At 51.0% G+C, this 281,621-nt stretch overlaps 4 protein-coding genes and 2 long non-coding RNA genes across 21 annotated transcripts; 3 read left to right on the forward strand and 3 right to left on the reverse strand.

Moving 5' to 3' along the window:
* The first annotated feature begins 35,300 nt into the window (after positions 1–35,300).
* Positions 35,301–157,264, forward strand: PPP2R5C (protein phosphatase 2 regulatory subunit B'gamma). Of its 8 annotated transcripts, XR_009355903.1 has the most exons (18): positions 35,302–35,468; positions 36,355–36,420; positions 49,194–49,356; positions 108,695–108,894; positions 125,418–125,528; positions 126,519–126,611; positions 126,699–126,829; positions 131,930–131,989; positions 133,659–133,767; positions 135,269–135,322; positions 140,307–140,477; positions 141,514–141,641; positions 142,986–143,087; positions 144,520–144,592; positions 148,489–148,605; positions 152,183–152,255; positions 153,165–153,282; positions 154,364–154,503. XR_009355903.1 is itself a non-coding variant. In XM_059183133.1 (17 exons), the coding sequence occupies exons 1-16, from the start codon at positions 35,442–35,444 to the stop codon at positions 152,228–152,230; spliced, it is 1,653 nt and encodes a 550-aa protein (XP_059039116.1). In that variant the 5' UTR covers positions 35,302–35,441; the 3' UTR covers positions 152,231–152,255; positions 154,364–154,502. The 8 variants fall into 8 exon arrangements, 7 of the variants coding, with proteins under 7 accessions (XP_059039115.1, XP_059039116.1, XP_059039117.1 ...); XM_059183133.1 differs by lacking the exon at positions 153,165–153,282 and having other exon boundaries at positions 154,364–154,502; XM_059183132.1 differs by lacking the exons at positions 152,183–152,255; positions 153,165–153,282 and having other exon boundaries at positions 35,301–35,468; positions 154,364–157,264.
* A 7,243-nt stretch (positions 157,265–164,507) lies between these two features.
* Positions 164,508–166,723, reverse strand: LOC131836999 (uncharacterized). The gene is made up of 2 exons (XR_009355904.1): positions 166,084–166,723; positions 164,508–164,723 (listed from the first exon to the last, which is right to left on the reverse strand). It is a non-coding gene; the product is annotated as an uncharacterized LOC131836999 (long non-coding RNA).
* A 15,204-nt stretch (positions 166,724–181,927) lies between these two features.
* DYNC1H1 (dynein cytoplasmic 1 heavy chain 1) lies at positions 181,928–250,639 on the forward strand. The gene is made up of 78 exons (XM_059183140.1): positions 181,928–182,329; positions 191,471–191,558; positions 193,679–193,852; positions 194,064–194,319; positions 194,655–194,841; positions 196,162–196,433; positions 196,525–196,752; positions 198,153–199,229; positions 199,914–200,093; positions 201,499–201,648; positions 203,812–203,958; positions 206,665–206,805; positions 207,160–207,336; positions 207,467–207,577; positions 207,661–207,780; positions 208,310–208,549; positions 210,742–210,897; positions 211,032–211,145; positions 211,570–211,680; positions 211,758–211,967; positions 212,140–212,286; positions 212,472–212,638; positions 212,738–212,911; positions 214,338–214,503; positions 214,586–214,774; positions 214,866–215,060; positions 215,802–216,084; positions 216,305–216,405; positions 217,320–217,479; positions 218,465–218,708; positions 218,871–219,054; positions 219,518–219,730; positions 220,422–220,660; positions 220,845–221,001; positions 223,180–223,407; positions 223,921–224,151; positions 224,420–224,560; positions 224,809–225,042; positions 225,134–225,340; positions 225,417–225,538; positions 225,994–226,159; positions 227,161–227,324; positions 230,364–230,493; positions 232,461–232,594; positions 233,074–233,188; positions 233,290–233,451; positions 233,535–233,749; positions 233,831–234,035; positions 235,044–235,217; positions 235,325–235,444; positions 235,638–235,758; positions 237,022–237,217; positions 237,652–237,769; positions 237,871–238,086; positions 238,722–238,934; positions 239,033–239,160; positions 240,824–240,977; positions 241,403–241,549; positions 241,645–241,795; positions 241,951–242,204; positions 242,287–242,421; positions 242,510–242,604; positions 242,745–242,919; positions 243,085–243,160; positions 243,772–243,932; positions 244,169–244,280; positions 244,383–244,443; positions 244,527–244,650; positions 244,780–244,893; positions 245,706–245,876; positions 246,045–246,262; positions 246,357–246,460; positions 248,127–248,338; positions 248,694–248,847; positions 249,329–249,471; positions 249,632–249,800; positions 250,021–250,148; positions 250,282–250,639. The coding sequence occupies exons 1-78, from the start codon at positions 182,074–182,076 to the stop codon at positions 250,408–250,410; spliced, it is 13,941 nt and encodes a 4,646-aa protein (XP_059039123.1). The 5' UTR covers positions 181,928–182,073; the 3' UTR covers positions 250,411–250,639.
* A 986-nt stretch (positions 250,640–251,625) lies between these two features.
* Positions 251,626–263,042, reverse strand: LOC131837001 (uncharacterized). 9 transcript variants are annotated; one of them, XR_009355906.1, is made up of 9 exons: positions 262,836–263,041; positions 261,749–261,816; positions 260,782–261,013; positions 259,411–259,510; positions 257,359–257,447; positions 256,385–256,531; positions 255,661–255,711; positions 252,105–252,641; positions 251,626–251,725 (listed from the first exon to the last, which is right to left on the reverse strand). XR_009355906.1 is itself a non-coding variant. In XM_059183142.1 (7 exons), the coding sequence occupies exons 4-6, from the start codon at positions 256,493–256,495 to the stop codon at positions 252,111–252,113; spliced, it is 693 nt and encodes a 230-aa protein (XP_059039125.1). In that variant the 5' UTR covers positions 256,496–256,531; positions 259,411–259,510; positions 261,749–261,816; positions 262,836–263,037; the 3' UTR covers positions 251,626–251,725; positions 252,105–252,110. The 9 variants fall into 9 exon arrangements, 4 of the variants coding, with proteins under 4 accessions (XP_059039125.1, XP_059039126.1, XP_059039127.1 ...); XR_009355908.1 differs by lacking the exon at positions 257,359–257,447 and having other exon boundaries at positions 262,836–263,042; XR_009355905.1 differs by lacking the exon at positions 260,782–261,013 and having other exon boundaries at positions 251,626–251,728; positions 262,836–263,039.
* On the forward strand, positions 262,586–263,635 carry LOC131837002 (uncharacterized). Its single transcript, XR_009355910.1, has 2 exons — positions 262,586–262,710; positions 263,144–263,635. It is a non-coding gene; the product is annotated as an uncharacterized LOC131837002 (long non-coding RNA).
* A 12,072-nt stretch (positions 263,636–275,707) lies between these two features.
* HSP90AA1 (heat shock protein 90 alpha family class A member 1) lies at positions 275,708–281,553 on the reverse strand. The gene is made up of 11 exons (XM_059183146.1): positions 281,392–281,553; positions 280,780–280,941; positions 280,325–280,691; positions 279,880–280,013; positions 279,261–279,581; positions 278,905–279,070; positions 278,349–278,539; positions 278,097–278,244; positions 277,649–277,917; positions 276,941–277,274; positions 275,708–276,490 (listed from the first exon to the last, which is right to left on the reverse strand). The coding sequence occupies exons 2-11, from the start codon at positions 280,939–280,941 to the stop codon at positions 276,381–276,383; spliced, it is 2,202 nt and encodes a 733-aa protein (XP_059039129.1). The 5' UTR covers positions 281,392–281,553; the 3' UTR covers positions 275,708–276,380.
* Positions 281,554–281,621: the final 68 nt, after the last annotated feature.

The raw sequence follows: 281,621 nt of genomic DNA on the forward strand, positions 1-281,621 counted from the left end.
AAGAAAAAACTCTGGATTTTTCATTCCATTTCCCTCCTCTTTTCAGGAAGGGTTTTTGAAAGTGTCAATTCTCACCCTCTCCGATTCCTCTCTTCCCATTTTCTCTGGAACCCATTTCAGTCATGCTTCTGCCTCTTACCAGTGCAATGAAACTCTTCATTGCTTCTCTGTGTCACGTGGGACAAAAGCTAAAGCCCTTACAATGGCCCACAAGCCCTATATGACACCTACATGATCTGGTCTCCCATTATTATCATCCCTCAGCAGCCACCATTCTATATGGAGGACCTAAGCCAAATATTCCACAGCCAATTTCTGAGAGACAACCTGGAAAACATGTGTGGACCCAAGAACCCCTTCTTTCTGGCTACCAAGAGGACTCAGAAATCCTACAGCCCACCCCATACATCCCCACTATCTCCAGCAGAGGAACGGAGGTTGGTGGGGGGGGGCTGTAAAAAATCTGACTGACCATGCGTTTCGATCTAAGAACAAGGAGTTTCTCAAAGGACTGTTTGGATTATTGTATTAGCCTAAGGTCACTACACTGGACTCTCTTTTGCTCCCCTCCTTATTACTCAGCAGATGATACCTCTCAAGAAAGATCAGATGAAGTAGGAAAATAGAAAATCTGTTTTCTTTGCACATCTGATGTATTGTGAGTGATTTTGTGACCCTGCAAATGCACACATATGCACAGAAAAAAAAGGTGACAAAATTAGACCCAAATGGATAAGTGGATTTTATGTTCTTCTTTATATTTTTGTTATTTTCTGATTTTTTTTACAGTGAGTATGAGCTGATTTTAACATTAGAAGAGTATTTTCAATTTTAAAAGAAGGTAGAAACTTTCACTCACAAATGAGATGAGACTAGATTTACTCTCGTCCTGAAACAACCGAAATAAACTGGACCAAATATGTGAAATCAAAGTTCTCAACTCATTGGGTATCAAACAACAAAACGTAATAATCTTTGAGAATGTGGGAATAAACTACATGAACCCCCCAATTACCTAATCTTACTTTCATGAGAGGACTTCCAAGCCACAGCAAGGAAGGGGGGACCCAGCAGAATTTGGCAGACTTCTCGAGGTGAGAAGACAGAGCAGAGAGTCTAGGGAGAAGAAGATAGCCAGAACTCTTAGCCCGGAAGATCCAAGAAGAGAGAGCTGCACAGAGGCAGAACCCAGAGATCGGCAGAGTCCCCCTCAAGCATTCAGCAGCGAACTGATAAGCCCATGCCCCTGAGAAAACGATCCAAAGTGTGGGTAGAGGGAACTAACAGAAAGGACTAAGGGTGACAATGCCTGGTATTCACATAGGGCTGGGAATAGTGTCTTGAAAAACTCATAACTCATAAGGCATTGGGTAAAATATTCAAGAAGGCCTTGCCTCGATAGTGGGAAATAATTAGTCCTAGAATAGAAGCTATTATGTGTCCACCTAACATATTATAAAGCAAGCCCAGAGAGGATCAAACTGTGTCTAAGAAACTTAACTGTGCTCCAAAACAAACTTCAAGAACATTTATAACTACAAAATATCTAGCCCCCAACAAATTAAAAGGATAATATCAAGCATCCAATCAAAAATTTCCAGATATGCAAAAAAGCCAGAAAACAGAAGAAGGAGAATATTTGGGGCACCTGGGTGGCTCAGTCACTAAAGCACCCAACTCCTGATTTCAGAGCAGGTTCTGATCTCAGGGTTGTCAGGTCGAGCCTCTTTCTGTCTCTGCATGGAGCCTGCGGAGATTCTCTCTCTCCCTTTCCCTCTGCACACACTCACCCCTCTCCTTCTCTTAAAAAAAAAAAAAAAAGAAAAAGGAGACTACTCAGTCCATCAAAATCAACTCAGAACTGAGATAGACAAGAGAATTAGTACACAAAGATATTAAAACTGTATTCCATATGTTCTAATGTTACAAAGAGACACCGACGGTGGCTCAGTGGGTTGAGCCGCTGCCTTCGGCTCGGGTCATGATCTCAGGGTCCTGGGATCGAGTCCCGCATCGGGCTCTCGATTAATAGCTCGGCGGGGAGTCTGCTTCTCCCTCTCTCTGCCTGCCTCTCTCTCTGCCTGCCTCTCTGCCTGCTTGTCATCTCTTTCTGTCAAATAAATAGAATCTTTAAAAAAAAATTAAAAAGACTCAAATCAATTAGTTAGAGATAAAAACTAAAATGTCTGAGGGGCTCCTGGGTGGCTCAGTGGGTTAAAGCCTCTGCCTTCGGCTCAGGTCATGATCCCAGGGTCCTGAGATCGAGCCCCGCATCGGGCTCTCTGCTCAGAGGGAGCCTGCTTCCCCCCTCTCTCCGCCTACCTCTCTGCCTACTTGTGATCTCTGTCTGTCAAATAAATAAATAAAAATCTTAAAAAAAAAAAAAACTAAAATGTATGAAATGAAAAGAACACTGGAAGAAATTAATGGCAAATTGACATTAAAGAAAAAAGATTAGTTAACTCAAAGATAGCAACAGAAACTGCCCAAAATAAAACACAAAGAAAAAAATATATTAATGAAAAAACATCAGTAATCTGTGGGGCAATTTTGAGTGGCTTAACATACATATAATTAGAATCCCCAAATGAGAGGAGAGAAGGTTTCAGAAAAATTTAAAGAAATAATGGCCCAAATCTGCCAATTTGATGGTAACTATAAACCCAAAGATCTAGGTCCAAAGTCCAAAGAACAAGATAAAAACTCCATCAAGGTATATTGTAAGCTAATAGCACAAAACCTTTAATAAAGAAAAAATCTTAAAAAAGCAACCGGAGGAAAACAAACACGTCATGCACAGAGGCACAAAGATAAAATGGTAGCAGACTTATCACTAGAACAAATGTATGCAAGAAGGCAATAGGGCAACATCTTTAAATCACTGAAAGAAAAAACCTGCCAACCTAGAGGTCTATGCCCAGGAAAATAATTTTTTAATGAAAGTAAAATATAATTGCAGACATACACAAGCTTAAGGAATTTACTAACAGATCCACACTATGAAACATGTTAAAGACTGTTGTTTATATAGAAGGAAAATGATTTCAGGTAGAAGCATGATCTACTCAAAGGAATGAAGAGCACTGGAAAGGTTAACTAGATGAATTAATAGCTAAGATTTGTGTCTTACTATTTACAATTCTTTAAAATAATTTATTATCTAAACAAAACAAAAAATGATGTGTTGTGGGATTTATAACATATCTATGAATACATGTATGACAACAACATAAAGTCCACAAGGACAGCTATGACAGTATATTATTACAAGGTTCTTATTCTATATGTGAATATACATGACATAACATCACATGGAGGTAAAGTGTGATAAGTTAAATATGTATACTGTAAACCCTAAAGCAACCACTAAAATAATAAAGGTTTACAGCTAAAAATCCAACAAAGGAGGTGTGCCTGGGGGCTCAGTCTGTGAAGAGTCTGACCTCATAGGCAGAGGTCATGATCTTGTACTCAGCAGCGAGTCTGCTTGTTCCTCTGCCCCTCCCCCACTCATACTCTCTCTCAGATAAATGACATCTTGAAAAATAAATAAATAAATAAAAATTCACTGAAGAAGTTAAAATGAAAACATAAAAGTTACTTAGTTAATACAATAGAAGGCAGAAAAAGAGGAGGAAAAAACCCCAAAGAACAGGTAGACAAATAGAAAAACATAGCAAGAGCTCTGGGTATTATACACAACTGATAGTGTTGAAAACTACATCTGAAACTCATGATGTACTATGTGTTGGCTAATTGAATTTAAATTTTAAAAAAAAAAGAAAAACACAGCAATATTATAGACTTAAACCGAACCATACCAATAATCACACTATATGTAAGTGGTCTAAACACCCAAATTTAAAGGCAGAGATGGTCAGATTGGATTAAAAAGCAACACCCAGAGGTGCCTGGGTGGCTCAGTGGGCTAAAGCCTCTGTCTTCACTTGGGTCATGATCCTGGGGTCTCAGGATCAAGCCCTGCATCAGGTCTCTGCTCGGCGAGGAGCCTGCTTCCCCCCTCTCTCTCTGCCTGCCTCTCTGCCTACTTGTGATCTCTGCCAGTCAAATAAATTTTAAAAATCTTAAAAAAAAAAATAACACCCAACTACTTGTTGCCTACAAGAAATGCAGTTTAAATACAGAGAAATTCAGAGACTAAAGGTAACAGGAAGGAAAAGCACATTTCCATGCCAACACTGGTCCAAAAAAAAGGCTCAAGTGACTATATTAATATCAAACTAAATTTGAGAGAGAAAAAATATTTCCAATGATGAATTAAATCATTTTGTAATGATAAAGGTGCTAATTCATTAAAAGGACGTAAGAATCCTAAGCACTGTTGACCTTAATAATGAGTAAGGGCTAGGCAGGGAGAGATAGGTAGGGGCTTTGTGATCCAGCTCATGGAAATCCCCAAAATGTGGAGGTGTGGAAGAACCAGAGATAAGAGGACAAATCAGACCACCCTACCTTAGGCATTTGAGGTGGAGGACCACCCTGTCCTAGGCATGTGGGGTGGGTTGTGTTGGGGGGGGGTGTCTTTATGGTAATAGCCTGTGACCAACAAAGAATAACCAGATCCCAAGAAGGCAGTAAGCTGTGGCAGGTGTTATCAATAGAGATGTTGAAAGGATTTAAGTTCCCTGCTTAGCTTTCTATAAAAGACCAACTAAAGTGCCTCATTGGCAACCCTCTCAGGACCCCTTTCACTCTTGAGAGCTTTTTCTGTATCTTCACTTAATACATTTTTATTACTTTACTCAGTCTCCATTGTCCTCAAGATTCATTCTTTGACTCCATTAGACGGGAACCTAGCTCTCCCACTTCAATAACAGAGCCTGAAAATACAAGAAGCAAAAACTGTTAGAATGGCAAGGAGAAACAGACAAATCCATAATTAGAGTTGGAGATTTCAAAGACTTTTTTTCAATAATTGATAGACTAAGTGGACAGAACATCAACAAGAATACATCAGACTTGAGCAACATTATCAACCAACTTGACCTGACTGGCACTTACTGCACAGTTCACTCAACAGCCAGAAAAGCACACATTCTTTGCAAGTACACATGGAACATTCATCAAGATAAATCATATGTGGGCGCCTGGGTGGCTCAGTGGGTTAAGCCGCTGCCTTCGGCTCAGGTCATGATCTCAGGGTCCTGGGATCAAGTCCCGCATCGGGCTCTCTGCTCAGCAGGGAGCCTGCTTCTCTCTCTCTCTCTGCCTGCCTCTCCATCTACTTGTGATTTCTCTCTGTCAAATAAATAAATAAAATCTTTAAAAATTTAAAAAAAAAAAAGATAAATCATATGCTTGGCCAGAAAACAAGTTATCAATAAGTTTTAAAGGATTCATGTAATTCAGAGCCTGCTCTCTGGCTACAGTGGAATTAAATCACAAGTCAATAACAGAAAGACAATCTGGAAAATGTCCTGTTATTTGGAGATTGGAAACTAAGTATCCTTCTAAACAACCGTGGATCAAATAAGATGTCAAAGAGGAAAGTACAAAGTTTTCTGAACTGAAGGAAAATGAAGACATTATGTTTAGGAATGGGGGGGTTGCCCTTCATCACACGCTGAATTGTGTTCCTCCAAAATTCATTGGTTAAAGCCTTGACCCCCAAAGTGACAGTATTTGGAGATGGGGCCTTTCGGGAGGGGATCAAGGTTAAACAAGGTCATAAGTATAGAGACCTAACCTGACAGGGTGGTGTCCTTCTGAGAAGAGGGAGAAATGCCACAGGTCTCTCTCTCCACACATGTGGAGGAACAGTCATGGGAGGACCCAGCAGGTCACTGGTCACCTGCAAGCCAGGAAGAGAGCTCTCCTCAGAAATCAGCCCTAGAGGAGTCAAGATGGCGGAGAAGCAGCAGGCTGAGACTACTTCAGGGAGCAGGAGATTAGCTAGATAGCTTATCTAATGATTGCAAACACCTGCAAATCCATCGGCAGATTGAAGAGAAGAACAGCAATTCTAGAAACAGAAAAACAACCACTATCTGAAAGGTAGGACTGGCCGAGAAGTGAATCCAAAGCGATGGGAAGATAGACCCCGGGGGGAGGGGCCAGCTCCCGGCAAGCGGCGGAGCAACGGCGCACAAAATCAGGACTTTTCAAAGTCTGTTCCGCTGAGGGACATTGCTCCAGAGGCTAAACTGGGGTGAAGCTCACGCGGGGTCACAGAAGGATAGGGGGTGTCTGAGTGTCGCAGAGCTTGCGGCTATTGGAACGGGAAAGCCGGCTACAGAGACAGAGCCAACAGTAAGCTCCCAGCTCAGGGTTACCTTGAACCGTTCGCAGGCTCGGTGAGCTCGGAGCATGGCCGGAGGTCAGGCAGACGGGAGTAACTGGGCGCTGTTCTCTGAGGGCGCACTGAGGAGTGCAGGCCCTGGGCTCTCCACTCCTCCAGGCCAGAGACCAGGAGGCCGCCATTTGTATCGCGTCCTCCGGAACTCTACGGAAAGCGCGCAGGGAACAAAAGCTCCTGAAAGCAAACCTGAGCGGACTACTCAGCCTGGCCCCTGGTAAGGGCGGTGCAATTCCGCCTGGGGCAAAGACACTTGAGAATCACTACAACAGGCCCCTCTCCCAGAAGATCGACAAGAAATCCAGCCAAGACCAAGTTCACCTACCAAGGAGTGCGGTTTCAATACCAAGGAGAGCAGCAGAATTCCAGAGGAGGAGAAAGCAAAGCATGGAACTCATGGCTTTCTCCCCATGATTCTTTAGTCTTGCAGTTAATTTAATTTTTTTTCTTTTTTAATTTTTTTTCTCTTCTGCTAAAATTTTTTTTAACTTTTACCCTTTTCTTTTTTAACGATTTTTAATTAGTTTATCTAATATATATTTTTTCTTTTTTATACTTTTTCTTTATTTGTTTTCTTTTTTTAATTGTTTCTTTTCTTTTCTTTTCTTTTCTTCCTGAACCTCTTTTTATCCCCTTTCTCCCCCCTCCTGCTCCTTCATATACTCTTATCTGGACAAAATGACAAGGCGGAAGAACTCACCACAAAAAAAAAGAACAAGAGGCAGTACCGAAGGCTAGGGACCTAATCAATACAGACATTGGTAATATGTCAGATCTAGAGTTCAGAATGACAATTCTCAAGGTTCTAGCCGGGCTTGAAAAAGGCATGGAAGATATTAGAGAAACCCTCTTGGGAGATATAAAAGCCCTTTCTGGAGAAATAAAAGAACTAAAATCCAACCAAATTGAAATCAAAAAAGCTATTAATGAGGTGCAATCAAAAATGGAGGCTCTCACTGCTAGGAAAAATGAGGCAGAAGAAAGAATTAGCAATATAGAAGACCAAATGACAGAGAATAAAGAAGCTGAGCAAAAGAGGGACAAACAGCTACTGGACCATGAGGGGAGAATTCGAGAGAAAAGTGACACAGTAAGATGAAACAACATTAGAATAATTGAGATTCCAGAAGAAGAAGAAAGAGAGAGGGGAGCAGAAGGTATACTGGAGAGAATTATTGGAGATAATTTCCCCAATATGGCAAAGGGAACAAGCATCAAAATTCAGGAGGTGCAGAGAATGCCCCTCAGAATCAATAAGAATAGGTCCACACCCCATCACCTAATAGTAAAATTTACAAGTCTTAGTGACAAAGAGAAAATCCTGAAAGCAGCCTGGGGAAAAGAAGTCTGTAACATACAATGGTAAAAATATTAGATTGGCAGCAGACTTATCCACAGAGACCTGGCAGGCCAGAAAGAGCTGGCATGATATATTCAGAGCACTAAACGAGAAAAACATGCAGCCAAGAATACTATAGCCAGCTAGGCTATCATTGAAAATAGGAGGAGAGATTAAAAGCTTCCAGGACAAACAAAAACTGAAAGAATTTGTAAGCACCAAACCAGCTCTACAGGAAATATTGAAAGGGGTCCTCTAAGCAAAGAGAGAGCCTACAAGTGGTAGATCAGAAAGGAACAGAGACAATATACAGTAACAGTCACCTTACAGGCAATACAATGGCACTAAATTCATATCTCTCAATAGTTACCCTGAATGTTAATGGGCTAAATGCCCCAATCAAAAGACACGGGGTATCAGAATGGATAAAAAAAAAAAAAAAAACCATCTATATGTTGCCTACAAGAAACTCATTTTAAGCCCGAAGACACCTCCAGATTTAAAGTGAGGGGGTGGAAAAGAATTTACCATGCTAATGGACATCAGAAGAAAGCTGGGATGGCAATCCTTATATAAGATCAATTAGATTTTAAGCCAAAGACTATAATAAGAGATGAGGAAGGACACTATATCATACTCAAAGGGTCTGTCCAACAAGAAGATCTAAGAATTTTAAATATCTATGCCCCCAACGTGGGAGCAGCCAACTATATAAACCAATTAATAACAAAATCAAAGAAACACATCAACAATAATACAATAATAGTAGGGGACTTTAACACTCCCCTCACTGAAATGGACAGATCATCCAAGCAAAAGATAAACAAGGAAATAAAGGCCTTATATGACACACTGGACCAGATGGACATCACAGATATATTCAGAACATTTCATCCCAAAGCAACAGAATACACATTCTTCTCTAGTGCACATGGAACATTCTCCAGAATAGATCACATCCTCGGTCATAAATCAGGTCTCAACCGGTATCAAAAGATTGGGATCATTCCCTGCATATTTTCAGACCACAATGCTCTGAAGCTAGAACTTAACCACCAAGAAGAAATTTGGAAAGAACCCAAGTACGTGGAGACTAAACAGCATCCTTCTAAAGAATGAATGGGTCAACCAGGAAATTAAAGAAGAATTGAAAAAAAAATCATGGAAACAAATGATAATGAAAACACAATGGTTCAAAATCTGTGGGACACAACAAAGGCAGTCCTGAGAGGAAAATATATAGCAGTACAAGTCTTTCTCAAGAAACAAGAAAGGTTTCAGGTACACAACCTAACCCTACACCTAAAGGAGCTGGAGAAAGAAGAAAGAAACCCTAAACCCAGCAGGAGAAGAAAAATCATAAAGATTAGAGCAGAAATCAACGAAATAGAAACCAAAAAAACAATAGAAAAAATCAACGAAACTAGGAGCTGGTTCTTTGAAAGAATTAATAAGATTGATAAACCCCTGGCCAGACTTATCAAAAAGAAAAGAGAAAGGACCCAAATAAATAAAATCATGAATGAAAGAGGAGAGATCACAACTAACACCAAAGAAATACAAACAATTATAAGAACATAGTATGAGCAACTCTACGCCAACAAATTTGACAATCTGGAAGAAATGGATGCATTCTTAGAAACATATAAACTACCACAACTGAACCAGGAAGAAATAGAAAACCTGAACAGACCCATAACCAGTAAGGGAATTGAAACAGTCATCAAAAATCTCCAAACAAACAAAAGCCCAGGGCCAGACAGCTTCCCGGGGAAATTCTACCAAACATTTAAAGAAGAACTAATTCCCATTCTCCTGAAACTGTTCCAAAAAATAGAAATGGAAGGAAAACTTCCAAACTCATTTTATGAGGCCAGCATCACCTTGATCCCAAAACCAGACAAGGATCCCATCAAAAAAGAGAGCTATAGACCAATATCCTTGATGAACACAGATGCAAAAATTCTCACCAAAATACTGGCCAATAGGATTCAACAGTACATTAAAAGGATTATTCACCACGACCAAGTGGGATTTATTCCAGGGCTGCAAGGTTGGTTCAACATCCGCAAATCAATCAATGTGATACAACAGATCAATAAAAGAAAGAACAAGAACCATATGATACTCTCAATAGATGCTGAAAAGCATTTGACAAAGTACAGCATCCCTTCCTGATCAAAACTCTTCAAAGTGTAGGGATAGAGGGCACATACCTCAATATTATCAAAGCTGTCTATGAAAAACCCACCGCAAATATCATTCTCAATGGAGAAAAACTGAAAGCTTTTCCGCTAAGGTCAGGAACCACAGCAGGGATGTCCATTATCACCACTGCTATTCAACATAGTACTAGAGGTCCTAGCCTCAGCAATCAGACAACAAAAGGAAATTGAAGGCATCCAAATCGGCAAAGAAGAAGTCAAACTATCACTCTTCGCAGATGATATGATACTATATGTGGAAAACCCAAGAGACTCCACTCCAAAACTGCTAAAACTTGTACAGGAATTTAGTAAAGTGTCAGGATATAAAATCAATGCACAGAAATCAGTTGCATTTCTCTATACCAACAACAAGACAGAAGAAAGAGAACTTAAGGAGTCAATCCCATTTACAACTGCACCCAAAACCATAAGATACCTAGGAATAAACCTAACCAAAGAGGCAAAGAATCTATACTCAGAAAACTATAAAATACTCATGAAAGAAATTGAGGAAGACACAAAGAAATGGAAAAATGTTCCATGCTCCTGGATTGGAAGAATAAACGTTGTGAAAATGTCTATGCTACCTAAAGCAATCTACACATTTAATGCAATTCCTATCAAAGTACCATCCATCTTTTTCAAAGAAATGGAACAAATAATCCTAAAATTTATATGGAACCAGAAAAGACCTCAAATAGACAAAGGAATATTGAAAAAGAAAGCCAAAGTTGGTGGCATCACAATTCCGGATTTAAAGCTCTATTACAAAGCTGTCATCATCAAGACAGCATGGTACTGGCACAAAAACAGACACATAGATCAATGGAACAGAATAGAGAGTCAGAAATAGACCCTCAACTCTATGGTCAACTAATCTTCGACAAAGCAGGAAAGAATGTCCAATGGAAAAAAGACAGCCTCTTCAATAAATGGTGTTGGGAAAATTGGACAGCCACATGCAGAAAAATGAAATTGGACCATTTCCTTACACCACACATGAAAATAGACTTAAAATGGATGAAGGACCTCAATGTGAGAAAAGAATCCATCAAAATCCTTGAGGAGAACACAGGCAGCAACCTCTTTGACCTCAGCCGCAGCAACATCTTCCTAGGAACATCGCCAAAGGCAAGGGAAGCAAGGGCAAAAATGAACTATTGGGATTTTATCAAGATCAAAAGCTTTTGCACAGCAAAGGAAGCAGTTAACAAAACCAAAAGACAATTGACAGAATGGGAGAAGATATTTGCAAACAACATATCAGATAAAGGACTAGTGTCCAAAATCTATAAAGAACTTAGCAAACTCAACACCCAAAGAACAAATAATCCAATCAAGAAGTGGGCAGAAGACATGAACAGACATTTCTGCAAAGAAGACATCCAGATGAAAAAATTCTCAACATCATTCAGCATCAGGGAAATACAAATCAAAACCACAATGAGATACCACCTCACACCAGTCAGAATGGCTAAAATTAACAAGTCAGGAAACGACAGTGATACAAACATAGTGATCCAAAGGGGCACGTGCACCTGAATGTTTATAGCAGCAATGTCCACAATAGCCAAACTATGGAAAGAACCTAGATGTTCATCAACAGATGAATGGATCAAGAAGATGTGGTATATATATACAATGGAATACTATGCAGCCATCAAAAGAAATGAAATCTTGCCATTTGCGACAACGTGGATGGAACTAGAGCGTATCATGCTTAGCGAATTAAGTCAAGTGGAGAAAGACAACTATCATATGATCTCCCTGATATGAGGAAGTGGTGATGCAACATGGGGGGTTAAGGGGGTAGGAGAAGAATAAATGAAATAAGACGGGATTGGGAGGGAGACAAACCATAATTGACTCTTAATCTCACAAAACAAACTGAGGGTTGCTGGGGGGAGGGGGCTGGGAGAAGGGGAGTGGGATTATGGACATTGGGGAGGGTATGTGCTTTGGTGAGTGCTGTGAAGTGTGTGTAAACCTGGCGATTCACAGACCTGTACCCCGGGGGATAAAAATATATTATATGTTTATAAAAAAATTTAAAATTTTAAAAAAAAAGAAAAGGAATCAGCCCTAAATCACCTTGATCTCAGTTGTCTAGCCTCCAGAACTGTGAGAAAATTAATTCTGTTTTTAAGCCACCCGGTCTGTGGTATCTTGTTATGACAGTGAGCTGACAAATATACCATTAAAACTACCTGCGGGAAACTTATAACATTAAACGCCTGTACTAGAAAAAAATAGAACAATCTCAAATTGATGACCTAAGCATCCACTTTAAGAAACCAAAGAAAGAAGAGCAAATTAAACCCAGAAGAAAGGAAATAATCACGATTTAAGTGGAAATCATCAAAATAGAAAGAGAAAAAACAATAGATTAAAATCATTAAAACCAAAAGCTGATTCTTTGAGAAGATTGAGAAAATGAATAAACCTCTCATGGACTGATCCGGAGGGGGGAAAAAAGACACGAATTACCAAACTCTAGAACAAGACTCTGCAATATTACAAAGATGGTAAGGCAATATTAGGAACAACTTTATGCCTGCAAATTAGACCATTCAGATGAAAAGCACAAACACCTCCAGTGACACGAACCCTACAAGTTCTCTAAAAAAGAAATCAAGAGCCTGAAGAGCCTCCTCTATCCTCTGTTTATCTACCTACTCTGCATTCACCGTCTTTAAGGAAATAGCATTGACAGTGAAAGATCTTCCCTCAGAGAAAAACCAGTGAGTTCTACAAAGGAGGAGATAATATTCATTCTACAAAAATTCCTCCAGAAAACTGAAAAAGAGTGTTTCCCAACGTGTATGAAACCAGTATGATGTTGGAACTAAAACCGAAGGGATTAAAACCCCCCAAAAAAGAAAGAAAGAAAAGTAGAGAGACCAATATTCCTCCTGCACATGGACACAAACACGCAACCACAGTTGTAGCAGATAGAGTCCAACCAGTCCAACCACCTGCGGACGGCACGTCATGGCCAGGTGGGGCTCGTCCCAGGACACGGGTTACGTTATTGATCATGAGGCCATGGAAATGAGTCTCAAAATCCTGACTCTGCGGGAGAGGGAGCAGACATAAAATGAGTACACATTTCATGGATGTAGAATTGTAGGAAATACTGCGGAAGGTAGAGAACAGAGAGCAGATCAATGGTTGCCTGGGGTGGGGGTACCAGGAGGACAGGGGAAGACCCCCTGGGTAGCCACATGGGGTTGTTATCTTGATAACGGTGAAGGCTTTCTAGGCACGTGTGATGTCAAAATGCAGTGAATCCGGGGCACCTGGCAGGCTCGGTCAGCAGAGCCTGGGACGTTCGATCTCAGGGTCATGAGTTCGAGCCCCAATCTGGGTGTAGAGATTACTTAAAAAAAAAAAAAAAAAGGCCTCAGTAAATTGTGCACTTTAAATACGTGTAGTTTCGTGTGTTTCAGTGGATTCAAACTCCATAAAGCTATTTATAACCATAAAAGGAAGAATCGCACGTGGGAACGCTTTCTCCTCTCCAAAACCTGCCTCCCTGGCTATTTGCTCTGGAATATTGAATCACTGGGAAGGCTGATGCTCTCTGCCCCCCACCCCAGGATGCTGCCTCCACAAGTTCTCAAGGGGCTGGGATGGGGTAGGGGGCGCTCGGGGCCCAGCTACAATTTGGCTTAAAAAACCACAGTTAGATAATAATAATAATAAATTTTTTCAAAAGAGAGGTGCCTGGGTGGTCGGTTGAGCATCGACCTTCGGCTCAGGTCATGACCTTGGGGTTCTGGGATCGAGTCCCATGTTGGGCTCCCTGCTGGGATTCTGCTTCTCACTCTTCTCTTCCCCCTGCCGTGCTCTCTCTCTTTCTCTCTCGCTCAAAATAAATGAATTTTTTAAAAAGATAAAAATAAATAAAAAGCCAGAGTTACTTATTTCCAAGAGGCCCTAAGTCTAGGGCTGCCCATGGTTAGGGCCAAGCTCTTTTCTCCTTACACTTCATACATTTTCCTTCTAGAACTGCTGGCGGTTTTGCACCTCCTCCCAGAGACACTGATTTTGGTGTGTCTCCAAAAGAACCCACGCCTGGTTTTCAATGTTCTTAGCAATGACTGGGACCAGGGCTCGTCAAACTCGGGTGCCCATCGGCATCGGCGGGGGTCGGGGGGACAGGTGAGGAATAAAAGCTCTCAAGTGGACTCAGGAATTTGTGTTTGAACAAGCGCCCCCTCCGCGGCCCCCAGCCAAGAGATTCTGTTTGCAAACCCCTCGCTGGGGACCCGGTCGACCAAAAGAGCGATCACAGCCTTGTCCCTGAGTACAGTGTGGAAACAGGTTATGGTTCACTGGATTTTCCCCTGCGTGAGGGCCCAGAGGAGGAGCAAGAGGAGACCAGTGTCCAATAATAAAATGAAGAATTGCTTCAATGGAAGCATTTGAGGTATGAGTCACAGGCCAGGGGCGCAGATGGCATGGGAGGGAGACAGGCTTCTAGGAGCGGAGCCTCAGTGCCCTGCAGGGACCCGACAGCCTTGGCCTGGCCAGACGGAGCCCGCTCTTACCTTTCAGATGGAGGAGAAGGCTACCTGTCACGAGCAGAACCTCATTCTCCCTGCCTTCCTCCTTTAAATGCTCTTGGAGGTGGCAGGAGGGAGCTACGTGGACCATCCGCGTTGCCCACCTGCAAAAGCAGAGGAGGGTCAGCCTGGGAGAGACAAGAAGGCAGGAAGATGGAGCCGTCCCCGAGTGGCCGCAGACCACCTGTGGGTTCTCACCACAGGGCAGGTGCCCCCGAGATGCTGCGGGGCCCACAGCAGCCCAGCACCCCCTGCAGTGCCCTCCCACACAACTGCCTCCTCGTAAAGTGATGCTTCCACCGTTTGGACCCAACACTGTTGCCCATCGTACAGGAAGACCTTTGCGTCACAGGAAGACCTTGGACTTTGCCTCTGACGGTCTCAGGCTCAGAATGCAGGTTGTCATTCACAGGCTCAAAGGTGCCTTTGCCCAGGAGCTAAACAAGCCAACCGTGGAGCCTCTGCCCTACGCCAACCTGCCCAAGACCCTCACTTCGCCATATGCATTCTCTCCCTTCCAGGACCCTCCCAAACTAAAAAGTTTTAGCACCCACAAATCTGGGTCCACCCCTCAGGGGTGCCCAGGTCCACAGCATGGGGCTAATAGTGACCATCCTGGAGGGTTGTCCCAGGGAGTCCTCGGGTGCTGGTGCCACTGCCATCACTGGAGCGCCCTGCGCTGCCCTTGACCACGACAAGGACTCGGGCTGTTTGGATTTCTCTCTAGAACTTGGGGCTCCAGGGAGAAAATCATGTCATGGGGCTACCTTTGCCGGTGTGTCTCGGCAGCTCCAGGAGGCAAGGCATTTCAATATTGAGATGCTGTGGTCTTCTGACTGGGGCTGGGCTCAGTTTGCAAAGGGAGAAGAATAGAAACCAGCAGATTTGCTGTTTCACAGATGGTGCCTCTCAGGTAAACATACCTCGTTATATCTGTCCAGCTAACGAACGCTGCATCCACCTTGTCTCTGGGGCCCCAGCTCCACCATGTGCTGCGTCCCCGTGGCACCCCACGCCTGCCCATCACAGAGTCCCGTGATAATGGCCTGGGGTGGGAGCCATCACGCATCTAACGTGCAGCATCATGTGTGACAAGAACCTGGACAGAAGCAGCTGCACTCACGTGGCCAGCCTGCATTCTGTTAGCCGCATTTCCATTGACTCCCGTTACCTATGGCTGCCCTGACCAATCACCTCGAAACTTCGCCACTGAAGACAACAATAAGACCTTGCAATAAGTATTGTGTTATCAGCTCCCCGGAGGGCAGGGGTGTGTGACTGGGCTCAGCTAGGCGGTTCTTGCTCCCCTGCAGTCTCTCAGGGCAGTTGAGGTCTGGGGCTGGGAGTAAAGCCTCCAGAAGCCTCCCTCACTCACGCAGCTGGTCCCTTTGGTACTGCCTGTCAGCTGGCGTATGGGGGAGGGGGGGTGATCCTAGTGGGGAAGGCATGGCCTCCTGGCACAGGCAGGAACTTATAGAACCCCATCCAGGGGAAAACCACCTCTGGTTTCATTAAGGCTGGAGTGGAGCACAGGGAAAGGTGGGGGTAAGAGATGAGGCTGAAAAAGCCAGTAGAAGCCAGGTGACCAAGGCCTCGGAAGCCCAGCCCAGGATTTGACTTCATCCTAAAGGTACCTGGTTTTAATCAGGAAGTGACACAATCAGATTTGGGTTTTGGGAGAACCTGGGAGGCTCAGTAGGTGAAGCGTCTGCTTTGGCTCAGGTCATGATCTTGGGGTTCTGGGATCGAGTCTCGCATCGGGCTCCCTGCTCAACGGGGAGCCTGCTTCTCCCTCTGCCTCTCCCCCTGCTCATGCTCTCTCTAGTTCTCTCTTGCACCCGTGCACGCACTCTTTCTCTCAAATAAACAAATAAGATAAGATCTTAGAAGAAGAAAAAAGATTGGGGCTTTTGCTGGGTGGTTCCGACTGCCCCTTAAACAGCTCTCCCTTGACCCCCTGTCCTAGGCTTGTGCACCCCACAGTGCGATGGCCTTTAGGAGGACCCTGGAAAGAGATGTAGGGTTTGAGGACAAGAAATTGCAGCATCCGGATACCCAAAGTGTGGTCTAAAAGGGCACGGGGCTCCCAGTGGGATTGTGCCCCTGGCCCTCCCAGCCAGGCTGCTCAAAAGCACAGGGCCCTGAGTGGGGGTCCCCAAATGCCCCCCAGGTTTCAGGGTGGTAGTGTATCCAGGGGAACCCTTACAAAGTGGGACAATCTAACCCGGTAACCCAGTAACAATCTAACCCGGTAACAATTTTCAACGAAGCTTTATGTTAATCCTCAGTATAATCCATTCATGAAATTGACATGACATCCACATAGCCTGTAGGTCCTCATTGGTCCCCGACTTTTGCAGAGGCCCCTGAAACCCTTGGTCCCTAACATTGCGATGGCCTGGCTGGGACACAGGCTGGGAGGCTGATGCGGTGATCCCGGGGAGGCTGGCAGCAGGAGCTGAGCCAGCCACACTAGGGTTTCGCCAAATGGTGCTTGGAACACCGTCTGCCTCCACATGCTGGTGGCTTTCCTAATCGGTCACAAGCACTTTGCAGAGAGGATGAAATCTGTCATCTTCTGTTTGCAGTGCCTGCCTGCTGGTGGGCAGAGATGGGGAGATGGGGCTCCTGGGGAGGAGATCTCTCCTGTTCTGGATTCTTGGCCAGATGACACTGGGCATGCCCAGTTCTCTCTTAGCTTTCAATGCCCTTCCTAGAAGGAAGGCCCCTGATTCCTTCCTCCGCAGGGCTCATCACACAGAGAAAGAAGTCCTTCTGCCTCTTCTTTACCTGCTCCAGAACGCCTCTCTCCACCCAATTTGTGACTTTGAACTCTTGCCCTGCTTGAGGTTCAGGGTGTGACCTATCTTCTCATAAACCATACTCCTCCCTTCCACCTTTGGACTCCTCGACATTCCCTCCCCACCTTTCCCCTGCTTACGTGACGTGCCTGGGTCTTCCTCCCCAGCCAGAATTTAGAACCTGCCTGCCGAGGAGTTCACACCTGAAAGAAACCATTCCTGCCATCTCTACTGCAGCGTGAGCTCACCTGCAAGCAACATTGGGGACGTCCTCTGGACCCCACTGCTGGGGCCTCCACTCCACAGGGCTCGTGCTCCCTCAGGCCACAGCGTTCTCTCTGCTCTGCATTTCCACAGCACAGACTGTCCCTCAGCCTCATCTGCAGGGAGATGCCTCATGGGCAGTGGGAAAGCGTGGGGTCCCTGATGGGGACTGAGCCTAGTCATGGGACCCAGACAAGCTGTTAACTCTCTCTGACCCCATGGCCACCAAGTCACCTCACCTGTTGTTACAGATCAAAGTGTGTCCCCCAGCCAAACAAAAAAAAAAAAAAAAGACATGCCAGAGTCTTGACACCCAGGACCTCAGAACATGACCTCATGTGGGGAGAAGGTCTTTACGGAGATGATCAAGTTAAAATGAGGGCATTTGAGTGGGTCCTATTCCAATAGGACTGGTGTGCTCCCACGAAGGAGAGGCTAGGATATAGACACCCACAAACAGTGGGAAGACCCAGGGAGAAGATGGTCACCTACAAACCAGCTGGGGAGGCCTGGGACAGATCCTTCCCTCAAGGGCCTTAGAAGAAGGCAAGCCTGCCAACACCTTGATTTCAGACCCCTCGGCTCCAGAACTGTGAGCCAACACATTCCTGTCATTTAAGGGCCCCATTTTACAGGACTGTGCAATGGCAGCTCCAGGACAATAATGCACCTGTTGATGCCCCAGAAGGAGATAACTGTGCGGAGGGGCTGTGCAGGGTGAGTGCCGTCAACCCATTCGTGCCAGGAGCAACCATGGAGCACCCGCTGTATGCAGGCCCGAGTCGGGGGGCCTGGGTCTGAAGGACCAAATTCATGATGTCGTCTGTTTGCTCCCCTGACCTGAGTCCCACTCCCAGTACCCCATGAAGTCAGAGCCCATCTCAGTCCTCACGGCTCCTGGTTCATCATTAAGCACAGAGTGGGTACGGAATAAATTTGAGCCAATAAAATTGTATGGATTTGTCATCGCTGCAGGTTATCCAAAGGACAAGTCTGCCCGTGGGTGTGCTGAGTGTTTTATAGTCCTCAGCAACATCCAGAAAAACTAAGCATAGTTTATGTCCAATATAGCCTCATTTATTCTGTGCCATGACAGGCCAGGCTTGTTTTGTGGGGCGTAGGATATTGGGCCCCAAGTGACAGCATCTCGTTTGCTCTCATGGCCTCACCTCACCTTGCAGGGGTGCAGAGCATGGCTTTGGAGAGTGTTTCGAAGCGAGGTCACATTTTCTTGGTGTAGCCGCCTGTAGATAAAAGGCAATTCATGGGATGCTTTGTGCAAAATCTTAATAATTCGAATACCCCAGAAGTCCCTTTAAAATGGCCTTTTTGAGAGCTCTGCTTTATTCTTCAGTAAGAGGAGAAAGAAAGGGGGGGAGGGAGGAAGAAAGAAAGAGAGGGAGGGGGGAGGAGGGAGGAGGGCAGGAGAGAGGGGGGAGAGCCAAACCTGGGGTAAAAGCAGCCCCTGCAGCATGTGGACATGGACTGACTCTGGGCAGAGGGCTTTGGGCATGACAAGAACGAGAAAGCACACAGATTAGAATGCCATCTTTTCCCTGCAAACAGTGAATAATTCTAGATGCCAAGTGTCTCGGGGAAGATTTGCTGGGCATATGGCCCCTTTCCCTTCGTGCCACTTTTCTTTGCTCCCCCAGGGTGCAAGGAAGCCAGCGTGAGTCAGCAGTTGGCCGCAGCGCGCCGACACGTGAAAAATAAGTGAGGACGTGTCTTCAAGTTCCAGCACCATGAGCCACCGTGTTTAATCCACAGAGCATTTACCAAGGGGCTACAATATGCCAGGTCCCGTGGGTATAGAGGGAGGGTCCTTCATGCGAGGAGGAGCTCGTGGCAGCCCAGTTCCAAGATCTTGTATTGAGTGACTTCTGCATACCAAGCAAGGTGCTCGTGCCGGAGGGCAGTGGATATGTGGAGTGGGGAAGATGACTGTGAATGTGCTGTGATTCCTGCCCTAGTCGAGGTATAGATCCACGAGGGAGAGAGATTTGTGAAGAGTCACATCTTACCTTTTCATTCTCAAAGCGCTGTGAGGGAGGCACAAGCATCACACCCATTTTACAGATGTGGCAACTGTGGCACGGAGGTCCGGCTCGTGGTCGGGGGTGGAAAGTAAGAGAGGTGGCGTGTGGACCTCGCTTAGCTCTGTGCCCCAGGCTGAAAGGGCGCCCGCAGCATACGAGAGGCGAAACAACTCAAGCAGGAGATGGGGGGGGATCAGGCAAGCCGCCCACAGGAAGGCAGGAGAGGGCTGAAACCGCAGGGGAGGGAGTGGCTCCCAGGGGAGGGGTGGCAGGGATGCAGTGAGCTTCTGGGTCGAGTTATGGAGGATGTTCAACAAGTTTGGAGGCCAGGGGAGCACAGGGCAGGTGGAGGCAGGAGCAGACCATGTGGGGTAGGGATGGGGGCAGGCAGGGGTAGCCAGGAGGGCCGTGGACGGAGCACAGGCAGGGGCAGAGTGCACCGGGCCCTGCTGGCATGCCGCACGGTTAGATTTGTCTTGCTGGTGCTGTCGGAGACTCTGAAGAGGGACGTGACTAGATCCAGCCCAGGTTGGAGGCAGGTCACTGACAACAGTGGGCGGAATTGATTAGGTGAGAAACTGATGGACGTCCACAGGCCATCACAAAGATGCCTGATACTCCGACTCTTTCTCATGCAGGACGCTGACCAAGGAGATGGGCCGGACCCCAGGGGCCAGAACAAGGGCAGACGTTCCATTCAAGGCGGCCAGGGGTGGAGGGGTCTGAAGGGAAAGTCGGAGGCAAGGTCCCAGTGGCCAACAACTAGTCTAGACACCCACGCCCGCCAGTCCGAAGGTGCAAACAGGAGATCCTGGCAGAGCCAGAAGATCGCAGAGCTGGAGGACGACCCTGGACAGGGGGCGCCCCCTGGCACTGGAGGGTCTTTGCCGCGGCAACATGGTGGTGCGTGGGGTGAGCCACATGCACAGTCTCAGGGATGAGCCCTCTTTGGAGCGCAACAGAGCAAGAGAGAATAAGGACATGGACGAGGAAGGGGGTGAAGAACGTGGTTCTGGCTAGGATGGGGGGCAGGAGATTAAGCAGAAAAGGCTGTTTCCTGGGTCAGAGGGTCCACAGAGAGAGCCACAGCAGCAGGTCCCGGGTGCCACGACTCGCTCACAGAAGCACGTCTAGTGAAGTCCAGCTGCGGGGTTACAGCTTTCGAGGGATCGTGTTTGTGCCCGTGGAAAAAAAAATACACATATACGCACCGGGAAAAACCCGGAAACGTATGTTCAAAACATGGACAGCGGTCTGTAGAAGATGGGGTTAAACGTTCATCCCATTTCAAACTTTTCATTCTCTCGTTCACCTGTGCTTGCCAACGTCCAAAATCTGGGCAATTAGTATTTTTCTTCTGGCGTGAGTTAGATAGATTTCAAAGAAAGAAGAGGCAGGAGCTGTAACCAGGCCTTCCCCCATCATGTCAAAGGCAATTCAAGCCGCAGTCAGTAAAATGCTTACAGTGTTACCGTGCTGGTCCGTGTCGTCTCAGTAGCAGAAGGAGCCCCAAAATACTGAGGACGTGAAATTATCTAGTCAGTACCAGCAGCAATTTGTGATGGAAAAAATAGCCCGAGTCAACTTTCTGTCCAGCCTGATCACCGTCAGTGCTGCCAACCAGCATCCCAGCTTCCCGCACCCACCCTCGCACACATCAGCCCTCGTCCTTCAGCCAGAGCGACCCTTTCATGGTCTAAGTCAGACCGCATTGCTGATGTCAGTTTATGCCTCAGGGCCTTTGCACTGGCTGGTCCCTAGGCGGCAGTGATCTTTCCTGATAGCTGACATAGCTGATTCCCTTATTTGATCTTGGTTCAAATTCTGCCTTCTCAGAGAAGCCTCCCCCGATCACTGTAGGTAAAATAACCACCATCCCCTGGAGAACACTCTGTGCAGTCTAACCTCTCACTGTCACAGAACTTTCTGTGATGCTGGTATGTTCCGTGTCTAACACTGTCCAATGCAGTAGCCCCTAAACAATGGCTCCTGACTACTAGAAGTATGGCTAGCATGACTTTTACATTTTATTTCACTTTGATTAATTTAAGCTTAACTGTCCTCATGGAGAGTGACAGCCGGCGCTAACCCATTACCCGCCTCGTTTTGCTTTTGCTTTTTGGGTAGCATGTCAGCCTCTGAAATGATCTCACTTGTGTGTTTGCTTACAAAGTCATTGTCTGTCTTCCCCCATGAGAATGTAGGTTCTGTAAGGGAAAGGGCTTCTCTTCTTCCCCGCTATGACCCAACCCCAGGAACACACAGTAGCGAGCCAATGATGAGCAAAGAATAAGAGAAAAGGCAGACTTTGTAAGTTATTGCCTTTATTTTGTACTCCATCTTGTACCATAAAACTATTGCCAAACGTGCCGTAGAGCAAAAACACCCGAAAACTCAGTGACTTGAATACCCTTTCATCTCACAGATCTGTGGGTTACGGAATGGTCAGCAGATCCCCGGCTGGGCTCAGCAGAGATCTCTCGCACATCTGTGGCTTCCCAGGGGTGGAGACGTACAGTGAATTAGCGGGGACAGTGCTGCTCCAAGAAGCATCCCCCTCCAAGGCCCGGCGGCTGGTCTGGGCACATTCTTCCCAGGACTGTGGCAGACACACGAGGAGCAAAGGGCAGCATGCAAGGCCTGATGAAGCTTGGGCCTGGGACTGAAACCCCTTCACTTCTCCCGCATCCTACCGGCCAGCACAAATCCATGCTGGACTCAAAAAGAAGCCCGCTCTGCCCGCAGTGACAGTGCCCTGAAAAAGCGCTGGTGAAGTGTGTGGATCCCAGGAGGAGGAAGACCTGGGGCCGTTAACATTATCTGCCCGTGTTACTGTCGCAGCAGCCGGGGCTGGCGTTACGTGAGACCAGCCACGGAGGGGCTGAAACAGCAACACGTGTTTTCACAGATCTGGAAGCCGGGAAGCCCACGATCAAGGTCCCAGCAGATCTGGTGTGCAGTGGGAGTCCACTCTGGCTTGCCCTGTCCTTGCGGGCAGAGAGGGGAAGAGAGCATGACAGAGGCAGCAGAGGAAGCCAGCTTTCTGTTTCTTGTCTTCATGGCCCCACGAACCCCTCAGAGGCCCCACCTCCAGATACGGTTAGGTTGGGGATTAGAGTTTCGGCATAGGAATTCGGGAGGCAACACCCACATTCAGTCCAGACAACTGCCGTGAGGCATTTTGATCACAAGGACAGACACTCAGACTCACCCAAGGAATCAGGGGACACCATGAAGACACACAGGGGATGGACTCACAGAGACAGCCTGCCTGGTGCCGAGGCTGGGGCAGGCTCGGCCTCTGAGAAACAGGAGCTGACAGCCTGGGGCATCTCGAAGCCAGCTCCGGGGCCTTGGCAGCCATGACAGTTTCCAACATGTCTGGGGGTTCCAGTCCCTGTTCCACCTGGCTTCCTGGCCCCCTCGTCCCCTTATTTTCCCTCAGGACCCTGCCCACAAATCTCCAGTTGTTTGTGTTTTAAGTAAGCTCCACTCCAAGCGTAGAGCCCAACCCGGGGCTTGAACTCATAGTCCTGAGATCAAGACCTGAGCCGAGATGGAGTGGGACACTTAACCGACTGAGCTACCCAGGCGCCCCCCAGTTTTTATTTAAGATGAAGAGAGCTAACCTGGGGAAAGATGGCCTACACGGTCATCTTCCTGTCTCAGCGTGAGTGGTTCACACACTCTTCTCAGCAGTCAGGTTTGCATTAGGGCTCTGTAGGCAGGAAAGGAAGGCATGAAGGGACATTCGGGCCACCCAAAGAGAACTTGCTCTTGCTTCAGAATTTTGACTCAGGCCAGCATCTGGAGTCATCATTAAAAGCTGAGGCGTCATTAAAAGCTGTCTCCAGAAGCATGGCCTTGAGAAAGACACAACAACCTCAGACAAATCAAAGGAAACATCAGACAACAAAATAGGAACGCTCAATTTTAAAATGGGTGGAAGAGCTGTACTTTTTTTTTTTTTAAAGATTTTTATTTATTTATTTATTTCATAGAGAGAGAGAGAGAGAGCTTGAGATGGGAGTTCAGAAGGAGAAGCAGACTCCCCATGGAGCAGGGAGCCCAATGCGGGACTTGATCCCAGGACTCCGGGATCATGACCTGAGCAGAAGACAGTCGCTTAACCAAATGAGCCACCCAGGAGCCCAGAACTGTACTCTTTGAAGATGTCAATACCTGAGTGGGTTCAGGGGCACCTGGGTGGCTCAGTGAGTTGAGTGTCTGACTCTCAATCTCAGCTCAGGTCTTTATCTCTGGGTAGTGAGTTCAAGCCCTGTGTTGGGCTCCATGCTGGGCATGGATCCTACTTTTAAAATCTTAATTAATTTTTCTTTTATTAAATGAAATGTATTTTTATTTTGTTTTATTGTTTTATTTATAGATGATAATGTCTGAGCATTAATTTATAATGTATTTTTATTTTCTTTTATTAAATGAAATGTATTTTATCATGTTTATTTTTAATATATAATTTATTTTATTAAAATAAAAAATAAATTAAAATGTCAATATCAATAAAGACAAAGAAAGGCTGTAGGAAAATTCCAGACTGAAGGAAGCTAAAGAGACGCGGCCATTCAGCGCCACACCTGACCCTGGCTTGGATCCTCTGCTGGAAGGAAGCAGCGTGGTGGAACATCTACCTCCGTCCACCGGCAGAACTAGAGTATCGACACACATTCATGCACTGCCCTTATGGAAGAGAATGTCCTTGTTCTTAGGAAATACAAAGGCAAGTATTTGGGGAGAAAGGGTCATTATACCAGTGGTTTATTCTCAAATGGAACGGGAAAAAAAAAGTTCGTAGACAGACAGACCGAGCACATGGGGTAAAACGTTAACAATATGGTATATCTGAGTAAAGGGTATATGAGCCTTCTCTACACCGATTTTGTTTTTGTAGCTTTTTGTAAACTGGAAGGAATTTCCTGATACACATTTAAGAGGAAAAAGCTGAGGAGATGGTGGCAGAACAGATGCGTAAGATGTAAGCAGCTACTAGTGTTTGCACCGTGTTTTCATTTCAGGGCAAGTCAAGGAGAGCGTGCATGCGCACGCGCACACACACGCAGTTGGCTAAACGGCAGCCGATCCTATCCACATGGTCCCGGTGTTCGTCCAGCACCTGCCAACCACATACATGCCAGGCATAGTCACGTATCACCGGAGCCCGACAACAGTCTAGAGGGGTGGCTGTGAGTATTTCCGTTCGCCTGAGAGCAGGAGGCCGCCTTTGGTATAAACCCCTGTCCTAGAATGGTTCAGATGTGTCCCCACAGACAGCCCCACGGGCAAAGAAAAGTCACAATCAGAAACTCCTCTTTCCTAAAATCTTCGTGAGACCCCACGAGCTCCAAGGACAGAGGCAGCCCTGCTCGGAAAGTGGCAGGCAGATCGACATCGAGAGAGGGTCCTCCCCATGTCGGGGAGGGTGTGGGGCTTTGGGACCCCGTGGGCATCCCACGCCTGGGTGTGGGACTGTGGGGCTGTGACTCGAAGTGGTCCCGTAGGCCATGGCAGCCTGGAAATGCCCTCCCCGTGTGCCTGCAAGGAAGCCTCCCAGCATTCAGAAGGCCCCGAGTGGGGAGAGAGAAAGGACACGGACAGGCCGGTACCAGGTGGTACAGAGGACAGAGGACAGGAACGACAGCGTCCCTACCACCGTCCCGCTGCTACTGTGCACCAGGCACAGGGCGAGGGCATGACTCGGGGAGCCCAGTGCATAATGGGCATGCGGGGCCCTTGTCCAAAAATATAAATGATTTCCAGATGATAATGTCTGAGCATTAAACAAAGCATGCGGCTTCCTGCACATGGCCCAGGGTGAAGCCAGCTCTGCCCAGACCCTGTGCTGGGAACTTTATGTAAGTTTTTTCTCATGTCTTACAAAGATCTTCAAGGGGGAATTTTGTAAAATTTTTTTTATTTAATTCCAGTCACTTAACATACAGTGTTGTATTAGTTTCGAGTGTACAATATAGGGATTCCGCACTTCCACACACAACCCAGGGCTCATCTGGACAAATGCGTGCCTTAATCCCCATCACCTGTTTCCGCCATCCCCACCCCAACCCCTCAAGGAGGCATTTGTAATCTCCACTGAGTTGATGAGGAAGCTGAGCCCCACAGTGCTTAAGTGGACGAGACATGGCTAGTAGGGCTCCGTAAAGAATGAATGAAAGAATGAATGAATGAATGATGAGGCAGATGGCTCTGACTTCAAGGCGGTTTTGGTGCATCGCAGGTTCACTGAAGAACACCGTTGAGGACTCTAGGAGCTCCTCTGGCCCAGTTAGTGGAATCCTGGGTCTGACTGCTTTTTCCTGACCTCGCTGTATATGCAGATTATCACCGCTCTAAGAAACCCCAGAAACTCAGCCCTGCAAACTTGCACGAGATGTGCAAACAGCAGGTGGCAGGACTCGGGATCCTCAGTACCAATTCTCTGTCATACCCACAAATTCACAGCTGCCAGGGCCTGTAGACCTCCCTACCTAGAGGTCTACATATTTCTCAATGTATTTCTCAATACAATACATTGAGAAACCATGAGAAAGACCCCTGTGTCGTTAGCCCCAGTTCCATCCACTCTGAGTCAGAACTCATGGTTTTATGAGCCTGCTGCCCGTTCTACATCATACTATGCACCTGAAATGGTGGCAATTCTTCTTTATCCTTGGAGTAAATCTGCTATCGGGAAAAGCCAAAAGTCACTGTGTGCCAGGTTAAGTTGAGAATACTGTTGAGGCTTAATTGTTTTTTCCTGCTTAAGAAGAAAACATATATGGCAATAAAGTAATGACTTCAGAGTTTACTCTTCCAAAAACATGTTCTAACAATCTTCTGAAGAAAGTGCAGGGTTATAAGAGATACATTATCTTTGAAAGCGAAGGACTAGTCCTCTGCAGGGGAAATTTGTTTAGATGCAAAGGTAAAACATTCATTCTAGAACAGCAGCCTCATTGAGTCAATAATCAAAAAATGTCTCAACAAAGAAAAGCCCAGGACCAGAGGTCTCCACTGGTGAATCCTATCAGAGGTTTGAAGAAGAAGTAACACCACCTCAAACTCTTCCAAAAAAAATTGAAGAGGAAAGAACACTTCCAAACTCATCCTATGAAACTGGCATGATACCAAAGCTGACAAATTTGCTACAATAAAGAAAATTATAGACCAATATCCCTGATGAATATCAATGCAAAAACTTTCACCAAAATACGAGCAAAAAGATTTCAGCAGCACATTAAAGAGACTATACACCACGACCAATGGAAATTTATTTCTGGAATGCAAAGATGTTTCAACATATGAAAATCAATCAATGGACTATACCACTTAACAGAATATAGAGGGGGAAAAGCACATGATCATCTCAACTGATACAGAAAAATCATTTGACAAAATTTAATACTCCTTGATAAAAACACTCAGAAGGAAACTACTTCAGTATAATAATGGTTGTATGTAAAAAGCCAATATTTCACTTCATACTCGATGGTGAACAGCTGAAAATATTCCCTCTAAGATCAGGAAGAAGACAAGAATGACGGCTTTTGCCACTTCTATTCAACACAGCACTTGTTCCAACCAGAACAACTTGGCAAGAAAAAGAGAACCAGGGCATCCAAATTGGAAAGTAAAAAGTAAAATTATCTCTGCAGACATGATCTGCTATGCAGAAAATGCCAACAATTCCATTTTTTAAAACTGTTAAAATGAATCAATGAATTCAGCAAAGTTGCAGGATATAAAAATCAACATATAAAAATCAGTTGTGTCTGGGGCGCCTGGGTGGCTCAGTGGGTTAAGCTGCAGCCTTCGGCTCAGGTCATGATCTCGGGGTCCTGGGATCGAGTCCCGCGTCGGGCTCTCTGCTCAGCAGGGAGCCTGCTTCCCTCTCTCTCTCTCTCTCTGCCTGCCTCTCCATCTACTTGTGATTTCTCTCTGTCAAATAAATAAATAACATCTTAAAAAAAATCAGTTGTGTTTACACAGACTAAAATCAAACAATCCAAAAAGGAAATTAAGGAAAGAATTCTATTTACGATAGCATCAAGAAGAACAAAATACTTCAGAATAAACTTAACCAAGGAGGTAAAAGATTTGTACATTAGGAACTGCAAAACATTGCTGAAAGAAATTAAAGACAACAAAAATAAAATGAAAGACATCTGGCATTCGTGGACTGGGAGACTTCATGTTCTTAGGCTATCAAATCTACCCAAAGCAATATACAGATTTAATACAATCCCTAGTGGAATCCCAGTGGAATTTTTTGAAGAAAAGAAAAATCCATCTTAAAATTCATGTGGAAGCTCAAGAGATCCTAAATAGCCAGGGACCTTGAAAAAGAAGAACAAAGTAGGAAACCTCACACTTCCTGGTTTCAAGACATTAGGCAAAGCTGCTGTAATCAAAACAGTAGGCTGACATAAAAACAGGCAAAGAGGACAGTGGAATAGAAGAAAAAGCCCTAAAATAAACCCTCATATAGATAGTCAAAATGGTCTTCAACAAGGGTGCCAAGACCATTCATGGGGAAAGGACAGTCTCTTCAAGAAATGGTTTTGGGAAAACTGGATACCCACATGAAAAAGAATGAAATTGGAACCCTATCTTACACCACATATGAGAACTAACTCAAAATGGATCAAAGATCTAAACATTAGAGTTAAAGCTATAAAACTCTCAGAAAAAAAAAAGAAGAAGAAGAAGAAAAGTTTCCTGACATTGAAATTGTCAATGATTCCTTGGACATAGCACCAAAAACACAGGCAACAAAAGAAAAAAATGAATGACAGCAAAATATATAACTTCTGTGCCTCAAAGAACACAATCAATAGAGTAGAAAGGCAACCTACAGAATGGGAGAAAATATTTGTGAATCATATTGGGGCTCATATCCATATCCGGAATATATAAGGAACACCTACAATTCAACAAAAATGGACCAAAAAATATCAAATGACACAATTTAAAAATGGACAAAGGACTTGACTAGATATTTCTCCTGGGAGGGTATAAAAATAGCCAAGAAGCATATAAAAAGATGCTCCATATCACTAATAATTAGTGAAATGCAAATTGAAACCACAATGAGATAACTCCTCCCACCACTTAGGTTGACCACTGACAAGAAAGAAAAAAAAAGTGTTGATGAGGATTTGGAGAAATCGGAAGCCTTGTGCACTGTTGGTGGGAATGTAAACTGATGCAGTCACTATGGTGAACAGTATGATGGTTACTCAAAAATTAAAAATAGAATCACCGTCTGATCCAGCAACTCTGCTTTTCACTCCATACCAACAAACTGAAAGCAGGATCTTGAAGACGTATTTGCACACCCATCCTCACTGCAACATTATTCACAATAGCCAAGAAATAGAAGCAACCCAAGTGTCCCTCAAAGGATGAGGGATAAGTAAAAATGTGGTGTATCCACACCACGGAACGTTATTCAGCCTTAAAAAGGAAGAAATGTTGTCACATGCTACAACGTAGATGAACCTTGAGGACGTTATGCTGAGGGAAATAAGCCAGACTCAGAAGGACAAATACTGTGTGAGTCCACTTATATGGGGGTTACTTAGAGTTGTCACATCCACAGAGATGGAAAGTACAAGGGTGGGTTCCAGGGCTGGGTGAAGCCAGGAATGAGGGGTTGTTTCAGTTCTGCCAGATGAAAAAAAAATTGGATGTGAATATGTGAATATATGTAACAGCATTGAACTGTACATCTTAGTGATTAACACAGTAAATTTTAAATTATGTGCACTTTACCACAATTCAGAATTGTTTTTGGAAAGGTCGTCTTACCACCGTTCAGCTCTAACACTGATGGCGGTTCACGCCGCTGTCCCAGGATGGGGTCATTACCTGGAAGGGAATTCTGCTCACTACAGCAGACCATAGTGGCTCTCATCTTTCTAAGAACAGCTGAGCTTTTCTCTTTCTCCAGGTTTTTTGTGAAGGGCAGAAAAACGATGGTGTGTGTGTGTGTGCGCACGCATGTGTGTGTGTGTTGCATTCAGCAAACTGTAGAGTTCCGACCAGATGGACAATTTCTTCTTAAATGAAGCCTGTAGACACAGCTCTGGCTTTCAAACCCATTATCTTCTGTGGCGCTCGCTAACCACAAAGGGGAAAGGGTGGATTGTATCATATCCGTTTTACGTGGGTTTAGACCAGGGTTTCTCCACCTTGGCACTGTTGACATTTGGGGCGGGAGGATTCTTTGTTGTGAGGGCTGCCCTGTGCACTCTAACATGTCTAACATTATCCCTGGCTTCTAACCACAGGATGCTCGTAGCACCCCCCACCCAGTTATGACAACCAAAAATATGTATAGACATTGCCGGGTGTCCTCTGGGGAACAAAGTCGCCCCTGTTTAAGAACCATCAGTTTAGGGCACCTGGGTGGCTCAGCAGGTTAAAGCCTCTGCCTTAAAGCTTCGGTCATGATCTCAGGGTCCTGGGATCAAGCCCCATGTCGGACTCTCTGCTCCGTGGGGAGCCTTCTTCCTCCTCTCTCTCCGCCTGCCTCTCTGCCTGCTTGTGATCTCTGTCTGTCAAATAAATAAATAAAATCTTTAAAAAAAAAAAAAAAAGGAACCATCAGTTTAGAGGGTTTGAGTGAGATGTGGAAATGGGCATCGCTCCCAGAATGCTTTGCTGTCTCCACTTGCTTGAGTCCTCCCTGCCTCTATGCAGAGATCTCTCATTAATTTATTTCCACTTAGACCTTCTTGACTGAGCCATCTGTTTCCTGCCCATTTGAGCCAATAACCCAAAACTTAGGACAAGAACTCAAACTGGACACTGGAGCATGTTGCGATACTTACAAACAACATCCTTCCAGCAGGCTTCCTCCTGCCTGTTGGCCTCTGCACGTGCCCTCCTCTCTCTAGAACCCCCTGATTCTGCATCTCTAACGTTTTAAGGATATTCTCTCCCCACCTTGGGTTATTTCCATCCTGTCTTGCTTCCACTGGACTTGGGGTTTGGGGAGGGAAAAAGAAAGCGACTGGATTTCACCCCATTTACACGAAAATGAAATTTTATTTTGGATTGTTTCCCTTTTAATTCTTAGATATGAAAATGTACTGAAATAGTATTTAGAGAATTTTTTAGGGATTCCATAGATTTTTTTAATTTTAAAGATTTTATTTATTTATTGGTCAAAGAGAGAGAACACAAGCAGGGGGGAGTTCGCAGGCAGAAGCAGCAGCAGGTTCCCCACTGAGCAAGGAGCCTGATGGGAGGCTTGATCTCAGGACCCTGAAATCACAATCTGAGCCAAAGGCAGACGCTTAACCGACTGAGGCATCCAGGCACCCTGCATAGACTGTTTTAGAACAACCTGTGAAACTTTAAGTTTTCAAAACTTTCCAGATTGCTCACCTTTTAGTTTCTTAGGGGAGGGACTCCAGGTGTGGTGCCCCAGAAATGGGGTGACATTGAGTCCCAGCTCATGGGCTTGACTGGTTCATGGCATTTGCCAAAGCTCTTCAAGAGCCAAGCAAGAGGTTTTTCTTCATCTAGCAGAGTTCTCTGGGTGCCCCTGGGCCTTGAAGTGGTGATTTCGGTGGTGTCCTGGGGTCTTTGGAACTCAATAGCACCACTCATGTAATCAGTGTCCACTTGGTGGGAGATAAACTTGTTGAGGGCCTGTCATGTACCAGGCACTGTGGTCAGCACCCTACACGGTGATTTCATTTCAATTCAAGCTGGCTTAAATTTACTCTCAGGACACCTCCAAGCCAGATCTGCAGGCAAACGTGTAGCCCAAAAATAAATAGATTCAGCTTCAATAAGAAATGAGCTGTTTAATGACATTTCGGTGGAAATGAGGCAAGGAAAAGAGGTAGAGGGTAGGTGAGTTGAACTTCTACAGTGGGGAAGGCGTCAGCAATGGCCTGGAAGATGTTACATCCAGTCCTGGCTATGGGCAGCCCCCCATCAGCACGAGTAAGGAGCAGGGGCTGGGGGCCTGCTGGGGCTGGTGACATGGAACCAGCCAGCACGCCAGCACATCCCAAGCTCTGTGGGGAGTCAATAGCCAAAAAGAGGCAGCAGGAGGACAGAGAACAACAGCCTGAGAGGTTGGGCCAAATCACAGAAGCCACAGAAGCTGCCAACATTCTGGGGAAGGCAGAATGCCGAAGATGGGAAACAGCTGACAATCCAAGTATGCGAGATGACCTTAACGCCTGGATAGCCCAGCGGGGCCAGAAGAACGTGAAGAAGCCTAAGCTCCAGTGAATGGTGTCCAGCAAGCCAAGAGAAAGGGATTTCTAGGCAGACGGGGCCAGGTTGGGATGGGCCTCAAAGAAGAATAGGAGGGCAGGCCACTGTGACATAGGTATCCCTGAAGAAAAGCCGGTGGAAAGAGCTTCTAAGGGCAGATGCAGGAAGGGGCAGCTCAGTTGATTCTAGACCAAGAGACTTCCTCTCTCTGCCCTTCTATTATGCACCTCTTCTGTTCCCCAGAGTGACGCAGCAAGTCTCTGCGGGTCTGTGGCTGGTGGCTGCAGTGCGGGCAGAAGCCTAGATCCTCTGGGGACCTCTCTGCTCCTCCAGAGAGAGCTCACAGGCATAATTTAAGCAATTCACCATACAGAGAAGCCAGACATGGAAAAAGCATTTCACTGGGGTGCCTGGGTGGCTCAGATAGTTAAGCGTCTGCCTTCAGCTCAGGCCATGATCCCTGGGATGGAGCCCCACATTGGGCTCCCTGCTTGGTGAGAAGCCTGCTTCTCCCTCTCCCACTCCTTGTGCTTGTGTTCCCTCTCCCACTCTCTATCTCTCTCTGTCAAATAAATATACAAAATCTTTAAAAAAAAAAAAAAAATACAAAGGGGGCGCCTGGGTGGCTCAGTGGGTTAAGCCGCTGCCTTCGGCTCAGGTCATGATCTCAGGGTCCTGGGATCGAGTCCCACATCGGGCTCTCTGCTCAGCAGGGAGCCTGCTTCCCTCTCTCTCTCTCTCTCTGCCTGCCTCTCCATCTACTTGTGATTTCTCTCGTCAAATAAATAAATAAAATCTTAAAAAAAAATACAAAGGAAGGAAGGAAAGAAGAGCATTTCACCATCTCAGAAAAGTGTCCCAGAAAGGTGGGGGTCTGAAGGAAAAAAGGTCTCTCTGTGATACGGGCAGTGCCTTTATGAACATAGAAGATGGGGTATCTCAGAAGAGGTAACCCCAGGGACACGCATGCACGCGCGCACACACACACCCATACATGCACACACACAAGTGTGAACACATAAAAAATCTCTGTATCTCACTGATAGCTTATTCTGAATCCCTTTTTTTGAAAGAAGGAGCTCCATCCATCAGCCAGGACACTGCACCATACCTCGGGCCCTCTGTGAATCTCCCGTAACTCACTCCTGGCTAATATTGGCTATGGGATGGCCCTCTCTAACGTGGGCAAATGAAAGCCAGCTCAATAGCCAGGGCAGAACACAAATGTTAGGCAATGGTGCTGACCCCAGTGCCACTGGTTAACATGACTTCAAGATCACTAGGCAGCTTTCCTGGGTATCTCACCCCTATCCTTTCCATCAAACTCAAACGGACCTGAAAAACACCTAACCTGACCTACATTGACACTCTATCCTGAAGGTCAGATCTGTATTTCCATTTGCCAATCAACCTGTTGCAGACACAGCTGAAACTCAAGGTGCCCCAAAACTGAAATTGTGTTCCCTGGAAAATTTGCTCTCTGCTGTGTCCCTTTTCCTCACTGTGTTCCTGAGCTACCCACATTGACCTTAGCCTTTATTGTGGCTCTCTCCTACCTGAGCAAGTCTAGCTCCCGGGTGTGTGTGACCTTTCCCCTGTCGCTGCCACAGAGACAACTCCCCAGCACACACCTGGATCCTAACTCCGTCCTGGTTGCTCTCCTGACTTCCTACCCTTAACCCACCCCCAACACTCGTGCCACAGACGTCTCCCACATGCGTACGTATGTCATCCCCGCTTGATATTCTTCGGTGACCCCAAATCACATGCAGAAAGAAGTCCAATTCCTTGGCAAGGCCAGTCAGAGTCTGAATTGGGAGCCTCTGACCCTTCGCTCTCATCTCCAGCCACAACAAGACCTCCCGTGCAAGGCTCCTGTGCGCCGCTGAACCAGACCCTCTCACCCCCGCCCCGTAGACTTGCTGAGTGTCACATCCCTCTGATCGCTGGCTTTCTTGTTTCCACCCCAAGGATGTGGAATGCTGACAGACCAGGGCAGTGCCGTGTCCACCGTGGAAGCCCCTTCCTGCGCCTGGCACACAGAGGACATCAGACGAACGTCGTGGAGTGCACGGTGTGCGCCGGGGCTGTGTGCGAGTCCACAGCGGCACAGACTTGTCTGGGAAAAGTCCCTCCGTCCCTTCAGAGCTTCACGGTCATACACTCCGTTCCCCAACGACTCCTGAGAGCGCGTATTTTATTTCACAAATGAAACGTCACTAACGGGGGGGGCCACTGCCCTACACCCCCCATGTTTCTTAACTACGTGTTTCGGATAAACCATTAACCCCCTGAAAACCGAGTCCTCCGCACCGACAGCGGCCGGCCCACGGACACACCGTCGGCGCGTCACACGCGTCACTCCGCAGAGCGGAGCCGAGCGGCCGAAAACGCGCTCACAGCGACTTCCACGAGTGAAGCCGGGCGCCCGAGACGACGCGGTCACCTCGCAGCGCCCGCTTCGGATCCGGCCCCGCCGGCGCCCAACGCGGTCACACGCGAGGCCCGTGCGCCCCGCCAGGCCCGTCCGCCCCGCCGCAGCAGCCCCCACGCCCGTGGTGAGCGGCCTCTGCCGTCCGACAGGCTGCGGAGGGAGCGGCCCAAAGTCGCCCTCTTCTTGAGAACGCGTCTCCCCCGCGCTCCGAGCCAGCAGACGGGATCACGTGGCCCCCTGGTCACAAGGCAGAGGTTTCCTCACGTGGTCCACGATCGAGCCAAATTGAAGAAAGTAATAAAATCCCATTGGCGCCGCTGGAGTCCGACCCGCGGGGCGGGGCCTCCGCCAGGGGCGGGGCCTCCGGCGGGGCGGGGACTCGGGGCGGGGACTCGGGGCGGGGCAGAGCAGACCCGCGCTCCCGGGGTGGGGCCCACTAGGGCCCGGGGAAACCGCCGCTCGCGCGGCCCCGGGCCTCCTCAGCCGGTCCGGTGCGCCGGCGCGCGGCCGCCTTTCACCCTGGCGAGCGCGGCGGCGGCGAGGAGGCGACGCCGGGAGGCTGCGGGTCGCGCTGGGCCACGTCCCGCCTGCTGCCGCCGTTGCTGCCATCCGTTTCAGACCGGCCTTTTCCACGCCTGACTTGTCCCCTGCTCTCTGCGTCCCGCACCTGCGCCGCGTGTGCCGGCCAGCAGCCGCCACTGCAGCCCCACGCCCCCTTCCGAGGCTGGGCGCGTCTCTCCCGGCCAACCCTCGCTGCCGCCGGCGCACCGGCGCCGCCGAGGAGGCCCCGCTCAGGAGGCCCCGGGAGCCGGAGCGCTGCTTGGGGGCGGGGGTTGGGGGAAGAGGGAGAACCGGAACCGCGCGCGGGGGCGGGGCCGCGGCGGAGAGCGTTAGGGCACGTGAGGGCGCCTCAGCCAATGGCAGGGCACCTGGAGGCCAGCGGGGCGGAGCCGGCTCGGGGGCGGGGCGGGGGCGGCGGGGCGGGCCGGGGGCCTGGGGGAGGGGCGGGGAGGGGCGGGCCGGGGGAGGGGCGGAGAGACGCCGCCGCCGCCGCCGCCGCCGCGGCTGCCGCAGCCTGTGGGAGCCTGGAAAAGGGGAAGTGCGAGCGAGCGAGCGACTCGGTCCCCGGGCGGCGGCGGCGGCGGCGGCCGGGGGTCGCGACGGCCGGGGCGGGTCCCCGCTGCTGCTGCGGGGGGCAGGCGGTGGCTGTCCGCACCAGCCATGCCGAATAAAAACAAGAAGGAGAAAGTGAGTCCGGGTCCGGGTCGCCCGACGGGCCGGGTCGCCCGACGGGCCGGGGCGGCGAAGGGAAGGGGCCGCGAGGAGGGCGGGCGGGGAACTGCTCGGGAGCGGGGAGCGGCGGGCGCCGGGATCCCGGGGGCGCAGGAGCGCCGGGCGGGGGCGGGGTCGGGGGCGCCGGGGCCCAGGCCGGGCTGGGGTCCGGACGGCCCGGGCCGGCGTGCGGGGGCGCGGCCGCGGTGGGGGCGGCGTGGGCGCCAGCCCGGGGCGGTGCGCGCGGTGGGCGTGAGGGGGCAGGTGCGGTGGCGGAGGTGGTCGACCCGGCCTCGCACACGCAGGGCAGGGGCTGGCGGGGTGGGGGGCTGCAGCCGCCTGGAGGGACCCTTCACGCTGGCGAAGGATTGTCTGCTCTCCTGGGGAAGCTCTGGGGCTCGGAAATACTATTCTTATCCCAGGGGGCGGCGGCGTGGGCTGTGAGTGTGCTGCGTTACATTGGGGGGGGTACGTCTTTGCTCCAGGTGGAGCTCCGTAGCGTCTCCGAGCCGCCGCAGAAATGCCGGCGCGCGGGGCTTACGGTGGGAGGCCGGACAGCGCTGCGAGGTGCACCCGTCAGAATGCCCCGCGCGCCGCGCATGTGGGGTCATCTGCTTCTCGGAGTTCTCAACGCCAAACACAGATCCAGAAAACCAGGAGGGTCTGGATTTGGGGGCGGGGGTGTCGCGGCTCCGTGTTGGGTCTCTATATAACGGGAGGCGGAATTTCTTGACGGTATTGCTGAAGATTATCCGAAGTTCCGGGTAAACTGTACATCCGTTTTAAAACTGCATTTTGGTGTATCTGATGTTTAGCCGTCTAAAAATTGAGAAGCCTAATTGATTTGCTTGATGTTTCCCAGGAATCACCAAAAGCAGGGAAAAGTGGAAAAAGTTCAAAAGAAGGACAAGACATAATAGACTCAGAGGTAACTGCTCTCAAATATTCCCTTTCCGTTTTTTCGTGAACTCCTTTTAACCAGGGGCAGCACAGCGTGGTGAAAGCCAGGCTCTTCTAGAATGTTTCCCTGCACGAGATTGTCTGCGAGTCTCCTTTATAAACTGAAATTTCAGTTCTTTCGGTTTTCGTTATTTTAGTCTGGGGAAAGACGGATGGGTTTATGGAAGTTGTGTCTGTGCAACTGGTATTTTTAAGTTTATGACCCCCCCCCCCCAGATGCAGCCGCCCTCCTGCAGAGGCTGGTTTCCCCACCCTCAGTCATTGGTGCTTTTAGCTTTCAGATCCTCCTCCCCTTCCTTGCTTTGCAAGTCCGCTGCCAGGTCAGGTCCGTCCCTCCCAGTGGCTCCTCCTCCCCTCACCTTTGATTCTCTGGTGCGGTCTTTGTGCTCTGCTGATGTCTGATGCCCAGAGCCTCTTTCCGTAGTGGCATGGGTTGGTACCTCTCAGCTGAGTTAGTTTGGGTACTTGGATACGATCCTCTGTCATCTGTCACTTGTTCTCTCTCTGCGTTGGCCAGTCCTCACTTCTTTTGCTTCTTCGCTGTGGACTCACCGAAGAGCAGCAGGAATGCTTGGTGAAGACCGTGTCTCCCTGGTGGGGTTGATGGCGTTCCTGGGCACACAGGTGCTAGCACTTGGCCTGTTCTTCATTGGGAGCAGTTGTTGAACTAGAGCCCCTCAGGCGAAGGATCCAGGAGCTGTCTGGACCCAGGCTGAGCTAGGAAGCCTTTTCGGATCACTGGTAGCCAAGAAGCGGCTTGCTCGTGGTTTCATGTTCTCCAGAGCTCGATCACCCAGGTCCCTGGGCTTATCACAGATGACATTAATTTCAGATGTCAGATCCCTTTCCTGTAAGCCAAATTAGAATGAGTTCCATGTCATCTGGGGAAACACAGTTACCTGGTGATTATAGGCATAGCCTTTTTTCTTTTTTTTTTTTTTTAAAGCCCTGGGGAGTGGTATCTTTTCCTTATCATTTGGTGCATTCTCAGCCTCCCTTCTCTTTAGCAGGTGGTTGGTTCCAGCAAATCTGTCACCCTCCCTGAAGCAAAAAGAGATAGATCCAAAGGTTCCTTAAATATCAGTAGTTGGGAATTACTGGTGCCAGTTCTTCTCTGCCCTGTCTTTATAACGGATAATCACGTTTTACAGTGACATTCTTGTTTTTGACTTGCTTCCTTCCGAGTCAGTTTTTTTACTAAATCGATTTAAGTGAAATTTAGTCCCTTTGCAAGGGTAGTATGCGTTTTCTTTCCTTTTGCTTACGGGTGTTTCATTAAAGCTGCTGAGGCTTCCAGTACTGCCCCGAACCTTCCTCGGTCACACACCTGTCTCTTCTCACCGTTAGTGGGGCAAAGAACATCAGTGGTCTGGTTCATTTATTCCCATTTTAGCAGAACGAACCTGAATTGAAGGATTGATAACATTAAGTTTGAACCTGGAAAGTCCATCCGTTCACTTAAAGATCACAAACCCGCTAGTACGTACAGTGCGTGTCTTTAAGGTGGTTTGGGTTCCTAGACTGTCAGCTGCTTAAGACTCTTTAGGTGTGGCCCCCTCCAGTGCCTGAGTGTGATGCCCCACTTGTCTTTTTGTATTTTTTCTAGAGCTACTGTCTAAGAGCTGGAGCTACAGAGCTTGAAATTACCACCGAAAAATACTGACATGGTGGGCCCTTCACTGCTTCCTCATAAGGATACCAGAGGCAACAAGGCCCATTAAGCAGGACAGTGGGCACAGGACTGTGTACGTTGTTTTGCAGGAGTACTAATTGAGGCACTTCAGTTCATTTGAACTTTGGGTTGAGCCTGAATTTGTTCAATGTCGGTTCCCTTCTCAGTCTTCATCCCGCTTCTTCAGCTCTGGTTCCACCCACTTGCAGATACGGTTGACCCGCTCAGGGGCTCGAGACCCTCATTGCGCACTTTTTCCCTCTCCTGTCAACGTTCCTCTGAACTTGAATGTTTTTGACCTGAACCGTTCAAATAGGACTGCTTTTCTCGTGCTGCTTTTCAGACCTGTTCAGTGTCCCATCACCTTCACAGCTGGCTCTCGCTCGGGTCAGCCTGTGAACTCACCTGGGGTGGGGGCGTTTCCCCCATTTGGGACTGTCCCAGCCTGAGGGGCGTGCAGAACAGGAGTCCGCCCAGGGCAGAGTAGCCAGGCTTGGGAAATCATCTCAACAGAGAACACATGAAAAAGAACTTGGCCCGTGGTTGGTTGACTTAACACACCACTTCAAGACTGGAAAAGGTCCTTACGCCTCAAATCCTGGCTGGCTGTAACCCAGCCTCACGGAAAACAGAGGCACCAAGTGGCTTATGCTGCAGAACACTTTTCTGTTAGAACAAAGGAACATTTCATTGTACAGGGGTGTTTAGGAAGACAGAGTTCTGTGGTAAAGGATAGAGTGGTGTAGGGGAACATATTTTAACCTGGGGAGTAAAAATGCTGACTCCTGAGTGCCCTAAGTGATGTCACCTAGCTTCCATGGCCCTGTTTCCTCGCCTCCAAAAACAGTGGAGAGTTTCAGATTTGGCCATTTTTAATTTGATGGGATAGATTAGACATGACCCCTCTTGAAAAAGTTTTCCCTGCGAGATGTAAGGCAGAATACATCTTCCAGGTAACAAAATAGCAGTAAAGGTCATAACTGCTCCTGGGCACATTTTTCTAGAAATTTCTTCTCAAATGATGTGTACTGGTACACTTTTGTTTGTTTTATTCTCTTTCAAATAGGATGTTTTAATTTATACACTCAAAACTAAAGTTTCTGCCCAGTACTTACAGGTGTATTTCGTGGCACACTTAAGGAGTGAGGCCACAGGTGGGCTCCTGGGTGCTCAGGAGACTGACAGAGGGAACTCCGCTCTGAACATCTGTCCTTGGTGTCACGTTCAAAGCTGTGCAAACATATCTAGGCCCCCTTGAAGAATATTTAGAATCTTCATTGATCACTCAGAGATTTCTAAAGTCTGTTCTGGAAGATGAGACCATGCCGTGGTGTTTTTTATAGTAGCTGTTTTAATTTGTATACTGCATCCAAAGTTATGTTTTTAAAAGTGTTAATGCTCTCTGTAAAGTGATTTGTTTCAAGCACATTAAAGGTTGTTTTGAGCGCTGTTCTCTGGTCACGTATGTTACCTGTCCTGCTTCAGTGTAGTTTGGTCTGGAAGTCTCTACGGCAACTCTGACGTAATACCTCTTCCTGGAAAGAAAGCTGAATGGTCCTCTCCAGCTCGTTAGCTCATTTTGACATCTTCTGCCCTTAGCCATAACGTTTTCCTCTCTATAATCCGTCCCTTTACATCCCAGGAAACCCCCCTCAGTGTTGCAGAGACGGGGAGCCGGGCTTGCTGAGGTCCCACAGGTATGGCTGGCAAGTCCTGTTTGAGAAAGTAAACCGGAAATTTCAAAAACTTTAAATTCATCTTATAATAACCCCCATTACCTGGTAACAGAAACAACATTTTGGTGGAAAGTATTTCTTAAGAAGATCTGACTTTCTAGGCACTCGGCTTTGTAGCAGGAATTTTAACCTGAGTGTTGGAGGAAGTGGAGTGGAAGTGGTCTGTTGGCAGGTGTGTTTCCTAGGGAGAAGGCTGTGACCATCACCTTCTAAGGGGAGAGTCCCCGACTCCCCTCCCCCATAACACCAAAGCCACTGTCTACAGACTGAATTCTGAGCTCATGCTGTCACTAGGGGCTGCCTCTGCCACACTGCCCATCATTCTCTCCCCACTTTTTTTCCCCACACGACCCTAAATGGGACCCCAGTGACACAGAGAGAGGACCCAGAGGACCAGCAGTTTTTATATATATATTTTTTAATTCCTAAGTGTCTGTTACACAGAAGTGGAATTCCTTGCTTTTGATGATCATGTCTTTGCCCACTTTCCCAGCCACTCTGCATCGTCTTTGCTTAGAACCCTGGTGATCCAGAAGGATGGGGGCTCTGCAGAGGGGCTAGTCAGCTGTGGGTGGGAGGGCATGAGTTAGGAGCAGTTCTGTGAGCTTCTGTCCCTCCCCAGGGCTCACTGCTCCTGCATGTGACCATGTGCTTGGCAGCCCCCCAGTGCCTCCTCCCAGGTGAGACCCACTGCCCTGAGCAGGCGCCCCACCTTCCGTGTCATTGATAGGTAGACCAGATGCCTCCCCGCAGTGCTGCCCTGTGTGCTGGAGGATGCTTGCCAGCACCCGGCCCTTCCCACTAGACAGCAGTGGCTGCACACTTCTCGGGTTCTGACAGCCAGCAGTGTCTCCAGACATTGCCAGATGTCTCCTACAGGGCAAAACGGCCTCCGATGAGACCCCTGCTTTAGAAAGACTCTTCCACGAAGTAGTACATCCGCTTGCAAATCATGCCTGATACATACTTCTCCCCTAGCAGGGTTCAGACCAAAGGAGCCTCAGCATCCCTTCATGCTCTTAAAAATCGGGGTCCCAAAGAGCTTTTATTTAGGTTGGCTTTAGCTGATAACTTTCCCTGCTAGAAATTAAAACAAATTTTTTAAACATTCCTTAATTCATCTCATAGTAACACATGCAATGCATGTTAACGTGAGTAGGATGTTTTTACGAGAAATAACTGTTCACAGAAATGCACTGAGAAAAATGACATTGCACCATGTTTTTGCAGATTAATGTCTGGCTTAGTAGAAGCTCGCTGGCTCTTTGAGTCTGCTCCTGCATTCAGTCTGTTTTGATACCCTGAGCCTTGTAGCCTGTGAAAAATTGACCTGATGATGGTTATAAAGGTGAATCATGGCTTTGTGTTATTGTAAAAGCACGGACCCCAGAAAGTGCCTGCAGGAACCCCCCTCTTGGGGTCCCCAGACCTCACTTTGCAACGTGAGCTCCCCCGTGCTCTTCGCCGCCCATCTTAGTCCCTTCATCTCCTTAGCTCAAAGTCAGGGTCACTTAATCTGAAATTTTTTTTCTCACCGTTTTGGCCCCTATTTTTTCCGACTTTTAAATTTGAAAGCAGTTATTGGCTCAATTGGTTATTTACCATTTATACTGCCTTGGACAGCTTTTATTTACCTTGATTCACCTCCCTAACTAGGTTAAGTACTCGGGGACAGCAATTTAACTTGATTCTTCTTGGTGCTTGCCATGTATGTGAGGACCTGGAGGCCAGAAGTGTTTGTTGGTGGATTTTAAAAGTGCTCAGGAGGAAGGGGAGCTTCAAATCAGTTAGCTTGCTGGGGGTTCTGATATGGTAAACTACAAGGCGGGGGGGGGGGATCTTGTTTCTTTATCTTTTGATCCTCTAAGGACATTCTGATGCAGAGTTGTTTTGTTTTTGTTTTTGTTTTTGTTTTCCAAATAAATAGCAGTGGACTAAAACGGAAGATTATGGTACTTGGGTGTTTTTCTAATGTCCTATGAAAGGTTGTTTTTTTAAAAAATTTTATTTATTTGAGAGCGAGCGAGCACATGAGAGGGGAGGAGTCCGAGGGAGAAGCAGACTCTCTGCTGAGCAGGGAGCCTGATGCAGGACTCAGTCCTGGGACTCCAGGATCATGACCTAAGCCGAAGGTAGTTGCTTAACCAACTGAGCCACCCAAGCACCCATCCTGTGAAAGTTTTAGAAGAGGGTTTTGGTTTTGGTTTTGCTTTGCACTGGAGGTCAGTGGTAAGATAGACAGTGTCATAAGATCTTATTTTAATGAAAGCAGTTCAAAACAGGATTTCCCTTTAAATATAAGGCTTCCCATGTGATCTTCAGTGCTTTATATTTTTCGTTTTGAGTTTTTCAAAAACTTTTTGGGAGTTTTTCTCAGTAGAACATACATACACAGTTGGCCCTTGGGCAACATGGGGATTGGGGGTGCCAGTCCCTCCCAACACACACACACAGAGCGAGGAATCTGTTGTATAATTATTGACTCCCCCAGAACTTAACTACTAGTAGCCCTGTGTTGACAGGCAGCCTTACTGATAGTAAAAACAGCTGCTCAACACATACTTGGTATGGTACAGTTACTGTATACTGTGTTTTTACGATAAGGTAAGGCAGAGAAAAGAAAATGCTAAGAAAACCAGAACACAAAATACATTTAAGTGTAGTATTTATTGAAAAAGAATTGGGCCCACGCAGTTCAAACCCGTGTTGTTTAAGGGTGATGTATATTTTTTTTAATATTTTATGAATTTTATATACATATTAGAAAGTTTTGTTTTGATCATCTTGTTCTGTACAAGCACTGGCGAAGATAAAAAGAATGTGGTCCTCACGTCTTAAGAAATTAAGTGGTGACCATTTCTGTTATTCACAGTGTCCCACCTGTTGTTCATGGGCGTTCGGGAGTAACTTGACCCCCCCCCCACATCCATCACACCAGGCACTGCTGAAGACAAGGGTCAAGAAGGAGCACATTCCTCGTGAAGACCCCAACCAGAGGAAATAGTGCTTTAAAGCACCTGAGCAAACACAGGGTCACCATGAAATTGGAATCCCAGAAAGACCTAGGGTGTGTGTCACAGACGGGAGCAGTCAGCACTCCGTCCCTTTTTAGGAAAAGCTCCGTTACATGATCCATAATTCTAGAAAGAGTTCAGTGAATTTCATGAAATAATTTATCTAGTGTTGTCGTTCACAGAAGAAGCCCAGAGTTCCCCCCCTGCTGTTAGAGCAATTGCGCTGTGAGTGCAAGCCTTCAGCCCTCCTGTGTCAGGGTGGGGAGCTTTCCACCTGCTTCTGCCGCGTGAGTCAGTCTGCCACCGGCATGAATCACGGTGATATTTCCCCAAGTCACAGGGAAGATTCATGTGAAAGATTTCAGCTATAAAAAAGCTCCAGCTTTGCCTTAAAACATCGGGTGCCTGCCAGGGTCAGGGCTCGGTGGCGTCTGGTTTGGCACGACGTTATAGGTCATGATCTCACACCTTCCCGTCCGTATGTGGTGCTCAGCCAAGACTTGGTGGGGCCCTGCTTCTGGTCTGGTTTGGGAAGGACCACTGCAGGGAAGCCTGCTGCCCAGATCCAAATCCGAGCCGTGCTGTCATCTGCGTTTTCTCCACCTGGGGGAGTGAGAGGACAAGGCCAGAACGAAATGGGGGTGTGCAGGGGCCAGGGGAGGTAGGCGGGGAATTTGTTTGAGGACACCGGATTTCCTTCATCTTAAATATTTTATTAAGCCGAGATTTAGCTTGGCTCTGAAGGGGTAGTAGGTCTGAGCTCGTGCTGTTCTTGCCCTGTGGGAATGCCGGAATGCCGGCAGGATGCTAGCCAGGAGCCACCTGGGGCCTTTGAAATGTGTGGAAATCAAATTAAATTTAAGAATTCAGCTCCTCAGTTACACAAGCCACATTTCGAGGGCTCGGGAGCCGCGTGTGGCTGGTGGCTCCCCACCCCCCACCCCGCCCCGGACAGCAGCTGAAGACCACCTCCCACTTCACAGACAGCTCTGAGGGGCAGAGAGGCCTATGACCTGGGCAGTAGCTTCCAGAATAAACCCCGTTCAGGTGTGTGTCCCTTCCTTTAACTCCATCATCTATCGCTCTTAATACAAAGTACCGAATTTAGAAGGAAGTGGGTGCAATTAGGGGAAAAGGGGACAGTGGAGGAGAAGGGAAGTGGGGGCGGGAAGGGGGAGCCCTGCTCGCCTCAGGCCAGGACTGGCCTCTGTTGTGAGGAGCAGCCGCCGGTGTGCGGACGAGGCCACGGGGTCTCCCGAGGGAGTTGGCCCGGGGAGACCCAGGGACACAACGCCCCTCCTGTCTTCCTTTTCAGACGTTTTCTCTGTATCTGTTCTGGTGGTCGAAACACACGTGGTTAAAAAATAAAACAGTACAAAAATCCCTGCTCTCACTGCCCCTGACCCACACTCTTGGGAGCGAAGCTGTCCTCCCCCTGCTCTGCCGCCCAGCTCCGTGGCCCAGGGCTTACAGGAAGAAGTCTGGCGTGGCCCTGGAGGGCGGTGCCCTGTCGTCACAGGAGTGACCCTTCTCTCTCCCCAAGTCATTTTCTTCCCTGCAGGCCATGCTTTCCCCGTCGTGGGCCTTCCCCAGGCGACTCATTCACAGTCACCCCCAGGCACGTTCTGAGACCGTCTAAAGCAGTGAGGACCCTCGTGGGTGCTGGGGGCAGGGAGGGGGGGGCAGCGCAGGACACACAACAGGACCCGTTGGCTTTCAGACAGTGCCGGGGTGCTGGTGGGTACAAGGGGCGCCGGTGGCGTGTGAAGTGTGGCTTCTCACCCTGCAGAGCCGTGGCCCTGGGGCTGTCCACACCGGGAGCGCCCTCTGGTCACTGCAATGTCGAAGCTGCTCACACGTTTCCAGCCTGCTTCAGGTGGCCCAGGTCGGTCTCACCGAGGAGAGGATGTTGAAGTTGCCACCCGAATGGGAAGTGGGAAGCTATGGTGCCGAGATCTGGGGGAGGAGGGCATTCCAGCCAGAGGAAGCAGCCAGTGCAGAGACCCGAAGGCGGGAGTGAGCTTGGGTGTGTGCTGGGAGGAAGGCCAGTCCGGCTGCAGACAGACGAGGGTGGCTTGAGCAGAAGGGATAAAGTCAGAGAGGTGGGGGTGCAGGCAGGGAAGGTGCAGTAGGATCTTGTCAGCGGCCCTTGGCAGGATTTGGGGATTTCATTCTTAAGGTGGTGGGAAACCAGTGAGCTGGTTTGAGCAGGGAAAGGGGGTGATCTGACCACATACTACAAAAGATCCCCGCAGTGCTGTGCAGGAAGTAGAGGGGCGAGAATCGGAACCAGGGGGCTCTGGCAGCAGGCCCGTCAGCTGCCCAGCCCCTGCATACCCAGAGCTCGTGCAGCCTCCCGCCCGGAAGGGCCACAGTGCAGAGAGCTTTGCTCGGAGGGGCTGCCCCAGCATAGCAGCCTTAGTGTTTCCTAGACAGCCTGGTTTCTCGGGAGACCACCTTTTTCGCCCTCATCAGCACTTGGCCTGACTCTCCCAGGCCTCGAGCTTGTCCCAGCACCACCTGCTGAAGAGTGTTCCCTGCGGAGTAGTCTTGGCTTGTAACTCTGGGGCTGTCTTTATTCCAGTATCGTGTTCTTCAGATGAACTTTCTTTCAAAAGCTCTCTCAAGGCATGCGCGTCGGCTCCTCAGGCTCTGGGTCTCGTGGTCTCTGGCCCGTGGCGGTGCTCGTTCATCATACGACTGCAGCAGGGGAGAATTTTGGACGATGTCGGGAGGGTAGAGCTGCTTGGATGGCAGACCCAAGGGAGGTGGTGTCCGAAGTCCAGGGACTGAGCGAGGTCCCCGGTCTGGCCCCACGGCTCCCTGCACAATCCCGGGAGATGGCCCCGCACTCCGGGGAAGGGCCCTGCCCGGCGTGACAGCTGCTCTGGGCACCCGTGCTGGTTCGGGCTCAGGACAGCGGCTGGCTATGTGTGGGCTGGGGGGGTCGCAGAGACTGTCGGGGAACATGGGCAGTTCTGTGTGGGCAATGCCCCCTCGGGGCGCCAACCCCTTCATGTCCCGTTGGCTGCTGGTACTTAGCCCTGAGGAGAAAGAGGTGTTCAGAGTGTCTCCGTTTTCTCCAGGCCCCTGCCTTGCTCTGCTGCTCCAGGACCCCTTCAGGCCTCTTCATCTCCTTGGGCCTCGCCTCCCTTCCAAGCACTTCTTGTGGGTGACCGCGTATGTCTGCACACCCCAGGGAGGGCGTCAGATGGACCGCCATTCTGTCCTGTCCCGTCTGTCCTCTATTCTGTTGTCACTGCACACCGGGGCCCAGATTGGTCTTGGTGCAGCTGTCCCTCAGCCACGCCTCCCCTCGGCAGCCTCCCCGTAGGCACGCGGCACGATCAGGCCCCTCGCCTTTCCCGAGGTCCCTGCTATGGCACTGCTGTTTGCCCTGACACTGCTCTTCCCACCACCTTCCCGAAGCTGTTATGGACACCCCAGGCCTCCCCAGATTGGCCTCTGCTGCTGCCTCGCTGCCCTCAGCAGCCTCCACCGGCCGCAGGATGACGGGTCCAAGTCCGCAGACTTGGGCTTTCAGGGCCATCGGATGGGTCGACCTCCTTCCTGAACACTCCTCCCTCAGCCTCGTCCTTCTCCTCGGCGCCCTCCTCCTCCACCTCTGCCACGCTGCTCCCCGCGGGGCGTCTCCTTCATCAGGGACTTCAGTGACTGTGTAGACGGGAAACTTCCAAGCTCACGTCCGGCTTACACGAGGTGTCTGAGAGCCAGCCACACAGCGCACCGCCAGGCCCTGCGCGGGCGGAGAAGGCAGCTGAGGGCGGCCCGCAGCGGCCAGGACAGCACTGCGGCCCTGGTCCGCAGGAAGAAGAGAGCGTCGCGGAGGAGTGAGGAAGGGGGCGTCGCCGTGTCTTCCGCTCGGACCCAGAGTGGTCATGACCCGGCTTCTCAGCCCCTTTCTCCTTCCCACCGCAGTGACTGGGGCCGCCAGCTGCCCCCGCTGGTTCCCGTGACCCCGCCAGCGCTCCGCGTCACCCATGCGCCTGCCGTCCGCTGGTGCAGTGTGTGGTCAGACTGGCAGCCGAGACCGCCCCTCCCCTGCCATCCGCAGTCCACACTGCAGCCTGAGGCGCCTTTTGAACAGGAGGATGGATTCGCACCCTCACCCTGCTCAGGGCCCCCTGCGCGGCTTCCAGGTCCCGGCCAGGTCAAGGTCAGACTCTGACCCGGCTGGTGGGCTCTGCCAGCACCTGTGGCCCCCAGGCTGCCCTGGAGCCTGCCTGTCTGGAGCAAGGACAAGACAGCCACCTCGTAGCCAAGCCCATCCGGGCAGGCAGCGGCCCACAGAGCAGAGTGCACCACCCGGAGACCTCAGGAAGCCACCCTCGGGGTGGGCAGGGGAGAAGCGGGGCCAAGGCACAGGCCCGGCCGGAGCAGGGGCTGGTGACCCGAGCATGGGGCTCTATAGACCACTGTTAAGCCTGCGGGCTGAGAGCCCTGAGAAGTGGCTACAGTGGGTTAGCCTGGGTCATGGGACCAGGTCTTCTTTCTAGAAGCTCATTCCGCCTACCCCAAGGACAGTGTTCTCGGGGAGGAAAGGGGCCAGGGGCTCCAAGTCAGCAGGTCTTGGGGATGACTTTCTGCTGTCAGACGTTCGAAGGCTCATCTCAGTGTGTGTCCTACACGGGCTGTGGATACACGTGGAGTTAACTCTGTTTCATGAGTTAGCCAGTCGCCCGGAGCTGGTGTTCCAGGCTTTGCTGCAGGAGCTAGGGGTCCGCTCCTGTCTGGGAGGGAGTCGCACGTGCCCCATTGTCCTCGGGGTCAGGTGCATGGGGTTTGGCGTCTAGGAAGTGGAAGGGAGATGTCAACTTTAGTAGACGTGTGCATGTAACATTTAAAACAGGGACTTGGCCTAGGAGGCGCTGTCTGTGACTGGGGAGTGAAAACTAGGGGTTCTAGGGAATTCTGGGAGGAGGAGAGGTATGGGCGGCATTTTTAAGGAAGAAGACCCTGCTTTCACAATCTGGTGGAAAGAGAGACAGGTGTCAAGGGCCACATCCAGGAAAGCCCTTTCAAGACAGAGGCTGCCGACTGTGGGAGGGGAGGGAGCCTGGGCCCTCGCTCCTGATTCAGAGTCCTGTCTGCATCTGGCATCTTGGAAAATGCTTCCTAAGTCGTCCTAAGCACCTTATTTAAAAATAAAGCTTTTCTGACTTCTTAGTAAAAATTCAACTCCCGGAGGAGAGCGCATAGCCGGGGGCTTAGGCTGGTGTGTCTACTCTCCTAACTCAGTGTGACTAGAAGGGTCTTGGCAGGTTTGTGTTTCTAGGATGAGCTTGGTAGGCGTTTCAGAAGTGCACATGTGCATGTACAGACTCCGTTCTTTTGAGGCTGGAAGTGTGGGAGGAGTGAGCAGTTTGCACAGAGAATCTTGACGGTCAGCGCTCAGTTGACTCTCACAGGGGCCAGGCCCATCTGAGCTCCTTGGGTGCCCTCACCCCATGGGCCTGTGCGGGTGTCTGCTGCACGTGCCCCCTGCCCCCCCACCACCTCTGCTTGGGTGTTTGCAGGCTCTTCTCCCCGACTGAGGCAGACATGTGTCCTCAGACACGTGTCTCGGTGAGATCCCCAGGCTGCTGTGCAAAGGACCACAAACTGATGATCTCACAGTCCCAGGGGTCAGACATCTGAAATGGGGCCGAAATCGGGATGGCAGCATGGCTAGTTCTTCCTCGAAGCCCTGGAGGAGAATCCATTTCTGGTCCTCTTCCAGCTTCCAGAGGCCTCTTGCGCATCTTGGCTCGTGACCCCTTCCTCTGCCTTCCAAACCAGTGCCCTGGCTTCTAGCAGTCTCTGTGAGGCTCTCACCTCTGCCTTGTCATCTGCTTGTGTTGCCTTGCCTTGTCTTGTCTTGTCTTGTCTTGTCTTGTCGAGACCTGTGTGATGACGCGGGGCCCATGCTGACAGTCCGGAATCCCTACCTCATCACCGTTCCAGAGTCCCTTTGGCCAAGTAAGGAAGCATATTCTCAGGTTCCAGGGATTCGGACATGAACGTCTTTGAAGGGTCACAGTCATCAGCCTCTATATATGTCAACCTATATGGGAAATGTTTAGAGTAAAAAGTTTGAAGGAAGACGTGAGAAATGAGGTGTGTCTGTAAATTACTGGAAATCCAGCATTACTAGCAGTGGGAGGTCACTCAGACTCCAGCCACTCTAAGGACTGGTGTTTACGGCGGAGTGGAAGGGACCGTTCCTGAGCAAGACTCGTATATATATTCCAGATTCTAACTGTGCTGTAAGACAACAGTTTGAGATATGCATGTGTTTCTGTTTTTATTTCGGAAACAGATTTCCAGCAGGAAAAACAGCCTTGTGGCCACCCCATCAACAGTGTCTAGTAAAATTAAAGTACCAGTGCCTCAGCCCATAGTGAAGAAAGACAAGCGGCAAAATTCCTCCCGGTTTAACGCCAGCAATAACAGAGAACTTCAGAAACTACCATCTTTAAAAGGTAATCTCTATTATTTGTCTTTTAAAAGTCCAAGCGTGCCCATATAGGGACACGGAGTCATTTCTGGGTAGCTCGCCAGCTTCTCCCGCCTCGGCTGTGTTTAGTTTCTGTTCGGGTCACTTTATTAAGGTTTGTGTTGTCCTGTTCTGTTTTTTCAATTAAAATGCCACTACCTGACTGACCCACCTGATATCCCAGATTCCAGAGCCGTCGGAGATAAAAATGTAATCGCAACTGTGTTCTACGTGTATTACACTGGAAAAGGCAGAGGGGAGGCTTTAAATCTGTCCGTGTGAACTGTCACCAGGCTGCCTGGTGTCCCCTTCAAGTAATTCTCCCCGTGGCACTTGTCACCTGTGAACTCCAGCGAGTCAGAAAGGAGCCACTGCCAGGGGACAGGTTTTGAAACTGTAGCAGTGCCTCTCTGCTTTCCTGGGGTTGGAGAAGTGAGAACTGTAACCATAGTCTTTTGGGGACTTATTCTTTATGACTCATTTGGGGCTTACCTTGCCCCGGCGTTTTCTATTTGAGACCAGTCAGGAAAGGGTGCTCTTTGCTTGGACTTTCCCCCAAAATGGTACTGTTGCCTCTTTCATCCAAGGGCGTTCAGTCCCTGTAAGTACTTCCCCAGGAGATGTGGAGGTTGAAGTACGTAAGACCAAGGAACATAGCGTAAGGACCCCAAAGTCAAACACGAACCTCTGAAAACCTTTATGTTGACTAAGATATTAAGACTAGCCTTATAAATAAAGCCCCAGACATTTTGCATACCTCCGGTTACTAACAATGGGTCTTTTGCAAGATGTATGAACCCAGAGCAGGAGGTGCATCTATGCAGGTGTATTCCAGTGCCTTCCAGGGCCAGGTAGCGGGTTCAGTGCAGACGAGCCAGGCAGGGGGAGGAATGAAGGGAAGGACCGAGGAAAACATGCAGGGGGAGGGACCAGCTGATGGATTCGCAGATGCACTTCGTGCCGCTCACCTGCTGGGGATCCCGCTCTCCCTGCAGCTTACAGAGCATGAATCGGGCTTATGTTTGATTGAGTGTTGTCGATAAGACTTGGGGCGGGGTGAGTAGACGGAGCACAGGAGATTTTCAAGACAGTGGACGCATTCTGTATGCTACCAGGTTAGGGGATACGTGGAATTTTGCATTCGTCAAAACCTGCAGAGTACACACAAACACAACCTCTCGGAAACTGAGGTGTGTAGTTTATAATGATGCGTCGGTATTGGCTGATAAGTTGTAACAAATGCAAAAAGTTGATGACGAGCAACAGGCGGCCGGTGATCGGGAAACTCGGCACTGCACGTCGAGCGTTTCTGTGAGCCGTAAAGTTGAAGTCAGTCATTTCAAAACCACCACCATCACCGCAGAACAGGCTAGTACTGCCGTCTTCTGAGACCCTCCACTGAGTCTTCCCTGCGACACTGTCCCCTGACACTCCTGCGGCGCACGGTCACGGTCTGTCTCTGATGGGGACTCCCCCCTGCTTACCGGTTCATGCATCATTCCCACCTGCATCTCCGGCTCTCCGCCCGGGACCACTTTCCCTCTGATGACGACGACGTCACGTAGAATCTCCTTCAGTGAGGGTCTAGCGGTGGCACGTTCTTCGTATATTTCTCTGGGAAGTATCTCTATTCTGCCCTCATCGCTGAGAGGTGTTCACCGAGGCCTGAATCGTTACTTCCCTCAGAGCAGCGGAGCTGACCGGTTCATCGCCTTCACCTTCCCTCCGCATCGAGAACCCAGTCAGTGTTTGAAGGGACTGTGACTCTGACCGCTGTTTTGATTCTCGTCTGTAACGTTGCTCTTTCGTTGCTCCCCTGCTGGGTGTCCAGACGAGGCTTTGTTTATTGTCCGTCTCTTTCAGGACGCGTCGTGCACCCAGAGATCATTCTATTTCCTCCGGCCTGGAAGGCTCCCGGCCCTTATAGCTTCTGCATTCGTCTCCTTTTTCCTTTGGCTTTAAACAAATATGTATTGGGCTTTTTCATTTACTGTCTTTTTATTCCTCCCCTGTGTTTCTCCAGCTTTTTGACTTCCCACGCTATATTTTCGATGAGAGGGTCTTCTTACATTATGGCTGATGAAGGACCGGTTTTCTTTCTTCTAATTTTCAACCCTTCATGGGAGGAATACCTTCATAATATACAGTGAAAATAAATAACCATACCAATGAAATATAAAATTCAGCATTTCGTGTTATTATAGCCAATAGACATAAAATTACCTTGCTGAGTTGCTCACACAATCTCTGAACACCACGCTTAACTTCTGTCACCTTGCTGGGACTCTGCAGGTCTGTGTTGTATGGGCCAGACTCCGCTTGTTGAGCTTTTCATCTCAGACATCCTTTTTCATTTACAGAAGTTACGTTTTTCACCTGTAGTATGACTTTTTCCTATTTTTCTGTTCTTCCGTCTCTGTGGGTGGCGTAAACACCACAGCTTCGCCGTCTACGTCAAATGATGTTATCATCCTTGCCAGACTTTGTTCATTCAGTCTTCCTTCCTTGAGTACCTGTTTTCTACCGTATGCTGGTCGTTGAAGTCAACTATTTAAAATAAGTCCAAACCTAAAACGAAAATATCTTCAGGCACCTGGCTGGCTCGTTGGTTAAGCAACTGCCTTGGGCTCAGATCGTAATCCCGGAGTCCCGGAATCGGGTCCCACATCGGGCTCCCCGCTCAGTGGGGAGTCTGCTTCTCCCTCGGACCCTCTCCTCTCTCATGCTCTCTCTCTCACTCTCTCTGTCTCTCAAATAAATAAATAAAATCTTAAAAAAGAAAGAAAGAAAGAATCTTCTTCTGCAGGGATTTATTTTTGCTGTTTCTGCCAGATGCCATTGGCAGTCTGGGCGTGTTATAAATCTTAGCACGAGTTTCTTACAACTTGTTAAATTAGTCAAGCCAGTTGTCCCATAAAATGTCCTGCTTAGTGGTGCCTGCGTGGCTCAGTGGGTTAAAGCCTCTACCTTCAGCTCAGGTCATGATCCCTGGGTCCTGGGATCGAGCCCCACATTGGGCTCTCTGCTCGGTGGGGAGCCTCCTTCCCCCTCTGCCTGCCTCTCTGCCTACTTGTGACCTCTGTCAAATGAATGAATAAAATCTTTTTTTTTTTTTTTTAATGTCCTGCTTATTCCAGGAAACAGAAACCTTTTCTGGGTGGAGTACATCAGACACAGTGCTGTAGAACCCAGGAGACATTAGTGCAGGATATTCATCCAGTGGACGGACTATTAGGGTGATGGTGGTGGATTGATCTCTCCGTAAGACCTGACCCTTCCCTCTGCAGCTGGGCTGGCTAAAAGCACGGTAGTGATCTGCAAGGTAGGCTGTGGCCTCCTGCTGGCCTGTCCCCACCAGCACCATGCCAGTACCGTGTACCCATGGCGGAGCCCTCACTTGACTCAGCAGCCTTGCTAGAGAGTCATCAGTTAAGCTGGCGCTCTTCTGACAGCAGAGCTGTTTCTCAGCAGCTAGAGACACTTGGCTTGACATACAGCTTCTCCTGAACGTCAGGATAGGCTTGACACTCTGCCTTTTACTTACACTTTCCTCAGATGGTGGAAACTAAAGGTTTTTCTGATTTTCTCTTCTTTTTTGAATAGCAGTATGGACTTGGGTATTTTTATTTGATTTCAGCATGCTTCAGCTTGCTAAAATCATTATTTTTACGATGTAGGGATACAAAATTTTAACCACTGGGTATTCTTTGGGTTGATATGTGTGTATTTTTTGACAGGGACACATTTAATTTTGATTCCTTGATTTCTGACACAGTAAGATGTTCCCTAGTCTCATTTGGTAGCTTCTTTGCCCCAGACTTAGAATCGGCCACTTTCAGAGAGCCCCAATTCCTTTCAGTGAGGACTGACTTTAGGGACCAAAATCTGGGGAGGGGAGTAGGGGTGCTTGTTGCTATCGGACCGATGATGCTTTTAGGTGCTGTCGACGGAGGGAGGTGGGATATGAGTCTATATACGTAGGAATGCTACGTTCATATTGACTTTTCAGTTCAGCCTTAACATTATGGTGTTTTCATGTGTTTCTTGAGTCTTCAGTTTTTTCTCTTTTACACTGAAAATCTTGGTTTTGAAGATCATTGACAGAATTATTGCTATATCCTATTAAAATAATTCACAGCAATAATACTGATACCGTCACAAACAGTAGGAACTTTGAAGTGACTCCTTTCATTGCAGAAAAAGTGTTTTTATCAGGATCTGTCACATGTGTTAAATGTCCGGGGACGGGGAGGGGACGGGGTTGGCGTCTTTAGAATTGTTTGCGTCCTCTGGCCTAAGAATGGGCTGTGCCAAGTCCACTTTCATTTCCTTCGGGATGTTCTTAAAGTATCCATCATGTGGGTTTTGCACAATTCTTACTAAGTTTTCTGCCCTGATACTCTTACTGTGGTTGTTCTTGTGTCTTCTGAGTAGGGGATCATTTATACGAAGGCAGCTGATTTCGGTGTCTCGCTTTCGCATCCTGCTTTCCCACTGACTTATCTTGCTGTTGACGGTAGTTTTCAGTTGGTTCTTCTGGATGTCCCAGGTGTCTAATGAGATCTGCACGTAATGATAACCTCACGCCCTCGTTCTGAGAATCCTGCCAGTGTCTTCCCCCTGAACTGAGTGAAAATTTCAGTAAGTTGTCATAGGCAGTGGTAGAGGCAGGTGTGTGTGTTGTTCCTGACTTGAGTGGAAACAGAAGCAGGGTTTTTCAAACAACCGTGTCACTCCGTTCTGTGATGGCCCTCGGCTTTCAGCCATGATAGATGGTGCTGTAATGTAAATATTTTGCCTTTGTTCATGTCTTTGAATGGTTCCTTAAGCTGGACTCAGAGGAGGGAAGTACTGGTCCAAAGCCTGTGTGTTTTCAAAACCCCTTTGTAGAGACTGGCCAGGTGCTGTCCCAGGAGGTGGCACCGTACACGCTCCCCCTGACTGGATGAGATGCCTGGCCCATCGCACCTTTGCCACACTGGGGTTATTTAAAATCTGAGTCATCTGTTAAGGCAAAGTAGCATTTTCTATTTTCATCCAGTTAGCAGGGAGGCTGAGTGTAGTCTTTGGGCCCTTCTCACTCAGCGAACTCCCTAAATGAGTCCCTGTGCGCACCGTGTTTGGTCGATGCCAAACAAAGGGAGATGTCCTGGGTGATGTGCGGCCTGCAGCTTGTCTGCGGTTCTTGTGGGAAAGAAGAGCCCGGGAGAAGTCAGGTCATGAAGAAGCAATGAAGACGAGCAGCAGTGAACCGGAGGCCTTGGGACAGCAAGCTGGAGTTGCTAAGCACTTGGGATTTTGTGAAAGAAGTTGCTATGTTATTGTTGGGAGAATTTACATGGCCCTGGTTTTGTGATAATAACCTTTTTCAGAGCAATTCGTTTTCTGATACCGTTGAAAGTTTGGCCATACACACGGGTCATTTTTCCTGCCTGAAGACAAAATGTACATGAGTTTAGAGGAGCTTCACCTCTTGGCTTTTAGTTGCAGAATGGTAACGGTGCAGTGTGAGAAGTTTCCAGAGCGCCTGTCCTTATTCCGGCGGGCTGAGAGACTGCTCTCAGCAGTCCTGTCTTCTGCCTTGTGCGTGGGTCTCTGTGTCTGCTCCTGGCTGCCCAGGGCAACAGAGGAGATGGCCCCGGGCATGGTGAGGCAGGTGCCGGGGTACAGCAAGTACTTCCTGAACACCTGGGTTGTCCGGAGCAGGGGGAGGTGGCCAGGACAATGACAGTGACCAGAGGTGGCCCCAGACCCAGATCCACCACGCTCTTCCAACTCAGGCTCCGCTTGGCTCTGTTCTCAGCAGCTGGGCAACAGAGCTGCCTCCAGAGCCCCCAGTGTGCATGACCGAGAGCCGGTGCTGTGTCAGCCAGCCCAGCCCTTCTGTGACACTATCCTGTCTGCTCTCCTGCAGTCACAGAGGTGGCTTTTACTGCAAGGGACAGTCTGTCTCTGGCCTCTGCCAGCCGCCTCGGGGCAGAACTTGGGAGTTGGCCTCCAACCAGCTGTGGTCTCACATCTGATATTGGGCTCAGGCCCTCTGCACACCCCCTTGATTTCTCACTGCACCCCACGCCCCGCTCGTCACCGCACACACGCGCTGTGTCTTGGATGGTCCCAGCCTCTGTCCAGCCCCTCGTGGCCCTAGACACCTGGCTTTCCTCTCCGCTCTGCTTCATCTTTTTTCCTAATTGTGGTAAAATACACATCAAGCAGTATTTTTCATTCTAACCACGCATCAGTGTCCGTTTCAGTGTCAGTGAGTACATTCTCGGTGCTGTTCGCCCGTCACCAGCATCTGGTCATTGTCCGCAGCTGAACCCTGCCCCTGCCGTGCCCGCCTCCCCTTGCCCTCCCCCTCCCCCGCAACTGCCTTCTCCTTTCTGTCTCTGTGATTTCGACTCCTCCAGGAGGCGGGATCATCCAGAATGTGTCCTGCTGGCTCTGGCTTCTCTCTCTCTTAGCTTTGTGTCCTCAAGGATCACCTGTGTTATAGCCGGTGACAGGATGTCTTCCTTTTTAAGGCTTAGCACTACTCCAGGGTGTGGCTGGACCACCGTATATGCCCATTCGTCCGTCCACGGACACGCAGGTGCAGAGCGCTCCGCACGCCTTACTCTTGCGGGACGCGTCCCCAAGGGCAAAGCTGTCTGCGTGTCTGTCTGGGTGCCCGGTCCAGCATCTTCCAAGGACGCTGGAGACACACTTTATGGGAGGACTGGAAAGCCCTTCGGCCCCTTTGCCTGCTTCTTCCACACTCCCTTCAGCCTCCAGAGAACCGCCCTGGCATCCACTCGTGTGCGGAACCAGCCCGGGCTCACCACTCCCTCCATCTCGGGGAGAAGGAGGCTTGTTACCAGCAGCTGGCGTGCGAGCCGTCGGGTAGGTCGTGTGGACTAGGTACACCTTGTGCGATGCCTTCCCAGAACCAGGAGGGGCTGGGAGCCCTTGCCCTGCTTTCCAGTCCAGCTGTGGGGAGAACGACAGCAAGCCCTTGGGGTAAGTCCTGCCCAGTCTCCTCCACTTACCCCGCTGGCCTTCCCTGGGCGCCAGCCCGGCCACGCTTTCCACTCGCAGGACTCACACAGATCCATGGGGCAACCGGCGCTGTCCCTTTTGTCCTTGCTTTTTGGCAAGCAGACATTCCCTGGCAACCTGAATGCTAGATATCTTTGATCTGCCTCAGGAAAAAGTCTATTTTAAACTCTAAGTGAAGCCAAACGTTTTAGGTGAGCTCTCTCACCCTACCAAAAGGACGTCATCCAGGCTCCTACGGTTTCCAGTTCAGAAAAATAAATTCAAAAATCGTGCCAGCCCGTACAACGGCCATGCTTTGCTGTGACAACACCACAGTGCGCAGGGCTCACACGCGACTTTCTTTTAAAGAAAGGAACTACAAAACTTTTCCCTAAGATATGAGCACATTTAATTTGCCAACGAAGTTGCCTGGGAGAAGAAAAATAAAACCTTAGGCTAAACTGAAACATGAAAGCTGTACAGTTTTATTCTGAAATGCTAAATCAGAAATCAAATCAGTGAGCTGTATTTACAGCCAGTTTCCTTTTAAATAAAGACCAAGTCAAAGTGATTGAGGGACCAGGGAATAAAGAGTAATTCCTTTTTCTTTATTTTTGAGATTTTATTTTTTTATTTGTTTGACACAGAGAGAGAGATCACAAGTAGGCAGAGAGGCAGGCAGAGAGGGGGGGAGCAGAGAGTCTGATGCGGGACTCCATCCCAGGCCCCTGAGATCATGACCTGAGCTGAAGGCAGAGGCTTAACCCACTGAGCCATCCAGGCACCCTGAGTAATTCCTTTTTAAGCCTATACTTTGGTACAGCACAAAGATGCCTGCATTTACATTTTTTTTTCTTCTGACGTTTATTTAGCCACTGTGTGGTCCACCATCAGTTTTTGATGTTATGTTCAGTGATCCGTTAGTTACGTGGATGCCCAGTACTCATCAGCACGTGCGTCTTTGATGGGGGCACACATGGAGCCATAGGGTAGGTCATGTGGACTAGGTACACCTTGTGGAGGTGTGTCCTATGTGTCCGCCCTCTGTTCTGGAAGGCAAACCTCCGTGAGCCCACAAGATGCCGTTCCTCCCTCGGCATTGGCTCAGGCCCTTGGTGGGGCAGCTGCCGCGGCGGGAAGGGCAGGGGGCAGGGCTGCCCCAGGAGGGCTGGAGCCCAGTTAGGTTACACAGAACATTGCACGCCCTCCCAAGCCAGGAGCTGGAAGATGACATACACCCCACTTCTCCAGTGTCTAGAACCATCCCAGGTCACTCCAGGTGGCAGGAACTCACAGCCCGGCGACAGGGCCTGGCTACGGTGGGAGGCTCTTCTGGGAGCACCACAGAGGGCTTGTGCCATCGGTGAAGACACTGCTCCGGGAACCAATGGGACCTGGTGGCTTCAGTGAGGGTCCAGATTCACAGCGAAGCGGGCAGATACGGTGGTAAAAACGAACTAGTCCATGACTGATTCTTTGAGACAGGGAGTCCACATCCTCTACTGTCTTGGTTCAGTTTGTCTTGCCCAATTTAGGCCCATTTTTGTTTGCATGTTTTTACCTACATAACCTTGGGGACGCATCCCAATGGCACACCTTGGGCGTCAAACTTCCCATCGCAGCCCATTCTCAGTTCTTCGCCTGCGCCCAGCAGGCCACGTTCACTGAGGCTTCCTCCCTGCTCACTTCATCTGTGTGTCTTTTTAAAAACTGTTACTTGTCATTTTTGTCCAAGTATTATAGGCTTATTTTAGCAATACTGAAAAATATACAGAAGTTTCAGGAAGAAAAAGCACCCATTGCCATAACACTCCACAGCTGATAATTTGGGAAGTGTTTCTTTTTATGATCATACTATTTCTGAAAACTTACACGCTGCCCCTTCCAGTGATTTTCATTTTAAATACTTATAAAGATTTTTGATGGATGTGTAATATTTCATTGTGTGGGATAATCCCTTTGACATTGAAGTTATTTCTAGTATTTTACAATCATCAATAAAAATATGCTGCACTAGGAAAGAAAATACAAGGAATTAACCAAGGAGGTAGAAGACTTGTACTCTGAAATTAGGAACACTGCTTCAAGACACTGAAGACCACGCCTATCACTGGACAGACACCTGTGTTCGTGGACTGGAAGACAAAACTGCCAGGATGTCAGTACTGCCTAAAGAGATCCACACATTCAGCGTGACCCTTATCAAAATCCTAGCAGTGTTTTTTCCCAGAGATGGAAAAATCCATCCTAAAATTCACATGGAATCTCCAGGGACCCCAGATGACCAAAGCAATTTTGGAAAAGAACACCACACTTGGAGGTCTTATATTTCCTGATATTAAAACTTCCTGCAAAGCCACAGTAATCAAAACTGTGTGAGACCAACATAAAGACAGACATATACACCAGTACAGAGTAAACCAGAGAGCCGGGAAATAAACCCATCACATGGTTTTCAGCAAGGATGCCACCCACTCAGTGGGGGAAGGATGGTCTTTTGAACAAAAGGGCCAGGTGGAACCAGATGTCCACATGCAGAAGAATGAAGTTGGACCCCTGCCTCACGCCATACACAGAGAGTAGTTCAGGGCGCCTGGGTGGCTCAGCTGGGTGAGCATCTGACTCTTGGTTTCGGCTCTCGGGGTCATGGGATCGAGCCCCGCATCGGGGTCTGTGCTCAGCCCAGACTGCTTGACATTCTCTCTCCCTCTCCCTCTGCCCCTCCCCCCACGTGCAATCTCTCAAATACATAAAATCTTCTTCTAAAAAAAGTTATTCAGTGTAGATCAACGACTTAAATATAAAATCTGAGATTACAAGCCATCAGAGGAAAAGCTTCATGGCACTGAATTTGCTACTGATTTCTTCAAAATGACAGTGCCAAAACCACAGGCAACAAAAACAGTTAATTTGGTTGACATGAAAACTTAAAATTCCTGTCCCCAAAAAACACAATCAACAAGGTAAAAAGGCAATCCAGAGAATGGGGGAAATAGGAGTCATTTATCTGAGAAGGAATTAATATCCAGAATCTGTAAAGAACTCCTACAACTCAATGACAAGAAAACCAGATTCAGAAATGAGCAAAGGACTCAAAGAGACACTTCTCCAAAGAAGACATACACACGGCCAGTAAGCACAGGAAAACATGATCAACATCACTAACTGTTAGGAAAATGCTAAACAAAATCACAGTGAGATACTACTTCATATCCATTAGTGTGGCTACTATCAAAGGGAAAAAAAAAAAAAAAACAGAAAACAACCAGTGTTGGTAAGGATGTGGAGAAATTGGAGCCCTGTGCACTGTTGGTGGGAGTGAAAATGCTGCTGCTGCTGTGGGGAAAAGCACAGCAGCTCCTCCAAGAGTTAAACATAGAAATGCCATATGTCCCAGCGATTCCGCTTCTGGGGTACACCCCAAGGAGTTGGAAGGAGGGGCCGAAAATAGACGCGGGCACACCCCTGTTATTCACAGTAGCCCGGAGGCAGAGGCGGCCTGAAGGGCCATCTGTGGATGAATGGGACAGCACGTGGTCTGTTCAGCCTTATGAGGGAAGGAGGTGCTGACCCCTGCTAGGACAGGGACAGACCTCGAGGACGTTTCACTGAGGGAAGTAAGCCAGTCCCAGGACAAACACCAACTGATTCCCCTTGGATGGGTCCCTGGAGTGGTCAGATCTACAGAGATAGAAGTAGAACGGGGGTCAGGGGGAGGGGAGGAGGTGACCGAGGCTGGGGGGCCAGAGGGGGGGATGGGGCGTTAGTGTTTTATGGGGATGGAATGTTGTTTTACAGGATGAAGAGAGTTCTGTGGGTGGACAGTGGTAGCAGCTGCACGACATTATAAATGGACTTAATACCACTGAGCTATATGCTGAAAAGTGGTTAAGAGGGTGAATTTTATATAGTGTATATTTTAGCACAATTTTTAAAATATTAAAATGTGACGCACATTCTACTACTACTTTTCTAGAATAGAAACATTTCTAGAATAGATTCCCAGGAGTAAAATTACTTAAAGAATCTTGATCCACTTTGCCAGATAATTTTAATTCCGAAAGGATCCAGACAACGTACAGATTTGTTGGCAGGGTCACAGCACGCCTTTACAGCGGGGGTGACTGTCATTTGTTGAAATTATTGCTGATTTGAGAGGCAGAGAAATACTTTTTTATATATAAAAAGAAAGAGTTATAGCTCTTTCGTGAACTGAATCAACATTGAGGCCCTGTTTTTTGTTTGTTTGTTTGTTTTAATAGGTTTTATTTATTTGACATAAGAGAGAGAGAGAGAGAGGCAGGCTCCTGCCGAGCAGGGAGCCCGATATGGGGCTCTATCCCAGGACCCTGGGATCATGACCTGAGCTGAAGCTAGATGCTTGACTGAGCCACCCAGGCACTCCTAGGCCCTGTTTTTTATAAGCAACATCTGTCTTTCCTCTGGTCTTGAGGGAAGGAACATCCAGAAATTTGTACATTTCTTCAGTGTGAGCAGCACGCATGAAGGGTTTGTCTGTTGTCTGTAAATGTCCTATTCTCTTGATACTCACTTCCCTTCTCAAAGCTGTAGGGATTTGGGGGGTTGGGGGGGCTTGGGTTTGGTTTTTTATTCAACACATCTCAGATTTTATATTGGTGCAAAGACTTAAATTGGCTTATCCCTATATCTCCAACCAGTTATCTAACTAATCTTCCCCTTTCCACTGATTGGAGAGTCATCCTTTGTCATAATAATGCACTTGGGTACACACAGTTTCCTGCTGGGGCGTGGGGCCTGTGGCTTCGTCTTACGGATCTGACCTGCTTCGTAGCCTCTCATTACACCGGCCTGAACTCACAAGCTTCCCAGTGGGTAGGACTAGCCTTACTCACAAGTAATCTCATTCTCTTGCTTTTTATTTCCAGGGGAACTTTAGAACTGTTTTGTTAAGAAAAAAGCAAAAGAGACCCAACCAAATTTTGACTGCAATTGCTCTAAACCTGGAAATCAGTTTGGGGGAAAATGAACAGCAATATATTCATAGTATTTACCCTTCCAGACCAGGAGCCTGTCTTCTGTGTATCTCTGTTCCAGTGTTTTTTCCTCTCTCCATATTACTCCGTATTACTTCATAGTACTCCGTAGTGCTCATATGTTTCTTTGCTTATTTATGTTCAGGGTGTATTTATCTCTTTCTTCTTCTTTTTTTTTTAATATTTTATTTATTTATTTGACAGAGGGAGAGAGTGTCAGAAGGAGAGAGAGGGTGCCCCTCAGGGTGTATTTCATCATGATACCTAGATCACAGTTCTTAAGTTATTTTTTTTTTAAAGATTTTATTTCTTTTCTTGACAGATCACAAGTAGGCAGAGAGGCAGGCAGAGAGTGAGGGGGGAGCAGGCTCCCTGCTGAGCAGAGACCCGGATGCGGGGCTCGATCCCAGGACCCTGAGATCATGACCTGAGTTGAAGGCAGAGGCTTAGCCCATTGAGCCACCCAGGCGCCCCTAGTCCTTAAGTTCTTTCAAGAACTACTTTCTATGCACAAGGCTTCAAAAGAGAATGGGGGGGAATCACTAATAAAGTTGAGATCCTTTGATCTGAGATCATTAGGAAAAATACATCAAGAAACCTCTTCACTTGTTCATTGACTTCGAATCTGTATGTTTTACGTAAAGATCCTAGGAGTCTTTCCCCCTCATCTCTTCATTTTAGCTCATCAGCACTGTCTTGGGACAGGCACAGCCCCCTTCTCATCGCCTGTGAAATACCAGATCATTTGAGGACAGGTCTCTGTGTTTAAAGTACAGATCTGCAGGAAGCACCTGCCCCGGACCCCTTCCTCAGCCCCCTGTGCACCCCTCCTTCCAGTCACACACACGTCTAAGTTCACTGGGCATCGCTTCCCGGTGAGAAGGTGGTGGCGGTCCCCGGAGCGCTGTCCTTCCCGCTGTCGGACAGACCCAGTGGGTCAGCAGCCAGAACTTAAAGTCACATGACCTGCCTGAGAGCACGGGCAGTTCATGTTCCACTTGCAGAGGTGTGAGGCCAAGTATGTACAGGTGGCGAAGGACTGGTCCCTACTGCTTATTAGAAATAACTGTGTGACCAGCTCTGGAACCCAGCGGCACCCTTCCGCCCTGGGACACAGGGAGGCCCCCGGTGGGATTTGGTTCGCTCTTACAAATTTGTTTTTGTGGTCAGTATTGAGCACACTGGCTCTGGGGCCTTACTGAACACCCTGGGCCGTTGTAGTGGTTCACACCCTCCTGGAAATGTGGGGCGTGCCAGCCTGCAGGCGTCACCGCCAACCCCCTTGCGTCTCGGGTGTTTCTTACTATAGGGAAGGAGGTCTGGGAAGCAGGGGACTTTGGCAGTGGCGTTCAGGTCGGGGAGCCATAGGAAAATGCCTGAGCAGAGATGTGGTTTGGACACAGTGTCTGTGTGTGTCAAGAAGTGAGGAATCCGTTTCCCACTGTGCCTGCCAGAGACTTTCTCTGAAGTTCGCTTTAACTAGCAGGGAGACTTCTTTTCAATGGGGGTCATCTCTTTGATCCCCTCCTCATCCTCCAGAAATGCTGTCTCCTTGGCACAGCTTTTTACATTAACTCCTTCTGGAGAAAAGAAAGATCTAAATAAAGCTTTTAAATTTAGCCCCATAGGCTAATTTTAGCCACCCACAACTGGGTGGTTCAGTCATTAAACGTCAGCCTTCAGCTCAGGTGATGATCCTGGGGTCCTGGGATCGAGCCCCACATTGGGCTCCCTGCTCAGCGGGAAGCCTGCTTCTCCCTCTCCCGCTCCCCCTGCTTGTGCTCCCTCTCTCACTATGTCTCTCTCTGTCAAATAAATAAATAAAATCTTAATAAAGTTATCCCCATTAAAAAAAGAAGGGAAAGAGCCTGTTTCAGAGACTTTAAACTTAAAGAAAATTTCTATCAACTTCAAAGTATCTAATGTGTTGCCATCTTTAAGATAAAAAGCAAACACTGCATTTCATTTTATAGCTCGCTTTTAACTGCCTTTAATCTGTAGTGCTTTCTAGCTCCTCGATTTAAGGAAGCTTTCATTTCCCGTGTAATTTTTTAACTGAATTTTTCCAATAAAAACACCAGATCCCTGGGGGAGGGCAGCGTTTGAGGATCAGCTCATAACTGGGCAATAGGGGAGGCTGAGCCTGAGTCCCCAGCAGCGACTTGGGCTTGCCTAAACACCACGAACCTGGGTTGCCCGCGTGCTAACTCCGGGTCAGATGTTGGAGCACCTGGAACCTGGAGCCGCCAGCAGCCAGGCGGGAACGGGGCGCCCCTGAGTTTGGGGGGGCCGGGCGCCGGCGGTGGAGTCCCTGCAGCTGGTACACGCTTGTCCGCGGCCGCTCCCCATCCGGGGTAGGGCCGGCTGGGGGGAGGGGATGTCCCCGGCCTCAGCCCTGCACCACTGGAGAGGGGCTCTCGGGCTGGAAGTTAGCAGGGAGCGAAGCCTGCGGGAGCCGGCAGCCGGCAGCCGGCCGCCCGCCGCCGGCCGCGCGCACTGACAGCCGAGCTAGGCGCTCTCTCTCCATTTGCAGTTTTTTTAGTGTCATTTTAAGTTGCAGCTTCTGGCCAATCAGCGAGCCCCATGCCTGCTGACATCACGGGGCAGCCAGTTCCCTCCAGCTGCAGAGCTTCAGTTTGTCTTTTTTTTTAAACTAAAATGGAGGCTGGTTTCTTGCCTTAAGGAGTCCATTGCCTTTCCCGCTGGAGTCTAGATGTGGACATGTAATAAGGCGGGCAGCAGGATGGTGGTGGACGCGGCCAACTCCAACGGGCCTTTCCAGCCCGTGGCCCTTCTCCACATTCGAGGTGAGTTCCTGTGGGTTTCGCCGAATCGGAACCTTCTGTGGTTAGTTAATAAATGGCTATTGTGCTTCAGATAAGAGGAGCAGGAAGTCCTGGCCGGCAGGGCCGTGCGGCTGCGTTGCGCACTGAGCCCGCGGAGGTGGGCTGTGTCACCGCGGGCTGGCATTTTACGAACGACTGGCCGAATCGGAGTCTGGACAGAGGCCTTGCACGCATAGTTCAAAGCTGGTTTTTCTGCTTTCGGCTCGCTCTCCCATCCCCCTTTCAGAGCCGTGCTGATGTCAAAGGATGTGAAGTCACTGCCCGGGGAAGGTATTGGGTGGAGGTGGGAAGGAGAGGCGGGCAGGCGGGCAGCGCCCGGCCAAGTTGTCGGTCCGCGGAGTTTCTGTTACATCTGGGTCGCTTAGCGCGGGGAACGTCTCACCGGGGTCACAGCTCCGTAAGGAAGATGGATCGCCTTCAGGAAATAGGCAGAAATGATCGGAAGAGAACTTCCTTTAAAGGGGGTTGTTTTCATGCTGCCTGGGGAGCCTCAAAGAGGAACATGCCCGAGCTTTGAGATTCGGAAATCTATTGTGGGTCGTAATGTCTGCGATGTGAGCGGGTTCTGGAAGACTAGGACGTATTTGGCATTTAAATAGGTTCTGTATGGACACCGGACTCTGAAATTTAAAATGGCAACAAGTTTTCAATGCGTACGTAGGTCTCGCTTGCTTCTTGTAGTTCATACAAAATTTGGGTTCAGAATTGAGCTGAAGAACACAATGACCGTGGTCTTTAATAATAATTGTATTAAAATATAAGTGTCTGGGTATACTTAATTGGCATTTTAAAACACATGTTAAGGTGACATACATTTTTTTGTTCATCATTGGGAGAGACAGAAAATGGACGTTAAGCTTTATCAGATCACTTTAAAATGTATAATGTCACAGCTACGCCCTGACAACCCAGTTGTCACTGTCAGAGTCTCCTCTGCGGACGGGGTTAAAGAAGGGTGGGGGCGCCGTTTCCAGGTGACTAATAGTCCGTGTGACTAAAATGCCCGACAAGATTTTTCAGGTCCTAGGGTGTATCCCGGGAAGATAAACCGCTCGAATACTCAATCTGTTAGAATAAAATGGGTGTTGCTTTTCTCTCCAAACCCTCTTAATAAAGCTGGTGAAAATTAATACTCACCGTGACCAACTTGTAGGTTGGGCTACACATTCGCTGTTTTACTGTGTGTGCCGGGGGAAGAGCCAGTGTTGACCGCAGACAGCATTTAAGATATTTTAATGTCAGGAACCAAATGGGTAAAAGCAAAATGTAATTGTGCTTGGGTTTAAATTAGTTCTTAAATACCAACCAGTTAGCCATAAGATCATTTTATTACATATGAAATAAATTTTTATAATTTTAAGATACCTTATAAATAGGTATTTATTCTGGTTCATGAGGTTTTTTTTATGATTTTAGTAGACACTTAAGGCACTGGTCATCTTTTGAACTGAGTATCTTCTGAAATGGAATCATTTGGTTTTAGAGACAATTATTTATAGCACACTTGTTTTTTTATTCCAAGACTTTATTGTACACAGGTTGGGTTTTTTGCCTTTGGTTGAGTCAGTGTGACTGCGAACTGTGGAGGGAATAAGTAGTGGAGTGTATTAACCCGAAAGAGATTTAAGTTTTGTTTTAAGATTTTTATTTATTTGAGAGAGAAAATGAGAGAGAGAGAACATGAGAGGGAGAAGGGGCAGAAGGAGAAGCAGACCTCCTGCTAAGCAGGGAGCCCCATGCAGGACTCGATCCTGGAACTCCAGGATCATGACCTGAGCTGAAAGCTGTCGCTCAACCAACTGAGCCGCCCAGGGGCCCCAGAGACTTACGTTTTTAAGAGCAAGTAACCTGTAGGGACTGAAAACTTTTAATTGAAACGGGAATAATTTCTAATTTCAAAACTTGAAGAACTCTCTGTTTACTCATAAGCAGTTTTTAAAGGAACATGTCAGTGTGCAGTTTGGCAAGATTCGTTTTACTTCTATCAGTTTTTACATTCTTGACGCGTTGAACATGCAGGCGGCTGCTCTCCTGTATACATCCAGTGCCGAGGGTCAGTAATCAGGACTGAGGGGTGCAGCGCCACCCCAGAGCCAGTGGTTTTGTGGAGAGACCCACGCAGGCGCCCCCCCCCATGCCCGAGGGACGCGGGGCTGACGTGAAGAGGCTGGGGAGAGGGAGCCAGGAGGGGGCGACGCTGAGTGCTGCCTCCCTCTCCAGGGTGCCAGGGTTCCATTCAGGGAGGAGAAGGGTCTTCCACACGGAAGGGAAAATGACCTTCCAAGGTCACACAGCCTGCACGTGGTCAGCCAAAATCCAAACCTAGCCAGTTGTTTTGTTTGCCGTGTTTAAAAAAACAAAAAAGCAAAACACACACACACACAAAACTTACGTTAAAATAGGAATTTTGGCAGTTTGTAGAACCTTTTGCCACTATGCATGGCCCCTCGTGTGTATGACATTTGTGTGCCCAGGGTGCCACTTCTTTATTTTACGTGTATCTGCCAGTTCCCCTTCCACGCAGTGCCAGGCAGGTCCCTAACTCACAATGGGAAGCAAGCCCTGTGGCCCCCTGCGGGGTGGGTGGCCCAGGTAAACAAATCAATCCAATCACTAAACTGTTCGGTTGTCCCAGTGGGCGGGGTGGTTCTCTTCTATTAAATAATCTGGAGTTTGCCATCCATATGGTGAATTAGCATATCCTAAAAAAGTTGACGCTTGCGAGGAACACACTGTTGAAATCTACATAAACTTTTCTGTCTGTAGTAGGAGAGAGCGTCACCTGTACTTGGGGGCTGTAAATTTAGCTCCATGACTTATATCCTGATCTTCCAGCGCCGTCCAAGAGAACTGCCAGTGTTGGTGGCAGCGTTCTCTGAGCTGGCCGTGGCGGTAGCCCTGGCCACATCTAACCACAGAGCTCTTAAAATGTGGCCAGTGCAACTCAGAAACTGGATTTTGGACTTTATTTCATGAGAGTTATTTACAGTTTCAATAGACAGTTGTGTCTGTGGCCACTGTGGTGACAGCGTGGGTCTAGGCGGGGGTCAACACTTGTTCAGAGAAGGGCTGGCGTACCTCGGAGAGGACGCAGGTTCTGTTCCAGGCCCCCCGCAGGAAAGCTCATGTCACCATAAATCAAGTCTAGTGAAGGTTTTGGTTTCCCAATGTCTCTAGAAGTCACATCACACCCTGCTCTAGCCCATTTAGTGTCAGACAAAAACAGTGCACACTTACCTTCATTTAAAAATACTTCATTGCTGAAAAGTGCTAACCGTTGCCTGAGCCCTCAGAAAGCCGTTGTCACTGACGTCACCATCACAAACGTAATAATGACGAGCAAGTTTGTTACGCCGTGAGGATGACCCAGCTGGGACCCAGAGACACAAAGGGAGCAAAATGCTGTTGGAAAAACGGCGCCCACAGACCTGCCTGATGCAGGGTCGCCACAGACCTTCAGTTTGTGAAAAACACAGTATCTGTGAGGCAAGTGAAACGCGCGGTGCCTGTAAATCAGTCTTTTTGGCTGTGAAAGCAGGCATGGGCAGTAAGTAAATGAACAGGCCTGCCTGTGTCCCAGTAAAGCATTATTTACAAAAACAAGCGGCCCACCAGACCTGGCCCATGGGACCCAGCCTGCCGACCATTCTAGACTGTTCTAGACCATTCTCTGAGTTTTTGAACGGCCTGTTCATGTAGTAAAATGTGTTCCTTCCAGAGCCAGGTTTAAAGCAGGAATAGCCAATCCAAAAAGATGTTCACGGCCGGAGAGGAGTGAGCTCTTGACCCTTTTCCAGCGGCATGATTCCGGCCCCCAGAGATGTTAAGTGCTTGGATCTTGTCCTACTTGTTCGGAAACTCGCTCCGCTGAGGAGTCTGTCTCTGAAGGACTGAGACATAGCCGTGGCCCCACGGGGAACTCAGGAGTAAATGATCCCTTTTATGGGAACCCATTTTTCTTGGGATGTTGAGTCCAACTCCGGAAGTTGGTTTCCTCACACCTGTGCGAGGCCGGTGGCCCACCGGACGTCGCGCCCTCCTGCCTGATGTGATCACAGTGAGGACCGTGCCCAGCGGTATCCACGTTCCCCCAGCGTTTCAGGGGTGACCAGACCCGGGAGCCTCTCTCTGCCTAGCGCCTCGGATCAGCTCTAGAGTTCTGCTCCACTGGCATCTGGCATGGTGCACCTGTGGCAACTCTCGCTGTGGCAACTTTCCAGAAATCCGCCTCTGAAGCTTACCAAGAGCGATGCTGGACATGACGTCATTTCTTTCGTCTTCCCAAGGGTGTGTGGAAGGTAACGAAGTAACGGAGCTCCCTTGGGGTGGGGCGTGTTCTCGTCAAGTCCTCAGGCTTTTGTTCATCAGTCTCCCTTGAACTTGGGGGTAATGTCTTCCAAGGGCTTTCCCATCAGGTCTCCAGCCTTGCAGCAAAAACTAAACTCCCAGAACTTTGTCACAAAAATATGAAGAATGGGAGAAAAATAAAGACCCGAGCTTGACAACCAAGAAGAGGGCATGTGTTTTTAAACCTTGGATGAGGACGGACTCCTCGCAGGCCAGGCGGTTGGGGCGCGTTGTCCTTCTCACCTGGCTTCTGGTTCCATACATCGCGAACCGTTGCAAAGCGGCACTCTTCTAAGCAGAAGGCACTCTGCCGAGCAGAAGGAGCTTTCGAGAACACAGACTGGTTCCTGCCAGCATCCAGACACGTGCCAACATCCCCCTTCCCCAGGGTCGCCAGGGCCCCTGCCCCTTGTACCGCTACTCGTCCCCCAACGGCTGCCTGTGGCCGTTCGGGAGGAGAGTCAGCGCTCGTGGGGCATGTGAGGTTAGGGCCGTGTCCTCACTGAATCCGTCCAGCATCGTGAAGCATTATCCCTGCTCTGTTCTAGAACAGGGGAGCCCCTGGCCCAGGGCCACAGAGAACGAAGGAGTTGGAGTCCAAGGTCGCGCGCTCCCCTCTCCCCCACGTCAGGATGATGGGTGTTTGTAAAGCCTCTGCATCCCATGCACCTTCTCTTTCCCCGAGTGTGATGTGTTCGAGGCTGGAGTTCAGAACTCCTCTCACGTCCCCCTGAGAGCTTGCTGCCCTGCACCCGTCCGTTCTCGGCGCGACCCTCCCCTTCCCCGCGCCCCGTTTCACCCCCCCCCATCTGCCAGGTGTTGATTATGGCCTCCTTTTCTGGCCACCTCCACGAATTGCAAGCGTCCCGGGGAAGGTCACAGTCGTGACCTCTAGCACCGTCCCTAGAGTGTAAGTGCAACTCAGTCAGTCAGTGTGGGTGGATTGAACAGAAGAAGCTGTTTCTCTGAAGGGGCCGTTCAGCTACTGTTGATATGGTGTATTTTCTAGCTAATTACTGGATCCGTCAAACAGTTGTTGGCAGGCTCACAAGAGGCTGTCCAGCGGAACTGGTTAGAAAGGTGGGCCTAGGGAACCACTCTGCTGGGCCTGGCTTCAGACGAACCTGCCTCCGGAGCAGACAGAAGCAGTACCACCAAGCCAGAGGAGACATGGAGAGCTCCAGAACCAGGTGATCAGTCTCTCCCATTAACACACTGAGAGGAAGTCATTTCTTCCCAGCTTGGAAGGACACTGGAGTCTGTAAGGACAGAGAACTAAAGCACGGTGACATCTGGTTTTGCTTTTGCCCTTGGATTGTTCATAAACTAAAAGCCCTTCTATTAAATAAATAAATAAATAAATAGACATAACAAATACAGTAAGTGAATCTGTATCAGGTCTTTGTTCTAAAAAAATAAAACAAAAACCTATGCAAGACATCTTGGGGGCAGTTGGAGAAAGTTGAGTGCAGAAGGACATGGGGTGCTGGGGAATCACCTGTCCGTTTTCTGGGTCCGGGGAAGGTGTGAGGACATTGTCGGTACAGTCCTCCTTCTTAGGGACCAAAGATAGGTGACTTAGTGCCGTGTGACGAGCTCTGCCACTTTTTCGAGATAATACAGAGAAAAATTGCCGTAAAGCAAATACGCTAAAATAAGAAGCACTGTGGGATGTAAGGAAGTGGGCGTCCGAGGGTCCCTTCGACTTCTGCACCGGGGTCCGCTGTTCCAGACTGTTGGAAGTGCCCTGAGCGCGATCTGCTTCAGAACAAATGTACAAAGGAAATTCGGTTATTCAGAAATTGTTTCCTGAAGCAGTGGTCTTCGTGTTCGAGTTTTGGCTTTTTCTCTTTTCGCCTTTATCACGCTGTTGACACATGGGCAGCTGTTGGTGAAATAGTCGGGTGAGGGTTCGGCCGTCCCGGTGGGCCAGCGCTGAGGGCGGCAGCGGGCACAACCGGGACCGCACGTTGCCACACGGACAGCAGCACCATCTCCCCAAACGGTGTTTTGGGGGTGTACACCTTCTTTGATGTTTATTGGCATTTTTATTGGTCTTTTAAAGCAGAACAGCCTTTCGGGCACACTTGCAGATAAAACCAGGGTTCCTTCTGAACGGGAGAGGTGGGGTGCTCCGAGCTCCCCAGCCCGCACCCCTGCACCAGCCAGCGGAGCCATCCTGGGCAAGTTGGCTCAGTCTGTGCCTAGAAATGGGAATCAGGTGCCCTGCCTCTCCGGATTTCATGAGGGTAATAGGAGCAAACGCTTAAGAAGTGCTTAAAATGGGGCCTGAAGCTTTGCGAGCTCCCCACAACCTGTCACCCCTTTGCTACGTGGACTTCAGAGCCCAGCATCTAACCACAGTTTTTTTTTCCCTTCCGCCGTGTTACCTCTGTTGGTTCATCTTGAAGCCTGTTCTCCCTCCCTCCCCCGCTCAGCACGCCTTTTCTCCTCCCACAGTTGGCTTTGCCGGTTCAGCACCGTGAAGAAAGGAGCGGCGTCAGGAATTCTGGAGTGTGGACTGTGTCCCACTTAGCCCTGGTGTAGAAGTAAGACCGTGGCAGGCACCACCCCAGTGGCCTCGCTGGCCCCTGTGCTCAGTCCTGCAGCTCTCGTGGGTCAGGTCTGCTTGGTGAAACCGGAGACAGGGCGTTTGCTTCCATTCCTCCCCTCCCCCTGTTGTTCATGCTTTTGAAGAAGGTCTTTCAAGAACATTCAGGAAAAATGCTATTTTCAGAGTCAGAGGTACATGATCTGTGATGAGGCCCAAACAGGGGGACTTCCCTAGTGTTCCCCTGTAGTTGTGTTTATTTTTTTTCCTAAAGATTTTATTTATTTGAGAGAGAGAGAGTGTGCGCATGCTTGCAAAGCAGGGGAAGCAGGAGAGGGAGAAGGAGAAGCACACTCCCCACCGAGCAGAGAGCCCAGTACAGGACCCTGGGATCATGACCTGAGCTGAAGGGAGAGGCTTAACCCACTGAGCCACCCGGGCGCCCCTGCCCCCTTTCATTGTATTTAAATGCAGGTGTGGCTTCTGATGCTCTGGAAATTTGACTTCCGAAAGTTTACTGTCTGGTTGTCAAATCCCAAATATGTTGAATTCCTCTTTTGTGTTGAGATTTTTTTTTTTTTATTTAAGATTTATTTATTTGAGGGAGAGAGAAGCCCCAAGGAGACCATGCTGAGCAGAGAGCCCGACACCAGGCTCTCTCGATCCCAGGACCCTGCAACCAGGACCAGAGCTGAGCCCTCTGGCATGCTGGAGCCAAGGGGCTCATCTCCAAAACTGAACAGTTGTGTGAGTTACAAGCTGAACTAGCCCCTTTTTTCGGGATTGACGTTCTTACTTGCAAGAACAAAAAGGCAGACACACTGTCTTGAAAAGTAATGAACTGAGTCAGGCAATTCAAAGGAAACAACAGGGACACTGTTTGTTGCCCACAATAAAATTTAAGCTTGCGGGCAAAAATTTGAATTTTGGAAAGCTTGTACCTGCCAGCGTGAGCTCAGTGGCTGCTCCTGCAGCAGTCCTGGTAATACCAACAAGTAGAGCTTCTTGCTGTGTCCCTGTGGAAGGTCTGCATGACCCCACCTGGGTTCCCGGTGTGCGGGAAGTGATGCCACCAACAATTACAGGCGGAAGAGACATGCAAAGCGGAGGACATAGCACGGGGTCTGGTGTAAGATGCCCATCAGCATAGCTTCAGCTCCTGTCCTGCTGCCGATTTTCAAGAAACTACCACTTGTTGAATGTAGGCATAGAATCAAAGAGAAGTATCCACAGGTTTTGAAAAAACTCATCAAGATGCCTCCCTTCAAATAAACATGTCTGTGTGGGGATGAGCTTTTTTTTTTTCTTCATGAACTTCAACCAAAACAGCATATCAAATGTCGAAATGCGGGGCGCCTGGGTGGCTCAGAGGGCTAAGCCTCTGCCTTCGGCTCAGGTCATGATCTCAGGGTCTTGAGATCGAGCCCCACATCGGGCTTTCTGCTCAGCGGGGAGTCTGCTTCCTCCTCTCTCTCTGCCTGCCTCTCTGCCTACTTGTGATCTCTGTCTGTCAAATAAATAAAATCTTTAAAAAAAAAAAAAAAAACAAATGTCAAAATGCAACCCTGCCTGTCCTCTGTTAAGTTGGGTATGAAAGAGATATGCAGGAATGTAAAACTGGGCAGTCTTTTTTTTTTTTTTTTTTTTTTTTTTTTTAAGATTTTAATTACTTATTTGGCAGAGAGAGAATCATGAGAGAGGGAACACAAGCAGGGGAAGCGGGAGAGGGAGAAGCAGGCTTCCTGTGGAGCAGGGAGCCTGATGCGGGGCTCGATCCCAGGACACTGGAATCATGACCTGAGCCGAAGGCAGACGCTTAACGACTGAGCCACCCAGGCGCCCCGCATTTCGACATTTGATATGCTGTTTTGGTTGAAGTTCATGAAGAAAAAAAAAAAGCTCATCCCCACAAATCTTTTTGTTGATTTGGGGGAGGGATTGTTTTCATAATAGTTAGGTTTACACAAAATGAGCCTGTTCGTACTGCTTTACACGAGTTAGTGACTATTTTAAATGGTCCGAGGGTCCCTGGGTGGCTCAGTCAGTTAAGCATCCAGCTCTTGATTTCAGCTTAGATCATGGTCTCAGGATTGTGAGATCAAGCCCCGCCTCGGACACCGTGGTGAACGCGGAGCCTGCTTGGGATTCATATCGCCCTCTCCCTCTACCCCGCCCCCTCCTGTCTCTTTCTCCCTCTTTTTCTTAAAAAATATATACTTATATATGTTTACATATTTTTACGTTTTATAAGCATTCTCTATTCTGGTCAGAGTCAGCAGCTGTAACCCACATAATCCAAGCTCTCTAGGCCCTGTGGACTTCCAGAATGTACGTGGGTCCTGACACCAAAAAACTTAGAAGCCACTGGCCGAGGAAATCTCTACCGCGGGCTGAATGTGACCCTGGCCCTATTTTTATCAAGCTTCTGTACTTTTTTCTTCACCCCCTCCCCCTGCCCCAAGAAAAAGAGAAGTCCAAATTAAAGTCCGCCTGCTGGTAACATGAGTGTGTCTCTTAGGCCACGGTACTGTCTGTGCCCCGTGCCTGCACCACGGGTGGTAAAGTCAGCCCCGGACACGGAGCCTCCCTGCCCACCTTGGTCCACTTTCTTGTATCTTTTTTTAAAAATCTAAAGAAAAACAAAAACAAAAAAATCCATGTGTGAATATAGCCACTTTAAACATTTGTTTTATTTGCAAATCTAAAATTCTCCCTGGCCTGAGCCCCCCGAGTCTGCCTCCTGGCCTCTCTGCTGGCTTCACCGCGTACCATTCCAGACATGCGCGCACACTCACGTGCACAATGTGTGTTGGTATTCATGGCAAGTGTGAGGCATTTTTTATTTACTTAAGAGAAAGATTGACATGAGAGCAGTTTTAGAAACATACACTTTTTGCAGGTTTTTAGTATCCGATCGCTCTCTGCGGTGCTCTGATGTCCCGAGCTAACATCGTTACGTCATACCAGATACACGTATGTGCCGTAGACTCCTAAGTGTGGTCTCCCGCACCTCCCTGCTGCCAGGAGCACCTGCCGCATGCCTGGGACTGTCCCAGGGGCTCTCAGAAGCCCTTGACACCCACAGGCCGGCAGGAGAGAAACTCTGTGCTTGTTTTACGAGCGTCGGAACCCATCTCCCGAGCGCACCTGACTGAGTGCGAGGCCGAACGAAACCTCTCACGGTCTGCCTAGAACCTAGGCCACTCCTGCCGCGCCAGGCTGCCAGAAACGTGGCTTTCTGTTTCTTCACGCTTGAGACCTGGCCCCAGGGAAACATTTTACTTTAGAAAGCGTTGCCGACCCTCCTGTGCTCGCTCTTGAGATATTTCCGTAGAAGGTGGAAACATGGAGGTTTTGTAATTTTACCGGGCCACCCATTCCTACCAGAACCCAGAGCTCTCAGGTCGGTGGTCAGGGTATGAGTCACTTGCTGGGGTCCTCCACCCCTCCGTACCTTCCTGAGTCTACAGATTCCTTAGTTTAAAGATGCATTAGGGGGCACCTGGCCGGCTCTCAGGGGAGCATGCGACTCTTGATCTCAGGACCCTGAGTCCGAGCCCCATGCTGGGTATAGAGATGACTTAACAGCAGATATGCGTTTGATTAAATTACTTATTTTCAAGGGAATTGAAAGGAAGGTGCTTGGATTCCTGTTCGTCTAGGATCCCTGAGGATAAAAGCATGTCACTTTGTTCTTAGGAGAAATGCTTTGCCTTAGAAAACTCACGCGGCTGTCCAGTGAGGAAGGGTTCTTTGGAACTCTAATAAATCCAGGCACTTTTCCTCTTTGCAGTGAAGTCAGTCACAAGTGACATTACGCTGAAAAGGGCCTAATCTTAAAGGTTGACTGGAGTTTGTATTTTAGGCCAAGTTGCATTTAGGATGCTCGGAAACCCTTACCTCCTTGTCCCAGACCCCTGCCCCCTCCCCTAAAGCACTCCTTTCTCCTGTACGTCTTATATTTTCCAGATGAGGCCTTCACAGACTGACCTCCTCAGGCCTCACTTCCTTTCTGGTGGACTTTTCTAATTCAAACAACACAATGTCAGTAGCTTGAATCGTGCACTCTTTACTTCTGAATGTTGTGTGTCGGTTACATGTAAACATATATCAGAATCCTCATCTTAAACATTTTTTGGCATTTAATCTTGATCGGAGTTGTAATTCTCTGTATCCAATTAACTGATGGTCAGTTGTCCTGCCTGCATAGTTCAGAGAACTGCTTTCGGTGGGTCACGTGTGTTGGAGTGCATATGTGCACACACACGTGTTTACTTGGCGCAAATATCAACCTGTAAAAAACCAGCGCAGCCAGTAATCTCGATCTTTATTTAGTACAGGGCTTGATCATTTGCCTGCGTGAGGTATTCCTCTGCTTGAAAAGAAGGAGAGCCTCCTTTTGAGTGAAGTAGAAGCAAGCCCCAGAGCAACCCCCCAGATCATTTTTCCCACCAGGCTTCACATCTGAATGTTAGAAACAGTAACGACAAAGGGAAGTTTAAGAAGCATGTTCAGGCATTCTTTGGCAGAAGACAGGGATTCTGCCAGCGGAAAGCCTTCACTGTGGCACCCAGGGAAGGCAGGACCTGCTTCCCGGGTCCCTATTTATGCCAGGAGTGTGCCCCGCCGAGGTGCGGCGGCCCCAGAGCTGGTGCAGGTCAGAGCACACCCTCTCTGCGGGCTTCCTGGGTATCGTCAGGGGCCCTGAGCATTACGGTTCATTTCTTCCAGGGGCTTCCAGAAAGTGGAGCCGGGAGAGCAAATGGCAGGGCAGATGAGTTTACCAGGAGCCGTTCCGGACCGCGGGCAGCCGCGGGGTGGGTGGACAGGCAGACTGTCACTGTGTGTCATTAGCACCCAGGAAGCTGTAATCTTCAAAGCTCCTCGCATGTGTTCATTAACCATCCTCTTTCCTACGAGGCCGCCGAGGGGTGTTATTAGTCCCCCCTTCAGAGCTGCGGAAACCTGCTTAGAAAGGCTCCCCCTTTCTTGCCTGAGGTCCCACGGGGAGCTGGTGACAGACCGGAGGAGCTCTCAGGTCCTCTGACTCACCGACCTGGGCTCTCGCCCCCCCTCCAGATGCGCCCCAGGGCTCCCCTCGCAGGTTCCTCTGCCACTGACAGCCGTCTACACGGTACTGTCTGCTCTCGGGTTTGGATCGCGGTGGAGCACGCAGGCTCGGTTGATGTTTCTGGCATCATCTAGAGAAGAGACGCGGATTCTGGGTCCTGAAGGCAAGGCCGTACCTCGGGAGACTGCGGGTGTGCGTGAAACTGAACTCCAGGGGGCTCCGGGGGTGCTCACGTCCCCTTGCCCACTCGCCCCTCAGCCTGGCTCGCAGTTCCTGGGACCGGGATGCACTTGGCTTAAGGACCTTAGACGTCCTCAGAGACACGTGTGATGTTGCAAGTTCAGCAGAGCTGACAGGAGGACCTTTAGTGCTGAACGTGAACTCACTGCTGATGAAGATGCCTCATGAGTAATCCTTTCAGTTTAGTGTGGAATTAGGTACCTCCTTCTACGGGTAGTAATACAGCATGGAGGTCTGGACCGGGAGAGGCATCTTTTAGCCAAAAAGTAGCTGAAAACTTAGCATAGGCATTCGTCCAAGGGGAAACAGTAGTGAAGACACTATTTCTCGATGATGTATACAATTGAGGGGATGTTTACATTGTAGTAGAAAAACAGTTTGTGAACTCGAGTTCCTCATTGTCATCAAGCTCTGCAAATGTTTCCTTCCTCATTCTTGGCTTTCAAGTACTCCGTGTGCACCCTTGTTGACTTAAGTCTCGGTGGCGTTCAGCCCTGTGTCCTTTGTTGTGCCGAATGAGGTTCAAGTTGAGACTAAAAATGTTTCATTAATGGAGTTCATTTCAAAAGGGAGGAAACCTTGATGGACTCTACCTAACACCGAAAGAAAAACAAAATGTCATTTTTTGACCTTCTGCCTCATGGCCACCTACAGCTTTGTTTTGTTCCTTTGGCAAATGTGTAGCCGTGTCTAACCCTGGGGGACGGCAGTATGCTGGGTGCCGGAGGTGCGTGTCCAGGCGCCCAGGAGGGCTTGCGGGCCCTGTGGGCAGGACAGGGCCTCCCTAGAGAAGCGACACTAGGTAAGCCTCTTGGTGGCCCCGTGGATGCTGCTGGGGACCCCGGGGTGGGGATTACTTCACGCAGCAGAGAGCGTGTTGGGATGGGGTGTGGTGCCAGGTGACAGAAACCTAAGGAAGGGCCTTCTCTCTTCTGTCTCTTTCTGGACTGGTTGGTGGAAGGCCTCAGGGTGACGGAGGGGAAAGGCAGGGCGGTGCGGCCCGCCGCTCTCGCGGGCCCGAGACAGAGGCTGCTCGGCTATGTCCCTGTGGTTCCACAGCGGAGCTCCAGGGGTAGACAAACTAAGAGTGACACTTTGGTGAGAAGATGAGGGTTTTCAGCAGGAACGTGTGTGTGTGTGTGTGTGTATTTGAACCGTGCGAAGGTATAACCCATTCAGAAAGTTAAGAGAAGGCATAGCCTTCAAAGTGGGAGCTGGACACTAATTACTGATCGCCACAGTCAGAAACTGGGGCTCCTGCTTTCCTGTGCCTTTGAAGTTACTGCCGGGCTCTCAGTGTGTTCACCGGAGAGCCGAGATCATGGATTTGTGTGGAGACTTGACCAGAATCGAGTTCTGCTGGGTCTCCTCCCGCGTGCACACTGTCCGCCCTGGCCTGGCCTGTCTGAGCAGACCCCCTGGACCGTGAGGACGGCAGAGCACAAGGGGGCGGGTGGATGGGGCAGGTCAGCCACCCCTCGACTTCCCTGCCAGGGCCTCACTCACATCCTGTCGGGCTGGCTGGACCGACCGCTCGTTATCACATCTCGTTAGGTGAGTGAACCGGTTTCGCTGTGTTTCAGACCATGTCAGCGTGCGGCCATCCCTGTTCCTTTCTTACGTGTGAAATGGCAAAGCTGTCAAAACCAGATGTGCTGAAACCAGACGGGCAGTGTCCTCTTCAGCACACAGGGCTTTCAGAAGTTTCTGGGGTGGGTGGGGAAATTTGAGAGGGAAGCTGGGGAAGATAGGGCCCAATGGCTTTGGTTTTCCTGGTGGCCACAGAGGGGAGAGGGGAGGCCTTTGCCAAAACTCCAGGGGGAAGCAGTAAGGAGGGAAGCGTGAAGAATGAAGGGGAGTGGACCAAACCCTGGGGATACGGGGAGGGGCCTGAAGGGTGTGGGAGATGGGGACAGTCAGGCGAGTAGGGACAGTCGTGACTTTGCCACCGTAGAGTCTGAGTATCTGGACAGCAGTCCCGCATCACAGATGCGCTTTGCAAGTTTTTTCTCCCAGTCTGTAGGGCGTCTTTTCACTTTCCTGATGATCTCATTTCCAGCTCAGGAGTTTCTAATTTGGGTAAAGTCCGGGTTATCTGATTTGTCTTCTGCTGCTTGTGGTTTTTGTGCTAAGATCTAAGAAACCACTGCCTAATCCCAAGATTTGCTCCTGTGTTTTCTTATAAGGGTTTTGTGATCTTAGTCGGTCTTTGATCCATTTCGAGTTAATTTTTGTGTGTGGTGGTAGGTGAGCGGACGTCCAATTTTCCCAGCGCCCTTTGCTGAAAAGACTGTCCTTTCCTCCACTGAGTGGACTTGGCGCGCTTGTTAGAGACCAGTGGGCCATAGCGTGCGGGTTTATTTCGGGACTCTGTTCCGTTCCGTTGGTCTACAGGCCTGTAGCCTTGACTGCTGTAGCTTTGTCAGACCTTGTAAAATCAGGAAGTGGGAATCCTCCAGCTTTGTTGTTCTTTTTCAGAATTGTCTTGTAGTCAGGGTCCCCTCTGTTTCCATGTGAATTTTAGAACCAGTCTGTTCGCCTCCCTGGCCTCTCTGTAGCCCTAGAGCTAGCCTAGATCAAGGTCTTGCTGTCCAGACCCTCCCCGGCAGCTTGTCCAACTCTGAGCAGGGAGAGCCCACGCTTGTCGGAGCTGGGGTGTCGTCCTGACTCGTAGCTCGGTCCACCAAGAAACCCACCACAAGGTGCTAACATTCCTCAGGTCTCAGGTTTTGTCCTAAAAAAAAACTTGCATTTTATATTTTATTTCATAATTATTAATGGTTAATGTAAAAGCGTTGAGCGTGATTTCACCACGTTGTCAGACCGCTGCTCCGGGAAGTACGAGTGTATCCTGTGGTTTCATGTGTCCCCAGAATGCCTGCCCCCGTGTCAAAGGCCAGGTTGGGAGTTCTGCGTGTCAGAGCTCTGTGTTTATTTGTCAAGGTTGTTGCTTCGGCTGCGTGCGGCATAACCGCCCCAGACCACAGGTTGGCATCCGTCCACACCGGGTGAAGTGGCGTTCCTGACTTACAGCGTGTTGGCGTCTCTTTCACTCTTGAGCTTAAATTTGGATCTTGTCATCCCTAACCATCAAAAAGATGTCATTCTCGGGGCGCCTGGGTGGCTCAGTGGGTTAAGCCTCTGCCTTCGGCTCAGGTCATGATCTCGGGGTCCTGGGATCGAGCCTCACATTGTGCTCTCTGCTCAGCAGGGAGCCACTTTCTCCTCTTTCTCTGCCTGCCTCTCTGCCTACTTGTGATCTCTGTCTGTCAAATACATAAATAAAATCTTTAAAAACAAACAAACAAAAAAAAGTCATTCTCATGGGAGGGACTCCTCTTCATTCCCTGGGCTTTGTGGGGAGCCCCCTTTGGCCGGGGGCACATGTACTTAATAAACTGCGTTCAGCTAGACCAAGGGTGGTGGTCCAGGATCGGTCCTTTCTAAAGGCCTGTGCTGCTCTGTGCCAAGGGCAGACATCAGAGTGATGTAATGTGGTCTTTTTATAAAGCTAAATTTATTCGATTTACAGGACTCTCCTTCATCCTAAGATTGTCCTTTGGGCTATTAAAATATCTTTTCTGGTGTGGACCTTTTTTTAAATGTTCCTATTTGTCGGTTAGGGTGGTAAGCCAACATCCGTGGTCAAGATTCTTCACGAAATATTACTGGTTTGTGAAATCCTAACTCCAGAACGTCGTTTTAAGCCATAAATCTCAGGGTTTTGCCTTGTTTACATTTGGAATTACCACATAATATTAGGCAGTTCATGTAACTTAAATGCTCATTGTTTTATTTCTTTTATACAAAATGTCCAGACTGGGCAAATCTACAGAGACAGAGAGCAGGTTAGAGGTTGCCCGGGACTGGGAGGGCTGTGAGGCGTGACTACAGGGAAGGGGTGAAACCGTGTGGAAATGGGGTGCTGCACTCTGTGAGCGCACCGAATGCCTCCGAGTGCAGTCCCACACGTTAAAATGGCTCCCTGGACATCATGTGATTGCGCCTCCAATTTTTATTTTATTTTTTTGAGATTTTATTTATTTGACAGAGAGATACAGTGAGAGAGGGAAGTTCAGGTTTTAAAATCACCTTCAGGAGAAATCTAAATCAGGTGTCTGGTGTTGCTCTGTCTAGTGGCCGAGTTCTCCAGGTGCACTGGGATGCTGGCCGCCACCCTGAAGGCAGTCCGCTGACTTCTGTCCTATAAACCCTGGAAGAGGGAGCCTGAGATCTGGCCTCCCCTCCCCCGCCCAACTGCGAAAAAGAAAGGACCAGAAAAGGAAAAGTCCTACATTATTTTTAAGTGAGCAAGAATTCTTAGGAATTTTGAGTGCAGTTTTTTAATTTTTTTAAGACTTTCTCTTCTTCCACTTCCAGAAGGAAACCCACAGCTGGGAGATGCTGGGCCCGGGCCCTGCCTGCCTTTAGGGGTCCGGGGCAACCCACTCACTCGCTGCTGTCCAGGTTTCTTAGTTTCCTAAAGGAAAGCTTGTTGCCTTAACCTGTGTTAAAATACGGGCAGGTGGTGCCTTACTTGTAACCAGATCTCTTTTAATATTAATATTAATATTTTAATATTCCATGATGTTGGAGCTTTTCAAGGAAGATGATTTTTCCACTGAACTTTCACCTTGTCTGTGTATGTTTGCACTTTGTAGGCGTTTCGATGGGTTTCTGCGCATCACCACTGGTGGCCGCGGGCCAGGCAGGGCCCTTGGGTCCTACCAGGGGAGGAAGGGACCGCACCCCCGTGTGCTGGTTCCTCACCCCCCCACCCCTGCACCCATTGAGATGCCTTCAAAATGCATTTCTCCACGGGGTCCTTGTTCGTGGTGTTGACACGGTGCTCCTAGAAGCCCACTGCTGGCATCATGCCCATGGTGACCGAAAGGAAAGTTCTCGGCGGCTGTTGGGGTTTAACCCCCAGCCAGCCCAGCAACTCCGGCACTCCTCCTGAGACGCTGGAGCTGAAACAGGGATCCACATGTGCTGCTGTCGGGACCTCAGAAGCCGTGCATGCCCTGTGTGCCAGGAAGGCACCTGACTTTGGCATGTCTTCGATGCCGAAAGTCATGTTTCTGGCTTTCTGACTCAGAAAACCTCAGTGTCATCCTTGCGCGTGCCCAGCCGTTCTTCCCGCCACAGGGGCGGGGCTTTCCAAACCCACCCGCTGACACTTTGGGACCCCATCCTCTATAAGTTCCAAGGAACACCCTGTTATCACTGGCAGTACCTGTGGGACTGGGGAGCCACACGCTGCTCTCTCGACGTGAGACCACAGGTGACCCTAATGAGGGACGCTCTCTTCAGAACTGTACACAGAGCCTCAACAGTGGCTTTGAAAGCTCTGACCTGATTCGGTCCTGCTTGGTGGCCAGCGATAGCCGAGGGCTGGCCCAGATCAGCATGAACCCAGAGCAGCCGAAAATCTGCCCGTGCTGGGGCTCCCGTGGGGACATGTCCGAGAGGGACACAGGCAGCAGGCTTTGTCTGTGCGGTGAGCGTGCATCCTGGCCAACACCTAGCTCAGGTATGTAGCTAAAATAGGACATCGTCGTGTTCTTCTAGAAACGCGGTTTGGACTAAGTCGGGTCAGGGTGTCAGCAACTGGTCAGATGCTTGTGTTTGCAGGTGTAGGTGGAGAATTCAGGTCCATAGAGCAGGGCACACAGATGCAGAAGCCTGCCCTCGGGGAGTGTGCGCTGAAGGCAGGTGGGACCAGAACATAAATCTCTGGGATGCAAAGTTACATGGAAGCGGTAGTCAAGCCACAGGCGCCGTGGGGCAAGGGGGCAGGCGAGTCATGTGGGAGGGCTTGGGGGTGGGGTCCTGCAGAGCAGACTGCACAGGGCTGAGGGGCCAGCAGGGGTGGCAGTCATGGGGGGCTGTGGGGTGCACGGCCATCTTACTCTGGTGTGTTCCTCCCACACGCGCTTCTGAGCACTTCCATGCCCACACCTGCTGCATACCGGAAGGGCGTAAAGGCCAGTGATCTGTATGCAAACAACAGTGCCATGCACACACACAGGGACTGTGCCCTGCTCAGCTCTGCACAGGAGGGGTATGGTGTTCATTCGTTTCCCCACTAATGAGATAGGGTCCTTTTGTTGGTATCTATGATCTCTTAACGTGTAAGATGTGCTTGCATATTTTTAGGGTGTTATTTTTACTTGGCTACTTCCAAAAAAGAATGTGATGTGGCCTAAAGTATTAGAAATACGCAGCAGCCTATTAAAGGAAACAAAGGGACTAGAAGGCACTGCGGAGGGCCGGGTCCTCTTCTGAGTGGCGTTGTGGAGCATGGTTTCTGAAAAATTTTCTGTGACTATATGGGCTTAGCCTCTTTTTTTTTTTTTTTTTTTTTAATTTGACAGAGACACAGAGATCACAAGTAGGCAGAGGGAGAGGAAGGGAAGCAGGCTCCCTGCTGAGCAGGGAGCCCGATGCAGGGCTTGATCCCAGGACCCTGAGATCATGACCTTAGCTGAAGGCAGAGGCTCTAACCCACTGTACCACCCAGGCACCCCTGGGCTTAGCCTCTTTTTAAGTTCCTTCTGATTCGTGCTGCAGAACCATCGCAGGAGCACCAAGGAAGGTGCTTCCCTGCTTGTCCATTTGTGAGACAGGATGAGCCTCCTGGACTGTGGCACATGAGCTGTTTGTACTGGCTAAAGTAGAGTTTAATTTGTCCAAAGGCAGTCTTATTTTCACAGCAGTATTATGACAGAAATTTGAAGGTAAACCTCAAAAGAAGTAATGACTCGGGGGGCACCCAGGGGGCTCAGTCAGTTGAGCGTCCAACTCTTGATTTTGGCTCAGGCCATGATCGCCGTGTTGTGGAATTGAGCCCCACACTGGGCTCCGCACTCAGTGGGGAGTCTGCTTTAGGATTCTCTCCCCCTCCCCCCTTCCCCATACTCCCCCACCCCTGTGGATGCAGTCACGCACGCGCAGGAACATGCTTGCTTTCTCTCTCTCTTTAAATAAATCTTTAAAAATATATATATTTTTTAACTATGTGGGAGCTGGGGTGGATGGAGAGGCCTTCACAGGGGGTGCTAAGTTGTTTCCAGTCCTAGAACCAGAGACTGACAGGGGGTCCGCAGAGGCCAGGGGGCATCGGACTGTCTGGTCTGTGCCACAAGGACAGGTGGAATGACCCTCTTGCCCCCGACTCCGGACAGAAGGTGGGGGCCTCAAAGCCTGCACTTAGTCGGACAGTAAGAGTCAACTTGGAAGTCCATAAATAGGGCGAAACGAGTGAGTTCTCATTCTGTTCTTTCCTTTATGCTGTGGGGCAGCCCCGACCCCCCCAAGTCGGTAGGTCGTTCCTGCTGGCGGCCCAGGGGATGATTCCAAGTGATGCAGCATTGGGCATCATTTTGATAATTACGTGTTGACAGGCATCAGGATATGTAATTGGCACGTCAGATCCATGATTTCCTGGGTTCTTACTGCTCAGGACAGAGCTTAGTCAAAATTATGTCTGTTGGAAGAAAAACACAGGGTTATAGCCCGACTTTGTGCAGATACAGCAACATCAAGAAGATGTCTGTGAGTGCCCAGAGCCGGGGAGACCCTGCGTGGGCCCCCTCCGAGTTGGTTCCAATGGGACGGTTCCACAGAGCCCACCAGTCTCTTCTGTCTGGTTCCAAGCACAGTGACCATGGAGGAGCTGGACTGTGAGGGTCGAAGGGTGGCCTCCATCCCAACTCGGGCCTCCCTCTGGTCTTCCCCAGCCTCCCAGCCTCCACTCTCATGGCCCCCGGTGCCCTCAGTTGCGGGTAATTGCTCTGCATGTCTCAACTTTGGCTCAGTGGTACAGCTCCAGCAAGTTACATAACCTGCTGAGTAACTGTGTCTTCAGTTGCAAAATGGGAATAATAAATCTCCCTCACGAAGCCTCGTGGGCACGCAGTGACGGGAGGGCTGAGAGTCCTTGGCACGGAGTCTGGAGCAAAGTGACATCAGGCAGTTCCTGAGGATGGTGACTAGACCTGCCCGCTCCTCCCCACGTTTGCAAATCCAGATTCTAGCCAGTGGAAACTGAGTGATGGCGGCTTCAGTATTTAGGAGAAAAGCCCTAACTTGGTCCTGGGGTGAGGAGATGGATGGGGGCCAGCAGGCGCCACTAACACTGGCCAGAGTTGGGGTGTTCCTCAGCGTGAGCCAAGAGGTGGGCTCCCGCTCTAGAACAGCTCTCAGCGCTCTGGCGGCACACAGTCCCAGCCAGCTTGTCTGACAGGAGCCGGTGTTGGGAGAAGATGGGGTCACAACCGGTCAGCTGGGGGATTTCTAGACCGCGTAGGGATGACAGAGTCACCTAAAAGGATTAATTTAATTAGTGGTTTGATCATTCTTCAGGAACCGCCTTGGGGTAGCTCGCTGTTCTGAACTTTGCGTCGGTTCCCGGCTCCGGTTACTGGCCCCAGAGAGCCCGTCTCGCTCTCCCTTGGCTTTCCCCTGGAGGGCGCCCTGCGAGGAAGGGAGAGGACCTGAGTCTGAGGTCCGTCTCTCTCAAGGAAGTGTCAAGTCCGTTAACCGTTCCAAGATGGAATTTTCTCATGGGATTGTTCTAGGATTCAGGCAGCGTAAGGTTTGTAAGTATGCTGTCTAAAACATCAAAGTACTAGAAATACGGTTTTGTTTCAACTTTCACTCTAATACGGCTGGAAGTCCTTGGTTTTGACTTCCCGTCTTCGTTGCGTCCCAAGTTTAAAGACGGCCCCTTCCTCTGATTGTGCAGCTGTGGTCCAGTCAGGGTGGCTCCAGTGCTCGGGAAGGGTCCCAGTGAGAGTCTGAGCAGGGGGCTGCGTGGGGCACCTGGGCTGGGCCTGGCATGTCACTCCGGCCGCCGAGGATGTAGTGAGGGTAGACGCTGGGACAGTGAGGCCGAGGCCTGTTCCAGGAGAAAGTGGTCTTTTGAGACAAAAAGTCTTCCCCACCAGAGGAGGTAAGGAAAGATAACGCCAGTAAGCAGCCTCCGGGTTAGGCCTCTAAGTGTGGCCACTGACACCCCAGAGGCCACCCCTCCCTGAGTCTGGGGAGGTGTTTCCCTGTCCAGCTCAGGTGGCTCTTCCAGGAGAGAACACTTCCCAGATGCGAGAGCCCATGGGCAGTCCTGGCATGCGGGTCTCGTCAGAGTGTGAGGTTTCCTGATACGTGCTTAGCACTCGAGGACTGTCAGGGTACTTGGGGCGTTTGTGCAAGGAATGTGTGACTTAAGATACGACTGTGTTTCTGTCGGGATTCTAGATGGGTTTAGAAAAGTGACTGTGTATCACACGCTGGGAAAACCAGAAATTAGCCTGTAATCGACTAAAAATACCCTTTCCTCTCCCAAGACGGCTGCCAAAAAGCTCAGAGAAAAGGTTCTGAAGTCTTGGACATTCCCTTTCTTCACTTGAACTCGCCTGTGAGCACATGACAGAGAAAGCTTCAGAGAATGGGTAGGTCTGGCAGGATCTTCTGTTTTGCTTTCCCCTTCTCGCCAGATTCCTGGACAAACATTTTACTTTTAGGCGTGTATTCAAAGCACGTGTACAGTAAAGAAAAAACACAGCCCCTGTCTTTTGACTCCAGCCTGGCTGGTGGCCTCGGAAACCGTACCTTATGGTGCAGAGAGCACAGCCCCCGGGCCCAGGCCTTCCAAGGAAGACTCTCCGGAGGGTGCAGCAGACACCCCTGTTCTGTGGCCAGGGAGGCTGGGGGAGAGCCCAAGGTCTGGGCGCAGGCCGAGAGCTAGTAGGTGAATTACACCAAGAACTGAACGTCTGAACTCCACAGTGACTTCCGGCTTTGGGCACATTTTACAGTCCGCTGAGTATTCAAGAGAAGGAAAAATTGTTGACTCGGATTTTGGTAGGTTGCATGTTACCAAGTCAGACTTGGAGGAGAAGCAAAATCCCAGACTCTGAGTTGGTGCAAAGGGCTCCTTTGTATGCCCAGCTTTCTCATCTGTGCTACAGGCAAATGGGGAGCTTGGCCCACATCCTAGTTCTGTATCTACTCGGCCCTGGTGATTTTAATTCACAGATTTTTCCCCCCCTCTAAGTCCTTGGGCTATTCTTGGGAATATTCTGAAGCCTCCTGGGTCACAGGCACAATCCGTACCCGGAGCAGGGACCGTGAGACCACGCTGCTCCAGGTACGGAGGAAGCAACGTGCGGGTCCCCACCCTGGGAAGCATGTGTGGGACCACCCAGTGCCATGGGGTTGGCCGGAGCTGTCCCTTACCAGGGTGCTGCTCGTTTCCCAGACATGCACCTGCCGTGGCTCAGACACCAGCCCCATCCCTCCAACCGCCATGCAGATCGTCTCGTGTGGTGTTTGTGGGGGGAGGGGGGCAGTGGCCTCTTGGTGTGGTGCCACAGGCCAATGCCACGGAAGGGTTCCCAGCACATAGTACTGGTGGCAAGTTGTCAGTGTTCCTTGAAACCACTAAAAGTGAAAATAGTATCGAAAGTAAGATAATATAGAGTTGGGGAATTAGATTTTCAGAAGTGTTGGAAGGAATTCTTCAATCCCAGAGCAAAAATAAGAAGCTGAGACTTCCAGCAAAAAGCAACTAAAATGCTCTGTGCCTTTTGAGGCCACCAAGCTGGAGAGGGTGTCAGCCGAATGGGGTTGGGGTGAGGGATGGAGAGCTGAGCGTGGGGAGTCCCTAGCCGCAGAGAATGGCTCCGGGCCCATCCATGGCGGTGGGCGGGGCTTCCCTGCCCCCCCCCCCCCCCCCCGTCTTCACCTCTGATCACACACCCTCCTCGTAGCTAGTGTTTGTGACAGAGTTCAGTTGCTGTTGCAAATGGGTCATTTTGTCGTTTTGGAAATTTACATCTCGAGTACCTGAAGACAGTTATTTTTTTCCCAAAATGCTATTTAAACTGAACAAACTTATTGAACTATATCTCAGTGCTAAACATCTGGCCAAAACCTGGCATATATTTTTCTAGGTTGGCAATATTTAAAGATTATTTCCATAATTTTTACTGGCATAATTTTAAAAGTTACTTTTATCTTTATGTATTGCATTACATGCATTAGTACATATGCATATATTATTACGTTGTTATATATTATGTATACATATTATATATATACATATATATATATGTTACTGTATATAACAAATTAAACAAATGCAGTTCTTCTAACTTGGCTTTAAATCCTGAAATGAGATGGACAGAATACAACAGGGCGTTAGAAAGGAGCTGAGGGACACGTGAGGCGGATGCAGAAGGAAAGGACCTGGGAGCAGGTCGTTAATAGCGGGAAAAGCTCAGTTCAAGGCGAAAAAGCATCACTGAGACAGAATTGCTTCACCGCGCCACGCTGGAGCTCGGGGCCCACAGATGGCAGAACCACCGTTGGACGTATGTGTCCTAGATGACGTCACTTCAGGAGCTGGAGGGACTGTAGGGCAAGGGCTAGTGGGAGACACCCCGGACCCCGCAGCCCGTCAAGGGTCCGGTGGCTACGTGCCGTAGCGGGGCGAGTTGTAGGTGGACACAAAGTGCTGAGTTGAACATATCGTAGCTCCCAGAGAAAACCTCTGCAGTTTCCCTAAAGTTGAAATAAGTAGAAACCATAGACTGTCATCATAATGCAATAAAAACAGGAATAAATGCAGAGGAAACCCGTCGTCCCTGGGAGGGCCTCGAGGCAGAGGGGGCGTCGTCCCTGGCGGGGGCCCAGCTGGCACTGTCGCTCGGGTCTTGGCGCGCCCGGTTCCTCCTTAGCATTCACGTCTCAGCCCGCAGTTCCCTCAGGGAACTCCCCTCTCCGGCCCCATCGAACCCACCCCGGGGCTTCATGTTTCCTAAGATTGTCTCGTACGCTTTCACAGTTGGGGATTTCCTTGCTGTCTGCCCGGGCGAGGAGCAGGAGCACGGCTCGCACACAGACTGTGAGCAGGGTCGTCCGATGAACCGTGCCCGGCGACCACAGTGACCGTGCCGCAAGGACTGTTCGCGGCACCTTTCTCCGTTCGCTCCCTTAGCCATGATGCTCACCCTGAGGAAGGGACTGGTGTGGGCCCCGGCATGCCGTTGGGCGAGCGACTGTGTGCAGAACTGACCGAAGGGGAGCCGGGATGAAGTGTGGGTCTGAGCGCTCGTGCGCGGCAGCACCCACCACCGGTGGGTGCCGAGTCCCGGTGCAGATGTGCTCGTTCCCCAGCATGAGGGGAGACGTGGAAGCCCTGGTGAGCAGAGAAGGGAACCCAGATGAATGAAAGAAGACCTGTCTTCCCTAGACACCAGAGCAGAAGTGAATGATCTGAGACCCTGCCCCGGCAGCAGGTTTGGGGGGGCGGCGACAGCCGCTTTCAGGGAGAGGAGGGTGTAGGAGGGCTGGGGCGCACCTGGTGAGAAAGAGACCAGAGCCAGAGTCCGCAGGGGTCCCAGCTCCAGGGGAGGTCACGGGCCTGTCGTGCACTTGAAGGTGGCCTCCGCTGTGACGCTGCTTCCATGCTGGTGGCGCGTTCATTGAAACTTTTTTTTTTTTTAAGATTTTATTTATTTATTTGACAGACAGAGATTACAAGTAGGCAGAGAAGCAGGCAGAGGGAGAGGAGGAAGCAGGCTCCCTGCAGAGCAGAGAGCCCGATGCGGGACTCGATCCCAAGACCCTGAGATCATGACCTGAGCCAAAGGCAGCAGCTTAACCCACTGAGCCACCCAGGCACCCTCATTGAAACTTTTTGAAATAATCCCTGACGTGTAGTAAGTTGAAGAATGGGGTAAAGAATTTCCTCCGGGGGTGCCTGGGTGGCTCAGTGGGTTAAGCCGCTGCCTTCGGCTCAGGTCATGATCTCAGGGTCCTGGGATCGAGTCCCACATCGGGCTCTCTGCTCGGCAGGGGGCCTGCTTCCCTTCCTCTCTCTCTGTGATCTCTTCCCTGCCTCTCTCCTACTGTGATCTCTCTCTGTCAAATGGATAAATAAAATCTTAAAAAAAAAAAAAAAAAAGAATTTCCTCCATCAGGGCTCCTGGGGACTCAGTCCCTTGACTTCAGCTCAGGTCTTGATCTCAGGGTCATGAGTTCAAGCCCCACATTGGGCTCCATGCTGGGCATGCCACAAGCACACATGTTTGATACTGGGGCTCCTTTCTGCCCCTCCTCCCAGATGCTGGTCCTGCCTTCACGGTGGGGGAACAGACCCCAGGTGCCGGGCCATCCCTTCGGGCCTCTGTCATCTTTTCTTCTTAGTCTTACAACTTCTATTTGCCCTGCTCGTGGTCGCCTTTTAAACGGATTCTTTGTGTAAATATTTTTCTCTCAAGTTTTTCTTGTCACTGCTGTGGGAGGTCAGCTTGTTACCTGCTCTGCCGTTCCCAGAAGCAAAGTCCCTGATGGGACAGGAGCCGGCGTTGGACTATCCAGAGGAGACACCTAGTCGTGGACAGAGTGGTCTGTGGAGGACAGCAGCGTATCTTTCCATGGCCCTCCTGGCTCAGGCCCTTCGCACCCTGGCTTCATGGTGCCCGTGGCCATCCTTACTGAGGCCCCAAGGGCTTTGCCAGTATGCGCCAGCTTGCCCCCCACGGTCCCATGGCCTCTCCACGGTCCTGCCATCCCTCTCCTCCTGGGCATCCGGCCAGCTCCCCTCCTCCAGCTCAGCCAGTCCTGTTGCCTGGAGGGTGTAAGTCCGTCATAGAATCTACCATCTTTTTAGTGAGATCTGAGAAGGGAACAAAACTAGATCAGGGCGTTCTGTCTTCCATCTGTGATCATAAATCAGAGCGTTATGTGTAATACTTTTTTTAAAAGAAACGCATGAGGGGCGCCTGGGTGGCTCAGTGGGTCAAGTGTCTGCCTTCAGCTCAGGTCATGATCCCGGGGTCCTGGGTCGAGCCCTGCGTCGGGCTCCCTGCTCAGCGGAGGGCCTGCTTCTCCCTCTGCCTGCCGCTCCCCCTGCTTCGTGCTGTCTCTGTCTCTCTCTGTCAAATAAATAAAATCTTAAAAAAATTTTTTTTTAAAAAACCCATGAGAGAACTGGCTCTGTTTATGAAATTGTGGCACATGTGAGTGAAATTTCCAAACAAGTAAAAAATGATCCTGGTCCATTTGTTGATCTCCAGGACGTTCTTGACACAGGGTTGAGCACAGTGAAAAACCAGGAGCGTATGAAGCACAGGTCTCAGTAGCGTGTGCGCACAGTGCAACCCGTCCTCGCACAAGGGGAGACCCCTGGGGGGACACGCATCAGAACGCCAACAGTGCTGAGCCCTGAATCTTCCCTTCTTGCGCTTGGAAGGTTGATTTGTTTGTTCGATTTTATGGTGAGCATCGTTTTTCTGAAAAGAAAATCCCGTATCCTTTTTTTGAAAACCAGATCCGTTAAAAATATGTATTACATCAGATGTCAGCAGCTGAATACTAAGTTTAAATTTAATTTGAAGACCAGTGGTCAACTTTTTGCAGAGAAAACGATGTCACGGATGGGGCCGAGCCCTTGGCTTTTTATATGTTTCTTCTCATGGTACTTATTATCTTCAGGGAAAAAAAAATCAGACCATTCTGTATAGACCCTGTTTGTGTCAAGAGACCCCATCCTATTTGACCTTTCCCATCTCTAGGAACTGCTGCTGGCCCTCTAGTCTTCGAGAGTCTCAGAGAGCCAGAAAGAACCTTGTTGTTCAGATGCGGACTCCGGGCCCAGCAATACCAAGCAGGTGTCCCAGCTGTCTCACAGCCGTGCCTCCCGACACCCTCGTCTTGCTGCCTCCCGCTTGTGTATCTTCTTTCCCATGTGAGCTTCCGGCGCCCACTGCCCGAAACACTGGTTCCACCAATAATCCTGTAGGAGTCTGTCCGACTCCAGGCACAGTTTCCCATCCACACCGAACGGTGCCACAGGTGGGTGGTACTGGGCCATCCCTGCGCTCACCCAAGAACTTGGCTGCTCTGCGACCTGGCAGGCGCAGGGGTCGTGTTGGGTTTGGGGTCCACTTAGCCTCTTGGAGACAACACTGAGGTAGCCGCTCCGGAGCTGCTCTGTTCTCAGAACCAGCACCGCAGAGCACGGCCGCTGGGCTCGGATTTCGCCAGGACGCCCGCATAACTGAACTACGCACGGCCAGAGTCCGCCTTTTGTTCGGCACAGATGCAGCTCCCAGCGCGGTGTGGTCGTGGCCTACTCGGAGGTGCCCGGGGAGGATGTGGAGCGCTGCTTCCATTGCGGACGCTCTCTAAGGAGAAGAGCGTAAACACAGTTACGTGACCGCTGCTCACCGCATCCGAACAGCAAAAACGAAACCCAGGAACACTGATGGAGGCGCCTTCTGGTTCTGGCCTGGCTCCAAGCGCGTGACGTGGGTTCGTCCTCAGCCGTCCCCTGCATCGTCAGGTACAGTCGAGGAAACCAAGGCCCAGAGGGATGGCGTGTTCGGCCCTTGAGTCCCGGAGGTAGGAGTGGGTGGAGCTGGGCCTCCAGCCCGGCGTCCCCGCTCGCTTTCTGCCAAGTGGAGGACTCAGAGTGAGAAGTGAGGGGCAGCTGTGGCCGGTGACGGCCTCAGAGTGCCACGAGCATGTGTTGTCCCGATCTCACGGCAACCGCAAAGAACAAGTCCTCCGGAGCACTTTGTCCGGAAACGTCAACTTTGAGGGACTCGGTGAGGAGGTCTGCCCAGATGGCTCCCGCTCGGATCACCAAGTTTGCCCGCAGCCCCAGCTCGCCCGGGGTCACACCCATCTGGGTCCGCACATACTCTGGGTGTCCAGACAGGCGTTTCCAAGGGTGGCCACACCCACGTGGTGGTCCCTTTGTAGTAGAATCTTGGAGCTGCAAACAGGTTGAGAGTCAAGGTCCCTGGGAGACGGGAGGGAAGGGCCTGCCAATCAGGGCCCCACGCATCTGGGGGCCTGGGGCATCTCCCCAGAATCCTGCAGTTCCCGCCACCCAGGCTCGAGCAGAGGAGCCCGCCCCGCCTGTTCCATCCCATCACGTCCCGCGCAGACTGCCTCAGAGACCACGAGGTTGGAGCTCCCCTGCTGGACTTCTTTTGTGTGGTTCTTCTCGGCACAGAAGGCTCCCTCCCCTGGGCCCAGGAATAACCAGGCAGATTTTACCCAGTGCGTTTTGCCCCATGGATGGAAGCCTGAACACATGACCCAAAGCCCCAGCTCAGCTTCCCACGCAGCGTGGGATCAAGTAGGTGGAAAAGGACCCGCTAAATATCTTCAGCACGTGCCGAACACTGGAGTGTCTCCTGTCTGAACTAGTAACAAATCATCAGATATTTAGGTGGCCTGTTCTTCTCCAAGGGAGAAACGAGCCTTTTGGTTGACGCTTTGGCTGATGTGCTCATTGTGCGCTCATAATGTATTCGATTGTGTGTGGGATTTAGGGGGCGCGATGTAATCGGCCCTTTGGTGAAGCAGCAGGGCACTGCGTGCAGTCCCCGGCCAGCATCTGAGCACACACGTGCTCCCCCAAAAGAGAGAGTGGGGGACGCCTGGCCGACTCAGCCTGGAGAGCATGCGACTCTTAATCTCGGGGCCATGAGCTCAAGCCCCACACCGGGTGTAGAGTTGACTAAGAAGAGAAGCAGATAAAAAACAAAGGAGAATAGTGAGGGCGTGAAGCCCTCCAGGGGGGTTGTCTTGCCTCATGGTTGTCCTTTGTGGCTGGGGAGCCCCTGCCGGAGTGTCTTCTGGACAAGTGGGGCAGCCACGGGCCTGGCTTGTGGCCTCAGGCTGTGTGTGCTTCGTCCAAGGACTGGAGTAGACTTGCCGGCCCAGCCGTGGCACCCCTGGTGCCAGGGAAGAGGGGAGAGCTGTGTTGTGGAGCTGTGTGTCACTGCTAATTACTCCTGCCACCTCGTCATCAGGGGCGCCCCCGTCCCAGGAGGCGCGGGCGTGGGAGGACGCGTGGCGCTGCGCGTGAGCCACATCGCCCTCCAGGGTCACGGATCTGGGGCCCGTCATGCCCGGCAGACGTAGGGGCAGGGGGCTGCCTTCCCGCTCCAGCAGCTGTCCGTTCTTCAGTCCTGTTGTCTCCAGTCTCTGCATGAAAATCCTCCTCTTTAGAATGTGGTTATCACTCAAGATGGTAATGCAACAGGTGTAAGCGATGTAGGTTCCCATTCGGCCTCAGACTCTGGCCCGCACACCGGATGCCCTGTCCTGCCCGGCCCCGGCTCTCCCTGCCCAGAAGTGTGCAGATCCCAGGTTAGGAGCGGCTGGGATTTGGTCCCATCAGCGTCATCAGCTTCTGTGGCCTGTTGGTGGTGTGCCCGTTCCAGGGGGGGCGGTGGTGGGGAAGGGGGAGGCTGGGCCTCTCTGTGCCTCTGCGTTCCTCCCCGAGCAGCCTTCTGACTCCAGTGAGGAGGCCAAGTTCTGGGCTGGGGCCAGTCAGAAGGGCCCCAGGGAAGGCCTGTCTCGTCCCCAAGAGGGTGTCGGCCACTGCCCCGCCATCAGGGTGCCACTGGCCCTTGGGGACAGGAGGAGTGTCACCTACCTTTGCTGGCGGGTGGCCCTGACACGGTTGGCCTCTTGACAGGCTTTGGTTGATGGCCTAGGAAGATAAAGACTGGAACCCAGAACAGGAAGTTATGAATGCTAATTAGTATGTACTCCTGGAGGGGTGGGGCGGTGGACGCTGCTGAGAGAGGTCAGCAGCTCCCGGGAGGGGCCCTGGAGGGGGCCAGCACCTCTTTTTATCTGTGTCACCTCCCTGGAGGGCGGGCGTGCACGCACATGCACACACATGGTCCCCAACTTCAAGGTTTCCTAGGGCTCAACCTCTGCGGATCCCAGCTCACAGGCCCCCCAGACTTAGTGAGTGTGTCCTCCATGGACCGTTCCCGCTGCAGCTCTGGGCCGGACATCATGTGCAGAGAGGCCAGGATTCGTGGTAAGAGTGCTCATGTCCAGAAGGAACCGCTCTCCTCTGGGTGCGTCTTCAGTATATCCTTCTCCTAGCTCTCCCCGGTTCTGCCAGTAAGCATATTAGAAGTTCTGGAATCTTCCTCTGCAGTCTCTTCTATGTCAGATGTCATAAAAGCAGTGATTTTTCCTGAAAGGCTGCCTTCCTTGTGCTTTCAATAAATGAGCTGCTGTGTTGCTGGAGGTGTTGGTGACCAGACACATCATATTATTCAACATTTCATCAGAAATGCTGGTCTCAGTGGAAGATGGAGTGATACAGCCAGAGGTGTTGAACGTTCAGTAATTTGTACTAATGGTAGCTGTCTAACTTCATTCCCCACAAGCCACTTTAGAACTGATTTTTTTTTTCCAAATCAGGAGTAATTTATTTGAAAAACAAGTCCAGTTTTCACAAACTTGGCCTAATTGTTTACATAAGCTCAGCTAGAACTGAATTCTTAAGCAGGAAATTTGGCCTTGTGTCCATCAGTCTGTTTTGGATTCATATCTTTATCCCTAGAAGTTTGACCTGTCTTCATCCTTCCCAATTAAAATGAACCAAAACACAAGGCCTCCGACTTGCCGGTATCTCTTGAATTCCTCATAGGTATGGAGGTGGGGACACCCTCCTAACGACACAGGTATGCCGACATGGGGTTTTAATAGCTTCAGGAATCTGAGGCTGAGAATAATGCCATGACTTCTCCATGTTCTCACTGCAGTGAAGTCTAGACAAGAAGTCAGTTTGCTTCTCTCATGTGGCTTCCTTCGCTGGAAGATTCTCTTGCTTTAATGAGCAGCTTTCCTGAGGAAACCAGGCTCGCATGGCCTGTGTCTTATCTGAGCCTGACCTGCGGCTTTGGGCCTTCCTCACCCACTCGCTGGAGGAGGCTGCCGGTTCTCGGTTCTCAGGGAGGCTCAGAACACGAAGGGACTACACCCAGGCTCCAGCGGCTGCTTTTTCAAATGAAAAGGTCTCCCTCATTAAGCTGTGCTGTAATTTCATGAGAGGGAGTGACGGGCTGGGGGCCAGTGGGCAGACCCTTTTCTCTCTGGACAAATGTAGAAAAACCAAAAGGAGAGAGAGGATCTCCGGTGTCAGAGAAGGAGCACGTCGGGTTTGTGGGGAGATGCTGGGCTGCGGGGTTTCCCCAAGACCTGCCATCCTGAGCAGACGTCCACCCCCAGACGTGGCCCTCGGGTCAGCAGATCTGTTCCTCTGGGAAGGAGGAATATAAACTTGGTGAGTGCGGGTAAGAAAGCCGAAAAAGCTGCAGAACTGGGATTTGAAAGGGAACATTCATGATGGATTTTGAGCCACAGATTGTCCCTAATAAAACACACTGAAAGCAAAAGTGTAACGGCAGAAGCTGCTGGCCGGCCTTCCGTTACCAGATCGCTGTCCAAATTAGTTTGGCGGACAGTGCTTTCCTTCTGTCTGAGCCCCGGATTTCCCCCTGGAGGGACTGGGAAAGGACAGCCTCAGTCCGCTCACACCAGGAAAGAATGCTCAGTGCCTCTCGGGGGTTCTCCTCTGACCCCCACTGAGCACGGCACAGGTGCAGGCAGAGAGAACTCGGCACCTCCAGCACACCCGCGCTCTCAGCGTGGAGACGTGGTTCTTCACAGGCCTGTCTGCTCCCCACGTTCGGTGGTGTGGACGAAACCCGGCAGGTGCACCTGGGCTGTGTGGAGTGTGTGACACCCACCGAGAAGCCTGGCCACACGGGCAGCAGTCTGACACCGCTGATTGACGTAGGCCCAGCGTGTCTGAAGGATTACCAAGAAGGAGAGGAAGAACCATCAAGTGAGAGTGTGATTCAGGGACACTGAGGTGGAGAATGTGTCCGTTAGAATGGACAGACACTGGGACACCCGGGTGACTCGGTCATTAAGCGTCTGCCTTTGGCTCAGGTCATGATCCCAGGGTCCTGGGATCGAGCCCCGCATCGGGCTCCCTGCTCGGTGGGAGCCTGCTTCCTCCTCTCTCCCTCTGCTGCTCCCCCTGCTTGTGCACGCGTGCATGCTCCGCACCCCCCCCCGTCAAATAAATAAATAAAATACTATTTTTTTTAAAAAAAAAGAATGGATAGACCAGTGAGAAAAACATTTTGACACTGGGAAAGATTTACTGTAATTTTGAATATAATCAAGTTAGGTGCAGATGGAGAGGATTGACTCAGTTTGGGGGCCATGCGGGTGCCCAGGGTCGGGGTTTGAAGTCGGTCTCTGTGGAAGTCGATGTCTCACCCAGCTGTGTTGAGTTATCATGCTTTCAAGTTGTGAAAGTTTGGGCTTCCTGAAGTAAGAGCTCCAACCGCTTCCAGAAGGGGCCCTGCCAGGCCAGCACACTGAGGAGGGGTTGGCCTCCCGAGAGACGGATGGGCTCTAGATTGTACTCGGTCCTCGTCTCGTGACTCAGTCTTCCTGCTTCTGGCACCTTCACTGCAGTTCCTCTGTCACCTCTGGAGTGAGCTTTCTCATCCCCAGATCAGGCTGCGTCTCTCCTCTGTGACAGCCCTCTGTGACTGACGCCGGTCTGCTCCCAGTACCGTCAGGGTCTCCTGTCAGAGTGCCTCAGAGCTGAGTGCCCAAATGCCCGCGCAGGCAGTGCCTCTGAAGGCCTGGTTGTTTCCTGGAGAGTTTATGCAGACGTTGCCTTCTGTTCCGATACATAAATCGACTTGAATTACGGTACCTCTTGTTAGATTACCCGAGTGTGTTTCCCTGCTTTGTTCGTCCCACAAGTATTTGAGGTCGCATATGTGCTGGTCCCGTTTTAGATACTGAGGGGAACAAGGTGACAAGACAGAGTTCCTCCTCTATGCAAATTTAGGATTAAGAATCCAGTGTGATTAAGGATTAAGGATCCGGGGTATTAATTCGGGGTTTATATAGTATAAGCAATGTTCTGCTCATTTAAGGTTCTGTCTTTGGGAGGAAGATTGATTTTCCTGTCGAATTTGTGCTGTAACTTCAGGTCGCTGTGGTGTGAGAAGAGAGCCCTGGAAACTCACTCTTCTCCACCGAGTGTGGTCCCGGGCCCTCCACAGCGGAACTCACTGAGCTCCTGCTCTGCTCCTGAGACCGAGCTCAGGTACCCCCCAAGACAAACTTTCCCGAAGACCCATCCTGCCATCCAATCCCCTGGGTCCCCTCGCACCTCCCGCGGCGCTCATGGCGCTTCTCACATGGTTTCGTCATTTTCCTTTCAGGTCAGTGTCGTGTTTTAATTCACTTTGGAGTCGTCAGAGCTTAGTACGGTGCCTGGCGGGTATGCGTGGGATGAATTTTTAAAATGAAGTCCTTACGGTGCAGGCAACATCGTGAAGGTTGGGGCCTACCCTAAGACCTTAGTTTCCACATCCGTATGGTTTCATATCAGATGTTTTAGATCTGATAACAAGTCATACTACCGTTTTTCTGTTACGCATTTGGGATTGTAATTGCTGATCTTTAAGAGAGAAGGAAAGGTAGGAAACTTTATGTAAATGGAAAAAAAAATAGACGTCACTTAGAACCTCATTTTGATTAGGAAATTTTTTCAATTTAAAAAAAGATACCCAGAGCTTAAGGTCTCCAACATAAGCTCTATGTGCAATAGAGAATGTGTTGGGATTTTGTGTGTGTCTGTGTGTGTATTCTGGTCCCAAGTAGGTCAAGGTTAATTTCAAGGTTGTCAGTGTTGGTTCATTGGTTCATTGCCATTGTCGGAGGCCCCATGCAGGGCGGCCCTGCAGGACTCCCACTCTGGGGACAGTGGTTGCCTTTGGGAGGGGAGATAGAGGCAGAGGATGGGTACGGAAGAAGGAGAGTCCTCTCTTTGTGTCCTTACGTGCCTTTGAGGGTTGTTCTGTTTTTATGGTTTTGCCACATGCACTTATTCTGTAGCCTTTTTAGTTTGAAATACAGCTCATATACAGAGCACATAAAACAAAGCTTAATGAATAATTATAAGCAAATACTCACATAACCACCACCTAGACCAGGCACCCCGGAGCCCCCTGTGGGTCCAGAATGGGTTGAGGGACACCTATGTCTATACCCTCTTTGTAAACATGAAATCATACTGAATAAATCCTTTTTATCTCAGCTTCTTCACTCAACAGTGTTTTGTAAGATTCGTTCATATCGTATAGGGCTCACTCATCTGCATAGCTTCAGAATGTTCTAGAACATCCAGTGCTCGTGCACGTTCAGGTTGTTTCCAGTTTGGACTCTTAGTGCTGGTGTGAGCATTCTCTTACCTACATTGTGCTGCATGTGCGTGAGACTCATAGGTTATGCCCAGGAATGCAGTTCCTGGCTCACAGGACAGGAGTCTTTTTTTTTTTTTTTTTTTTTTTTTTGACAGACAGAGATCACAAGTAGGCAGAGAGGCAGGCAGAGAGAGAGAGAGGGAAGCAGGCTTCCTGCGGAGCAGGGAGCCCGATGCGGGGCTCGATCCCAGGACCCTGAGATCATGACCCGAGCCGAAGGCAGCAGCCCAAACCACTGAGCCACCCAGGCGCCCCAAGAAGAGTCTTTTGGCTTTATATATTCAGATAGTTCGTACTCTGTGGCCTGCCTTTGCATTCTTGGTGGCGTACTGATGAGGAAAAATAGTTTGACTTATATATTCAGTTTATCAATCTTTTAATTATTATTATTTTTATATGTTAAGAACTTCTTCTTAGAACCAAATAAGTAAAATCAGAAATGAAGGAGAAGTAACAACCAGCACCACAGAAATATAAAAGAGACTACTATGAAAAATTTTATGCCAACAAATTAGCCAGCCTAGCAGAAATGAATAAATTCCTAAAAACATGCAGTCTTCCAAAGCTGAATATAGAAGAAATAGAAAATCTGATCAGACCAGTTACTAGTAATAAAAGTGAATCACTAATCAAAAAAAACTGCCTCAAAAAAAAAACCTACCAAAATATAAAAGTCCAGAACCAGATTGTTTCACAAGGAAGTACTTCCAAACATTTAAAGAGTTAATGCCTCAAATTATTCCAAAACACAGGAGGAGGAGGAAAGCTTCCAAATATATTCTACCAGGCCAGCAGTACCCTGATACCAAAACCAGATAAGGACACCACAAAATAAGAAAACTACAGGCCAATATCCCTGATGAACATAGATTTAGAAATCTTTGGCAAAATATTAGCAAACCACATACAACAACACATTAAAATGATCATTACTGAAAGATGGACGAACACATACAGAAGAATGAAAGTGAACCATTTCCTTATACCACACACAAAAATAGTCTCAAAATGGATAAAAGACCTCAGTGTGAGACAGGAATCCATCAAAATCCTTGAGGAGAACACAGGCGGCAACCTCTTTGACCTCAGCCGCAGCAACTTCTTCCTAGAAACATTGCCAAAGGCAAGGGAAGCAAGGGCAAAAATGAACTATTGGGACTTCGTCAAGATCAAAACCTTCTGCACAGCAAAGGAAACAGTTGACAAAACCAAAAGACAACCGACAAAATGGGAGAAGATATTCGCAAAGGACATATCAGATAAAGGGCTAGTATCCAAAATCTGTAAAGAACTTATCAAACTCAACATCCAAAGAACAAATAATCCAATCAAAAAATGGGCAGAAGAGGGACGCCTGGGTGGCTCAGTTGGTTGAGCGGCTGCCTTCGGCTCAGGTCATGATCCCGGCATCCTGGGATCGAGTCCCACATCGGGCTCCTTGCTTGGCGGGGAGCCTGCTTCTCCCTCTGCCTCTGCCTGCCTCTCTGTCTGCCTGTGCTTGCTCGCTCTCTCTCCATCACTGACAAATAAATAAATAAATAATCTTAAAAAAAAATTTAAAAAAAAAAAAAAAATGGGCAGAAGAAACAAACAGACATTTCTGCAAAGAAGACATCCAAATGGCCAGCAGTCTCATGAAAAAGTGCTGAACATCACTCACCATCAGGGAAATATACATCAAAACCACAATGAGATACCACCTCACACCAGTCAGAATGGCTGAAATTCACCAGTCAGAAAATGACATGTTGGCGAGGATGTGGAGAAAGGGGAACCTCCTACACTGTTGGTGGGAATGCAGGCTGGTGCTGCCATTCTGGAGAACAGTGTGGAGATTCCTCAAAAAGTTGAAAATAGAGCCGTATGTAAAAAAAAACCCACAGGTAGTATTATACTCGATGGTAAAAAACTAGTAGCTTTTCCTCTAAAAGACATGGATGACCACTCTTGCCACTTTTATTCAACATGATACTGGAAGTTCTAGCCGTAACAGACAGACACCTCTAGAAGAAATGAAATGTCATTTGCAGAAGACATAATACTATATGTGGTAAAGACCTCACCAAAAAAACTATTAGAAGTAATCAGTGAATTTGCACAGTGAATCAGTTGCACAAAACTAATACCCAGAAATTGGTTGCATTTCTATAGAAGAAGGAGAAATTAAGAAAAATTCTATTCAAAAATGCATCAAAAAGAATAAAAATACCTAGGAATAAACCAAGGACATGAAAGATCTGTGTTCTGAAAACTGTAAAACACTGATGAAGGGAATTGAAGATGACCAAATAAATAGAAAGGTATACCATATTCATGGATTAGAAGTATTAATATTGTTAAAATGTCTATACTACCCAAAGCAGTCTACAGATTCAGTGCACTATCAAAATAGCAATGCATTTTTCACAGAACTAAAACAAACATTGCAAAAATTTGTAGGGCACGACAAAAAACCCTGAATACCTAAAGCAGTCTTGAGAAAGAAGAACAAAGCTGGAGGCATCACAGTTCTAGATTTCAAGTTATGGTACAAAGGTATAGTAATCAAAACAGTGTGGCTAACATAGACCCGGAGAACGGTGGAACAGAATGGAGCACCCAGAAACAAACCCATGCTTACGTGATCCGTCTATGATGAGGCAAGGAATATACCATGGGGGAAAGATAGTCTGTCTGATATGTGGTGCTGGGAAAGCTGTTCAACTAGGTGCAAGAACACAAAGATAAAACTCAAATGGATTAAAGACCTAAATGTAGGATCTGAAACCTTAAAACTGCTAGAAGAGAACAGCCAGTAGTTCTGTTATTGGCTGTAGCAACTTTTTTCTAGATATGTCTCCTAAAGCAAGGGAAACAAAAGCAAAAATTTTGACTTCATCAAAATTAAAAAGTTTTGGGCGCCTGGGTGGCTCAGTGGGTTAAGCCACTGCCTTCGGCTCAGGTCATGATCTCAGGGTCCTGGGATCGAGTCCCACATCGGGCTCTCTGCTCAGCAGGAAGCCTGCTTCCTCCTCTCTCTCTCTGCCTGCCTCTCTGCCTACTTGTGATCTCTCTCTGTCAAATAAATAAATAAAATCTTTAAAAAAAAAAAATTTAAAAGTTTTGCACAGCAAAGGACAGTCAGCAACCCACTAAATGGAAGAAGTTACTTGCAAATTATATATCTTGTAAGGGGTTAATATATGAAATATATAAAGAGTTTATACAACCCAACATCAAAAAAGCCACAAATAATCGGATTACAAAATAGGCAGAGGGCCTGAATGGACATTTTTTCAAAGACATACAGATGGCCAGAAGACACATGGAAAGACGCTCAACATCACTCATCATCAGGGAAATGCAAATGAAAACCACAATAAGATACCACCTTACACCTGTCAGAACAGCTAGAATCAAAAAGACAAGAAATAACAAGTGGTGGCAGATGCGGAGAAAAAGGAACCCTCGTGCACTGTCGGTGCAAATGTAAATTGGTGTAGTCACTGTGAAAAACAGTATGGAACTTCTTCAAAAAAAAGAAAGAAAGAAAAAGACGAACACTGTTAAGATTCGGTATCCCACTGGTGAGTATTTACACCAAAAAATGAAAACAGTAATTCAAAAAGATAGAAATGCGTTTCTGTGTTCATTGCAGCATCAATTCCAGTAGCCAGGATTATGCGTCGATAGATGAGCGGATGCAGGAGATGTGGCGCGCACACGTGCAATGGAACGTTACTCGGTGGGAAAAGGATGTGATCGTGCGATTTGCAGCAGCACGGATGGAGCTAGAGGGTGTAATGCTAAGTAAGATGAGTCAGTCCGAGAAAGACAGATACTGTGGAATCTCAAGAACAAAACCAGAAGCAGACTGAGACCTGTAAATAGAGCAAACTGATGGTTTCCAGAGGGGAGAGGGCGGGAAGATGGACAAAGTGGGGGGGGGGGGCGCCTGGTCACCTCCAACTCTTGGTTTCAGCTCAGATCATGATCTCAGGGTTGTGAGACCAAGCCCCGCGTCAGGCTCCACACTCAGAACGGAGTCTGCTTGGGATTCTCTCCCCATCTCCTTCTGCCCCTCCCCCTGCTCACATACACGCTCGTGCTCTCTCTCTCTCTCGCTCTCTCTGAAATAAAATAAAATCTTTTAAAAATGGGTGAAGGGGAATGGGAGATACAGGCTCCCAGTTATGGCATGAACGTGCCATGGGAAACAAAGATAGGGCGTAGGGAATATAATCAGTAGTATCAAGTAGTGTCGCGTGGTGACAGATGGTGACCACACTTAGGATCACAGCATAGAGTATCGAGTTGTTGAACCACTGTTGTACACCTGAAACTAATGCCACATTGTGTCGGCTATACTCAAAAAAACAAAAAACAAAAATAAAACCCTCCACTTTCTTGACATCAGATACTCTTCTGTATTATTTTCTTAACGCATTAGAGTTTTATCTTTCAAACTTAAGTCATAACCCAGCAGGAGCTTCTGTTTTATTTTTACGTATGATGGGATCCAGTTCCTCCCTCCCTCCCTCCCTTCCCTCTGTCCCTGGGTACCTGGTTGTCCCAGTGTCTTATATTGGAAAAGCTGACTTTTCTTTGCTGTTCTGGAATACAGTTTTATTGTAAATCAAGGCTCCATATATGCGCATGCCTGTTTCTTGACCTCTGTTCGCTGTGGCTTGGCTGTTTTTGTTAATAAAGGTTTAAGTAAGTCTACTTATTTCTGGAACAGCGGGTTGCCCCTGCCCCATTCTTCTCCAAGAGGGTCTTTCCTGTGCATTCGAGATCCATGCACCTCCGTTCTGTAAAAGTCCTGATGGGGTAGGGTTGAGACAGCACTGAATCTACCGGCCAGGTTCTTCATCAGGTTGATGTTACCCACAGAGTCCGCGCGCACCTGGCACTCGTCCAGCCCCGTGGGATCTGGTAGGAGCTTCCCTCTGAGCTTGGAGAAGCAAAAGGAGCTGGTCCCGCCACATCCTGGCACTTTGCTCAGGCAAGAGAAAGAGCACCGTCAGTCCTTACAAGGGAGAGGATGGTATTCACAGAAAAGATACACACACAATCATGTCAGGATTCATAAGAGGTAAGCAGGGGTAGCTACATACAGAAGTAGTCCCCAAAATCATCGTGTGTGTGTCGCAGCAGCAGTTAAATTTTTTTAAAGATACTGTTCACAGTGACATCAGAATGTAACTACCTAAGAATAAATCTAAAAAATATATGGCACATTTTAAGAGAAAACTATAAAACTATAAAAACACTCTGATGAGGCTGGCTGGGAATGCGGTTAGCCATTTAGGGCTCCCTGGGGAAAGCCTGCAGTGGTCTCCAGACTGAGGACCCAGAGCAGCCTCAGTGTCTGGTGTGTGGCTTGTAGACTGCGTGTGGATTACAAGAAGAAGGTGGAGGCACCTGGGAGCTCTGCCCCCTCTGTGGCTGCTCTGGTGGGGCAGGTGGAGGCACGCTGCCTCTGTCACAGGGGGGCCAGGAGTGCGTGTGAAACTAAAATGGGGCGCGTTCACCCTGCGCTGATGGCGACCTTCACGGAGCGGCTCTGTCTGTCACAGATGACTGGCTTCCTTTCACTGCGTACATTTTTAAAAGAAAGACACGGTCGTCTCCCTGCGCGGTTTGTGCTGTTTCTCATGGGCTGGTGTCCTTTGCTGCTCTCCCGGTTCGGCATGGCTGTGACCCTACATCTTGCTGCTGGGTATCCTTCAAGATTTACTGTGAAATAACTGAGAATTGTCCCAAGTGCACAATAACCAGAGTCATGAGAATGGGGGTCAGGGGGGTACCTGAAAGGTTTATATAGACCCAAGGTGTTTGTGATACTATGTGTGCAAAATGTAACAGTTCTTAACTTAAGAAGTAATAATAAAGAATGTCCTCTGCCAGAACTGTGATCTTCTCTTTAATTTCCCTCTTGCTCTTAGCAGTTTCAGTGTAGGGCTGGGCTTGTCCTGGGCAGGTGGACTTCTTAATTCCCCCCCCCCCCCGCCGCAGTTGAAGAGTCCCTCACTGGGGTTCCTGGCAGCACCCACAGGCTGCTACTGAGTTTTATCTCCTGGTGCAGCTTAGCTGTTAGTCCCTGTTGGGATCAAGGCTTCTTCCACGCGTTCTGAAACACATCTGTCCGTGTTAGTAGTCTGTCTGCAATTTAAAAGGAAAGTAAGCCACTGTCCCTCATGGGCAGAATTCAGAGCCCATTTTTTTTATTCTGCTTCATGAAAGTAATTGTAAGGTTTGGGTCAAATGCAGGGCGGTGGCTTACTAAGAGTGCGGGGGTCTTGCGTTTGGAATACAGAAATGTAATGTACCAGCACCTCGGGGTCTGGTTGGTTTTGTAATGTTCTGCTCATGTTACATGGATAATCAGGGGAGGAGAGTCAAGTTCGGCCCAGCTCATGCGACGCATACCTTGTTCTTTCGAGATTAGCAGTGCTAATTTAAAAGGTTTTTAAAACTCTTAAACCGTGAAGTTATGAAAATAAACAAATGAGTTTTCAAAAAGATACAGTTCATGAGATTATAGTCACAGACTTTTTTGGTAAACTGTAAATGAAAATAGTACCATGACACCTTAGCTGTTTTGTACCCTGGAAGAATTGACACAATTTCCAAAAAGTTGAAATTTTGTTGCCTTTATTTACTTAACAGAGATTGAGCAGGCACTGGGGGAGGCATAGAGGGGGAAGCAGACTCCCCACTCAGCGGGAAGCCCAGCGCAGGGCTGGATCCCAGGATCCCAGGATCAAAACCTGAGCCAAAGGCAGAGGCTTAACGACTGAGCCACCCAGGCCCCCTCTGCTCTTCTTTCTTAATTGGAGCAGACTTGTTTTAGTGTTTTTGGTGACAACTCTGTCTTTATTCTGAATGTCCGTTCTCACACTGCATTAAAGTGAACCATGCTTTTGGGAGCTTCGATGTATGTGGGATGTAGCAGCACCCCAAGTGACCCCAGCATGCCCTTACTCTAGAGTAGAGTAGAGTGTCCTACGTGTGCCCCGCCACTTAATGGCATGGTGGCCTCGGGCACGCAGTCTGAGCTCCCGGCATCTCTCTCGGTCGTCATCAGGTGTCTCTTGGCGGCAAACACAGGCTTCTTTGCTTCCTGGAGTCCAGAACACGAGAATGCAGGTAGGGTCCAAACATACAAGCCATGATGACAGACTGAGCACATTAAGTGATCCTGGCAAACAGGAGGGTGAATGAAGGGTAGCGTGGAGAGAGGATGGAAGTCAAGCGAGGAAGTAGTTCAGAAAAGGAAACCTTGGGGCGCCTGGGGGGCTCAGTGGGCTAAGCCTCTGCCTTCGGCTCAGGTCATGATCCCAGGGTCCTGGGATCGAGCCCCGCATCGGGCTCTCTGCTCAGCGGGGATCCTGCTTCCTCCTCTCTCTCTGCCTGTCTTTCTGCCTACTTGTGATCTCTGTCAAATAAATTTTAAAAGTACTATAAAAAAAAAAAAAAAAGAAAGAAAGAAAGAAAGAAAGAAAGAAAAGGAAACCTTTTCATTGGAAAAGGTTGGACCCAAACAGATGGTCACTGTTTAAAATGATTGCATGGTCACTGAGCACTCAGAATGTTGATAAATCACGTTCGAACCTGCGCTTTCCTAAGTGTCCCTTGGGCAGTGTCTCCTGATTCCCTCGCCCTGCTCTGTGCCGCTTCTGTGGGAACCACAGTTTCCCACCAAATATGTCCATTCAGGTGGCAATGTCTGCATGCCTGCTGTTTGCATTGGGGGGTGCGGAGAACTAGAAAACATAATCACCTGGCCCCCGCCCTCAAGGAACAGGTGTGGGGAAGCAAAAAAAATACTACGCAGGATCGCTGACTGTGTTTCAAGCCACAGCAGGTCCTGAGCGGCTGGCTCAGAACACGGCGCCTCATCCAGCCAGGACAGAAGGACAGGCCTTGGAGAGGGACTCTGAGCAGGGAGGGACCCTCTCTGTGAAGAGGGTGACGACATGAGCGACTGAAAGCAGGAAAGCCCAAGGGCACAGGGGTGCTCACTGGGGTGCAGGTGGATGGGGGGACAGCAGGTCTCTGGGCTCAGGACCCCTTCATACTCCTAAAAATTATGTAGGAGCTTTCGTGTATGTGGGCTTACCTTCCAATATTGAACCTATTCCAAATTAAAGCAGAAAAATAAAGTGTATTTTTATTATATTTATCACTTTGGCAGCACATATACTAAAATAAAGAATAATAAGCCAAGGGGCGCCTGGGTGGCTCAGTCGGTTAAGTGTTTGCCTTTGGCTCATGTCATGATCCCAGGGTCCAGGGATCCAGTCCCACATGGAGCTCCTTGCTCAGCGGGGAGCCTGCTTCTGTCTCAACCTGCTGCTCCCCCTGCTTGTGAGCTTTCTCTCTCTCTGACAAATAAATAAAATCTTAAAAAAGAGAGAGAGAGAGAGAAAGAAAGATTCACTTCTTATCGTTTAAAAAAAAAAAGGCAATGACATGTTCACAGAAATAATGTTTTTTATGAAGAGAGCCATATTTTACGAAACAAAGACAAACTTAGAGAGCGGCGTTGTTTCATGTTGGTGCAGATCTCTCTCGTGTCTGGGTTCTCCCGCCTGCTGCTGCATTCGCTCTGGTGCCGCATGTTTGGGTTCACGTGTACGAAGACGCATGTTTGGGGAAAGGAGAGTATCTTAACAGCCTTTTCAGATGGTTAGGGACATTTTCTCAATGTGACACCAGAACTTAAACGGCAGCTTCTTGAAGGAACACGCAGTGTGGATTGTGAAACCTTGGAACCCGCTGTCCGTACATTTTATTCCATTAAAATCCAGTGGACTGACTTTCACTCAAGTGGTTCACTTGCCCTTGAACGATACTGTAACACGATTTATTGATCACTTTGAAAATACTGGTTCAGAGGCGCCTGGGTGGCTCGGTGGGTTAATAAGCCTCTGCCTTCAGCTCAGGTCATGATCTCAGGGTCCTGGGATCGAGCCCCGTGTCGGGCTCTCTGCTCAGCAGGGAGCCTGCTTCCCCTCTCTGTCTCTGTCTGCCTACTTGTGACTTCTCTTCTCTCTCTCTCTCTCTCTCTCTCTCTGTCAAATAAATAAATAAATAAAATCTTTAAGAAAAAAAAAAAAAATAAAGAAAGAAAATACTGGTTCACTGGGTTTGCAAATCTTCGGCGACATTTTGCCAGTGTTGGACCCGTTTTAGTGTATGTATCACTAAATCCTGTGGGCTCGCGTCACCGCCCCGCTCCTCGCCGCCAGGGCAGCTGTCAGACTGGCAGGTGGTTTTCCACACTTCCCAGAGCACTGGAAGATCGTGCAGGGCTCCTTCCCTGTTCAGCCCCAAGATTTCCCTCTAGACTTGTTTCTTATCTCTGTTGTGTCGTGGTAAGGATTACGTGGGGGAAAAATAAATGTGTAAATGTGGATAAAGCTTCTAGTATGGCCCTGGCCCAGACAAGCACTCACCGAGTCAAGTGAGTGTTGTTGCTTACTATCTGTGCTGTTTTTCTACTGCTATCCTCATGAATATCACCAGGCATCCTACGTGCTATGTGTTGAACCGTGGCCCAGAATGAGGAACGAAACATGTTTCGTGGCACGCTGGGGTGTTGACTCCATGTGTTTGCAGACCGATGCCGCTAGCTCTGTGTTTGCCATCGAGCCAAGGGACACCCACGTGCCCTTCCCCTGTCACTCAGCTCACCTTGCCTGTTCCTGCAGGTGTCACTGGTGGGAAGGTCTGCCCCCCCACCCCACCCCAGACAGGGGCTTTGGCTTGGCCCTCGCTCCTTGCCCAGCACAACACTAGTCTGTGATAACTGGCGCTCAGAGGATACTTGTGGAGTGCACGAATGCATTGAGAGGGCTTATCTTGAACCGTCCTCTCAATGTGGTTTAGAGAGTAAATAGTATAAAAATTATATACTAAGACGCATATGAGCTGAGCAGTGACGAGCTGCTTTTGTTTTTCTGTTTGGAGAATGTTTGACCTCTCTCCGTCCCTACCCTGTCTCTCATCTTGAATCTATTAATTCAAAATAAAAGTAGTAGAAGGCTTAAAAGGGTTTCACAGTAATTTGGGGTTAAGCATCTTTGCGATCAATATCCTTTGCTTTCTGCTTTTCAGATGTTCCTCCTGCCGATCAAGAGAAGCTTTTTATCCAGAAGTTACGTCAGTGTTGTGTCCTCTTCGACTTCGTTTCCGATCCACTCAGCGACCTGAAGTGGAAGGAAGTAAAACGAGCTGCTTTAAGTGAAATGGTAGAATATATCACCCATAACCGGAATGTGATCACAGAGCCCATTTACCCAGAAGTAGTCCATATGGTAAGTGATTGTCCCAGCCCTGACTCACCACCAGGGCCCTGGTATCCTTCGCGTCAGCTGAGCTGGTGGGGCCTAATACAACTCCCCCCTCAAAACAGTCCTCGTGTGTTCGTACTGGAAGAATGACAATCTTTGGAATGTGTCTGGTGTCCGAGTGGTGACAGTGAGAGAAACCGGTACCTTCAGGGTCCAGTCCGAGTGCCCTGTGTGTGTTAACTCCTTTAACTCCCTGAACACCCAGGGTTAGGTACCTTGGAATTCCCAGTTATTTTCACACCCTCTTTAATGTAATGGTGCCGATTATAGTTTAAAAGTAAACATTCATTGCCTGTACATGTGCAGGAAAATTGGAATGATGGGGCAGAGTTAAAATAGTGATGGGACCAAGCTTGTGTTGGGACAGGCCGCCCTGACTGCCTAGTGGCCTCCACTGTCAATGCCAGTATCGGGACAGGCCGCCCTAACTAGCCAGCGGCCTCCAATCAATGCCAGTGTCAGGACAGGCCGCCCTGATTGGCTGACGGCCTCTGTCATTCTGTGCTTGGTTCATGGTCGGTTTCATTCAGCTCCAAAGCTCAGTCCTCTGCCGGCTCCTACTCGGCAGCCTGTCTCTAGACCCGCTGCAGGATCCCATTTGGAGCTCATACTGTTGGACCCTGAATTCATTTTCTGTGGAGTGTTTTGGGAATTGTTGGTGTTTTTTCCACCTTTGAAATGAGAACTCCCTGGTTATAAGGGGAGTCCTTGCTACTTAATATAAAATTTTATATCCTGATTTTCATTGAACTCCTTAAGTTGCAGATTTTTTCCCCCTCAGCTATATGTTTCAGAATTGACTAGTCTCATGACCCGAAATACGTTTATTTCTCACTTTCATATGTTGCTTTGGGTAAAGAATTTGAAAGTAATGTACCTTTTTGTAGTTTTCACAGTCTGTTGTGTCAGAAGTTCAGATCAACTTGATTATTTTAATTTGTTGTTAACTCAGAGTTGAGAATTTACCGATGTGTGGCCAGGCCGAGGCTGCGAGGGCCACGTGGGTCCCCTCCCCAGACCACGTGATGAGTGTCCTGCGCTTTTCCCGTTCAGACTAAGAAAAATGGGAAACTCTCTTTTTTCACTGCTTAATTTCAGCTCTTATTTACTTTGGAAGGCCTCCCAAATGCCAGAATCTCAAAGAACAATCTAATACTTCTAACTCCTTCATAATTTTATCATTCACAATACATTTTATAACCCTCCTGGAATTTTGTTTTCTTTTATGGTGCAGAGGAGGGATGTAACTTTATTTTCTTGTAAAGTGATTGAAAAATCACTGCTCCTTGAGTCATATATTCCCTCCCCCCCCCCCCGCCTTTTTTTTAAAGATTTTATTTACTTATTTGAGAGAGAGCATGAGGTGCGGGGGCAGAGGGAGGGAGAGGAAAGGGAGCCTGACTGGGGCTCGATCCCAGGACCCTGGGATCATGACTTGAGCCAAAGGCAGACGCTTAACAACTGAGCCACCCAGGCACCCCTCCCCTCTTATTTTCAATGCTTCTTTATTATATATTAAATTTATTTTATCTTTAAATTAAACCCATTTATGAATATGTTTTAATTTATAAGCACATCAGTTTGTTATGTATTATATCACTTGATTGGAAGGTATTTCCATTGTTAAGGAGGGAAGAGTCTGCAGAGCATGAGGCCATGGTTGGCCTGGTTTGGGTCAGAGGCCAGCCCTGCACCGGGGCCCGCCCTGCTGCTCGGATCACTGCCCTCGAGTTGACACAGCAGGCGCACGTTACCTAAACTCCTCAGGATGCTAAAAGCCCTGGAACTTTTTTTTAGGTTAGATAATCGTTAACTTTCTCCCTGTTACAGTTGTGTCCTAACTGGGTTCTCTTCCTGCTGTCTTCACTTTGTCCCCTCCCCCAAAATTCACGTTGGTCTTTGGATTGTTGCACAGGATCCCCTAAAACACTTAGAGACCCTCATTGAGTGAGCGTCCGCTGTGGGCCAAGAACTTTGTTAGGGGAGGAAATAAGAGTAGTGGATGGTACTTCTGCCCTCCTAGAGCTTTCCTTTTCACAGGGACAGGCAAAAAGAAGAAAGAGTATAGTGGGGATGATGGCAGTGGTTTCTGGCCCTGGGAGAGGGAGATTGTAGGTGCAGAACTCGAGCGGCCTTCACCCCAAGCAGTGCCTGGACCCGGTGCAGCAGGTTGAAGAGATGGGGACCCCTTTGCGGTTCCCTCCAGATGCCCCCACTTTGCTAACCCCTGAGGCAGCACTTAGCCAGCTCCCATGAGCATTGCATGGTTGGTGTGCGTGTTATCAGGGCATTTTTAAAGACACGCATTTCCACTTACTTGGGAGAATCCGAAGTTCTATAGATGTTATACTCCTTCTGCTACTTCTTTTAAATATGTTGCCTGTCAGACTGGACTGTCCTATGGTTTTTTTCTTTTTAACAAATGCCCATGGGGTGCCTGGGTGGCTCAGTCATTAAGTGTCTGCCTTCAGCTCAGGTCATGATCCCAGGGTCCTGGGATTGAGCCCCGCATCAGGCTCCCTCCTTGGCAGGAAGCCTGCTTCTCCGTCTCCCACTCCCCCTGCTCTCTGTGTCTCTCTCTGTCAGATAAATGAATAAAATCTTTTAAAATGTCCTGAGAGAGAACTCAGGTACCATGCAATTCACCCATTTCAAATACACGGTCCGGAAAGCGATGGTGGAGAGGCGGGGCGCACAGGTGGGATCCAAGGAGTGAAGCTGGAATGTGTGCAGGACGGGGACGTGGGTGCACCCCGATATATGTAGTGGCGGGGGCACTGAGCAGTTGGAAGTAATGGATGAATTAGATGTAAGAGATGAAAACCGTAATCGATGTACATAGCAAAGTGGGTCTGGGGCCATTGAAAAGAAAGCAGTAGTAACGGAAAGATGGTGTCTTTTTGGTATTTTACAGCTGCTCTGTGAGTTCGGAGGAGCAGTACTTCCTGTGAACTTTGCACTTGTCTCTGTCTGCGCCGTCACCCCAGCCCAGTTACCAGCAACGCTGCTCTTCCTCGCTCTGGCTCACTTTCACTCTCTGTCCCACAGAGGTTTTCACTCTTAGCTGAGGGCAGGGAAGTTCAACCATAGAACATTTCTTTCTGTAGAATTCAGATCTTAACCGTTGTCTGGGTCCCGCTCACCTCACGATGTTTCGCAGAACACGGTTTGTGGTGGCTTTGGCAGCAGCGTAGTGGTGGATGCTCAGACAGGACAGTGGCTGCGTTCCGGGATCCAAGACTCTGGAGGGCCCACATCTGAGCACTGCAATATGGCAAACACTGGAAGAATGATGGTCAGAATGTGAGGTCCGCTTGTAAGTCAGCGGCCAAGTTGACCCAAGTTAAACGAAAAGAGCAGATCCCATTTTTAATCGGAAGAGTGTGCAGAATCAGCTGTTGGGGTACCAGCAAAAATACACATGCATTGATTTGCTTGTTTGTTTCTCTGATATTTTTAGTGATGTTAAAGATCTTGTAGAGTCGGTCGCCAGGGGTGGCGCAGTTGGTTAAGCAACTGTCATGATCCGAGAGTCGGGGAATCAAGTCCCGCATGGGGCTCCCAGCTCCGTGGGGAGTCTGCTTCTCCCTCTGACCTTCTCCCCTCTCATCTTCTCTCTCTCAAATAAATAAATAAAATCTTTTAAAAATAATAATAGGGGCACCTGGGTGGCTCAGTGGGTTAAAGCCTCTGCCTTCGGCTCAGGTCATGATCCCAGCATCCTGGGATCAAACCCCACATCGGGCTGTCTGCTCAGCAGGGAGCCTGCTTCCTCCTCTCTCTCTCTCTGCCTGCCTCTTTGCCTACTTTTGATCTCTGTCAAATAAATAAATAAAATCTTAAAAATAATAATAATAGGGGCGCCTGGGTGGCTCTGTGGGTTAAGCCTCTGCCTTCGGCTCAGGTCATGATCCCGGGGTTCTGGGATCGAGCCCCCCATCGGGCTTTCTGGTCAGTGAGGAGCCTGCTTCCCCCTCTCTCTGCCTGCTTCTCTGCCTGCTTGTGATCTCTGTCTGTCAAATAAATAAATAAAATCTTAAAAAATAATAATAATATACAAGCCCATGATTTTTAGTATATTTACAGAATGTGCAGCCATCATCACATCTCATTTTTTTTTAAGATTTTAAAGATTTTATTTATTTACTTAAAAGAGAGAGAGATCACAAGCAGGCCTGATGTGGGGCTCGATATCAGGACCCTGGGATAATGACCTGAGCCGAAAGCAGAGGCCTTAACCCACTGAGCCACCCAGGCGCCCCCACATCTCATTTTTTTAGAACACGTTCACCCCCTAAAAAGCCCCATACCCAAGAATAGTCACTGCCGTTGCTCCCTAACCTGTCACCCCCAGCCTCTGGCAACCACTCACCTACTGCCCATCTCTATAGATGTGTCTCACCGGACGTACCGTATAACTAGAATTCTGAGGTATGTGGTCTTCCTGCACTTAGCGTAAGGCTTCCAAGGTTCATCCAGATCGTAGCCTGTGTCACTGCTTCTCTCTGTTGCTCTGCAGTATTTCCGTGCATGGACATGTACCACGTTTCGATGGACCCATTCATCTGTGGGTGGGCATCTGGGTCATTTCCACTCCATGGCAGTTGTAACGCCGCTGTGAGCATTGGTGTCCAAGCTGCCTTGGGCACGTCTCTTGAGTATTCACCCGGAGTGGGGCTGCCAGGCCCTGTTTTCACTGTGTGTGTTTATTTATTTGATGGGAGAGAGGGAGCACTAGCAGGGGGAGTGGGAGAAGGAGAAGCAGGCTTCCCACCAAGCAGGGAGCCCGATTCGGGGCTTGATCCCAGGACCCTGAGATCATGACCTGAACCAAAGGCAGACGTTTAACCCAGTCACCCAGGCGCCCCCCCCCCCCAATTTATTTTCAAATTTAAAAAAAAAAAAAAAAACTTCTGATAGACAAGGATGAAAAGGAGCAGTAGCCACGGGGGAGCTCCAGGCATGGGGACTTGTAGGCCTGAATCACATAAACTCCATTATCTCTTCATTTCAGTCATTTTTTAAATATAATCAGCCATCTGTTTGGTTTTTTCAATTCAATTCTCTAGTTAATCTGTTTTTCAGGCATTGGCATTTTTCTCAGAGTCAACACGCTGGTAGCAAAACCACTGTTTCCACAGACACTGTGTTGACGTGACGTCACTCGAAGCCAGACCGGTTATTCAGAGGAATGTTAGCGAGCATCTTCTCGAAAATAAAAAGAGAAGGTCACTTAAAGGGAAATAGCTGACAGTGTTTGTTGTCCATGACAGAGTTTGAGTTTTGGGGTGAAAATTTGAATTTTGGAAATTTGAATTTTGGAACTTGTGTCCATCAGCTTCCCAGGGCCAGGCTCTCCTGCTGAGGTCAGTGGTGGTAGGAACCCAACAGGCGAAATGAGGCCCCACCAGGAGTCTGCATAATCCAGGGAACCAGTGTTTTCCAAATGCACAATAAATAATGTTCCATAATCATTTGTGGGCCCGAGAGCCATTCAGAATGCAAGACACCCCATTGGATCTTGACACAGAGACCCCTCCTTGATAAGAAAGACCACCGTTGGTCAAGTTTGGATGTAGTACCATAGAAGCCCATGTTATCCAAACGGGCTGTTGATTACTCCTCCCTTTTCCAACTACAAACTCTAAAAGACATTTTTTCTTCTCTTTTCTGTCATTCTTTTTTTTTTTAAATTATGTTGTGTTAGTCACCATACAGTACATTGTTTTCCTCCTGTATTTGAACCAAACCAGCACTCAGAATGTAGAAGCAGACATGGGAATCGGCTCTTTTCTATTAAGCCAGATAGTAAAGAGATTAGCAAAAATGGAAAAAATGCCACTCTTCTCCCTAAATTTTTATTTGTTTTAGGAAGTGCAGTTGACCTCTGAACCACACAGGTTTGAACCAAGAAGGTCCAGCCTGATGCGGGGCTTGATCCCAGGACCCTGGAATCATGACCAGAGCCAAAGGCAGACGCTTAACTGACTGAGCCACCCAGGCGCCCCAGATTTTATATGTATGTGTATATACACGTACACACAATACTGTACCATGAATGTATTTTCTCAAGATTTTCTTAGCATTTTCTTTTCTCCAGATTACCTTATTTCAAGAGTATAGTATATTCTACATATAGCACACAAAATATGTGTTAATCAATATTTATGTTATCAGTAAGGCTTCCAGTCAACAATTGGCTTAATTAGTAATTAAGTTTTGGGGGGAGCCAGAAGACCGGTGCAGGGGGTCAACCCCTCTAACCCATGAGTTGTTCAGGAGAGTCACCTGTATCCTATGTGATAGGAGATCTTGCGAAATAACTGACACGGGTCGCCTGGGTGGCTCAGTCTCCCTCTCCCACGCCTCTCACTGTCTCTCGCTGTCAAATAAATAAATAAAATCTTTAAAAAAAAAAAAAGAAAATGAAATTACTAATTGTTTTGAAAATCATTTTCTATTTATATATAATATATATTTATATCTATAAATATATATTTATATTGAGACAGTGGGCTTGTTATTTTTTAATAGATTCATGGGGGTGGGTTTCCCAGTTAATTTCTAAGACAGTCAACATCAACAGAAATGACTCGTAAGCAAAAGCTCTTTGGGGTCCTCAGTAATTTTTAGGAGTTTTTTTTTTTTTTTTTTTTTTTTTTTTAATTTGACAGGCAGAGATTACAAGTAGGCTGAGATGCAGGCAGAGAGAGAGGAGGAAGCAGGCTCCCCACTGAGCAGGGAGCCGGATGTGGGGCTCGATCCCAGGACCCTGGGATCATGACCTGAGATGAAGGCAGAGGCTTTAACCCACTGAGCCACCCAGGTGCCCCAATTTTTAGGAGTTTCAAAGGGTCCCAAGACCCGAGTTTGAGAACCACTTCTCCAGAAGAGCCCCGCTCAGAGGCTGCGGCATGGGCACCCCCTGGGTGCCTGTCAGAAATGCTGCTTGCCAGCCCTGTGCCCACGTGTTCCCCAGGTCGTTCTTCAGCACGGCAGACGTTTCAGAATCGCTTCCGAGCAGCCTTCCTGCACTGCCCACTGAAGCCACTGGCAGCTCTGACCTCCCTAGGCTGCAGATCCCCAGGAGGGATAGACTGGTTTTGCTTTCCCGTTTCTTCTTCTAAGTTTGGCCAGTGCTTTCCGTGAGCTCAGTAGATGCCCATTCAGTGTGGAGCTTCCTGCAGAGACAAAAACATTAAAACGAGGCGTAGTAGTGATGCCCGCTGAGGATCAGAGAAGGAATTGGTTAGATCAGAGGCAGGAGGAGCTGGGAGGCTCCAGGCACTTTGCATCAGATGGACGGCTCTGGAACTGCCCGCATCCGGGGTTCGGGGGACAGCTGAGAATGAGACACAGTATCATCCCTGACCCTGTCACCCACCCTCACCCAGGAGACAACGTATATTCCAGAGGAATACAGTGTGAGCTGTTAACAGCAGCCGCTTTGGGATGCTGTGGCTTATGCAGATTTTTCCATTTTACCATATTTCTTGTGATTTTTACTTTTCATAAGGATCATGTACCACATTATCATCAAAAACCAGTAAATAGGTTTTCTTCAAACGGCCCCCCCACGGAGCCTTGTACATACAGTGAACAGTCGTGCTGGTCTGCCAGGACGCATGCTGGGATTCCAGGGAAGACAGATCCGCCCCACTGTTTTTACCTGTACTGCTTGTAAGTGACCGGATAGTGCCTTACAGGTTTGTTCTTTTATGCTTAGGGTTCAAGTCAGCGTTTTCTGTTAAGGGCAGAGCAGTGATTCTGGGGTCCTTGGGAGAGGTGTCCGGCCCACGGCCCAGAGTGATTGTCTTGGGCTCACTTCAGAGTTGACGTCGGACGCTCTCCTTTGTCTATTTTTACATCTGATATTTACAGTGTGTTCTGGGAAGCACTGCTTGCTGTAAGGGTGAAGATATTTTGGAAATGGGAGAGGAAAACATGTTGTGAATAAAGGAGATAGTGTATTAACCAGTGAGGCTTTAAGTGGTGTACAGATTTCTCTCCACTGAGGATTTAAATCATGCATTCCCCTTGTGTGTTTTCGTTGTTTTCGTTTAGCCAAAGTCACAGACATGTGGGTTAGAGACGCACATCAGCAGAGAGCTAGAAAGAGATGAAAACATATGGTGCTTTTTGAAACCCAGAGAATGAGTTTTCTACTTTATATATCAGTAAGTCATTTCTTGGAGATTTGTTCCAATTATTTTGGGAGAACTTCCCTTTGTTTTGTTGGATGTTTTTAAATTATAGAAGAAAGGCATGTTTGTTTTCAGTAAGTGAGATAAATACAAAAGCATAGGAAGTGAAAGTTAATTCTTCTCCTTCCTCCCCGGCTCCCCAGTCCTGCCTGTACCCATCCCCCCTTGTAGCCAACTGATGTATTATTTGTATTATTTCTTCAAAAGGCTTCTAAGAACTTTGAGGGGGTGGCAATGATTATGTTCATTATCCTGCTTGTGCGATGGTTTCACAGACGTATGCCCATCATACATGTATCAGACCCTACACTTAGCACCCACACTCAAAACACAGTCACGGTAGGTCAGTTACACCTCAGCAAAACCTGCGCGTTTTTAAAGCTCCCAAGTGGAAGGGTCTGTCTTTCATCTAGGGGCACAGTGGAGAAATCACTGAGACACAAAGGGCATTATGAACTGAACTTACAGCCAAGAATTACCCTTCCATAGGATGTTTTAAAGTTAATTCTTAATTTGTGAGACTAGACGCCGGGGTGGCTCAGTCAGTCGGCCATCTGCCTTCGGCTCAGGTCATGATCCCAGAGTCCCGGGATTGAGTCCCACATCGGGCTCCTTGTTCAACCAGGAGCCTGCTTCTCCCTCTGGCTGCTGCTTCCCCCTCTTGCACTCCCTCTCTCTGACAAATAAGTAAATAAATAAAATCTTTTAAAAAAATAAAATTAAATTCTTAGTTTACATACAGCAGAGTTCTCTGAGATTTGGTAAATATGTATAATCATACAATCATCACCATAATCAAAAATAGAGAACAGTTCCGTCCCTCTCCAAAAAAGCTACTTTTGCTCCCCCCTTGTAGTCAAGGCTTCTCCTCCCCGTCGTCCCCGGCCACCACGGATCTGTCCCAGTCTATCACGTTGCCTTCTCCAGAGGGTCATGTAGATGGGCTCACGTGACATGCAGCCTTTGGGGTCCGGCTTCCTTCATTGTGCATGGTGGGTTTGAGATCCACCAGCAGCCTATCCCTTGTAACCATCCAGTAGTGCCTCACAAGGTTGATGTACCCCAGTTTGCCCATCCCCTGCTGAAGGTAGGCTCCCATCTGGGGCAGTAAAACTGCTGTAAATCTTCGTGTACAAGTTTGGAACAAGGTTTTGGAACAAAGTTTGGAACAAAGGTTTTCATTTGCCTGGGGAAGGCAGAACTCGTGGGTCACGTCTTTTATGTTTAACTCTCCGAACTGCTTTCCGAAGCAGCTGTGTGCTGTCTGCACCCCCCAGCAGGCTGTGACGCACCGTTGTCAGCATTTAGGGTCTTCAGCTCCTTTATCTCAGCTTGGCATTTTTTCTTTTAAGGATTTTGTTTTGGGGGTGCCCGGGTGGCATAGTCAGTTGAGCATCCAACTCTTGGTTTCGGCTCAGGTCGTGAGATCAAGCCCAGCTTTGGACTCTGTGCTCCGAATGGAGTCTGCTTCAGACTCTCTTTCCCTCTCCCTCTGCCCCTGCCCCCTCTTCTCTCTCTCTTTCTCTCCCCCACCCAAATAAATAAATCTTTTTTTTTTTTAATGATTTTATTTGGGGGGCTCCTGGGTGGCTCAGTGGGTTAAGGCCTCTGCCTTCAGCTCAGGTCATGATTGAAGGGTCCTGGAATCGAGCCCCGCATCGGGCTCTCTGCTCAGCGGGGAGCCTGCTTCCTCCTCTCTCTCTGCCTGCCTCTCTGCGTACTTGTGATCTCTGCCTGTCAAATAAATAAATAAAATCTTTTTTAAAAAATGTTTTTAAAAATAATAAATGGTTTTATTTTTAACTAATCTCTATACCCAGCATAGGGCTCAAACCCACAACCCTGGGATCAAGAGTCTCATGTTCCACTGACTGAGCCAGCCAGGTGCCCCTCTCGTTTTGGTTCTGATTTGCATTTCCCTAATGACTAATGATGCTGAGCACTTTTTCCTGTGGTTGTCATTTGTAGGTCTTCCTTGGTGGCATGTCTATTCAAATCACTTGCCAATGTTTTCATTGGGTTTTTTGTTTTCTTATTATTGAGCTTGAGACTTCTTTATATGTTCTAGATACAAAACTTTGCCAGTTAGGTGATTTGTAAATGTTTTCTCCCCATCTGGCTTGTCTTTTTATTTTGAGAGGGTCTTTTTTTTTTTTTTTAATTATTGACATATAATGTATTATTTGCCCCAGGGGTTCGAGTCTGTAAATCATCAGTCTTATTTACACATTTCACAGCACTCATCATAGCACATACTCCCCCCAATGTCCATCACCCAGCCACCCCATCCCTCCTACCGCCCAGCAACCCTCAGTCTGTTTCCTGGGATTAAGAGTCTCTTATGGTTTGTCTCCCTCCCCAGTCCCATCTTGTTTCATTTTTCCCACCCCCACGGCCCCCCACCCTCCCACTCAAATTCCTCACATCAGATATCCTATGATAATTGTCTTTCTCTAATGGACTTATTCTGAGAATGTCTTTTACAGAGTTTTAGATCAGGTGAAGTCTAACTTGTGATTTGTTTTTATGGACCCTGCTTTTTTCAGTTTCATATTGAGAAGTCTTTGCCTGACCTGAGCTTAAAAAAGATTTTTTTCCTAAAAGTTTTATGGTTTTATAGTTTTACATCTCACATCTAGGTCTGTGATTCATTTTGGCTGAGGTTCATTTTTTTTTGGCATGTGGATGTCCAAGTATTCCATTTGTTGAGAAAACTGATCATTCTTTGAAGTGCTTTTGCACCTTTGTCAGAAGTTATTTGACCATATTTGTGAGTCTGTTTCTGGACTCTGTTCTGTTCCATTAATTAGGAATCTGCTCCCAGTACCATATGGTCTTCATTACCATCACTTCATAAATTCTGGGGTCAAGTAGGGTGAATGCTTTGATCTTGTTTTTACTTTCTTAAAGTTCTTAGACTATCTAGCTTTTGTACCTTTCCATATACATTTTAGAATTGGTTTGTTACTTACAAAATCTCCTTCAGGGGGTTTGATTGGGATTGCATTACTATGTAGATTTGGGGAGAGTGGATACCTTAGCAGTGTTGAACCTTTTAGTCCATGAACATAGTATGTCTTCATTTTGGCATTATTCGTTCTGTGGCTTTCAGCATTCGGATCTTACATGTATTTTTTCAGGCTCGTAAAATATTTCATCTTTTGGTGCTATTGTAATTAGGACTCTTTATATTCTGTTTTCTAATTGTTTATTGCCTCTTTTTTCTGGCAGTTCTGTCAAGTTTTACATCATGTTATTCAGAGAGTAGATATTAGTGTTTATTAGTTGACTCCTTTATCATTACAGAGTGGCCCTCTTTATCCCTGGTAATCTTATTTGCTCCAAAACCTACTCTGTCTGATTGATACAGACATTTCAGCTCTCTTCTTACTAATGTGAACCTGATATGTCTTTTTCCTTCCTTTACTTTTGATCAATTTGTTTCCTTGTATTTAAAGAGAGCTTGTTGCAGACAGCATGGAGTTGAGTGTTATTTTTCTATTAAGTCAGACAGTGTCTAGTGGTTGGTTGGTTGGTTGGGTGTGCAAACTACTTACTTTCAATGTGAGTATTGGTGTTGTTGAGTTTAAGTCTGTTGTCCTGTTGTGTGCGTATGCAGTCCCCGGGGCGACACCTGGACTCTAGCATTGAAAGCAGGCTTGAACTAACCTCACAAATGAGGAAAGGCCTAGATTTTCTCTTAAGATTGCCACTAGGGGGGCGCCTGGGTGGCTCAGTCATTAAGCATCTGCCTTTGGCTCAGGTCATGATCCTAAAGTCCTAAGATCGAGCCCTGCATCGGGCTCTCTGCTCGGCAGGAAGCCTGCTTCTCCCTGTCCCACTGTCCCTGCTTCTGTTCCCTCTCGCTGTCTCTTCCATTCAGATATTCTAATGTGCCCTTTATTAGGGTTTTTATGCTCTCTCCACTGGGGCCTTGTAACTGGGCATTGAGTTCCCAGGCCCTGGTCACTTCTGGAACTGTGTTCCTGGGCTGCTCCTGTTCATTCTGTTCCCTAATCACGTTGCTGTTAGCGGAGAGGGTGTGCTGTTTGTCTTGTAATTGTATTTCTGGTTTCTGTATCCTAGCGCAGCTGAGCTGGTCTGTTGTATGGTTTCTGCTGTTTTTTCCAGATACACTGTGACTTTTACAAACACAGTTTTCTATCAAAAAAATAATGTCGATGGGCTCCCTCCCCACTTCCCTGCACCCTACCCACCCCCACGATGCATTTCAGGACTCTCAGAACCTAGTGTTTCGGACTGTGGGAGGATGAGCTCCGGAGGAGCTGAGACCCGGCCTCAGCGGCCTCACCTCTACACATAGTTGTGCGAATACAGTAGAGTACGTGCAGGGGTGGAGGAACCCGTGTGGTTTAGACGAGGAACTGAGTATCCAGTCTTGCTGACCCGTTGTCCGGGAAAGTGGCTTACCGGGGTGGTCCTCGTCTCCGGCCGCCCCCGCCCACCCGGCCGCCGCGCCGCACTTACGTCGTCCTCGGCTCTGGCTGTTCCCTCTGTCCGCGGCGCTGCGCTTACATCGGCGCCCGCGCGGCCTGCGCTCGCCCGCCGCTGGCCACTGTCCCAGGTACCGAAAGGCTTCGTGAGGCCGCCGCGCCGCAGGGTGTCCCGCAGCGCTGCTCGCACCTGACCGAGTAGGCGCAGCAGCGTGGGCCGGAGCCTCTGCAGCTGGTTTGCGCCAGGAAGGCAGGGCGTCGAGGCCGCGGTGAAAGCAGGTGCTGCCGAATACGCAGAGCCCGTGCGCGCCCCACCGGCCGCCGTGCGCGTGCCCTATGTGCGCGTCCCCTACGTGCGCGCGCCCACGAGCACGGCCGCCACGCGTGCGCGCCCTGGCCCGCTCCCCCCGGGCCCAGGGCAGAGAGGAGGCTCGTGCCCTGTGTACACGTGAGAAAACCCGAGCGTGGGCAGGATTTTCGGGGCACAGTCCCTGGCTCTGGTCGAGGACGGCCAGAAGCCTGCCCCTCCCTCCGGCCTCGGGCCCTCCTGTCCTGTTCGTGCGGCCTAACACCCCCCCCCCCCCCGGCTGCGACCACAGCCCTGGGGACACTGTCACTCCGTGTGAGCTGAGCGGTTAAAATGAATCCATCGGGTCCCCGTCTGGCCCCCAGAACAAACCGGATTCCTTCCACTTCCGCGCGTGAGGAGGACGGACACCAGCCCCCCGTGGTGTCCCGCCTGGACTCCGCGTAGCTGGACCCCGCAGCGTTTGTGCTCAGAATCCCTGAGACACAAGGACCACTTGAGGCGGCCTGTCCCCTGCCTGACGTCCTTGTCTTTCCCATGTTGGGGGTCGGCACAGCCTTTTCTGCAGCCGAGCCTCGAACTCCTGCTCCGGCCGTGGTGGGAAGGCTGTGTCTTGGGGAAGAAGCAACTTCGCGGCAGTTAGTCAGCCGGCAGGAAAACCTGGGTCTGGGCTGGTCGCCTTTGGGGACACTGAAAAGAGGATTTGGGCTGTAAAAACCTGGTGGTCTGCCAGCCCCACAGACTCCCAACCCCACCTCTGGGGTCCGGGCTGTAGGTGACCGGACACCCCGCACGGGCTTCAACTTGACACAGGGGTCATTAGCTTTGCCACTGGTAGGTGGTAACCAGCTTCCTAGGAATCTTAACCGAGCAGGTGTGTCGGTCAGAGTCCGACCAGAGAAGCAACCAGCGAGAGACAGAGACAGCCCGGGAGATCCTTTCCCAGGAGCCTTCGGGCAGGAGCCAAGGCCGCCTCCACAGGGAGGGTTTTGTCTTCCTCTGGGAAAACCACGGTTCTGTTCTTCAGACTTGCCAGCTAAGTGGCTACAGCCCACCCACGTCCTCAGGGGTCGTCTCTCGAGCTGCAGGTAGGCTGACTGAGATGTCGACCATAGCTACAGATACCTCCACGGGTGCCGCTCGCATTTGTGTCCAATAGTAAGCCGTGATCTGTCCCATCTCGCTTTCCTGCCCCCAGTTAGTCTCTCTGGGGACAGCTGCCCCGCCTGCTGCCACCCTTCAGTCCTCATGGGCAGCCTGGCCAGTGAGGAACTATGGGGGCACCTCCTGGCCCCAAGCAGAGCAGGAGGGCAGCGCCCCCCCATCCGTGTGCATGCTCCCTTCCTGAGTGGGACTGACACAGGCTGACGTGAGTGTATCCAGGAGAGGCAGGCCTAGCGTGTGTCTGGAGCACCTCCTCCACCCAGGGACACCATGTGGGCTCTGTCCTCCTGCGCTGGGCACATGGCTCTCCTCTGCGACACCCTTTTCAAGGCACCTGCTGTCTCTGCCTTTGAAGGAGTAGAAAGAAAACCTGGCTCATGAATGCCGCGCACCCATACGGGCCTCAGACTACATCTGACTCCACTCTCCACACTTTCCTAGCCCAGGAAGGAAGGGGCAAAGGCTCCTGGTGACACGGCTCATCTGCTGCCCCTCAGCAAGCCGGGGGGGTGGTGTGGAGAGGGGGGCGGGCAAGTATGGCCTTTCCGGGGTGTGGGATCTCTTGCTGTCTACTTGTTCTCTTCTGTGGGCTTGGGGATCAGAGTGCCAGGAGAGTCCTTCCCCGGGCACCAGTGACAGGATGTGCCCCATGCACCTGCCAGCACCTGTCACAGCCTTGGTCCGTTAGTCACCTGTTACGTGGGGGCCTCCTCCAGGACCCTGTTCACAGGTTCACAGGTTCCAGACCACTTTCTGCTTAGGTTTTAGGGGTATTTTATTTTTACTAAAGGTTTTTTGTTTTTTTTTTTTTTGCTTGTCTGGATTTCCAGCCATCTTTTGTTCCTTCCATTCCTGTGTTATCTCAGCCCCGTTGCTGTGATGCCCTGCCGCCGCTCCTCCTCTCAGACGGCACGGATGACAAATGTTTGGGGCTCAGGGCTTCCCATAGCTGATGGCTTGAAGTGGGGGCATGTTCCTTCACAGAACACAATGGTAGGGCTCGGAGTTCAGTGTCAATAATAGTAAAGATGAGAAAAGAAACACAACTGTTGGCCTTGAGCTTTAGCTCTGTCTCCATGAGACTGGACACCCTTGCATCAGGTCTGCCCAGGACCATCCACAGATCCTCCCTTCACGGTGTCACGGAGCTGAGTCTCACCTTGTGTGGCAGGTGTTTAGATGCTGTGCTGTGGGGAGTGGGGGGACAGAGGCCTTGCTGTGGTCGTGTGAGCGCCTGTCGCTCGAGCCCAGTCTTGCGGCCCACATACAGTGGTTCAGAGCCTCTGAGAGGGAACTAACCATATTTAAATTTCCTACAAAAGTAGTTACAAATTGATGATATGGAAAAATTAAACATATCACAAATTTATCAGTACATGTTGTGCGTTACTTACAGATTAATGGGCATTCAAGTGTACCTGTGCTCCTGAGAATTCTAGATTTTATGTAGAAACACCTGTAAAACCCTGACTTTTATGAAGTTTGAAATAGACAGAGCCATAATAACACACGGGTCGGGCATCCGCAGTGAAGGACAATATAAAGAAAAATGGACAGCAAGTTGTACGAGGGGGTCACTCACACTCCAGAGAAATCTCTTCTAAGTCATTTCTTCCTGAGTCCAGATAGACGAAGACCGCAACCATCCAGCCCCAGGCACGGTTGGTGGGTCTGGTCTCTCGGCGCCGATCGCCGGTACCTCCAGGGCAGGCGGTCAGTCCTTCGGTCTCTGCTGTTTCCTCCATGATCTCATTCTTTTCTTCCCAGCACTACACCAGCCTCCTCGCTTGGCACTGACACACGGAAGAGACCGAGGGCTCCCCACTGCCGGCTGGCACTGGCTGGTGCTAGTTGTCTGTGAATCTGGCAGCTCAGAGTTGAGCAGGAGTCTCAGTGGCCGGCCGTCTGTGGGCCATGTTTCCTGCTGCGCTCCTGACCCCAGGTCTCACTGGGGATGCTCGCTGCTTTCGTAATCTTAAGAATAAGGATGAGCCATGGGGCACCTGGGTGGCTCAGTGGGTTAAGCCTCTGCCTTTGGCTCAGGTCATGATCCCAGGGGCCTGGGATCGAGTCCCGCATAGGGCTCTCTGCTCAGCAGGGAGCCTGCTTCTCCTCATCTCTCTCTCTCTCTGTCTCTCTGCCTATTTGTGATCTCTCTCTGTCAAATAAATAAATAAAATCTTAAAAAAAAAAAAAAAAAAGAATAAGGATGAGCCAGATAACTGCTGGAAGCGGCTATCATTACAATTAAAGTGTTTTCTGTAAATTTTTTTTAATGTTTCTTATAAATGTCTTTTTAATGTTTTCTGTAAATATCTTGAATGTCCTGGTTATGACTCAAGAATGTGTGGGTTTTAGTTTGCAGTTAACATGTTTCGAACATTACCACCTTCCTCCAATCCTACGGGAGCAGAATTTGACCCCGAGGAAGACGAGCCCACGTTAGAAGCAGCTTGGCCTCATCTACAGGTACTGAACTCTGAGAATGCCCCAGAAACAGGGGCATGAATTAAATGTGTATATTCGCGGGTTTTTCTCTAAAGCAAATGTGCTGGCTTCTAGGGCCTCACTCCAGCTTATTGCAAGTGGACCTCTGACTTTGCAAACCTGTGCATCTAAGAAAGGTATTTTAGCGGAAGTGAGAATCAAATGGTTGGTTTGTTTGGACCCCTTGAAACAAACTACAAAGATACATAATTGCCAGTATGTTGGTAATGAAAGTGACCTCCTCCCCGATAGCCATTAGGTCAAGGCCTTTTGCAGCTAGATGCTCCCCCACCCCATTTTCAGGATGTAGATATTATGCGCACCAAAGCTCCCCTGCTAACTTGCGCATTTGTAAGGCAAAAAGTTGATCGTAGATCAGACCGGATGCCTGAGAAGACCCTGAGCCCAGTGCAAGCAGAGTGTGTGCAGGCCACGCGCCACACCGCGGCCTGGGGCCTGGGTTGTCCGCAGGAGGGGAGATAGAGGGGAAAGCTGGGAACGAGCAAGATGGGGAACAGATCACAAAGGGGGGCTGTCTCGGGGGCAGCGTGCAAGGAGGAGCGTCCCAGCCCTGGGTGACCGTGTCCGTGACCCGCTCACCGAGCCGTCCCAGCTTCCTGTCTGCCTGGCTCTGCCAGGACACATGCCCACGGTGGGTGCAGGCCCCAGCCTGCTGTAGCTGCTGCGCACTGTGGTCTCCCGGCAGCCTCGGCTGAGCGCCAGTGACCCCCACTGTGGGTATCATTTTGTTTAAATGCTACTTAAGGCTGTAGTCTGTGGTTCTGAGCTAAATAAAACAATACCATCTTCAGTTGTAATTAAATGAAGCCATAGTATTTGGACTTAATTCTGTAGGTACGTGGCTTTTTATTAAGGCTTCATATTTTCAGAGATTCAACTCATGGTGTATCTCTAATCTCCAGCTAATAAAATACCATGTTGTTTGACTCATTGTTGTTTTTTTCCTCCTAGCTTGTTTATGAATTTTTCTTAAGATTTTTAGAGTCTCCAGATTTCCAACCTAATATAGCGAAGAAATATATCGATCAGAAATTTGTATTGCAGGTAAGGTACTGATTAGCTGAAGCTTCAAAAGCCCTAAACTACAGCACGGGAATTGCCTGTGCACTGAGTGTCTTTTTCTCCTTGAAGCTTTTAGAGCTCTTCGACAGTGAAGATCCTCGAGAGAGAGATTTTCTTAAAACTACCCTTCACAGAATCTATGGAAAATTCTTAGGCTTAAGAGCTTACATCAGAAAACAGATAAATAATATATTTTATAGGTAAGTCAGCGTGTGGGTGACGTGTCCCTTTTTGCATGATGACAGTCGTGTTCACACTCGGTGCTCCTCCCCACCCCAAGCCCATCATTCCCTTTGGCAAGTGACTGGGGAGTGGGAGCGGCCTGCCCATGGTGTGCTGGGCAGCAGTGGCCCCCTTCTGCCTCCCCCGCCGCTCCCCGCCCTCACCCACCCCCCATCTCACCACACTGCCTTCCTCTGTGTGCGTTTTCACCCAGCTGTCCAGGGTGGGTCCACCTAGAACCCGTGCAAAACCAGCTGTCACTCCTTCCCCCTGCACGTTACTTCTTCCCCCACTGCCCTCGACGCATCTCAGAGAGCGGGCGAGAAGGAGGAGTAAGCAGGGGTCCTTAGCAGCTCTCCCAAGCTAGAGAGCTGTGCCAGAGGTCTGGAAACCCTGTCTACCTCCGGGCAGAGGAGGGCCTGTTGGAAGCAGCAGGTGTAGGTAGCACGGTCATCCCTAGGCCTGTGGGACTGCAGAGACGGGTCAGTCTGGGGAGCTGGGTGCAGAAGGTGCCCTGTCTGGGTTTACACAGAGGAGGCACAGCCCCATGGCTCATGAAAGAATGTTCCATGATGTTCCAAGTGCGGTATTCACCTTAACTCCGCCCCCTCTTGCTCCCTATCCTGGCCACAGCTTCTCATTGACTCTTAAAGTCTGAACACCCCTCAGCCCGCCTGCCACTGTCCCCACGGTTCTGCCACCACCTGAGTCACATGGATGACTGTCCACACTTGGTTGGATGAGCCTAAGTCCTGGGCCTGGCCGGCCCCCTCATTTGTTCTCTGCTCACCTCCAGGCCCCTTCCACACAAGCGCCTCCTGGACCAGTCTTTCCGCCCGCCCTTGGCCGCAGCCTCAGAGGCTTGCAGACGCGTCCCCACGCCAGAAAGCCCCCCTGGCTTGGCAGACAGGTCTCCCCACGATGCAAGCATTGTTCTGGCTGCTTTACCACAGGAGTCCAGCAACAGCTTCGCGCCTGTGGTGGCACCAGATGAAGGCTGATGCGTGAGAGACTTAATACATCTTGGCTTTCCCTGGAGAGCTCACTGCACGCAGTTTATTCTGAGAATTTGGGCTTCCCAGGTCAGCTTGCCTTGAAGGCCCCTGACCCCAGGCTGTCTCAAGGTAGTGACAGAACCCAGCAGTGACAGCCGGGTGTGTAGGTCCCTCTGTGAGATAAAGCGAACAGGTTTCACACTGTCAGGCCATGGGGCCTCAGTGAGGGTGATGTATAGGCCCTCACCAGGAGCACCACAGAGGCCAGGCGCATCCCTTCTTAGGCACAGTGACCCAGCAAGGGAGAAGGGGGCAGAGACAGATGGAGAGCCCACCATGGAGAACAGCAGCCTCAGGGGCTTCTGGAACCTGTCCCTCTGTGCTCAGAGAAGGACATCATGTTTCCTGGGTGTTGTCTTCCTCACACCTTCTTGGCCTTGTGCTTCCTTCTGAACAGGGTCATTAGACGGCAGAGGTACTTCTCTATTGAAACATTTTATACATTGTTTAAACAGCAAAGAATGGGTACTATTTAAATTCTGATCTTTTAGGCCCAAAATTAAAGATCTACCTAAAGTGAGGGTTGTTTTCTTTTTTTAATTAAAATGTGGGTTTGTTCAGAGAGCAGAATCACAAATCATGAAGAATCTCAGTACAATAACGAAAACATTTAAATTATTCAGAAGTCACTGCACTTGATTTCGTTCTCACCGAGTGCCCCAGGCTGGCGTGCGATGCTCTTGGGTTTCAGCCATGTTTTCTGTCACTGTCGTTCCTGACCGATGCCATCAAAAGCGGGCACGTTGTGTGGATCCCGTAGTCGGTCTCCGCCTTCCACACCTCCGATCTCCTGCGGAAGGAGAAGGACCGGGAGAGAAGTCTGTGGCATGACCCCAGCGTGGAAGAAAAGATCTCTGCAGCCTGTTTGGTTTATCTCACTAAAAGTGTTCAAGTCAAGCCCGTTTGGATAGTTTCTCCTTCTGATGAGCGCGTGAGAACTGGGAGCGGCAGGGATCTGCCTGTTGACAGCCCAGCCAGGGCGAGCTGGAACCCTGGAGTGAGCAGGGCTCTGGGTCTGTTACAGCCCAGCGGCTGGAATCAGCAACAGCCAATGACTTTCTCGCAGATCTGTAATCAGAGCTGGGCTCCGTGGGCAGTTCCACCGCTGCCCACGGTCTGTGGGGGCCGACACGTGCAGGATGGCTCCGGGCAGGACCTCAGGTGGCTTCCAGGAAGGAAGAAGTGGCAGCCGCCTGTCCTCCGCGAGGCTCGGCCGGTAACTGGAGCAGATTCCCTTCTCCCTTCTGTGCTGATGCAGGCGACTCACAGGACGACAGATCCGCAGGGAGGGAGACAGATTCCGCCTCTTCATGGGAGGCTCAGGGCACATCCCACGGGGAGGAAAGATACTGATAGTGTCCGTTCTGGAGACTGCCTCCAGTAAGCAGGCTCTGGCTCAGTTTTTAGAGAGTCCTGATTGTTTTTTGCTGGGAAAGTGAGAAACACCATCCAACCCGCGTGCAGACGTCTTCATTATGGCTTTCTCCCCACTCCGCACCTTCCTTTCTTCTCCCTCTCGGGAAAAGTTAAAAGGAGATTTGGTTTCTCTTTTTTATATCTATTTCAAGTCAGGTCAAATAAATAGAAACAAAGAATTTTGTTTGCCGATTCAAAGAGGCACATGCACCCCAGTGTTTAGAGCAGCAGTGTCCACAGTAGCCAAATTGCGGAGAGAGCCCAGATGTCCATGACAGATGAACGGGTAAAGAAGGTACGGTGTGTACGTGCAGTGGAGTATCACTCAGCCGTCAAAAAGAAGGAAAGCTTGCTGTTTGCAGTGACATGGATGGAACTGGAGGGTGTTATGCTGAGCAAAATAAGAGGAAGACAGTTGTCACAGGATTTCTCTCGAATGTGGAATTTAAAAACAAAAAAGATGAACATAGGTGAAGGGAAAATCAAGTAAGTTGAAATCAGAGAGGGAGGCAAACCGTAGGAGACTCTTAACAAACGGGGCTGCTGGAGGAGAGGGGGGTGGGGGGATGGGGTACCTGGGTGACAGGCATTAAGGAGATCACGTGATGGAATGAGCCCTGGGTGTCACTGACTGATGAAACACTGGATTGACCCTGAAATCAGTGCTACACTGTATGTTAACTAGCTTGAATTTAAATTTAAAAAAAAAAAAAAAAAATCTCTGATGAAAAAAAGAAATGAAGAACTTACCAAGAAGAATATAGTGATGCTGATTTAGGAAAACAAAATGTCCAACAACAGAAGGCCGTCCTTGTTCACATGCGACAGCTGGAGCCTGTAGAGCCTGAGCCCAGCAGAGGCCCAGAGCCGAGCCCTGAGGTCTGCGGGTGCCTCGTGCAGTCCTGCTGCCTTCCCAGCCCCCCGGGTCATCGAGAGAAGCAGACAGTCAGGTGGCACGGCTGTACTTCGTACAAAGCTCCAACTTTGCACGTGAAAGCTGAGAAAACAAGCAACGCGCAAGTTGAGTTTTATAAATCTGAGTGCGTCCGAGCACAGACGCAGCACGAAGGATGGGGCTCCAGGGGGTCGGCGCCCAGTCTCCAGGCCGGTGCAGCGCAGAGCCCGGTGGGGAGTTGAGGGCTGCGTCCCCTGCCATAGGACCATACCGCCTGCTTCTCACCAGACAGGTGCCCTGTGCTGTCTGGGTCACTCCCCACCACCCGTTCATGCCGTGGCCATACTCATTTCCATGGCACTGTGGTTCTCTGCTCAGTGGCTGTAGCCGACCCACGTGAGGCACTCGGGGCACCACCCTGCGTGTCTGCCTGGCCCACCTCCTGCCCGCGGCCCACTCCCCGCTCCATTTCACAGACCTTCGCTCCAGCCCTGCCTTCTCCCTCCCACTCCACCCCGTCCAGACATCTGTCAGCCCTCCTTCATGGCCTGGTTCAAGCGCCAGACCTTCCGAGAATTCTGCCCATTCCAGGATGTGGCAGTGTCAAAGCCCCCCCTTCAGGAACAATTCACGTGCTGTGGATATTTGACGTGTTCTTTACCTTGAGGTCCCTTGTCCATTCATTGCAAACAAGAACAATGAAATTTCAGAGTCTTATTTTTTTTAAATCATCACAAACTCTTATTTTTGACATAGAGCTGCCTCTAAACTGATTTTGTCAACGGAGAGCAGAATCCTTTTTCAGACCCCACTCCTGGCAGGCAGGCGCCCTTGCCTTGGTTGAGGTTGAGGTGGACGCCAGGCGAGCACGGTGTGGGCAGGAGTGGGCTCCTGGCTTTTGAGGAAATCCTTGGGAGGTGGGGAGCTGTTGCCCTGTTCAGGGTCCCTGTTCTTTCTCATAGTTCCCAGCCTGTCAGCGTGTTCTAAGCATGGGACAGATGCTGCAAGGGCCATGGGAGCCCACTGGGCAGGCACAGCGCGAGAGGCTTCTCGGGACGCAGATCGGCTGATCGTACTGGGATTCCAGGAGGGGGTGCTTGAATCCGTGAGGGGCCATGCGAGGTGTCTATAAGGAAGCAGGGAAGACAACTCAAGTGGGCAGGAAGGGAATTCTGCCCTGGCACAGACCCAGCCAACTGTTGGAGGTTTTAAAACTGAGGAAGGTGGGGGCACCTGGGTGGCTCAGTGGGTTAAAACCTCTGCCCTCAGCTCAGGTCCTGATCCCAAGGTCTTGGGATCAATCTCCATGTCGGGCTCTCTGCTCGGCGGGAAGCCTGCTTCCTTCTCTCTCTCTCTCTCTGCCTGCCTCTCTGCCTACTTGTGATCTCTGTCTGTCAAATAAATAAAATCTTTAAAAAAAAAAAAAACTGAGGAAGGTGTCCAGTTAGGTTGGCAGATGGCAAATTGCTCTTCATCACCTCTGGGCGGCTGAAGTAGGGGAGCTCATAGTACAGACCCTACAGCCTTTCTCCGTCTTTGGAAATCCAAAATAAAATGTTGGGGGGACATTTGAGCAGACCCATGCGCTCTGCCCTTCAGGTCTTTGCACACCCCCCTCCCTCCAAAGCACCTTGTTTCCTTATTCAGAGGATTTTAGTCTTTACAGTTGTTACTTCAGTGTCAAATTCTAAGTGGCATGTTGCTTCTTCTAGGTTTATTTATGAAACAGAGCATCACAACGGCATAGCAGAGTTACTGGAAATCCTGGGGAGGTGAGTCGTCTTTGTTCTGGCAGCGAGTAGAATGGATTCCAGAATGATTCAGCCCACTGAGTCCAGCAGCCCTCCCCAGAGTGAGGCGACTGAAACCATTCCCAGAGGAACTAAGACCTCTCTTGATGGAAGGGGTTGGTGAGGTCTGGGGTTAGGAGCCACCGAAGAGAAACCCCCCTGGGTGCCTGGCTCGGCACACAGGTGCTGTTTCACACCCCTCATCAGAGACGGTTACCTTAAGGTTTATGTGTGACAGTGGAAGAATGGATCATTTACTGTACCCGGGCAGTGTTGAGTAAATGCTAACATTTCAAATTGCTTTGGTTTTATAACTTTTTTATAAATGTTCTTAAAAGTAATATTTTACAAATTTTACCATCTTAGGCCAAGTGGAGTTCCTGCTCGCTAAATCAGTGACCTGTAGATTTTATGTCAGACCTCCAACCCCCTGCTTCCCAGAGTTCCTCAGGGTTGCCCAGTCGAGGAAGCTTGGAAGTGCTCTCCTCTAGCACATCCCTCGGGGATTCAGCTGCATCAGCAGCTAAAGCTTCCGAGGGACACTGCAGGGAGGGACACGGTGTCAATCCCCGGAGCTTTGGAAGCACAGGAAGCCTGTCTCTGGGAACACGGGCGTCATCTGCTCTCTCTGCGCTCCGGCCGCGCTGAGAAAACCGTCCTTGCTGTTTTAGATGTAATCTGAAAAAACTCTTAGTCCCCGTGCAGAAGTCTACTTAGATCTGTTTCAGCACAGTCGGCCGGTTACTCTCTCTTAGTAGAGTATGGTGAGCGGTTGAAGGCCCCTTACTAGTTGTATTACCTTCCTTAACTAGTCTTGGCCACTGTTTTCTTAGTAAAGTGGGGAAATCTACTCACCTCCAACATGTTGCAAGGAGGCCATTAAGTGTCTGCACAGCCCGGTGTGTCACAGAAAGGACTCTGCTTCCTGCTGCTGGGATCCAGAAGAGGTGCTTGACCTTGAGGGTCTCCCAGATGCAAATGAGCAGGTCATCCCTAATGTCCACTTCAGACAGCCTGCGGCACACACGTACACAGGACCCCTAGAGGGTGCAGAACAGTCTGGAAATTGCTGTCACTGCTCCGTAGCTCCAACACGTGTCTGTGGGTACGCTACTTAATGTTAGAGACAAAGCTTCAGTTTGGAGGCAGGAGTGAGACCCCCTTTCTTTGTAGAAGGGAACGACGCCCTGGCTGATCTGTAGCCAACTCCCCTCTCGCACACTCAGACTCCATCCTGCCAGCATTAGAGTAATGAACCCAAATTTCTCCAGAGAGTTGCCAGTTCCTAAAAATGGGTGAAGGCAAAGGGGAGGTGCCGGGCTTGGGCAGACGCAGACCGGGGTCCCGCGGGAGCTGCCCGGCCTCCATGGCCTGTCTAAAGAAGGAGGCTTTGCCCCCAGGGACTCGCGCTGTTTTGGGTAACCCAGAACAAATCCAGAATTTTAGAATTATCTCACACATAATAAAGATAAAAATGACCGTGCTTCTTGGAATGTATTTAGTTTTCTTTTTCATTTCTGTTAATACCATCTTTTGTGCAACGTACATTTTGCTTACCAATTTTTATGCTGAAAATGAGAAAAGAAAAACAGATTTTTTTTAATCTGGAAATCATAAATATTCAAACTTTGAATAAATTCTGTTTTTACAGTATAATTAATGGATTTGCCTTACCACTAAAAGAAGAGCACAAGATTTTCTTACTGAAGGTGTTGCTACCTTTGCACAAAGTGAAATCTCTGAGTGTCTACCATCCACAGGTAAGGGGTGCCCAGCGGTGACGCGCAGGTGGGGACGCTCGCTAGCACAGGGCCTCCACGTGAGCACTGATGAGCCCGAGACACACAATCCCAGCCTGTTACTGGGAGTGTCCTCTTTATTATGTGCCACTGCTGATGTAGGTAATTGAAAGGATACAGGGGTCAAGAGATTCCCTTTTAAGAAAATCAGAAACAGGGGCACCTGGGTGGCTCAGTGGGTTAAGCCGCTGCCTTCGGCTCAGGTCATGATTTCAGGGTCCTGGGATCGAGTCCTGCTCGATCTGCTCAGCAGGGAGCCTGCTTCCCTCTCTGTCTCTCTCTCTGCCTGCCTCTCTGTCTACTTGTGATCTCGCTCTGTCAGATAAATAAATAAATCTTAAAAAAAAAAAAAAAAAGCTTAGAAAAAACAGCCATTAAAAAAAATCAGAAACGTCTCAGGAATGGAGAATTTCAGAATTCGTTCTAAGCACAGAGAAGGGGGTGACTCACTCAATGACAGGAGTCAAGGGCACTGCTCAGAGAAAGTTTTCTGTCAGATTTTAAATCTGGCTCCTTCAAGAAGAAGCTTCTGTCTGTGGCCAGCGACAAAGCTGTGGGCTTTCTGTAGTTTGCAGAAATCTGATGACTGTTACCCTGAACACCTGGTCCCTAAGTGGTTCCTACCCGTTGGGCGGCTGCATTTACCCACGAGCCGTGGTCCGTCCTTCACTCTCGCTCTCATGAGCCCTGCACGGACAGGTGCGGAGGGTCAGGGACAAGCCTGGCAGCCAGCGGGCTCCCCCGTCCTGCAGGCCCTCACGCTGGGGGGCACGGTGTGTCGGCACAGGCTCAGTCACAGGTAGTGTATTCTTTTTTTTTTTTTTTTTTTTTTAAGATTTTATTTATTTATTTATTTGACAGAGAGAGAACAAGCAGGCAGAGAGGCAGGCAGGGGCGGGGCGGGGGGGAGCTGAGCAGAGAGCCCGGCGCAGGGCTCAATCCCAGGACCCTGGGATCATGACCTGACCCAGAGGCAGAGGCTTTAACCCACTGAGCCACCCAGGCGCCCCAGGAAGTGTATTCTTTACGGGAATCTTAGCATATCAGCTTCCTGGGAAGTATTTTCCTTCGTGGTGGGTTTTTTTTCCGCCTTCTGCTGTTAATGGGTGATGGTCGCTGTACTTCCAACCAGCTGTTATCCTGTTAATTGTTCTACAGAAGAGATTAATAGTTCAGTGGTTTAAGGTGCAACCAGATTTTAATTTGTCTTTTTCCAGCTGTTAGACGACTTGTTAGTTACGATCTCTAAGAAGAGGGTGAGGAAAATCCCTGTCAAACCAAGGCTGACTTGTCGATATTTGATATGTTTCCTGATTTTTTTAGCTTTCTGCTGTGTCTTGTCCCTGAGCGTCCCCCTCAGAGCACAGTGTCTGCCCGCCCCGGGGGGGCATACCAAGGGGGTGGGGGGCAGCGTTGCGGCTGTGGAGGGAAATGCTAACGCCCTGTCTCCTGTGCTTCACAGCTGGCGTACTGTGTCGTGCAGTTTTTAGAAAAGGACAGCACGCTCACTGAACCAGTAAGTATGCGCTCTGGCTGGGACCTTGGTCCGGGCACCGGTGCACCTGTGATGTGGCCTGTGGGCGTCCCCAGATGTCCTATCACCGCGGCCCCACTGGCCAGGTAGCTGCTCAGAGCACGTCACCCCCGCGGTCCCGCTGACAAACACACTGCTTCCCCTCACGTGTCGTGTGTGATCAGAGTGGGGCGACTTGGACTGCAGGGTCCCTTACCACAGTGATGATCGTACATGAGCAGATTGCCTCTTCCCTGAGCTGGATCACAGTCCTCCGAACGGGAGGCACTGGCGTGTGGATCACGAACCCCCCAGCGGCGGCCTTCCTCCCGGGTCCGAGGGTAGCTGCTCTGTGATGACCACAAGTGCCCGGTGGCCTCTGTTGAGCGTGTCGTTTTCCAGATTTCTCAGCCTGTTATCTTGTCTAAAAACGAAGGCTGTCAGATCTTAGGTTAGCCAAGTGAAAGGTGTGGGGGCTGGTGTAAGCCTTTGAATACGCTTTTTTGTAGCTTTATTGAGCTATAATCCATATACTGTACGTCTCAACCATTTGAAATGTACGATTCAGTGGCTCCTTGGTATATCACGTTATTCATGTTCTGTAACTGTGATAAAGTGCGTGCAGCATACAATGTAATGTGCCATTCTCACTGTACATGCGTGGGGCATTAATTACATCCCACTGCTGCCCAGCTGTCACCACGATCCCGAGAACTTGGTTATCGTCCCAGACAGAAGCTCTGATCCCCCAAACGCCGACTCCTGCTTCCCCTCCGCCCACCCCTGGTGGCCTCTCACCTGCTTTCTGTGTCTACGAGTTGGCCGGTTTGGGCGCGGGTGGCTTCGTGCAGGATGTCGTCAGGGTTCAGACCCGCCTTGCCTGTGTCCGAACTCGGTCCCCGGGTGTGGCTGGATGGACCCCCTTGAATTCTGTTCATCCGCTCCCCTGCCGGCGGATGCTGGGGTCGCTGTGAGCATGGGTGCCAGGGGTCCGTGCAGGTTCCCGCTCTCGGCCCTGTCGGTTGTACAGCTTGAGGGGCAGTGCTGGGTCACTAGTGTTCCTGTGCTTAGCTCTGGGAGGAGCTACCCCACTGCCCGACCTCCCCAGCTGCTGCACAGGCTCCGCGCCCTCCACATCCTCACCAGCACTCGGGGATCATCCCTTTTTTCATCTGGCCATCTAGTGAGCGTGTAGTGGCATCTCTCAGGGGCTCTTTGATTGGCATGTCCCTCCCGGCTGAAGAAGTTGGGCATCTCTTCATGCACTGGTTGGTCACCTGGTCGGACCAACCCCTTCAGACCCATTGCCCATGTTTAATCCACCAGGCAATTTCTTACTGTTGCGTAACAAAGTGAGAGGTACGGAGTGTCAGCTGCAGCGTTTGAGTACTCTTTCTGAAGCTACCCGCTGGGATAGGAGAGGCAAATGTCATGCCAGCATTCTCTGTCCCCGTGGCCGCCTCCACGGTGGTCCCGTGAGGTTGTGAGTGTTACGGTAGAAACACACAAGAAATGCAGTTTCTCTTTCTGGGCTACACTGGCTCCCGATCTCTGCTTTCTTCTGAACCCCGTGCACTGACTCCCGTGACCCGGCAACTCCGGAAGAGCCCTCAACCACAACCTGGGGTCCCCGCACACCTCTGCCTCCTCCGAGATTCTGGAACCCCCCACAGAGAGGCACCAAACTTACCAGACTTCAGTGTCAAACCCAGAGTGTTTTCTCCCTTTCAGGGTCGGGTTGTTTTTATCCCCCTCGACTAAACGGAAGACGTGTCTCGGTGGGGAAGGACAGCTGAGGTGGCCCCAGTGATCAAGTCTCTTCTCCAGTGGGGCCACGTCCTCAGGGCCTGTGTCTGTGTCAGACAGTGGCTCCCACCGATGGGTTGGAACCATTACCGATGACACGTACCGATGACACATGTGGAAACAGTCTGGCACACACCCTGCCTTTTCTACCTCAGAAATAAGGGAAAGAAAAAGCGTGCACTTTCCTGATTTTTCTCTGTGTGTATTTCTCACATGCTCCAGGGACTGAAGAATCTACCAGATGCTGCGCCGCGTTCGCCGCAGGCCAGGCCCCCACCGTAGTGCCCCGGTCCCCGGCCAGGTCTGTCACAGCCCGAGTCCTAATCCTGCCCAGCACGCCCCTATTCTCCTTCCCCAAAGACGAATGCGAAAGCTGACAGCAGTTGGCGGCAGCGGGAGCTCTTGGCCGTAGTTGTCTGACGGAAGGAGAGAGGCGGCCGCTGGCCTCTGCTGGGTCCTTCCGTCTTAGACCGTAGGCTCTGAGTTGGCACGGGCGTGGAGAAGCCCCCGCACAGCCGGTCCCGGGACTGCCACCCAGATTTGCTCCATTCCCGGATCTCCCGCAGCACAGACTGCATATCAGTGCTCCGTGGACTGCAGAAAGCAGATTTTGTTTTCCGCACATCAAAACCATACAGACCCTCTCCTCGGGGAACTCCTCTCTTTGAAGTTCCCATGTTATGAAATACAGAGGCTGCTCCATCTTCCTTCAGCATTTGAAAGCTCATCGACAAGATGATGAATGGGATAAAGTGTTGTGAAGGTGCGCGTCCACTTGGCAGCACTGAGGAGGACACGGCACCCACGGGGGAGGGGGGCAGTCTCAGGGTCCGTACCCAAGGCTCTCCTGAAGCTAGGATGGCCAAGGTCAAGAATGTTTAAAGTACGATCCCTTTAAAAGACCTGCAACACTCCCATCCAAGGTCTGCAATTAATATTTTATTTGTGAACTGTGTGTAGCGTTCAGAAGCTTTCTTGAACACATACGCTACTGTTGTACGAACAATACAAGCTCATCAGATCACAGGTGGAAGTAAGATCACGTTATGTTGTCGACCGCCTGTTTCTTCAGGATGATTGACTTCTGTTACAGGATCTGGTGGGAACCCTCTTTTTTCTGGTGTGTCGGGGAGGGGCTCGCCTGCCCTTCCCAGCCCCGTCCGGAGAGCAGCACCCTGTCGAGTCTCCAAAGGAGAGCTCAGTGCATGACCTGCGCCCAGCAGCAGACAGCTTTTGCCTCGATGAGCTTCACCAGGCAGGTCCCTCTTTTGCAAAGTGCTGCTGCCTTCTGAAACCATGGTATCGAGCATAGGTCACTCCAACTCCATAGGTTGGTCCAGCGTGGGGCTCCAATTCCAGAAATAAAACCTCTTCTAGAGACATTGAATAGCTAATGCCATTGTGTTCTGCATCTCACACACTAGTGTGTTTTTCCTAACAAAGTACCATTTGACAAATGACAAGGAAGACTGGGTTTGGAAACTGACTGACATCTGCCATAATCTTTTTTTTTTTAATGACTTTTTAAAGATTTTATTATTTATTAGAAAGATGGAGAGAGACCACAAGTAGGCAGAGCAGCAGGCAGAGAGAGAGGGAGAAGCAGGCTCTCCGCTGAGCAGGGAGCCCGATGCAGGGCTCGATCCCAGCACCTCAGGATCCCAACCAGAGCCAAAGGAAGCCGTTCAACCGACTGAGCCACCCAGACACCCTGACATCTGCCATAATCTTAACCGTGGTCCCCACACTGGGGAATAGTAGCTGGTCACTAAATGTCCAACGGTTTTGAGCAAAAAGTAGGACCAAAATCATTAAATACTAGATTTTTTTAAGGAAATCCCTTCAGAGACCATCGTTTTATAAAGCTTTACATCAGGCTCCAAAACGAGGAGCACAGTCTTTTTTATAAATGTTGGAGTTTCATAAAGTGTAACATCATCAAAGACCATCTTGGAGCCTGAAGACCAAAAGCATTAGTGGAGTTGTTCGGAGTGGCAGCTGTTGAGAGGCCCGTCGTGTTTTAGCCACAGTCAGGATATTGCCGCGGGCCTGCCCAGCCTCAGGCGCTGTCTGCAGGGTTGCGAAGGACGGACCGGTGCAGAACCCACACCCGCCAGCCGGAAGGAGCTGGCACTGGCCGTGATTTTCGTGGCGGTCCCGACGCTCGTGAGGGGCTGGGACACTGGTTCCTGAAATGGTGGTGATGGGCTGCGGTCGTGTTTTGGGCCCTTGTGCTCTTTCAGAATGAAGACAGCTGCACTCTAGAAATGTTACTCACCCTCACCAAGTTGAATCTGACACTCTGGGTGTATGCTCTTTACTGGTATGGTTGTAACAGGAAATTTGGGAACTGTAGGGGTGAGATAGAGAAAGGTTGCCCCACAGAAACTCCTCCCTGCCGACCCAGGCAAGGAAGGTAAGGTCAGGTCCCCGAAGGTGAGGGAGCTGTCGCCGCCGCCGCTGAACATGCCTCTCTGGGGCCAGCAGCACAGATACTGATGGGCCGGATCCCAGCTGAGGCCACGCTACTGTGCTCCCCATAGGCCAGCACGCCTCAGTGCAAGGTCCTCGCAGCGCCCGAGGTGGTCACCGGCCCAGGGTCACAGGTCACATGCAGAGGGCAGTGGGACCTCAGATCCCCCTGCAGCCCCACACAGCCTGAGCTTCAACAGGATCAGCTTATTCCACATCTCCTGTTCTGACTCCTCTTAGCACAGTTGGAAACACCGTGTGTGCACACAGTGTGCAGAAATACCGAGGAACGGCCAGTTTGAGAAAGAAACAGATTTTGCGTACGTGTGGCCAGCACCTTCCCCGCTGACCGCTGCTGCGTAGAAACAGATTCACAGATTCCTACTTCCCGTGTTTCTCCTTCATTCTTGTCCTCTCTAAACCCTCCTGACTGCTCATGTTTTATCTTCTTTTTTTTTTTTTTTCTGAAGGGACTGACTGCAGTGGGGTTAAGCAGAGGGAACGGGTCACATGTGTTAAAGTGGCATTTCTGAAGTAAATCAGATGAGATCCGGTTCTCTGATTATAAAAAGCCCATGTGCTGACTTATGGTGTGGCTGATCCGTCTCCACAGAAGAAAGCGTCGCCTGGTTCTGTGGCTCTGCTCGGGGGGGTCGCGCTCACGGAGCGCAGGCGGCAGGTGTCACACCGTGTGTTTTTTCTCCGGCAGGTGGTGATGGCGCTTCTCAAATACTGGCCAAAGACTCACAGTCCAAAAGAAGTCATGTTCTTGAATGAATTAGAGGAGATCTTAGACGTGATCGAGCCGTCGGAGTTTGTGAAGATCATGGAGCCGCTCTTCCGGCAGCTGGCCAAATGCGTGTCCAGCCCCCACTTCCAGGTACGGAGGGCGAGCCGAGAGCAGCCTCGATGGGTGTCCACATCGGCAGAGGTGACCGGCTTCGGTGCGTCACAGCCACACCGTGCCTGTCCCATGGGCAAAGGGAGACGGCCGTGTAGTCGTACTTCGAAGTAGGGTGCAAAGACGCTGACTCTGTAAAATACACTTGAGCGTCTCGGTCCGTCACTGAACCCCTGCTTCTCGCTAAGAGTAATTAGGAAAGGCTCCTCAGGAAAGCCGTCTTTGTCTTCCCGTTCTGTGTGCCCCAACGGCATCACACCTCGCACACCTCGTTCCCCACAGCCGAGCGACGGACACTTGGGGACAAACTGTTCGGCCCTGAGACTCCCCGTCGACAAGCACTTGTTTCTGACACAAACACATTCCGACTTTTGTCCCCCTCACCCCAGCTCCTGTTTGAGGGGGCCTCAGTCACCTGCCGCTCTCCCCTCCTGGGCTCCTCATTCAGCCGTTGTGGCTTCGTTCTGAGGTCGTCCCCAGGACCTTTGTTCAGCCTGTCGGCCTCCCTTGCACGTACTGGAACGTGTCAGTGGCTCACCCTGAGCGAGGCGGCCCTCCTGACGCTCCGTGCCGCCGTCCGCCCCAGGGCCTGTCACCCCGGGGGAATTAATTCTCCCATCCTGTGTCTGCCCTGCTGGAACGTAAGCTCTGTGAGGGCGGGAGTCCCGCTTCACCTTGTGCACTCCGACGCCTTGGCTCTTCCCGGACCCGTGGCGGAGGGGAGCAGGCAGAAGGCGGCGGGCGGGGAGCATTTGGCCACGTCCTCCATGTAGAGCCCGGGGCGCAGCCTGGATGTTCCTTGAAGGAGTGGAGGAGTGAGTGAGTGGGTTCTTGGCGGGCAGGAAACCCGCTGCCCTTTGCAGCGGTCTCTTGGGTGATGGTCTCGAGTGGGCCGAGTCTATGGCGCCGATTGGCTGATGGGTGATTCATCGCCTCTCCACGCAGTCGTGGCGAGGGTCCTGCTGAATGAGGGTCTCTCGTCCCGGTCCCCACAGTTGTGCCCTCCGTCTTGCAGGTGGCAGAGCGAGCGCTGTATTACTGGAACAACGAGTACATCATGAGCCTGATCAGCGACAACGCGGCCAAGATCCTGCCCATCATGTTTCCCTCCTTGTACCGCAACTCCAAGACCCACTGGAACAAGTAAGGGGGCGCGAAGCGTCTGCCCTCGGCGCGGGTCACGGTCCTGGGGTCCTGGGATGGAGGTCCGCACCGGGCTCCCTGCTTGGTGGGGAGTCTGCTTCTCTCTCTCCCTCTGCCTGCCGTTCCCCCGCTTGGGCGCGCTCTCTCTCTCTAATAAATAAATAAAATCTTTTTAAAAATTAAAAGGAAAAACAGGAAAGAGCTGGCTGTCCACTGGGGCATTTAAAGTTCCCCATATGTCGCTGAAACTTCAATTAGGATTGAAATCCAAGTCCGAAATACTGGTTTAAAAAGGAAACACACGTAAGCACTTTGCAGAGACCTTCACCTTGTTGTGAAGGTAAATGCAGGTGAAGTCAACGTACCGAAAGTCCCGGGCCCCTATAAGGCATCAGCGCAAGGCTCTGGGGGTCGCTGGGGCACTCCTGGCACAGCCCCGCAGACCTCATCATTGTATCGACTTTCAGGAGCCTTTTTTCTGCCACAATCATTTTTTATTACGCTCAGCAGGTGGGAGCAAAGGCCTTGGAGCTCAGCCACCATCCCCGTGTGCATTTAGTACAATGCGAGAGGCAGTGGTGACTGCTGCCTGTTGCACAGAGAGCAGTGTTATTTAAATGTTTCCAGATACAAGTGGGGTTTTGTTACGAAGTGAGCTACAAAGTTCCCGTGAACCTATAGCAGCAGAAACAGCAGCAGGCCTGGCAGCAAGGAGGGTGGTCGCGGGCGGGAGGAGGCTTTTCTGTGGCTGCTCACAAGACTGTGGGCTTCCTGGGCTCCACAGCGCGGCCCTGCTGCCCGTCTTGCTGCCAGTTTGGCCATCCGCTGAGGGCAGGTGGGACTGGCGTCCTCTCCAGGCTCCACTGAATCACAGAGCAGCTGTGCCTCCTCCTCCTCGACATCAGAGCCAGGAAGCTGAGCTTCATGAAGCCATTCCGTGGTCATTTTATTTTGTGTCTTCCATAGCCCTGTTTTGGCATTATTAAAAAAGTTTTCTACCCTTAATTAAGATGAAAAGGAAACTGACATGTCCTTGATGCTGAAACGTCTCCGTTATTTCCCTACACGTTCTGTTTCTTCAAGTGTCAGTGTTTTTTATTCCGTTTCCACGGAAGGTGGCTGCTGTCAGCCAGGACAGAAAGCGAGGGGCCCCAGGGCCAGTCCGGAGCGCTCCACGGGCTGCTTGGAAGAGTGACGGGGCTTTGGTTAGAGAGCCCAGGGGCGTGTGACAGGGCCTCTGCAGCAGCTGGAGGGTCAGGGGGCAAAGGGCTGTGGCCGAGGAGGGCAGGGAGGTGGGTAGAGAATTGGAGGGTTCAGAGCCTGAACACCAGGGTCTGCTTACAGGACAATACACGGCTTGATCTACAATGCGCTGAAACTCTTCATGGAGATGAACCAGAAACTGTTCGACGACTGTACCCAGCAGTTCAAAGCAGAGAAACTGAAGTAAGTTGCTCCTTTCAAAAGCTACTCTTTCAAGGGTTTTCTCTTCCTCGGGCCTGAATAAAGCTCTTGGGTGGGTGGGTCCTAAAACGCTCCTTGCTTTAAAGCAAACTCGCTCTGTCACCCTCGAAACAGAAATGCAAACACTTGTTACACTCACTTGTTGGCGGAGAACATCTCTGTGCTCCCTGTTATGGCACCAGTTTAATCACTTCTGAAAAACGTGCGTGCAGCCCGGACTTTAGCTTTGCTGAGGAGCACAGAGAGGCTGGGGGCGTAGGAGCTTTTCAGGTCTATAAGGCCGAGGTTTGAGTGCTGTCCCCTGAGGTCTACATGACTAAGCAAGCGTGTTCATCCCGACACGGTTTTGCGGGCGCATGTGGCGCAGGCCTCGTCTGAAGCCTGGCCTGCGTCGTTCACGAAACCCATGCCCAGCTCTCGCTCGGAGGAGGACGTCACCGTCAGGTCTGGGCTCTGGGCAGGTTTTCTTGTTTGCTTGTCCCTTGAAGCTGGCTCGGGAAGATACACTTTGCACGACTATAATTCAGGCTACGGGATATACGTAACCAGCGGTCCCGCGCGCACTTCACAGACGGCACGTCCATGCCGTCCCGTCCATGGGGCCTCATCACAGGTTCTGACAGCACAGCAGTGCCTATGACAAAAATGTGGTGTGGAAAGACAGGGACACACACACGAGGGGGACCCACTGCGTGAGGTGTGGTCTGCGGGGCCGGAGGGAGGCAGGGGCTCATGCACATGGAGCCTCCCGGCCTCCAGCTTTGTGGCCCGGACTCCTTCGGAGCCGAGCACGGGATTCACGCGTGCCTTCCGCCTTGCACACGGTGAGTCTCTCAGCTTTCTGAAAAGGATCTTAAAGATCACGCAGCACATTCTCCACATTAAAAAGAAGAAGAAGAAATGCTGGGTCAAGGTGAAGGGATTTACAGAAGGTTGTGGGCCTCTGACGGTGGGAGTGGACGAGAACTGGGTCGGAAGACGGTTCGTTTTAAACCCGTCCTTGTCGGGACGTTAGTCCTTAGCCTCGGTTCCCGTACGCCGTGGAATGGTCTCACTTTCCACGGCCCCATAAGCTTATCTTCAAGGTTCTCTAGGTTTCCCCGAGGAAGCAGCGAGAGCAGGACGGTGCAGGCCTGCGGGGCTCGTACGCGTGTCCTCGGGGCCCACAGTCTCCAGCATGTTCTCCCTGTGGCCTACTCACTCGCTCAGTCTCTGCCTCTGAGTCTGACTTGTTTTGTGCATCGCGTGTGCCACATCCCGTCCTGCGGTGCTCCCCATGGTGAAACTCAGGAAGTAAGACCAGAAGTGACAGAGGAGAGTAGGTGGCCGCTGCTGGTCACGCCAGCGTCGCCTCTCGCCTCTGCTTGCATGTGATCCCTGTCTCTAATACCAATGATGTTTTGCTGTTTTTCAGAGAGAAGCTAAAAATGAAGGAACGAGAAGAAGCGTGGGTTAAAATAGAAAATCTAGCCAAAGCAAACCCCCAGGTACTAAAAAGAGTAACGTGAAAACCTCCAGGGCGTTACTGAATGTTTTTATGAGCTGGGAACGTGAGGTCCTCGCGCGAGGGGCGGGGCGGGTCTCGGTAACCTTGTATGTGGGCATGTCTGCAATAAATGTGCTTCTCAACTTTTGTACAAGCAACTGGTTTTTGCCCCCCCAAGTTTTTACCACAGAATTGATTTTTTTCTCTCCTCTTTTCAGTAAGATCTAAATCTTACCAATATACTGTGGTAAAAAGGAAACCAGAGTACAGCCTCTGCTTGGGGGCCAAGATTGCAATTTGCTTTCTCCCCACAAATGTCGTAGACGCTGTCACTCAAGTGGTATGTCCTTTCTTTTTAATATCAAAATCATTTGAAAAAAAAGTTAGATTTGAAATAGATGAAGTACAAAGTTGGGTGGCCTTTTTCCTAAAACCAGGTTCCTGGAGGCTGAGCCTTTAATTGTTGAAAATTGCCTGACTTCTGTCGTGTTGGCCCTAACCCTTCCTCCCAACCTGGCTAGAAGCCTCCAGTGCACTGTGGCAGGCGGGCGCACGTGGCGTGTCCCATGGAGCTGCCAGCAGTGGCGCCCTACAGAGTGCCCGCTGTGGGGCCGGCGTGTGGGCTTCTGAGCTGCGTGGTCTTGGGTGTCATGTCCACTGGTCCCAATGGACTGCAGCACTGTCCGGCAGCTGCTCCTTCTGGTTCGGGGCCAGTCTGAAAATCACGGGGATGCGTCCCTGCCACAGGCACGGTCCCCAGGCTGTCCTCCGCCTCCCAGAAAAGACGAGATCGTACTTTAGGAGAACCACTCAGCTCCCTTTAGAACCCTAAAGGTTCGTGCAGGTGGGCTGGATTCCAAGCAGTCCGCTTTTCCGGGGTGAGAGGTGTGCACAGGTTGTTCGCTAATTCCGTGCTGCCGGTTTTTCAGTCTGACGTTGCCTGAAAAGCGATGCATGAACAGAGGTTTATTAAACGTATGTGTCTGATCTGTGTGACGTCTTGCTTGTACTTCCCTCAAGAAAACCACATTCAGGAGACTTAAGCCTTCGGAAACTGGAATGACTTTCTTAAGTGAGGTCCCGGTCCCCGCGTAGAACAACCCAGCAGCGTCCCCTTTACGGCCTCTGTTCTGTGCTCTTCACAGAATCGCTGTTGTGAGGTGACCGTGAACCCGTGCGTGCCCCGTGCAGGCACACAGCTCCGGGCATCTGCTGTAAGAAACAGAGTGTGTGTGGTTAAAATACTGACATTTCTTTCTAAGACACAGGAAAAGTGGGAATCTGGGGCAGGTGGAGGCAGGCGGCCCTGCCTGACAGCCGCGTGCAGGGGGCCGGCCGGGACCCCAGCCCCCGCACCCGCCACCTCGACACCCTGCGACGCGTGAACCATGCACAAGTCAGAGAGCCCACTTCTGTTTATCTTACTGAGAATATAGAAATGATCTCATGGAAACCCGCACGAAGCCTTCCTGCCACAAACGGGAAAGAGCTGGTGGGTTGTGTAACGGCGTGGCCTGGTTTTCACTGCTGTGCGGTAGCAGGTGTCCCTTCTGAAATAGACACTGCTCCCGTCTCCCTTTTTCTGAGCTGCTCCTGAGTTTCTCTTACGCGACGTTTTTACTCCTCTGGGCTGCTCTCTGCGGCGTCCCGGGCAGGCCCTGCCTGTGCTCGCCAGGCGCCGTTGGTGACCGTGACGTTCAGGGCACGAGGCTGACCGGCTGGCTCCCTGTTGAACCCGTGTGAGTCACCCCCCGTGAGTCCCATCTGCCCGCGCAGTCCCGGCGCCACATCCCCCAAGGAAAACACTTCCTGGGCTAGGAATGTCTCAGAGCTGGAAGCAAGGCCTCGGGACTTGGTCTTCACTTGAGAGAGGGAACCTTTTCCAAGCTCCAGTCACTGTGTGCCCTTTGTCACAACGACCGCAGGAAGCAGAGAGCTGTGTGGACTACAGCGTGTTTCTTGTTTCCGTCATGGGAACAGTGGGGTCTTCGAGCCTGGCTCCCCGTCTCAGGTCTGTCTTCTTGAGGTATGAGTTCATTGCTTCTTCTGCAAGTCTGCCCCCTGAGCTGTGTCTGGAAGTCGCCCCGAGGCTCCCCCGCTCAGATCGGACGTGCGCCATCCGTCCTGCGAGGCTCGGGGAGTCGGCGGAGCCTCCCAGATTTCCGGTCGCGTTTGTCATGGCCATTGTGGCGGTTCTGCTAGAGCTGTTGAATACCACGCGTGGTTTAATTTGTTCGAGTCCTGGAATACTGAGGCTTTCTCCCGAGACTGTGTTCTCCTAGCCCTCCCAAGAGGCCAGGGACAGCTAGTGTTCGCTTCTCCCTGACTTTGGTCGGAATTGTGTGACGTGATGACAGGCGCTTCTGTGAACCTCGGGTGCAGCCTCGGGCCCAGGGCGCGGGGCCCGGCTGGCCGCTTTCCCTTGAGAGGTGGGCGTCTCTGGGCGACGTGTGTGTTCCTTGACCCTGCTGTGGACTCCAGCCTCGACAGTTTTATCCCTAGTAGGAATCCTCTCCTACCGGGGCCTGCTCTGTGGCCCTCCTTTGGCTGGGACCATTTTGTAACATTCTCGTTCGTTCTTCTTTTCGCCCTGAGCCCCAGTGAGGACTTGGGAGCCGCGTGCCGCTCTCAGCACGGGCCCGACGAGTCCTGCGCTTAGTTGTGCTTCTGGGAGCCCCTGGGGGCTCGGCACCGAGGAGACAGCCGCTTCCCTCAGCAGATGGGCACCAGCTGGGTGTCCTGAATTGTGGAACCTTCCCAAGATACAAAGATGGGGGCAGGACACCGCTCCGAGGGGCTCAGGGGTCCATGAGGGGAGCCAGATGGAGGCAGAGAGAATGCATTCAGATGGCCAGATCGTAACACGCATGGGGACATGCTGGAGAGGAAGGTGGGCAGGAGGTCTGCTTCCTGTCTCCATCTGGGACACAGAAAGCCACACTGGGGTGTCCATAGTCACGGTGTCCCCAGCAAGAGGGCTGAACCCCTCGCAGGGGACGTCTCAGCCACCCAGTCTGGATCCAGGGGAGGTTCTCAAGGCAGAGAGGGCAGAGGACGGAAGCCTGTTGAGCACAGGTGGACTGTTGGCGAAGGAGGAGGGGTCTGGGCGTGGTCTGTGCTTGGGAGCAGCTGGAGCGGGGACAAACGTGGGTGTTTAGCCCCGAGAACAGGTGCAGGTCTTAAGAGTCCTGAAGAGCAAAGTGGCCTAGTCAGACTTGGATTTCAGAAAGTTCTTTCTGGCAGCAACACGTCTGGTGCCTGGAAGGGGCGGCACCCAGGCGCTCTCGCGCGTGTGGCCACGGCGGCGTGGATGGGAGTGGCAGGTGCCTGGGCGCCCAGTGGCATGGGAAGGAGGAAGCAGCTGAGTCGAGGCTCCACGGCCACGGGCTTCCAGTGCGTAGCCCAGCTGTTGGGCAGAAGCGAGTCACGGAGTTTGGCTAGACGACTGAGACGTGTGGCATGTGGACAAAGGGGCAGATGGATAACAGCTCCAGGGAGTTAAGAGCATGGGCAGGAGAGTCAGGTCGGCAGGTGCCAGCCTGGACAGGGAGGGGAGGCTGTGGGCGTGAAGAGCAGGCCAGGGGAGCGCATGCACACAGGCTCCGAGCGAGGCTGCCTGGCGGGTGCCGCCCCATGGTCCCACCGTCCCAGGGGAGCCTTGGAGGGGAGTCTGGAGCCGAAGTCCTAGTCCCACCCAGTGCCGCTGGGCCTGGAAGGGTAGACGCGGGCTGGTTTCCAAGGCCCGCGGGCACAGGCTGGTTTAACGGCCACCCTGTGGGCTGCAGGAGAGGGCCCAGGGTAGGGGGGCCGCCGGAGGGAAGACTTGCCCCCGCCAGGACGCGAGCCTTCCGGCCCGGGCCCTGCGCCCAGAGAGTGACTGCGCGCTTTGCATTGCAGTACGCAGTGTATAGCCCAGCAAGCACCGTGACCATTCCGGTTGCAATGGAGACAGACGGGCCTTTATTGGAAGATGTGCAGATGCTGAGAAAGGCCGCGAATGAAGAGGCTCGCCAGGTAACACGCACCGCCCAGAGCGGAGCCGGGGCGCCCGTGGTGGGCTTGCCCGAGCCCCATCACCGGAGCCCGGAGGGACGCGCTTTCCGTCGCTGCCTTCTGGGCGGGCTCCCCGGTCCGGGCCAGCTCACGGGAGGTACCTTTTCTGCACCTCAGGGAGCAAACGACTAGAAATCATTGAGTCTCGAGGCTGCGCCTGAGATGTGAGTCTTTTGTCTTCATTCCCACGAGTAACGGTCTCAGCCGCTGACCGTCCCTGGCGCGCGAAGCCAAAGCCTTTGCAGAGCGGGAAGTGGCGTCATTCCACCGTCTTCCTTGTGAGCCTCCCGCTCACGCTCTGGCCCAGGGACATCCCCGGTCGGCCGCCCGTGGCAGCCCTGGGGCCGAGCCCCGTCTCCCTCCCTGACAGCAGAACAGCACTGCCTGGCGGGAAGGGGCCCGAGCCGGGGGCCTTGTTGGGGTGACCCCTGTGCTCAGGTGGTTTGTTCCCACGGTGGTGGGGGTACGTGTTCAGACCCCCACCCATCCAGAGACCGCCCACATTACCAAGCTGGGAACACGCAGACAGTGGGGGCTTCAGAGGGCAGGTGTCCCGCCTGTGCATGAGGAGCCTGTCCTGGCCGTGTTTCTCTGGGGGGCGGGGGCCTTCCTGATTCTGGAACCTTGAGGATCCCTGATGACAGCCAGCACTAAGATTCCGAAGGGCCCGAGGTCAGGGTGGCTGGACGCAGGCAGTGTACCAATGCTCATGTTGTTCACAACTCACTTGAGCAGAGGTTTTAACTCGGGCAGATTTCACTCCCCACTTGATCAGACGGGATGGGGCATCAGCAAGAGCGCAGGCCCGCCACCGCCCAGACCACGCTGTCCTTACTCGTGGCCGCAAGCCCCATGGGGCTGCTGAGCCCTCACAGCGTGGCCATCTGCACCGAGCTGTGCTGACAGCCCAGAGCACAGGAACCCCCAGGCTCGACAGCAAAAGCATCTCATTCATAATTTTTTACTCTTGCTTATATGTTGAAATGACAGCATTTTAGATATATTGGGTTAAATTTTGAAACGCTGTTAAAATTCATTTCACCTATTGCTTTTTACTTTTTTAACGTGGCTACTAGGGAATTTGGAGTTCCATATTGGAACATGTTTTGTTTTGTTTTGTTTTCCCAACTGGGCGGCATCAGTCCAGAGTCGTTTTGCACAAGGCTGCCCAGGGAGGCAGCTGCAGTGACCACCACGCACGTGCCCCTTCTTGCCCAGCCAGCTCCCAGCCTTAGCAGAAGAACAAAACTTCAGTACCAGAAATACGGTGGGGGAACTCCGTAAACGCCTAGTGGATGTCAGTGACTTATTTTGACTTAGTTCAGTTGGAGTCCATAATTGTTAGCCGTGAACAGATGTAATTAAAAAATCTCAAAAATCCCCATTTTTCTCTGTCCTCCCTGGGGGGACATTCATTTTCCTGCTTCACTTTTTTTTAACTGGAAGAGGAATTTGAGGTCATTTTTTAAATTGCCATTTTGATTTTGTGGCTTGAAGTGTACTAAGTACTAAAGACATGAGAGCTCGCCTAGTGCTTACAGACACAGATATCAAAGCAGCACCCCTCGTACTGAGAGTGCTGCCCCGGAATCTGGGACAACATTAGAGGGGTTTTTTGTTTGTTTGTTTTTGTTTTTTAAAGATTTTATTTATTTATTTGACAGAAATCACAAGTAGATGGAGAGGCAGGCAGAGAGAGAGAGGGAAGCAGGCTCCCTGCTGAGCAGAGAGCCCGATGCGGGACTCGATCCCAAGACCCCGAGATCATGACCTGAGCCGAAGGCAGCGGCTTAACCCACTGAGCCACCCAGGCGCCCTAGAGGGTTTTTTTGTTGTGTTGTGTGTTTTGTTTTGTTTTGTTTAAAGATTTATTTATTTATTTATTTATTAAGATTTTATTTATTTATTTATTATTGAGAGAGAGAGGGTATGAGCGGGGAGAAGGTCAGAGAGAGAAGCAGACTCCCCACGGAGCTGGGAGCCCGATGCAGGACCCTGGGATCATGACCTGAGCCGAAGGCAGACGCTTGACCACTGAGCCACCCAGGCGCCCCACCACCTTAGTTTTTAAGTCATGTAGACCTTTCGGCAGTGGACAGGAAGCTGACGGTTTACAAGCCAGTTCTGACACATTAATTGTGGGGGTTAGTCCGTCCTTGACCCGCTGCAGGTCATGATCAACGCTAGGAAAAGAACGGCCTATGTCCAAGACGTAAAGAACACGTAAATTGTGGTCTTATTTATGATTCCTCTATGAGGAATCAAGTATTTGATCAAGAAGGCAAATCGAAATAGCATTCTCATCGTGAGTGGGGAAATGGCCCTGGTTGATCTGTCCTGTGCCCTCGGCGGTGTGCGTCCTTCCCCGGAATGCAAAAGGCTCGGTCTCTACTCATGCACCCACCTGGTTCTGACTGACCCGAGGCAGACAGGTGGTTCCGGAGAACTCCTGTAGCGTATGTATTTCCGTGACTCTTGCGAGGTGATGTAACTAACTTTTCTGCATAATTTTTTCTTAGATCTCTACGATCACGCTCCTGAGTTGAAGACTCAATGGCATTAAAACACCCGTTCTCAGGGGTGCCTGGGTGGTTCCTCGGGTTAAGCCTCTGCCTTCGGCGCAGGTCATGATCTCAGGGTCCTAGGATTGAGCCCCGCATCGGGCTCTCTGCTCAGCAGGGAGCCTGCTTCCTCCTCTCCGTCTTGCTGCCTCTCTGTCTGCTTGTGATCTCTGTCAAATAAATAAATAAAAATCTTTAAAAAAAAAAAAAAAAACACCCGTTCTACCCAAATTAATGTGATCTCAATCAGAACCCCAGCATACTTTTTTTTTTTTAATGACATACGGATTCTAACATCCACATGGCAACACAAAGGACCCAGAATAGCCAAACAACTTGGAAAAAGAAAAGAACTGGAAGACTAATACCATCTGATTTTAGGGCTTGTTACGGATTTTTGTGAGTCCATTGAATCCCGTCCCATTTCAAGCCAACCAGGTGAAGGTATTTCTAGTGCAGTCTCGTAGGTATAATATTTGATATAATAGACTCTCCTGAATTTGAAAAATGTTGGAGTCCTGTATCCTGAAAATCTCAAAACACCATCGTTAAAGCAAAGAGAAAAATACCTCGATGTAGGAGAACTTGTGCACAATTTGGAGACCAAATCACATAAAAAGTTATCGCTAAAAATTAAAGTCTGAGTATTTTCAGGGCCCTTTTAATTGTATCTCTGGCTAATTTTATTTTCCCAAAATAATTCCACATTTCTTTAAAATGACTTGAATGTTGGCCAGGATGGGACACATGGGCGAGGTCGATGGCAGAGGAGGCAGGAGGTGGGGTGCGGTTGGTCGGAATTCTGGGGAGAAATTAGGTATTGACCTGTCAGAACCATGATTTGCATTTTTATTTGGGGGGAGAGGGAGGAGCTTGTCTAACCCTCCATGGAACATCCAAAGAGGAGTAGTAAATTTCATGTGAATGACATTTATACCAGAGACGTTTAAAATGTTAACAATTCTCATTTCTAACAGTCGGTCGGGAGAAAAGCAGTGCCGAGCACGCAGATCAGGAAGGTGTAGAGAGACGGAGAGGCGGGCAGTGAAGGTACTCCTTCCTCCAAACGTAGAGTGTGTGAGGCTTGTGTGCTGAGGACAAGACGACAAACAGTGCCGTGCCCAGGAGGTGCTCTCCCTTTCCTCTCTGTCATCCCCGCTGGTGAAGATGAAACGGGTCCCTTGAGACATTTGGGGGTTAGCTGTGTCCTCAGCCGCGTAGTAAAAACATGGAGGATTATGTTCGCCACCTTCGTGTCCTGCTCCCACTTCCTATATGGAAACTCAAGCCTCGTAGATCTGCCCGCACGTGGCAGACGGAGGCCGTGCCTCACGCTCCACCTGCTTACCGCGTCCGCCCACGGCCCACACGCCCCCCCCAGCCTGCCCCTTCGGGGTGACCGTGCGCACGCCCTGTCGTCCTTCCCCGCCTGCTGTCTTTCTGATCTTTCTCCTCTTGTCACGCAATGCCTGACACCCAGTCTGAGATGCCCGCGCAGGAAGCCCGGCGCGTCCGGCCCACGGTCCTCGCAGATGCTCCCAGGGCTTGTGTGTTCTCTGCATTTGCACTTCTGGTTCCAGTTCCCCAGTTTCGACCGTGGCCTTTTTCTGCTCACATGTTTCTTCTCTTCGGAATGCCTGTTTCAGCGGGGGTGAACTATACCGAGTCTGTAAACGTCTGGGTTTGGCTTGGCTTCGCTTGGCTTTGTTTTCAGGGTAGAATTGTTCCCTCTTGGGTTCCTTGTGGGCCAAAAGCAAACACGCCCGGCGCTGTGCCCCTCACAGCTCCCCGATGGGGGTGCTTCTCCTGAAGCCGCGAGCACTAACCTACAGGGGCAAAAAGCCAGACTCCCACCTCTCCCATAAATGAGTGTGAATATTCACGTCACGTTTCTAGAAATATTCCCGGAACATCACACAAGGCTCTTTCTAAACCTTGATGTCCCTGCCTTTTCCACAGATAAATCTGCAAAGAACCCTGAGAAATACTTAGCTCTGCAAAAACGTGAACTTTCCACATTTGGCTTCTGTGGGTTCTGGAATTGCTTCTAAAAGCCAGAAGTGTACTTTACGCAGAGGTTAGATATCCCCAGACTCTGAGAGGTGGCTGTGGTTTTGTCCCTTTAGTTGTCAGACAATTGACTTGAAATGAATTTTCTCTGATAAAGCTTTTGTTCACAACCACGGAAGTCAGTACATCCTCTTTAAAGTCTGTCTTGTCGATGGAGATGCCAAGCAGAAGCACTTGCTTCTGGCTGAAGTGTACAGCTAATTGGCAGTCCTCTGGTGTTCAGATGATTTCTGTGGCTTGTCTTGTTTCAGAAACACTGGTACGGATGCCCTGGCCCTGCCCCAAAACCGACTGACGTGTTCACCTTTTACTTACGGGAACGGGTGCCTTCAGTATAAACACCCTGTATCAGCAACCACCACCCTGCTTCCATAGCAGACGCAGTTCTCTAAATCCTTGTGCAAAACCAGGATTCTTTTTTTGTTGTTGTTTTTTAAGTAAAACCACAATGTCCTAAACTTCAGAAAGACAATGTTGTGGGGGAGGGAATCTTTTATTTCCTATCCTTAATACTAGAAAATTTTATGTGCATAATTAAGTATCGTTTTTTTGAAGTTCTAGGGGGTTTGTTCCCCGAAGTGACCCACATAATGCCTCTTTTACTCTAAGGACCTTTTTTTCAAATTGAATAGACATTTTGGACCTTTTCTTTAAATCCAGTTTCAATGTGGTTTTCATTCATTCTTTTTATTTCCCTCCAGAGGAAATTTCCACTTTCCGAACGGCTTCTGTAATGGCCGTGGGCACAGAGATGCCTTCAGTAGCGTTCGCTGCAGTGGGGTTTTGCTACTGAGGACATTTCCTAGAACTGGTGAACTTGCAAAAAACAGAGGTACCGAGTACTGGGACGGAACTGCACTTTTCTAGGAACCCAGACTGCCAGTGTTTTGTGCACACCACCCTTCCCACTAGCTGCTAGGTCACTGCCGGTGGCCGCACCCAGTTTGGGGTGCTTGTTCCTCTGTCGGCCTTACAATGTGGGTGCTGGGCACCCGACTTATGGCTGCCCTTTGACTTAGCATGCAGACATGAGCTCCATCCTCTGATGGCTTCACTCGTAGCCAATGCCACTGCCTTTGTAATTCCAGGCACAGAAAGATCTGAAGAAGGACCGGCCTGTCGTGCGCCGCAAGTCCGAGCTGCCTCAGGACCGCCACACCAAGAACGCCTTGGAGGCTCACTGCAGAGCTGACGAGCTGGTCTCCCAGGACGGGCGCTAGCCCCCCGGAGGACCGCTGCGGCCTGGGGGTGCCTGTTCTTTTCCGGATTCTGTAGAAAGTACATCCTTTTTGTGCCATACAAATCAGTTACACTCAGAGTCAGAGCTTTCTTCGACCCCGTTCTGTAGGCAATAATGCACTTCTGCCTCAGCTCGAGATTAGGAGTTCAAACAATGGTGGCTTCTCGGATGGGTCGGCAGAGCCGAGGGCTGCCGGCCACGTCCCCCGCGAGTGGGCCCAGCCCCGGCGCAGCCCCCATAAGACTGTTTCCCAAAATCAGAGCTAAGGAGAGCACCCTGGTCATCCTCTTCACATTCTACCCACCCGGAATTCGTGATCATTTATACAAGTGGTTCTATGGTAATATCACTGTTCTGCAAATCAAAGGAACACTTTAAAAAAGTATTACCTATTTCTGAAGACTCTACAAACCTTTTCCGTTGTTTCTCTGTGATTGTTAACGCCAGTAGCTTCTCTCTCTCTCTCTCTCTCTCTCTCTCTCTCCTCCTCTCTTTCTTTTTCTTCCTTTCTTTTTATCTCACTGAGATGGCTATTTGCTGTCCTCGTTCTAACATGACTTACTGAGAAAAGTGACATGACAATCCTCGGCCACCGTGTTTTCAGATGGTGTCTCTTTCCTTTGATGTGTGACATCTGTGCACTGTCACTTCTTTTGGGTACCGCTAAAGCCATATTTCCAAGCCTGGGGCCCAGCACCAGGGACCCCAGGAGTTAAGCTCACAGGAGAAGCTTACCTTAAAAGAGAGCTTTCTCTGCCTACCTTGACTGGAATTGGAATTTTCAAATGTTGTGTTCCCCACCCCCTTTTTTTTGGTTTGTTTGCAGACTTTTATTTTGTCTAAACATAGTTGCCCTTTCACAAGGCTCTAGAATTAATAAAGGTATCATCTCTGAGAATCCATTTTCTACATTTTATAAAAGGTCAGAACGAGATCATCTTGAGTCGGGCCAGATCTTGGCCCATCACGAGCTGCAGCCTGCCTCTGGGCGGAAAGTAACAAGAGTGCCCCGGTCCGTGCAGGGCGCCGCCCTGGTGTCCCCTGGCTGCCGGGATGTGGTCCCCAAGCGCCAGTGGGCAGCGGTGGCAGCGGCGGTGGTGTGAGGGCTTACTGTGACCCTGTCCAGGGGAACCGAGCACACATTATAAACACCTCATGAGGGACATACAGCGTCTAAGTCCTCATTGGTCTTCAAATGCTGCTATTAAATTTCACGGACTTCCTTGCATGTGTCTAGCTTTTGTTTGGAATGGAATAGCACGAGGAGAAAAACCTCTACCCTTAGCGCTTCGTCTGCTCTGTATCTCTCTCAGGGTGGCTCGTGTTTTGACTTATTTATCCTGCTTGAGAGCTGTTGGAGACGTGTCCCTATTCTGAACAAATGACTCTAGTTTCTCTTGTCTCTGGTATAAGACGAGATTAAGTTCATGTTAAATGTCTTGATGCATAAAAAGATAAAACATGGCTTCTTTTATTTTAATCGAGGTCTCGGGTGTCCACGGAAACGTTGTGGAAAGCAGACACGGTCCCCCGGCCGTGGTGCCTGCTGCCCCTGGTGTCACTTACGTCCACACACGATGTTGATTTCCTTGTGTCCCTGGAGGAAGGTCATGGGGGGTGGGGGGGTCTGGGCTAGGAGCCAAGTCAAGTACTAACTAAAAAGATTGCCCCAGCTGAAAGTGGGAAAGGCCACTTTTCAAGAAGAAACACTTCCTGAGAAACTTGACAAGTAATCTATCCATTTTACCATTATGAAATCTATAATTTAAAAAAAGCTTAGATGCCTTTTCCTTTTGAAGGAAAGAGGGTGCTTTTTATTGTATAAAGCAGCGTCTTCTGTATTTTGATATACCATTGTTTGAACTTCCGTCTTTAGCTGATAGATTCTCAAATATCCTTGATTTTGGATGTTCAGTATGTGTGTGAGAGAGGGTTCTAGGAAGACTCTCTTCTGCCCTAGGTAAAAAGCAAAATATCCACAATTTGGGTGACTGTATAAAGCTCAGCCTGTAAGAACACCTTTTTGTCTAGGTTTTATTTCTGCTCTTTATTGAAGACAAACATTCACCAAAAAGGGGGGGGGGGAGTTTTGAGAGAGACTAATTTTCTTTGACAAGACTATTATTTAATATTTTGGCCTATTAAAGTTTTCCTAGTTAGTACTCAGATTCCCTGTGCTAATTGTTCAACTTATATATTATTATATAGATACACTGTTTATTCTGTACCAAACTGATTTCAAAAAGTACTACATTGAAAATAAACCGGTGACTGTTTTTCTTCATAAAGTTCTGCGTTCGGCATCTTCACTCTTTCCAAAATGTATCTGTACATCAAAAATGTCACTATTCCGAGTGTCTTTTTAGTGTGGCTTTAGTACGGCTTCCTTTTAATATTGTACATACATTGTATCTTTGTTTTATGGTAACAAGTAATAAAAATGTAGACTTCATATTTTGTACAAAATGTCCTATGTACAGAATAAAAAAGTTCATAGAAACAGCAAAAATAGGTAAGTGGCACAATTATTTTTCTTTAGAGGATATCTGTAACTTTACGCTCTAGTGAAATGTTAAGTACCTACATATTTTTTAACATTTTGTAATTCAAGACTTTTTGTTCTGACATTGTTTATGAAGAGAAAACTTCATACACGTGCCATTTAATATGCTCTTTTATCCAATTTAAAAAAAAAAAAACTCTAAAAATGGTGTATTATATGGACTAAATAAAGAACATGTGAATTTTATTGCTCATCATGAAACTAAATTTAGCCATGGTGTCAGGCCAGCCGGGCCTGGCGGGTTAGCAGGCCTCCCTTCGGGCAAGAGGACATCCTCTGCTCCCCGTCTCCCGGTCAGAGGCCCCAGCCCAGCGTCCCTGGCCCGCTCCGTGAGATCATGGCTCACCTCCCTCGGGGAATAAAGTAGAGGTGCCTTTCTCCGCCCCCACTCATCTTTGAGGAGGCAAACGTGAGTCAGAGCACAATTTATAGAAATGGAATTATCTGAGCCCAAATCACGAAGCTTAAAATGATTCTTGAAAAGAAACCGGTGTCTTGCAGACAGAGTAGAATCATAGGGAATCTGAATCCAGGGTCTCAGCCCACCCACCCCATTCCTGATGGGGAACCTCCGTCTCGCTGAGGCTGTGAGCGAAAAGTCAACAAAGGAGGCCAAGACTCAGGGTGTCTCCTTGAGCCATTGCCACAAGCCGCCCATGTCCTTGGCCACCACGCTGGGCAAGAGGTGACCTGTGCACCTCCGTACCCGTCTCCGTCCCGTGGTCTCCCAAGGCCCTGCTCTTGGCGGGGGAGTAAGGGACACGTGGCTCTGGAGCTGGGGCGGGTGGCAGGTCTGTGTCCATGGTCACTCCGTGGGGCAGTTCGGAGAGCCACACATACCCCACTTCATGCAGGACACCCTAAATGCGGCGCCACTAGGAGCTGGCCGTGACCTCGGACCAGGCGTCCCTTGCCTCCGATCCTGGAATCGGGGAAGCGCCGTGTTGGTAGCATCTGTGGGTCAGGGACATCTGAGGGAACTCAGGAGGTGGACGCACACCCCAAGCCCAGTGTCGCACAGCTCCTATGTCAGGCTGGCAGGTGGACCCCGCTCTGTGCCTCCTTCCGCAAGCAGCACCTGCCGCGGGGGCCGCTGGAGGCGGTGCGGGCCCGCTCGGTCCTCATGCCCCCAGGAGCCTCTGCCACGGGTCCCCTCCTTGACGGGTGAGGCCGGGCACGCAGAGGGCAAGTCACTTGCCCGAGGTCACAGAAGTACCGAGTGGGGCCAGGTTTCAGCCCATGCATCGTGGCCTTGGACCCCCCGCTCGCCCCCCTCCCCTTGTCACACTGGAGGAACACCTGGGTCCCGCGGGGGAGGGGGCCACCAACATGCGGGAGGGCTTCTGGAACTGGAGGAACCGCAAACCAGCCCGCCCCGCGGCCCTCACACACGCTGCAGGAGCTGCTTCCATAAGCTTAGGGTTCGCCATGGTTTCACGAGTCAGGAAACTCCGACACGTTCTCCGGCTTCAGCCCTTCGGAGACCATCCGCTCGTGAGCTGTGGCCCTCGGCAGCTTCCTCGTGTCACCCTGGGAACCTGGAAACGTCAGAACCTCCGCTGCCCTCTGATAATACACGTGCTTTTACGTAAGAGTTCACTTGGGGGAAAAGTGGGCTCCACGATCCAAAGTTTTGAAACCCACAAAGACTGACTTTTTTAGAGAAGGAGATGGGAGGAGTAGGGGCGACGGCCCCGCTCTGGCCCGCGGGTCGGGTCTCTGTGCCGAGGCGACGGCCCCGCTCTGGCCCGCGGGCTCGGGTCTCTGCTTTCTACAACAGCTTGACGGAAATCGCACGGCACTTTGCGGGAGTGGAGGAAAGAATCTCTAATTCATCTTTTTTTAAGATTTTATTTATTTGAAAGAGAGGACGAGCAGTGAGGATGGACAGAGGGAGAGCGGAAGAGAAGCCGACTCCCCACTGCGCGGGGAACCTGACGTGGGACTCGGTCCCAGGACCCGGGAACCATGACCTGAGCCACCCAGGTGCCCCCCGAATTGATCTTTCTTCTGATCAGGGGAAACACGGCCTGGTTTCCTCCTGTGGGCCGTTAGAAACGGCTCACTAAATTTCAGCTGGAGCTGAACTCAGCTTCGTGGTTTATTTTATAGGTTGACACAGAACCGATGACTAGTCAGTCACAAGAATTTTCTGACCCGTCTTTTTTTTTTTTTTTTTCCAGTTTTCCTGAGTGGCCCTCGGCACTCAGCGGGGGGTCAGTCCCAGGCACAGCGCACGCACGCAGTCTTGTGAAATGACCACAGTAAGTCTAGTTAACCTCCACCTCCGGCTTCGTGACCCCAAAGAAAGCCACCCAGGTTCCTGTAGTGAGAACAGCCAGTGAGAGACACTCGGGTGAACACACCATTGTCTGGGGAGCAACAGCGAGCAGGGCGCCCACAGAGCTTCGAGGAACCCCTGGAATCAGGCATGTTCAGGAAATCCCTTCTATGCAGCGGGTCTGGTCCCGGAGGCGTCTCATGGAGGTCTCTCCCTGTCCCTCCCACATGTGCACCCCGACCCGCTCACGCCGGCACCACGCACAGAGTTGGGCTGGGGGTCCCTGGGGGTGCTGGGGGGCCTGGGCACTTAAAGCGTCACGCTGAGGGGTCAACCCTAAGGTTCCCTGTCCGCCTTGCTCAGGTGCAGTCACCTCACCAGCGCCTCTGTTACTGTCTCCAAAATGCGTTTTGGAGAACTCGGCCTCCAGTGGCATGTGGATGTGAGGGCACCTGGTAACCAGCGACAGCCCCTTTCCTCCGGGGTTTTCTCCTGGAGCCCCTCGTGCCGCTAACACACCACGGAGGAGCGTACCTTCCCCACACGCCAAAGGAGAGGGGTTTCGGCCTTACAAAAAGCGGGTCCTCGGTCATGAAGTCAGCCCAGGGTGAGCATGCCACCTGAGGCTCGGCCACCAGAGCAGGGATCCTCCTGAGCAAGAAGAGATCCTGAGGCTGAGCCTCTCGCAAGCCAGCACGCCAGGCACAAAACCCAGGCCGACTCCCGAGGCCACATTCACTGGCTGCTCTCGAGCTGAAAAACAAATGGCATCTCTAAGTCCTGCCGCTCCGTGGGGCGCCTGGGGGGCTCAGGGGGTTAAAGCCGCTGCCTTCGGCTCAGGTCATGATCTCAGGGTCTAGGATCACGCCCCGCATTTGGGCCCACACTGCCTGCCTCTCTGCCTACTTGTGATCTCTGTCAAACACATAAGTAAAATCTTTAAAAAAAAAAAAAAAGTGCTATCATTCCATGAATTGTTTTCTTTTGTTTGATGTTGTCAAAATCCAGATGATTCTGTGGCATAAGTTTGTGCTAGGAGAGCCAGAAGTTGCTTCTTCCTGAATCATGTCCTCACGAGTTTCAAAAAGACCAGGATAAAAAGCCTGCCACGTGGAGTGACCCGTGAGTGAAGCCCCAGCGCGCGAGAGAGCAGGTCAGGGTCAACCAGCACGACAGACAGAGGAATGGGCTTACGAGAGCCTGCAGGCGCCAACAGTGATGGCCGAAGGGCTGCTTTCTTGTGGGGGATGTCCCCAAGACCACTATGGGTGCAGTAACTCCCTGGAAGGACCCAGAAGGAAGCAAAACTGCTGTACCCTGGTCACCCTTTATGACCGCCAGGGACACAGGTTAAGGTCAGCAAGAGGAAAGGCCGCCTCGGGCAGGGCCCTCTTGCCCTCTCCCTAAGGTCACTCCTCCTGCCAGCAGCTCCACATGCGTGGCGCCAACCAGGGAAAAGCCCAGAGAAGAGTCTGGGTGTCCGGGGTTTCAGGGGGACCAGTCACACTTACAGGGGACTCCAGATGCAGGGCTGACAGTGCAGTCCACAACCACACCCCAGATCCTGATGTTACTGCGGACTGGGGGCGTGGCCTTAAGGCCCCAGGGAGACAAAAAGTGCCATCTGGCAGGACTTCCCCAGGGCTCGGGATGGCCTGCCAGGAGCTGGGGCAACGGCCAACCCTCTCCTGGGGCAAGGGGCATCCCTTCATCACACCACAGTCCTCGCAGGCAGGGAGCTGTAAGTGCGGAGAGGTTCACTCACAGCCAAGGTCAGGGCCGGCAGGGGCACAGCCACATGCAACCATGGGCAGCCAGCCAGAGGAGGGGCCCGTTAACCCACTGAGAAGGTAGAGGATTTGGAGATAAGGCTAGCAACCTGCTGGTGGAAAAAGAACAGACCCTAAAACATATGCGCTGCTCTCGGCAGCCCTGGGGGCAGCCACTCAGTACCTTGAAGTGGCTAAGAGGTGACTCGTATTCAGTGTCAAAGGGAAGTAAACAGGGGAGCCATACCTCACGTTCGGGCACGTTCACTGCTCCACTGGCCCCGGGTACCAGCAACGTCAGGGCCCAGCAAAGTCTCTGGAAGGCAGGAATCTCAATCCTACTCACAGCATGATGGATACCATGGGCCCCTCCCCAAACTAGAATGGAGTCAATTAACAGTCACTGGCGTCTTCTCCTACCAGCATTTTCTCCAGCCTGGACACTGGCATGACTTCAGGTCCCAGCAGGCACAGCATCGGTGAGGAGACCCAGGGCCCCAGAGGCTCCAGCAGCATAGAGCAGAGCCTGGATGGAACCCGCATCTCCCAGCCCCCGGAGCCAATGTGGTCCCAAGGTGAGACCCAGTCTCCAGCTAAGTGACGCTGGGCCCGGTGTCAGATCTCTGCTGGCCAGACTCACACCCCCATCACCAGCCTGCACACTAGAGCTGAGCACGGCAGTGCCTCCACGTCCTCACCCCGGCATGAGAAACGACCAACGGAGGCCGGTCCCTCGGGAAATGAATGGCGTGAAAGCCTTTTCCTTTACTGAACATACTTTCCCTCCTCTTTGGGTTCTAAACTCTACCTTCCCAAACTGGTAAATGTTCAGAGCAGTTTCTTTTATAATTCCATACTTGAAAACAGTTGGCAATACAGTGCCCACCCCCAGAAAGTGTTAATGATACAACAATAGTGATTGGCCTCCTGACCTGTGAAATCCAGAATTCTAGAAACCCTGGTCTACCTCAAAGCCCTTGTTTTACAGAAAATGAAGTCAGCTCAGAGAAAAAAGCCCCTCACTAGGGAGTGCTACAACCCAGCTGGTTGGACATGGAGTTTTGAGGGTTTGGGGGCTTTTTTCCCCAAGATTTTATTTATTTGAGAGAGTGAGAGCATGAGCAGGGGGAGGGGCACAGGGAGAGGGAGGGAGACTCTTAAGCAGACTCCACACAGAACATGGAGCCGGATACCAGCTCCGTCTCACGCCCCTGAGGTCATGACCTGAGGTGAAACCAAGAGTTTGATGCTCAACCCACCGAGCCACCCAGGAGCCCCGGGTTGGACGTGTTTAATCAGACCTCAGAGTCCTGGACTTAGGGGCAGTCCTTTCTGCATTCTTTCTAGGTTGTGGAATTCTTTTAAATGTCTCTAGGAATTGCATATTCAAAAGATTTATTTGAGATAGATAGCCTCTTATGGGAACATTTTCACTTTACTAAGTAAAAATTCAGATATTTCCCAAATAGGAAAATTTTCCCATATCAAAACCTGAGTTTCTCAGAACACTTGGAAAAAGCCTTTGGAATCATTTTCAGTCTGTTGTAGAGGATGGACCAGAAACGCTCAGTCATCCATGGCCACACATTTTCTGTCTTAAAAAAAAAAAAAAAAAAAAAAAAAAGTGGGGGCACCTGGGTGGCTCAGTGGGTTAAGCCTCTGCCTTCGGCTCAGGTCATGATCTCAGGGTCCTGGGATCGAGCCCAGCATCAGGCGCTCTGCTTGGCAGGGAGTCTGCTTCCCCCCGCCCCCATCTGCCTCTCTGCGTACTTGTGATCTCTGTCAAATAAATAAACAAAAAGAAAAGTGCCCATATGTTCCACCAGTTGACCTTATAAAACTTGAGTACAAAAAAAAAAAAAATCAAAATGAAACCCAGCCTCCCAGAGTGAAGAGCTGACCTAAATGAGGACAGAATTCCAATGAACAGATGTCTGGACCTGTGGACACTGGGGCTTCAGGGTGCCTGGGATGACCTTGACACCCATGGCACTCAGGATCCAGGCGGGCATGACCGGCCACTCCCACCTGCCTCGCCAGCCCCGCCCTGCATCTGGTGGGGCACAGCCCACCCACACGGCCACACCAGAAACCCAGCCTGGAGTCTTCCCCACATCGGGACACATCTCTCTACCAGCCCTGCCCCAGCTTTGCTCCCGCCCTTCCCTTAATGGCATGAGAGCCCTCTCTCCGGAGCATCTCAAAACAGTAATCTCATCACCCTCTTGTTTAAACCCCTTGAATGGCTTACCATGGCACTCAGATGAAGCCTGATCTCCTTCCCAGAGGCTCCAGGGTCTCTCTGATCTGACTCCTGTCAACATCTGCCGCCTCTGGCCCATGTCCCACGTGTTCTGTCACTGGCCTCCCTTTCTCACCTCTTTCCCACCTCAGGGCCTTTGCACCAGCCATCATTGCTGACCCCATCCCCAGAGTAGCATGGCTGACTTTTTTCTCTCCTGCATATGTAAATGTCAGTGTTTTCTCTTCAGAGAGGCCTTCTCTGACCACCCTGTCAAAATTGGGAACTCGTTTCCTTCTGAGCCCTGATACAAGCTGTAATTCGAGTTGCTGCTTAGTTGAGTGCCTCTGCCAGTAGACGGGGACCTCGGCTGCTTTTTCATTGTGTTCCCAGTGCTCAGCTCCATCCCCACACAACAGAGTCCTTTGCTCACTGGTTAGGTGGGTGAGGGTGCACGGGGCTAGGACACACACCAGGCACTGGCCATGTGCCTACAGCAGAAAGGGCTGTAGGGGAGAGGATACTTGCCCATTGCAACATCTGCGTGCTCAACATGATGGTGCTGATAAGCAACAGACATCCTTGCTTCTGTGTAACCAGAACAGCCCAACAAATCAAGCTCAGCTAGGAGTATCATGACAGGGAGTGGGCAGAGTAATGGGGGGCAGGGCTTCCCCTGGGCTCCCTCCATGAGAGTGAGGGATGTTCCAAGCAAAGGGACGCACACAGAGATCCATGGATGGGGGAGGCATGAGAGAGGCCAGGGAGAGTGGCCATGAAATGAGGCTGCAGCCTTCTCTAGGGCTGGGTTACTGAAGCCCACCAATTCTTTTAAGGGATTTGGACTTCAGCCTAGAGGCAGGAAGAAGGTATGAAAGAATTCTGCACAGGGGGTCAATAAGATTAGAGGTGGCAGCTGACACTTAAGTCCCTCAAGTGGAATGTGAGCTGAGGATGGGGGTCACAGGCAAGGGAACTATGGTGGCTGAGAGGCACAGAACCCCCATGGTTATGAAGTCCGCGCTGCTGCTTGGATTGGGTTGTCCAGGCTGGGACCGAGCACTGCCAAGACCAAATGAGGCAAAAAAAAAAGAAGGAAAGAAGATCTAAATAAAATAATAAGGTGGATAGTGCAGGTGGACATTAAACTCTAGTCTTTATTAACTTTTTTTAAAGATTGTATGTATTTAGGGGCACCTGCATGGCTCAGTTGGTTTAGTGTCTGCCTCCAGCTCAGATCATGATTCCGGAGTCATTGGATCAAGCCCTGCATCAGGTTTCCTACTCCACGGGAAGCCTGCTTCTCCCTCTCCCACTGTCTGCAGCTCCCCCGCTTATGCTCACTTGCTCTCTCTGTCAAATAAATAAATAAAATCTTAGAGGAAAGAAAAAAAAAAAAAGCTTAGGTACCCCTAAACTCTAGTCTTTAAACCACAGAGGACTGCTTTTCAAGTTCACATACATTTATGAAAATTGATCATATACTATGCCACAAAAATCTGAAATTCCAAACAGAATAATGCAATGCTACCCTGATCACCATGTGACAAAACTTGAAATTAAGAACAAAATTTCCTCAAAGGTCTTTCCACATAGAAATTTTTAAGCCACTCAGTAACTCAAGAGAATGTAAATTTGATGCAGCATTTCTAAAAATTATAGTAACAAAACTATGACATATCAGAATCAATTGGATGCAGCCAACGTTGTAATCAGAAGTAAATTCATAGCATTCAAAATCCATATCAAAAATACTTAAGTAACTTAAATTTCCAACATAAAAAGCTAAATAACTGGGAGCCTGGGTGGCTCATTTGGTTAAGTGTTCAACTTTTGATAACAGCTCAGATCATGATCTCAGGGTCATGAGATCAAGCCCCATGTCATGCTCTCCATTCATTGGGGAGTTTTCTTCTCTCCCTCTCCTTAGCCCCTCCCCCTGTTCTCGTTCTCTCTCTCTCTCTTAAATACATCTTTAAAAAAATTTTAAAGTGGGGTGTCTGGTTAAGCATCTGCCTTCAGATCAGGTCATGATCCCATGGTCCTGGGAGTGAGCCTCGCAGAGGGCGCCTTTTGGTGGTAGTTAGAACTCAGGTGTCCAGGAATGCAGAACATGCCCTTCTCATATTCCCTCTGCCTTCAGGTCTGATGTGTACCCAGCCATGACCAGGGTGAAGACATGAAGACCTGACATCTCTCTCTGACTTGCCATATTGTTCAAAGTTCAAAAAGAACAATAAAAGGAAGTTTGCTTCCAATGCTCTGTGCCCTTCCCCCACAACACCAGTCAGCCACCCCGTTCAATTCCCATGAGGCAAACCGTGTCTCCCACTTGTGTATCTTTCCAGAAATTATTTTATATGTATATAAGCCAATGGGTATTTTTTGAGTTACAGCATCCTATGGTATCCCCTAAAACCCAAAGAAAGTGTCACCTATTATTATTACTAGGATCTCTGTATCAGGCAGAACCTGAGGCCTAGGGAGCTGGGTGAACTGCCCAAGGTCAGCCTGCTGTACAATTCAGGGTTTGAATCCAGCGACGGCCGTCTGACCTGGGCAGGCCTCTGGGTCCTGCTCCGCCCTTGGACCCGCTCTTCCAAGTCCCCTTTGTGTATGCGCTCTGCCTCCCTCTGTCCCGGTGCCCTCCCTTTCCTCCATCCCTCTCCCTGCGGTAATCGCGTACAAATTCTCATCCACCTGGAAGGCTGACCTCGAGTCAGGGGTGGCGTCCAACCTCCACACTTCACAGAGGGACCAACTGAGACCCAGAAAGGCTCCGGAAGCGTTCGGGTTTCTGCTCCCGATCTTTGCTCGGCTGTTTCCCGCCTGCCCACCTGCTGCCCTGCCCCGCCTCACGCGACGGCCATCGGCTCGGGCTGCAGTCAGAGTCGTCGGGTCGCCGTCGGGATCTGATGAAAGCCACCCCCCCCATCAACAGGGGCACCCACAGCCCACCCTGCAGGTAGTGTGAAGGGGGTCCCAGCCCCCAGAAGCCCAGCCAAGGACCGCGGCCCAAGTGCCCCTAGTCCGGCTGGACAATAAAACACGTGAGAGCGAAGAGCACGAGCCGGGCCCCGACGAACGTGCGGAAGAAGAGTGGCTTCGCGACAGGAGCGGCAAGGAGGGGCCTACCGAGGCGACAAGTGTCGGAGGCAGGGGAAGGGGGCGGTGGGCCGCCCCTGCGTCCCCGTAAGACACTGGCCCCATGCTCCGGAAACAAGCCGAAAGGGCGGAGGCCAGCAAAGCTTCCAGGGCGAGAGGCTGCCTAACCGCACGGCCGGCTCAGGAAAATGACGCAAGCGGCGCGCCGGGCTCACCCTCCAACGCTACAGCCCCGCTCCCGCGCGGTAAACGGCGACCCGTACAGAACGCAACCCGACGCCAAATCTCGCGGGAGAGCGAGATTCACGCGGGTAGCAGGTGGGCGGGGTGGGACTAATGAGACTTCCCCGCCTCCGCGCAAAGTCCCGCCCCCTGGCTGGGATGGGCCAGTCCCAAGTCCCCCCTCCGCCCATTCCGGCTGCAGGGATTGGTCCCAGAGATCATGTGACCGAGCGTGCTTCGGGAGCACGTGATCGCGCCGCTTCTCGGATCCCGGACCTCGGCGGCGGCGTTTGCGTTTCGTCCGTGGCGGGAGAGGGCTGGAGACCTAGACCTGGCGCCGGGCCCAGGCCAGCCGGTCGGCCACTGGCTAAGTGAAGAGCCCGCCTCCTGGGCCTGCGGGAGGCGGCGTGGACCCGCGCCGCGGTGGGAGGCAGACCCCGGGCCCGAACGGCGGACCGGCGGTCTCGGAAGGCTGGCGGTGCTTCGGGCGGTTGAGCAGAGCCTCTGCCCGCGGCCCGCGACAGCCCAGCTTGTGTGGCGGGCCGCGTGGCTTTCCTTCTGGGACGGGTAGGACCATGGGAGCGAGTCTGAAGACGAGGCCGGCCCTGTTCAGCAGTTCCCGGGCCGGGCCGGGCCGGTCGGCGAGGGAGCAGCTCCGCGGCTGTGGGCAGTGCAGGGCCGCGTAGACGGACGTTCCTGGCAGAGAGCGGGTAGTTTCAGTAGATGCTGCCAGGTCTGGGTGCGTTCATCGGGTCGCGTTCCTGGAGAGGCTGCGACCAGTTAGGTCAGGGGTCCCGGGTGGCTCAGTTGTTAAGCCGCTGCCCTCAGCTCACGTCGTGATTCCAGGGTCTTGGGATGGAGCTAAGTCTTTTTTTTTTTTTTTAAGATTTCATGTATTTGACAGCACAAGCAGGGGGAACGGAAGAGGGAGAAGCAGACACCCCCGCCGAGCAGGGAGCCCCACGCGGGGCTTGATCCCAGGACCCTGGGATCATGACCTGAGCCAAAGGCAGATGCTTTACCAACTGAGCCACCCAGGCGCCTCTAATATTACTGAATCTTGACAGCAACAGTGAGTGGTCAGCAGTGCACTGGAGGCGTCTAGACAGGGAGAGACTTGACTGAGGCTTCACAGCCTGGAAGTGGAGGAGTCAGAGTTGAACCCAGGCATCAGCCTAACCAGCCTGCAGACCCTCAACCAGCGGCTTTTCCACCCTGAGAAGCAAGGGTGGGTGAGCCAAGGAAAGCACCGCCTGTCCATGCCATTCAGAGTCACCCAAGCCCTAATGACACTCCCTTTCCCCACTGATTTTTGCTCAAGGTATTGGTGACCATGGAGGATGGAGCCGGTTGCTTTCCAGTCTACCCTCCTGACTGGTGTCTGGAGCCCATTAACGAGATAGGAGGGTCTCAGGCAGAGCCAGGAAATGGGGAGAAGCAGTGGGAATGAAGAACCTAGAAGCCAGAACTTGATGGGGCGGGGGTGGGGGGCGGCGATGTGTGAGGCCTGAAGAGAACCACCTGCAGCATAATTGAGTCAGTTCAGCAAGTATCTGTCAAACACCTGCTGCTCCAGGCACTCTAGGCGCTAAAGACCTAGCATTAAGCAAAAGAGGTAGAAATCCTTGCCATCCCAGAACTTGCCTTGTAGTGCTGGAAAGAGACCAGTAAACAAGATAAACAACATTCATACTGTATTAGAAGTGATGAAACCTACTGGACAAAAGACAGAACGGAGAAGGGTCTGGGAGGTGAGAACAAATTTACATAAGGGGCAGGGAAGGCCTTACTGAGAAAGAGACTTGGAAGGAAGTGAGGACACCGCACGTGCAAGGGACCTACGGTGGGGGGGAGCCTGCAGTGCAGTGAGTGTGGGATTGAGGATAGGTGATGAGAGGTAACAGGTGGCCACAAAAAGGACTTGGAATTTAGGGGCGCCTGGGTGGCTCAGTGGGTTAAAGCCTCTGCCTTCGGCTCAGGTCGTGATCCCAGGGTCCTGGGATCGCGCCCCACATTGGGGGCTCTGCTCCGCAGGGATCCAGCTTCCTCCCTGCCTTACTTTCTGCCTACTTATGATCTCTGTCAAATAAATAAACTTAAAAAAATTTAGCAGGGACTGGAATTTGAACCGAGTGAGATAAGGTTATTGTGGGGTTTTAAGACAGCCCCCATCGCCCCCCACATGAGCTGTTTTGCTGTACTTAACCAAGCTGGACACCCCCGTGCTAGAGACTGGAAGGCAGTATGCCCGCTCTCCCAAAACCACACTGGCATCTCGGTCTTCTTTGCCCAAGATAGGGCCGCAGCCCTTTTCCTTCCACTTGATTTCTCTTACCCCTGATTCCCACGGTAGGCTGTGGAATCTTCATGGAGACAACCCGGCCAAGTGGTCCCATCTTCCTCTGCGTAGTTCATGGTCCAGGTCTCTGCGTTCCCAGGCTGCCACTCAGGGTGTGCACGTGCTTAGATGGCCAGTGGGAGTTAAATCTCCATGCAGTGTGTCCTAACAGTGCTCAGACCTGTGCTCTCAGAGGCTCCCCGGTGACAGTTCAGGCCAGAGGTCACAGGAGGACTATGCTACACCTCGAGAAGGGCCTCAGGCCTCATCCTAGGCACCTGACATGTCACTGGTGTCCCCAGCCCTGAAATGGAACTGTATTTCCATTATCAACTCCAGTGTCTGGAAAATCTGGCACTCCAGGTCTCAAAAGTCTGTGGTCTGGAAACATGATTAGGGTGCTGGAACCATGCACCCAGAGATGGATTTTCACAGCCCAGGACCCTGGGATCCTGACCTGAGCTGAAGGCAGATGCTTAACCAACTGAGCCACCCAGGCGCCCCTTGATACATTTTTTTAAAAGATTGATTTATTTAGAGAACCCCAGTCAGACTCCCCACTGAGCACAGAGCCCGACACAGGGCTCAGCCTCACAACCCTGAGAACACGACTTGAGCTGAAGTCAAGAGTCTTGGACGTTCAACCAACTGAGCCACCCGGACGCCCCTTGGTGCATTATTATTACCTAGAGTCCATAGTTCAGATTTTCTTACCTTTTTCTTAATTATCCTGGGCCAGGATCCCATGAAGGACACCACATCACATTTAGTCGTCCATCTCACTTTTTTCCGGAAGGTGCTGTCTTGAGAGAGGAGGTTAAAGCAGCACAGAACTGCTTCCCTTTACCTTGGCTTTAAGTCTGAGTGAGCGCTGGGGGTGGGGCTGCCACTGGGGGTGGGGACGAGCGTTTTGGCTTTTTGCCTGACGGTTGACAGCTGAGTGGGGAGCTGGGTCCTTGCACGAGGCAGGGCACAGATGGGAGCTTCACCCTCCAGAGTGTCCCTTGTCAGAACCGCCCCTTGGGTTGGAGATGGCAGGGAGGTTATGGTTTAATGGGTAACGAATTTCTTTCTGAAATGATGAAGTCGTCCTGGACACGGATGGCAGTGATGGCTGCATGCATTTGCCGATGTCCCCAGTGCCCCAAGTGCACACTTCAACATGGCAGAAATGAGGAGTTTTATGTATTTTTTCACCAGTTTTATTAAGTGATTATTTATTTATTTATTTTACTTGACAGATTACAAGCTGGCACAGAGGCAGGCAGAGAGGGGGAAGCAGGCTCCCCGCTGAGCAGAGAGCCCAATGCAGGGCTCCATCGCAGGACCCTGAGACCGTGACCTGAGCTGAAGGCAGAGGCTTAACCCATTGAGCCACCCAGGCATCACCACAGTTTTTTATAAAGCAAAGAAATAGGGGCGCCTGGGTGATTCAGTCGTTAAGCATCTGCCTTGGGCTCAGGTCATGATCCAGGGGTCCTGGGATCAAGCCCTGCATCGGGCTCTCTGCTCAGCGGGGAGCCTGCTTCTCCCTCTCCCAATCCCCTGCTTTTGTTCCTCCTCTCGCTATGTCTCTATCAGATAAATAAAATCTTAAAGGGAAGAAATAAAGATGCCATTTAAACAAGACTTCTGGTGCTCACTTCGGCAGCACGTACACTAAACAAGACTTCACTCCTCAGCGAGGGAAACTGTCTATTTCAAAACAAAATGAAACTGCCCCCTTGGAGGCCTTATGTTCTCCGAGTTGGTTTCCCCCACAGACCTGGGATCAGCGATCCGTGCAGATGGGGCTCAGGTGCCGTCACCGTCACCGTCACGGTTACTAATAGCGGCATTAGAAGGGCTGCCTGTGCCAGATCACACACGGTGCTGGCGGCTTTAGCACGTCATCTCCTTTACTCTGCACACAGCCCCGGGGGCAGGGAGGCTCATTAGCTTCATTTTAAGAAGTGGAACTTAGCACAGAGTGCTTAAGGGACTCACCCAAGGTCACACAGCTGGTTGTGGCAGTGCCAGGGTCCTATCAGAGCCAGGCCTCTCTCATCCCCCACTGCAGGGCCAGCAAAGCAGCCAGAACTCCTCTAAAACCGTCATCTAACAGATAACGTCCTCCGACAAGCGGGGAGTTGAGGCTGGTGTGTAGACGCCGACTACTCCCAACTGGTCAAAAAAGAGGAGGGGCCAGTTGCTACTTTATTTATTTATTTTTTTAAGATTTTATTTATTCATTTGAGAGACAGAGGTCACAAACAGGCAGAGAGGCAGGCAGAGAGAGAGAGAGGAGAAAGCAGGCTCCCAGAGGAGCAGAGAGCCTGATGCGGGGCTCGATCCCAGGACCCTGGGATCATGACCTGAGCCGAAGGCAGAGGCTTTAACCCACTGAGCCACCCAGGTGCCCCCAGTTGCTACTTTAAAGACAACAACAAAACCAAAAAGCAAAATTCCCTGTAATCATGGCCATGTTTATTAAACACACAGCTCTGTGTTCTGGGATAGTGTTCTCCAAGTATCACCATAGATCTCTGGCCCCACAGGGGCTGGGCTTTGATGTTCCCCCAAGAAAGAGCCCCATAGCCAAGTGACTTGGTAAATGTACCTTCCCCTGCCTCCAAAGATTTGAAGGATGTTTCAGAGGCTCTGGAAAGCGTTGGTGGTATAGTGGTGAGCATAGCTGCCTTCCAGAGGCTCTGGAAAGTCCTGTCATGAAGAAACTGGTTAAGCTTTGTCTAGCCAACTGATTCCTGAACTTATTTGATCCCAGCCACCCATTTTCAATACAAGACCCATTGACAAGGGCCCCTGGCTTGTTGAGCCACTAGAGCAGGTGAGTCGATCTTAACGGTCATGAGTTCAAACCCCACGTTGGGCATGGAGCCTAAAAAAACAAAACAACAATGCAGCGTGCCTGGGTAGGTCAGTTGACCTTCAATCAGTTCATGATCCCAGGGTCCTGGGATTGAGCCCCACATCGGGCTCCTTGCTCAAGCGGGGAGCCTGCTTTCCCCTCTCTCTCTGCCTGCCTCTCTGCGTACTTGTGATCTCTATCAAATAAATAAATAAAATCTTTAAAACCACAACAACGCTGACAGCCCCAGGCTGTGCACAGCTGCCTGTGCTATGCTGGGCAACAGGATTCTAAGCATGGGGTCTGGCTTTTTTTTGTCTTCACGCAGGTGAGGAACGGAAGTGCAGGGAGGTTCAGTGTCTTACTTGCCGGGTCCTCTACTTGCTTAACTAAAAAAATAAATACCAGGGCCCCTGACTGACTCAGTCAGTAGAGCATGTGACTCTTGATGTCAGGTCATGAGTTCAAACCCCACATCAAGTGTAGAGATTACCTAAAAATTAAATCTTAAAAAATCAGAGTGCTCAATATAGAGAAACACCAACTGATGTCAAACTTTAAAAGGGGGGGGGGGCATCTGGGTGGCTCGGCCAAGCGTCTGCCTTTGGCTTGTGTCATGATCCCCCAGTCCTGGGATGGAGGCCCCTGTCGGGCTCCTGCTCAGTGGGGAGCCTGCTTCTCCCCCTCCTGCTCCCCCTGCTTGTATGTGCTCTCTCTCACTCTCTGTCAAATAAACAAAATCTTTTAAAAACTAAATTAATGGGACGCCTGGGTGGCTCAGTGGGTTAAGCCGCTGCCTTCGGCTCAGGTCATGATCTCAGGGTCCTGGGATCGAGTCCCGCATCGGGCTCTCTGCTCAGCCAGGAGCCTGCTTCCCTCTCTCTCTGCCTGCCTCTCCGACTACTTGTGATTTCTCTCTGTCAAATAAATAAATAAAAATCTTTAAAAAAAAAATAAAAAAATAAAAACTAAATTAATTGGGGCACCTTGATGGCTCAGTGGGTTAAGCCTCTGCATTCGGCTGAGGCCATGATCTCGGGGTCCTGGAATCAAGCCCCCCATCGGGAGCCTGCTTCCCCCTCTCTCTTTCTGCCTGCCTCTCTGCCTACTTGTAATCTCTGTCTGTCAAGTAAATAAAATCTCTTAAAAATTAAAAAATAAGGATGCCTGGGTGGCTCAGTGCGTTAAAGCCTCTGCCTTCGGCTCAGGTCATGATCCCAGGGTCCTGGGATCGAGCCCTGCATCAGGCTCTCTGTTCAGCAGAGAGCCTGCTTCCTCCTCTCTCTGCCTGCCTCTCTGCCTACTTGTGATCTCTGTCTGTCAAATAAATAAAATCTTTTTTAAAAAATTAAAAAATAAATTTAAAATTAATTAATTAAATAAAAAACTTTAAAAATGGGCACCTGGGTGGTTCAGTTGGTTAAGCAACTGCCTTCGGCTCAGGTCATGATCCTGGAGTCCTGGGATCGAGTCCCGCATCAGACTCCCTGCTCAGCAGGGAGCCTGCTTCTCCCACTGATCTCTCTCCTCTCATGCTCTCTCTCTCTCTCTCTCTCTCATAAATAAATAATCATTTAAAAAATTAAAAAAAAAAAACTTTAAAAATGCTGACTGAGGGTGCCCAGGTGGCTCAGTGGGTTAAGCCGCCGCCTTTGGCTCAGGTCATGATCTCAGGGTCCTGGGATCGAGCCCCGCATCGGGCTCTCTGCTCAGCAGGGAGCCTGCTTCTCCTCTCTCTCTGCCTGCCTCTCTGCCTACTTGTGATCTCTCTCTGTCAAATAAATAAATAAAATCTTTAAAAAAAAATGCTGACTCGCAGTGCCAGGAGATCCCAACATCTACTATGATAAAGAAAACTAATATTTTCTGATAAACCATTTTATTTTATGTCCTACCTCTTTGAGGCTGAAGAAGGGCTTTGTCTTGTCAGTAGAAACTTAGACATGTTCCCCTACCCCCATGGGGAAAGTGACTGTTGCACTGAAGTCAAACAAGGTCCTAACCTAGCAGGATGCTGTGTCCTGTGCTTTGCACCTCACCAGACCCAGGGCATTCTGCTGGAAATTTTGGATTGTCTCTGTAAAATGTTTACATTCTAGGAGGTTCTTTCTTCCAAGTAAACACTTGTATGCTTAAGCTGAGCAGGTTATTGGATGGACGTGCGGTTGCTTCAGGCCAGCAGCAGGCTTCCCTCCTCAAGAAGGAAGGAGATTCAGCCTCTGTCCATCCTGCAGTCCTGGAATGAACGATCTTACGGTATTTTTTTTTTTAAGATTTTATTTATCTGAGAGGAGAGAGAGAGCAGAGAGCCTGATGTGGGGCTCAATCCTAGGACGGCGGGAGCCAAAGGCAGACACATAGACAACTGAGCCTTCCGGGCGCCCCAGGTCTTATGGCATCAGATGAAATTGAATAAACGTTCACCATGGCCTCTTCAGTTTCTGGCCCAGCACTGCGCTGCCTGGCAGGGAGGGAAGACCAGCTAGGGCAGCAGGTAGCTGCAGAACCCCGGGTGGAAAGGAGCAGGACCTAGAGCCTTCACGTTCAGGGAGCATCTGGGGCTGGGACCTGCAATTACCTGGACCAGCCACTAGGTGTCAGGACGCCTCCGGCTTGTGCTTGGTTCCAGCAGACTGAGAGCACCCCGTTTTTAGGGATCTCTGAACACACTTGGCCATCAGGGTTTGCACCAAGATCACCATTTACAGGTGGAAAATGGAAGCTCCGAGAGAAGGTGCTGGTCAACATTTGGAAGAGGGAGGCCTGGCGGCTCCCGCATCCCTGGTGCTACACTGGGGACTGGAAAAACAACAGAACGGGACCCATGCCCTTCTGGTGGGTAAAGGTCTCAAGGCACAGGCAGTATCTGAGTTTGAAGTCTCGCTCCACCTCTTGTTACCTGATACCTCAAGCAAGTATGTCTGTTCTGAACCTGCTACCTCTGCATCCTTGGACAGCAGTGGGAATAGCCACCCTCGTTTAATAAAGCTGTGAATGTAGCCATTCGGACAGGCCAGCTCCTCGCGGTGGTGCCACTGCCCCAGTCATCCAGGCATGGGTCTCCAGCCACAGACTCAGGGGGGCGGGCAAGCCCTCTGACTCCCGTCTTCGGTAACAGCCTCATTTCTGACCCAAGCCCCCATTCCCTGGTTCCATAAGCACCAGTTCTGCAGTCCTGCCCCCTTCCTAAGTCAGGACTCCAGCAGGGAAAGGGCTCTTGGGGGAGCCTCCTGCCACGCACGGGTTATCTGTCCACACTGGTCATGGCAGCCCCTGGTCCCAGACTCCCAGACGCCTGAGGGCCTCTTTGCCCTGCCTGCCTGGGGTCCTTTCACCTGGGTGCCGCATCTCTCTAACAGGGTTTTGGGGACTGGAGGCAGCAAGACCAGAACCCCCTCACCTGCCTCTCCTCACCGTGGACCAGAGGAATCTCCCTACGGTCCAAGGTGCTTCATCGACTCTGCTTCTCCAGGACACCTTGCCCGCAAGGGAGACCTCAGTTCAGCCATCCCCTCTCCATTCCCCTTTGTTCTCCTAGGGGCTTGGGCTTTTGGGGGAAAAGTCCCAAAGACCCACAGGCACCTTCTGCTTCAGTCCCAAAGCAACGCCCGGGGCCCAGCCCTTCCTTGAATGCAGAGAAGGAAAAGCAAGATGCAGGAGGAGGGGGGATTTCAACATAGGCCGTCCCTGTTCTGCACGGTTCCAACAGGCACAAATTTTCAATACTACAGTCTAGTAAGTTAACATTTGTCCCCCAACAGCACAGTTCAAGTGTCCATCACCCTGAGTAACTGCACCGGAGCGCAGACTGCGGTGATCTCCCCAGCCTGCAAGTCACAACTTAAATCACCACCGTGCATCATCATCAGGGACCATCTGGCGCTTCTTTCAAAGTCCGTGGGTCCCGGTCACCACACACGCATTCCTCAGTCCCTGCACAGCCAGCAGCCGTCCATGCTGAATACACTTGCTGTTTTACAAAAGTGCGTCCGTGAAGCTGGGACTTGACCAGCAAAGGTGAGAGCAGCAAGGCCAGGAAGTGTTAATCCTGGAGGTCACACTCCGAGGCAGCCTCGGAGGCACCAGCTGGCCCCGGAGGAAAGCTCTGCGGTGGGGCATGGACTGGAGCAGCCAGAGGATTCTGGCATGGCCACGTCCAGAAGGTGGACGCCCAGAGGCTGCAATCCGCCACTGTAACCACTTCCAAGTGGCTGGTTCCGTGGCATCAAGTGCATTCGCACTGTCGAACAAACACGGACTGCTCCACCAACTTGTGCTTTGGTATGGTGCAGACACACACTGATCTCTGGTCAGTCCAATTTTAGCCTCTGTGCCGCTTTCCAGCAAAGAAACAAGCACCATCACTCTCAATGTTTTCTCATATTTTAAGATAGAGTGTACAACATAAATATTAGTCTATTTTTAAAAAATATTTTATTTACTTATTTGAGAGCACACAGGCCAAGGGAGGGGCAGAGGGAAAGGGGAGCATGAGGCTCCCTACTGCACAGGGAGCCCCACATGGGGCTTGATCCCAGGAAGCTGGGATCATGACCTGAGCCGAAGGCAGACACTTAATGACCGAGCCACCCAGGTGTCCTAGTTTTACAATTTTTATTTGCCTATGTATGTATAACCAGTAAAGAAATTTTTAATGTCTGGGAGATCATAGGACAATCACACTTGTCTGACGGATATCTTTTCTCTCTCCATGTGTCCATTTAAAAACTACTTTTATTGAGATAAAATTCACATAACATAAAATTCACTACTTTGACCATTTCAGAGTGCATGATTTAGTGGTTTCTAGTGTATTCGCAATGTCCTGCAACTATCAAGATTGCTTGGCACAGGGGCGCCTGGGGGGCTCAGCTGGCGGAGTTCCCGCTCTTGCTTTCAGCTCAGGTCTTGATCTTGCAGTTGTGGGATCGAGCCCCACGTTGGTTCCCTGCTTCCGATTCTTTCTTCCTCTCCCCTGCCCTCCGCCCTTCCCCTTCTCTCCCTGACTCGAGTGCACCCTATCTAAAATAATAGAGAAATCTTTTTAAAAAACTGTGTATTTGTGTCTCCTCTTCTCAAAGTCTCGAGGAAATGAAGGGATGCATTACAGCTGCCGTTTCAGTCATGAACGGAGATCAACAGCCAAGACCTGAGTTAGACTGTGGGTTGACATGTGGGTGTGAGACGCTGGGCAATCAGTGCACGTTGGTAACATTGCAGAAATAAGCCGTGACAGTTTCATTACAATTACGCTTTCATGCGTCTATAACTTAGTTGCCGAGTAATTTTTTTTTTTTTTTTAGTTCTGTTCTTTTAGAATCACCTTGTAATTTACCTAGAGAGAACAAAAGGATTCTGTTTACTTACTCACGCCCCAAAGATTTATTCTACACACATAGCAAGCAAGATACAGTTCCAAGCACAGACACACTAAGGTTTGCCGTTACCAAGAGAAAGTCCTTGATCTCATGGGCTCACATTCTAGTTGGGGGCACAGACCATGAGTGAGAAGCTCTGATATGTATTTTGCAGAGAAGCATGTTCCAAAGACAATAAAACGATAGATAAAGGGGAGAATGGTGGTGAAGCTGGTCGAGGTCCCCTCTGGATGGTCACACTTGAGCAGAGGGCTGATGAAGAGAACGAGTGAGCCCTTGAGGACTCTGGAGGGAAAACATCCTAGAACAAGGGATAAAGGGGTCAGTTCATGAAAAGGATACAGTAATGCCATATGTTTATCATGTCATCACGGAGCTTCAAATTCATGAAGCAAAAACAGAAGGAAGCGCAAGGACCGAGACAAACGCACACTTGGAATCTGACATGCCAACACCTCTCTCAAGAATTCATAAAACAGGGGTGCCTGGGTGGCTCAGTCCTTAAGCATCTGTCTTCCTCTGGGGTCACGATCTCAGGTCCTGGGATCTAGTCCTGCATCAGGCTCCCTGCTCAGTGGGGAGCCTGCTTCTCCCTCTGCCTGCCTCTCCCTTTTACTCTGTCTCTCTCTTTGTCTCTGCTTGCTGTTCTCCCTGCTTGTGCTGTCTGTCAAATGAATAAATAAAATCTTTTAAAAAGGAAAAAAAATTAAAAAGAATGCGTAGAACTAGTAGAAAATAGAGAAGACCTGAACCACACTTGCAACCAGCTTGGCCTAATTGGTATTTCCTAGAACACTCCACCCAACAGCAGCAGAATGTGGTCCCTAAGGTTGGGAGATAGCAGTGTATATATGTGTGTTGAATGACATGGGGCCGGGGGAGGTCACCTGGGGAGCGTGGTAAGAACGCGAAAGCCGTCTGAAGACTGTGCATTGAGCCACTCCAACCTTTAGGGTTAGGAAAGGGGAGGGTCCAGCAAAGGAAGTGGAGGGGGGCACGGTTTGAGGAGGGCCAGGTGAAGGAAACATTTAAAGACATTAGGGCCCAGCTGTGTCAAAGCTGCCCAGCAGTCCAGCAAGATGAGAACTGAGGACTGATCACTGCAGAGGCCCTCGGTGACTGGACAGGAGCACTTACCCGGGGCTGTGGGGGTGTGCCGGAGCATTATGCGTCAGATAGGGGGAGTGGCTGTCCCCACGCACACTCATTTTCACGACACTTTGCTGGAAAAGGCAGAAAAGAGGTGGAGAGGTGCGGATAGGCAACATGGCAGGGTTTCCTTTCCTTTTCAAGAAGGGATGCCTTCCAGCAGGTTGGCCCCAGGTTGGGAAGGATCCAGGAGGAAGAGGGAGAATTGGGAGCCAAGGGAGAATTCACAGGTGATGTCCATGAGAAAAGATGGGTCCAGTGTACGACGCAGGGAGCTGGGCCTTGGTGGGGACACAGGTTGTTCTCAGGGGACAGAAGGGGCGGGGTACCTCCAGAGAGGAGCGCCCAAGGCAGCCTCAGGAGCCTCCGAGGGCCTGTGGGCAGGAGTGACCGGTAATGGTCTGTGCTTAGACACGAACTTCTCTAAGCCTCCCCAGGGGTGGTGGAATGCAGGCCGGGCCACAGGCTGCGGTCATTCCCATGACTCGCTCTGTGGCCATGGGCAAGGGCGCGGTGACCTTGGGAACGTGAACCGGGTGGCGCCCCAGGGACCGGCGCACAGCGGGCTGGGGAGGGGCCTCCCAGCGCTCGAGGTCCGGGGGCGCGCGCACGTCCTCCCCCGTGTCGCTAGGGGGCGCCAAGAGACCGTCCTGCCCGGTCGGGGCGCTGCCCCTCCGCCCCCAGGCCGCGCCCAGGGTGGCTTCCAGCCTCCAGGATCCCCACCCGGCTCCAGCCTCGCCCAGAGCCCCCAGGGACCGAACCCGGGCGGGCAGGGGGTGGGTCCCCTGGGTCCCCTCCCCCGTGAGCCGAGGGCAAGTGCAGTCCCGCCGGCAGCAGAGCGCGCCTGGCTTAAAGCCGCTGGAAGGTCACAGTCCAGAATGTGCCCTGTGGACCGGCGGCCGCGGCACACGGTTCCCCGGCGTCGGTGCCGCAGCCGTTAACCAAGCACCCGCGTTGGACTGGGCCCTGCTGCGTTCCTCAAGGAATGAGCCGTAGGAACGAGTGAGCGAGTGAGTGAATGGACGGGCAAGCCCGTATACCAAGTACGGTGTGTGGGGAAGAGGAGGGGAGATCCAGGCGCAGAGCCGGAAGGTGCAGGCCCAGTCGGACTCCTGCCCGGGGGCTCGACCCCAGGCCTGGGAGACTGAGAGGCAGGGCAGGGATGGCACTGAGCCCCCAGCTCGGACATGAAGAGCCCCCACTGCGGCCACCTTAAAGAGAAGCGTGGGGAGTGGACGCGATCTCTTCTGTGTAGACGGTTCACTGAATTCTGATAAAATACAAGCTGCCTAGCAGCCACTATCAGCCCCCATCAACCTGGAACAAATGCTTTCCAACACGCACCACCCCCCATCCCATGCTGCCCACGGCCGAAGCTGCTCCGACTGTGGACAAGGGGAAGCTGAGATGCCTGAACAAGCAGTGGGAGAGGCCTGGTTTGGGTAAAGGGCCCCCTGCCCCACTCAGGGGCAGCAGCGTGGAGGACATGGACCGGGGGCCAGAGTCCTGCACCAGCAGGCCAAAGGGGCATCTAACAAGAGATCTCGCCTTGCAGCCCTGGGGGAAGTCCAGCCAGCCAGGGGGGTTTAGAGTGCTTAGCACCTGGGTACAGTGAACAGTCAATCAACGTTGCTGTGTTGAACACAGCAAACATCTTTATAAGATGGAAATGCAGGCACCATGGGCCAACGTATGGATCCCTGTAGACTGTTCAGAGTTTTCCGATTTACATTCTCTTAGAAATAACACTTTTAATTTTGAGCCTGTCATACAGAGCTGCAAAACCAAAGCCTGCCACTCAGCGGCTGTGGCTGAGGTCCAGGTTGCGGAGTCTCAGATGCCCAGGTAGCCGCCTCTCCTGGGGTCTCCTGAATGGTGCTGACTCACGGTGCAGACCGTGGGCTGTCTCTCTCGGTCTGCCAGGTCGCTGTGGGCTTCTGGGTCTCAAATGGTGTGTGGTCAATGCAGAGCTCACTAGCCTGCACCTTAAAGATTTCCCTCTTCGTCCCTGTCCCTAAGCCAAAGGACACAAAGCTGGGAGATGCCCAGCAGAGTGCTTGGCATTGAGTGAGCATCCGGTGTCAGCTCCTAGTAGGGCCGTTATTGTTCATGGCCATTATGATCACTGCACAAGCTCATTGCAGTTGCTTTACGTTTTTTCTCAGGGAAGCTCATTTAGATCTGTTTGGGCATATCACACAAAGGTGGACTGACGGAGGGCCGGAGGACGGGGTATTAACCTGCCTCCTCCTCCATGAGCTCCTTAAAGACAAGAATCATCTGATTGGTTTCTGTGTTCCAGCACACCCCCTGCCCCCAGGGCTTGGCATTGGGTAATTGAGCAAGGAGAAGCATATTGTATGTTTCCAAGTTTTCCAAAGATGATTTGGGGGAATCGAATCATCCCATCACCATCCTACCAATCAGGACTCAGCTCTGTGACTGTGCACTCTGTTACAAAAATAATGTCTTTGGCTTCCATTCCTCCACCCAATTTAAGAAGCAAGTTATGAGTTTGAATTTTCAAAGGCCAATTAATGCTCCTTAAAAGAAACTGTCATCACTAAACCAAGAATGTGGGCAGCCTGGACTCTCACCCTTATGTCTTCTCGGGCTAAGGGAGGAGATCCAGGTGGATGGGAGGTGTGGGGAGCTTTAGCTGGCAGGCATCTCCGCCCCTGCCTTGTGCCGCCCCAGAGGCGGAGGCCCATGGAATGACAGGGCCAGCCCTCGCTGCTAGGAGAGCATCACTGTTCTAGAAAGATGCTCACACCGAGGTCTCCCCCTAGGTCATCACAGCATCCCAGGGGGAATTCTCTCATCATTAGCAGCCAGCATCTACATCTTGGCTTTACCCCACCGTTCAGGTGGGTGTCATCTCCTGGCTGTACCTGACACCGCCTCTGCAGTCAGAGATCCAGCCCCAACCTTCAGGCCCCCCTGTCTTTGTAAAGTCTAGTTCCTCCGCTGGGACTGTCCCCTTCCCCATCACCCTCTTTCCAAACTAGCAACGCGGCCAGCCCCCTCATGTCCTGTCCCTCTGAAAAACGTCCTCACTCTTCTCGCGTAGATCTAATCACACATAAGTCACCACTATGTTTTAGCACTCAACACATTGCAGTCATTCGTCCAACGCAATAATACAGGCTAAATGCTGAAAGCAATGTCGGTCACACGCCAACTGCTCCAAAAACACGTTAGCTCTCGTCACGAACGCCGTTCATTCAATATTCACGGAGCGTCTCGGGCTCTGTGTCGCAGCTGTAGTCCCCGACCACCCTACGCCGCCCACGCGCCAAGTCAAGATCCCACCTTTAGGCTTTGCGCTGCGGGCGAAACGCGGGACCCGCCCAGCGCCGGGACTACAGGTCCCAGAAGGCTGCGCGGCGTCGTCGCCGGGGGCCCGCACGCGCGCATGCGCAACGTCGTGACGCCGCGGCGGCGAGCGGGCGCTAGTGGCTGAGGCGGCGGGCCGCGGGCGGGGCGGGCCGGCGGGCGGCGGCCTTTAGGGCGGAGCCGGCGCCCGCTCCCCTCAGTCGGCCGCGGTTAGCGGACGGTCGACTTCGGGCGCCCGTTTCTCTTCGTTCGTCCGCTCGGCGCTCGCTCTCGTGCGGAGCCGCGGCCGCCTGCCCAGCGCTCCCTGCGGGTCCCGAGCGCGGCGCCATGTCGGAGCCGGGCGGCGGCGGCGGCGAGGACGGCTCGGCCGGCCTGGAGGTGTCGGCCGTCCAGAACGTGGCCGACGTGTCGGTCCTGCAGAAGCACCTGCGCAAGCTGGTGCCGCTGCTGCTGGAGGATGGCGGCGAGGCGCCGGCTGCGCTCGAGGCGGCGCTGGAGGAGAAGAGCGCGCTGGAGCAGATGCGCAAGTTCCTGTCGGACCCCCAGGTCCACACGGTCCTGGTGGAGCGTTCCACGCTCAAAGGTGCGGGGCCGGGGCCGGGCGGCCGGGGCCGGGGCCGGGGGAACGGGACGCCGGACGCCGGACGCCGGACGCCGGGACGGGAGCGGCCTCCGCGCTGCGGGCGCCCTGCGGGGTGGGTCCCCGCGGCCGCCGGGCGAGGCCGGCGCCACACCCCCTGCCAGGCGGGAGTCCCGGGGGTGCCCCCTTCCGGGTCGCGGGGAACGGACAGCGGGTGCCCCCGTCTTGCCGTCACGCAACACAATGGGATCGCTTTGTCTGCTCGGGCCTCAAGATGGCCGAGTTGGGTGGAGACAGCGTCTCCCGGGCTGAGCGCGGGCGGAGGCCGCATCCCGGCCTCCAATGTCACATGAGCTTTTCGGTTTCGATTTGGGGCCGGGCCGTCCTCGCGAGGGATGGGTCAGGGGCAGACCCGCGGAGCCGTGCGCGGCCTGGGTGTGGGGGTCGGAGCTGACGGGGGCCCTGGCCGGCTCCCGAGCGTCCTGGCACTGCCCTGTGCGGACCCGGATGGGAGGCCCGGGGAGGGACAGACAGGGCCGACCAGGGCCGCGAGCAGAGCATCCCCGTTCCGGGTGGATGTGCGCTCCCAGGTCGGCCTCTAGGTCCTCACGGCGTCCTTGCCGTCTGGGTGTATCTCTCTCCGTCGGTCGCAGACAGGCTCAGCGGAGATGGCTCGCCCAAAGTCAGCAGCTCATTGCGCTCCCTGGACTGGAATCAGCATGTCCGTGTCCAGTACACTGCGGGGTTTCGCTAACCATACCTTTGTGTTTGTGTAATGCCTAGATGATCCTAATAGTGACCCTGTGATGTTTGAATTTCGTTTATGGAGTTTTTATTGTTTTATCATTACTATTACTATTAAGATTTTATTTTTCTGTCAGAGCGGGCACAAGCAGGGGGAGCAGCCGGCAGGAGGAGAAGCAGATTCCCCGCTGAGGAGGGACCCCAATGTGGAGCTCGGTCCCAGGACCCTGGGATCATGACCTGAACAGAGGACAGACACTTAGCCGACTGAGCCACCCAGGCACCCCTAGCTGACAGATATTTTAAAGAGGGAGACTCTGGTTAGGCACCTACATGGGGAGAGGAGGCAAAAGATTTGCGCATTCCAGCAGTCTCCTCTAATAGTGACCTTCCCAAAGCAAGGCTACATCCCTCTTGAGAATTGAGCTTGTCTTCAGGGAGAGTTCCTGGACTCCGCAGTACCACTTGGTAGTTGATGATGAGTGTATTTGACAGCACAGAATGGGTGTGGCACTGGCCTGGGAACCCAGGGGGTGATGTTCAAGTAAATTTTACCCTTAGAACTAAGGGATTGGCCATGGTCCGAAGATGTTTGCCGTTCAGCTTCTGATAATCTCAAAACAAAACAGAACTGTAAAGTTCTGCCAATAAGGGGATTTATACTGTCTTACCCCCCTCACACACACACTTAATTTCTTTCTGATAGTTTGTTTCTTTCAAAGGCTATTTCAGAAGATGCTTCATTGTAGCCTCTTGTTTCTTTGAGAGGGTGAGAAGGTCAGAGTGTCTGAAAGATTCACATGGAATGTTAAAAGCAGATGAGCCATTCAGACATATTTACACTATTAATGTTGTTTATGGTTTTCTGTTATGCTTGGGGTCATGTTTTCCAGCACGGAAACCATTAGTGTTAAAAAATATATATTTTTTTAACCCACCTACTCTTTCAGAAAGAGTATGTATTTAGTCGTGACAGAAAATTTAAAAGTATGTAGATAAAGAAAAAATCACTTGGAATCCTTTGACCCAGATATAACCAGTGTCAGCATTTTGGAATCTTTCTGGTTATTTTTCAATGAATATGCATTGTTTTATTAAAATATATTTTAATTTGTATGAAGTTGCTGTATTTTTAGTAGTTTGACCTTGGCTAATTCTTGATCATGTTTTCATTGCATAGTTTATATGTTAAAATCAGTGATTTCTACCTTGGGACTCAGTTTCTTTTTATGGAAAAAAAATTGTAACTTTTGTTTTTGCTTCTTGACTGCTCATCAATGATGGGCTTTTCTCAAACATTAGAACTGAACTTTGCTAAAATTATTGGGTGGAAGCCCTGTTTCTGTAGTATGTAATTTAGCAAAGCAAATGTCCAGCCATCCATGTCTTGGCTCCGTAATGACTTGCACTTTTGAACATTGAATAAGGAATGAGAGTGTCTAAAATTGAAATCTTACCTCATTCCTGTATTTATAAAAATTTTAAAAAAAGTATTTTTAGTGACTCAACCTGTCTGTAATTTATTTTTCACTTGAAAACTTTAAGGAAAGACTATATGGTTGCATCAGTCTTATTAGCATCCGGACTAAACTAGCATGATTTAGACAGAAGTACAGACCCAGGTCACTTGACTGGAGGGCTTTCCTCCAGGTGGTTTTTGAGTTAGCATTGGCTTTTGAACATTTAATCAAATGTGAGCAGCCATTAGCTAGTTACAGTAAAAATGTTTGCTTTATAATGTGGAAAACAAATCTAAATTCTTTAAAGTGAGTAAAGACTGTCAAGAATGAAGTGGCTCAGTGGGTTAAAGCCTCTGCCTTCGACTCAGGTCATGATCCCAGGGTCCTGGGATGGAGCCCCGAGCCCTGCATCAGGCTCCCAGCTCAGCAGGGAGCCTGCTTCTCCCCCTCCCCTCTCTCTGCCTGCCTGTCTGCCTACTTGTGATCTCTGTCTGTCAAATAAATAAAAATAAAAATATTTTTTAAAAAAATGAATGAAGTCATAAGGCGCACCTAGGTGGCTCAGTCGTTAAGCATCTGCCTTCGGCTCAGGTCATGATCCTGGGGTCCTGGGATAGAGCCCCATGTCGGGCTCCCTACTCAGTGGGAAGCCTGCTTCTTCCTCCCCACTCCCCCTGCTTGTGTCTCCTTTCCCGTGCTCTGTCAAATAAACAAATAAAATATTTTTTTAAAAAGGATGAAGTTATAGTGAACAGAGAAAATTACTTTTATTTTATCCTCCCTACACTTTTTTTTTAAGATTTTATTTATTTATTTGACAGATAGAGACCACAAGTAGGCAGAGAGGCAGGCAGAAAGAGAAGGGGGGAAGCGGGCTCCCCACTGAGCAGAGAGCCCGATGTGGGGCTCGATCCCAGGACCCTGGGATCATGACCCAAGCCGAAGGCAGAGGCTTCAACCCACTGAGCCACCCAGGCGCCCCATCCCTACACTTTTTATGGAAAGAATTTTCCAAACACTTGTCATTGAACATAAAGCATTTTTACATGAAGCTATATATATATTTAACCACCCCAGCTAACTGTAAAGTTTTCTGTTGAAGTACAGTATTTCTTAAAATGTAGAATAAAGATTGCGAATTTAATTTTATTTTGATAATAAAGCATTGGAGAGTAGGTGGGAAGGGGAGTGTTAAATGATAACTCCTCTGATTTGAAAAATTGAAATCTTTTTTTGTAATTCCTGGCCTGTAGAAAGTTGTTTTTTCATGGTGTACTTCTAAAATTACAACCAAAGAGAAGCTTATTACTTAATACGCACCTTACAATTTTAATGATGTTCTGGAGCAGTTTTTACCTGGCGTGCATTTCCGGTTGGGTGGTAAAGGTTGGGGGCCGGGAAGAGATGCTGCAGCTTGCGGCTGGTTCCAGGAGGCTCCAGCTTGTTGGGGGCTTTTGTTTTTGTTTACATTTGGGTGTCTTAGGCTTGGTACTTTGTCCTTAAGACTGAAAATAATGGCTGCCTTTAGTCAGTATTTATCCTAAGCTTGGATTCTAGTTTTTCCCAACAGACATAATTCAGGGGGTTTTACCTCCTCTTCAATAGTGCAGAGATGGCTAGGGACTAGAACGTGAAAGAAAGGTAGAACTTCTTACAGTCCTCAACTTCATAGAGATCCAGCAGTGTGGAAGGTTTAATGGGGAATATTTTTGTGGATTTTAAAAATTATTTTTCTGAGGACTTGTTTTCTCTAAAGGATGAAGAAATGATGACTACAAAGTATGCATTTCTGGCCTTTGCTTTGTCCCCAAAATGGTTAGTGAAATGGTTAGCACATTCGCGGGAAGATTTTTCTGTGGCACCACACTGCCTTGAAGCCCAAGGCCAGGAGTCCCTGAGCCTGGGTTCCTACTGTCCTGTGCTGTCACACTGCGGGCGGGGGGCCCTGTACCCTTCATAGGACAAGTCAGTCTGCAGCTCACTAGGTTTGAATGTGTAGGGTAGCATAACAAATGGCGCTTATGGGCAGCAAAGGGAAAACCGTCATCACTTGTTTTAGAAAAGTAGAAAAGTAACATTGGAGGGGAACTGTTTGCCAGTGTTGTCGCGCATTATGTGGTCTTTAACCCTCCGTTCCCCTTGCTAACGGTGCTGTGAACGGAAGTCTTCAGGTTGAAGAGAAAACTCAGACTTTCTCACCATGCCCTGAGCCTCGTGCCAGAGCAGGGAGTGGTTGTGGCAAAGAAGTCACAGCCCCTCAGAGGGAGGACAAAGGGGTGATGGGTGTCCAGGTGACAGGAAAAAGCACCAGATGCAGGAAAGGGGGACGCTAAAGCAAACCTGTGAGAGAAAAGGGAGAGAGCATCTATGATGGCGATCAACCAAAATAATGTGGCCTTCGTAGGTTTTGGATTTTAAGAGGAAAAGAAGATGAAAGATAAGGAGAACCCGGAATGTGTAACGAGGTATTTGGTAGTTTGTGTGGGCCTAAGAGAGCGGCTGGCTGCCTTTGCTGGGTGGAGAAGACACTTGCCTCAAGGCTGGGAGGAAGGAGGGGGCAGTTGAGGGAATGACCAAGGACGGGGAGCTGCGCTCCTCTTCCCTTGTGCGCTCAGTACCTTTTGTGAAACCTGCCCTGCCTGGGGGAGGAAGTCCAGTCTTCAGGTAATTGAATGCACATCTTTTTATGTTTCACTAAGCAAGATGTAACGCTCGCCTAATTCACAGGGTAATGATGGAAATCACTCTTAGTTTGAAATACATTAAACTGACCATTCAGAAATTTACACAGATTCATGCTAACTGACATTGTGAACATCTCTAGAAATACAACTCTCAGAAGTTAACCAAAGAAATGTCCACAGGTCACTAAATGTATATTAGTGTGGCTCTTAGCAAAGGACCTGGTGAGGCAGCTCCGTGCTTTCTGTCCCAGTACTTTGACTGCCGGCATGTACTCATGGACAGGACGCCACTAGGCTGTTAAGTATCGACCAGTAACGTTAGCAGCGGTAGCGAACAGATTCAGACTTTACTGAAAGCAGGATTGCCTGATGAAATATGCAGATTGTGTTAGCTATAAGATTCTAAATATAGCAGGATTAGCAGCTTCTTTGTTACTAAGAATTAACTATCATGTGTCTTTCCCCTTCTGAACAGTTAAAAAAATGTTTCTGCAGAAGTAGAATGTTACACTATTATTATTTGGAAGATGTAATCATTTATAGGGAGGCAAAAGGTTAAATTATTTGATGGCAGTTTATAAAACAATGAGGTTTTTTTCTGCTAGGAATCAGACATATTCAGACTTCATTTGATCTCTTTTTATGGAAAATATGCATTAAAAAACTAATGCAGAATATATTCTGTGACTTTCATAAATTATTATCATCAAAAGAAATTAGGGTCTTAACCAAGCAGTAGAGGACCCCTGTTGGATATCCTTGTCTGAGGACTGTGTTTGGGTGTGCCCTCCCGAGCTCTGGCAGAGTGCTGCTGCATTGCGGTATTCCCAGCACGGAGCTGGGAGCTGGGCGTTCCCAGCCGGCCGAGATGGAGCAGAGCCGTGACTCATCTCCTGGCCTGCCGCCCAGTTCCTTTAACCCTGTTTGCATTAGGAAGTGCCGGCAGCAAGGTTAGATGCTGCATCCAGTTGGCACGTTTTCTGTGAGGTTTTATTGATTTAGATGGTGGATTTTTGTCTTGGAGGAAGAAATGGTTCAAAGTTACGTCGTTAATTTCCTTTAATGATTACAAAATGTTACTTTGCTGGATACTGTTTGGATGCTATTTTGATGATGCATATTTTATATAATTCATAGGATAGGGTTTGGAAAATTGAGGGAGAAAATATTTCATAATCCTACCACCCTGACAACTGTTTTAGTTTGGGAGTGTTTCTTTATGCTCCTTCATGTGCTTGCATTTTAGAAATTGCAGCCATCATGTGTGGTTGGCTACAGGCAGTGTGATCGGTCTTATGGTATATCCATATTTTGGTAGTTAGAAAACCCGATTGGTTTTGTTTAATTGTTTTTTGTTTGTTTTTTTTTTTTTTTTTTGTAGTTAGTCATTTTTTAAGAACAGCTAGGAAGTACCTGGCATACTAGAATAGTTGACCACCTCCTCTACTTCCTAAAATTATACTAAAAACAGTATTTTGGAGGAGTTATTGTCTTTTTCTTTTTTAAGATTTTATTTGACAGAGATCGCAAGTAGGCAGAGAGGCAGGCAGAGAGAGAGGAGGAAGCAGACTCCCTGCTGAGCAGAGAGCCTGACGCTATGCGATGTGATGTGGGGCTCAATCCCAGGACCCTGAGACTGTCATCTGAGCCAAAGGCCAGAGGCTTAACCCGCTGAACCACCCAGGTGCCCCGGAAGAGTTATTGTCTTAAAAGATATACTAATATTTTTTTGTCTTAAAATATATACTAATATTTTTTTATCTTTCAGTGTAAACTTTGTATTTGTTTCATCTTAAAGCTAATGAAGTAAATAGCTTTTGCTCAGACTTTATATACCCAGATTTTCATATTTGTTTGTACTTAAAGAAACTTTTTTTTTTTTTTTTAAAGATTTTATTTATTTATTTGACAGAGAGAAATCACAAGTAGTTGGAGAGGCAGGCAGAGAGAGAGAGAGAGGGAAGCAGGCTCCCTGCTGAGCAGAGAGCCCCCGATGCGGGACTTGATCTCAGCACCCTGAGATCATGACCTGAGCCGAAGGCAGCAGCTTAACCCACTGAGCCACCCAGGCGCCCCTTAAAGAAACTTTTTATAGACCACCTAATTTAATATCCCACCCCCTCCTCTGCTGCCCATTGTATTCAGTTTTTACTTTTTTTATCTTAATCCTAGTATAGTTAACATACACCATTACGACTAGTGTCAGGTACAGTATAGTGAGGCGTCACTTCTGGGCGTCGCTCAGTGTTCACTGTGAGCGCACTCTTCACCTTTCGCCTGTTTCACCACCACCCCCCGCCCCACTCCGCTGCCCGTTTTCCAGAGGAAGAAAAATGACTAAGATCACGAAGTCTCTGCCTTGCTGACATCATGACGTAAAAGTGAAGGTGAAGCACACGTATCGCGTTACTCCTCGGGTAGAAATTTTTGCAGATGATTGCTTAGCAGTGCATGATTGCTGAGACGGTTCAGCTGGGGCATCAGTGCTAGAGCTGGAGGTTCGGATTACTTCCCGTTCTGACAGATTTTAATTTTTCAGTTACGGTTTTTAATTATTTAAAAATTTTGTTCAGGGGCATATAGGCGGCTCCATCAGTTAAGTGTCTGACTGTTGATCTCAGCTCAGGTCTTGATCTCAGGGTCATGATTTCAAGTCCTGCATTGGGTTCCATGCTTAGCCTGGAGCCTACTTTATTTTTATTTTTTTTATTTTTATTTTTTAAAGATTATTTATTTATTTATTTATTTGACAGAAATCACAAGTAGGCAGAGAGGCAGGCAGAGAGAGAGAGAGAGGAGGAAGCAGGCTCCCCGCTGAGCAGAGAGCCCGATGCGGGACTCGATCCCAGGACTCCGAGATCACGACCCGAACCAAAGGCAGCGGCCCAACCACTGAGCCACCCAGGTGCCCCATGGAGCCCACTTTAAAAAAAGAAAGAGGGATGCCTGGGTGGCTCAGTTGGTTAAGCAGCTGCCTTCGGCTCAGGTCATGATCCCAGCGTCCTGGGATCGAGTCCCACATTGGGCTCCTTGCTCCGCAGGGAGCCTGCTTCTCCCTCTGACTCTGCCTGCCACTCTGCCTGTGCTCGCTCTTGCTCTCTCTCTCTCTCTGACAAATAAATAAAATCTTAAAAAAAAATAAAAAAAGAAAGAAAGAAAGAAATTTTGTTCACATGCATCTTGAGCTATCTTACTATTGAATTCCAGTAAGCCTTTTTTTTCTCCTAAGATTTTATTTGACACAGAGAGACACAGGGAGAGAGCAGACACAAGCAGGGGGAGTGGGAGAGGGAGAAGCAGGCTTCCTGCCAACCAGGGAGCCCGATCCCAGGATCCTGGGATCATGACCTGAGCTGAAGGCAGATGTTTAATGACCCAGCACCCAGGCGCCCCCTTAATTAAAAAGTTCGATTTTTAAAATGACTAGTGTGCATGCTGTTCACTGCATGGAACGCACCATGGTCCCTGCCCTGCAGGAGCTCACGTTCGGGGAGGAAGATGCATTCACAAATCGATCCCAGAGCGGGTCCTGAAGCCTGAAGAGTGGTGTGACAGCGGAGGGGAAGGCTCAGTGAATGCCTCTCCGTGACCCTGGGGATGTTCGTTGATAATGATTTTCTTGATGGTTGTGTGCACTTTGTGGGGTGCTTGACGAGGCGCTGTGCTGGGAAGGACCCTGGGTTTGGAATCACAGACTTCTGAATTCTCACTTTGTCCTTTTCCAGACATGTTTTTGGGGGCAGTTGACTTACATTTCTTACTTGGACATGGGTAGAAGGAATCATGCCAAGCCCCACAGTGCTGTCATGAATGTTACATGCGTGACAGACCTGCAGTCCTTGGGAAATAAAGTGTCTGTCCCTCGTGAGCGTTGAGCAAACACCTGACCAGAATACCCGGAGTGGGAAGTGGAGAGTGCCTTCTGTGCTGGGAGCCCGAGGGAGGAGACTGCCCCGAGCGGGCGGTGAGCAGTGGCACAAGGGCACCACCTCTCACTCCAGGGGGTCAGACCCTGCTCGGGTGCCTCCCACACCCCCGGGCAGGCCAGTGCCTCCCGACTTCCCGGAAAAGGAATGGAGGTGCAGAGAAGTTAACTCCCTTGCCCAGGATCACACAACAAAGTGCCTGGGCCAGGAGTCAGGGGAAAAAGTGGGAAAAATAGGTAGAGCCGAGTCATATGGGGGTTTAAATGTTGGGGGTTGGGTGAGGAGTTGATACTGACATGAATTTGATATCCTATTTATTACAATTTGTAGAGGATGTTGGTGATGAAGGAGAAGAGGAAAAAGAATTCATTTCCTATAATATCAACATAGATATTCATTACGGAGTTAAGTCCAATAGGTGAGTAGTGTGGATATACTGTTACCTTGGATTATAAGCTTGTAAGAATTGAATGTAGATCTTAATTGACTCAGACGAAGACATTAAGAAAACACTCAAGAATTTAGATTAATTCATGTATTGAATCACCTTTGATTTTCATATGCTGAAATTCAGAGGATTTCCAAGTCAATATAAATTCTGAAAGATTTTTATTTTAATTGCTATGTCATGGCATCCATTTTAGGTTTGAGCCAAAATGTACTTAACATGTGTAATAATAATTCTAAGATTATATATGAATTTTCTTTTTTGTAAGTAACTAGTAAAAACCTAATAAAGGTTGTTAGGTAGAGGTCTCATTCTTTTTGGTATCAATCCCTAAAGAAAGCATTACTGGTTCAGATGCGGTATGTCACTGAAGTCTTTAATGCATGACTAGAGTTCTCCACCTTCTAGAAAACTGGTGTCAATTTACATTCCAGTAGACAGATCCAAATTTAAATATGTAAATGTTTAATTGTACTGCTTCAGCTTTTTTTTTTTTTTTTAAAGATTTTATTTATTTATTTGACAGAGAGAGATCACAAGCAGGCAGAGAGGCAGGCAGAGAGAGAGGAGGAAGCAGGCTCCCTGCTGAGCAGAGAGCCCGATGCGGGGCTCGATCCCAGGACCCTGGGATCATGACCTGAGCCGAAGGCAGCGGCTTAACCCACTGAGCCACCCAGGCGCCCCTGCTTCAGCTTTTTAAAACGTTTTATTTTGAATAATTTCAAGCCTACTAAAGAGTTGCATGAATTCTCTACAATTGATATCAGATGTTGGTTGTTAACAAAGTCACATTTGCATCATCACTCTTTTTCTTGAACCATTTGAGAGTTGGTTATAGGCAACCTGCCCCATTACCCCTAAATACTTCAGTGTATTTCCTAAGAACAAGGACACTTCTATTCATAGCCTTGATACAATTTTTAAGTTCAGGAAATACTGGTATAGTACTAGGCACCATGTGCACGCACATACTGTTTCAGTAACATCCCTGACAGTAATTCTCCCTTGACCCAGAATCTCATTCTATGACTTTCATGATACTGACATTTTTGAGAAGTACAGACCAGGGATGATTAGATTTGTTTGTGCATTTTTGGCAGGGGTACTGTTACGACTTTTTCCTTCTCAGTGTGTCATGTCGGGAGGTTTCAATGACTTTTTAGAATAAAAAAGTATTATGTGTAAAGTACTGGCCTGGAAATGGGAAATTTAAATAATTTTTTTTTAACTCTTCATTTAACCATGTTTGAGCGCCTAATGTTATGTGTAAGATGTGGCAGTAGGTATGCAGAGAAATAAAACCTGGTTCCCAAAAAGCTTGTGGTCTTTGGAGAGAATGCTCAGCACATACACAACTGACTGTACCACTTGGCGGAATCTTAGGGGCACAGAATGGCACGAAGCACAGAGATTGGAAAGAGGTTCTGTTCAGGGGAGGCCGCGTGGAAGAGCTTATGCCAGAATTGGGTTTTGAAGGTTATTTGGAATTTCAGCAGATGAATGTAGATTTCTTAAACAAAGACACAGTGGCATGTCACGGTCAGAGAATGGGACATCATTTTAAGCTTTGTCTTGGGTGGGGAAGAGGGTGCATAGCAGGAGGTAAAACTGCAAGAGTTTATTTAGGCCAGGCTGTGGGGGGGGAGGGCTGCAGTGCCCTCTTGCCACTTTAACCTGTGGGTGACTATTGTTTACTAAAGCCTATATGTCACTTAGTGCCATAAAGAAATGGTACAAACTAGCATATGATCAGATTTAAGTATACCATGGCTTGTAACTTGCAGTTATTAGGGAGGGTCATTTGAGTGAGGCCGAGATCATGAACTCAACCTATATATTAGACGAATTAACTTTGCCTGGTTTCGTGGTCATACGCCAAAACCTTAAGCTTGATTCAGTTGCTCTCACCTGAGTAAAGAAAGATAAGCAGTGCGTTTCCCTATTAGCAAAGCAACTCTTAAACATGCTCTTGATGTGACTTTTAAAGTATGACACTCTAATGAATTTTTAATTCGTGTGCTACACACAGTTAATAAAACTGATTAGGAATGAGACTCTTTGTCCTAATTTCTTCTTTTGCTTTCTTCTAGCTTGGCATTCATTAAACGTACTCCAGTAATCGATGCAGACAAACCGGTGTCTTCTCAGCTCCGAGTCCTCACGCTCAGTGAAGACTCGCCGTACGAAACCTTGCATTCGTTCATCAGCAATGCGGTGGCTCCTTTCTTTAAGTCCTATATCAGAGAGTCTGGCAAGGCAGACAGGTAAACACCATTTTTCCTCTGTCGGTTTGAAGACACCATGAAAGATAATGTGAAATTTGGGAACTGGGAGGGCAAAGCTAGTGAACCCAGAGGATATAAGTCAGTTGCATTAATAAGATATATATTACTAATGTTTGACAGACGTAGAATAATAGGATCTTTTGGAGACCAGCAGCACACTGAAGTTTGAAGTGTTTGTTAACCTTTTTAGGGATGGTGATAAAATGGCTCCTTCTGTTGAAAAAAAGATCGCAGAACTTGAAATGGGGCTCCTTCACTTGCAGCAGAATATTGAAATTCCAGAGATCAGCCTTCCAATTCATCCCATTATTACAAATGTTGCAAAACAGTGTTACGAACGTGGAGAAAAGCCAAAAGTTACAGACTTTGGAGATAAAGTTGAAGACCCAACTTTTCTCAATCAGTTACAATCGGGAGTTAACCGCTGGATCCGAGAAATTCAAAAAGTAAGAGCATTGTATTGAGTGTGTTGTATAAGGTGCTTTGCTTTTTACTGTCTCTGGAAAACCGGTTTGAGTTTTTGTCAATGAGGTAAAGAGTCCGGTGACGTTAGCAGTGCTCTCCAGGGTCCGGACAGTGCGCAGGTGTTTAAATATTAACCCTGAGAGAGTGTTGATCCCAGCGGTCTCATACCTCTGCCTTCACTTACTCAACCACTTACAATTGACAGGGAAGGAAATCTACTTGAAATATAAAGATTACATTGTAATGCATTGTCTAGTTAATGATACTTCTCTACCTTTATATAGTGAATGCTCTTAAATATTATCTATCCTTAAAGGTGACCAAACTTGATCGAGACCCTGCCTCAGGAACAGCCTTGCAGGAAATTAGCTTTTGGTTAAACTTGGAACGTGCATTGTACCGCATACAGGAGAAACGAGAGAGCCCAGAAGTTCTCCTTACTCTGGATATCTTGAAACACGGCAAGCGTTTCCATGCCACTGTCAGTTTTGACACTGACACAGGTAAAAACTGGAAGTAGTAATGTGATTGGTAAATTACAGATCTGGCTTTCGTGAGATCTTATGGAGAATGTCAGTGAAAGTTAACATATGGACCACCAGATGACTTTCCCACATGCCTTTCTTCTTCTTCCGACTTTTGAGAACATAAGCCTATTTCTGGGTCCGAGTAGTGAGCCCCAGGAGTGTCCGTCCTGTTTCTCAGTTACTTGGCTCCTCGAGTAGATCGTACTTCTTAATACGAAGTCAAGTGTACTTTTGACAATCCAGACAGGAAGACGGTTGACATTAAGCAGAAGTTATTTGCCCACAGGACTGTAGAAGGAGAGCTGGACGTGCTTTCTCTTCCTCTTGCACCCGCCCGCTTCTCCCCATTCTCTGTCTTCCCCCCTGTGCTGAAAGTGGTCAAGATAGATTCAGTTTTCTGTATGCACAGCAGTGTGCAGTATTAGCACACACTGGGCGCTCCAAGGTTTGGATGACCAGGCATGGTTAGGCATTTCTCTACAGCTCTGCTGGAGCAAGGAACTGGGGCTGCAGTACTCGTCATGTTCTTTTCCTACCCCTCCAAAAAAGGCGTGCCGCCCACATTTTAAATGTCAGTGGAGGTGCCGGGTAGAAATCCTCTAGTTGTGTGGATCACATGATCTGTTACCTGGGCATTCACTAATGCCAGAAGGTAATGCCTTGAAATTTTGTTTCTAAATACCTCTGAAACTTCTATTTCTTTCCTAATACTCTTTTTTTTTCTTTCTTTCTTTCTCTCTCTCTTTCTTTCTCTTTCTTTCTTTTAATCTTCTGCTGGAGGTGTCAGAAGGTAGACTAGACCCAGGTGCTTCTGGGATTCTCTGTCCATAACACACTCCGTTCACACGAGCCATGGGTGTACCACTTACATTTTAGTGTTCCTAAGGATGATAATGTTGTAGTTTTTCTAAACTTAATGTTACTTAAAGAACATTTAGATGATAGAGAAAGCAATGAAATCCTTGGGGCCATCACCCACAGCCTTTGGAGTATGTGTGAGTTGACTGATACTCTTTAAAAAGGAACAAGACCGTCCATTAATTAATAGAGGATCATCCTGTTAATGACATGTTCCTTTTTGTCAAATATCGTAGATAGTTTCTGTGTCACTGACTCTTCTGCAACAACAGAATGTTCCGTGGTGAGGCTGTATTTCAGTTTACTTACCCAGGGTTAAGCTGTAAGCAGTATCCTCTTGGTTGTATTCCTTTTTCCTAATGAAGGTGTGGTAGACCTCTAGCATTATACCTGTGTTACCTCCTATGAAAACCATTAACCGTTTCTCTGTTAACCTAGGTCTAAAACAGGCTTTGGAAACAGTGAATGACTACAATCCTCTGATGAAAGATTTTCCTCTGAATGATTTGCTATCTGCCACTGAGCTGGACAAAATAAGGCAGGCCCTTGTTGCAATCTTCACCCATTTGAGAAAGATCCGAAACACAAAATATCCCATTCAGAGGGCTCTGCGTTTGGTGGAGGCAATTTCAAGAGACTTGAGTTCTCAGTTACTCAAAGTACTGGGCACCAGAAAATTGATGCATGTTGCTTATGAAGAATTTGAAAAAGTAAGTTTTAATATATCAGAAAACCCACCTCAGGGCACGGAGATGAAAACATGCTGTAATAATAAGCTTCCTTTTGTAAATTATATCCTAGGTTATGGTCGCATGCTTTGAAGTCTTTCAGACTTGGGATGATGAATATGAGAAGCTTCAGGTGTTACTGAGAGACATTGTCAAAAGAAAAAGGGAAGAAAATCTGAAGATGGTTTGGCGAATCAACCCAGCTCACAGGAAGCTCCAGGCCCGCCTTGACCAGATGAGAAAGTTTCGACGCCAGCACGAGCAGCTGAGGGCTGTCATTGTCAGGGTCCTGAGGCCACAGGTATGTATCACATTTGTAAAATACGTTCATGGGTTGTTTTTATAACCTGCTTTCTTTTTCTTAGAATGCACACTTCTGTTCTGCGGCAGATGCCTCTCGAGTTCCGTTTGCACCCTTTCACTGTCCCCTTGACAATATGGTGACTCTGTATTTTCACAGTAGATCTTCTCCATCCATTCATCCCTCCTCCAAAAATGCATGGACCCTAGAGCCAGACTTCCTGGGTTTTAATTTAAGATAAATTCCACTGTTTAATGAGCTGTGTGACTTGGACGTGTTTCTTAACCTTTTTCCCAGATGCCTCATTCATAATCACATATGTCAGAGATTTATATAAAAGAATTAAATGACTCCTTTTCTCTGTACATGCTTTTGCTTTTTTTTGTTCTTAATTCACCTTTTGTCTTCATCGGTGATTTTCTTTAAAAAATCCAGTCCAGGGGCGCCTGGGTGGCTCAGTGGGTTAAAGCCTCTGCCTTCGGCTCAGGTCATGATCTCAGGGTCCTGGGATCGAGCCCCACATCGGGCTCTCTGCTTGACAGGGAGCCTGCTTCCGCCTCCCTCTCTGCCTGCTGCTTTGCCTTCTTGTGATCTCTCTGTCAAATAAATAACATCTTTAAAATAAAATAAATATATATACTTTTAAACGTACAATTATAATGTGATGAGGAAGTATTTATTGGTGACAAGGCTGTGGAACCTCCAACTCTGGGTGACTGTTGTGTGTGTTGATAATTGTAGGAAATTCTAGATTTTAGTTAGGGGTTAGTGAAAGTAATAATGATGATCTCTGCCAAACAAGTTCCCAAGACATCTGGGAACCCAGATCAAGGCCCCTGCCCAGCTTTGTAATCCTGCGGGAGTGTGGGCAGGAGACATGTGGGGAAGTCTGACACTTCCTGAGCCAATGCCCGTGCCCTGCGCTGCTCCCCAGTGCTTCAGGGAGCTGAAGGGGGGAGTTCTTCCCTGTTGCTGTAGCCTTTCTCTGTCCCTCCGCTGTGGGACTTACCCACGGATTATAATTCAAGTTTTAAACATCGAAAAGGAAGGCTATTTACATTGGATGCTGTTTATATGTGGCGCTCTTGTGACTTACTGAGCTTTCCAATGCATTTTAATTGTAGACAAAACTTTGAAGAGGCAAGTACCCAAAACCCAGGTTTTAACATGTTATTTTAGCTTAAGAACTGAAACTGCATTGTCAGAAGAGCTTTACACAGGAAGTTAGAACATACTGTGTCATACTCCTCACAGCTCTGTTGCACTCTGGTTATAAAACACTTGGCCAAAAGTTAGGAACACACAGCCAGGACCGGCTGTGTTGTGTGGTGTGTGCTCCTGGTGTACAGTCAACAACAGTCTTTGTGCGATCAACTTTGTCACAAATCCTCCTCTTTCAGGTCACAGCAGTTGCCCAGCAGAACCAGGGAGAAGTCCCCGAGCCTCAGGACATGAAAGTAGCAGAGGTCCTCTTCGACGCGGCCGATGCTAATGCGATTGAGGAGGTCAACCTTGCGTACGAGAACGTCAAGGAAGTGGACGGTCTGGATGTCTCCAAAGAAGGCACGGAAGCTTGGGAGGCTGCCATGAAGAGATACGATGAGCGAATCGACAGGGTAGAGACCCGGATCACTGCTCGCCTTAGGGATCAGCTCGGCACAGCCAAGAATGCAAACGAGATGTTCAGGATTTTCTCCAGGTTCAACGCGCTCTTCGTCAGGCCTCACATCCGTGGGGCCATCCGTGAGTACCAGACCCAGCTCATCCAGCGTGTGAAAGATGACATCGAGTCTCTCCATGACAAGTTCAAGGTCCAGTACCCACAGAGTCAGGCGTGTAAGATGAGCCACGTGCGCGACCTGCCCCCCGTGTCGGGCTCCATCATCTGGGCCAAGCAGATCGACCGCCAGCTGAGCGCCTACATGAAGCGTGTGGAAGACGTTCTGGGCAAGGGCTGGGAGAACCACGTGGAGGGCCAGAAGCTGAAGCAGGACGGGGACAGCTTCCGCATGAAGCTCAACACTCAGGAGATCTTCGACGACTGGGCCCGGAAGGTGCAGCAGCGCAACCTCGGCGTCTCGGGGCGCATCTTCACCATCGAGAGCACTCGCGTCCGAGGCCGAACCGGAAACGTCCTGAAGCTGAAAGTTAACTTCCTTCCAGAGATCATCACGCTTTCCAAAGAAGTTCGAAACCTCAAGTGGCTTGGTTTCCGAGTCCCACTGGCGATCGTGAACAAGGCTCACCAAGCAAACCAGCTGTACCCGTTTGCCATCTCGCTGATCGAGAGCGTGCGCACCTATGAGCGGACCTGTGAGAAGGTGGAGGAGCGGAACACCATTTCCCTTCTGGTGGCCGGCTTGAAAAAGGAGGTGCAGGCTCTGATCGCGGAGGGCATTGCACTGGTGTGGGAATCCTACAAACTCGACCCGTACGTGCAGCGCTTAGCGGAGACTGTCTTCAACTTCCAAGAAAAGGTGTGTTGTAATTTACTGCCCCCCCGCCCTGCAGGGTCCCGGGAATGAACTAAATGCAGTAACGTCACTCCCATGAACGCAGTAGTTCTCCCGTGGGAGCCTTCCTCATGGGGAGAGCACTGGGCCATGTGAGCTGAAGGGGAGAAGCAGCCCTTTTACTTGCTGGGCTGTGTGATGGTGGTGGGGCTCTGGGAAGACCATTAAGTAACAGCCTGAGTTTAGAAACCAGTGGGGAGGGGAAGGACGTGAGAGTCTGACCAAGTGACATGAGAGCTTTATTACTGATGCAGCTGCACGGACGACAGGGCTCTGCAGTCGTGGCCCTTGCTGTCGGTCCACTCCAGACCCACTCCTTTCCCAGACCCTAGTGCGCCTGGGCAGTTGTAAGCCTCCTGGCTCTGAGCCTGCTGCTGGGAGGCAGGTCCGAGCCAGGGTGTGCATCTAGTGCTCATGCCAGTGCTTAGCGAGAGAAGGCACGGAGCAGGCCCGTCAGATTCCTGTACCCAGACTGCTCAGAGGTCCCCCTTCCCTCCTGAGAATATAGGAGTGAGGACCCCTGGGTAAATGGGATTGGCTATTCCTGGAAGAACTCCTTTGCCTTAAATATATATCAATTGAGAAATACACATAAAAGTAAAGGGATATGTGAATGGAATTTTAAATATTCGATGCGCCTTCCCTTAGGTGGATGACCTGCTGATCATTGAAGAAAAAATAGACCTGGAGGTCCGCTCGCTGGAGACTTGCCTGTACGACCACAAGACCTTCTCCGAGATCTTGAACAGAGTCCAGAAGGCCGTGGATGACTTGAATCTGCACTCCTACTCCAACTTGCCCATCTGGGTCAACAAGCTTGACATGGAGGTGCGGGATGGCTGGTTACGGCACTTTTTGGTCGTTTACTTTCAGCCCGATTTTATATGCTTACTAGTTTTTCCCTGAAAAGCATTTTCCCATAGAAGTTACCAGCAGTAGTCCCGTTCCTTCTCAGGAAATCCCGTTTAGCTAAGGGTGGCGCTGAGCTGTGGAACTAGCAACGCTCCTGTCCGATCCAGGTTGGAGGTGGTCAGGTGGGGGGGTCTCTTCATCTTCTGAATACATGACAGCCTCCGGCCTGCCTTCCCTGCACACCCAGTAACGTAGGGGTTCTCCCGGGCCCTCGTCTCCAGGCATCCTTCTCTGACACGCTGCCCCTTCTCCACCACCCAGTTTAAAAAGAAATGCCTAGGGGTGCCTGGCTGGCTCAGTTGGTAGTCCACGAGACTTTAGACCTCTGGGTCATGAGTTCAGGGCCCATGTTGGGCCAAGAGCTTAATTAAAAAAGAAAAGAAATGCCTTCCTTAATTAAAAAAAAGAAATGCCTAGCAACCAGATATGTCTTACTCCTGGTGTAGAGGAGCGGGGCTCCCCCTTACAGAAGTATGTGGAGAGAGGGAAGTACTTGTGTGCAGCTGTGCATGTGTTTAAAACATATTTACCACCCACGTGGCTTTCTCGTTGGCGGGTGTCAGCATCTGTGGAGAGCTACTCAGTGGGCAGCTCTGAAGTACCTTAGTTATCCATTTAGGGAGAAAGGAAGAGAAAACCTGTGACCCACAAAGGTACAGCGTATCCACACACAGAGCACTCCCAGGGAAATTTCACAAAGCCCACTCTCCGAATCTACTGGAAGTCTCGTGCTTTGCCACTGCAGCCTTGACAGCATTCCCAGGAGGGACAGACTGCACAAAGATACACAGATGTCCCCTTCATGGAACGTTCACTTGTATCATTCCATATCAGAAGACTTTTTTCTTTACTTGTTAAAAGAGAATGGGCGCCTGTGTCTGCTGACAGATGTTACTTGGTCTTACCTGGTCATGGTTCTGCAGTACGTACAAACACAGAACCACCATGTCGCATACCTCAAGCTAATGTTATACATCAGGCTTATTCTCCAGACTGTAGATTATTAGTTTTATCTCTGAGACTACCAGGACAACACTTTTGTTTTGTAAATTTTCTAGTGAGTTGAGCAAACAGCAAGACCTTGACTGCATCTAGGTTCATCTCCTTGTCCCTTACAAGTCAGAGGGTTGGTGATTGGGTTAGCGCCCAGATGGAGGTCGTATTCTCTGAGGCTGGGAGAGAGACCTAGTGAGGTGGGGATCCAGAGTAAGATGAAGGGTGGGGTTGTTGTGCTTGGCCTGAAGCATTAGCTTCCTACCTGACGTGCTCGTTAAGCTACCTTTTGGAAGAACACTGGTCTTTCATCCTGCTTTCTCTGTAGATTGAAAGAATATTGGGCGTGCGCCTACAAGCTGGCCTGAGAGCTTGGACCCAGGTGCTGCTCGGACAAGCTGAAGATAAGGCAGAAGTTGACATGGACACAGACGCACCTCAAGTTAGTCACAAGCCTGGCGGAGAGCCGAAGATTAAAGTGAGTATTTCCCGTAGCATCCAGTTTGCTGGTCAATCAAACAAAGGGTGCTTCCCTGGAAAAGTACCAATGAGAAAGTCACTTAACAGTGAAGAAACCTAACAGACACCCCTCAGCCAGGGGACCAAAGTTGGCGTCACCAGAGCTGTCTCGTGCTCATTGTTTTACCCCAGCAGTGTGTGCGACGTGGTGACATGGCCGCTTTCCCCTTGGTCTTTGTCCTCACAGCTCCCAGACTTATTCTGACCGTGAGAAAAGAGTGTCAGGGTCCTGACAGACCAGGAGAAACTGAGAACATGTCAGAGGTTGGAAGGGATTAAGGAACTGTGACTACTGTGCATGCTGTGGGGGACCTGGGAAATCTGACTGAAGTCAGTATTTTAGTTAGTAGTGTTGTGTCAGTGTCGACTTGTTTGGTAGTTGTACTATGGTAGATGGCAACATTAACAGGAGCTGGTAAAGGGTATATAAAATCTCTTCGTATTTTCTTTGCAACTTTTCTGTAAGTCTAAAATAATTAGAAAATTGGAAGTTTTTTAAAAGTGGGAAATCGTATTTTTATTTATTTTATTTTTAGATTTTATTTTATTTATTTGAGAGAGAGAGAAAGAGCACAAGAGGAGCACAGAGGGAGAAGCAAACTCCACGGAACTGGGAGCCCATGCTGGACTTGATCCCGGGACTCTGGGATCATGACCTGAGCCAAAGGCAGTCACTTAACTGACTGAGCCACCCAGGTGCCCCATGAGAGTGGGAAATTTTAGAAAAAATCTACACGGGATAAAACAGTCTCTGCTTTCTAAGCATACGTGCAAGAAATCATTTCAAGAACCCAGTATAATCTGTACAAGGAGAAGTTTAGACCGATACTAAAATGTCACTTTTCACAAAATCTCAGCATCTCGTGGAAGAATGACTAGCACAGTGGTCACCACTCTGGACAGCAGTCCTTGTCTCCAAGCCACCAATTTCCCATTTGAGTGAAGAGACCAGCTGAGGCCAGCAGGCCTTCTAGAAAATTGTGTTAGTTCAGGCTGTGCAAATAGATCGTGTCTGCTAGTGTGGGCGTTGGTTACAAACGTGTCTGCCGCATAGTAGTTCAGTAAGCCATGCATTTGCCTTACATAGTTCGTGTTAAATTTACCCCCAAAAGTCTCAGAAAACAGAAGCCTAAAGGAACAGAAGGTAGAAACTTTGATGTAGGAGAAACAATTGGCTGTTTTTTGTTTCCCCAGGTGTTACCTTCTCTTTTTTTCTCTTAATGCTTGAAAAGTGTTTTCACTGTGAAATAATACATATATTTATCCTGAGAGCCTACTTTTTAAAATACAGAGATGCAAAAAAGCAAATGAGTATGTCTAAGCTAGAGCAGTTATCTCATGGAAATGGGGTCGGAATTCCTGCTTAGCTTAAAGCAGACACTGGCAGGCGGCATGGCCTCACCTTGGCCTATAAACCTGCCTCCGGGCAGCGCGTGTCTGACAGCTCGTGCCAGCCTCGGTCCCGGCATCGGTGGCACAGGGTTCTCGGATCCCGGGGTCGCTGTGTCGGAGATCAGCCAGCACATTCAGTCAGACGGTGCTCCATTCCGCGGTGTTACATATTCACCGAGGTACAGGGGACCCAGGAGGAGCCTTAGCAGTGCCTGCCCCCTGACTCTTTATGGTCCTCTAGAGAGGTGCGAAATACACAAGGCCACGTTCTCTAATCAGGTAATACATTCATGGTTCAGACTGGAGTAGGTTAATAAAATTTAGAGTGTGAAAGTGTTGTGTGTCAAAACTATTTTTTTTACTTAAAAAGCATTTATATCAAGAACATTTCTCTGAAATGATTCTAATGCTTTGTACAATCAGAAAAAAAAAGCTATAATTTGTATACTTTATACCCACTTTCAAATTTCAGGATTCGTAGCACCTGATTTTCCTTGAGGTGATTACTGAGCGACAGTGACACACACATGTGTTCAGTACCATTTAATTGAAAATGGCTCCTGGAGACATTCACCAGTTTATTAGTATGTTAGAATCACACCTGCGTAATAGGTTTTTAACCACAAAACGATCACATACCTCACTAATACTGACTCTGACATCACAAATGCATAAAAGCCAGTTTACTGAAACCGATTGCTGAGTGAGAAATGAAATCTTTGTCTTACAGAATGTTGTTCACGAGCTAAGAATAACCAATCAGGTCATCTACTTGAATCCGCCGATCGAAGAGTGCAGGTACAAGCTGTATCAGGAAATGTTTGCCTGGAAGATGGTTGTGCTGTCTCTTCCCCGGATCCAGAGTCAGAGGTACCAGGTGAGCCTTCCCGGCACCCTCACCATGACCCCTCGGACCGGGCCCCCCCAGGGCTCTGTGGCACCACCGCTCCGTCATGCCTCTTTAAATTCTGCTGCTGTCTGTCTTCTCAGTCTGCACACTTGGGGTCCAGCACTCCAAGGGAAAGCAGAGGAGGCTTGTGTGAGCTGACAGTTTTCCTGGGCTGCCTTTCCGAATAGTTGCCTCTGCAATTCCGATCTCGGTAGTCTCGTAGAAGTTCCCTCCGTGAACTTCTCTGGGAATTTTAATTCTGGTTCCTCCCCACCCCCACTTACTATAGAGGTTTTCAGATACACGTGAAACTAGGAGTCTCGTGAACTCACACCAGCCTGCTTTGTCTATTATCATGTGGTCAATTTAAATTTTGATCCCTCTCCGTCCATCAGATTATTTCAAAACAGATCCTAGATACACTCTTAATAATGTGCTTCTGGAGCAAAAGGAAAACCCAAAAGACTAGGTAGTCCTTGGTCTCTAAGTAGTATTACTTCACATAAGCAGATCTCCACAGCCTGTGACTCCAGCTCTTCTAGAAACTGTTAGCTTTGGACCAGACACAACATGGGCTGAGTCCTTAGAATTTTTTGCTGTAGCAACCACCTATAAACTCACAGTCCTGATAGTGATGAGCCCAAACTTGGCAGTGACCAGCTAATCGGGACCCAACTGTGAATACTGGTTCCTTCTGCTCTGGGCAGTCTGTACAGACTGCAGGATATTTCTTGTCACGTCCTGTTTTTAGCCAGCCATGCTGTTCGTCTCCACATGTGACGGAAGTGAAACCCCCCCCTCTTCCGCTGGGTCCCATGCCCTTGTCTGTGGCTCAGTCTCCTGAATAAGCCTGACCCCTGTCACCCTCTAGCCATCTTACTTCTTGGTTCTCTTGGTAAAAACATAGAGGACTTGTCTACACACCTGCTCCAGGTCCCTCCTGCTCAGACGTGAGGGTCCCCGGTCTTTCCCTGTCACTGTGGCCGGCTTCTCAGCCCGGAGAAGTGGCAGTGGCAGGCCGTGACGGGTGCGCACCCCCTCCTGCCGGGTATGCTTGTTCCTCTGTCCTGCTTTTCCTCCCACTCACGGGCCAGTCTCCTCTGCTGGCTCCTCTTTGGCTCTCCTCCTTCAGCCTCTACCTCTCTCTGTGTGCTGCCCACCACAGAACTCTGTCCCACACAGTCCACTCACTGAGTGCTGGCCATGCGTAACAACTCCGTTCTCACATCTCTAGCCCAGCCTTTGTCTTGACCTCCAGACCCATCTCTCCTGCTGGCTCCCGGGCGTCCCCACCAGACTGATGGGTGCCACACACTGAGCGCACCTCCGACCCCTCCCTCAGACTTGCCCCCACGCCCAGTCTTTCCTTTCCCCGCCTTCAGCCCACTCAGGCCCAAGTCAGGGTGTCACCCTGGCCGCTCACTGTCTCTGTCTTCAAAATCAATCTTGATCTGGGCGCCTGGGTGGCTCAGTGGGTTAAGCCGCTGCCTTCGGCTCAGGTCATGATCTCAGGCTCCTGGGATCGAGTCCCACATCGGGCTCTCTGCTCAAAGCAGGGAGCCTGCTTCCTCCTCTCTCTCTGCCTGCCTCTCTGCCTACTTGTGATCTCTCTCTGTCAAATAAATAAATAAAAATCTTTAAAAAAAAAAAAAAAAAATCAATCTTGATCTTTTTTGCCCACATCCACTGATACCACCAGTCCAAGGTACTGTCCCCCCTCCCTGGGGTTCTTCAGGTTCCCCCTGACAGATCTTTGTGTTTGCTTTTGCCGCCCTAAAACCTATTTTCAACACAGCAGCAGTGTAAGACTTAGATTTCATGTCAGTCCTGACACTGGTCTTCCCAGTGCCCCCGATGGCTTCCCGTGCCACCCCACATGAAAGCCACGTCCCATGGCAGAGCTCTGGGCCCCACCTAATAGGCTGCTTGCGGCCTCTCTGACTTGAGCGCCTGCATCCCACTCACTGACACTGCCCCGGCCACACTGGCCTCTCACTCTCCTCAGACAGGCTCTTGCCCCTAGACCTTTGCACTTGCTGACCTCTGCTTGGAACCAATGGTAGCGACGTGCAGACATAGCACACTCCCTCCCCCAGTCCTGTTCTGTGGGGCCTTCCCTGACCTCCCCCACCCCATACTCCAAGCCTTCCTCTCTCCTGCTTTGTCTCCAGAGCGCTGCTCACCCGCTAATGTTCTGTATAGTTTGCTTTTCCCTGTCTCTCCTCCACGGAGTACAAGTCTGTGTGAGCAGAGATTTTTGTCTGGCTCTTTCTCGTGCCTGGAACAGTGCCTGGCACATAGCCAGGGCTCTGCTCATTGAAGCGATGGCTGGTCATCACTTCCATCATCCAGGCTGCTGTAACTGTGCAGTCATGGTCATCTTAGTCCTTAGACCTCACCTTTGGTGTTCCACTGCCACGGAGAGGCTCTGCTCCCAGGGCTCGGAGAGCTCTGTAACTGCTTTTACGTAGTGACGCCGCATACTCTAGCTTGTGGTTGGTCTGATGTTCCCTTTATTGGCTGATGAGTGAAGTACAAGTAGGCCTCTGATTTCTTGTGGCTGGGGTAAAGGGACATTAAATGCCAGTTTTGTAGCAGGCTATTCCCTGCAGTTCATTTGAATTCAGTGAAAGGGGCTCTGAGATGAGCATTTTGTATATGCTGTTTGTGCTCCTTCCGCCTCTGCTTCCTTAGGTGGGCGTACATTATGAGCTGACTGAAGAAGAGAAATTCTACCGGAATGCTCTAACACGGATGCCTGATGGCCCTGTTGCCTTAGAGGAGTCCTACTCTGCGGTCATGGGTATCGTGACTGAGGTCGAGCAGTACGTCAAGGTGAGAAGCTCCCAGTGTCATTCATATCTTGCTGTAGAGTCTTTCTTAATGTAGTGCGTATGCTGTCTAATAAAGGTGGGAGCTAAAATCTGTGCACTGTGTATACCATGTGATACACTAGATAACGCTCACTTTAAGCAGTCAGCAGTAGAGCAAATCTTACAGTCTATTAACTTGCATTTCAGAGAACAGTGAATTTTATTCTCTTTTAATATGAAAATTCTGAGAGCTTGAAGTGAATTTTTCTAGCAGTGTTGAAAGTGAGTCTTTTTAGTGAAATATGAACATCCTATGCACGAGTGGCCTACACAGTGAGAGGCCGGCTGTGGGCTTGACCGTGCCCTTCGTCTGCAGGTCTGGCTTCAGTATCAGTGCCTGTGGGACATGCAGGCTGAGAACATCTACAACAGACTTGGGGAAGATCTCAACAAATGGCAGGCTCTCCTGGTTCAGATAAGGAAGGCCAGAGGCACTTTCGACAACGCAGAAACCAAGAAAGAGTTTGGACCAGTGGTTATAGATTATGGCAAGGTGAGCTCTGCTGTCTTGTCACAAGGGGTGGAGGTGGCTGGCTCTCAAGGCAGCGTCTGGTGTGGGATGGGGATGCAGCGGAAGCCTGAAGGAGCTGATGGCCTGTTGTCGGGGGCTCATTCACCTGCAGGTTCAATCTAAGGTGAACTTGAAGTACGACTCTTGGCATAAGGAGGTTCTCAGCAAATTTGGGCAGATGCTTGGATCAAACATGACGGAATTCCACTCCCAGATCTCCAAGGTGAGGAAGCAAGATTCTGGCAGCAGGACGAGTCTGCTGGTGACCTGGGCCCCGCATTACCCTTCTGTGTTCTCTCCAAACAGTCACGCCAGGAGCTGGAGCAGCACTCGGTGGACACGGCCAGCACCTCCGACGCAGTGACCTTCATCACCTACGTGCAGTCTTTGAAACGGAAGATCAAACAGTTTGAGAAACAAGTTGAGGTGAGCTCTGGAAACAGTTCAGAGTCTCAGCATCGGCCCGGGAGGTGCTTGGCGTTAGGTCCGCACAGTCCGCAAGCCACCAGCTTGACCCTCCTGCTGAGCTGGTTTAAACGTGGATCCTGGCGTCCCAGGGTCTGCATTTTAAACAGCTCTGCAGGTGACTTCGAAGCACGTGGAGGTTTGCGAACCACTCTGTCTTGCCTTTTAAATCTTGGACGTTAGTTGTTGATCTTTGAGTCACACACGCATTGGTTTTTCTACCTCGGAAGGAGGGGGGGATGCGCCTCAGCAGCGCGCCTTCTGTCCTCTCAGGGCCACTTGGGCGCAGCAGGCGTGGGGTGTCCCAGCTGCCACGGGCCTGGGCCGTGCTGCTTCCTGGGCGCCGCACTCCCCGGGCAGGTTTCTGGACAAGAGCGAACATACTGATGTTCTGTATTCTAGAGCGGCAGGGTGTCTTCCTTTTACATGGGAATCTGATGACGGTTTCTATTGTGAAAGAAAAAAAAAACCTGTGTTTTTCACCTCAAAGCTCTACCGCAATGGCCAACGCTTGCTGGAAAAGCAAAGGTTCCAGTTCCCACCCTCCTGGCTCTACATCGACAACATTGAGGGCGAGTGGGGGGCCTTTAACGACATCATGCGGCGGAAGGACTCTGCCATCCAGCAGCAGGTGGCGAACCTGCAGATGAAGATTGTGCAGGAGGACCGGGCGGTGGAGAGCCGCACCACAGACCTGCTGGCTGACTGGGAGAAAACCAAGCCCGTCACGGTGAGCCCCGCCTGCCACGCCCCAGCCCCAAGGCGACCCCCACTGCGAATCCCTGTCCTTTCTCCCACGCCGAAGGCTTTGCTCTGACTTAGCAGTCCCGGGATGAGGACTTAACCTTTTTAATATATATATTTTTTAATCTTACTTATTTATTTGGTAGACAGAGATCACAAGTAGGCAGAGAGAGGAAGGGAAGCAGGCTCCCTGCTGAGCAGAGAGCCCGATGCGGGGCTTGATCCCAGGACCCTGAGATCATGACCTGTGCCGAAGGCAGAGGCTTAACCCACTGAGCCCCCCAAGGCGCCCCAAGGACTTACCTTTTTGTAACTTAAACAGCACTTACCAACTTAGAGCTCATTTTACGTAGAAGCCCTTGTGACGATCATTTAAGTCAGCAGGTGGTTTTAAAAATTTAAGGTTTTCTGTTCTAAGTTATTCTCTTACTTAGGCACACTCAGAAATTAGAATTGAATTTCTCGCAGGCACAGGCCGAGCCTCACGTTGGCATGTGCTGTGGGAGGCAGGTCCTGCCATCCTTGTTGTCATCGTTGCTTCTGTACCGGGACCTGCCCCTTCAGTCCTCTTGGTTCATTCAGATATTTACTGAGCACCAAGTGTGTTCAGGTGCTGGGGATAGAGCAGTGACCAGGAGGGGCACAGCAGTGGGAGAGGCAGGTGAAAACGAGCACGGAAGACGTGTATTTGAGTCAGATGGGGATTGGTGCCATGGGGAGGGGCCCAGGCGGACGAGGAGTGTCGGTGGTATGCTGCCTTACAGGGATGGTGGTGTTTGCGGGGAGACCTGCGGGAGGAAGGAGGGCTGGCAAGTCGTGCAGTGGCGGGGGCGGTCCTTAGAGGCGACGGTGTGTGCAGGGCTCAAGCAAGTACAGAACCGCGTACCTGGTTTCCTGGGGGAGTTCAGTCTGATTTGTTTGGACATGAAAGCAGGAGCATGGACGGGAGGAGAGGGGGTGGACAGGTAGGACACTCCAAGTGTTAACATGGTGCTCTGGTTTGGGGTGTAGCAGTTCCGCAGCAGGCCTGGCAACAGATCTGGCCTCCCACCTACTCAGCAGAGCTCCGTCCTGCCTCAGCCCTGCCTGTGCTCTTGGACCCGGAGGTCCTACTTTGTGCTTAATTCTGGTTCGAGGGCTGCTGTTCTAAGAAGCCCTTTGCTTTCACAAATGCCAGAACTGTAACTTTGCAGAATGCTGGCTCTAGCGGGGGAGTGAGTATTTCTCAGTAGGCAAGATTCTGATCACCAGAATTTGAATATTGTTTATTGCTATTTTTTGCTAGTAATGTGTTACAGTTTAATTTTTTTATGTTTTATCTAGTCATTTTCAAGTTATTGAGGAGTCAGCAAATCATAGTTTAAATTCTCAACTAGAGGCCATTTCACTGAGGACCACTTGATTTCTTGTCCTTCTCTTGGTAACTGATGCAGTGGCTGTGTGCCCCGGGGAGAGCATGGCTGGCAGCCTTCCCCGCCTCCCCGAGAGCCCCGTACCCTCAGATCAGGAGAGGCCTGCTCCCGGCCCCAGTCTGTTCTGACTCTTCTCTTCCTGCCTTCCCAGGCGCTTAGTGAGATGGTGGCTAAATGGAGTGGTACTCCACCTTCTTGTTTCTTGTTTCTTTTATTTTTTCTTTTTGTAAGACTTTTTTTTTCTTATTTGACTGAGAGATCATAAGTAGGCAGAGAGGCAGGCAGAGGGGTGGTGGGGAAGCAGGGTCCCTGCTGAGCAGAGAGCCTGACTCGGGGCTCAATCCCAGGATCCTGAGACCATGACCCAAGCCGAAGGCAGTGGCTTAACCCACTGAGTCACTCAGGCGCCCCCTTTTTTCTTTTTTTTTTAAATGCATGTTGATTCAAGTCATCTCTGGACCCATCACAGGGCTCGAACTCACGACCCGGAAATCAAGCATCACATGCTCTTCCAACTGAGCCAGTGAGGCACATCAGTGCTCTACCTTTCTTATTCATGCTTTGTTTATGTCAAATAGGAGTAAAAGTTACATTCGTTAACATAGACGGATCATAAGCATATATCTTGCTGAAGAGGTACATACACAGAGACATGTTTAAGGAACCACAAGTTTCCAGACTCACCGCAGGCTCTCCGCACCGTTTCAGAGCCCAAGTAGGCATCTGTCTTGAGACTTAGCTCTGCAATTCTGCACTTTGCTTGCAGGGCAATCTTCGCCCGGAGGAGGCGCTTCAGGCTCTTACCATATATGAAGGAAAGTTCGGCAGGCTGAAGGATGACCGGGAGAAGTGCGCCAAGGCCAAGGAGGCGCTAGAACTGACAGATACGGGACTTCTCAGCGGCAGTGAAGAGCGCGTCCAGGTACGGACCGCAGGCGGTAGGGGTGGGGCTCCTCATCCTCGCTCTGCCCTTGACCGGGACCTTCTCAAGGGCCCTGCCAGATCTGCAGTGGTTCCTACATCCAGAGGCTCACTGCTGCGCTGTCGCCATCACAGGTGGCCTTAGAGGAACTACAGGATCTCAAAGGCGTTTGGTCAGAACTTTCCAAGGTCTGGGAGCAGATTGATCAGATGAAGGAGCAGCCGTGGGTCTCCGTCCAGCCTCGAAAGGTATACCTAGTCCTAGCCGCTGTGGTGTGCCCTTGTGTGTGGTGAGTTGTAGGCTTGGCTTAGAAGCTTTGCCCACCTGTCGTGAGTTTACAAAGTGTCACAGGGTGGTCGTTTACAGATTTCGTCTGGATCGATGGAAAATGTGCTTCGAAACCAGGAGGTTTTTTTTTAATTACTTAATTTATTTGAGATGGAGCAGGGGAGGGGCAGAGGGAAAGGGAGAAGGAGAGAAGCAGACTCCCTGCTCAGTGCAGAGCCTGGCGCGGGGCTCTATCTCCTAACCCTGACACACTGACCTGAGCCAAAGTCAAGAGTTAGACGCTTAACCAACTACTGCACCCAGCACCCCTTAAAAGCATTTTATAAGATACTCGCCGTTTAAAGAACGTGCTGGCAAACTAAATACCACCTTTTCTCTCCACAGCTTCGACAAAATTTAGACGGCCTCCTGAACCAGCTGAAAAACTTCCCCGCACGATTACGGCAGTACGCATCCTATGAGTTTGTCCAGAGGCTTCTGAAGGGTTACTTGAAGGTAGTGAGTCAGGGCTGGGGTCCCGGGCGTCCACTAGGAGCACGGCCGCACAGGTGATCCACTGACTCTCTCCGCAGATAAACATGCTGGTGATTGAGCTGAAATCCGAGGCACTCAAAGATCGCCATTGGAAGCAGCTGATGAAAAGGCTTCATGTTAATTGGGTTGTTTCTGAGCTAACCCTTGGCCAGATCTGGGATGTTGACTTGCAGAAAAATGAAGCTATTGTCAAGGACGTGCTGCTTGTGGCACAAGGGGAGATGGCTTTGGAAGAATTTTTGAAGCAGGTAAATAACAGACCGGTAGCCACTTTTATGTCACGTTTCTAGCTGTGATGTAGGTTTGGGCTGTGTAAGAACAGCTGCCTCTGCGGTCTGTTTGACCCCTGACACCTGCTTGCTTGTGCGGCTGGTGAATGCCCACTTATCAATAACATCCCTTCTTTTGGTTTTAATTCAGATAAGAGAGGTATGGAACACTTACGAGCTAGACTTGGTTAACTATCAGAACAAGTGTCGCTTGATCCGAGGCTGGGATGACCTCTTCAACAAGGTCAAAGAGCACATCAACAGCGTCTCGGCCATGAAGCTGTCTCCGTATTACAAGGTACCGTTGCTGGGGAAGCCTTCCCTCTCTGACTGAGCGTTCTCCTGCACTTTCTCTGTAATATCTTTTGACTGGTTTTTGAAGTGTAAGTCAAATAAGTTGACTTCATTTGCATTTTTTTAGTAGGCTTTGGCATATCTATGAAAGGTTTAGCAGCTGGGATCTGCTTTCCATCTATCCACTAGGTTTTTGAGGAAGATGCCCTGAGCTGGGAAGACAAGCTGAACCGGATCATGGCTCTCTTTGACGTGTGGATCGACGTGCAGAGACGGTGGGTCTATCTGGAAGGCATCTTCACGGGCAGTGCGGATATCAAGCACCTGCTGCCAGTGGAAACACAGCGGTTCCAGAGGTACGACCTCCAGCCAGGGAGCAAGAGAGCCGAGTCGTAGATGTGTCTGCTAACCGCTCTTCATGTAAAAGCTAACAACGGTTTCAATTTGATTTGTAGTATCAGCACGGAGTTTTTGGCTCTGATGAAAAAAGTATCCAAGTCCCCCCTTGTTATGGATGTCCTGAACATCCAGGGGGTACAGAGGTCTCTGGAGAGATTGGCAGACCTGTTAGGAAAGATCCAGAAAGCATTGGGAGAATACCTGGAAAGGGAGCGATCGTCTTTTCCCAGGTAAGATGCTTGCTTTGACTTGCGCAGAAGTGAAGTTCAGTTTCAAGAGCCGTCTGCTCTCCCTTCTGGGGCTGTGTGTTGATTGTTTTCGCATCAGGAGTTGTGTTACCAATAATCCATTCAATGAATATTACTCTGGTTTTGTGCATGTATTCCTAATATAATAAACCCTTATTTTTTCCCTTGCATTTGTTTATGAAGCTTCACTGAAACTGTTATCCACCCTTCCAGGCACCTCATAACTCTTAAAAATTCAGCTCTGGTTATTTTCCAAGTGGTATTTCTTCCTTTCTGCATAGTTTGCTTTCTATAAATTGAATAGGCTTTTAACAAATAAGACCACGTAAAAGGTAAAATAAGTAAATAAAAAGTAAGTCCATGACGTAAGGCAAATGACATGAAATCTGTGGAGTTCCTTTTTAGTAACTTCTTAGATAAATATGTGTCTCCTGGGGGGCTCAGTGGGTTCAGCCTCTGCCTTCTGCTCAGGTCGTGATCTCAGGAGTCCTGGGATCAAGTCCCACCTCATGCTCTCTGCTCAGCAGGGAGCCTGCTTCCCCCTCTCCCTCTGCCTGCCTCTCTGCCTACTTGTGATCTCTCTTTCTGTCAGATAAATAAATAAATAATAAAATCTTTTTTTAAAAAATGGGGGCCCTTGGGTGGCTCAGTGGGCTAAGCCTCCGCCTTCCGCCTAGGTCGTGATTTCAGTGTCCTGGGATCGAGCCCCACATCAGGCTCTCTGCTCAGCAGGGAGCCTGCTACCCCCACCCCCACCCCCGCCTGCCTCTCTGCCTACTTGTGATCTCTCTTTCTCTCTGTCAAATAAATAAAATCTTTTAAAAATGTATATTCTGCTGAGGGCTGGAAGAAGTTTAATGTGATCTCTGTTCAGACTTGAAGATTGACCACCACCATCCAAATCCAGTTTCCCTTCCCATAGTTTGATGTTACATTTTTGGGGGGTGCCTGGGTGGCTTAGTGAGTTAAAGCCTCTGCCTTTGGCTTGGGTCATGATCTCAGGGTCCTGGGATCGAGCCCCACATCAGACTCTCTGCTCAATGGGGGCCTGCTTCCCCCCGACCTCTGCCTGCCTCTCTGCCTACTTGTGATCTCTCTCTGTCAAATAAATAAAATCTTCGAATAAATAAATAAAATCTTTGGAAAACATTTTTTTAAGATTTTATTTATTTATTTGACAGAGATCACAAGTAGACAGAGAGGCAGGCAGAGAGAGAGAGAGAGGAGGAAGTAGGCTCTGCGCTGAGCAGAGAACCCAACGCGGGGCTCAATCCCAGGACCCTGAGATCATGACTTGAGCCAAAGGGAGAGACTTAACCCACTGAACCACCCAGGCGTCCCTTGAAGTTACATTTTGATCAACTACTTATGTAACATTTTAGCAACTTGAATGCTATTTTAATTTTAGGTTCTATTTCGTGGGTGATGAAGATTTGCTTGAAATTATTGGAAACAGTAAGAATGTAGCTAAGTTACAGAAACATTTCAAGAAGATGTTTGCTGGAGTTTCGAGCATCATCCTGAACGAGGATAACTCTGTCGTCTTGGGCATTTCATCCCGTGAAGGAGAGGAGGTAGTTGAATGTGTGATTGTAACTAAGAATGCTTCTCTCCTGTCTTTGCACAATCTTCATTCTTAAATTGAATTTATTTCAGGTTATGTTTAAAACTCCTGTGTCGATTACCGAGCATCCCAAAATCAACGAGTGGCTCACGCTGGTAGAAAAGGAGATGAGAGTCACACTGGCTAAACTTCTTGCTGAGTCTGTTACAGAAGTTGAGATTTTTGGTAAAGCAACTTCAATTGACCCGAATACATACATCACTTGGATTGATAAGTATCAGGTAAATGCAGCAGAAGTGGGTCAGCGTAAAGGTGGGTGCACGGGCTGGTGTCCGAAATGGTCCTTTGGTTCTTGTGTCTTGTGTCATTCAGGCCCAGCTCGTGGTTCTGTCAGCCCAGATCGCCTGGTCTGAAAATGTGGAGACCGCGCTGAGCAGCATCGGGGGCAGTGGGGACGCGGCACCCCTACACTCCGTGCTGAGCAACGTGGAGGTCACTCTCAACGTGTTGGCCGACTCCGTCCTCATGGAGCAGCCGCCACTCCGGAGACGGAAGCTGGAGCACTTGGTGAGTCCCGTGTCTGACTCGTTCCTCACCGGTCAGGCGCTTGTGCCTGCAAAGTCCTCTGATGGGTGTTAGGGAGAAAAGGAGGTGGCAAGTTTATGAGTCTGGGGTGGGTATTTGCTGTCTGGTCCTGTCGGCAGGTGACCATGTCGGAGCGGGGAGTTTCGTGTACACATCCTGGTAAACAGCAGGTGATAAGCTTGGATCAGGGCTTTCCGCTCTTGCTCCGCATCCCTTCCCAGAGCAGCGCAGGGGCCAGACTGAGGTTGGAGATGGGTGTTCTGTCCGTTGCAGAGTTTGCACTTAAAATAGTTTTGTTGGTTGTTTGGTTTTGCTGCAGCTCTTGATTCTGCCCAATTCCAGTGTGTAAATAACAGTTCTGTTGGGTTTTGTTTTTTTTTTAAGATATTCTTTCTTTATTTGACAGAGATCACAAATAGGCAGAGAGGCAGGCAGAGTGGGGGTGGGAAGCAGGCTCCCCGCTGAGCAGAAGCCCCATGCGGGGCTCGATCCCAGGACCCTGGGACCATGACCTGAGCCGAAGGCAGAGGCTTAACCCACTGAGCCACCCAGGCACCCAGCTCTGTTTGTTTTAAGAATGAATTCACATTTTGGAATATTTACTAAAAGCCACTGTAACTGAGTCTTACATCTCAAGTTGAAGGTGTTCAAGGATCGCATCCCCAGGAAAGGCACTGGACTTCTCCAGTCCCTGATGAATTCTCAGACAGACTCTCTGCTCAGATTACAGAGCTGGTTCACCAGAGGGATGTGACGCGGTCCTTGATCAAAAGCAAGATTGACAACGCCAAATCATTCGAATGGCTCAGCCAGATGCGCTTTTACTTCGACCCTAAGCAAACTGATGTGCTCCAGCAGCTGTCGATCCAAATGGCAAATGCCAAATTTAACTATGGCTTTGAGTACCTCGGTGTCCAGGACAAGCTGGTGCAGACCCCACTCACTGACCGCTGCTATTTGACCATGACTCAAGCCTTAGAGGCGAGGCTGGGAGGGTCCCCGTTCGGTAAGTTACTCCACAGACCTGGACGGACGGAGTATGAAGAGTAAGCATACTTTGTAAAGAGTAAACCAGTGACTTTAAACCTAGTTCTTAATTCTGTAGGTGGAACATTCTAGAATTTTAGATTTGTTTGTAGTTATTAAATCTTTGGTTTTGTAAATTGTGTAAAGTCAAGATCCCTCCCCATGGACTCAAGTGCTTCATCCTGCTCTTTAAATGACAGGGCCGGCTGGGACCGGGAAGACAGAGTCGGTCAAAGCTCTTGGCCATCAGCTTGGACGCTTTGTTTTAGTCTTCAACTGCGATGAAACCTTTGATTTCCAGGTAAGAAGCTTTCTGAATCCACCTAAAGTCTAGTGGTTGAGAGGCCAGATGGGGAGTGCCACCCTGGGCTCCTCTCCAGGCTGCTGGCCTTACAGCTCGGCGTGCCTCATCCGCCCTGCTGGGGACTGGGGGTGCTGTGACTCTGAGTGGGGCTCCAGTGTAGGTGCTCGGGGACTGACTTGAGCTGCATGTTCTTGGAAGAAATCATTAGTGCCTGTGTCTGGGAATACATTTTTTTTCTTTTTTTTTTTTTTTTAAGATTTTATTTATTTATTTGAGAGAGACACAATGAGAGAGAACATGAGCGAGGAGAAGGTCAGAGAGAAGCAGACTCCCTGTGGAGCTGGGAGCCGGATGCGGGACTCGATCCCGGGACTCCGGGATCATGACCTGAGCCGAAGGCAGTCGTCCAACCAACTGAGCCACCCAGGCGTCCCTTTTTTTTCTTTTAAGATTTTATTTTTTTGACAGAGGCACAGTGAGAAGGGGAACACATGCAGGGGGAGTGAGAGAGGGAGGAGCAGGCTTCCTGCTGAGCAGGGAGCCTGACCCGGGGCTCGATCCCAGGAGCCGGGATCGTGAATCCTGAGCTGAAGGCAGATGCTTAATGACTGAGCCACCCAGGTGCCCCGAGAATAAGTTTTCTTAACCAACTCAAGGTGATAGAATGAGAAGAGCTTTCTCATTAGGATTTTACTGGCACCGGAGGAGGAGAGGTGCGGTGCACTGAAGTGTACGCTGACAGTCGCTGCTGTCAGCAACGGGCCTGCTCCGTGCGGGCCCCGGGACCACGCACATCCCTTGTTGGCCTCGTGTCCCTCCACAGCCAGCTGGGAGGGCGGCAGATGGAGGGCCCGGTCTAGCACCGGGACCACCGATCCAGCACCGAGACCCTCTCTCCGCTCCGGTTTCAGGCGATGGGACGAATCTTCGTGGGGCTGTGCCAGGTGGGCGCGTGGGGCTGCTTTGACGAGTTCAACCGCCTGGAGGAGCGGATGCTGTCGGCCGTGTCACAGCAGGTGCAGTGCATTCAGGAGGCACTGCGGGAGCACTCCAACCCCAACTGTGACAAGAGTGAGACTTCTTTTTCTTTACAAGTTACTTAGCGACTGTGGAGGGAAAGCCCATGCGGGCTGGGTTCCGTGTGGCCACCTTAACGTGGCATTGCACTTCGCCTCCAGGACTCAGTGCTGCAGGTGGGGTGGCAAGACCTGAGATGAGGCTGCATGGGCAGTCTACACTGCTCAGACCAGAGCAGCCCACACCGTGGCTGCCCTGCCCTGGTGGACGAGAATCTCTGTGCTCCCTCCCAGAGTACCTGCCCACAGCACGTGTTGGGCCCGTGTGGGCCCTCCCTCCTCCCTGCGCGCCCCTGGAGCCAGCCTTCCTGGCCGCCTGCTGGCAGTGTCCTTCCAGGGGCCTCAGGGACATGCCCTCTGTCACTGTAGGAGGACCCGTGCTGAGAGGCTCTGGTCCCCTGCCTCGTTCCCACAGAGCCAGGCACACCGGTGGGGGCAGGGTGGGTGCCGGAGGGGTGACGGCAGCAGCGGCCGCCGTGCGCCCTGCAGCAGTAGGAACTTGGCTTACCGAAGGACTGGCGGAGCTCTTGCTGAAACAAAGGGGTGTTAGAGAAAGCAGTGCTCGGGGTTCAGGTATGGGTTCAGGTGTGGGTGGTGGCAGTCGATCCCAGGAAAAGGCGGTCCTTGGCATCTGAGCCAGTCAGTTGTGTCACATGGATTGATTTTTATTTTTGCAACTGCTGTTGGGTTGCGTTTCTATCCTTCCATTGACCTTGTGACACCCAGCAGTGCGCAGCGTGTGCGTTTTCCGCCCTTGGTGACTTTGCTCCACGTGCGGGTGGCTCTCACATAGGTGGTGTGTGCATAGCTATGTCTGCCCAGGTAGGGTGACATGCCTGGAGGAGCGCCAGAGAGCAGCTCCCCCGCAGCCCTGGGCTTTGAGCTTTAGAGGCTGGCTGATGGGGAGATGAGTGCTTTTAGGGAGAATTTTAGCCTGGTTTTGAACATTTCAAGTCTTAACACCATTCTCTGATTTTCAGCCTCTGCCCCCATTACTTGTGAGCTGCTCAACAAGCAAGTGAAGGTGAGCCCAGACATGGCCATCTTCATCACCATGAACCCCGGCTATGCAGGCCGGTCCAACCTTCCCGACAACCTCAAGAAGCTGTTCCGGAGCTTGGCCATGACCAAGCCTGACCGGCAGCTCATCGCCCAGGTCATGCTGTACTCACAGGGCTTCCGCACTGCTGAGGTCCTCGCCAACAAAATCGTCCCGTTCTTCAAGTGAGTGCCCAGAGTTACCCTGACCATGTGCTAGCGTGTGTGAGATGTGCCGCTGCGGTTCATCTCTGACCCTGGCACAGCTTTCCAAGTGTCCGTGTCTGGTTTCTTGACTCTGTGGCTGCTTAGAGTGTGTTCTTCTAAGGTAAACGTTTTCTCTTTCAGACTGTGTGATGAGCAGCTCTCTTCCCAAAGCCATTATGACTTTGGTCTTCGAGCTTTGAAGAGTGTGCTGGTAAGTGCAGGAAATGTGAAGAGAGAGAGAATCCAGAAGATAAAGAGGGAGAAAGAAGAACGCGGGGAAGCAGTTGATGAAGGAGAAATTGCAGAAAATCTACCTGAGCAAGAGGTTCGTATGTATGTTCTTCTAATCACTCACACCTTAAACACTAACTTTTTAAAAAAAGATTTATTTATTTGAGAGAGAGTGTGTACGAGCAGGGGGAGGGGTGGAGGGAAGGGCACAGAAGCAGACTCTCCCCTGAGTGCCGAGCCTGACTTGGGGCTCCATCCCAGGGTCCCAAGATCATGACCTGAGCGAAAACCAAGAGTCAGAGGCTTTAACTGACTGAGCCACCCAGGCGCCCCAGACACTAATATTTAAATTTGTCTTTTCAACATCTAAGCCGCAGCTTGAGAGTCCCCGTGGTGATCCCCCGGCCTGGGAAGGATGTATTTGCACAGTGAACTGAGTCGCTAACGGCCACATCTTTCTGACGTACCTTCTGGGGACACAGCAGTGGCTGTTCAAGCCGGGCTACCCCTGGGCCCCAACACCCCTGCTCAGAGCTCGTCTGTCTTCTCGCCATTAGATTCTGATCCAGAGCGTCTGTGAGACCATGGTACCCAAGCTGGTGGCAGAAGATATCCCGCTGCTCTTCAGCCTCCTGTCGGACGTGTTCCCCGGGGTGCAGTACCACCGGGGCGAGATGACTGCGCTGCGAGAGGAGCTGAAGAAGGTGTGCCAGGAGATGTACCTGACGTACGGAGACGGAGAAGAAGTCGGCGGGATGTGGGTTGAGAAGGTAACGGGTTGACCCCGCTGGCTGCGCCGTGCGGTCACGGCCCCGGGCCCCAGGAAAGAGCCACGTTTGAGAGAACTAGACCGTGAGGGCCAGGGGGCAGCTGCTTTATCAAGATGGAACCCAAGGCTTTTTTCTTAAATACAGACCTAATGGTTTCCGTGAAAATTTCACGTACATGGTGGAGTTCATTCTCTAGAAACACTGACACTTATGGAAATACTTACAGAAAGTATTTACTCCAGTGTAAGTTCTACCACCAGACTCGCCAGCATCGTAGGGTTAACGATGCTAACCCGTCGGGGTGGATGGTCTGCGTGGGCTTCTTTTCTCTCCTTGCTCTGGCAGACTGAGCAGCATCCGGTCACACGGCTGCATGCTGACCGGACCGGCGCCGGACGGGGTCACGCAGGTGGCTCAGCCATGGAGCCTCCACCCTCTCTAAAGGGGCTCTTTTGAGGCAGCTGGTTGGCGTCCCCTGTTCCTCTGGCTCCCAGCCAAAGAGTGCCCCTAGTTTAGTGAAAAGCCCTATTGAAATATTTTTTGCAGATGTGGCCCATGAACCGTTAACTTTAAAAGTTCCGCTGTAGTGCTTGCCTTTAGGGATTCAGAGCACGTGTCTCATGTCTGCTGCCATGAGGGGGGGCTGGTTCTTCTCTGGAGTGGTTATGATGTGGTCTCTTTGGCCCGGCAGGTCCTCCAGCTCTATCAGATCACACAGATCAACCATGGCCTGATGATGGTGGGGCCTTCAGGAAGTGGGAAGAGCATGGCTTGGCGTGTGCTCCTCAAGGCTCTGGAGAGGCTCGAGGGTGTGGAGGGCGTGGCTCACATCATTGACCCCAAGGCCATCAGCAAAGACCACCTTTACGGAACCCTGGACCCCAACACCAGGGAGTGGACGGATGGGCTGTTCACACATGTCCTGAGAAAGTGAGTTCACCATGATTCCCGCAAGTGGGACCTGGGTACTCCGTCCTTACGTTAGCGGCAGGTGTTACTTTTCTAACCAAAACTGAATGGGCTAAATCGTCACTGCAGAAACCATGTAGGTGAGCATCTCTGATCTCAGAATCTCAAGTTGGTCAACAGCTGTTTCAAAACCTTTCCAAACCAGGATCATAGACAACGTGAGGGGTGAGCTGCAGAAGCGCCAGTGGATCGTCTTCGACGGCGACGTGGACCCTGAGTGGGTGGAGAACTTGAACTCGGTGCTGGACGACAACAAGCTCCTGACTCTGCCGAATGGCGAGCGCCTCAGCCTTCCGCCCAACGTAAGTGGCCTTCTTCGGGGTGTCAAGCCAGGCGACCCGTGTGCTAGCAGAGTGCTGCTCTGGAGTTGAGGCTCCAGGGTCTGTAGCAGTGGCCAGCCAGGTGAGTAGTTTTCAGGGTTGACGGAGTCTCCTGGTGCTAGATTTTTCCAGTCCTTTGACTGGCGAGAAATAGTTCCATTGGACTAATACCTTTCTGCCATCTGCTAAATGTTAAGCGTACTCCGTAATTCCCGATTCACACTCCTAACCAAACATTAGGATTTCTGATGTTACCTTATATCTGGGAAGTGGCAAAGAGGAGTAATTTAGATATGGAAGCTGTCAAAGCTGTCCCTTGGAAATGAGCTTTTGGTCCAGGCCCTGGACGCACCACCAGATAGATAAGGAAACGTTCGTGGGCCTGCAGAGGATTTGCTTCCTACTGAAGGTCCAGGAGGAGAAAAGCAGACCAAACCCCTGTCGTCCTCGGACACACAGTCTGATGTGATGACAGGAAACCAAGGGAAACAGTGTTAGGTGGTAAGGGGATAACAAGCCGGAAGAGAGTGGTGGGTGTTGGCGAGATTTGGAGGGTGCCCTGTCGGGAAGGGCGACCTGGAAGCATCCCCGGGAAGCGTCTGTTGAGATCGAGGCAGGTGGAAGAGCCAGTTTGTGGGCCTCTGGGTGTGCCGGTTCCAGCTGAAGGGGCCGATAGCAGGGGGCTTGGTCAGAGATGCGAGGAGCAAGGGGAGAGAGGGTGGGTGAGACCGGGGAAGGGGGCCGCTGGATCAGGTTCGGCGGAGGTCGCTGTGAGGACTGGCACGTGCCCGCTGGGGGCGTCAGGAGCCTCGGGAGAGTCTGGGTCAGATTCCTCTGGCTGCCGGCTGCAGCGCATCTGCAGGGAGCAGGGTGGGAGCAAGGGGACTGTCCGGGAGCTGGGCGATGGTCCAGGCACGGCCATGGGTGTGGGCCAGAGGAGTTGGCAGTGCGGGAGCTGCTGAGTTCTGCTGTAATTTAAAATTCCTGCTGGTGGGACTGGCTAAGGGGCCAGAGGTGGGCGTGAGACAAAGGGGGAACCGTTTTGGAAGAGCAGCTGGTGCATGTGAACCTTTGGACCAGCAGTGGTGGCTGTCGTCACGTCAGAAACTGAGCCAGGGATGCCTGGTGCCGCTCAGGAAATGTGCACTTGGACTTTTGTCTTGATTGACACGTCAGGTCTTTCTGACTTGTTATCCAGTAGATCCTAACCATTGCTCTCCTGTGGGGCGGGGTAGCCCCGAGGTTAAGGTTCGAAAATCAGACCATCTGGTTTGACTCTCAACCCCATTTACAGCACTGGTACCCAGGTGGGGTACCCGTCCCCATCTGCAAAACAGAGACACTGACTGACTTGCCTGCCTCATGGATCAGGGTGAAGGTTGCTGGCTTCGGGCAGGGAATACGGCAGCCATACTGGCCTGGGCTAAGGCTGGTGCACCTCTGCCACTGACACCCCCTCCAAGGGAGCTGTTCTCTCCTCCAAGAGTGCGTCTCCAGGGCTCACCTGCTCTTCTCCCAGCACACACATTTCTGACCCACATTCTTCTATTTTTTTCTTTAAAATTGATGTATGTAGGGGTGCCTGCGTAGCTCAGTCGTTATGCATCTGCCTTCATCTCAGGTCATGATCTCAGGGTCCTAGGTTCAAGTCCCTGCATTGGGCTCCCTGCTCAGCAGGGAGTCTGCTCCTCCCTGTCCTACTCCCCCTGCTGGTGTTCCCTCTCTAGTTGTATCTGTCAAATAAAATCTTAGGAAGGAAAAAGATTTATGTATTTATTTTAGAGAGTGCACAAGTGCTCGTGTGTGCAAGCAGAGAGGAGGGGCAGGGACGGGGGGACAGAATCCTCGAGCAGACTCTGCTGAGTGTGGAGTCCAGCAGGGCACTGGATCCCACAACCCCGAGATCATGACCTGCGCAGAGGCCAGGAGTCGAACACTTGGCTGACCGAGACCCCCAGGCGCCCGCCCTTCCCAGATTATCGCGGAGAGCAGCTCGTGGTTGGTGCAGTGGTGGCAGACATAGACGTTTTCACTTTCAAACAAAGTGAACTAAGTGCAAAAAGATTCTAATTGTTCTTTCAGTGTGTGCGTAGGTAAAAGAATTTTAATGTCTGAGTTTCTGCTGGACCCACATCGTTAATAATGCTGTTTTCTCTCCAGGTGCGCATCATGTTTGAAGTGCAGGACCTGAAGTACGCCACGCTGGCCACGGTGTCGCGCTGCGGCATGGTCTGGTTCAGTGAGGACGTGCTTAGCACGGACATGATCTTCAACAACTTCCTGGCCCGGCTGCGTAGCATCCCCCTGGATGAAGGGGAGGACGAGGCCCAGCGCCGGCGCAAGGGCAAAGAGGACGAGGGGGAGGAGGCCGCGTCCCCAATGCTGCAGGTGCGAGGCCGTCAGCGCTCTGCCCGGCGCAGCCACAGCTCTGCCCGGAGAGGGCAGGGACGTTCTGGGCGGCGAGCTGGCTGTTCTGCCCCCGGAGGGCCGGGGAGCCGGGGAACCGTGGTACTCTTTGCGGGTAGTCTCTGCTCGTCTGTTGAACCAGGGCTCTTGAGGGAGGTTCGCGTAGTCAGTGCTGTCTCGTACCCAAGGAAGGAGTCTCCTCTGCCAGAGGGAAGACGTGTTTCGGAAAATTTAAAGAATTCTTTCGGTTATCTGACTTTTTTTTGCAAATTGATGAAATACTGCATTTTCCCATTTCAGTGGTGAAAGCCCGTGTTTCTAGGAAATGTGGCCGAGGACCACCAAGATAAAGGAGTAAGGGTTGGTCCTTGAAGGTTATCCAAAACAAATTGTTTGCAGGTCACATGATCCTCCCCTGGGCTTAAGTGAGAATATATATGAAAGTCTCTGGGCTTTCTAAACTATTAGTTCCATATCATTTACTGCCTCTTGCAGATCCAGAGGGACGCAGCCACAATCATGCAGCCGTATTTCACCTCTAATGGCCTGGTCACCAAGGCCCTCGAGCATGCCTTCAAGCTGGAGCATATCATGGACCTGACGCGCCTCCGCTGCCTGGGCTCGCTCTTCTCCATGCTGCACCAGGCCTGCCGGAACGTGGCCCAGTACAACGCCAACCACCCCGACTTCCCCATGCAGATTGAGCAGCTGGAGCGCTACATTCAGGTCGGGGGGCACGTGCGTCGAGGAGGAGCAGGGCTTCACCAGAGCCGGGCATGCATGAGCTCTGTGCGCCTCCCTAAACTAGGGGCCCATTGGGAGGTGTTCTCTCTCCTGGGCACAGGGTCAGTGTTTCCTGGGGGCCAAGAAAGGTGCCCCGTGTGTCCATGACCCAAGGACGCTGGGAACCACTTTCTTCAAGGTTATTGTTGCTGAAAGTGTCTTTATTGTTGTAACTGTATTTAAAAATGGGTTTTATTTTCTCTTTCAATAGCGGTATCTGGTTTATGCCATACTCTGGTCCTTGTCTGGAGACAGTCGGCTGAAAATGAGAGCAGAGCTGGGTGAATACATCCGAAGAATCACAACGGTGCCGCTGCCTGCCGCACCCAACATACCAATCATCGATTACGAGGTGCGGGCTCGGAGGGCGTGGCCTTCTTCCCCTTGATCTTGCCACGTTGGCTTGATTCCTCCCAGAGCCACCTCACCCTGGGCTTGGCTTACTCTTTCCATTTCATAAAAAGGTTCCGACCTTTGTTTTATGTGGTACAAAAGGAAAGCAGATGAATATGCAAGTTGTGTTTTTGTGGGAAAACAAGCGAGTCTGTAAGTGAGGTAGTGTGGGTCCCAGAGTGACCTGCTCCCATTCTCTGAGTGTAGGTGTCCATCAGCGGAGAGTGGTCGCCGTGGCAGGCCAAGGTGCCTCAGATTGAAGTGGAGACGCACAAGGTGGCAGCCCCCGACGTCGTCGTGCCGACTCTGGACACTGTCCGCCACGAAGCCCTCTTGTACACCTGGCTGGCTGAGCACAAGCCACTGGTCCTTTGTGGTCCTCCGGGCTCTGGAAAAACCATGACGCTCTTTAGCGCCCTCCGGGCCTTGCCTGACATGGAGGTAAAGAGGCCGGGACGTGGGCAGCAAGCCTTCTGGTGCTCAAATGCAGGATGGGGCTTACGGGCCTTCATTTGGTTCTTCCCGTCCAAAGGTTGTGGGTCTTAACTTCTCGAGTGCGACCACCCCCGAGCTGCTGCTGAAGACATTCGACCACTACTGCGAGTACAGACGCACACCGAACGGGGTCGTCCTGGCTCCTGTTCAACTTGGGAAGTGGCTGGTTCTATTCTGTGATGAGATCAACTTGCCGGACATGGATAAATATGGGACCCAGAGGGTCATATCCTTCATCAGACAGGTGTGCGCGCCCCCGAGGCCCCGCTGCCCTTGCTCGTGTTTGCTTCTGCCGAGCTAACGCTCCTGCTTGCCCTCAGATGGTGGAGCACGGAGGCTTCTACCGAACCTCAGACCAAACGTGGGTGAAGCTGGAGAGAATCCAGTTTGTCGGGGCTTGTAATCCACCCACCGATCCTGGAAGAAAGCCCCTGTCTCACAGGTAACACCGCTCTGTAGTCCACACTCGCCTCACAACGTACCTATTCCACGATTGCTTTAGATGTAGCACAGTGAAAATCTGGTTTTAATTATTAAAAGGAAACAAAATACTGCTTATCATAGGTTGGCCCCTGGGCTCCTTTCTCTGTGCTGCGATCCCAGGAAAACACACTTGAAAACAAAAGTTCCGACTCTCTGGGGGTAATGGGCTAACTGCCACAGATCCGTGGGGCCAAGATGGGGCAGAAGCCAGAATCACTTTCCCACCTTTGCTTGGCTCTTTTTCAAGTGTTTTGTATCTGCGTGTCAGGCACGGGCATGAGTGTGTTGCTCACGTGTCGCTGTGTGAACTGTGACATGAAGCCTGTGTGGCTCGATTAGGAAGGCACTTGGGGCTGGGCGACTCAGGCGCACTGCTCCGTCACTGGAGTGGCTGAGCCGGCTGTCCTCACACAGATTCTTGCGGCATGTGCCTGTTGTGTATGTGGATTACCCAGGACCCGCCTCCCTGACACAGATCTACGGCACCTTCAACCGGGCCATGCTGAGGCTCATTCCGTCTTTGCGCACGTACGCTGAACCGCTCACGGCCGCCATGGTGGAGTTCTATACCATGTCTCAGGTACTCAGGGCTCCTCTGCTCCTCTGGGGGCTAAAGAACGCTGTTACAAGTTTGGGCTTTAGTGAGGGGCACCTGGGTGGCATCTGCCTTTGGCTCGGGTCACGATCCCCAGAGTCCTGGGATTGAGCCCCCACATCAGGCTCTCTGCACGGCAGGAAGCCTGCTTCTCTCTCTCCCACTCCCCTGCTTGTGTTCCCTCTCTCACTGTGTGTCTCTTTGTGTCAAATAAATAAATAAAATCTTTAAAAAAAAAAAAAAAGGTGGGCTTTAGTGAAAAAAAGATGGGGTTCTTGTGACTTGCCTGTTTCGGGGAAGACTTCCAAGAGCACTTCGAGTGCTGCCCATCGGCCCATGGGGACAGTGTTGCGCTCCTAATGCTTTATGAGCGCTTCCTGTTCCGTGTTGCAAATGTTTCCTGGTATTTAGTTTGCTTTTAATTTTGTAGAACTGCAACTTTTCTCTGCAGAAATTTTAATATAATTTTTTGTCTTTATTTCTGCTTTTCAAATCATGCTTTTCCTGAACTTAAGGATTACGTTTTTATTTATTTTTTTTTAGATTTTATTTATTTGACAGAGAGAGATCATAAGTAAGCAGAGAGGCAGGTAGAAAGAGAGGAGAAGCAGGCTCCCTGCAGAGCAGAGAGCCTGACGTGGGACTCGATCCCAGGACCCTGAGATCAGGACCTGAGGCAAAGGCAGAGGCTTAACCCACTGAGCCACCCAGGTGTCCCAAGGAATTACCTTTTTTAAAGTATTTTTGGAAGAATTTTTTGTAGTTTCTTTCAAAATATAATTAATTTCAATATCAAAGTGAGCAGCTTGCATCAAGCTTTGTTCTGGATAGTTGTCCAGTTGTTCCAACACTACTAATTCGTCCTACAATATTCCAGGGCTTAGGAGGTTCATTTTCAATATAAAAATGTCATACAGCATTTGCTCTTTTATTCATTTTTCATGCTTTAAGATATTTACATGCACCTCCACTTTTCTGAACCGCAGGAGAGATTCACTCAGGACACACAGCCCCACTACATCTACTCCCCCCGTGAGATGACGAGGTGGGTGCGAGGGATCTTCGAGGCCCTGAGACCTCTGGAGACTCTGCCCGTGGAAGGCCTTATCCGGATTTGGGCACATGAAGCCCTGCGTCTCTTCCAAGACAGGTAAAGCCGAGGATGCAGTTAGCTCCATGCTTCCCTGCTCCCTCTCTTACCCACCCTCCAAGGTAGGGTCTCTGCAAGGCTGGGCTGGCCAGATTTGAGCCAGGCTCTGCTGATGGTGGAAGGGAGTGGACAAGGTCAGCCATGTGTCTCGGCACTGAGCACAGCCACCCCCGGCGTTGATGCATCTCTGGGAGCGGGGACTGCCCTGGGCTGCTTACCGAGGGGCATGGGGCGAGGCACTTCCATTAGCCTCTGCAACCGTCAAGTGGGCATTGCCTAATCGGTCAAAGCCAGAGGTCTCGAGAATTCGAATGCCTTCCAGGGGCATCTGGCTGGCATGTGACTCTTGACCTGGAGTCATGAGTGCGACTCCCACATTGGATATAGAGATCACTTAAAACAAACACAAAACCAGAAACCCACGATTGAATGCCTTCTAACGACTACCTCACAGGGTTTCCAGGACCACCAACTCCTTACCCTCCATCCTTTTATCAGAGGGTTTGCGGCTCTGTCCCTGGGACTTCAGTTTTCTCTTCCTGTCAGCTGCTTGTCTCAGGAGTTACTTTGCAGCTTCTGAGTTTTTCTAGGGATGTCCCCAGTACTTAGTGGATCACGGAAACTTGTGGTTTGAGTCGCAGGAAATGCCAAAGTGAAAAGTTGAGTTTTTACCTCTTGAGGAATCTCGTCAATTATTTTTCTTTAGCCAGAAGCAAATTTTTACATTCTTTATACTTGAGTAAGATCTTTATTTGACAATAAATTCTTAATTTTCCTAGTCCTGTCTTGTAATTTTTTTTTCTTGTATTTTTAATTTTTTATTTTATGTATGTTAGTGTACATGGACTTGTAGGCTCAGTTTAGACTGGTGAGGAAAAGTTAAACTTATTGCTAAGCAGTAAATCTTAATTGATTTACTATTTAATGTGGTACCACGGTTTCCTGCCCAAATTATTTGGGGAAATGTTCTGCCTGTGAACTGGGTTACTCAGAACAGTGTAGGAGGGCAGGCCTCTGATGGCAGGCCAGGTCCCCTTTCTCCCAGCCTGAGGGTGAGACCGCCCGTCCCTCTGACCACTGACCATCCCAGGTGTACATGGTTGGTAGCAATTAGTGGTTCTTCCCCGGGAGAACCCAAGGTAAATGGCTCCCTCCAGACTGAGAAGTACCTGTCCATTTGGCAACTGCACCTCTAGACCGATGAGCCCTGCCTCCAGCTGGCTTTTCTCATCTGTACTTTCAAGGAGTCCCAGAATGTTGCTTTATTATAGATTTCCGGCTTTCACATCAGGCTCCTTGGAGTCCTTGAGTTCCACACAGCTGCCCTGACCAAGAGCCCAGTGTCCCCGATGGGTGGAGTAAGGGGGAGCAAGGAACATGCTAGCTTTTTTTTTTTTTTTTTTTTTTTTTTTTTTTTTTTTTTTAAGATTTTATTTATTTATTTGACAGAGGTCATAAGTAGGCAGAGGCAGGAAGAGAAAGAGGAGGAGCAAGCAGGCTCCCTGCTGAGCAGAGAGCCTAATTCGGGACTTGATCCCAGGACCCTGAGATCATGACCTGAGCCCAAGGCAGAGGCTTAACCCACTGAGCCACCCAGGTGCCCTAAGCTTTTTTTTTTTTAATTAAAAAACAAAACACTCTAACACTCTCTTTTTTAATAATGAAAAAATTTGAGCTATAATACAGTTTTACTAGATTTCCCAAAATACCAGAGACAAAATTTTGTTTTTATTAAAATGTAGCACTGGCAGTGGTGCTTGTAAATTCCGATTGGCTGCAGTAAATTCCACAGGCCCTGCCTCCACTAGACCAGCCCCTCGTGGCCCACTAAGCGGATCACAGAGTCAGCTTCTCAGAAAGGGTTTGCCCTCATCCCCCTCCACAAGGATAGGTCCGGTCTCACCTGCTTGCTCTGTGGTTCTCATCATAAGCCCTGTGTCTCCAGCAGTGTGCGGGGTCAGTCCCCTGTTCCTGTTCTCTTATTGCCCCCATGATATTGGGAACTTTATATTAGGCAAGCTTAGAAGTTAGAATCATATTGTCATTTTATCTTTTTTTTTTTTTTTTAAGATTTTATTTATTTATTTGTCAGAGAGAGAGAGAGCGAGCGAGCACAGGCAGACAGAATGGCAGGCAGAGGCAGAGGGAGAAACAGGCTCCCCGCCGAGCAAGGAGCCCGATGTGCTCGATCCCAGGACGCCGGGATCATGACCTGAGCTGAAGGCAACTGCTTAACTAACTGAGCCACCCAGGCGTCCCTATTTTATTTTATTTTTTTAAGGTTTTACTTATTTGAGAGAGAGGGAGGGAAACAGAGCACGAGCTGGGGCAGAGGCAGAGGGAAATGCAGACTCCCTACTGAGCATGGAGCCTGAAGTGGGGCTCGATCTCCGGACTCTGGGATCATGACCTGAGCCAAAGGCAGACAGACGGTTGACCAACCAGCCACCCAGTCACCCCACCTGTTGCTGTTTTAAAAATCAGTGTGATGAGACATTATTAAAGGAGGTTTTTTTACTTTACTTTTGCTTTTTGTTTTTTAAATAATCTCTACACCTGAGGCACCTGGGTGGCTCAGTGGGTTAAGCCTCTGCCTTCTCTGCTCTGCAGGGAGCCTGCTTCCCCCCCTCCTCCCCGCCTGCCTCTCTGCCTGCTTGTGATCTCTGTCAAATAAATAACTAAAATCTAAATAAATAAATAATATCTACACCCAACATGGGCCTTACACTCATGACCCCAAGATCAAGAGCGTCACGCTCTGCCGACTAAGCCAGCCTGGTGCCCCAAGGGAATTTTTTTAGATGTAGTGATTCCATAGCTTTGAGGGGTTTTACATTGTCATTACATTACAATGTCAGAATTTTGGATAGTTCAAGCTGTCTGGAATTCAGATTCATAGGTTTTTCCATTTGTGGAAAATGAAAATTTCTGTAAAGGCTAATTCTGGTTCTTGCAGTCGCTCTCAGCACCGACAAAACCTGGTGTTTTCTCAGCACGGCTTCTGTTTGGACTGAAAGGCATCCTCTCTGCTTCCCACAGGCTCGTGGAAGACGAGGAAAGGCGCTGGACAGATGAGAACATTGACATGGTTGCTCTGAAGCACTTCCCCAACATAGACAAAGAGAAGGCGATGAGCCGGCCCATCCTGTACAGCAACTGGTTGTCAAAGGTAACAAATAGGTCATTTCAGAAACACTTCTTCTGTCTTCTTAGTCAGAGTCATTTTCTAACCAAAAACACCTTTTTCCTGAAGCACCTGTAAGTGAGTGGGTGTAGGCTCGGCACACTGCGTATTCGCCGGTACCGTGGGACTGAGGACCCAGGAGTGCGGCTGGGGCCAGCCGGCCTGCTGGGTGTGTCCTATTCCCACGACGCGGTCACCGCGAGAGCCGCACCGCTCCAGCCAGCAGCGGTCACAGCTTCCACGTGTTTGCAGCGAAAGGGGCTTTCCCTTTGCTTTCTCTTTCCTCACACTATAAAAATGAGCTGATTGTGAATGAGTTGGGTGAGAATATTTCATATAGTTTGTACTAAACAAAGTTGACGTTCCCAGAATAGCTGTGAGCTGTCCTTTTTCCAGAAGAGCAGGATGTTCTAGTAAGTTGTAGTGAGTTGTACGCATTTCATTCAGTAGGTAAGGCAGACAGACGCGGGGCTTCCTGTAGGGAGCTCCCAGTCCAACATGGTAGAAATACCTCCGTCTGGGGAGAGCTCTCAGGAGAGCAGACCCTGGCTCTGGGTCTTAAAGAGGGCCACACAGAAGCAAGAGATAGCAAGAGAGGTTTGTTTGGTGTTGCTAGAATTTTCTGCTTATTTCTGGACTCTAGATCCTAACCCTGCTCATTTATAGGCACTGTCTTCTCCCAGTGGTTCATCCGTCGCCGTTTCTATGGTGTCTTTTAAAGAGCAAATGTTAAAGCTCCGTCATTTAACACATAACCCGTCTATAATTGTGTGTGTGTGTGTGTGTGTGTAGCTCCAGGTCTGTTTTGTTTTTCCTGAGGGGTGTCTGTTGTCCGGACACCTGACCCAGCACTGTTGGTAGGATAATCCCTCACTTGGCAGCATCTCTCTGCTGCGGGCTCCCCGAGTGCAGGGGTCTATTTCGGAGGTTCAGGCCTGCTCTACTGCTTAGTTGTTGCTTCCTGCACTCAGGAGGGTGGTATAGTCCAGTGGCAGAGGCCTTCACACTTGGTTCATCTTTAGGGACCTCTTGACCATTCCTCTTCCAAATGAAATTTAGAACTGACTTGTCAGTTTGTGCTAAAACCACCAGTGCTGCCCACCCTTGGAATTGAGGCCAGGACTACATTGACTTTCTCTGTCAGTTTGGATGGAAATGACGTTCTTAACCATAGTGTGCTTTTCCCTGTGTGGTCGTGGTCTCTGTCTTCATTTATTTAGGTCCTTCTGTGAGGTCTTTTTTAGTGAAGATCCATTTACTCTACAAAAATTCTCGATTAGATCCAGTCCTAGTTAACTTACACTTTTGTTTTTATGCTGTAAATGATACCTTTTTGCCATTTTTTAAAAGATTTTATTTATTTATTATTTATTTATTGAAGATTTTATTTATTTATTTGACAGAGAGAGATCACAGTAGACAGAGAGGCAGGCAGAGAGAGAGAGAGAGGGAAGCAGGCTCCCTGCTGAGCAGAGAGCCCGTTGCGGGACTCGATCCCAGGACCCTGAGATCAAGACCTGAGCCGAAGGCAGCAGCTTAATCCACTGAGCCACCCAGGTGCCCCTAAAGATTTTATTTTTAAATAATGTGTACACCCAATGTGGGGCTTGAACCCAAAACTCTAAGGTCAAGAGTCTCATGCTGGGGGTGCCTAGGTGGCTCAGTGGGTTAAGCCTCTGCCTTCGGCTCAGGTCATGATCCCAGGGTCCTGGGATGGAGCTCTACATCAGGCTCTCTGTTTAGCAGGAAGCCTGCTTCCCTCTCTCTCTGCCTGCCTCTCTGCCTGCTTGTGATCTCTGTCTGTCAAATAAATAAACAAAATCTTAAAAAAAAAAAAAAAAAAAAAAGAGTCTCATGCTGTACCAAATGAGCCAGCCAATTGTATGAAAATACAATTGGCTAATAACGAAGATGATTTCTTAGTAATTTGGGTCTTACCTGTTTTCCTACAGGATTACATCCCAGTTGACCAGGAAGAATTGAGAGACTACGTCAAAGCTCGGCTGAAAGTCTTCTATGAAGAAGAACTTGATGTCCCTCTGGTCCTGTTTAATGAAGTGTTAGACCACGTGCTCAGGATCGACCGGTGGGCTTTCTGTTGTGACAGGTCACCCCTGGCCTTAGCTGCTCTTAACGTAGTGTTGGGAGATCCTGCCAGGCCTCCCGACCGACCGACCTTCCCCCACCTCGCCTCCACCCTCGTCTTGTCCCCCCTTCCCCTGCCCTTCTCAGTCCAGCTTCTCTGTCACATACGTGCCTGCTGCTTGGCACTTACTGTGCTCCTGCCAGCGGTCTGTGCTAACCGAGACCGAAAGCTCCGCTAGAATCGGGTCTGTCCGCCTCCTGCCATCTGAGTATCTGAGGACAGGACCATGTCCTGTGGGTCTTTGCGGCCCCCAGTCCTGGCAGATAGCGATTGCTTAACAACTGTTCAACATACAGATTTAAGTGGAAACACATTAAAACTGTTGTATATTAATTCCTGAGAAAGTTTAGGACCTAAGTGTTAAAAGGGGACCAGATCATAAAAGCCTCGAATTTTATCTTTATCTGATAATGTTTCAGAATATTCCGCCAGCCTCAAGGCCACTTGCTTCTAATTGGTGTCAGCGGAGCGGGAAAAACCACCCTGTCCCGTTTTGTGGCCTGGATGAATGGTTTGAGCGTGTACCAGATTAAGGTAGGTGTGCTCGGCATTTGTGCGCCCCAACAACGGATTCCTGCTGCACGCACAAGGCTCCTCGAATGAAAACAGACCTGACCCGGCGACTGCTTCCGCAGGTGCATAGGAAGTACACGGGGGAAGACTTCGATGAGGATCTTCGGACCGTGTTGAGGCGTTCCGGCTGTAAGAATGAAAAGATCGCGTTCATCATGGATGAATCCAACGTGTTAGATTCCGGGTTCCTGGAGCGCATGAACACGCTGCTGGCCAACGGGGAGGTGAGCGCCCCGTGTGTGGTGCTGCCTGCGCGCCGTTCCGGGACACCAGGACCAGTCGGTAGTCGTGCTCTCTTGCTTGCCAGGTTCCCGGCCTCTTCGAAGGGGACGAGTATGCCACCCTGATGACCCAGTGCAAAGAGGGGGCCCAGAAGGAGGGCTTGATGCTGGACTCGCACGAGGAGCTGTACAAGTGGTTCACCAGCCAGGTCATCCGCAACCTCCACGTTGTCTTCACCATGAACCCATCCTCAGAGGGGCTCAAGGACCGCGCGGCCACCTCCCCGGCGCTTTTCAACAGGTGATGCCGGTGTCCGCCCGGCTCTGGGTCACGGGCAGCCCCGCTCTGGGGAGCTGTGGGAGACGTGGCCGTCTCTTTCAGGTGTGTGTTGAACTGGTTTGGGGACTGGTCCACGGAAGCCCTGTATCAAGTGGGCAAGGAATTCACAAGCAAAATGGACCTGGAGAAGCCAAATTACATCGTGCCCGATTACATGCCGGTCGTGTACGACAAACTGCCACAACCGCCGTCACACCGCGAAGCTATCGTGAACAGCTGTGTGTTTGTTCACCAGACTCTGCACCAGGTGAGCTCCGTGTCCGGACAGAGGGGAGCGCGGAGGCTCCTCAGTAGTAGACACAACACCATGGCCTCTTGGTGCCTCTCAGGAGCACTTCCTCCCCATGTTACCAGGCTGCACCCCCGGGGCTCACTGACCTTCGCTGCCCTCTGGCCGTGGCCTCTGTGAAGCGCTCTTCTCTGCTTTGCTTGTCTCACTGCCAGGGGGGGTGTGTGTGTGTCCTAGCTGTCCATTCCCAACCAGGGGTCAGCATGCTTTCCCTGTAAAAGGCCAGATAGTGAATGTCTTGCACTTTGTGGACTAGGAGGATTTTTTAGCTACTCGGCCCTGCCCCAGTACGCAGCCTCCACAGCCCACGTGTGAGCAGGTGGGTAGGGCTGTGCCCTCCAGCGCTGTGTTGGCAGAAACAGGCAGTGGCGGGATTTGGCCCACTGGCTGGGGTTTGCTCACTCCTTATCATGGAAGGGTCCCGTTCGCTCCCCCCTGTAAGGCTTTGTAAAACCCACTCTAAGCCTGCAGGTGCCCTGAGGACCGCTTCTCTGCCGCACCTACAGGCCAGCCCCACTGCCTCTGGGATGTGGCCTGGCCCTGGCTTCCCTTGCTGGTCTCATGTTCTGTTGCCCTGCACTAGCCTGAGGGGCCAGAGCAGCTGGTCACACAGAGCTGTGCCCTCTTGCCCTCCTCCTGCTGCCATCTCTTACTTTGGTGTCCGTGGAAGATCGGCAGGAATCGGGGCAGAACGTGCGGGACTCCAGTCATAGAACCTGTTCTTACGGAGTACACGTCTGGGTCACCAAGGTCACCTCTGGGTTGTAGAGACGTTTGAAGAGAAAATGTAGGGGTCTGAGGGGCTCCCTGGGATCTCCCAGGAGGCTGAGCTGAGACCCCAGCTCAAGCGTGACTCCTGAGGGCCGAGTCCGTGCCGCCACGTCACCTGGCAGAGCAGTTAGCTTTCTGAGGTGAAATCACAGAGGATGTCCTGAAGAGCGATAAGATCGAACTGTTTTCTAAAAGGCTAATGCTCGGCTGGCAAAGCGCGGCGGCAGAACGATGGCCATCACGCCTCGCCACTACCTGGACTTCATCAACCACTACGCCAACCTGTTCCACGAGAAGCGGAGCGAGCTGGAGGAGCAGCAGATGCACTTGAACGTCGGGCTCAGGAAAATCAAAGAGACGGTTGACCAGGTACATCCTAGGGGTTCGCCTCCCTTACGGGCAGGGGGCTAGCATAGGCCCCTTTCCCGGTCATTTCCGCATCGTTCCGTTTTCCTCACGTGGTGTCTGTCCCTCAGGTGGAGGAGCTGCGGCGCGACTTGAGGATAAAGAGCCAAGAGCTGGAGGTCAAGAACGCGGCCGCCAACGACAAGCTGAAGAAGATGGTGAAGGACCAGCAGGAGGCGGAGAAGAAGAAGGTGAGTGTTTGCCTCAGGAGCCCCAGCCGGCTGGGTCCGCGCCGGCTGTCTCCGGGAACATAGCAAGTCTGGTCTGAGTGGGCTTCGGGGTCTAACGGGTTGGGGTTGTGGGTGTCTGGGCAGGGCAAGGAGTGTTCAGGAACCGCTCAGCAAAGTAGCCAAGACCCATCACCGAGCCTTCCTTGCTGTCTAGGTGATGAGCCAGGAAATCCAGGAGCAGCTGCACAAGCAGCAGGAAGTGATTGCCGACAAACAGATGAGCGTCAAGGAGGACCTGGACAAGGTGGAGCCCGCGGTCATCGAGGCCCAGAATGGTACGTCCGCGCCGTCGGGTCTGGCTCTGTCCGCGCTGCTATGCAGTGTGGGGACTGAGCCTGGTCCATAGCTCACGGCTTCCCGAAACGCTGGAGACTGCCTGCATCTCGGGAAGCAACGGTTTTTTGTTAGGGTGGTTGGTTGGTTGTTTTTTTTTTTAAGATTTTATTTATTTGACAGAGATCACAAGTAGGCAGAGAGAGGAAGGGAAGCAGGCTCCCTGCTGAGCAGAGAACCTGATGCGGGATTTGATCCCAGGACCCTGAGATCATGACCTCAACGAAAGGCAGAGGCTTAACTCACTGAGCCACCCAGGAGCCCCAGAAAGTGAAGCTCTTGTAACACTGCTTCCACCAGAGTGGAGCCCTTCTCATGAGAGATGGTTGACAAAACAAGGTTTATGTGAATACGTGGGTTTTTTTTTTTTTTCAAAATCTGGTGATAATTACATGAATGTGCGTTTACAAATCCCTGACTTGAACATCAGCAGAAATGCCGTGAAGCGCACGGTGTCGCCACCTCGTGGTTTTCCGAGCGCGCTCCGGCCGGGCCAGCGACTGCAGACCTAGGTGCCCTAGCGGCCGCTCTCTGTCCCCGCCTCCAGCGGTGCCCACCTGTGGACGCTGTGCCCACCCCTGCGGCCTCCCCTGCCCCAACGTCCCTTCTGGCCCCATGGTGTTTGCTCCAAAAGCAAGGGCTTTCTCTTCTACCTCAGGAGGAATTTACAGCGTCCAAACCTTAGATTTTCCTTGAGAGTTGGATTAAATGAGAACTTAATGTGGTTTTTCACTGCCGAGTAACCACTGAGAAAGCGTTTTCATCAAAGTTCAGGCTGGACGACTGTTTTAGCTTGTGGAAGGCACCGACCGTCCTTTTAGAACTGGATTCACCCAGCCAGGCCAGTGGTTTGTGAATTCTGGCAGATTGAAAACATCTTTGCTTAAGTTGTGGAAGACACACATGATGAAAATGTCTTTCTGGAGCTGGAGCTAGTGGGGCTGGGAGACCTCGCTGAAGGCAGCGGCCTGCTATTTATGGACCGTTCGCTGTGGGTTTGCTAGTACAGTGAGAACCTCCTATTTCAAAGGTCGGTCCCTCCTACCATTTTGTTTAAGTTTAAAGACGCAAAGTCTTGCTTGCTCAGACCTTCTGGGCGGAGGGCCCCTCCTCGCTGGGAGCCATGGCTCTGCTGTGCGGCCGCCCCTCACCACCCTCCCTCTGTCGCCCCCCCACCCCGCCTCTCCTGCTGCTGCTGTGCTCAGCCGTGAAGTCGATCAAGAAGCAGCACCTGGTGGAGGTGCGGTCCATGGCCAACCCCCCCGCGGCCGTGAAGCTGGCGCTCGAGTCCATCTGCCTGCTGCTGGGGGAGAGCACCACGGACTGGAAGCAGATCCGCTCCATCATCATGAGGGAGAACTTCATCCCCACCATCGTCAACTTCTCTGCAGAGGAGATCAGGTGAGCACTGCCTCGGAGCAGAAGACAGTGCCCCGATGCTGGGAGGTTTCCCTGCTGTGACATCCTGTCGCCGTGCAGGGTTATATTCCAGAAGGCAGCGTCCGTTATGTTAGCACGCATGCCTCCCAGGCTGGTTCCTTCAGAGTGGTTGCCCGGTTTCTCCCTCCCATTCCTGGCACTAGCTCTCCGGTTCCTTGACCTGTGAGCCGAACGCCCGTCAGCACAAGTAGTTGTGAGGGCCTTGCCCCAGAGCCCGTGGCAGACACTGCCTCCCGTCGGGGGGTCGGGGCAGGGCTCCGAGGCCTTCCCCGCGGCAGGGCCACTGTCACGCAGAACACGGGGGCAGCCGATGGGAGCCGGCCTTTCCACTGCGGTTTCCTAGAAACTCTGCATTCAGCCGACACCTGCTTGGAACTCCGTGTCCTCTCTTGCAGCGACGCCATCCGGGAGAAGATGAAGAAAAACTACATGTCCAACCCCAGCTACAACTACGAGATCGTGAACCGGGCGTCCCTGGCCTGCGGGCCTATGGTGAAATGGGCGATCGCGCAGGTAGGCGGCGCGGCCCGGAGCTCCTGGTGGGAAGAGCCGCGCCCCGTCCCCGGCTGGTGGCTCCTGCGAAAGAACCGCTGTGTGTGTGTCTGTCTCCTCAGCTTAACTACGCCGACATGCTGAAGCGGGTGGAGCCCCTGCGCAACGAGCTGCAGAAGCTGGAGGACGACGCCAAGGACAACCAGCAGAAGGCCAACGAGGTGGAGCAGATGATCCGGGACCTGGAGGCCAGCATCGCCCGCTACAAGGAGGAGTACGCCGTCCTCATCTCGGAGGCCCAGGCCATCAAAGCAGACCTGGCCGCCGTGGAAGCGAAAGTGAGACCCTCCGCAGGCTGCGCCGTCTTCCCGCCCGCTCCCCTTCGCTGGCTTCGGGACGTGGAACGGCTGTGTGCCTGCCCCCCCTCGTCTGGCCGGCTCTCTTGTCGGAGACATCCTGCCGGCTTCCCCGAGGAGTCACTGAGTGGCGTTAATCATGCCAGGGGGTGGTCTGAAGCTGGGAGCCCCTTCCCCACGCCAGCCCCCAACCTGTGCGTTCGCCCACCTCAGTTTCAGTGGGGTCACCTGCGGCTGGGTGTCTGTCCGGGTCTCACGTCCATTGCCGTGTACTTCGCCGTACCGGTCCTCCCCCTGAGCTCCCCGATACTCTCCTCCCCCGCCAGCAGCGCTGCCTTCCTCCCCCGGCCCTCCCCAGCCCTCTGCCCCTGCGCTCTTCCGGCCCAGGCCCTGCTCCTACCACCCACGCCTCAAGGCTGACCCCTGCTTCTCCGCGCCCCCTCGCGCCCCCTCACGCCCCTCGTATTCTGAGACCGGTGTTGTCCTCCGCCGTGGGGGAGCTGGATCGCTCCGGAGACTGAGCAGCTGGAGCGCGTTTCCGCCTCTGGCCCGCCCAGAGCCCTGCAGGGGGACAGGTTTTCCCTTTTCAGCATAAATCCTGCTCCTCTTCCCGGTAGGTGAACCGGAGCACTGCCCTTCTGAAGAGTCTGTCCGCCGAACGCGAGCGGTGGGAAAAAACAAGTGAGACTTTCAAAAACCAGATGTCCACCATCGCCGGGGACTGCCTCTTGTCAGCCGCGTTTATCGCCTACGCGGGTTACTTTGACCAGCAGATGCGCCAGAACCTGTTCACCACCTGGTCCCACCACTTGCAGCAGGCCAACATCCAGGTACCGGGCGGGGGGCTGCGCCGACCGGAAGCGCAGGAGCCACCCTGCTGTCCGTTCGGCGGGTCCCGGGAGGAGGAGTGACCGCTGTCCCCTTTTAGTTCCGCACAGACATCGCCCGCACGGAGTATCTCTCCAACGCCGACGAGCGCCTCCGCTGGCAAGCCAGCTCCCTGCCTGCGGACGACCTGTGCACGGAGAACGCCATCATGCTGAAGCGGTTCAACAGGTACGAGCCGGCGCAGAGCAACTCGCAGGTCCTTGTGTGCGGCGCGCCCAGGTCTGAGGAGCTGAGTAGAAACTTGGCAGCGGGCGAGCAGCGCCGGCAGGCGTAGTGCCCATCTCTGCCGGGGGGTACGCGCGGGCCTCATCCTCGCTTCCTGCCTGTCTGAATCGTCCTGCCGTGAGCCTCTCTCATGTGGGCATTCGGGGCAGATTGGCAGGGCTGTGCTGAGGCAGACGGTGGAACAGACCCTCTCAGCATATCGTGACGACTGCAGATACTTAGCTGAGAAGAGGGGCATCTGGTGTACCTGGTTCCTAGCCTAAGAAGCTCAAATAAGTTCCCTTGACCGCAGGCAGGGCGGCTGGACACTGGCTCCGGGGTCCGCAGCACGCCCACCCCATACAGGGCCCCTGGCCCTCTCTGTGGCAGCTCCCTATCCAGACACCCTGGGTGTTTCTGGCTTCATCTCAGTATCTTGAAATCCTGGAGCCCGTGAAGTGTGTCACTGTCCCACAGACACAAAGGATGAAGACTTCTAGCCCCTCGGGCCCCGCCTGCAGCTCCGCATCTTGCCCCGTGGTGCTGGTGGGAGTGTCGATCCGTCCTTGCGGTCTGCGCTGGGCGGGCTCCTCTGAGCGAGCGTACAGGCACTCCTCCGTGCTGCTCCGGCACTAGCCTGGCCCACAGGACAAATGATAAACCTAAGGACGGTGTGTGACAGACAGCAGACTGACAGCACCTCAGGGGACCTCATCGGGAGCCAGTTAGCAGCTCATTGTGCATCTCCAGGGCAGGCGGCTGGGGTCGTTAAAGACCCGGCCGCGCATGAGCTGTGTCCACAGAGGCTATCCGGCAGGCGGCGAGCGAGGAGGACACGTGTCACATGAGAGGGCAGGTGTGCTCCCCACGGATACACGTACCCACGCGCACACGTGTGTCTGTAAACGCCTAGAGCTTCTCCGAGCAGAAAACCAGAAACCCGTGACCAAAATTAGGGGAAGGGGGATCTTCCCACCGTATGCCCTTTCATGGCTTCTGAATTTTGTGCACACACATGTACGTGCAGTACATTTTTAAAAAAGTGTTTTAGTTGGCCCCATGACCCTGGACCCATCACTCTTAGTGCCCCGTCTTGCTCATTCATAAAAGAGACGAGCTGATGGTACCTTCTCCCAGGTACTAAGGACTGTGAGGACTAAGCTGTGTCTGCCATTCGTCAGAGTCCCTGGGGGTCTAAAGCCGCCCTGCCCTGCTCCAGTGAATCTGTGACTTGGTTAGCTCCCTACAGAAGCGCTTCAGAAAGACGGCTTTAGGGGCGCCTGGGTGGCTCAGTGGGTTAAGCCGCTGCCTTCGGCTCAGGTCATGATCTCGGGGTCCCGGGATCGAGTCCCACATCGGGCTCTCTGCTTGGCGGGGAGCCTGCTTCCTCCTCTCTCTCTCTCTCTCTCTCTCTCTGCCTGCCTCTCTGCCTACTTGTGATCTCTGTCAAATAAATAAATAAAATCTTTAAAAAAAAAAAAAAAAGAAAGAAAGACGGCTTTAGCGGCAAGCCTTTGTGACGCTTGTCTTCATGGGACTCTGGAGACCACGCTGGAGCGGTGGGGACAGCTTCCCGTCATCTTTGTCGAGGCTCCCTGAACCTGCTCTAATGTCGCCTCCCCCTCAGGTACCCGCTGATCATCGACCCCTCTGGCCAGGCCACAGAGTTCATCATGAACGAGTACAAGGACCGCAAGATCACGCGCACCAGCTTCCTGGACGACGCCTTCCGGAAGAACCTGGAGAGTGCGCTGAGGTTTGGGAACCCCCTTCTGGTGCAGGTGTGTGCAGCAAACACTTGATGGGGTACAAAACTTGAGTCTGTGCCTGTGACAGTAACGGCACTTGTTTGATGTCAAAGGATAAAGGTTTGCGATTGTTCTGTGAAAAGTTGGGCCAACAGAACAGTGTTTATTTAGTCTCAGTCCTCACAGTCCACTGGAACTTTCTGCACTGATGGTAATGTTCTCTGATCCGTGCTGCCTGCTGTGGTGGACGTGTGTGTGGCTGGGGTGACTGAGGAGCTGAATGTTTTAATGACGTGGCCACCAATGGCTCATGGCCACCGTACCAGACGGGGAAGGTCTCCGTGGCTCGGTGGCTCCTGAGTTGTGTTTGGAACAGGAGCTCAGGGTCAATGCCATGTTATTTGGGTGAAAATAAATACTGTGGAGCCCTGACCATTTGTTTGTGTGCGCGTCCGTAGGATGTGGAGAGCTACGATCCAGTGTTGAATCCAGTACTGAACCGGGAAGTGCGGCGAACAGGGGGCAGAGTGCTGATCACCCTCGGTGACCAGGACATAGACTTGTCACCATCGTTTGTCATCTTCCTGTCCACCCGAGACCCAACTGTAAGGAACTAGGCACCTCAGATACGCAACAGTGACAGCACTTGGTGTCACGGCTTGGGTGATGAAGCAGGCGGTTCTGTTACTCGTTTTGGCAGGTGGAGTTCCCACCAGACTTGTGTTCCCGGGTCACATTCGTCAACTTCACGGTCACCCGTAGCAGTCTACAGAGCCAGTGTCTGAATGAAGTCCTGAAAGCAGAAAGGCCGGACGTGGACGAAAAGCGCTCCGACCTCCTTAAACTTCAAGGTGTGTTTCTGGGTCTGGAGCTTCGGGAGTCTTGAGCAGGTTGGGGTGAACTTGGAAGGGACTAGAACATGTCAGGTTTATTCAGACCTTCGGGAGAGCTTTCCTTCTGGAGGAGCAGGGGTGCCGGCAAACTCGGGGTGTTCCGACCGTTTCAGGGGAGTTCCAGCTCCGGCTGCGCCAGCTGGAGAAGTCCCTGCTGCAGGCCCTGAACGAGGTGAAGGGGCGCATCCTGGACGACGACACCATCATAACGACCCTGGAGAACCTCAAGAGGGAGGCTGCCGAGGTGACGAGGAAGGTGGAGGAGACGGACATCGTCATGCAGGAAGTGGAGACAGTGTCCCAGCAGTACCTGCCTCTGTCCACCGCCTGCAGCAGTATCTACTTCACCATGGAGTCCCTGAAACAGGTGACCATGGGGGCCGCCCACCGTGGGACAGCACGCCGCGCGCCACACGCTCCCGCCTAATGGCCATCACCTCCCCTTCCAGATCCACTTCCTGTACCAGTACTCCCTCCAGTTCTTCCTGGACATTTATCACAATGTTCTGTACGAGAACCCCAACCTCAAGGGCATTACCGACCACACGCAGCGCCTCTCCATCATAACGAAGGATCTCTTCCAGGTAGAGCACCTGGCGCTTGGCTCTGTCAGGGCGGGATGGTGGGAGGTCATGGCTCAGGGACCGCAGCGTGGGCCGCTCTCGTCCCCAGGTGGCGTTTAACCGGGTGGCCAGGGGCATGCTGCACCAAGACCACATCACCTTCGCCATGCTGCTGGCCCGGATCAAGCTGAAGGGCGCTGTCGGGTAAGGTCGGCCGCCCCGCTTTGGGGGTCGCCTGTGAGCACGGGACGAGGCCTTAAAGGGAATAGATTCCTTCCTATGACCGCTCCTTCAGGGGCGGCAGAAGTGAATCGGAGATCCTGCTAACCTGCTGCCCCCTCCAGGGAGCCCACCTACGATGCCGAATTCCAGCACTTCTTGAGAGGAAAGGAGATCGTCCTGAGCGCTGGCTCGACGCCCAAGATCCAGGGCCTGACCGTGGAGCAGGCCGAGGCGGTCGTGAGGCTGAGCTGTCTCCCTGTGTTCAAAGACCTCATTGCAAAGGTTCAAGCCGACGAGGTAAATGTTCTGATGCTTCCTGGCCTCTTCGAGGAAACTGGCCTTGAGGGATTGCGTGTGTCGCACTCACGTGTGCCGTCTGATACGTTCGTCTCGACTTCTCTACCCACAAAACGAGCTCTGCTCCATGGCCTCTCTCTCTCTCTCTCTCTCTCATCTCTACAGCAATTTGGCATCTGGTTGGACAGCAGCTCCCCGGAGCAGACGGTCCCGTACCTCTGGAGTGAGGAAGCCCCGTCCAGTAAGCCCATGTCAGGCTCCCTGTGTTTTCATTCTGGACCCAAATGTAAAATTGGGCTTTGCTGCTCAAGTGAAGGAACACTTCCAAAAAAACAAAAAGTCACCAGTTCCTGAAATAAGTTATCTCAGCATTAAAACTGCTCCACTCACACTTGAAGATGGGGAGAGACCTAGATAAGCAGGCCCTCGTCCAGCGTCAGGGGAGAGGTGGGCTTGTTCTGGAGTAGTCTCCCGCTGCCCTGTGCTGGCTGCGGCAGGGAGGGGACAAGCTCCAGCACTGCCACCCAGCCGGGGTGGGGCTGGTGGTCGCTGGCAACACATGGGTGTCCGTGGAGTCCTTTAAACCGGTAACCGCCACAGTAGCCACAGAGGGGCCCACACAGCAGACACTGTCACACGTATGTCCTGAGGGTTCACTTAAGACAGGAGGTGGTGGCAGTGCTCCTTGGAGCGGAGAGGACCAGGAGAGGCAGCACGGTGTCTCGGGTCACTTGAGCTGAATCTTGTACACTGAGTGTTACCAGGCCGGAGCTTGTTGCAGGACTGGTCCAGCGGGGGCGGCTTGGAGTCTGTGCCACGCCCGCCCCCCAGCCCTATACTTGCCTCCTGCAGCACCCATCGGGCAGGCCATCCACCGCCTGCTCTTGATTCAGGCCTTCCGCCCCGACCGCCTGCTGGCCATGGCCCACATGTTTGTGTCCACAAACCTGGGGGAGTCCTTCATGTCCATTATGGAGCAGCCGCTCGACCTGACCCACATCGTGGACACTGAGGTATGGCTCTGGCTCCCCGCAGGCCCGGGTGCGCCTCACCTCCTCCGGCAGCCGGTCACCCTCTCCTCGTCAGGCCACACGCCTGCTCCAGACCAACCCCCAACCTGGGCCGTCCCACGGCGCCCACACCTCAGGGCCGGGAAGCCTTCGCGAGTCCTGTCTGTGGGGCTCTCCCCTCGACAGATCCACCGTCTGGTGGAAGCCCTCTGCCTTAGTTCTGATTTCTTCACCTCTAGGTCAAGCCCAATACTCCCGTCCTGATGTGCTCCGTGCCTGGGTATGATGCCAGCGGGCACGTGGAAGACCTTGCGGCCGAACAGAACACGCAGATCACTTCGATTGCGATCGGTAAGGGCGCCCGATGAATCATCCGGGCTGAAGCCCCTTGGAATTCGTGGTGGGCCCTGAGGCCCAGGCCTGCCTTGCTGACACTGAGTTTTCTGGCACCAGGCTCTGCGGAAGGCTTCAACCAAGCAGACAAAGCGATCAATACGGCCGTGAAGTCGGGCAGGTAGGCTGGCTTTGTTTCAGAAAGCCTTAGTCCCCGAGAATTGCGCCCGGAAGCCTGAAGTGTGGCTGCGGCTGTCCCGGCAGGTGGGTGATGCTGAAGAACGTGCACCTGGCCCCCGGCTGGCTGATGCAGCTGGAGAAGAAGCTGCACTCCCTGCAGCCGCACGCCTGCTTCCGGCTCTTCCTCACCATGGAGATCAACCCAAAGGTGCGAGCGGAGTGCGCGCGACCGCTTTCTGTCCCAGCGCCGCGGGCGTGCGTGTGTGCATTCGTGCGTGCGCCGTTGAGCCGAAGCGCACCGCGAACTGGACAGTAACGGGCGCTGTGTCCCCCTCAGGTGCCCGTGAATCTGCTGCGAGCCGGCCGCATCTTCGTGTTTGAGCCGCCCCCGGGGGTGAAGGCCAATATGCTGCGGACATTCAGCAGCATCCCCGTCTCGCGGATCTGCAAGGTACACGTGGCTCTCTCCCGGCACGCTGTATCTGCAATAGTACGGGACACGCGTCCCATTACCAGCCTCGGGAGGAGGTCTCCACCTTCCCAGAAGCGCCATAATGGCTGATTGCACTGGAAGTGTCCTGAGCTGTAGCCAGAAGTCCCTTCCTGAGGATAGGCTGAAAGATAGCCGTGCACGGTGCTGGGTCGCGGGCGGTAGAGGGCAGGATCCCAGGTGAGCAGACATCGCTGTGGAGCCCCAGGCCGAGCTCAGATAGTATCCGCCGTAGGTGTCTGGCAGGCCTGTGCTCCCAAGCCTGGTCCCTTGAGGGCTCCTTACGTGCAGTTTTATTTTGTGCCGTAATCCAGTTTTGCTGACAGTTTCAGAAAACCTGTTAGCGTTTTTTGTGGCTGAACAGTTGATCTACATGGTGTTATCGGAATGTGTCCTTATAGGAGAGTTAGCATAACTGCCGGCAGTACTGGTACTAATGTGCCTCATCGGAAGTCCTAGTGCTTGAGTCAGGTTTAAGGTGGAAAGCTTTTTTTTTTTTTTTAAGATTTTATTAGAGCATACGCATGCGAGCAAGGGCTGGGGGGCCGGGGGCCGGGAAGCAGGCTCCCCGCTGAGCAGAGAGCCCGATGCGGGGCTCGATCCCAGGACCCTGAGATCATGACCTGAGCCGCGAAGGCAGGTACTTGACTAAGCCACCCAGGCGCCCCTGGAAGGTTCTTTCTGAAACTTTGACAGAGGAGCCACGCTGTTGTCTTAGCTAGAAAGGGTGCTGCTCTGTGGGGGCTCCATCATTGCTAACCTTCCTCATCCAGTCCCCCAACGAGCGCGCTCGCCTGTACTTCTTGCTGGCCTGGTTCCATGCGATCATCCAAGAACGCTTGCGCTATGCACCCCTGGGGTGGTCGAAGAAGTATGAATTTGGGGAGTCTGACCTGCGTTCGGCCTGCGACACGGTGGACACGTGGCTGGATGACACGGCAAAGGCAAGTGCAGGCTGCTGGGAGGGGGGCGCTTAGAATTGCTTGTGGGTGTGGCAGACGGTGGGGAGTCCCGTCTGTCATGGGATGAGGAAGAAACCTGCCCCCCGAGACACCAGGCTGTGCTGGTGCCCCTCCGACCTGCCCCCACAAACCCCAGCCTTCCTCACGCAGGGGAGGCAGAACATCTCGCCAGATAAGATCCCCTGGTCCGCACTGAAGACCCTGATGGCCCAGTCCATCTACGGGGGACGAGTGGACAACGAGTTTGATCAGCGTCTGCTCAACACTTTCCTGGAGCGTCTGTTCACAACAAAAAGCTTTGATAGTGAATTTAAGCTGGCCTGCAAGGTCGACGGGCACAAAGACATTCAGATGCCGGACGGCATCAGGTACGAGCCTGCCTCCCGTGACCTTGACCTTTGCCACACCAGCCACTTGACCGCTCCGGGCAAAAGGGCATTTCCAAATGTACTGGTTTTCCAGGCGAGAGGAGTTTGTCCAGTGGGTGGAGCTGCTCCCCGACACCCAGACGCCCTCCTGGCTGGGCCTTCCCAACAACGCCGAGAGAGTCCTGCTCACCACCCAGGGTGGGTACCCCGCGCGCCCGGCCCCCCACTGGCGCTTCTGCTCCTGCGTCCACCCTGAGGAGAGGGGGGAAAGGTAGTCCGTTCCGGGTGGCGTCTCTTCCCGGTTTAGGCTCAGGTCCTTGAGGTCTGGAAATTACGCGTTGGTTTCAGCAGACCTCATTTCTTTTTCCTTAAAGAATTGAAAGGTGCCTGGTACTACATGAGGGTTTTTTGTTCTAGTTTTTTGTTTTGTTTTGTTTTTAAAATTTATTTATTTATCTGACAGAGAAATCACAAGTAGGCAGAGTGTGGGGTGGGAGGAAGCAGGCTCCCTGCTGAGCAGAGAGCCCGATGCGGGGCTCAATCCCAGGACCCTGAGCTCATGACCTGAGCCGAAGGCAGATGCTTATTAACCCACTGAGCCACCCAGGCATCCCTTACATGAGGTTTGAAAATCAGTTTTTATTAGAGTAGTCCTTAAATTTTTTCCTCCCCCCCCCCCCCGTTATTTTTTTAAGACTATTCAAGACGTATTTAATGCGGTGGTTTTCAGAGTGTGGTCCCCAGCTCAGCTCAGCAGCCTCCTCACAACTTCTATAAACACAGATTCTCAGGGCCTGCTTCAGGCGTCCTGCGTCTGAAGCTTGGCCCCCCGCCCCCCGCCTGTGTGCTCCAGCAGGCACTCGCGGTGGCAGCTCTGTCCACGAGCTTGTACCCACTGATCTAACCCAGACTTGTCTTTGTGGGAACCAGGCCCAGAAAAGACTTTGAGATTCACCCAAACTCATGCAGCTGCTTGATAGTTCCCTTTAGGCCAGCCCTTCAGCTCTGCACGAGAAACCCTAGTTACCGCGCTTCCTCTCTGCGGACCACCTTGACCCCATGCCAATCCACGCCCCACTCTGTGAGGCGCCATGGTCCCCTAGGCCACCAAGACAAGAAGCTGGGCTACCGGCCACTGTGAATTTGAGGCCTAGGTGCAGGGCAGGCTCTGGCAGGTCCAGGGCTGGGTGGGAAGTACACCCTTGTCCAAAACCTATACTGAGGTCATAACAGTGTTTTAACACTGGTGGCACCTGCTTTGGCCCCATGACACGGGAATGGTGTGTAGGATTTCTCCCTCCCCCTGTCCTAACACCAGCTGGATGCCTGGATAGGGCCGCTCAGTATTAACGAGCCCCCGGACATCACACTGCGTCCCCCGTTAGAGCATCCCCGAAGGCCTGGGCTGATGGCTGTCCCCCTTGGGAGGCCCTGACGGTCGAGCCAGACAGGCCTGTCCTCTCTGCTCCAGCCTCCGGTGTGGTTCTGGGACGCGGCTTCCAGCTGTCCCGGGCCAGGTGAGGGACAGGATGACACGAGGCAGAGCAGTGGGCATGGGCAGCCCAAGACCACAGTGCGGCGGCCTCCCCTGCTGGAGCCTCGCCTACCCCAGAGCCCAGCCCTCTAAGAGCGCCCAGGCGTGTGAATCCGGAGTCTTCAAGCAGCCTAGTCTTGTCTCGCGCTCAGGCTGCTGGCTCGGTCCAGCCGACTCGATCTGGCCATCGTCTTCCTCTGTATGGGCCGCTTCACTCTCTGGCCTGGTGTCCGCACGTGGAACCGTGCCGGGATGCATGCCGCGGCCCGTACGCTCACGTCCTTTCTCTGCTCCTTGCCCTCCCCCACCCCGTGCCGCCTCCGGGTCCAGGCGTGGACATGATCAGCAAGATGCTGAAGATGCAGATGCTGGAGGACGAGGACGACCTGGCCTACGCTGAGACCGAGAAGAAGGCCAGGACCGACTCCACGTCCGACGGGCGCCCGGCCTGGATGCGGACCCTGCACACCACCGCCTCCAACTGGCTGCATCTCATCCCGCAGACGCTGAGCCACCTCAAGCGGACCGTGGAGAACATCAAGGTGGCCGGGCGTGGGCGGGGCCACCTCGGGGGTCCACGCTCCGGGCAGGTTCGGGCTCGGGCTCCTCTCGGAGCTTGTGGGCGGCTGCGCCCAAACTCAGGCGTGAAGGCTGATCTCTTGCCGGGGCTCCATGTGCACGAGCGTGGTGAGGAGGGTCCCAGAGGAAGCGTCCCTCCTCTTTGGGGCGCACGACCCGGTTCCCACCCACTTGGTGCAAAATCCAGTCTGAAGTCTCGTCTGGGAGCGAGCTCGGGAGGAACCTCGAGCCTCGGGCCTGGTGAGGTCCTGCGGGAGGACGAGCTCTTCCCAGACTCTCCCCTTCACCCAGGCCTTCTCGTCTCTTTGACGATCTTAGGATCCCCTGTTCAGGTTCTTTGAGAGGGAAGTGAAGATGGGGGCCAAGCTGCTGCAGGACGTCCGCCAGGACCTCGCGGACGTCGTCCAGGTGTGCGAAGGGAAGAAGAAACAGACCAACTACCTGCGCACCCTCATCAACGAGCTGGTGAAAGGTGCGCCCTCCCTGCGCGGGGGCCGCGGGCAGCGGGGCCCGGGCCTGGCCTGGCGCATCTCCTTCTGTGCCCATGTCCCTGGGGGCTGGGCTCACAAGGGCCTGAGGTTTTTTCTTATTTGCTGGCTCCCTGGACGTTTATTAAATCTGTACAGTTTTTAGGGGGGTGGCCAGCACATTGAAAAGTGGGGAGCTTGAGTCTAGAAGTACAGGGAGCCCCTCGCAGCTTGTGTGAGGGGAGTTAGCCGCTAAGGCAGTTGAAGCCCCGCAGCTTGTGTGAGGGGAGTTAGCCGCTAAGGCAGTCTTTGGGGGGTTTGTGGCCCCCCCCAGACACCCCTCCTCAGGCTGGATGAGCAGATGCAGGGGTGTGGGCAGGGGACGGAGGCAGGCAGAGTAGAGAAGCTGCTGACCGCTAGCAGAGTGACCCCTGTGTGCCCTGGGGATGGTCCGAATGACGGGGCCGGGGGTCCCCTTGCATGCAGGGATCCTGCCTCGGAGCTGGTCGCATTACACCGTGCCCGCGGGCATGACCGTCATCCAGTGGGTGTCCGACTTCAGCGAGAGGATCAAACAGCTACAGAACATCTCCCAGGCGGCTGCGTCCGGGGGCGCGAAGGAGCTAAAGGTGGTGAAGGCTGCCCCGCGGGGGGTGGGCGATGCGGGCGCTGTCCGGGGCGGGGGGGGCAGCACTCGGGAGCCCAGGGGGCGGGCACAGACCCCAGCACGACCCGAGGGAAGGGGTGGCAGGCGCTCGCTGCTCACCGGGGGGCTCTTGCTTCCTACAGAACATCCACGTGTGTCTGGGTGGCCTGTTTGTGCCCGAGGCGTACATCACCGCCACCAGGCAGTACGTGGCCCAGGCCAACAGCTGGTCCCTGGAGGAGCTCTGCCTGGAAGTCAACGTCACCACCTCCCAGAGTGCCACCCTGGATGCCTGCAGCTTTGGGGTCACGGGTGAGTTGGGGTCCTCAGCCACTCTGGGCTTCTCCCTGTGGCAGCCTGTCCCTGCACCCGGGCCTCTTCACAGGTGGTCCTGGTGGCTGGCGGCCTTCCAGGGCTGCTCCCAGTCCGACGTGTCTGAGATGCGGTCGGCGGCACGCCAGAGCCGTGCACTGCGTCACCGGGAGTCACACAGCCGTTACCACTGGTGACGGGGCCTGACTGCCTCCCGCAGGTCTGAAGCTTCAGGGGGCCACGTGCAGTAACAACAAGCTGTCGCTGTCCCACGCCATCTCCACGGTCCTCCCTCTGACGCAGCTGCGCTGGGTCAAGCAGACCAATGCTGAGAGAAAGGCTAACGTGGTGAGTGGCCCATTCCAGCCATCTGGGGTCAGCAGGTACCCCGTGTCCCCACCCCCTCCCCGCATGCAGCCAGTCGCCGGGGCTGCCGCGGGCTGTCTGCCTGAGCCAGCACTGAGCCTGTCCTCTCCTCTAGGTGACCTTGCCTGTCTACCTGAACTTCACTCGGGCAGACCTCATCTTCACGGTCGACTTCGAGATCGCCACCAAAGAGGACCCACGCAGCTTCTATGAGCGCGGCGTGGCCGTCCTCTGCACGGAGTGAAGCTCGGCTCCCTCGCCCCCTTTCTGTGTCCTAACTATTTATGTCTCTTCATCGTTCAACTGCTGGGAGGAAGTGGACGTGTCGGAGGAAAGTCCTTGGTGCGCCGTCGCCGTCAGAGGAAGCGGAGCGCGGGCTGCTGGCCGGGATGGCGGAAGCTGGCCGGACTCCGTGAGGTGCCTGGGGAGGCGCTGTAGCTTGGCTTGTTCGGGGAATAAAACACTAAGCACGACCCGGCCTCCCACCTCTTCTGTCTCTGTCTCCTCGCAGCGCCGAAGCTCCGGTCCTGGGGGCCCTTCCCCCACAGAAACGAACCCCAGGGCCTGGCCAGCTGACCGGTCCCCCATCCTGTGGTCCCCCCCCCCCCAGGGTGCCTGCCTTCCCCCAGATCCTGGGGTGGCTGCTGGACCTTGGCATAGACCCAGAGGCGAAAACCTGTCCTGCTGCTGCTGCCCCGGTGCCCCACGCTCGTCCACCAACCAAGGGATGATCCGGGGCTGGGGGGTGCCTCAGCTGCTGCCTCTCACCCCCACCGCTTCTCTGGAGCTGCCAGGCTCTGGCTGTCCCCAGGCCCTGGGGACAGAGTCCGCTGCCTCCCCACTCAGTTTGAACATTCTGTCAGGAATCTAAGCGTTTTCTCTGAACCCTTAACAGTTCTTAGCTTTTCTACAGCGAGATTCCTAAATGGGGCTGTAGGCTGTGAGAGCTGAGACCAGGCCTGAGGAAGTAGAACCCACAGAAGGGCCACCATGGGCATCTGTCCCCCTACCTCCCGTGCCCACCACGCCCAGGTAAGGGTCCCGGGCGCAGGAGCACCACCACCATCCTGGAGGGGAATGCGTAGCATGTTCCTGAACGGGGGTGAGCAGAAGCCGCTGCGGCGACCAGACCCCCCCAACACCTTGCCGGGGGACGCGGGGGGAGGGGCTGGCCACCCCAGGTCTGGGCTAGAAGCTCCTGTCAAAGGCTTCTACATACCTCAGGTGTGCCCGAGGCACCCACTTGATGCCTCCCAAAGCTCCACGTCACTCAGCGCCCACCTCCAGGGCCTCTTGGAGCCCCACCCCCACGCGAAGCTCAGCCCATGGGGCCTGAGGGACCCTCCCAACGGGGCCACCCTGTGGCCATCCTATTGGAAGGGCCACAGTCTCTCTCTCAGTGGGCAGAGCCTGCGCCCACCCCCGCCGGCCCGCCAGGAGGAAGGAGCAGCTCTTGGCCTCACGTGCACTTCCCTTTTATTGGCACTTGGGGACGGTGGTCCTAGGCGTGTGGGCCGCGGCCCCCCGGCGCTGGCACCAGACTTGTACTCAATTCATGCCTGCTGGGGAGCAGAAGGCCCAGTGAGCAAACCCGCAGCAACTGGGAAAAGGGTCAAAGAGCCGCCACCACCCCTTTATTTTTAACAAGCGGCACGTCAAGTCCATGATCATGTCAACAGCCAGAACCCACAGCTCAGAGCGTCCTCTGTGCGCACAGTAAAGAAACTTGGAATTTAGGGGGGGAGGGGCATCCTGTGACCCAGGACCCTTCCTCGGCTGGAAAAACCCATTTCCAGCACAGTTGGTGGGCACTCAGGTGTGCCTTGCTTCAGACCTACGCAGGGCAAGTGTTTCGTGGAAACAAGTCCATCGGCGGCAGCTGTGACCCAGGGGACCCCTCAGGGCTGTAGGACCCGTTCCTGAGCTGGCTCTGCTCACCTTGGCCTAGGCCGCGTACTGCTTCTTTCTCTTCGTTTTCTCAGGCTCTGCAAGTAAAAGTTCCAGTTTCCTCTTGGAGAGGCTCAGCTTGGGTCCCTTGTCCTTCTCACCCCCGAGTCTGGGTGGCGGCCGGGTGGCTCTAGTTCTGCTCTGTGCCGGGCGGCCTGGCTCCAGGGGACCCGTGGCGGGGAGGAGGGGGCCAGCTGCCCTGGGCCACGGGTCCTCGGTCATCCTCCAGTCTTCCGGCGACCCCGAGCGCCGGGTAGCCCGGCCTCGAGTCTCAGGGCTGCTGGCCTCCACGGGCTGCATATCCACGTCGTTGGCCTCAAGAGACGTGGGGCCCCGGCTGGCCGCTCTCAGCGGGAAGTCTGCGGTTTTGGACGAGCGAGGGTCTTCTAAGCTAACTTCTCCCGGACGCCCGCACCTGAGCGCGTGGGAAGGCCCAGTACCATTCGCGTCACCTGGAGAACAGTCACTGTGGCTGGAGGCCAGGTGACCGGGGGGATCTTCTGAATCGCCATCGAAAGGATCTAAAAACTGAGCACAAAACGATTTCTGAGCCAGACGGCAACCTCCACCAGGAGAAAGTGCAACACGCCCCTCCCACACACAGATTATTTCTCCCAGCACTGATGCTGGCAGACTCTGCCAACGCGTCTGCTTCGCGAACGATAAAAAATGCCTTAGACGGGGACCACTGCTGATTTCGGCTCCAGCCCTGATCTCAGGGTCATGGGATCAAGCCCCACAAAGGCCTCCATGCTCACAGCAGAGTCTGCTTGTCTCACTCCCTTCCCTACCCTCCCTAACCCTAACGTCCCTGCTTCAAAAATAAATGTTTTTCAAAAATGCATTAGGGCCGCCTGGGTGGCTCAGTGGGCTAAGCCTCTGCCTTTGGCTCAGGTCATGATCTCAGGGTCCTGGGATGGAGACCCACATCGGGCTCTCTGCACAGCTTCCTCCTCTCTCTCTGTCTGGCTCTCTGCCTGTTTGTGATCTGTCAAATAAATAAATAAAATCTTTAAAAAAAAAAATGCATTAGACAAATATCTCCTCACATCCCAAAAGCTTGAGGGTCCGCTACCACTGGGCGCCCATCACTTAAAGCCCTTGTCCCAGGACTGCGCACCAGCCCCGCCAGCCGGGTCCACACGGCCCAGCCCACCCCGGGGTCTGAGCTCACTTCCTCCCAACATCCGGTTCCTGGCTCACCCCACCCTGTTCCTGACCGCCTGCCACCCCCATGCACAGGGCTGGCCAGAGGCAGAAGGGAGCGTTCGGGGGCAGAGTTCATGGTTTTCAAAGTGCCCCGTTTCTGAGCAGCAGCCGTGGGTGACACAGCCCATCTTCCTCGGCAGCCTCCTACCTCTGTGACCACCTGAGGGGGCCCCTGGAGCTTTTTGGACCTCGAGTCCCACGGCTCCTCGCTGCTGACCTTGACCGGATTTCCCAGCTCTTACTCCAGCTTTTCCCCTCTCTGCATCTGTGCTCTTGACTGAGCAGCTCTGGCATTAAAGGTCTCTCTCCAGGGACATCTGAGTCCCCGCAACCGACCGCTGTCCCTTCCTGCGTTAACTGCGGGGAGCTGCACCCCGTGAATCTCCAGGCCAGGCTGAAACCTCCTCCCAGATACACCCACGGACCCCTGAGGTCCCTGCTGGTCAGCCAGTTGGAAGGGTTTCACTCCCCGTGGAGCCGCGGGCAGAAACGGCCCGGGAGTCAACTCTCATGTGGGGAGTAAAAACCTGCCGAGGGGCTCATTTCTCCCGTGGACAGGTGACATGGTCACATATGCACCACCCCCCAAAACGGTAAAAATAAAAATAGTTTCACACCATAATCTGTGGACAACTCTAATCATTTCAGATTCAGAAATGGGCAGAATTGGGCTTCACAGAGCCAGCATCATGGGGCCCCATGGCAGAGCAGTCCCCAGCCCCACGAGGCCTCGAGGCCCAGACTAGAGGGAGCGTGTGGGGGACAGTGAGGGGCTCACCCCTCACATAAACTAACAGAATCCGGCCTCGCAGACAGAGAGGCCCAGCGGGGCAGGCGATCCCTGGCCACATGGCTAGGGTTAGACCCCGGGATCTTTAAACTCCACGAGACCACATGTCAACTACACCTGGATTACTGATTTTAATTATTTTTTTAAGATTTTATTTATTTATTTATTTATTTATTTGACAGAAATCACAAGTAGGCAGAGAGGCCGGCAGAGAGAGAGGGAGAAGCAGGCTCCCCACTGAGCAGGGAGCCTGATGCGGGACTCGATCCCAGGACCCTGAGACCATGACCTGAGCCAAAGGCAGAGGCTTTAACCCACTGAGCCACCCAGGTGCCCCCTGATTTTGATTTTGATTGCAACAGATGCTGAGGGGTGACTGGCTGGCTCAGTGGGGGAGCCTGTGGCTCTTGATCTCGGGGTTGGGAGTTCAAGGCCCACACTGGGCATAGAGATGACTTAAAAATAACATCTTTGGGGCGCCTGGGAGGCTCAGGTAGTTGAGCATCTGACTCTTGTTTTCAGCTCAATCATGACCTCAAGGTCGTGAGATCAAGCCTTGTGCCAGCTCTGTGCTCCGTGGGGGGTCTACTTGAGGTTCTCCCTCCCTCTCCCTCTCCCCCACACCCGCTTGTGGGCACGCACATGCTCTCACTCTAAAAATTAATAAATCTTTTAAAAAAATAAATAAAATCTTTTAAAAAAAATCTATTTTAGGGCGCCTGGGTGGCTCAGTGGTTAAGCCGCTGCCTTCGGCTCAGGTCATGATCTCAGGGTCCTGGGATCGAGTCCCGCATCGGGCTCTCTGCTCAGCGGGGAGCCTGCTTCCTCCTCTCTCTCTCTCTGTCTGCCTCTCTGCCTACTTGTGATTTCTCTCTGTCAAATAAATAAATAAAATCTTTAAAAAAAAAAAAATCTATTTTAACAGAAAGAGACAGTGAAAGAGGAAACACAAGCAGGGGGAGTGGGAGAGAGAGAAGCAGGTTCCCCGCGGAGCAGGGAGCCCGATGCGGGGCTCGATTCCAAGACCCTGAGATCTTGACCTGAGCCGAAGGCAGAGGCTTAACAACTGAGTCACCCAGGCACCCCAATAAAATAGATTCTTTAAAAAATAATAATAGGGGCGCCTGGGTGGCTCAGTGGGTTAAGCCTCTGCTTTCGGCTCAGGTCAAGATCTCAGGGTCCTGGGATCGAGCCCCGCATCGGGCTCTCTGCTCTGCGGGGAGCCTGTTTTCCTTCCTCTCTCTCTGCCTGCCTCTCTGCCTGCTTGTGATCTCTGTCTGTCAAATAAATAAATAAAATCTTTAAAAAAATAATAGTAATAATAATAATAATAATAATAAACTGAGGCACTCGGGCGGCTCTTGTAAAACACAGTACCTCAGACTTCCCCATCACAAAAGAGCACACACAAGCAGGCCCCAAACCACTCTCCTTGGAAAGGCCTGCTTGCAAGTTCGACCTGTGGCTGGTTCTGGGGACTTGACATCGGGGACAGCTCCACCAGCCCTTCAAGGGGTAGAGGGGCTCTTGGCTCATTCTGTCACGTACCTCCCTCCAGATACCTTCAATTAAGTCCATGTGATTCTTTTTGTGATTGGCCTGGAGAAATTTAAAAAAAAAAAAAATGCTGAATAATCCTTTCTAGGATGGCAGGCAGACCGATAGCAGGTAGTGTCCTAGGGCCAGGGACCGAGGGACGGCAGCTGTTCCCGCCACACCGGACCCTCAGAGGAAGGCAGCCCTTGGAGGGTGGGCAAGAGGCACCTCCTGGTTTAAGGGACTAAAATGAGAACCTGGGCCGCCGGGAATAGGAGAAGGAGGACCAGGAATGCGGCGAGAAGGCGGCCGGATGCGGTCCCCGTCTCACTGGGAACAGAAAACCCTGCACTCGTTCTAAACCCAAACTAGAAGATCATGGTAGATTCTAGATTATCTGTCTTAACTCCTTCCTTCCTTTATAGGAGCTGAGGCCAGACAGCGGCCAGGCCTTGCTCAGGGCCCTCTGAAGAACCCCGGGGCTTGTATCAGATGTTCTAAAACCCTCCCCAAGGACCCCAGGCTTCTGGGGAAAAAGGCTTTTTTGTTTTTTCTTGATCAAAACGAAGGAGTTTGAACCCACTGACATTTCAGCAGGGAAGAAAGACCCATAATGATTTCACCAGGAACCACCGAGAAGAGCCGCCAGGACGCCTGGTCCGGGGATCACAGGTCGCCCTGTGCCCCCCCCCCCCCGCCCCCGGCACCCCCAGGAGGGCCAGGGCGGTGAGAGTACCTTGAAGCGATGGAGTGTGTTTCTCTGCCTCTTGCGGAAGCCAGCCCTGGTGCTGGCGGAGCTGAAGGCCACCCTGATGCAGGTGGGGCGGCCGGACCTCAGACCGGCCATGGCTTGGGGGCCAGCTATGATGGACTTTTCACTGCACTGGAAAACATCTCACTTGACATTACTTGTCCTCACGAGGACAAAGCCCAGGTCACTGGTGGCTGGGGTGGGGGAGGGGCAGCCTCCCCAAGGGCAGGCACCCAGCAGGAGGGCGTCCCCCGGGAGCTATCTGGCAGTTTGTCCAAGTCAGATCTACCTGCCCCAGAGGTGAACTGTACTGGGTTCCACCTTGCCAAGACAAATCTAGGGGTGTCTTCAAAAAATTTTGTGGTTAACCCTCTGGGGCCAGCTGGTGGTGGGGATGTCTAGCCCGTGAGCGTTCCGTCCGTGTGGGGAAAGCCCTGGGCCCCCAGAAGCTCCATCCACCCGAGCTTAGTGGAAAGGTCAGATTCATTGACCCTGAAAATTCCAGAATGGAACCCACCACCCAGTTCAAATGTCTTCTCCCTTTATTTTAACAGATGAAGCATGTGAACCCAGGTTGGGGACTGACTGACTCACTCACCCAAGTGAACAGAAACCATTCCCCCACCAACCCAGAAGTGTGAGGTTGTTAAAAACAATTAAAAAGGAAAAAAACAACAACAACACAGGGGCTCCTGGGTGGCTCAGTGAGTTAAGCCTCTGCCTTCGGCTCAAGTCATGATCCCAGGGTCCAAGGATGAGCCCCGCATGGGGCTCTCTGCTCAGCGGGGAGCCTGCTTCCCCCCCCCCTCGCTCCCCACCGCCTGCCTCTCTGTCTACGTGTGATCTTTCTCTCTGTCAAATAAATAAAACCTTTAAAAATATATATATATGCACCCAAAGGAAAGAGAGAGAGAGAGAGAGACACCAACCACTCTTAAAAAAACAAAAGAAAAACGTACCCAGAGCACGAGACTGTGAAGCAAGGTCGGTGGATTTTCATGTCACTTGCTTCCCTCAGGAATCCTCGTGGGAAGGCACATGCCAGGCCCTGGGGGAAGCGTCGGTCACAGCGTAGGTCACAGCGCTGCCCACCTCCCCACCCTGCACCGTTCTGCTTTCCCAAACTAGGCTCCACAGAACACCAGCTCCGGGCAAAGGCAGAGAAACAGGAAAGGCTATAAACCGTAGCCCAAAGCACAATACACATTAGCATTTTAAAGGCTGGGAAGGCTCCCTGGGGGGGGGGGGATAAAATAAATTAGTCCAGTCAGCCCCTCACCCCCAGGCTTTCCCAACTTCCGATGACCTCGACAGTCTCGAGGCCCACGGGGATTGGTCTGCCGGTTTTCTTAGGAGCACAGGAGGGTGGTGGATTTGGGGAGCGCGTCCACACAGATGCCCTTCCCATCTCGAGGGGATCACCGTGCAAGATCACAGGTGACCTTCTCCCCGCCAGGCTACCCCGCTCATCCTCGGGAAGTCGTCTCGCAAGGCGGCCCACGGTCAAGGACGGGGGTTTGCTCTGCGGCCGGACTGGGGCGCTTGGAAACCCTCAGCGTGGGGGCATGGTCTCCCTGCTCGCTGATGTAGCCAGTCCTTCGGTCGTGACAGGTGGGCTCAGTCGTGTCATACTTGAGTTATAATAAATACTACGGGACTGGGGGGGCTCCTGGCTGACGTGAGACTTTCCATCTCGGGGCTGTGAGTTCAAGCCCCATGCTGGGTGTACAGAGTAGTTTAAAAAATAAGATATTAATAAATAAACCCATTACTTTGTTCCACTTTTGCCTGGAACTTGTTCGGCCGACTCCTTTGTCCCCGTGACATGTCCAAACCGACTTAGTTTTGATCTCCCAAGGAATACATCCCGCGAGTTTGTTAGGCCAAGTTCAGATAAAAGTTCCCCCAAAGTGAAATTACAACAAGGAGAGGAATCTGAACCCCATATTCTCCTCACTTCCCTGCTGGACGTAGGGGCCAGGGTCATGGCCGGGGGGGAGGGCCAACCTCAGATTTTCTAGAGCAGCTGGTTGGCACCAGGTTAAAAGATTATTTTCTTTTAAGTTAGTTATTAGAGAGAGAGAGAGAGAGAGCATGACGCTCAAGCACACAAGCAGGGGAAGGGGCAGAGGGAGACAGAGAAGCAGGCTCCCCGCTGAGCAAGGAGCCAGAGGCGGGGCTCGATCCCAGGACCCCGGGATCATGAGCTGAGCTGAAGGCAGACGCTTAATGACTGAGCCACCCAGACACCCCCATACTGCCCTTTCTCACGCAGGTGCACAGTGCCTCACCCGCTGCATCTCCCCCTACTCCCGCCCCTGGGTCCTCCTGCTCTATCTCTGGGTTCCACAGCCCCTTTTGACAGACTTACTCCATCGCCTGCGTTTTTGGCTTCTCTGTCCACAGCTGTGTCCCTGTGTCCCCAAAGCCCGGCCCAGCAACGAGCACGAAGCTGATGCTCAGCAGATATTTCCGGGGTGCACGCGTCCGTGCATATCCCACAGACCCCGCACCCCCAGATGCGCCCCTGCCTTCACAGCCTCCAGCACACCATGCATTCTGCCAAAAGCCAGATTCCTTGCACACCCTGCCAGGGGGCGAAGGGTCCATGCAGCAATCTGACGTTTGTTACAAGCTGAACTTCTGACCAACTTCCCTAACAAAGGGCTAACATTTTCCCTTTGTAAACAGAATGTTTGGGCACCTTCAGGAAATGCTGAATAAATAGAAAAAAAAATTTTTGTCATGAAGTGAAATGCGTGCCAGCAAGGGAGGAAGAGGAAACGATGACGGGCCGGTTCCTTCCCCAGCAACCCAGAGCCCCAGAGACCGGGTGACCTCCTCTCCTCTCGGGGAGGCGGGACAAGGAGCCGCCCAAGCCCTCACCTTAGTTTCCAGCTCCCTGGGACCCGCCCCAGTCCCCGGTCCTTCCAGCCCTGGAACCGCGCCCAGGAGGAGTGGCCCTGGGAGGGGCTGGGGGACAAGTCAGCTCCCCAGCTGAAGGCTCCTACCTGGAATCCGGGGGCATCCAGGAGTGGGGAGCGGCAAACGGAAGGTGGCGGTGAAGTCCAGAAAGCTTCCAAGACGGGGGCCGTGGGGGGAGACGCTATTCTGCAGGGAGGAAGGAACAGAGCACAAGCACAATGATTTTGGTTTTTTTAAGATTTTATTTATTTATTTGACAGAGCTCACAAGTAGGCAGGGAGGCAGGCAGAGAGAGGGGGAGAAGCAGGCTCCCCGCTGAGCAGAGAGCCCAATGCGGTGGCTCCATCCCAGGACCCTGGATCATGACCTGAGCCAAAGGCAGAGGCTTAACCCACTGAGCCACCCAGACGCCCCAGCACAGTGATCTTTTAACAGAGGATCTTAGCAAGTCTGTGTTCAAGATCTAGAAAAAAATAAAAAATATGGTGACCTGCTTCTCCGGCCCCCACCCCCATCCTCAACCCGAAGGTCAGAATTCAGAACAGGTTTGCCCTAAGTTAACCACTAACTGACCTTGGTACTTAAGTCAATTTTGCATTTCTGCTTTAAAGGAAACATGTGTTTTAAAAGTTCTCTCTTGGGACACCTGGGTGGCTCAGTGGGTTAAACCTCTCTGCCTTTGGCTCAGGTCATGATCCCAGGGTCCTGGGATAGAGCCCCGCATCGGACTCACTGCTCAGCGGGGAGCCTGCTTCCTCCTCTCTCTCTGCCTGCCTCTCTGCCTACTTGTGATCCCTGTCTGTCAAATAAATAAATAAAATCTTAAAAAAAAAAAAAAAAAAAGTTCTCTCTTGGGGTGCCTGGGTGGCCCAGTCGTTAAGCATCTGCCTTCAGCCCAGGTCATGATCCAAGGGTCCTGGGATGGAGCCCCGTGTCAGGCTCCCTGCTCAGCGGGGTGTCTGCTTCTCTCTCTCCCTCTGCTCTTCTGTGTGTCCTCTCTCAAATAAAATCCTTTAAAAAAGTTCCCCCAAAAAGATATTTTAAAAGTTCTTTAACATTCATCAACCTCAACTGTTCTAGTTCAAGAATAGACCCCCTCTCCTTGCAATAAGATTTGCTCTGAAAGAGTTCTCAAACTTCTCTTCCCCAAAAGCGGATTTTAAGAGGATTGGCTTTATTGAGGGCAGGTCAACCAAAGCAATGTGGGCTGGCATCTCACAGGGTGCTTCTTTTTTTAATTTTTTTTTTTTTAATTTATTTGACAGAGAGAGAGAGACACAGCAAGAGTGGGGGGAACACAAGCAGCCGGAATGGGAGAGGGAGAAGCAGGATTCCCGCTGAGCAGGAAGCCTGATGCAGAGCTTGATCCCAGGACCCTGAGATCATGACCTGAGCTAAAGGCAGACACAGACACATAGTGACTGACCCCCCAGGCGCCCCTCACAGGATGCTCTTACCTTTATTTTTCTACCCGCTTGAAAGAAACTAAGATCTGATCCAGACTCCACATCTCTGAGCTCCTTTCCTGGCCCAGGAGCCCGGGAGAGCAGGAAACCCTGGAGGGTCAGGGTGGAACCACCCACGGCCCCAACGCGCACACACTCTGGGTCCTTCAGACGCATTCCTTTTCGGGACAACTTCAAGTCATTCCCGAATCCCTGGGCCAGGGTCGGTGCCCAGGAAATATCCCTAAACGTGTAATAGTGTAAAGTGAAGTCAGAGACTGAACATGATCCCCGTTCCTACCCACACACAGAACAGCGCACGGCTCCAAGCACACCAGCCCCACCTTCACCTGATGAGGCTCTTGGCAGGCTGGGGGGTAAGAGGGTCTGTACGTCAATGTACAAACCAGAGGTGTTTCTCTTTCTTTTTTTTTTTTTTAACCGATTTTTTTCATTTTAGAGAAAGAGTGTGTGAGCAAGGGAAGCAGAGGGAGAGGGAAGGAGGAAGAATCGTGAGCGGGCTCCCCGCTGAGTGTGAAGCCCAACGGAGGACAGGGTCCATCCAACAGCAGGACCCACGCCGAAACCAAGAGTCAGACGCTCAACCCGCTGAGCCACCCAGGCACCCCCACCAGTGTTGACTATTAAGGTGGACACCTTCATTCCATACTTGATATTATTTTGACTACTTTTTTAGTGTAATTATGCTGAGATACAATAAAAAGGAAAGATAGTGGCTTTTTTCATTTTGCAATCTCTTGTCCCTTATGCCACCTGGAAAGAAGTCATAACTTACAAATCCAGGGACACCCGGCTGGCCCAGTCAGTAAAGAATGCGACTCTTGATGTCCGGGGTCGTGAGTCTGGACCCCACGTTGGGCAAAGAGATTACTTAAAACAAAACTCAAGGACTCTTGAAGACAATGTTGACCAAGCTCTAAAGGGAAAACAATTTAGATGAAGCCAGTTCTCATCTTACCTTGGATCCGTGAGTCAGCCTTTCCAAAGCCCCTGTGCTTGCATCAGAATCCATCAGATCACAAAGTTCTACAACCAAAATAAGAACAGCCATTCACACAGAAGGAATTCACAGAGAAGCCAGAGCACAGGACCTCTGGGATTTCTTATTTCTTATTTTAAATCAGTTTGCTCTAGAGGAAATGACAGGTTAAAATAATATTTTGGAGAAATACTGTGTAGCTTTGCAGACAGGACCCCAGGGTAATTCCCAGGTGTCCTACAATTTTCCCGTGGGTTTGCCGGGAGGGAGGGGAAGGTATCCACACTTCTCAAGCACAAGATGTTTACTGTCTGAGGGCAAAGCAACGGGTCAACCCAGGGCCAGGCTCCCACCCAGACCCTGGACTGGACCCTGGGCAGAGCTGGCGCAGCCCCACGTCCCCACGACCCCATCCAGGTCACGGGAGGGAGGCCGGGGCGCCCCTTCTTAGGCGCTAGCACTTCCCGCCTGGGGGAAACGGAGGAGCCCCCCCCCCCCCAGTCTTCCCCTCACATCAGGGACTCAGTGCCCTGCAGGTCTGACTCCCGAAGATGGGACCTTCCTCCATAACGGGAAGCAAAGGGCGGTCTCCAAGGTAAGGGGTCCAGACCCAGGGGGCGGGACACCACCCCCGCCCGACGAGGAAGACCCGCCTCACTTCCACGGGGCAAGGGCCCCCCACGCAGGATCTAGCCCCGGTGCCGGCCCCTTCCCGCGCGAGGAAGCCCAGCCGCGCCCCGCCCCTGCCCTGCGGCTTCCGTGGCGCCGGGCCCGGCCAGGTGCTGCGGGGAGAGGGGCCGCGGGTGGCGGCGGCTTGGATGGCCGCGCGCACCTGCCCGACGCACCTGCGCCCACCTGCCCGGGACCCGGACTGGGGCTGGGGCTGGGCCGGGATAGCAGCCCCCGAAGTGGGAAGGAACTGGCTCCTCGGGGCGACTCCGGTAGGGCGTGCTGTCACTCGGGTCGGGGACACCGGGAAGGGGCTCGGGCGGGTGGGCCCCGATGACGCTTCTCGGGCGCAGCCGAGGCCGGGCGCGCAGGGCACCGCCGGCCGCTGCAGACTCACCTTCTGAATAGCATGTCCATTTTGTCCCCGGAGTGATCGTCGCCGAGCCCCGAAGGGGGTCTGCGGGCCGGACCTGTGTGACGTCACGGCCATCTCCGCGGCGACCCGCGAGCCGCCCCTCCCGCCTGACCCAGGCCCGCAGGCGCCCGCGCCCCTGCGCCCCGCGGCTCGGATCCGCCCTCCCGCGCTGGCTCGCGGCCAGGGACGCCCGTCTAAGCACATGATTTTGTCACAAAACCTTGAGTGACTCTCCTGTGCCCCGCCCACCCGGCCACCCCCTCCGGCTGTAGTCCCACCTCTCCTTCCAGATTCCGGATGAAGCCCAGCCCCTCGCTTCCCAACCACCCACAGCTGGGACCTCTCTGGGGAAATTCTCTCTTCACCCTGCCCCACCCCTGGCTTAAGCTTTGGAGCTGAGTTTGGCACCTCCTCCAGGAAGCCTTCCTGGATGTCCTCTGCATTCCCATAGCAGGCCAGATCAGCCTGTGCCGAAGTTTCCTGTGGATTTCTACGGACTCACAAGACTCGTGGATGAGCATACCGGTTCAGAACCCAAGGCCCTTCCCCGCTCCAACTCACCCCCCACCATGCCCAGCACAGTAGCTGCTCAAAAATGTATTTTGAGGGACACCTGGGTGGCTCAGTCCCTTAAGCATCTGCCTTCAGCTCAGGTCATGATCCCAGGGTCCTGACATTGAGTTGAGTCCCACATGGGGCTCCATGCTCAGTGGGGAGTCTGCTTCTTCCTCTACCCTCTCCCAGTGCCTGCTCTCTCTCAAATAAAATCTTTAAAAAATAAAGATGTATGGTGTACCTGGGGGGCTCAGTGGGTTAAAGCCTCTGCCTTTGGCTCAGGTCATAATCCCAGGGCCCTGGGATCGAGCCCCACATCAGGCTCCCTGCCGAGCAGAGAGCCTGATTTCTCCTTTCTCTCTGCCTGCCTCTCAGCCTACTTGTGATCTCTGTCAAATAAACAAATAAATCTTAAAAAAAAAAGATGCGGAAAAAAATAATAAGGATGTATGTGTGTGTATATATATATATATATATATACATATGTGTATGTGTATAGATATACACACACACACACATACACAATAATTATTACTTTGCCATAAAAATGAATGAGATCTGGCCATTTATGACAATATGGATGGACCCTGATGGCAGTATGTTAAGTGAAATAAGTCAGTCAGAAAAACACAACTACCATATGACTTCACTTACATGTGGAATCTAAAAACAAAATAAAACAAATGAAAACAAAAAAATAGATCCATAAAGGGGCACTTGGGTGGCTCAGTGGGTTAATCCTCTGCCTTCAGCTCAGGTCATGATCTCAGTGTCCTGGGATCAAGCCCCGCATTGGGCTCTCTGCTCATCGGGGAGCCTGCTTCCTCCTCTCTCTCTGCCTGGCTCTCTGCCTACTTGTGATCTCTCTTTGTCAAATAAATAAGTAAAGTATTTTTAGAAAGAAAAAAAATAGGGGCGCCTGGGTGGCTCAGTGGGTTGAAGCCTCTGCCTTCAGCTCAGGTCATGATCCCAGGGTTCTGGGATCAAGGCCTGCATCGGGCTCTCTGCTCAACAGGGAGCCTGCTTCCTCCTCTCTCTCTGCCTGCTTCTCTGCCTACTTGTGATCTCTGTCTGTCAAATAAATAAATAAAATCTTTAAAAAAAAAAAAAAGAAGAAAGAAAAAAGAAAAAAAAAAATAGATCCATAAATACAGAAAACAAACCGGTGTTTGCCAGAGAGAAGAGGTGGGGGGATGGGCAAAACAGGTGGAGGAGGGTGGGAGACATAGGCTCCCTATTATGGGATGAATAGGTCAAGGGGACGAAAAGTACCACATAGGGAACATAGTGGTATTGTAATAGCGTTGCAGGGTGACAGATGGGAGCTACACTTGAGGTGCGCACAGTGTGAAATGTAGAATCATCAAATCACTATGTGGTACAGCTGAAACTAATGTAACATTGTGCATCCACTACACTTCAATAAAACGCATACACACAATACTGAGTCTTCCAATCCATGAACATAGGATGTCTTTTCATTTATTAGGTCTTTAATTTCTTTCAACAGTTTTAAGTTCTCAATGTGCAAGTCTTGTGTCTCTTAAATTTATTGCTAAGTATTTTCTTATTTTTGAAGCTATTGTAAGTAGAGCTGTGTCTTAAATTTATTTTTGGATTGTTCATTGTTAGTGTGTAGAAATACAATAGAATTTTGGGGTGACTGGGTGGCTCAGTGAGTTAAGCACCTGCCTTCAGCTGAGGTTATAGTCCCACGGTCCTGGGGTTAAGCCACACGTCAGGCTCCCTGCTCAGCGAGGAGCCTGCTTCTTTCTCTCCCTGCCACCCCTCACCCTACTCTTTCTATCTCTCTCTCAAATAAATAAATAAAATCTCTTTAAAAGTACAATAGATTTTTGTAGATTGATGTATACTAAAACCTTGCTGAACTGGTTCTTCTAATAAGGGTGTGTGTGTGCATCTATTCTCGTTAGTGTTTTCTATATACAAGATTATGCCATCTGCAAATAGAGATAATTTGTACTCCTTCCTGTCCAATCAGGATGCCTTTTATTTATTTACCTTGACCAAGTACTCTGGCTCAAATCTCCAGTACAGTGTTGAACAGAAGTGGTGGGAGTGAGCATCTGGTCTTGTTTTTAATTTTTGCATTTAACTGTAGTACCAAGTACCTTGATTATGTGTGAGTTACAAAGGTAAGTTAAAGATTAAAGACACCTGAGTGGCTCAGTTAGTTAAGCATCCAACTCTTGATTTCAGCTCAGATCATGATCTCAGAGTCATGACTTACCCACTCAGGCCCTTCATAAATAAATAAATTAAAAAAAAAAAAAAAAAGATTCCCAGGAGCCCAGGTGGTTCAGTGGGTTAAGCCTCTCCCTTCGGCTCAGGTCATGATCTCAGGGTCCTGGGATGGAGCCTCCAATTGGGATCCCTGCGCAGCTGAGAGCCTGCTTCTCCCTCTCCCTCTGCCACTCCCCCTGCTTATGATCTCTCGCTCTCTCTCTGTGTCAAATAAATAGATAAAATCTTAAAGAAAAAAAAAAAGATTCTTTCTCTCCCTCTGCCCCACCCTCCCTGCTTGCACACACTTTCTCTTTAAAAAAAAAAAAGAAAAAGAAAGAAAGAGAAAATATGAATTACAGATTAAATGGTGGGGGGCGGGGCTTGTGGCCATGACCAGTTGACAGGACAATGAGAGGCACATGAGGTTCCATATTCTTCTATCTACTTTGTACCTTTGAAAGTCATGTAATAGAAAATGAGAAAAAGTAAAATAAGGAATACATGGAGCCAGAAAGAAAGAACTAAGGAAATAAAGACAGTAGTAAGGGAAATAGAAGGCCCCCTGAGGAACTGGAGCCCCAGCGGGAATGCTGGAACATTTCTGCTGCTACCATCCAGTTCAAAATACTTTCCTCACCTGGGCCCTACCCCTGCCTGGTCACTCTGCCCCATGGTGCCAGCAGGCCAATAGGCTAAGACTTATCCCTTAGGTCTCTTTTAACCTAGAGCTGTTTTGTTTTAATGGCACTGATTTGTGGAAGAGGCCAGGCCAAATATCCTGCAGAATGTTCTGGATTTGTTGGGCCTCTTCCTCCAAGTGTTGTTTAGCTTGTCCCTCTATCCCCTACCCCTGTATTTCCTATTAACTAGATTTACCAGGACAGTCTCCTGTTATTGGCCACTTAGACTATATTCAAATTTTCCATACTACAGTCTTGCAAAGAACATTCTTGTACGTTTCTCCCATTTTTTTTCTTTCAACAGAGTGTGTGCGCAAGAGAGCGTGTGCGTGCCCCAGACTGGGGGTGGTGGTGGAGGAGGGACTCTCAGAATCTTAATAAGATTTTATTTATTTATTTGACAGAGAGATCACAAATAGGCAGAGAGGCAGGCAGAGAGAGAGAGGAGGAAGCAGACTTCCTATGGAGCAGAGAGCCTGATGTGGGGCTCGATCCCAGGACCCTGGGATCGTGACCCGAGTCGAAGACAGAGGCTTTAACCCACTGAGCCACCCAGGCGCCCCAGACTCTCAGAATCTCAAACAGGCTCCATGCCCCAGCGTGGAGCCCTTATGCGGGGCTCAATCCCACAACCCTGAGATCATGACCTGAGCCCAAACCGAGTTGGACACTTAACCGACTGAGGTCCTCCAGGGGCCGAAGGGGACATTCTTCATCAGACGCATCAGACTGCTCTCTGCAGGGACTGTACAGGTTCACACTCCCACCCGGGGTGCTCGAGAGTCAAGTACCCAGTTGTCAGACTCTGGCCAAAATGTGGTCATGTCAGACTTAAATTTCTGCCATCCTGATGGATATAAAACGTCCCTCCTTGTGCTTGGTTCTCTTCTTTGTGATCACCAGGCATCGTCTCACCGTCTGCTGAACTTTCTGGCTAAGGGAGGACACTGAGCCAGAAGAATCCACAGGACCCACAGGACTTGCCCAACAGTGTGATTTTCTATACCCACAGCAAAGGCAACTCATATACTATGTATTTTATTGGTTTCATCGATTCAACTATTTTTACTAAATTTTTTGAAAGATTTTATTTGACACAGAGAGAGAGAGAGAGAAAGAACACAAGGAGGGGGAGCAGCAGGCAGAGGGAGAGGGAGAAGCAGGCTTCCTGCCGAGCAGGGAGCCCGACACGGGGCTTGATTCCAGGACCGTGGGATCATGACCTGAGCCGAAGGCAGACCCTTAACTGACTGAGCCACCCAGGACCCCCTCAACTATTTTTAAAAGCAGACAGCTGAGATGCATGTACAGTTTGCTTCCCATCATGAATGACCCCCGGAGCCATACCACAGGCCGCTGGACAGGACCCTCTGCGTCGCCGCATTCCCTAGCGCCCCATTACTACTCCAGGGGAAGGAGGAGGAAGGGACAGGTGGGGCTAGGTAGGTAGGGAGAGACACGGGACCATGAGATGAGGCCCCCAGAAATCCCAAAAATGTAGAGGTGTGGGGAAACCAGAGATACGGGACAAAGTGGACCACCCTACCCTAGGCGTGGGGGGCTGGGTCATGGGGGGTGTGTCTTTATGTGACCACAAAGAATAACCAGACCCCAAGAAGGCAGTAAGCCTTGGAAGGTGTTACCAGTAGAGGCGTCAAAGGATTTAAGTTCCCTGCTTAGCTTTTTATGAAAGACTGACCCTAAAGGCCCTCGTTGACAACTCGGTCAAGACCCCTCTCGCTCCTGAGAGCTTTTTCTGTATCCCTGTTTAATAAACTTCTATCGCTTTACTCAAAAAGAAAAAAAGCAGACAGCCAAGAGGCACCTGGCTGGCTCAGTCCGTGGCGCGTACAACTCTTGACCTTGGGGTTGGAAGTTCGAGCCCATACTGCGTGCAGAGATTACTTTAAAAAAAGTGAAACGGGGGGCGCCTGGGTGGCTCAGTGGGTTAAGCCTCTGCATTAGGCTGAGGCCATGATCTTAGGGTCCTGGGATCGAGTCCCCCATCGAGCTCTGCTCAGCGGGGAGCCTGCTTCCCACCTCCCCTCTGCCTGCCTCTCTGCCTACTTGTGACCTCTCTCTGTCAAATAAGTAAATATATAAATCTTAAAAATAAATAAATAAAAAGGGGCACCTGAGGGGCCCAGTCAGTTAAGCACCTGACTCATGATCTCAGTGTTGTGAGTTCAAGCCCCACACTAAATTACTTAAGTCTACCGAAAAAAAAAAGAAAAAAACTTTAAAAAAAAGATGGATAGATGATTCATCCTTTTTTTTTTTTAAATTCTGGTTTTGGGGTGTCTGGGTAGCTCAGCTGAGTAACTGCCTTCAGCTCGGGTCATGATCCTGGGGTCCTGGGATCGAGTCTCAAGTCTTGCATCGGGCTCCCTGCTCAGCTCAGGGCGGGGGAGGGGGGGTGCCGTCAGCTCCTCCTGCCGTCCCCCTGCTCCTTCCCCGGCTCACTCTTTCTCTCTCAAATAAATAAATAAAATCTTTTTTAAAAATAAGAATAGGGGCGCCTGGGTGGCTCAGTGGGTTAAGGCCTTGGCCTTCAGCTCGGGTGTGATCTCCGGGTCCTGGGGTGGAGCCCCGCATCAGGCTCTGTGTTCAGCAGGGGGCCTGCTTCTCCACCCCCTCTGCCTGCCTCTCTGCCTATTTGTGATCTGTCAAATAAACAAAATCTTAAGAAAAAATAAGAATAAATAAAAAATAAATTCTGATTTTTTAAAAAGATTTTATTTATTTGACACAGAGAGAGAGATCACAAGTAGGCGGAGAGAGAGAGAGGAAGGGAAGCAGGCTCCCCGCTGAGCAGAGAGCCCGATGTGGGGCTCCATCCCAGGACCCTGAGATCATCATGACCTGAGCCGAAGGCAGAGGCTTTAACCCACTGAGCCACCCAAGTACCCCTTGCTAATTTTTTTAAATCTGGAATTTAAAAAAAGGAAGAGTGTTGCTTTGGGGACTACATGTGAAGTGCTAGGACACCCGTGGTCAAGCAGAGAGAGGCCTTGAAGACCCTCCCTCAAAAGCTAACTCGAGGCGAGCAGACAGATGCGCTTGGCCGACCATATGCTCAGCTGCTGCGGCTCTGCCACGACGGCCTGGAATCTTCGCTGGGAGTCGGATGTGCTATTAATACATGGTGACTCACTAAAAGCTCGGCTTCCTGGAACGTTCTCCCCAGGGAGGAGGAGCCCTGTTCCTGCCTATAGAAGAATCCTCTGAAATCCCACTTTCAAAGGTTCCAGTAGATCATGAAGGCTAAGCAAAGAGAAGGAGAGCTTCCGAAATTATACAAAATTATGTAAACGCTGGTGCATCTGCCAGTAATTCAATCCCCAAACAGCGGCAGGTGCGTGGGGCCGGCGGCGGGCGCGCGGGCACGTGCCTCCTTTCGGGGCGCACCTGCCGGGAGCTAACGGTTGGGGCAATGGGGCCCGAGGCCGGGGAGAGCGGGGGAGGGGCCGGGACGGTGCCCCCGGGCGCCTGTGGAGGCTGGACAGTGGGATTGGCCTGGTGCAGTGGGGCATGAAGACCATTTGGGGGCAAGTTATTGCTTCATACAGACGGGGTCCCTGCTGGGGACATGGAAAAGTTTTCCCAGTAGGTGCTGGGGATGGTCGGGTAAGATTTTGATGTAGGTAACGCCACTGAGCTCGGCACTTAAAATGGTCAGTTGTCTGTGACATACATTTTACCACAATTGAAAAACCAGACGAGGGGCACCTGGGTGGCTGTGTGCGGTGGGTGTGTGCCTGCAGCTCGGGTCATGATCCCAGGGTCCTCACGGGAAGCTGCTTCTCCCTCTGCCGCTCCCCTGCTTGTGCTCTCTCTCCCTCCCTCTCTCTGACAGATAAATAAATAAAATCTTTTTTTTTTTTTTTAAAGATTATTTATTTATTTATTTATTTGGCAGAAAGAGACACAGTGAGAGAGGGAACACAAGCAGGGGGAGTGGGAGAGCTCGAAGCAAGCTTCCCACCGATTGGGGAGCCTGATACTCGGATTGATCCCAGAACCCTGGGATCATGACTGAGCCCCCCAGGTGCCCAATAAATAAAATCTGTTTTTTAAAAGATTTTATTTATTTATTTGACAGACAGAGATCACAAGTAGGCAGAGAGGCAGGCAGAGAGAGGGGGAAGCAGGCTCCCCGCTGAGCAGAGAGCCCGATGTGGGGCTCCATCCCAGGACCCTGAGATCATCATGACCTGAGCCAAGGCAGAGACTTTAACCCACTGAGCCACCCAGGCGCCCCCCAATAAATAAAATCTTAAAATAAATACATGGCACCTTGGTGGCTCAGTGGGTTAAAGCCTCTCTGCCTTTGGCTCTGGTCATGATCTCAGGGTCCTGGGATCAAGCCCCGCATCGGGCTCTCTGCTCAGCGGGGAGCCTGCTTCCCCCTCTCTCTGCCTGCCTCTCTGTCTGCTTGCGATCTTTCTCTCTGTCAAATAAATAAAGAATCTTTTAAATAAGTAAATAAATACATAAAAATAAAAAATAAGCTTTATGGGGGTGCCTGAGTGGCTCAGTCGTTACGCCTCTGACTTTTGGTTTTGGCTCAGGTCCTGATCTCAGGGTCTTGGGATCAAGCCCCGCGTTGGGCTCTGTGTTCAGTGGGGAGCCTGCTTCTCTGCTTCTCTCTCCCTCTGACACTCCAACCACATGCACTCATACTCTTTCTCTAAAATAAATAAAATCTTAAAAACAAAAATAACAGCTTTATTGAAATATGGTTCATATGCTATACAAATCATCCATTTAAAGTGTACAGATCAATGATTTTTTAAATTGTTCTTGATTTTCTAAATTTTTTTAAAGATTTATTTGAGAGAGAGCGAGAGAGCAGTGCAATACCATCACCACAATCAATTCTAGAACACTCTGACTACCTCGAAAAGAAACTCTGCACTCATTAGCAGTCACTCCTTAATGCCGCCCTGCAGCCCCTGGGAACCAGGCCTCTTCCTTCTGCCTCCATGAATTTGCCTGCTCTGGGGACTTCATATAAATGGGATCATACTGGGGCATCTGGGTGTCTCATTCGGTTAAGCATCTGCCTTCAGCTCAGGTCATGATCTCAGGGTCCTGGGATCGAGTCGTGCATCAGGCTCCCTGCTCCATGAGGAGCCTGCTTCTCCCTTTCTGTCTGCCTGCTGCTCCCGCTGCTTGTGCTCTCTCTCTGTCAAATAAATAAATAAAATCTTTAAAAAAAAAATGGAATCATACAGTCCACTGGTGGCGTTTCGTGACCGGGTTCTTTCACTTGCGTGCTGCCGCGTTCATCCCCATGAACAAGTGTGGCACGAATCAGTACTTCTTACGCACCTCTCAGTGACAAGAGGATAGTATTTGGAAGAAGAGCCTATTGTATGCACCGCTACATTTGGTTTATCTGCACCTCTGTCGATGGACATGTGGTTTGCTCCCACCTTTTGGCTTTTGTGAATAATGCTATGAAAATGTGTGTGTGCATTTTTTAAAAGATCTTATTTATCTGATAGAGATCACAAGTAGAGAGGAGAGGAAGCAGGCTCCCCGCTGAGCAGAGAGCCCAATTCGGGGCTCAATCCCAAAACCCCGAGATCATGACCCTAGCCTAAGGCAGAGGCTTAACCCACTGAGCCACCCAGGCGCCCCTGTGTGTGTATTTTTGCAAGCGTTCTCATCGGTCCTAGACAGACGCCTAGCAGTGGAGTTGCTGGACCCAATGGAAAGTCTCTGTTTCATTTTTGGAGGAACTGCCAGACTGTTTTCTAGAACAGTTCCACTCCACACTCCCAGCAGCCGGGTAGGAAGTCCCAATTCCTCCATGTCCTCACCAATACTTCTTAGTCTCTCTCCCTCTACTTCTGTTTGTGTTTAGAATATTCCAGAATAACACTTAGGAAAAAAAAAAAAAAGAGAGAGAGAGAGAAGAAATTAGAAATGCAGAGTTTATAGACCAAAATGTTTTGGCCAGTCTTGGTTTACCTGTCACATGCCAGACGCTGTCCTATGTATTTGGGATAGACAAAATAGAGAAACGTCTGATATTTGAACTCAGGACTGGCCGGATCAACTCTTCCTCACCCGCCATCTTGGGAGGTAGAGCCCAGCCTGGAATTTCCACCCCTGCCCTTGGTCCCCAGCCTGGGAGGGACAGGGGGGATGACTGAGGGGAAGGTGTCGTGCTCTCACCCTCCATCAGGCCTCCCTCAGCCCTGGAGGCCCCGGGTGCCGCCCTCTACAGGCGGGACAGGGTGGGCGAGCGTGGAGGAAGGGGCCACCTGGCACCAAGATGAGACAAAACCAAGATGGTGGAACCGCCTTAGCAGTTCCTGGTGGGACAGACACGCCTCAGGAAGTGGGCACAGGCCCCGCTATCTTGATGAGGCTGCCTATGGGCTGCCGCCTCCAGAGTCTCCGTCTGATCCGGGTCTGCGTCCAGGTCACACGGTCACCCACGGTCACCCCCCAGCTCTCTCGTCACTCAGCCTGTGTGCAGGTCCCTTCCTCAGGCCATGTCCAGGCTTTCAAGCCTGGTGAGCCACCTGGTCCCTCGTCCCCTTTCCTCTTTGTTGCGATCAGGCCAGCTTTCTGTCAGCAGTCAGCCCCTTCCAGAAGCTTCCCCAGACCCTGCCTGTCCTTGCCGTGCTTGTACCTCAGCCGGAGCCCTTGTGGCCTCCACATGAGCTGCCGTGGCTCGGTCGGCCTTCTGCAAGGCCGTTTCATCCGCGGGGCCCGCGGGCCCGGCCTGGCCTAGCGCTCGGTGGCTGTTGGCGGATGTATATGCCTGAGAGGAATCACTAGAGACCGAGAAGGCTGACGGACGGGGAGGCAGGAGTGGGGGACCTTCCCGGAGGACGGGAGGCTCAGGCTGGGCCTCGGTGGCAGCTCAGAACGGTGTGTGGTAAAAGCGAGCCTGCGTGAGGGAGGCTCGGAGGACAGGTGGGGAAGGTCCCCAGAAGCGGCATGTCCTTGCAAGGGAAAGCTGTGTCACAGCACCTGCTCGACGCCGGGCACGGGGAAGCCCGCTACCTAGCGAGGCCAGGAAGCTCTTCCTGGCGTCACCATTTCTCATTTACAATCGAGGTCAGAGGTGTGGAGTCCAGTGACTTGCTTCAGGTCACTTTGAACGCCGAGAGACTGCTTTCCCTAGTTTTTCTTTTTTTATTTGACAGGCAGAGTCACAAGTAGGCAGAGAGAGAAGGGGAAGCAGGTTCCCCGCTGAGCAGACAGCCCGATGCGGGGCTCGATCCCAGGACCCTGGGATCATGACCTGAGCCAAAGGCAGGGGCCTTAGCCCACTGAGCCACCCAGGTACCCCTTCCCTCATTTTTTAAAGCTTATTTTCTTTAGTAATTACTCTATCCAACATGAAGTTTCAACTCCTGATTCTGAGAGCCAGTCACTTGCTCTTCCTACGGAGCCAGCCAAGCGCCCCTCATGCTTGTTTTCATTTGCTATTTAAGTAAAACCATTAAAACCCACCCATTCTGGCGTGCCTGGGTGCTCAGGTCATGGTCCCCGACCATGGGAGCCTGCTTCTCCCTCCACCTCTGCCCCTCCCCCACTTGTGTGTGCTCCCTAATATTTAAGAAACTTTCCAAGATTTTTTATTTGTAGGAGAGAGCACAAGCAGGGGGAGCAGCAAGCAGAGGGAGAAGCAGGCCCCCTGCTGAGCAAATGTGGGGCTCCGAGGACCCTGAGATTTGAGAGGGAGCGAGCTTGGGTGGCAGGCAGAAAAGGGGACAATCTCAGGCAGACTTCCCTGATCCCAACGCGGGGAGACGGGGGCAGTCACAACCCTGCCCCAAGATCATGACCTAAACCCAATCAAGATTTGGCCCTTCAACAACAGAACCACCCAGGTGCCCCTGAACTGATTTTTGAAGACTTAAAATCTTAAAAACAAAAAATGGTTGTTATTTGACCACCAGAGATCACAAGTAGGCAGAGAGGTAGGCAGAGAGGGGGAAGCAGGCTCCCCGCCAAGCAGAGAGCCCGATGTGGGGCTCCATCCCAGCAGCCCAGGATCATGATCGGAGCCGAAAGCAAAGGCCCCAACCTACTGAGCCACCCAGGCACCCTGAAGATTTAACAACCGTTTGATGTTAAGCTAAATTCAGTTGGTTTTTGCATGTTGATCTCAGGACCTACTTCATGTCTTGCCTCCAACTCGAACCTGTGACCTGCCCTCCTCCACAGGATGGGACTATTCTGGAAGGTGTTAAGCAACCCTGGGTTTTGAGGCCCCCCGTGTACTTTTGGAGCTCCTCACCCAGCGTGCTGAGCATCCATCTTCTTGGTGGTCCTGGCTCCAAAAGGGGTCAGTGGGGGATGCTTCCAGATACACAGCTTGCCTCAAGCGCTCAGCAACTCTCGGGGAAATCACTGAGGTCCTCTGTAGATCCCCTCGCGTGTCCAACAACCTCCAGTATTCACCGGACCCAGGAAACACAGAAGGAACCCCCCCCCCCGGCATTCCTTTTAGTGCAAAAACCTCACACTTCCTCCCAGCTGGTCCCCTCTTTCCCGGAGCAGCAGAACACCAGAGAGCCGGTTTGGGAGGTAAATTTGGAACCAGCACAAGACAGCCATTGCGGAGAGGAGTTTGAAGATCAGATGGGCTTACCACTCACCAGGGACTCAGTGGTTCTAGGGAGCCAGGGGCCCACCCTGCCCCAGGACACACAACTTGGGGGTTCTCTCCTGGCCCAGCGACCTAGGCTGGTCATGATCATGGTTTGTATGTGACCTTAGCCTCCAAATCCTGCATGGACCCGCTACCGCCTGTTTTCAAACCCAATTTTAGGATTGGCCATTGCTGCCCCAGCTCCCAGAGGGGAAGCCTCTGGCTCAGCTGGTTGGAGACAGGAGCTCCCCTTCTCCCCGTGGCCCTCACAGGGGTCAGCAACCGCTCGCCGAGTGTCTTGCCTGAGGCTCAATAAAGAGCCGGACTAAGAGGCTTTCGGGTGGGGTGGCCTAAGCAGATTTGAAGAACTCATACCTGGAAGGCTGAGGTATTAAGGAACTATATTTAGGACAGAAAGGTTTTACAAATACAGAAAAGCAGTTTGGACATGAAAATCCTGCGCAAGGAACGGTCTGTGAGGGAATGGGACCCAGCACAGGGGAGACGCCGTGTTGCGTCACGCTCCCATTCTCTGCCACGCACTCTAGAATGTGCCCCCCCACCCCCAGGGCCCCCACATCAGTGCGCACGGGCAGGGCGGTTGAGGACCTCAGGCCCCCACGGGAACCACGTCCCTCTTAGTCTCCTCATAAGCAACACGTGTTTTATCTCGGGTTCTTCCATCTGGGGTGCCTGATCCCCTACAACTCCCATGATGATCCCCCGCAAGACACACACTTTCACAGAACTTTAACTTGTATTTGTTACAACCTTTTATTGTAGAATGTGACTTGAGCACTACATTTCCACTCACGGAACTTGTGGAGTTACTCCTCCAACAGCTTTACAACACGCCTAAGTAGGCTGAGAATGTCGCTACTCTAAACAACGCTCCTCTTTGGAAAACAAGCCCTATACACGGTTACTCCCTTCAGCTTGGTTTAACTACTAGTTTCTAGAGGCCTGGTACATGCATCTGGTAACTACAGGGGACAGAAGATTTAAAAAGTAGATCCTAGAGGGTGAGAGCTGTTTTAACCAACACTTCTCTTTAAAACATCAAGGTATAACTCGGAACACTTCAGTGACAGACAAATTTGGTCTTACTAAGGAATCCGCTTGTAGCTAAACACTTTAGACCACAGTTAACGTTAGGTTACGCACACCTCACAACAAAGGTCACCTTGTCCAGTTACAACGAGCCGGCGTGGCACTAGGGAAGAAAAACTAGCTGGGCTTTAGCTCCTACACGTCACAGTATCACACTCGAACAGAAAGAAATCTTCCCCTTAAGTAGTTATTATCATGCCATACAGATTCTTAAAATGTTAACAAAAATAAAGAAAAACATCCTTGAAAATATATTATCAGAGGGAATGAAGATAAAGTATCGAATACATGTACAAGTCATTCTCGCGGCACCTAGTCAACCTCCTCCATGCGCGACGTGTCGTCGTCACCTTCCAGGGGGGGCATCTCCTCACTCACGGCCGCACTGCTGTCGTCAGCGGTGGGGTCATCTTCATCAATACCTGTTGGGAAAGAAACCCCTCCTGCTGTTAGAGTTCTCGAAGCCAGCTGATCACCAGCCCACTACACTGGTCTGTACCCACTGTAAAGGCTGAGCCGTTAGTTGGTGCTGAAAGCGCTTTCATTTTTCAGACCTTCTGATCAGAAGGTCTGTTCTCTGGGTTGTTTTTTAAAATGTTTATTTATTTATTTGACAGAGATCACAAGTAGGCAGAGAGGCAGGGAGGGGGAAGCAGGCTCTCTGCTCAGGAGAGCCCAATGCAGGGCTTGATCCCAGGACCCTGGGATCATGACCTGAGCTGAAGGCAGAGGCTTTAACCCACTGAGTCACCCAGGCGCCCCTCTGTTCTTTGAAAGAGGAGCCATTACGGTCACCCAAGCGGGAGGGGGCCACCCCTAACATTGATGAGGCTGAAGGTCCCGCCCGGCCCACGGCTCGGCGGGGAGCTTACCGAGACCGAGCTTGATCATCCTGTAGATCCTGTTGGCATGCGTCTGCGGATCTTCCAGACTGAAGCCAGAGGACAGGAGCGCCGTCTCGTAGAGCAGGATGACCAGGTCTTTCACAGACTTGTCGTTCTTGTCGGCCTCGGCCTTCTGCCGTAAGGTCTCGATGATGGAGTGGTCGGGGTTGATCTCCAGGTGCTTCTTCGCGGCCATGTAGCCCATGGTGGAGTTATCTCTCAAGGCCTGGGCCTTCATGATCCTCTCCATGTTTGCCGTCCAGCCGTACGTGCTTGTCACGATGCAGCACGGGGAGGTCACCAGTCGGTTTGACACGACCACCTACAAGCAGAGCATGAAGAAATTAGTGAATGCACGTACAAAACGCCACTACAGCTAATTTTTCGGCAGCACGACCAGCTGCATGGGTACATGGAACCCAAGGACTCCAAGGACTGAGTAGTCACGAGTCAAACACCGCCAGCCAATTCAACTATTCAGAGCTTTCTTCCAGCACACCCTAACTCTCCCCGGGTCTTCAGCCACCTTAAGAGTTTTCTCTATGTAGGAAATGCTAATTTTCTATTCGGTAAGTTCAGAAAACACAGGGGGAGAAAGGGCCTGCGGAGGACAAACCTGGCCAACCCCTCTGGGCCCTCTAGAAAGCAGCCCATGACCAGGAGACCGCGGCAGCCCGGGGCACTGCTCTCACAAACCTTTTCTACTTTTTTCTCTAAGATGTCCTTCATGATCTTGCACAGGTTTTCAAACTTTGTCTTTTTCTCTTCCTGTTTCTTTTTCTCTTCTTCATCTTCTGGAAGTTCCAAGCCCTCTTTGGTCACAGACACCAACGTCTTCCCCTCAAACTCCTTGAGCTGCTGGACGCAGTACTCGTCAATGGGCTCGATCATGTAGATCACTTCCAGGCCGTGCTTCCGAAGACGCTCCACGAAGGCCGAGTTCGCTACCTGGTCCTTGGTCTCACCTGAAGGGTGGGAGAAGTTATAGACCTTTAACAGGCAAGGACTTCATCTTGCTTTTTTACCTTTTGCTAAATCTAGTCAGATCTAACCACAGAGACCGCCCAGCCCACGTGGCCTTGCCTGGCTTCGTCCCTGGGCACAGACCTGCAGAGCCCGGTGCCCGCGCACCCTCCGACCTTACCTGTGATGTAATAGATGTGTTTCTGGTTCTCCTTCATTCTGGTGCAATAGTCCTTGAGAGACACCATCTCGTCACCGGAGGCGGACGTGTAATAGCGCAACAGCTCCGAGAGCTTCTTCCGATTCTGAGAGTCCTCGTGGATGCCAAGCTGAAAGAGAACGTAGACTCTGAACTTTCTCTGCATTTAAAGAAAGTCAAAAATTTGACAAACTATGACCCCTACTACTGAGGATCCAATATGTTCACCCCAACCTTGATGTTTTTGGAGAACTGTTCATAAAACTTCTTGTAGTTCTCTTTATCTTCGGCCAGTTCGGTGAAGAGTTCTAAGCACTTTTTGACCAAGTTCTTTCTGATAACCTTTAAAATTTTGCTTTGCTGCAGCATCTCACGGGAAATATTTAGAGGAAGATCCTCCGAGTCCACCACACCTCTGATGAAATCTGGAAAAATACAAACAAATGCACTCAAAATCATCCCCAAAGACCCGGATAATCACAATCCACAAACAGGTAAACCCAAGGAACCAAAGATCATCTCCTGCCCCACATGGGTTCTTTTTTAAAAAAATATTTTATTTGACAGAGAGAGAGATATCACAAGTATGCAGAGAGGCAGGCAGAGAGAGAGAGAGGAGCCTGAACCAGGGCTTGATCCGAGGACTCTGGGATCATGACCTGAGCCGAAGGCAGAGGCTCAACCCACTGAGCCACCCAGGTCCCCCCACCCCCCACATGCATTCTTGAATCCACTGTGCAGAGCTGACGAGGCACTGGCTGGGCTCGAGCCTCACACTGCCCACACTTACTCAGATACTCTGGGATGAGCTCCTCACAGTTATCCATGATGAAAACTCTGCGAACATACAACTTGATGTTGTTCTTTTTCTTTCTGTTCTCGAATAGGTCAAAGGGAGCACGTCTTGGCACAAAGAGAAGAGCTCGGAACTCCAACTGTCCTTCCACTGAAAAATGCTGTTTAAGCAAGCACACAGCGAACCATCATCAAGGGACAACACAGGTAGGAGCCACTGAAGACGCGCTCCGCTTACAGTCACAGAACCAAAAGCGCTCCTGGGGGGCGAGTAGGAGGGCTGGGACAGAGGCCTGCGCCGCAACCCACACCCCGACCACAAGACAAGCTGCAGGGACTCGGGGCACTCACCTTCACTGCCAGGTGATCTTCCCAGTCATTGGTCAAACTCTTGTAGAATTCTCCATACTCTTCGTTGGTGATATCGTCGGGGTTTCGGGTCCAAATGGGCTTGGTCTTGTTCAGTTCTTCCTGGTCGATGTACTTCTCCTTGATCTTCTTCTTCTTCTTCTTGTCCCCGTCCTTCTTCTCCTCCTCCTCCTCGTCCGAGCCGACGTCTTCGATCTCGGGTTTGTCATCCGACTCCTTCTCTTCCTTTTCTTTTTCCTCCTCTTTCTCTTCCTTTTCTTCAGCCTCATCATCGCTCACCTCTTTATCACGTTCCTTCTCCACCTTCAAAATGAGATGCAAAACCACGTCACCTCTGCATTCTGGAACTAAAGAACACCCTGGACTGGACACAGTTAACACCCAAGTGTAAGACTCAAAGAAAGAAACGTTTATCAGCCACAACACTCTGGTCGGCATCTCACGTTATCTACCTAAGTAACCAGCCTGGGTACGTGGACGGGGAGACGGAACTTCACAAAGTCCCGCCAGTGCAAGTTTGGCTCTTTCCCTCATCAACAGCCCCAAACACTAGGAACTTCCGGTCACCAGCTCCGCGCTCGACCCCGGGCGCGACACTCACGAACAGCGTGATGGGGTAGCCGATGAACTGGGAGTGCTTCTTCACGATCTCCTTTATCCTCCTCTCCTCCAGGTACTCCGTCTGGTCTTCCTTCAGGTGCAGGATAACCTTCGTTCCCCGACCCATAGGTTCGCCTGCGCAAGAGAGAGAAAACTCGATTTCAATCTGAATGTGCAAATTCAGCAATTGGGAAAACAGAAAACCCTCAGTTGTTCTCCACGCCACCCCCAACGGTTTTGAGCAACTTAACCGCGTGAGGTTTACTCCTACTATGCAAGGAGAACCCCGGGCAGTTAACCGCCTGCCCACGATCAGAACTCAAGGACCCCACTCCTCCATCACGTGCTTCCCGGGCCTCCACTGCATCTTCCGGGCCCCCAGCCTAACAGCACCAGGCCCTCCCCAACGACGCAAGGGCCAGGACGGCAGCCCACCGGATGCCCACCTGTGTCCGTGCGGACCGTGAACGAGCCCCCCGCGGAGGACTCCCAGGCGTACTGCTCGTCGTCGTTGTGCTTGGTGATCACCGTCACCTTCTCAGCCACCAAGTAGGCGGAATAGAACCCGACCCCGAACTGGCCAATCATAGAAATATCTGCGCCCGCCTGCAGCGCTTCCATGAACGCTTTGGTCCCCGACTTGGCGATGGTGCCCAGGTTGTTGATCAGGTCGGCCTTGGTCATGCCGATGCCGGTATCCACGATGGTGAGGGTCCGGTCCTGCTTGTTCGGGATGAGGTTAATGTGCAGCTCCTTCCCCGAGTCGAGCTTGCTGGGGTCGGTCAGGCTCTCGTACCGGATTTTGTCCAGAGCCTGTGGACAGAGCCGGGGCCGGTGAGGGCCGAGCGCCCGGGGAGGGGGTGCCCGCCCGCCCAGCCGGCCCGGCGCGCCGCGCACTCACGTCGGACGAGTTGGAGATCAGCTCCCGCAAGAAGATCTCCTTGTTCGAGTAGAAGGTGTTGATGATCAGCGACATCAACTGCGCGATCTCCGCCTGGAAGGCGAACGTCTCCACCTCCTCCTCCTCCATCGGCTGGTCTTGGGTCTGGGTTTCCTCAGGCATCTGCAGGGCCGCGGAGCCGGTTACGGGCCGCCCCCGCGCCCCCCGCCCGCTCCTCCGGGAGGCCCGCGCCCGCCGGCCGAGCCGGGGCCGCCGACAAAGGATGACCTCATTTCCAGCTGCGACAGCGAGGGCCGTGCGCACGCCGCCGCCGCCACCGGGCGCCACACGCCCTCGGGGACCCCGCCCGGAGCCGGAGCCGGAGCCCCCTCCCCCCTTCTCCCGTCCGCCCGAGACCCCGGAGCCGAAGCCCGGCGGCCGGGGAACCCCCACCGACCCGGGCGCACCCCCTTTCCCGCGAGTGGGGGGTCGGGGGCGCAGCAGGCCCGAGGCCTCTACCTGCGAGAGCACAGCCGCGCCGCCCCACAGGCCCGGGGCCTCCGGGGGGCCCGCCCCGAGCCCGCCGCCCTGGACCCCCGCCGCCCCCCCAGGGCCCCCCAAGCGCCCCCTCACCTTGGCTAAAGGACCGCACGGGCTCCGAGAGGACGCAGCACCAGGACGCAGGAGCAACTGGCGCGCCGCCCCCGCGCTTCCCTTATATAGACGCGGGCCCGCCCGGCGCGCGGCGCCTTTTCCAGAAGCCTCCCGAACCTTCCGGAAGAACCCTCCCCAACCGCCGCCGCGGCCACGCGCTTGCGCCTGCGCCGTGGCCGCGGCCCCGCCCCTCTCCCGGGCGCGCGCGG

Source organism: Mustela lutreola, chromosome 7, assembly GCF_030435805.1.
Source record: "Mustela lutreola isolate mMusLut2 chromosome 7, mMusLut2.pri, whole genome shotgun sequence".
Taxonomy (NCBI): Eukaryota; Metazoa; Chordata; class Mammalia; order Carnivora; family Mustelidae; genus Mustela; species Mustela lutreola.

What these genes read in the sequence shown, in the direction of transcription:
- PPP2R5C (XM_059183132.1), top strand. Translation starts at nt 35,442, where the DNA reads ATGCCGAATAAAAACAAGAAGGAGAAA. An exon ending in ACCCAGAAGTAGTCCATATG is followed by an intron (nt 108,895 to 125,417) that starts GTAAGTGATTGT and finishes TGTGGGTTTTAG; the next exon opens with TTTGCAGTTAACATGTTTCG. An exon ending in ACAGCACGCTCACTGAACCA is followed by an intron (nt 135,323 to 140,306) that starts GTAAGTATGCGC and finishes TTTCTCCGGCAG; the next exon opens with GTGGTGATGGCGCTTCTCAA.
- DYNC1H1 (XM_059183140.1), top strand. Translation starts at nt 182,074, where the DNA reads ATGTCGGAGCCGGGCGGCGGCGGCGGCGAGGACGGCTCGGCCGGCCTG. An exon ending in TCAACAAGCTTGACATGGAG is followed by an intron (nt 200,094 to 201,498) that starts GTGCGGGATGGC and finishes CTTTCTCTGTAG; the next exon opens with ATTGAAAGAATATTGGGCGT. An exon ending in TTCACCAGACTCTGCACCAG is followed by an intron (nt 234,036 to 235,043) that starts GTGAGCTCCGTG and finishes GTTTTCTAAAAG; the next exon opens with GCTAATGCTCGGCTGGCAAA.
- LOC131837001 (XM_059183142.1), bottom strand. Translation starts at nt 256,495, where the DNA reads ATGGCCGGTCTGAGGTCCGGCCGCCCCACCTGCATCAGGGTGGCCTTC. An exon ending in ACACACTCCATCGCTTCAAG is followed by an intron (nt 255,712 to 256,384) that starts GTACTCTCACCG and finishes AAATTTCTCCAG; the next exon opens with GCCAATCACAAAAAGAATCA. An exon ending in TTGAAGGTATCTGGAGGGAG is followed by an intron (nt 252,642 to 255,660) that starts GTACGTGACAGA and finishes TTTTGTGCTCAG; the next exon opens with TTTTTAGATCCTTTCGATGG.
- HSP90AA1 (XM_059183146.1), bottom strand. Translation starts at nt 280,941, where the DNA reads ATGCCTGAGGAAACCCAGACCCAAGACCAGCCGATGGAGGAGGAGGAG. An exon ending in CACGGTCCGCACGGACACAG is followed by an intron (nt 280,014 to 280,324) that starts GTGGGCATCCGG and finishes TCTCTTGCGCAG; the next exon opens with GCGAACCTATGGGTCGGGGA. An exon ending in AGTTCTCCAAAAACATCAAG is followed by an intron (nt 278,245 to 278,348) that starts GTTGGGGTGAAC and finishes GTTCTCTTTCAG; the next exon opens with CTTGGCATCCACGAGGACTC.